The sequence below is a fragment of the Schistocerca gregaria genome, chromosome X, assembly GCF_023897955.1.
Source record: "Schistocerca gregaria isolate iqSchGreg1 chromosome X, iqSchGreg1.2, whole genome shotgun sequence".
NCBI classification, from domain to species: Eukaryota; Metazoa; Arthropoda; class Insecta; order Orthoptera; family Acrididae; genus Schistocerca; species Schistocerca gregaria.
In genome coordinates this window covers 697,096,852-697,385,209 of record NC_064931.1, presented here as the reverse complement: position 1 = coordinate 697,385,209, position 288,358 = coordinate 697,096,852, and the positions used below count along the sequence as shown (strand labels likewise).

The 288,358-nt window shown below is 42.1% G+C and overlaps 1 protein-coding gene and 1 non-coding gene across 4 annotated transcripts; both read left to right on the top strand.

Moving 5' to 3' along the window:
* The first annotated feature begins 79,352 nt into the window (after window positions 1-79,352).
* Window positions 79,353-216,603, top strand: LOC126298498 (CCR4-NOT transcription complex subunit 2). Of its 3 annotated transcripts, none has more exons than XM_049989835.1 (8): window positions 79,353-80,171; window positions 121,891-122,105; window positions 163,390-163,512; window positions 196,571-196,702; window positions 198,466-198,702; window positions 200,503-200,764; window positions 209,670-209,777; window positions 211,702-216,603. In XM_049989835.1, the coding sequence occupies exons 1-8, from the start codon at window positions 80,134-80,136 to the stop codon at window positions 211,925-211,927; spliced, it is 1,341 nt and encodes a 446-aa protein (XP_049845792.1). In that variant the 5' UTR covers window positions 79,353-80,133; the 3' UTR covers window positions 211,928-216,603. The 3 variants fall into 3 exon arrangements, with proteins under 3 accessions (XP_049845792.1, XP_049845793.1, XP_049845794.1); XM_049989836.1 differs by having other exon boundaries at window positions 79,467-79,644; XM_049989837.1 differs by having other exon boundaries at window positions 79,467-79,698.
* A 58,531-nt stretch (window positions 216,604-275,134) lies between these two features.
* Window positions 275,135-275,209, top strand: Trnat-ugu (transfer RNA threonine (anticodon UGU)). The gene has a single exon. It is a non-coding gene; the product is annotated as a tRNA-Thr (tRNA).
* Window positions 275,210-288,358: the final 13,149 nt, after the last annotated feature.

Sequence of the window (288,358 nt, the reverse complement as noted above, 5' to 3'; positions counted from 1 at the left end):
CTAACAGCGCGCGGGAAAAACGAACACCTAAACCTTTCTGTTCGAGCTCTTATTTCTCGTATTTAATTTTGATGATCATTCCTACCTATGTAGGTTGGGCTCAACAAAATATTTTCGCATTCGGAAGAGAAAGTGGGTGACTCAAATTTCGTAAAAAGATCTCGCCGCGACAAAAAACGTCTTCGCTGTAATGACTTCCATCCCAATTCGCGTATCATATCTGCCACACTCTCTCCCCTATTACGTGATAATACGAAACGAGCTGCCATTTTTGCACCCTTTCGATGTCCTCCGTCAATCCCACCTGGTAAGGATCCCACACCGCGCAGCAATATTCTAACAGAGGACGAACGAGTGTAGTGTAAGCTGTGTAATCGAATAGAAGGAAACTACAGCACAGCTAATGGAGATAAAACAAAAAATAAAAAAGGAGGAAGCCAATGCTCGTAAAAATAACGCCGATAAGCAGAAAATTAAGTGTCCCGAAACGAGGAACTGACTTCAAATACACAAAACTAGTTCCAAGAACACGACTTAAGTTTAATGGATGTAGCATTCCACCTTCTTCAAGCAGCAGAGCTCCATCTTTTTCAACTGTCCCAACATCTTCTTCACAGATCACAAACTATATAATCCGCATGAAGTATTTCGATGAAGACTGGATTCAGTGCAACAAATGTGAAGGCTGATTCCATAAACAATCCGCCAATGTTGAGGACCAGATCTTTTTTATCGCTAGGACTTGTGTAAGAATGAAAAATCCGAATTTTAATATCTAACTATTTTTTTTCCTTTTTACGTTTACTTTATGCTGTATTTCAAAGCCTAACAAAACTTTATTTTGTGTGTTTAAGAACTCCAGTAAGTAAACAGTTAGCATTAATGACATGTTCTGTTATTTAATATACCTCAAAAGACTAATTTTCCATAGTTTTTTGTCTGTCTGCTAACACCCTCCACTTGTAAGGAATCTTATTTCTCTTACCCTTTATTTCTTTACAGAAATACATATTATTAGTTCTTACCTGTCAAATCACCTTTATCTTGTTGTATACAGGGTGAAAAGTATTTAAACCGACAAACTCATTTTTTCCTATGAGGAGTATTTAAACCGGTAGAAGAAGATTTCTCTGGCGGCAAATTGATTAAACCAACAAACACTTTTCCATTTTTTTATGACCAAGAGACAACACATTAACACAACCCAGTTCAATTACAGAAGATTTTCAAAAATGTCTCTATTGACACGTAAACAAAGGTTACACTGTCGGATCATGTTCTGTCTGACACGGGCAAAAACATGAGGAATGTCCTGAATTTTTCCCCACACAAAAAAGTGGGGATCGAGCAGGTCATGGTACAGGACCACCTCTGCCAATCCACGTGTCTGGGAACCGTCGGTCCAGGAATCGACGTACACGACGACTGAAATGTGCCGGCGCCCCGTCATGTTGGAACCACATGCGTTGGCTTTTAGGAGGCGGGACGTTTTCCAGCAATTGTGGCAAAGCTCTAGCGAGAAAATTGTAATAGTGCCTGCCATTTAATGGCCTATGTAGCAGATACAGCCCAATTAAACAGTCCCCAACAACACCGACCCACACATTGAAGATGAACCGCACTTGATGAGCGCTAGTAACTGTGGCATGCGGGTTATGCTCACTCCAAACATGCAAATTGTGCATGTTGAAGATTACATCACGCCCGAACGTTGCTTCATCGGTAAACAACACAGAGGATGGAAATATGTGATGCATTTCACACTGTTCCAGGTACCACTGCGAAAACTGTGCTCTGGATGGATAATCAACTGGTTCCAGGTTGTGGACACGCTGAAATGGACGTAAAAATTGCTCTCGAAGGACTGTTCTTACACTCGTATGACTCGTCCCCATGTTACGTGCAATTGCACGCGTGCTGATTGAAGGATCCCGCTCCACATGCTGCAAGACAGCTACCTCAAATTCCAGCGTTCTTACCGTGCGATGGCGTCGCTGTCCAGGTAACCTGCTAAATGATTCAGTCTCACGCAAACATTGGTACCCAGCAGCAAAGGTCGTATCATGCGGGATACGGCGATTAGGATATTGTTGTTGATAAAACCGCTGTGCAGCTCGTCCGTTGTGATGCGCTACGTAGTACACACCAACCAAATCAGTTTAGTCACTCCAAGTGTATCGCTCCATTAGTAAACAGAGATAATGCACTACTACACTGGTGGACAGCAGTTTCCTACAACTGAAGATCGCAATACGACCTCTAACAACTGAAGAGCGTAATACGGCCTCCACCGGTTTAAATAATCCTCATAGGAAAAAAATGACATTAGGGAAAAATATTTGTTTTGATGTCCCCTTTAACCTCCCAAATTTTGTCGGTTTAAATACTTTTCACCCTGTATAAGATAACGGGATATCAATTTGTGCATGAAGTAATTAGATACAGCTACCTTCCTGCCTGACAGACTAATAAAAGCTAAGGTGTCTGATTCCGAACGACCTTCGAAATAAACAGTGCATACATGATCACACTATTCAGTTTGAATACAAACATTCTGGTTCAACACGCTCCAAAAGCATAAAGTTATGTGGTTCTGTTCGTGATTTTGGACAGAAGCTCTTCAGCAATGGAGGGGAAATATTATATTGTAAACCATGGGAATTTAACGTCAGTGGACAAAAGCGCTTCATTGTGCAACTACACTGTAGTACTGCCAAACGCAGCAGCTATGTGAAGAGCAGTACTGAAAATGACGACAGACAAACGTTGTTGTTTGAGCAGACAGGCCCATCTTCAGCCGTGAAATAATTATTCAAGGATTTGTGTCAGATGATAGTGTCTTGCAACATGCCAATGGAGAAGCTCAAGAATCCATGCCTCAGACAGCTTTTGGAGACGTACACAACAGATCCAGTTTCAGATGAATCTGACATTGTGAAATAACTGTTTATCCATGTGGTATGAGGAGGTGCTCAGCAAAATTCGAATTAGTGTTGCTCATCAAAAGAGCTGTGTGTCCATAGATGAAACCACCGTTGGCTGTTGGTGACATACTGAAAACATTGTTGATGTTCTAAAAGTTGATGGACCTGGAGAAATGTTCCTCCATTATTACGCTCTCGAGAGAATAAACAACTCGACAGTTGCCCTTTCGTTTGACAACTCTATGAAGCTACTGTGTCCAGATAATGTGAAAAGAGACAACTTTCTGCTGCTACTGACTCATGGTGCTTCATACACGGCTAAAAGAGGCAATGGGCTTCATATTCTCTAGCCCAGTATGGTGCACATCATTTGTTGCACAGAGTTGTGGAAGAGGTGCGATCAGATTATCCTGATGCAGACAAATTAACTTTATGTGGCAAGATGATCTATGATAGCTCTGCTGCAATGAACAGGCACCCTCACTGTCGATTCGCCTCAGCCTGTTCTTACATGATGGGGTTCTTAACTTAAAGCTGATTATAGCACCAACTACCAAAATAAAGACAATATTTTGTGAACCTTAGAGTGAAGAATCAATTGCTATCAAAAATTTGAAAGAATTCTGTACAGATACCTTGTGTGGAACCTGGCATACATCAACGCCAACTTTTAAGTGGTATCAAAAGCTATCACAAGGCTGGAAGCTGCTGGAACTCAACTGCGTGATGTCCTGGATATTGTGCAACATGTGCAGAGTGAATTTGGGCCGAGCTTGTGATCATGTGGCTGACAAGGTGAACTACAAATTTGCTAAGTATTCTCCAGCGGAATCCTGGGCATTCTACAATGTGCAAAGTTAATGACAGTCATTCTGTGAATTCCACATCATTTGAAGACAACAAACAAAAGTTAGCCTGCAATGACCCCGCTGCCTTCAAATACACTCCTGTAACGTTCTGGGATGTGCAGAAGAGCTTCTTCAGGTATAAAACTACCGTCAGCGACAACTGTAGATCTCTGAAAATGGAATATCTGAAAATGTACATTGTGATCGAGTGACACTCAGCAGAATCTGATGACTGACACGATGTGTCAAGTAATTTAGAATACTTCTTAATTGGGAATGCTTTCAACAAGTAATGTGCAGTGGTATAAACATGGATTTATTGTTTCGATATGGATTACTGGTTTCACACTACCTTGTGTTTCCCTCAGACACATGGAGACATATAAAAATTAATGCTACTTAATTTCAAACACTGCAAAAAGTAAGAACTATACTTACAATTTGTCAGTAGTAGGACAAACTATGTTCTGGCGTGTTTTGTTAGTGCGGGTTGCCTACATCAGGGACAAGTATGCACTCAGGGGCATACCTATTTTTCTCCTTTGATTGACAGGTCATTAACATATAGTTCTCCTTTGATTGATAGGACCTAACCTATAGTTCTGCTAAAAGGATTCTTCCTTTTGATTGACAGGTCCTTAACCTATTGCTCCCCCCCCAACCCTATCCTACTCCCCCCTCCCCCACAGGAAATCTCCAACCCACCTGCCCCCTCCCCCCTCACTGCTACAGATGTACTTTCAGGTATGACTTGTTGGAATAGCCCCCCTCACTCTTATCAGTTTGACTGACTACTTAATTAAGCTGATCAGTTAATTAACCCGTCCCCCTCTGGTAAAATTCTGTACCTCCCCTTCCCTCCACCCACCCCACTCCACTCCCCCTCCCCTCCATGACCAGGAAATTGGCTGCTCTGTGGTGGAGAGGAAGGATCTCATGACAGGAAATCCAAGGGCATATTGCTTATGTATAAAAATTCAGTTTTCAGGGGTTGTTTTCTCCTGTCCATCTTTCTATGCTCTTTGGGAAGATGCACGTCTTGTAAGAAGTAATTACATCAGTAGCTTTTCTTTTTTTATTCCAATTGAGCAAGGAATACCATCATTAAATACACACCACACGTTATTACACAGTTAAAAATGTTTCGATCACAAAGCACGCAGCACCCGATGTCCCCTCTCCACAGGAGCGCACAGAACGCCACCACGCATGCTCCCAGGAGCCGGGATGCATCGGCAACCCCCGCGAAGTGACAACCCGACCGTCAGCTGCCAAATCACGCGCAGGTGTTAGTTCAGGGCCTGCAAGGATGAGGCGGCTACATCCCTTTCATACATGACACCTGAGAAATACCTGTCGAAATCCGTGTCTCCCTAGACACTGTTGCTGGCATGATGACACATAGCCTTTGTCCGTACAGTCCAGCGAGATATTTGCATAGTGGATCGCCCTCAGTGAGATGTTTGCACATCGGCTCACCCTCGCAGGCGCAACTAAAAGGTTGTTAGTGTTACACTGACGTCACACATCTATGTAAATAACAGCCAAATCCCCCTATGGATGCGCTATAGAAATCTTCTGCAATGCTCCCCAGAATTACACAGGATGCATTATTCTTAGCGATCCTAACGGAACAGCCCATCCATTACATATCAATCCATTCCCAGAAATCGTAAAGTGTCGCAGAAATAGTAAACGGTCGCTTTTGTTCTTGGTGTAGGAGCTTTCGTGATGTCTGAGCTTGTGTGCACGGAAATTCTTGTCCTAACAAGACCTGTTTACGAAAATAGCCCAGAATAACACTGAATGCACTCTTCCTCATGCTCCTAACGAGAGATCACGTATTCCCTTCCCAGAAATCGTGACGTCCTCCTTTCAACACATATCTCAGAAACGGTAAATGTTCTCACCACTAAAAACCCTCACCATGTCTGTGCACACTCGCGAAAACATCGTTAGTCATAAAAGCATTCTTGTTGTTTGGAAAGAAAGCACTAAGCACAGAAGGGAAAATCAGAACAATACGCAAACAGAAATAGAAACACTGTCCTACAGAAGAGAAAAATTGTTGGAATTTTTGGTGTCCTACAGCTACTGGTCTGGAGGTCTACAAACGCCACAGTGTCGGATGAGTGATGGCATCCCCGCCAGAGATGGATGGTCTGCTTCCATTTATCTTTGAAAACTTGCTTTCTCAGAACTTTCTGTAGATACCTCCATCTTGTTCGAATCAGTTTGTAGAGGCTTCTAAGACCCAGCACGAAGGGCATTTTGTGAATGACTGGAGCATTTTGATTGGATCTTACTGAATTTACCCTCCAAATTACTGATGCTGCCGGTGTGGAAGTACTGTCCGCCTTTTTTTCTGCAGACGAGACTTTCAGCGGCAAAAAACTATTTTGTGCAGATCGCCAAATTGCACTGACAGTTAAACCCTGCAAAAGTGGTCTACAGATCGTCAGATACATCTCACGTACTCACCGTGTCTCTATGTAGCGCCGACAGAGGAAACTGCCGCTGTGAACGCGGCCCTAGACCGCTGCTGCGGAACTGCATGTCAGCCAGAGAGTGGCCAGCCCAGCACAAACACTCGTCGTATTGAATCTTCTCAAATTTCTGTAGGGTTTACATGCAACACACGCAGTCCCAAAAGAAACTGGGTATTAGTTCACTATTCGCACGACCAGAGGGAGCCATGAGCCAAATCGTCATAATCTGGAAGCTTTCTTGGACTCTCTGAACTGGTGTAAAAAGGATGTGTAAGCCCTATCTCGGAACAAAGGCGTCCAATGAGATACTGTTTCCGGACCCAACCTGCTTGCTTGCTGCTACACTTTCTACGGCCATGTCCAGACTCACAAGCATATTGGGAACCAGGTACATATTTATCAGTGTAACTACAATTAAATATTAGGATTCAGCCACAGTCTGACACCGAGCAATGTACTGGATATATCTTTTTACAGCTGTGGCTCTGGAATGAATCTCAGTATCTAAAGCGCACGTAATTTTCCACTTAAAAAATAGGAATCTTTCATTCCCCTTACAGCTATTGATGAGCTGAACCTCTACCTCCCTCACGATTGGACACGCGGTAGCGAACACCTGACACTCGTACATATACTGTGAAGACTGTTGTACAAAGAGTGGGTCGGTTCCCCTCGGCACAAATGTGTCACTGTTTCTGGCCCCGACCTATTTGCTTGCTTTATACAACCATCTCCAGACAGTGGGATTACAAGAACACATGTATATTCACACGGTTTGAAAGAATATTATACCATTTACACAATACAGCACATAGCACTGTGCTACCGATCACTTGCACAGTATAATTCCAAAGATATAGAGCGGAAATTATTTCTCTAGAAGCCCGAAACTCTAGAGAGGTGCAGGGTGCTGCAAACCAACTTCTAACTAGAAACTTATCCCGTCTGCGAAGACCTTTACGTGAAAACTCTAAAAAAAGTAGAGGAAACTGATATTTCCACTCGCGAATAACGATGTCGGCGATGTAACAGATTCCAAATCATCCCAATAATTTACAGAGTGAACTAACGTGTTTCTGATGTCTAGAGAACCAGCAAACGTATCTTCCACCCGTCTTTCACCTGGCAGATGCACACACCAAAATCGATGTTCCCTCAACTAAATAAAAGGCGCGAAATGTGTAGAAGCAGTCAACCAGATGATTTACCTGGAAGGGAATAATGGTCCTGCGGAAACACACGTCCTTTTTGAATGTCTTCCAATTTCCACGCAATCGCGAATACTATCCAACACATATTAAGTATCAGTTCACCATTCGGCCATAAAGAGGACGACACGCTTAAGTCAGCTACATTCCAGCATCCCAAGAGGCCTCTCCATTAGGACAGCTTCTACTGCACTCCCAGAGAGAATCATCCTAGGAAACCGGTAACATATATATTTTATCACTGAGCTTGAAATTAAATATTACGCTTGCTGTCTCATTTGGACGACATTCAACAATGAGCGAAGTATCGGAAATACGCCCTGCTGACGGCTGTGGCCCTGGAAATAGAAATATCTGTACCACTCTTATGACTTGACATACTCTTCCCTTCGCTATCACAGTATTCCATGTCAAATCCATACCCTCCTTACGACTGAACATAGTCATTTCCTTTGCACATGTCGGAACACACACACATATTTCATAAGCCTGATGCTCAAGGCGAACCTATCACGCATGCCCTACGACTGCCATTAACTGATTGTTAATGATACGAAATAATATTGACCAAAAATCAGCGATGAGGGGACATGTCTCATAAGTTTTTCTTGCGAGTGCTACCGCTGTGTCTTAGAAAGAGAGGCGTATTCCTCTTGCAAACTACCGTGTGTAAAAAACACGATCGCTGCAACTACTGCATGTTTCTGTCAAAAGCGGTCTTGATTCTACAGATGCACACAAGTATCCATGTTAGGAGCTATACTGGCTTTATAAATCGGGGTATGGCATTACCTTCGAATGAAGTCGTTTTTTTCCACACAAATACGGAGACACTGAATACAGATAGTGATCACGGGAGTGTACATTATGAGACCAACAGTGCGGTTACACGTCGCCGATGATGCAACCTCGTGATGAAATCACCAAATTTAGAAGGTGATTCGGATAAGGGACGTGGTATGAAACGAGTATTTGCAACTCCCTCATGCTGCCACTACATATTTCTCCAGTATTTGTAACGCATTCTGTCTCAATGCCATGTCATAGGTTCGGTGAAGTATCGACTGGGTTATCGGCGAAGGTCGATTGAGAAGGATTACAAACTGTAGATGGTGTGTTGATTGAGGACGTAAGAAACGTACACAGGCTTTGCAGATCTCTAGTGCTACACTTTCTGGTAGAAATGATGTCTACGATTTGGAATCAAGTCTTTGCAGTCAACCACACACCTGCATTGCATCCGATGGAGAACTCCTTTAATGATTACAGCCGCTAGTGAATCATATTTCTGGTACTCTCATCTCAGAACGAGTCACCTTTTTCGAATCTATCTACTACAGTAAAATTTTAGATAGTCCCCATGCCTCTTGCAGCTGCTACCATCCCTACAACTTTCAGCATGTGATCGTTCCAATTCAATTCGGAACTGAGCAGAAGTCGGAGAGAGCTATACCCACCACCTTCTGCAACCCGTGTAGAAACAGGCTAAGCTGAGTTAATACATCAGGAGCGTGTTTTGACCATTCGCTGGAAATGGCAACACGTTATCGTAGCATCACCAACAGTGTACGATGTGTAAGGTCAGCGCCAAACGAAGCCTGCTCCTGCAGCACAAGGTAGTATATCAGACAGTACGGTAAGTTGGAGAAGGACGAAGATTTTGCTACTGTACTGTGGTGTGTCCCTAAACTACACACAGATACTGCACCCCAACTTTGTATCATCGTTATTCTGTACCACCCAACAGAGAAAATTACGAACTAAAAACGCTCCCTTAACTTTATCCAATAGATAACTCTATAAGATTTTTACTGCATCTCTCTCCTGCCTTATATCGAAAACAAATACTGTCTGCATGCTGGCACTGAGCACATGTGGTGGTCCAGTTAAATATACAGGTATTGATCCACTGCACAGACCAGTGTAAAGTTGCATCACCTGTACTGTAGGAGGATGACTGTATCCCACAAACTATAATGTAAGTCGCAAGAGACACTCCCTATGACCCTGTGTTGTTGTTTGAAACATTTTTTTTTCTACTGTAACTCTCTTTGAACGCTGCCATGCATTTTGTTTTTCCTTCACGATTTGAGGTCTGTGTCAGGTTCTAAAATGGCATTAACATGTTCTGATCTATTGCTTTTCATAGAAAATCGTGTAAATCGTGCTGTTACTGCTGCTACCATAACACACCACACACACTAGATGATTTTAAATAAAAGACAGTTACAACACAAGGAAACTGGAAACGTTTGGCGGCATTGTGAGATGATGAGTGTTTGCTCTGGGAGGAATGATAGTGTTCAAATCCCTACCACTCAATTCCACCTCTGGTGTGGGGGTCGCCACCTCATCCTTGTGGGACAGGAACTGATGAGTGGTTCAGCAGCTGACGGTCGCATAATCACTTCACGGGTGCTGCCGGTGCATCCTGACTCCTGGGAGCATGTGCAGTGACTGCTACGGTCGCAGGTTCGAATCCTAACTCGGGCATGGGTGTGTGTGATGTCCTTAGGTTAGTTATGTTTAAGTAGTTCTAAGTTCTAGGGGACTAATGACCACAGCAGTTGAGTCCCATAGTACTCAGAGCCATTTTTTGAGCATGTGCAGTGGCGTTTTGTGCACTCCTGTGAAGAGAGGACAGCGGGCGTTGCATACTTCACGATGAAAAGATTTTTAACTGTGCAATTACCTGTGGTGTCTGTTTCATGATGGTATTTCTTGCACAATCGGAATAAAAAAAGAAAAGCTATAGGTGTAATTACTTTTTACAAGACGTGCATCTTCCAAAACAGCAGAGAATGATGAGCAAGAGAATTCCAACCCCTTAAAACTGAATTTTTATAAATAAACAATATTCCCTTGAATTTTCTGTCATGAGATCCTTCCTCTCCACCACAGAGCAGCCAATTTCCAGGTAGAAGAGGGGAGGGGGAGGGGGGTGGGGGAGAGAGGAGAGGGAGGGATGGGTGTTTACTAGAGGGGAAGGGTTAATTAATTGATCAATTTAATTAAGTTTTGAATCAAATTCATAAGAGGGAGAGGAGCTTGTCCCATAACTCACACCTGAAAGTATACCTGCAGCAGTGAGGGGGGAGGGGGTGGGTGGGTTGGAGGTTTCCTAAGGGGGGATGGGACAGGGTGTGGGGAGGCAATAGGTTAAGGACCTGTCAATCATAGGAGAACAATAAGTCAATGACCTGTCAGTCAAAGGAGAAGAACAGGTTTGCCCCTGAGTGCATACCTGCCTCTGATGTCGGCAACCCACACTAATATAACGCACCAGAATATAGTTTGCCCTACTACTTTTGTCCATCTGTGAATTTTTTATTACATGGTATAAAGAAAAATCAACAAAAATGTTCTTAAATAAACTTTTGCAAAATCATATTTTGTTTTTAGTCATGTTTATATAAGATGCAGGTCATAAATACTTCGCTGTTTTTTAGGTCATTAAAGTCCAGACTCTAGTGATCACGTAGATGCAGAAGTAGATTTCCAGCAGAGTCACTGGTTTTTGAGCCGCCAGGGTGAATAAAAATAGCTTCCTAGTTATGTCTTATAAACTGCACCAAAATTTTATTATGTAAGTATCCATCATACTCTAAAATATTACCAATTAGACATACATCACAATGTGGCATGTTTCTACAGTGAATATGGTAAACTGTTACACATAGCGTAGCCTATTAAGCATTAATCAGAAGTTATAGTTTTGTATTATTTATTGTTGTTTGTGTCTAGCATGTTAACTTTTATTAATATTACAGAAAAATCTGTTTAGTTTTTGCGAATAACTAGTTATCTAACATAGTCTGGAGTTCTTATTCTGAGACTCTAAATTCAATTCCATTATCAGAACTGCAGGTTTTGCAAATTTAATATTTATCAAAATTTGCACACTAATCATGAACCCATTCTCCACACATAGTACACTGAAATCAATTTGTTGGTTATACTGATTTGGACTAGGACTCAGGACAGTCAATACAGAACCAGATGTCTTCTTCACCAAATAACCTCACCCGTCACTCATTTTTCGTATGGTTCTTTGACTTTGTGCTCGTTTCTTCCCTTGCACTGAGAGATAACTGCCTTTTCGCTGTAGCATCATGAAATCTATACCATATTTATTAGTGGCGTTTCTCAGTGAATAAGTAACCATTACTTCTCTTGTCACTTCTCTACATATTACTTTTGGCGTTGTGTCTCTTTTTGTAATTTCTCATGTTGCCTTGATAAGGAAAATACGTAATAAACTGAACATGACAGGGGGAAGGTTGTTACACTGTAACAACTAGCCCCAATGAAATTTAACAAATTTCCTCATATCACCGCCATTTCTTATTCAGTAAAAGATAAGCATAAATTTTCAGTTTTAGAGAAATTTTAAACATTTTGACACTCACCTGAAGTTAAGATTTTCACATGACACAGCATTTGCACTGACGTGCTGAAGGGATATGTTGCTCTTAGAAAAAGCACTCGGGTAAAGTAGAGCAAGTGTCGCTTACTGTGTAAACTAGTGTGTGTATAGCTGCACTGTGCAGCTAGTAAAATATTTATGGCTAAAACTGAAACAGAATAAAAGTAATGAACATAGGAAAGGGCACAAGAGGGTGGGAGGAGGGGGGGGGGGGGGGGGAGGGAGACGTTAAAGTCACATGGCACGTAAAGAGTAAGCAGGCTCAGGTACCCAGCACTAATTATTTGCATATGCGTTTATAAAGCAACACGAGAAGAATTTATAAGTAAGTACGAGAATGTACCAAGTAACAGTATATGAACCATGTAAATATAATGTAAAAAAATGTATAAATACAAAGAGCCATATCAATTAGTATGTAGATAACATGAAAGAAGAGACACTTATAACAAGGACTGTAACAGATTAATATACAAGCAAACAGGCTGGAGGAGGGGAAGTAAATGTAACCTATTAAGTAACAACAAGGGAAAATAGCCGAGATGATAAAGCACACAATGTAAACTAATTAAAATCGGATGGTAGAACCCTTCTGAGTTGGGTTGGGTTGTTTGGGGGAGGAGACCAAGCAGCGAGGTCATCGGTCCCATCGGATTAGGAAAGGACGGGGAAAGAAGTCGGCCGTGCCCAGTCAAATGAACCATCCCGGCATTTGCCTGGAGCGATTTAGCGAAATCACAGAAAACCTGAATCACGATGGCCGGACACGGGATTGAACCGTCGTCCTCCCGAATGCGAGTCCAACGCGCTAGCCACTGCGCCACCTCGCTCGGTAGCACCATTCTGAGGAAATCAAAGCAAATACATCGCACAATTTTGGTAAACATTTTTGGAAACAGTGATCAATAGAGTAGTATATTTTAACTATGGTTCAGTCTTGATCACAACACCAACGCCAGACCCATGGCTTCCTTGGAGGATGGTAGGCAGAACTCTTCTCAGCTGCTACATAGTCAACTGATCAGTTGATTTTGAACATGGTTATATAAATATAACCGAAACCGGTCACCTATGTTATTGAGACGTAAGTGTTGTGATCAAGACTGAATCTTAGTTAAAATAAAATACATCGCAAATTGTTAGAATGGAGAATAAAACAAAAGTGCGTAAAACCAAACTGAGCAGTACATACAAAACATGAACGAATAAGGTACTTTAAAAAAATATACAAACAGATTAAAATACTTTGAAAAAAATAGGAAAGGAGGAAAGGGCAGGAGGGGGAAAGGCAGAAGGAACTTATGTTGTGGTGGCTTACATAATGGATTTACTGCAGAAGAAGAAGCAGTACGCTCAAAAATATTGGGATGCGTGGGAAGCAGAACCTGAATTCAATGGGTGGCTGAAACCAATCGTTGGAGACTTACCCCAGGCAAGATGTGAAGTATGTGCAACAGAGTTTTATGCTAAATTGTGTGATATTAGAAAGCATTCGAAAATTATTAAGCATAAACAAAAAATTGATGTAAAAAAAACACAAACCACCTTACCTGTGAAAATTGTTCCGAAAACTACAGTTAGAATAGCAAGCAGAGCGGAAGGCGCCCTTTCTTTATTTATTGCTGAACATTGTTCTATTTTAGCTGTAGATCATTTAGGAATACTGTAAAAGAAGGTGTTTACCGGTGATGAGGGCGCTAAAATCATGCAATTATATCGTACAAAGTGCACTAACATTACAACTGAAGTTTTCGCTCCATATTTTACACAATCATTGGTTGAAGATATAGGTAACCAAAAATACAATGTACTAATAGATGAATCCACAGTTGTATCAATATCTAAAATGCTAGGTATCGTTATACGGTACTATAGTGTAAACAACCAAACCATTAGATCAGCATTTCTCAAACTCGCTGTAGTAGAAACTGCAGATGCAGGAAATCAGGCTGCTGTTCTTGTGAATTCTTTGGAAGATCTCAAATTTCCAATCGCTAATATGGTAGGAATTGGCACAGATAATGCTTGTGCAATGTTTGGAATAAACAATGGGCTTTTGGAACAACTCAAGACATCATATGGTTTGAAGCATTTGATATTGATCCGTTACATTTGTCACTCTCTTCAGCTTGCAGTTTCGAACGCCTCAGGGAATACCATACCTAGAAACATATAGTTTCTTGTACGGGAAACCTACGATTAGTTCTCCATTTCACCCAAAAGACAAGAGGAATATAAAAAGGTTTATGAGACAATAAATTGTGGAAAACAGGTCTGTGCAACACATTGGCTTTCAATTGAACCAGCAGTACGAAGAATTCTGGAGCAGTGGGAAGAACTAAAGCTACATTTTTCACTTGTCAAGACAATTGTTACACTGCCGATCTTCTGTACAAGATGTATTGTGACAACTCAAATCATATTCACATGTTTTACTTTAAACATTCTTTAAAAGACGTACAAGTAGCAATAAAAGCTTTTGAAGGAGAAGACAATGACCCCACTAAATTACTAGATACACTTGTATTTCTCATGCAGTCACTCGGACAAAACATAGTTTTTCCAATTGTTGATTTGTTGACAACACCAGTTCCAAGCCAATGTATGTACGCAAATCCGAACCTTGGCTTTATGTTTGAACTGAAATTGTCTGAGTCAAGTTTGTCTGAAGAAAATAAAGTTTGTTTGAAGAAGAGATGCATTCAGTTTAGACTGAAACTCATAAAAGAAATTCAACAAAGACTGCCAAGTAACGTTACGATCCTGAAAGAAATGTCATTGCTGAATGTTGAAGAAACACTAAAAGTGAATAAAAACAATGCTGTAGCGGATGTAGCCAAAGAATTGGGTTTTAGTGGCGATTTCATAGACGGTATGTTGCAAGAATGGCATAATATCAACTTCATTAGGTGGAATAACACTACTAACACTGTTCGATTTTGGAGTGAGGTTTTGCAGTATAAAAATGCCGCAGAGGAGAATCCCTTTTCTCTGATTTCAGAGCTAGCATTGACTGTTCTATGCCTACCGCATTCAAATGCAGAAGTGGAAAGAATATTCAGTTCTATGAACATTATAAAAACTAAACAACGTAACAGATTATCGTTAAAGACAATTAATGCTTTGATCATATTGAGAGACCAGCTGAAGAAACAAAATAAAGATTGTGCATCTTTTGACATACCGTCACACGTATTGGAGCTTATTGGAACGAACAAACGTTACTCTTTTGCGACAAAACCAGTCGAACTGCAACATCATCTTTCGAGTGACGTTCAACCCTCTACATCAACTACAGTTCTGGCAGAGCATGAAACAGAAGAGTTATTCGATCTTCTGAGTGACGAGGATGAATAGCTCACATACCGGTATGAATATATTTTGTAACTTAATTTGAGTTCTTCCTTTCTTTTGTTACAGATATAGTTGTATATTTCTAGTATATTTGACTACTGTGATTGAAACAGCAATTATGTGTTGTGTCAATTATGATAACATGTTTAATTAAATGTTAGCGTATTTTATATGTGTGTTGTTGCAAGCGATGTGTCATTTAATTAAGACAATATAGCAATTACGTATGAGAATCCCCCCCCACTGGCTTATTGCATCATTCACAGCACGAAATTTTCAATACACCCCTAGTAAAATCAGTTTTAGCGACTTTCTAGCGATTTTTGATATTGAATCTAGCGACTCGGGTTTTTTAGAGTTGACAACTTTAGCCTCAACTCTTTCTAGAATTCAGGCGACAAGCAACACAATTGTCACAACAGTGCAGACATAATTCCTCAAGTCGTCAGGAAATGGAATGAAAGTCAAATTAACGTCGCGTTCTGAATAATATGTAACATCTTCACAACAATTCTCTATTATTCTACTCTCGAACAGCGCACGAAGAAACGAACACTTATATCTTTCCCTTACTTTATTACGATGATCATTTCTTCCTACGTTGGTCGGCGCCAATAATTTTTTTCGTATTCGGAGAAGAAAATTGGTGACTGAAATGTCGTAAGAGATCCCGCAGCAACGAGAAACGCTTAATTTTTAATGATGTCCACCGCAAATTCTGTATCATGTCCGTGGCATTCTCTCCCGCATTTCTCGATAATACAAAACAAGCTATCCTTCTTTGAACTTTCTCGGCTCCGTTAATCCTGTCTGGTAAGGATCCCACACCACACAGCAGTACTCTAAAACAGGACGGACAAGTGTAGTGTAGGCAGTGTCTTTAGTAAAGCTGTGGCATCGTCTAAGGGTTCTTCCAATAAGACGCAGTCTTTGGTTCACCCTCCCCACAACATTTTGTGTGTGTTCTTTTCAATTTAAGTTGTTGGAATTGCAATTCTTAGGTATTTAGTTGAATTAATGGCCTTTGAATTTGATTGATTTATCGTATAACCTTTTAGTACTCGTGTAGATGACCTCACACTTTTCATTATTAACTGCCAATTTTCACACGATACAGCTATCTTATCTAAATAGTTTTGCAATTGGTTTTACTCTGCTGATGTCTTTGTGGACCGTAAATGACAGCATCGTCTGCAAACAACCCAATAATACTATAGCAATGAGGGAATGTTCACATTCTTGATGCTTCACAAGCTGTGATTGGTTTCATTTTCAACGGCTTTTTCAGCCCACATTTTCTGTCGTTGTGTGTGGTTTCCTGCACAGTAGCCTTTCTCGATTGGAACTTTACGTTATTCGTCGCTTACGAAGTCTCTCTGTGGATGTGCAGGTTTTGCAATCAGTGCTGCGTTGTCTGTTCATTCCTCTATTTTAGGGGTAGTGCCAATGACAGCAACCTTAAGAAAATATTTTCTAATTCTATAATTATAAAAAAAAGATGTGTTGCCTACTCATTACGTTGACAGTGTAAACACAAAGATGCTCAAAAAATGTGAATCATACCTAACGATGAGTGTTTTAGTTTTCAGTAGGCTTAAGACGGAAAAACACATATAATTGTGACAGTTACTGATGTATGATCTTTAGTTTGTTGTTGGTACATCTCTTACAGAAATGCGAATTAGACTCAATGACATATACTTTTGGTATTCAAATCCTCGGCATCCGCATTTTTGAGACAGAATATGTAGTCAGTTCACAGCAGCCTCAAAGAATACATTGGCTGCTATTCTTGCTGCTAGTAGTATAACTGAATCTTGGCAACAATGCAGGGTATGTTTGGCAACTCTGTGAGCAACGAGTTGCTTCCTGGAATGCACAGTATGAACCTACTAAGTTCACTTGATCTATTCGTATAATTTTCATTGAATAACCTGAGTGCTTTGCACATAACGTGTGAAACAAGATTATCTTTGTATGTGCTTGAATACAGGAAAGTCGTTTCACGCGATAATTGCAACTAACCTCGTCTATTACGTTCCGAAAAAATGGTTCAGATGGATCTGAGCACTATGCGACTTAACTTTTGAGGTCATCAGCCCCCTAGAACTTAGAACTACTTAAACTTAACTAACCTAAGGAGATCACACACACCCATACCCGATGCAGGATTCGAACCTGCGACCATTGCGGTCGCGCGGTTCCAGACTGTAGCGTCTAGAACCGCTCGGCTACTCCGGTCGGCGATGCAGCTTCGTTTCTCTTACACTGCAACTGAAATGTGTCTTAGTTGTCTGCATCAAATACCAGCTGCAATAGGCGTGCCACGGGGAGGGGCTCTTAGAGCACACCATAAGTTTTGAGCTACTGGGTGCAAAGTATTATGTTGAGATTGCTCTCTGCTAGAGTATATGTCTTTTGTTAGGGATCAGTCATTAACTTCTTCTTAAGAAGTTGACATACAGATAGCATACATAACTCATCACCAGTAACAACGTTGCATAGGGATTCTCAGTGAGAGAAATGATGACGTTGAAGCAAAACTGCAGCAATAGTCATCACTTTGACTTTTGTTGCTTTGAATTAGAGCATGCAGTACTTCTATTCCCGACTTCTGAACCTTGCCTATTGAATGCAAACGTCGCACAATGTTGAAATGATCGCATTTTATCACATAAGTCTGTCGTCCAGATTTCCTGACTGTAGAAAATTATTCTTGCCAGAACAATCTTTCTTGAAACAAGAAAATCATTTTCTAGCGTGTTTTCCCATCGCACTCACCCCACACACAATAAAAAGGTTTAGAGCTGCCTCTGTTGACGCCATCCCTCTATTAGAGCCATAGCGAATAATATGTCTCAGATGTTAGATCTTTTTCCAGTCTCGATCCAGTTTTCCGACTCTTGACCAACGTTCAAAATTTACAAAATCCAGTACATAACTCCACGATGAATACTAGAATTTCAAGTAAGAAAATGACAGTTGATAATACACTCATAGCATTCACTTGGTCAGACGGCGCCTGACCTTGGGTGTTGGCTGATGTATGGCCGTTAACCGATGGCCGGTGGCCGGTGAGGGGAGTTGGTGACTCGTGCACACTATAGGTATTGTATTTTATGTTAACCGGGGACCTAGAAACGACGGGTGGAATAAGGGCATGGGTGGAATAAGGGCATGCAGCCCGCATTCGCCGAGGCAGATGGAAAACCGCCTAAAAACCATCCACAGACTGGCCGTCTCACCGGACCTCGACACTAGTCCTTCGAGCGGATTCGTGCCGCGGACCAGGCGCTCCTTGCTACTCCAGAAAGCTGTGAATTAGAGCGCTCGGCTAACCGGACGGGCTACACTATAGTAAGTGAACAGGGTATTCCAGATGTAGGATACATCGGCCTGTCCGCCGCTAACTTGGCAAGATACAAGGTTCCCTGTCCCCACACTAGTTCATAATGTCGTGGCTTTCTCACAGAGTTCACTATTGCAGTTGACCTGTGACTGGCAATTTATGTTCTGTGTTTTAGTGCTGAGATAATAGAGTAATAGAGTTCACCGAGACCACCAAATGGAAGCCTTTACTGATTTACAAATGGGATATATATATAGTGGGCTACACAAGCAAGAACTGACTTACTGGCGCCGGCCGTGGTGGCCGAGCGGTTCTAGGCCCTTCAGTCCGGAACCGCGCGACTGCTAAGGTTACAGGTTCGAATCTTGCCTCGGGCATGAATGAGTGTGATGTCTTTAGGTTAGTTAGATTTAAGTAGTTCTAAGTTCTAGAGGACTGATGACCTCAGATGTTAAGTCACATAGTGCTCAGAGCCATTTGAACAATTTTTTTTTTTACTTACTGGCGTTGTTTAAACTTCAGAAAGAATAAATGCAAAGGACAGCTATCCACAAAAAAATAACAGTTTTAGGGGAAGGTAGCCATATTTGTATTCCAGATTAAGCAGAAAATGAAGTATGAAACAGTTTGTCAGCGCAAAGAAGCGGGCAAAAGAAACAGACGCTACAGTTTCATCAGTTTAGGCTGAAGAAGTAGGGCAGCTCTTCAATCGAGGCTACGACTTCGTAACATCGTTACGATCATATAGAAGTCAGAAACAATCGTTGCATATCACCAGGCAAAAATATATGGGAACTACACAAGATCCCACCGATTCTCGAAGAATATTCTTTCGAGTAAATAATTTACTGATGAATTATGGTGGTAATTTTTTTACTCGTAAATGATAACAGGGGACCGAATGACAGAATGCTGGTGACTGCCAGCCAAAAGGGAAAAGCGTGTTTATCAAACTGCGAATCATTAATTGTGGATGGAATGTTCAAGAGTTAGAACAAGCAGTTCGGACAGTTGTTTCTACTACACGCCGACATTAATAATTCTTGGGAGTAAACAAACATCATTCCAGTTGTTTACGCTTTACCGCCAAATAAAAATCGAGAAACATATGAACGTTTTTTAAAGCTATTAAAACTAACGTGCCTGGGTGGAACCCAGCGTCTCTAATGATGGACTTCGAAACTGCCATCGTCCAAGCAGTTAACAATGTGTTTCCTGGTTGCAATCATCATTTTAATCAATCTTTGTGGAAATAAGTTCAGCGTTGCAGCCTCGTTCCATCTTATTGGAAATCGAGGAAATACGCTGTCACATAAGAATGTGTTCTGCTCTAACACACCTTCCCCCGAAAATTGTGGACGAAGGCTGGCTGTGTATTCAGGTGAGTACGCCTGAAAACCAGAAGATTCAGTACTTCCATGACTATTTTGTGGACCAGTGGCTCCATATACCCGGTGTCGCCTAAGATCTGAGGATGACACGGCGACCGGTCGGTACTGTTGTGCCTTAAGGCCTGGTGCTTTTTTATGTTTTTAGTGACTTGACAACGAACATATGCAAAGAGAGATGTAGAATTGCAGTGGAAGACGCCACCGCACTAATAACGTCTGAGAAGTATGGAACCGAAAAATAAATACATTAATACTTAAAATAATTTCTGACTTGCAGCACCCCCCCCCCCCCCCCCCCCGGATGTTCCATTACCATTAGATTAGCGAAAGCACGAATTGTCCAATAAAGGTGTTCACATTCTACCCTGGAATATGATTGAGTGGAAGGTCTGAATGTAACAATAATTTCGTGGAGCGGTTTTTAAGAGCGCGGAAACGGGAAGCGACTGAAAGCCTTCGCGAGATGAAGAAGGTGTGTCTGGGAAGGATCTTATCTTTTCAAGATTACCTCCCAAGTCGGCAGTCAGTGATCTTTAGTGATCAGTCACATTATTTTTCAAATACTGGTAGCCTATACGAATTCAGGGCGGGTTTCCGTGTGCAGGAGAAAGAATTCCGACTGAGGCCGGTTTTCTTGGCCAGTGGTGCAGTTTAGAGAGGGAGTTCAAATGGTTCAAATGGCTCTGAGCACTATGGGACTTAACATGTGTGGTCATCAGTCCCCTAGAACTTAGAACTACTTAAACCTAACTAACCTAAGGACATCACACACATCCATGCCCGAGGCAGGATTCGAACCTGCAACCGTAGCAGTCGCGCGGAGAGAGGGAGTATATGCATCGTAAGCAGAGGCTTCACATAAGATAGCAGAGCTAGTGGCTAGCTGAACGTGATATTGGATAAAATTGGCACATTAGGCGAGGATTCAGTTAAGCTGAAAAATTTCGTTTGTTTCTCTGGAAACCTAAATTGTGGTATTTTTGTGCCTCTCTACACAAATTGACTTTGAACTATATTGCTGATTTCTCGTTGAGGAGATTATAAGCGGAAGTGGGTAGGAGTCAGCTGGAGTCGGTATATCGGTTGTTAACGGTGTACATTTTCCGGGTCAGTGATCTGATCTCTAAATCTTTATGAAAGTAGTTGGATTGCTGCCGGACGTCTATTAGTCGTATCGGAATAATGACGATTTTTAACCCTGGCTCTCGGGTCAAAGCGAGGATGGGGAACGTTACAGAGACCCATTTAATAATGTAGCATTGCAGAGGTTTAATACGAGTCTGGCAGTGCAGGTTGCTCATTAAATGCACGGCACAGCAAGTGCGCGGTGAGGGAGTGCATTCTGGCCAGCGGCACCACGGAACATCCGAGGACGGGCGAAAGCACGAAACGGGTCGTCGTAAAATGTTTTTCTTACGAATGTTACCGAATAATTTTTGCCCTTTACCCTTATAACCAACAGGTTGGGGTGAATATATGGATCATAGGTGGTTCAGATTCAAGTGAATTGCAGGAAACGTACTGGATAAGTGGGAGTAGTCTGAAGGCAAGGGCACGTCATACGATGATGGACAGTTACTAAGAAATCAAGTACAGGTGCATAAAATATTCTACATACGATGTACAGACTCAAATTTTACTCCCCCTCCTTGATCTAGTCTTTTTATATTGGTTTTATTTTGCAATGAGACGTTCTGGGGTTCGGCAGCAGTTGTGCAGTCTGCTTGCCACTCTCACGAACTACGCAAAAAAAGGAAAAACACTTCTAGCGATTCAGAAAAAATTCATGAGGCCTCTCATCGTTGAATATTCATTCATACAGAATATAATAACAAATCTTTCCACTGAAAAGTCCTCAACTTGATCTCAGTGGAGGTACCTGCATTGCAAGAGATCGCCGGCACAGTGAAAGCACAGATTAAAATAAACAAATGTGACTTAACATGTTCACCTGTTCAAAGTTATGAAGTTGAACGACGTGAATTAAGTGGATCACTTTTAATTAATCTAGTTTATTTCGTTGATGTAGGATACACAATGTAATCTGCGATCAACGATACTCATAAAAAATAGAATTTTTTGTAAGAATCGGATAATAAGAAAAAATGACATTAGCGTTTGGCGTCATTGGCCGGGAGGCCCCTTACGGGGCAGGTCCGGCAGCCACAATGGGCGACCTGTGCGCCGGAAGGGATGAAATGATGATGAAGACACCACAATACCCAGTCCCTGAGCGGAGAAAATACCCTACCGAGCCGGGAATAGAACCCGGGCCCCTGGGAGCAGCAGTCCGTCACGCTGACCACTCAACTATTGGGGAGTATAATAAGAAAAGCTAGCTTCAAACTAAAAATTCACAAAAGGCTCAATCATAAACTTGGCATTGCAAACTGTTAAACTAATTACTAACAAAGAGTCTTCGCAAAGAAGATCGATTTATTAAACTAGACAATTTATTGTGATTATTTGAATAACACACATATTACTATGGATAATACCGCAATTATTTACGAGAAATTGAATTGAAAAACAAGCGAGGACTGCTAGCGGAAGTTCAGGTAGTATTCCAATATGCCTGAACAGCTCACAAATGCAATTAAATAAAACTACTGAATACTAAATCCAGTTGTGAATTAATACAAATACAACACAAGGTGCGATTTAAAGAACACACAAGTTGCGAGTTGGTCAAAGGGAAAAGGATTGGGTAGCTGTGAAATTACGACACTTAAATCTGCAGACCAGCGTCTCGAACTTCACAGATTAACACGCCTGTCTCCGTCCTCTCTACAAATCACGTCATCGAGGGAACAGTCTGCCTCCATTACCAGCCTGACAACCCAGGGTTTCTCCTTCCAGCACAAATCACAGGAGAGAAACTGCTAAAATTCTTGAATAGAGCCCACTGTGTATTCCTCAGTCGTCTGATGGTTTGGTACGCCGACTGCTGTCTCGCCACTCATTGGGTAAACCAAAAATAGAAGTAGGCGACTGCTGAAGCTCGCAGAACACACCGTCAGGTGGCTTGCGGAGTATGGATGTAGATGTAGATGTAGATGTAGAAGTTCTCACGCTGCAAAATGGCAGAGCGCATTCTTCAGAGCTGCGGGGAGAGCAAATTCCTCGCGCTTGTGAACACTTCCGGGACTCGGTGGAACTTCCTGACTTCAAAGGGTGCGCTCTGTCCTAGCTAAAACCAAAAACAGTCACAGGAATCCGGCGATTTCTTAGAATTTCGCTTCCCTCGAGAAGCTTAGGTAAAGAGGCCTGTGTTCCGAAGCAACCAACCCTCCCAGGCACGATGCTTGGCTCTCCTCAGCAGTCTCACGCAAGAGAAAATACTATAACTTGGCTCCAACAGTCACTACATGTGCCCATTCTCACAGCACAGTTAAGGAAACATAAGCATTTTCAGTCATAATAAAGAGCGTGTAGTGACATGAAACAAGCCAGTCATGTTGCAAGATTATTTCCTAGGCGTATTATGTGTTCCCATCTCTCGGTATAGGAAGGTATGTGGGACAGTCCAGGTGGTATGGTATGGAGAGGCGTAAAATTGCATGGACCTTTGAACATGGTACACTCATTAGTCGACGTTATCGCAACACTGTATTCATTCTCCATGTGCAACTCTTCAGCGATGCATATGGCACTGACTTCGTTTTTATGGGTGGCAAAGTTCGACTGCATCGAACAGCCCAGGTGGAGGAGCTCTCGGAAAGGGAGGATATTCGGCAAATGGACTGGTATGCCCATTCTCCCGACTTAAATGGAGTGGAGAGGCAACAGCAGCAGCAGCAGCAATAGCAAGGGTTCGGCTGTATTGCCTGTGTAGCCAGAGGAAAAATGCCAACTTCTTTCGCTGGAGTTCCGTAGGAAAGTGAAAGCGCCAATGGGTTCTGGGCGAAGCAAGATGCAGTCCACTTTTCAGGAGGGAGCCTCATATTGTCTCTTGTTTTCGCTAAGATCGGTATCTGCTCGATGGTGAAAACGTTTCTCTGATGGTGGCAGGACACAAGGTGGCAGAGAATGCTATGGCGTTTTTCCAGGTCAAATAGACACTCCACTCCGCACAGTTCACCGTGTGTGCAAAATGACAGTGTGTTGACTGGGCGGCAGTTTATGAATAAGAACTCGTTACAGCGGACCCCTGTCTGTGTATTAGGATTGGAGGAACAGTTTTTTCTATCTTATTGAGTGAGCTGTACAGAGCGTGAAATGATGTGCAACTAGGGCACGAGTATTTTCGGAGCTTTCGATTAGCACTTTTAGTTTGTTGGCGAAAACTCCATGCAGAGCTTTCTGCGAGCTGGGATATAGCGAGTGGTGAATAGGGCATTCGGACATGATCTTTGTAAGAATGCGGATGGAATTGGGAATTGGTAATCAACAGAAGAGTCACAAGTCCAGATGAGACGGAGATTTGGTATTTGGACTCGGAGTCTGACCGAAGCTGGATCTGAGCTGGAGGAGGTGATGGAGATCCACCGTCCGACTCGACCCTGAGGTGCATCTCGAGTTTCCTATGTGTGTATGGTGCGCATTTCACAGCACTGGTGACAAGAATCATTAGACCAGATTCTCTTACTTTTCGTGTGACCACGGAAGTAGGAGTCAGTGTCCAATCTGAGCGCATTGTAGTAGTTTTGTTTCCATGTTCAATTCAGTCACTGTCAGTTATATTAACCACGGTTAGAAAGCGTTCAACTTTGTCAACTGCCAGTCAGAGCATTCTAATTTATGGTTATTACGAGAGGGTAATCCCAAAAGTAAGGTCTCCTATTTTTTATAAGTACATAGACCTGTTTATTTCTAAAGTGGTTTACATCAGTTTACAGCTTGAACATTTAGCTATTTTTCGACATAATCACTATTTCTTTCGATGCATTTCTGTAGACGCTGTGGCAGTTTTTGTATGCCCATGTAATCGCTCGGCGCCTTGCTGTTCAGAAACTTATGAACCCCTTCTTTCACCTCGTCGTCGGAGTTAATTGCTGGGACCACAATTAAAGCTGACAAGTACTGTGAGACTCTGAAAAAACTCAAACAGGCAATTCAGAACCGGAGAAGAGGAATGTTGAGCAAGGGCGTACACATTCTCCATGACAACGCTAGCCTACATATCGCTGGGCAAACCGTTGTTCTCCTGCAACAGTTTCAGTGGAACACAATCACCCACCTACCCCATAGTCCTAACTTGGTGCCCAGTGACTATCACCTGTTCCCTAGGTTAAAAGAACATTTGGCCGGAAAGCGATTCAGCTCCGACGACGAGGTGAAAGAAGAAGTTCATAACTTTCTGAACAGCATGGCGGAGAGCTGGTATGACATGGGCATACAAAAACTGCCACAGCGTGTACAAAAACGCATCGACAGAAATGGTGATAATGTCGAAAAATAGGTAAATGTTCAATCTGTAAACTGATGTAAACCACTGTAGAAATAAACAGGTCTATGTACTTATAAAAAATTAGGAGACCTTACTTTTGGGATTACCCTCGGACATAGGGTATATGCAGTATCCTGGTCACCACTGTAGTGTCCTCATCGGCACTGTAGAGTCTTGTACCTCAAGAAGTAAGAGAAAGGATGTTGTTATGGGTGGGCAGTATCCTCTGTCTAAAACACACATTCATACATGCATTAATACGGTTCATTATTTATTTACACTGGATACTTAAATTGAATAGAGTCCTTGATCGCGGTACAAGCTCATCAGTAATAGTCCTCTTGCAGAAAGTATTAGTAATCTTGCTATTACACTAATCTAGTCGCCATGTACAGTTGTAGCCTGAGACGTGAACAGAGCCCACACTGCAACTAACTGACAGACGCCAAACTGGAGTGTGAGTTAATGAGAGAGTGAGGCCCTCTGGTCAGCGGCGGCTGCCTAAATACTTGCTGTCGAGACAGCGTTGGTGGCGTGTTGGTTGTCGGGTGTCTCTATCATCTCTCGTGATAGGCTTGCTTGGTCCAGCGCATACTAACGGTTTTCGCGCTACATCTGGGCCGACCGGTGTGCTGGCGACAACTTAACGCCAGCACATTCGCCCCCCCCCCCCCCCCGAAAAAAACATGGCCCCGTTGTCGTGTAGGGAAGATGTGAACGACATTGGGGAGGGAGGCAGGACGCTGGATGTAGAGATGAGCCAGGTGCCATGACTGGAGGACAGTGTACTGCCAACTGTATCCCACCATCTGGCTTGTGAGATAATAGGAACATTCTCTGGAAAACTGCTGCCAGGCCTGAGGGCGTGTTCTGGGGTGATGACAGAGACAGCAGGTCCAGGTCCATTAGGTCGGCGAGCGGGGACGGCCGGGGTGAAGGCACATCGTACATCCACTCCTACTGATGATGATGATGTTTGGTTTGTGGGGCGCTCAACTGCACGGTTATCAGCGCCCGTACAAATTCCCAACCTTTTCTCAGCCCAATCTCGCCATTTTCCATGAATGATGATGAAATGCTGAGGACAACACAAACATCCAGTCATCTCGAGGCAGGTGAAAATCCCTGACCCCGCCGGGAATTCCACTCCTCCTGGGGTGGCCTGGTGGCACCTGCAGGCAGCTACAAAGGCAGCGTGGTGCCGCGAGGCCGTGAATCTAGGGGAAGAAAAGCAGCAGAATCGTGGGGCAAATGGTTCTGGTAGCGCAGCTGCAACCCATCGGGACCGGCAATCGAGTACATAAAAGAGCCAACGCATTGCTGGATCACGCCTCTTTCCCAGCCCCCACGGTTGCCATAAACACTGAAAAGAACAAAATCGCGTGGCGCAAAGCGATACTTGGGCATCATTGGCGGTGCCGGATGCTGCGGTAGGTGTAGCAAGTGGAGCAGCGTCCGGTGGCGCAGAAGTTCAGTGTTGATGGTCCATCTCGTGGGTGGGAGCGATAGGAGGTGAGAAAGAGTTGCAGCGCCTGTTCGCGTATGTGGGTGGTTCAAATGGCTCTGAGCACTATGCGAATTAACTTCTGAGGTCATCAGTCGCCTAGAGCTCAGAACTAATTAAACCTAACTAACCGAAGGACATCACACACATCTATGCCAGAGGCAGGATTCGAACCTGCGACCATAGCGGTCGCTCGGCTCCAGACTGTAGCGCCTAGAACCGCACGGCCACAACGGCCGGGATGTGGGTGGTGCGAAGTGGACTGGGTGTTGTAACGGGATATCCTCCTCTGGCATTACTTTTCCTCAACAGTAGTTGTAGATTCCAAGTATTTTTGTTTTTTTTTAATTTTAGACACGTTAATATTATCTCAGTTGCTTTTCTAAAAACTTTCATATAATTTTATACACAGTATGCTATATTTCAAGCTAAAATTTGTAAAAAGGAATTACTTTATGAAATATTTTAGTTTCGATGTTGTAATCGGTAAGTACTAGTTCTGAATGTATGGTTAAAACTATTTTTTTAGAAATATTTGAAATTACGAATTATTTGCGCACCTAAATTGTCTATTATTAATTACGCAATCCTGTAATGTTTATTTCCTGATTCATTTATGAAATAATAATTGAAATTAGTAATGTAACGAAAACTACTAGGAATTCGATTGTTAAGAAAAATTGTAAACCCTTCGTAATATTGTTATTTCCGCAGAGTATGAGAGTTGTAAGCTTGCTTCGGACGTATTTTTGTACAACAGGTACCAAAAATGTAATTTCGGCTTTGTTAATGTGAAAAATCAAAATACTGTATCATCTACTAAAATTTAAGAAAATCAGTGGAAAATATATTTACGTAAAAATTTTTGCAACAGCAATCTTCAAATTTATTTAGTTCAATCCAACCGTGAGGACCTGACGTTAGATTTTCTGTTTCAAGAATCAGATCCCTAGACAAGAAGCACTGGAGCCATCTCTACATGACAAGCTAAGTAAACTTGAAAGTTTACTGTAATCTTCGCTCCTCTGAAATATTCATAAAAGACTTTGCTTATTAATTACTTGGACTTGGCATTCGTTAAAGTGGACTATAGATGGAAAAAGGAAGGAGGGGGAGATTACAGGGTGAAACGGAGCACTGGTTAGATGACGAATGCCATTTTGTTCATAAAACTGTTCAAAATCGCAAACCATCTATCCATACTTTCTGTGTAAACTATGGAAGACATCGCTTAAATGGCGCTACGTGATGTAGTAGAAGCCATAGGCACCTTAAATGGGAACTTGCTAGAAGAGTCTACCACTCTGAGCCAACGAGTGTTGCAAAATGGTCCTGTAAAGTCAATGTGCACTCGTTACCATGGCAATGGAGTCTTAGGCCAAGCTGCGACTGTCGGTGGTGGTGCTGATCTGTTGTCCACGCATGCGCGACACTGTGATTTCGTCTGTCTAACATGCACTGTCAACAACAGAGCCGTCGAGCTAAGTGTTTAGTACGAACAATTCCCCAGTGTCCTTGCTGGAGCAATTGCAAAAACATGGTTCCAATGGCTCTGAGCACTATGGGACTTAACATCTGAGGTCATTAGTCCCCTAGAACTAAGAACTACTAAAACCTAAATAACCTAAGGACATCACACACATCCATGCCAGATGCAGGATTCGACCCTGCGACCGTAGCAGTCACGCGGTTCCGGACTGAAGCGCCTAGAACCAGGAGCAATTGAAATACATCCTTTTGCGACTCTTTGAGAACAAGTACACGTGATTGTGCACTATCATTTTGAACTGAATCACACCCTGTTGAACTGGTAGGTTACACCGACGTGCAAAATATCCGCACACTACTGAGTTCTGGATACTATTCAATGAACGAGGCCAAGACGTGGAAATGTAATGCTGTTAAATTAAGAGATCTGGGTCTGCTTCCGTGGCCTGTGCTATTTTTCTGTAGTGCAAGCAGTGCCTGTATGAAACAGCTTTGACGCAGGAAACAAGAACTTCAGAGGCTTGTGATGTAACACTAAATAGAACTTACGACCGTAGAAATAGTGATGGAATTTTGTCACACCATACACAATAGCGAGAGCCTTTTTTCTATTTGAGAATAATTGCACTGAGTATGAGTTAACAAATTTGATGCAAAAGCAATGTGTTTCTCTTGTGCACCAATTCTGTGCGAAAGCGCAGCGCCCATTCCGTAGGAAGAAGTGTCGACTTGCAAAACGATCGGCTTTGCGGGATCAAAATGCTCTAAACATCTGTAACTAAGCAAAGCATTTTTGTGTTTCTGAAATGCGTCTTGACAGTCTTTAGTCCACACAAAGGGTACATCTTTTCGACCCAAGCGATGCAATGTAGCCGCGATCTGTTCAGCATTCGGTATGAACCGAATGTCGTATGTCATCTTGCCTGGTACGGACTGCAGTTCAGACACATTGTGAGGAACATGTAGGTCACAGCACTATGGGACTTAAAAAAAGGTTCAAATGGCTCTGAGCACTATGGGACTTAGCATCTGAGGAAATCAGTCCCCTAGAACTTAGAACTACTTAAACCTCACTAACCTATGGACATCACACACATCCATGCCCGAGGCAAGATTCAAATTTGCGACCGTAGCGGTCGCGCGGTTCCAGACTGAAGCGCCTAGAACCTCTCGGCCACACTGGCCGGCGGCTGTAGTTCAGTTTGAAAAAAGTCACAGTAGTTGAGTCCTGCTTCTGACAACACTGGAAAAAGAGTACGCAGATTGGCGATGTGTTCCTCTGGTGTACTACCTGGACGACGATATCGTGAAGGTAGTTTGAACAAAATGGCGCTTTTGCAGTAACATTGAAAAATGGCGGGTGCGGAAGCGCTGCTGCAGGGCAAACGCAAATACTTGAACAGCCCTAAGTGTGTACAACAAACACTTTGTGATTCTTCACCTAATGGAATCTGCAAGTAGGCATCACTCAAATCTATCTTATAAAAGTAACGTCCTGCAGCAAACCTGTCCATGAGTTCCTCAGGGCGAGGTAACGGATAAGTGTCAACTACTGTCTGTGGGTTGACTGTAGTCTTTAAGTCAATACAGATGCGAATGCGACCAGAAGGCTTAGGCAACAAAACGGAGGACTTGCCCATTGACTAGCTTGAATGGGAGCAATTACACCATTATCTTGTAAGTTTTTCAATTCACTGGATACTTTGTCTCCTAAAGCGATTGGAATGGGGCGGGCCCGGAAAAACGTAGGCTGTGCACTGTCTTTCAGTGTAACGTGTGCTACAAAGTTATTAGCTTTTCCCATTCCTTCTGAAAATAGTTCAGGAAATTCTTTAATCGAGCTAGCTACACTGCCTTTTGGAGTAAAAGCAGTCACTGAAAGTACATTGTCTTGGATGTTAAGTCCAAACAAATCAAAGGCGTCTAAACCGAATATTTTCTCACTGCCTCTCGATTTCAACACACTAAAATTCACTGTCCTAGTGTGAGATTTGTAAATGGCAGGCAAACTACACTGTCCAAACACTGTAATTTCCTGTCCGTTGTAAGCAGTGAGGTGCTTGCTAGATTGAAAAAAAAAAAAAAAAAAAAAACGCGGCGAGCCTAACTGTTCGTACGAGGCACGATTAAGCAAAGTTACCGAGGCACCTGTGTCTAACTGAAAGCTCACACGACAGCCAGCAATTCGCAGTGAGACAAATAGTTCGTTAGAACATCGTTGCACAGCACTAGGGCGAGAAGGAGGCACAACCTTAATATTACTTTTGTCAGAACCTGTTGTAGGTTTTGAAAGCACAGCGTTCACTGCTTGTGCACGAGCCTGTTTCTTTTTTTTCTGCGAGCGGACAAAATTGGCGTTTTTGTGCCGTTGAAAACAAACTGCTTGGACATGGCCTTTTTTCCATACTTGTAACACGTTGCGTTACGTGATGGGCAATCCTGTCTTTTTATGGCGAGCGAAACATCTAGGGCAAGACTTCACTAAATTCACAGGCTTGTTTCCCTGTCAACGCGGCTGTCCCTCGGCTGTGTACGCGCTCGTTGTTGCTGCCGCTTGGGGTGGTCGCGACCAAGGGGCGACTCGACCCGACGAATCGGAGCCTGGTCACACTTACCGGCCGCTATATCGTATTGCTGTTAGATTTGCAATATTTGAGGAAGTGACGGCTCAGAGTACTGTAAGATCTGTTCCCGTATTCTACTATCTGGGACACTGATGGCCGAGTGCACCAATCTCGATTAAAAGCTAACCGCGGTTAAGTCGATATATAATTCTGTTCAACGCAAAATTCTGGTGCACCAACGTCGATCTAAGTTAAACGAGGGAATCGACCGCGGTTATAGTTAACCAGGGCTCTTTCCCGGTTTTCTCGACATAACCGCGGTTTTAGAAGCATACGCTATTAAGATGGCGGCACTTTTTGATGTTATGGGTGGCATTGAGGAAGAATTGTTATACCTTGACCATTTAAATCGTGGCCGAAACCGTGTTGGAGTCATTGTGGAAACGGAAAACCCTTTTGAAGATTATGGTTACAGGAAATTTGAAGAGAGATTTCGTCTGTTAAAAGAAACAGAGTGGTGGTTATTAAACCAAATTAATGATAGGTTAGAATTTCCTACTGATCGGAATAACCCTATTTCGTCGATGAACTGACTTTTGATTATTTTAAGGGCATATGCAACAGGTGCATTCAACATTCTTATTGGGGACAACAGTAATATACATCGTACAACAGCACAACGAATCATCTGTTCAAATGGCTCTGAGCACTACGGGACTTAACATCTGAGGTCATCAGTCCCCTAGAACTTAGAACTACTTAAACGTAACTAACCTAAGGACATCACACACATCCATGTCCGAGGCAGAATTCGAACCTGCGACCGTAGCGGTCGCGCGGTTCCAGACTGAAGAGCCTAGAACCGCTCGGCCACAACGGCCGGCGAATCATCAGTGATATATCAGACATCATATCATCAATGTCTCCTTGCTTTATAAAATTTCTTACAAGAGAAGATGTGCGCTCTGCGATGTATGGTTTTAGTCAATTGGGCCGATTTCCTGGTGTTATTGGTATATTGGATTGTACCTATATAAGAATTTAGTCTTCTAAAGAACATAATGCGGAAATTTTTCGCAATAGGAAATCATATTTTCCCTTTAACTGTCAAACCGTAAGTGATGACAATTTATTAATAAGAGATATTGTCGCTCGATGCCCGGGCTCTGTGCACGACAGCAGTAATAGGTACCGAGGTACTTATATACACTTGTGCGTGTCGACGGAAAACACAGCAAAGAAAGAATGTGATAAGGAATGAACTCACCAGTGATTAACTGTGCAATTTAATATTTACTAACATCTTTGCGTCGCCAGGGCACGTTCCATTGCAATGTACAGAGTTCACCGCGGTCAAATGCAAGGTTGGCTGACGAGGGTTTGCTGACCAGCGATTAACGTTGGTGCACTGCAGAAACATTTTAGACACGATTTACTTTTAACCATGATCATGGGACCTTGGTTATCATGCTTTTTGGCTGGGGTTGGTGCACTGGGCCATGAATGTTATTGCATCCCATATCATGACATCAGCGTAAAAGTTGCGACAACTACACTTAAATTTACACTTCCTACCCATGACCGTTAATTCTGTGTACCAATGGCTGTGTAACGGGCTTTTTCTGCTAGCGAAAGAACTGTTATCTAGCTGCAGCTACTCGAACTTGCTGTCATAGTATTTAGTTAACGCAGTGATTACTCGGTCATAGCTGAGTTTGTCGGGAGACGCAGTTGAGAATAGTTTTTTTTTTTTTTTTTTTTTTTTTTTTTTTTTTTTTTTTTACTAAGCTGAACGCTGGGGACTTTGCAATCGAAAGAAAGTGTTGTAACTTCACAGTACCTTGAACACGATGAACTTGACAATGTGATTGGAACTGAGTCAGGTATTCAATCCATTCCTTTTCTGTGTCCTTAAATTGCCGGAACGTTGGTATACTGGTCGGCAGCACGCGTTGGGCTGGTTGGTTGGTCGGTGGTGGTTGTGCGACCGATGCAACTTGTGCAACCAGTTGTTGTACTGTCCTCAGCAAAGCAGCAATTGGTTGGTTCGGAAACTGAAAAACATGTGCTAGATCCATAACATTGGCCGTCAATGGCTGAGGCGTGGAGGCAATTGATGGAAGGGGCGGGGAATTCATGGGTTACACACTACGTTATATCAAAAAGCAAGCAAAGTCTGTGAAAAGAGAAATTTGATTTGTTCTGCTACTCCCCTCCTGGAATACATGCAAGAACACAACAACAAACTAGCAAACACTTGGACACGATCATCCCTGCAAGCTAAAACACAAGAGAAGCAAAAAACGTCTTTGGCAAAGTTGATTAACTTCGATTGCCTCTGAATTCTCGTCGCCATTGTAGTATCCTGGTCGCCAGTGTAGTGCCCTCGTCGCTACTGTAGAGCCTTGTACCTCAAGAAGCAATGGAGACGATGTTGTTATGAGTGGCTGGTATCCTCTTTCTACAACACAAATGCACATGTGCATTAATACTGTTTTTTATTCGCTTGGACTGGATACTTAAGTTGAACAGAGTCCCTGATCCTGGTACAAGTTTATCACTAATATTCCTCTTGCAGACAATATCGGTAATCTTGCTACTACACTAATCTGGTCAATATGTACTGTTGTAGTCTGAGACGTGAACAGAGCCCACACTGCAACTAACTAACTGAGGCGAAACTTGAGTGTGAGTAGGTGAGGCCCTCCGGTCAGTGGCAGCGGCCTAAATACTTGCTGTCGAGAGAGTGTTGGCGGCGTATTGCTTGTCGGTGTGTCTCTAGCCTCTCTCGCGAGAGGTGTGCACGATCCGGCACCTACTATCTATCTTCTCATTACCTATTTGCCGACCAGTGTGCCGACAACAGCTTATGCGAGCACTGTATGTAATCGAGATGCCATGTTGATTCACATTCCATCTAACAAGTGTTTTTGTGAATAAATCTGTTGTGATATATATTTTTTTCTTTCATACAAGTTCACAAGCCCCATGGTCTCCTTTAATAATTTTATTTACTAATGTGGGAGATAATTGGAGAATATTGTAATGAAAAATACAGCGTGTCATCTTCATTGTCACTTCGCAGGACCGCCTTTTATAGTCATCTGCGCTGACATCCTTTTGTGCATAGTTTTCATAGTAGTATCCCGTGAATTGGTAATTCTGTTTCTTGGAATTGTTGAGAGGCTGAGGCTGATTAGAGGGAACCCCATGCTTGCCCACCAGACAAGTCAAAACGTGTTCCATCTTGACACTGCCTGCTTCAATGGATCAGGCTGACGGAAAAATTACATCAAATGGTTGTAGCATCAGTAGTTGCTGCTAAAAAAAACTCATTCGGTGTATTTTTTGATCACACCTCGTAGCTATACTTCTCCAGACACCTGACTGTCTTCCTAGCAAAGATATAAATACCAGTAGTTGTCAATGTGTCGAGCAGATGTAATGCATTGCCCGTTTAGAGCTCGTAAGCTGGTCACAAGAAGATTAAGTCGCTTTTCGTTCCTTTATGGAAGTTGTCTAAGCCATATACTACTTTTTTCAATCCTTGACTTCAATGTCCTACGTTTCCAGCTTTTTCACAAGACATTAACTGTGGTTTTATGGAGCTATTACCCTAATAGACTAACTGCAAAACACTGTTAAACACCATGAAAGAAATCAATTAGTGATGAATATTTTGTAAGACACTATGTATCGTGGCAGGGTGAGATAAATGAAAGCAGTCTATTAATAATGAACATGCACCGCATAGAATAATTATTCACTGCCACCACCGTCTGCAGAGAAATACTAATTACAAAAAAAACCTCACTGCAAAACACTACTTCATCAGATCTCATTAACCAAATCTTCCCTGAGTCACAATTTAAGAAATCCACCAAAATGAACCTGTAAACTAGTTTATAGGCTACCTGTCACATAAGACGTCCATCAGAAACTCCAAACCTTTGCAAATATCTGAACAGTCACATGTGTGCATACTTATACCTTCATACCACTTTCACATCAAGCATACCGACAGTAAGACATGCACTCTCACATATATACAACAACATAAGAATAGGAAGCAATACAAGAAATGATTATACAATGTAGGCTTTCACAGCTGGTACTGACTTCACTTGAAAGGCCATGGTCAACTTATAAAACTTTCTCTTAACGTTTCATCTCCGACTGTGGTAGACTTCTTCAGAGGTAAAGTGCTGAACTGTAACCAGAACACGAGGGAGAGCAGAATGTGAAGATAGTTTAGAGAGCATCACATTCCATCACATGATGTCGGCTATGAGATTATCTCTGGTTATACCTGCTGTAAAAATATTCGGTATGTGTGAGATAATTTCGTTCACTGGAATCATGGTAAATAACAACGCAACAACAAAATTCATATCAGTTCATTGGCAAATTAACAGACATGCACGTGGGCCCACGTGATATCCGCGTTTATTTTGACGTCGTGTTGCTATTTACCATGATTCGAGTGAACGAAGTAATCTCATACATAGTGGGTATTTTTCCAGCAGATTTACAGGAGTTATTCAGACACTTCCTCATCACAACCTACTTTCAATACAATAATGAATTTTATGAACAGATTGACAGGGTGACTATGGGCAGTCCTCTTAGACCGGCCATGGTCTATTCATTTATAGAGATCTTTAAACTACGGGCATTGCAGAATACCAATAAAGGACCAGGAAAGTGGTACCACCATGTCAATGATACTATTGTAGTTTGAACACATGGTGCAGGGGGGTTGGGTGCCTTTCCGGTACATCTCAACAACATCAATCCGAAAACTCATTTTAATATGGAGACAGAGAATAATGGCCAACTCAGGTTTGTAGAAAAGGCACACATACTGACAGTTACCTTCATAAAGATTCTAAGCACTACACCAGACAATAAAGAGGTGTGATTAAAACCTTGGTAGATAGCGCAGACAAAATCTGTGAACCGACTTATATAAAAGATGAGGCTGAACCTCTATGGTCGACATTCAAGAAGAATCTTTATTCTAACAAGGGCACAGATCGAGCATTTCGCCCTAGGGAGAGGATAAGTGTCAATAAGGAACAATGGTCGCCCATGGGGATAGTTTACCTACCATTCATTACTAAAACTACAGATCGTATTGGAGAAGTGCCGAGCAAGTATACTATGGAAACTATCTTCAGACCCACCAGGAAGATAAAAGTATGTTTGAGATCGTCAAAAGATACACGATATCCTTCGGCTACACTGGATGTCCACTACTGGCCTTTAAAACTGCTACACCAAGAAGAAATGCAGATGATAAACGGGTATTCGTTGGACAAATATATTATACTCGAACTGACATGTGATTACATTTTCACGTTATTTGGGTGCATAGATCCTTAGAAATCAGTACCCAGAACAACCACCTCTGGCCGTAATAACGGCCTTGATACGCCTAGGCATTCAGTCAAACAGAGCTTGGATGGCGTGTACAGGTACAGCTGCCCATGCAGCTTCAACACGATACCACAATTCATCAAGAGTGGTGACTGGCGTATTGTGACGAGCCAGTTGCTCGGTCACCATTGACAAGAAGTTTTCAGTTGGCGAGAGATCTGGAGAATGTGCCGGCCAGGGCAGCAGTCGAACATTTTCTGCATCCAGAAAGGCCCGTACAAGACCAGCAACATGCGGTCGTGTATTATCCTGCTGAAATTTAGGGTTTCGCAGGGATCGAATGAAGGGTAGAGCCACGGGCCGTAATACATCTGAACTGTAACGTCCACTGTTCAAAGTGCCGTCATTGCGAGCAAGAGGTGACCGAGACGTGTAACCAATGGCACCCCATACCATCACACTGGGTGATACGCCAGTATGGCGATGACGAATACGCGCTTTCAATGTGCATTCACAGCGATGTCGCCAAACACGGATGCGACCATCATTATGCTGAAAACAGAACCTGGATTCATCCGAAAAAAATAACGTTTCGCCATTCGTGCACCCAGGTTCGTCGTTGAGTACACCATCGCAGGCGCTCCTGTCTGTGACGCAGTGTCAAGGGTAACCGCAGCCATGGTCTCCGAGCTGATAGCCCATGCTGCTGCAAACGTCGTCGAACTGTTCGTGCAGATGGTTGTTGTCTTGCAAACGTCCCCATCTGTTGACTCAGGGATCGAGACGTGGCTGCACGGTCCGTTACAGCCATGCGGATAAGATGCCTGTCATCTTTACTGCTAGTGATACGAGGCCGTTGGGATGCAGCACGGCGTTCCTTATTACCCTTCTGAAGCCATCGATTCCATATTCTGCCAACAGTCATTGTTTCTCGACCAACGCGAGCAGCAATGTCGCGATACGATAAACCGCAATCGCGATAGGCTACAATCCGACCTTTATCAAAATCGGAAACGTGATGGTACGCATTTCTCCTTCTTACACTAGGCATCACAACAACGTTTCTCCAGGCAACGCCGGTCAACAGCTGTTTGTGTATGAGAAATCGGTTGGATACTTTCCTCATGTCAGCACGTTGTAGGTGTCGCCACCTTGTGTGAATGCTCTGAAAAGCTCATCATTTGCCGAACACAGCATCTTCTTCCTGTCGGTTAAATTTCGCGTCTGTAGCACGTCATCTTCGTGGTGTAGCAATTTTAATGGCCAGAGGAATTGCCGCCTGGGCCATATGGATAAATCAGCTGCAGTGGAATATGTTTACCTAGGGGGTGACCATAAAATAAAATTGAGGGAGATGAGCGTCATATCGAAAACATCGCATTATGATGCGCAAATGTATAGAGAGGCTATTGACATTTGTAAACAACATAATAATTTTAACAGAAAAGAGGTACGTATTAAATTAGATAAAATTAGGATGTCAACGTTGCGCAGTAAGGATGGCTATTGATTACTTTCAACTGAGAACGTTATATATTCAGCACTCCCTCGATATCTGATTGCAGGTCGTCGCTTTACCACAGAAGATGTCTCCCGCAATCAGAGATGAAACGTTAGAAGAAAGTTTTATACACCGACCTCGGCCTGTCAGCCCGAAGTTTCAAGTGAAGTACAAGAAATAAAACACGAAATACATATTGTTTCAGGTAGGTGAGCTCGTGTCAAACACGTGCGTGACATATACAGAAACGTATGAAACCTGAGGATTTTATGCGGTCATGATTAATCTCGCAAGACTTTCACATCCAGTATAAAAATAGGCAAAGCCCCCATGAGAATGGGAAACAGCACAGAAGAATAAAATTAAATAAACACTGTTTAAGTTTTATATATACATAAATGATCTTGTGGACAGGGTAAAAAGCAGTCTGCAGCTGTTTGCTGATGATGCTGTGGTGTATGGGAAGGTGTCGTCGTTCAATGACTGTAGAGGGATACAAGATGACTTAGACAAAATTTCTAATTGGTGTGATGAATGACAGCCAAGCTCTAAATGCAGAAAAAGTAAGTTAATGCAATTGAGTACGAACAACAAACTCATAATGTTCGAGTGCGGCATCAGTAGTGTGTTGCTTGACACAGTCCCGAAAAAAAAAAAAAAAAAGGCGTAACGCTTCAAAGCAATATGAAATGGAATGAGCATGTTAGGATTGTAGCAGGGAAGGCAAATAATCGACTTCGGTTTATTGGGAGAATTTTAGGAAAGTGTTGTTCATTTCTAAAGGAGACAGCATATTTGACACTAGTGTGACCCATTGTTGAGTACTGTGCGAGTGTATGGGATTTGCAGCATGTCAGATTAAAGGAAGATATTGAAGCAGTTCAGAGGTGGGCTGCTAGATTTGTTACTGCGGAGATGCTTCGGAGTCAGTGAAGAGAAGACGAAGTACCTTTCGAGGAGCACTCTTGAGAAAATTTGGAGAATCGGCATTTGAGGCTCGCTCACTGTAGAACTACATTACTGCCGCCAACGTACATTTCTTGTGAGGACCATGAAGATAAGATTAGATTACTTAGGGCTCATACGGAGGTATTTATAGGCAATCTTTTGCCCTCGCTGTATTGGTGAGAGGAACAGGAAAGGAAATGACTAGTAATGGTACAAAATACCCTCTGCCATGCACCATACGGGAGCTTGCGGAGTACGTATATAGATATAGATGTAGATGTAGACCCTAGACTTGCTACGCCGATTATATAAGTCATATATGGCCCCCAACACGTTTCATTTACATAACAAAATATTTGAAAAATTAGCGTCTTTCAGCACTTGAGCAATTAGAAACCAAGCCGTCTCACATGCTTGGACCACACTAATTAAAAAACATGCAACAAATGCAGAGTCTTCCAGGTTAAATTCAAGAGTACAATAACGCTCTCACCTAAAGCACAAAATCCTAAGATACTCTCTAGTGCACCTAGCAACAAATTCATTTCACTCTTATCTCTGTCAGACCACATCAACATCCCATGCACACGACTTATTCGAACAAAATACTACACAAAAATCAATCCCTATATCTACTCCTCTTATGATTACATATGTTTAAGCTCAAACAAATAAAGTAACTTTCTGTACAATTGCTTAACTAACTGACAGAGAAGACTCGCCACAAATTTATGTGCACGAACAGTACAATATGGTTCCAGAAAAATGTCAATCAATGGAAACCTAAAATCACCAATAACTGTGCGGTGCACAAATCACATTGCACACATCCGTTTGAATGAAATGACACAAAATAAGATAAACTGAGCAGAACGTTCAGGGACTAAGAAAAATATTTACACCACCATGTCTTTGTTATTCGACGCCCTCACTCCCCAATACTGTCAAATACAAAAACAAAATCATCAAGAATTGGACACTGTGCATGTCACACTTTTTCATACTGAAGACTACTCCTTATTCAGCATACCAGACGTGGAATTTATTCTTTGCTGTCTTTCACTTAGGTTCCACTCTTCGGAAATGGAACAAATGTTAAGTAAATCATTAAGGCCTCTATCTTGAAAATCCGCGTCATGCAACTTATAATCTAGCAAGTGCTCTCAAACTCCTATGTTCTCCGCACTTTCACTATAGACAAAATTACATACTGCCGCACATCCAACTCGTAACAGAACTGAACATATTTTGGGTAACGTAACGGATCTGACCTCCTTCGAAACTTTATTTCTTGTTGATACATGATTAGAAAAATTACGCTCAATACTTTCAACAGACAGAGTCACACTTGTAAATTTAACTCTCTTCTGAGAAATATTACTCGTCACTTCGTGATCCCTGACCAGTACTGACTCTGAATGTCAGATGCCCAGAACTTGCTCCAATCTTCGGACAGGGAACTCATGATCGGCCACACATTTTAGCAACTGACTTGAATTTCCAGTAACGACAATTACATTTACTTCACTTAAGCATTCATTTTCATACCTTTCGTGGCGCTTTTTCACAAGTGATTTATTTCAATCATAGATTTTCCTTTATTGCTTTCCTGTTGCTCTTCTCCAGCTAACACTCACCACCTGTGATTGGTTGGTTGATTTGGGAGAGGGGACCAAACAGCGAGGTCCAATCAGATTAGGGAAGGCTGGGGGAGGAAGTCGGCCCTCCCCTTTCGAAGGAACCATCCCGGCATTTGCCTGAAGCGCTTTAGGAAAATCACGGAAAACCTGAATCAAGAGTCATACGCAGGTTTGAACTGTCGTCTTCTCGAATGTGAGTCCAGTGTGCTAACCACTGCGCCACCTCACTCGGTCCACTTGTGATCTAACTGTACTATATCAGGTACAGACACCATCTTCTCCGGAAGAGTTACAATTTACTCACAAGCACTGGCTGGTGCTGTGTTATTCGAGCACAGCTTAAGACTAATATTTTGCTGGCACAAAATAGTAACAGGCTGAGCTTCGGCATCAACCTCCCATACCGCATTCCACTCACGAATTTGATTTACAACTTGCTGAACAACTGGGACCGAATCTGCCACCTCAGTTTGTTTAGTTTCAAAGACACTATTTGATGTCTTCTTTCGCCTCATGTGATCTGAGGGCTGCCATTTCTAGTTGTATCAGATAGAGTTGTAACATAACGCATATGCTAGAGAAATCAGCCAGAGAGTGTATCATGAGGGTGCGGTCTGGTTGCAGGGGCTTTCCGTGCTTGTCACGTGCGTCGGCAAAGGACCGGCCAGCAGCAGACGCTAATAGCGTTTTTCCCCATTAGTAGGTAACAAGCAGCAGACCTCCAGCCAGGTGCACACCGTGATTCCGGTACAATGGCGGCTTTTGCTACAATATGAAAGATGACCATATGAAACTATTTCATAATTCTATAATAATTCGATGTTTCTCAGTATGACAAATACAAACATATCAGCGTGCTTATAGCATTGAGGCGCATTTGTTAAAACTTTCATGTTATAAATATTTTAAAAACTGTACAAGTTAGTTGAACATCGTTAACAAATATACTTACAATAGTAACTACAAATTAATAACTGCTGAGCGCTTCACACGATCTTTCTAAACGTGTTCTGGTGATATCACAGGACTCTAGCTACCATCCCTGAAAGTCACATAGTAATACATATTTTATGTACTGAATTACTGCTTTTTATATCTTTTTTGTTATGTAAATGTATCAGATCATAGTATCCTCCACGGACATACAGCAATTATGGCAGTTCTCAGGTCTAGCCATATGTGACTACATTACTTTTATCACAGTTGTCAACTGTTTCTGAATTGTAGCTAAACGTTACGTTGGCCAGTGTTAGTATTGAGGCAACGTTCGTACGACGCCACTCTGCATTGTTACCAGATGTATCCAAGATGGCGGTGATAACGTCATCCAAGATGGTTGTGTGTAGACTTGGCAACAGCTCATGACATCATTCAAGATGGTGGATTTTGGAGGGAAGTTTGAATGAGGGCAAGAACGTCAAATGGGCTACCTCCACTAAACTAACCCCGTCCCCAGAAAAATGGCGGGAAGTCCGAATTTCAACAGGATAATGCATCACACCATGGTTATCTCTCCTAAACAAAGAAAATCGCAGGAAGATAGGTCAATTGGGCTACCTCCACTAACCTAACCCCATCTGCAGAAAAATGGTGGGAAGTTCAAATTTCAATGGCGCGAAAGAAAGTACATTTGTACTAACCTCAATCGCCTAAGTGCCACCTCCACCTAAGGATTCGTGGAAAAAGACTTTGAGATAAGTCTTTGTTTAAACAATTTCAAGCAGTACGGGCATTCGGTGTGTTCACCATGGGGTCAAGAGCCCAACTGACTTAGTATACATCACCACCCCCAAGGGCGCTCTCATCTGTGATGTAATCCAAGATGGCAGCATCCAGTGTGTTCACCACGACATCCAGACTCCAACTGACTTAGTACATATCGCCAAAGCCAGAGAGCGCTACCATGACGTCAAGTGATGATGCAAGTACCGTTATCCAAGATGGCTGCATACATTTTATTCGCCGTGTGGTCTAGGACACAGCCACTGCACGATCTCATTGCGTAATCCAAGATCGTCGCTCGTAGTACGTGAAACACACGTCACCATGAAGTCAAGCACTGAGAGAGAGAGATGCCACAATGCTTTCTCTCTCACACGTTTATAAAAGGATATGCGGCGCGTGTATAGCCTGCGAGCACGAGACTGCTACGTCATTGCCTGTAGCCGCACATTCCTACTGGCGCCACAGATAGTCTTCTGAAAATATGCTAACGAATCTAACCGAAAACATGTGGCACCCACATTGTGCATCTAACGTGTGAATTACCTAAGTACTTAATTCCAAATCGATTTTAATGATATTTCCTAACTGAATGTACCATTTGGATATTCAATGATCAAATGAGAAGTTCGATGTTTTCCGACTAGGAGTGCAGTGATCTTTCGTTCATGACGTAGCACCCCCACCCCTAGAATGCTACACTTATATTGGCTACTGCATTAGTGACGTGATTCGACATCATAGAACCTATATAAACGAAACCACAACCCAACTCGCCCTCACTCTGATTCTGTACTTGGTTCAGTGTGTTCAACCTTACTGTACTTTCAGTTGCATCATGAAGTGATCAGGCTCCATCAGCAGCAGCGACAGCAGCAGCAGCAAGCACTGCCGAGTAGATCAAGATCAATTACCTGGTAAGTACATTTTCACTGTTCAAATATCTGTTTTAGCCACAGTCCATAGACTGCTGCGTCCTTTAACTGATTACATGCGCGTTATATCTGTTTGGGACCGCACTCTTTACAGAATGCTGCACCCTTCAGCAGATTCTATGTCTATGTGTGTTTAATGTCTCTGTGTTCAGTGTCTCTATGTTATATCTGTTTTTGAACCGCACTCTATTCAGAATGCTGCGCCCTTTAACAGATTCTATGTCTCAGTGTTCAATGTCTCTATGTTATATCTGTTTTGGGCCACATTCTATACAGAATGCTGCATCCTTTAACGAATTTTATGTCTATTATATCTGTTTTTTGGACCGCACTCTATACAAAATGCTACGCCCTTTAACAGATTGTGTGTGTGTGTGTGTGTGTGTGTGTGTGTGTGTGTGTGTGTGTGTGTGTGTGTGTGTGTGTTCAATGTCTATGTGCTATATCTGTTTTTGGGCGCATTCTACCCAGATTTCTGCGTCCTTTATGGATTTTATGTGTGTGCTATATATGTTTTTTTGGACCATAGACTGCTGCACCCTTTAACTGATTGTGCGTGTGTATGTATGTGTGGGTGCTACAGAGATTTTTTTCCATACTGGATATTATACTCAGTCTTTTCCATCTTTCTAGAATTCATCCTGCAGATGTTAGTCGAGCTAGACCAACAGCTAGAGGTCGAGAGGGCTGAAGCACAGTGCGAATTTAAGTACATTTGTAAAAAAACGCAGTTTACATAAAATAATTTCTTGTAATGTATATTCGTTTTTTTTTTACAAGTGCCTAGACTGAACGTTCTTAGACATATTCTTTTCTTTACTTTGTAGATGATTCCAGGCATAGGGAGGGGGATGCCGAGGATGGCGTGCAAGGTGGGGGTGAAATTCCTGACAGAGTCCATGAGATGGTGGCCGCTGCAGATCAACAAGAATCTGAAAGGCACAATATTGTGGCCCTTTTATAAGAGGACGTGAACATTCCCGAGTGGGTGGGAGACCTCAGTGAATGTGCCAATGAGTTGCTCAAGCCATGGAGCCAGAGTGGAGAAGGTGAATATTTTTGAACTTTATCATTGCAGCATATAATTTTCATTATTTAGTCTTATTGCTCTTTTAAATCTAGAGCATTAAACTTATTTTTTTTTTAATTTATATTACAAGTATATCATACGACGTGCGCCGTATACCTAGAGCGGTGGTTGCGGGGGCGAGAATCGGTAGCACACCACCACAGAGGCATGCTGCGCCATGTGTAATGCCAATCATAGTTGCACGAGAGGCAGCAGTAGCAGCCGCAGCGCCTCCCCCTCCACCACCGCAAGCGCTCTGGCGCCCATGAAAAACTCAGTCGTTGGAAGAAGAACAACAACAGGTGCATCGTTCTCCCGCCTCACCAGTCAGTAATGGGGCCATCGCCGCAGATCGGTTGCTCCAGGCGACAATCACCCCTTTGCCGCCTCCTCAGACAGCTCACCCCCACCGCCAACGAACGGTGCGTGTACCCGTCTGTATACCCTGCACTACAGATAATGCGCCATCACCAGCCCCTTCTTCGACGGGCTGTACACCTAGCTGTAGTAGTAATAGTAATAGTGATTATCCTGTGGCTAGTGGTACAGCTCTCCCCCGTCCTATTGATAGTGAATTGCATCAGAATAATAGCATAATGATCCCCTGTAGAATACTCAGCAGTTGCAAACCGAGCGAGGTGGCGCAGTGCTTAGCACACTGGACTCACATTCGGGAGGACGACGGTTCAATCCCGTCTCCAACCATCCTGATTTAGGTTTTCCGTGATTTCCCTAAATCGTTTCAGGCAAATGCCGGGGTGGTTCCCTTGAAAGGGCACGGCCGATTTCCTTCCCAATCCTCCCCTAACCAGAGCTTGCGCTCCGTCTCTAATGACCTCGATGTCGACGGGACGTTAAACACTAACCACCACCACCAGTTGCAAGGGCTTTTGAGGGACACATCTCTTTCATAAGGATTGAGAATCCGGGAGGAAGGTACCGCGACCCTGTCGGGTTTTTAGAGGCGCGCTTCCCTGTCTTGGAGACCGAGCTCCTCAAAGTCCTAGACGTTCCGGGATTTAACGCCATTAAGTGCAGTGCAGTACTATGCTGCAAGTTGAATCATCCCCAAGCCCCCCTCCCCCCAAAACATCCAGATGATGTAGAGAATACGATTCTGCACCATAAATGGGATGATAATGGCGTTATTTCTCGGAACACATCCATTGCTGAGTTGTAATGTGAATCCACCTTGAACGCTATTATGGCCCAATTTTCCGAGATGGAAGTATGTGGGTCCACTAAAGTTCTCATCTATATACCACACCTTGACATCCATACACATGTCTATGATCCAGTAAATGGAGGGTGCAGTTATATTAAACTCCCTGAGGATATTAAGAACAAGCAAGCATGCGTTAATATTGAAAATAGAAAAGATCAGGTTGTTTTATGTGGTCAATCCCGGCTTGTGAGAGAAAGTAAAATTACGAAGACCATCCGCAGCGTCTTAGAAGTTACAAATTCAGTGCTATTAAGACATATTATAATTTTGATGGTGTAGAGTTCCCCATAAAGATCCAGGACATACCTAAATTTGAGGTGCAGATTACCGGAATATCAGTTCGCGTTTATGCCCTGGAGAAGAAGAATAACAACAAGACAGATGAGCAAGACACGCACACCGTAGTCAGCCCCTTCCATTTCTCAAAATTTGCAGGTGAGCGAGAGCTGCATTAAAACATGGTGCTCTTCTCTGAAGGTGATAATTATCACTATGTCTGGATCAAAGATATCTCCTAACTTCTTTCCACCGAACTATCAAAAAATCACTATAAAAAGCATATTTGTTTAAGGTGTCTGAATTACTTTTCATCTGAAGAGTTATTAGCGATACATCTATTAGATTGTGCTTCCAAGGACCTGTTACATTTCACTATGCCCACATAGGACAATAACTTCATTAAATCTCAAAATGCTCACCGCCAGCAGCGATGTCCTTTTGTAGTGTACGCTGACTTTGAATGTCTGCTGGCTCCAATTACTCGTTGTAAAGGGAGCCCCTTAGCCTCACATACAAACTTCACACAAAAACACGTACCTTATATGGCAACATTCCAAGTTGTATGTGGATATGATTCCAACCTTAACCGCTACCAGTCTTATGTAGGGGACAATCCTGCGGTTTGGCTCCTCACAGAGCTTGAAAAACTTTCATGGGATGTTGATAAGGTCTAAAGCACCAACATTCCCATGACCAAATCAAAGGAAGATAATGAAATTATGAAAAGGCGGTTAATTGTCATATTTGTAGGCTAGCCTTAGATAGAAAAGCGGCTAGCCTTAGATAGAAAAGCGGAAACTCCTCGTAGGGACGTCTGTCATCTTACGGGTAAGTTGTGCAGTGCAGCTCACCACACATGCAATTTGAAGTATAACTTACCATGGCACATACCCGTCTCTTTTCATAAGTTGAGTGGGTATGATGCTCATTTTCTTGTTGAGCACTTGGCTAATTTCGGTATGAAGAATAATCAGGTTAGTGTCCTCCCTGAAAGTGCTGAGAGGTACATTTATTTTTCAAAATGAATGACGCTAAAAATTACACTCCGCTTCCTTGACTCTTTACACTTTATGCAGACTTCACTCCAGAAACTCGTTGAAACTTTACCTCAGAATGATATGTGTATCATTTGATCTGCATTTCCTGATGAGGAAAAGTTCCAACTTGCGAGTAGGAAAGTTTTCCCATACGAATATGTTGATAGTATAGCAAACTCAATTAAAACAGGCTTCCTGACATATCTGCATTTACCAGTGCTCTCACAGGCGATGCCGTAACTACAGTAGATTATGAGCATGCCATGAATGTCTGGTGGGAATTCAACATCACCAATTTGGTAGAATATGCAAGACTATACATGGACATGGACATGCATTTGCTTGCAGATGTTTTCGAATTTGAGCGAGGGATCCGTGGGGGACTTTGTCAATGCATTCGCAGGCATGCCAAAGCAAATAACCTGCGGATGGGTGTTGGGTTTAATGCATCCCTTGATTCGAGTTTCTTTATGTACTTAGATGTGAATAACTTATACAGGTACACAATGCTGCAGCCGCTGCTAGTTGGTGGGTTTTGATGGGTGCCCGAAAACGAATAGAAGGGATTAGGTGGACAAATCATGGATCTTGCGGCAGATTATGATGTAGGGTATGTGCTTGAGGCAGACATCACATATTCTAATAATTTTCATGGAGAGACAAGCGACTTGCCGTTATGTCCAGAGCAACAAAGTCTGTGAGAAAGCACCATCCCTAAACTGTTGGCTACTACTGTTGGAGATAAGCGGAGGTATATTATTCATTATTGTAACCTCCAGCAGTGTCTCAGATTAGGGATGAAGGTTGTTAGTATCATACGGGCAATCTCCTTCAAGCAATCCCCTGGTTGAAGGAGTATATTGAACTAAATACTGAAAAGAGGGCAGTCCAGAGTAAACATTTTGAAAAAGTTTTTTTTATAAATAATGAAGAATTCCATTTTCTGGAAAACTTTCCAGAATGTAAGAAATGAATGCGATATTTTTATTAGAACTGAGTGGGAAGGGCGTTATGGCGTGAGAAAGTGTATCACCAGGCCAAATTTTTAAGTGTGCCACCATTTTCAATGAAAACTTTGTTGCTTTGGAGATGTCGAAGACTGCAGTAGAGTTTATGAAGCCTATTTATTTGGGATGTGCATACTGTATATCTCCAAATACTACATGTACCGCTTCCACTACATGTTTCCGATACCTCATTTCGTAGAGCCAAAGTTGCTTTATATGGATACAGAGAGCTTTACCTACTGCATCAAGAACTGCGATCCATATGAAGTAATTAGGTGCAACAGTAAAGAATTCGACACGTCTTCTTATGAGGCAGATAATCCTTACGGTTTTGTTCCCAATTAGAAGAAGGTTATCGGTCTCACGAAAGACAAGGCAAATGGTTTGCCGACTGTAGAGTTTGTGGGATTGAGTTGCAAAATGTACGCATATAGACAGGGGCACCCAGAGGCTGTAGCGATTGTGTAGATAGTATGGCCCTGATCCATTGGTTGGATGAGTGAGGTCACATTAGGAGGCAGGAAGAGAGATTTTATGTCCCCTTTCACCAAATCTCCCTCAGATGGATGTGATGGTGCGTTATCCAACAGCAGTAGAGAACGAACAGGCAGATTTTTTTGCTTCACGTCTTTTTCGACCGATGGCACAAACTCGTCGATAACCAGGATTTAAAAAGGTTACAGTCCATTCAACCTTATTTTTGATTGCGGTAATACACTGGCAAGGAAGATAAGTCTATACTTTTGAATGCCCTTGGCTTCTAAGATTTGCCACTGACGAACAAGGGACATTGTGGGTACCATCTGCGTTGCTACAAGGAATGACTGTTATTCTGTCTTTTATAAGTTTCGTTCCTACCACGGATTCATTTGAAGCTGCGAGCATTTTTGTTGGCAAAATTTTAAAGTTCAGCCCTGTTTCGTCGATGTTATACACTTGGCAGGGTAACACTTCATTTTCTTCTACAATTTCTTGAAACTCAACAGAAAACTTCTTAGCAGCTGTGGCATCATCACCGGAGATAGAAACAATCGGACACCATGACGAGTTTTCCAACGATCAATCCAGCCTTCACTAGCAGAAAACTTACTCTCGGCTTCCATTTTTTTGTGCAAAACTATCGCTTTTTCTTTGAGAATTGGACCGGATATTGGAGTTCCTTCCCCTGTTTCTTGACAAAACCACATCCACAATGCGTTATCAAGCAGTTCAAGTTTAGGCTTTTTTAATGTTTTGCAATTCTTCAGAGTGTTTTCACCATCAATCGTAACTTTATAGGATTCAATGTCTTTCCGATTCTTCCTCCAATTTGTCGTAACACCTACATTCAGTTCCTTTGCAATTTTTTGGAGCGATTCTCCTTCGTCCAGTCTTTGTAGCACTGCTAATGTTTCATTTAGTGAAAGAGTGACGTGTTTACGTTTGAATCCAGACATGTTGAGAAACAAACAACTGTACACACAATGAATCTACAGTAATAAGCACTGTAAAGAACACGAAATAAAGCAAACAATGACGTTTTTTAATCCCAACAAAGGATAAAACTGCACAATAACGTATAGTATAACAATATGCACAGTGATAGACACCGCAACAATGGCTCGACAGGCGTCCAGCCAGGGTCGGACTAACCGGAGTGACAGACCATCCAAGGATGGATTAGAGGGGTTGTACTGTAGTGATAGTATTTAGTCAGTAAGATAGTGTAATTAGTTTGTAGTAGAACCTCTGCATTAGTTGTAAACTTATATAATGTAAATCTGAATCATGAATCAGTAAACTCATATAATGTAAATCTGAATTACTTATCTGTAAACAGCAGAATGTTGATATTTCTCAAAAAAGTTCTAAATTTGAATCACATAACTGTAAACTGATTTATAATGTAAATCTTGATCATGTACCTGTGAACTTATATTTCGCAAACAGTGTTAAATATGAGTTTAATAATAAATTCACTATTTTTGGAAGAAATGCAGAACGTTACTACACTCCTGGAAATTGAAATAAGAACACCGTGAATTCATTGCCCCAGGAAGGGGAAACTTTATTGACACATTCCTGGGATCAGATACATCACATGATCACACTGACAGAACCACAGGCACAAAGACACAGGCAACAGAGCATGCACAATGTCGGCACTAGTACAGTGTATATCCACATTTCGCAGCAATGCAGGCCGCTATTCTCCCATGGAGACGATCGTAGAGATGCTGGATGTAGGCCTGTGGTACGGCTTGCCATGCCATTTCCACCTGGCGCCTCAGTTGGACCAGCGTTCGTGCTGGACGTGCAGACCGCGTGAGACGACGCTTCATCCAGTCCCAAACATGCTCAATGGGGGACAGATCCGGAGATCTTGCTGGCCAGGGTAGTTGAGTTACACCTTCTAGAGCACGTTGGGTGGCACGGGATACTTGCGGACGTGCATTGTCCTGTTGGAACAGCAAGTTCCCTTGCCGGTCTAGGAATGGTAGAACGATGGGTTCGATGAAGGTTTGGATGTACCGTGCACTATTCAGTGTCCCCTCGACGATCACCAGAGGTGTACGGCCAGTGTAGGAGATCGCTCCCCACACCATGATGCCGGGTGTTGGCCCTGTGTGCCTCAGTCGTATGCAGTCCTGATTGTGGCGCTCACCTGCACGGCGCCAAACACGCATACGACCATCATTGGCACCAAGGCAGAAGCGACTCTCATCGCTGAAGACGACACGTCTCCATTCGTCCCTCCATTCAAGCCTGTCGCGACACCACTGGAGGCGGGCTGCACGATGTTGGGGCGTGAGCGGAAGACGGCCTAACGGTGTGCGGGACCGTAGCCCAGCTTCATGGAGACGGTTGCGAATGGTCCTCGCCGATACCCCAGGAGCAACAGTGTCCCCAATTTGCTGGGAAGTGGCGGTGCGGTCCCCTACGGCACTGCGTAGTATCCTACGGTCTTGGCGTGCATCTGTGCGTCGGTGCGGTCCGGTCCCAGGTCGACGGGCACGTGCACCTTCCGCCGACCACTGGCGACAACATCGATGTGCTGTGGAGACTTCACGCCCCACGTGTTGAGCAATTTGGCGGTACGTCCACCCGGCCTCCCGCATGCCCACTATACGCCCTCGCTCAAAGTCCGTCAACTGCACATACGGTTCACGTCCACGCTGTCGCGGCATGCTACCAGTGTTAAAGACTGCGATGGAGCTCCGTATGCCTCGGCAAACTGGCTGACACTGACGGCGGCGGTGCACAAATGCTGCGCAGCTAGCGCCATTCGACGGCCAACACCGTGGTTCCTGGTGTGTCCTCTGTGCCGTGCGTGTGATCATTGCTTGCACAGCCCTCTCGCAGTGTCCGGAGCAAGTATGGTGGGTCTGCCACACCGGTGTCAATGTGTTCTTTTTTCCATTTCCAGGAGTGTATTTCAAACCTCAATCATCATTCTTTTGATTAAAATCATAAATGTTCAAAATGTTCAAATGTGAATGAAATCTTATGGGACTTAATCGCTAAGGTCATCAGTCCCTAAGCTTACACACTACTTAACCTAAATTATCCTAAGGACAAACACACAAACCCATGCCCAAGGGAGGACTCGAACCTCCGCCGGGACCAGCCGCACAGTCCATGACTGCAGCGCCTTAGACCGCTCGCCTAATACCGTGCTGCAAAATCATAAATGTATTTCTGTACAATGGGCAGTTACATCAGCATTGCACTCCACAGATCTACAAGCTCTGTTGCTTTAAACACTATTTCAGTGAGAGTTGTGAATTTATCATAAATGTTTTTCTGTACAATGGGCGGCTACATCCGCTTTACACTGCAGAGGTCTACAAGACTTGGCGTATTTAACATACGCACAATTTAAGAGAATTAGCTGCAGGCGAAAGGTGAGAAATGTGAAAGCGCACCTATTAATAGCACAGGTAGCGCTACTCCCTAGGTGAAAGTGCGCAAAGGCTGTGGTAAGTGGGTCAGACAGTTCCAGTGGAATGCATTTATAGATGGAGTCAGGTACAGTATTTCCGATAAACTTACTTTCTAAGGACGTGGGCGTCAAAAAGAAAGAAAAAAATACACAAGGATTGTTAGGGAAGAAAAAATTATTTATTTCTCATCCAACTTAAAAGTAATTTTACATTCTCATAAGCAGATACAAAAGCATTTTTTTATACATGTTCTTGAGTAGATGGATAGATGGACAGACATAGAATTCCAGGTCTTAAATAGAAGCAAATTTGAATATTCAACGCATCCATGAGATCTTGTCCTTTCCCTTCACATAGAAGATGGTGTCCATGTGATCGAATGACTGAAGCGCAGTCAGCATATCAGTATCGTCCTAGTGAATTCCACGGCAGAAATGTTTTAACCACTTTGCGCTCTTCCTCGTCTTAGCACACCTCACTTGCTTGGAAGGTTCTGGTGATGCAATGTTTGGGGAGAATGTCTGTGTTATTCCAGAATCCTCTGTGTACGCTAAAAACGAGAAATATTTAAATACAAACTGTCTACGCTCACCGTCGTAGAAACCTTGAGCCTGTGCAATGATGTGATGCATCATCGTGAAATGCTCTAGGTACGGAGCAGTACCTACTCATTTATACAGCTCGCCGCACAACGCCTGTGAGTGGACAGTAGTTGATTACACAGTCATGTAGAACTAAAGCCTACGCGGTAGTGTGTTCTGGGAAATTTGTCGATGATTCAAATTCAATTCGCACATCTATGGGTCCAGACTTAATTATCTCATTCTGTTTCGAGCAACGTATTACGATGATCGGTGAAAACTCTTTGAACTTACGCGGACCGAGTAGACATCCCCCTCCCTCTCTTTCAGCAATTTCATAGTAAGAAGGGCGAAACCCTGCATACATATCTTACGCTAGACTGTATTCATTTTTGATTCCACTGCAGATGTAGATTGTCATATGGGTAGAATTCTGAATTGAGGTAGAATTTGGCATTAGTTAACTTGCAGTTATCGAACACGCTGGAATCAATTGCTATATTATCTCTTCTATCAGTCTGAAACGCAAGTATGATGAATCTAGGTGTCTCTAGATGGCTGGCGGTTTTAATAGCCCATGTTTGTCTGCTTGCCGTCGGTAATACTGGGTACTCGAAAATCTCCGACGAGTGAAACGTCAGTGACAGAAATGTACCTGAATTCAGAGCTTTTAAAATCTCCGACGAGTGAAACGTCAGTGACAGAAATGTACCTGAATTCAGGCCTTTTAAAAGCTTCAAACGCTCCTTGACTGATATACTGATGTGAGTCATGTTCCATATTGTTTTGTTGATTGTGATCACATTCTCTTCTTGAGCTACTTGAATGTATGGGTTATTATCCGTTGCACTTTGTACCAGAACGAGTTCTTGTTTGGCGTTCATAATAATCTGTCTCTTGTCCTCAAAGTATCCCATAAGCATTGTTAGAGGTATGCATGCAGTAAATCGCTTGTACTCTTCAACTGCTCTATCCTCTGGATCGTCTATGAACCATCCTGGATTTTCTAAACTATGCAGATCTGGTGGTGATGTCAAGACGAATATTTTAAGGGTTGATGTTATGCCGACATTGCGTGTACGGTCGATCTCAGACCCACTGAGTTAATAGCTTATCTCTTGGAGTAGGAATGCTAAAGCGTTACGTGTCAGCTTGGATCCCACTGTATTGCTACCATCAGTTTTCTCGAATGATCCTCTAGATATATGAAACTCTTGCATGGAAGCATGACTGCGTCTTGGTTTTGGATGACAATCCTGATTTCATCGTTCTTGTTAAACGTGGTTGAGCGTAAGGTTTACGAGCGAAGTATTCCTGACATATAATTCTCTCATCATACTCTACTGGACTTGTTATATTGAGTGATGACATCATTGCATGGCTTCAGGCCAACTGATTTAAGAAACTCGTAGTTCACTGGTATTATCACTTCGCTGTTAGGTAGTGAAGTAGCACGCTGTGGATTGCGTGCATTTGCTTTATACCGTACGCCCATCCTGTCTTAGATGTAATCAATGATTTCCTCACCACGAAAGTCAACAAGCTGATTATTCTGCTCAACAATACACAGCTCCAAATAGTCCAATGTCTGCGCTGTCACAGGAAGGTATACTGCATTGGCAGGGGTCTCAACAATCGTATACTCCATTGCAACCGAGGGGAAGAATCCATAAATAGCGTGAATCAGACTATCGTTGAGATAGGAGTTCTTTGCAATGTTACACTCAACATGGATTGTGCTGACTGGGAGTATGTCCACTGTCTGGTCTAACTTGTAAAATTTAGTTGCATCCTTCTCCAAAATCTGTTATTTTGTGAATTCCAGCAGGTGACCTATTGAACCTTTCTGGTTAAAGTCAATCGTTGCATTTACGGTCCTTATTTCAGAGTTAAGTGTATTGATGTTTGTACATAGTTCAATACCTTTTCCATGCTGTTTTAAGAGTTCGTTTAAATCGTCGATATCGTATTCATCTGGTTCTATTTCCACAATATCTTTTTCGCCATTAATATCGAGATGAAGTTTATTGCTAGTCTCGATGATATTCGGGATGCTGTTGTATGTCTCCAGTCCAATCAATGCAATACTCCATTGACCAATGCTGATATCAACTGGCAGAAAGTAATTTGCATGCAATACAGATGATTGTCCTTTTAACGTCAAAGTGTACGATGCTGCGTCTGAACCTCAACTGATAAATGAATGTTTAAATCTCCTCCCTATATAGCGTGCTTCTTCTTTAAGAACGTCAAGAGAAACATGATGCATAGATGCCCACAGAGGTGTATATTAACGTCCTGATAATGTCGATAATTGTAGAGCACATGTCTTCTGTGAGTGAAGTATTGTTGTAATTCTTCTGGTGGCTCCAGGTCACCAAATGAGTCGAAATAGTAGACAGTATCCGCATCTTTCATACCATATGACACCGATTGGGTGCCAGGGGTCTCCAGCAACATCTAAATTCACAATACCACATTCACCAGTTTTCCACATAATCTTCAGTAATGTATCCCGCGTATAAACACACCACGGAATCTTGGTATCTTGAACTTATCTCTAACAAACTTAAGAAGATCTGTATTTTTGAGTTGTCGATCTGGTAGGAACGCTAATGGTTTTTTTTAAATTTATGAATAGACCAAGCCCTTTCCTGTATGGTTTCAAGTATAGTCCTTTTCTAATGGCTGTGGTTTCCATCATGCGGTTATGTCTTCTCGTCTTTTCTAACTGTGCTTGGGATGTTTGCGCGTCCTTGACCGTTCGAGCAATAGCTACAGCACCACCGCCGAGGGGAACCTACCGCTCAGAGCGAGGAGAGGGCCGGGATGAAAAAAGGATTAAACCATCAGATGTCTTGGATATTGCTAGAACTCTAGGTGCTTTAACCGATCTTCTTCTTCTTCTTCCCACATCTTTCTGCTTCAGTGCGTTTTTAGTTGCATACATCGCTTTGAGGATACAGTTCTTCAAACAGCCCTTCTTGTTCTTCTTCTTCATGTTTAGTGCTCAACGTTCAGCATTCAACTCGCTTGAAATTCATCACTCGCAAACCCAACTTGATTTTTCCACTCAAGGTTTCAAATGGCTCTGAGCACTATGGGACTTAACTTCTGAGCTCATCAGTCCCCTAGAACTTAGAACCACTTAAACCCAACCAAGCCAAGGACATCACACACATCCATGCCCGAGGCTGGATTCGAACCTGCGACCGTAGACTCATGGTTTCATCAACTACAAATGCTGCAATGCGTTGACCTATACCAATATCCTTCCTTATCCATATGCATTAGCCTTATCGGCTAAAATCCTATCTGCAATGTGACGACTTGACAGATCTTTATTTGTAGCGCATGCAATGTCCTGTTCCATACACGCTTCATCGAGCAGATCAATTCCCTATCACCTCACGCCAAGCATTGCTGAAGCTTTGTCCCAGATCCACAGTAGTTATATCCAGGATGTGTAATTTCACTGGTAGTTTGTCTAGAATACCACCACCTCCTCTAATGCATATCTTAGCACACATGTTACGCTACTATGGTGTTGTGGACAATGCACACCCATTATATAGCAAATCGTCGGCATCAATCCAGCTGTTTTGTGTAGCAGGAAAACCAAGCCATTTGACTAGTGCTTTATTTCCTCGACGTCTTATGACTCTCTCCACAAGAAAAACACCAGGTTCTGGCTTTTCTGCATCTCCTCAGTGTAGAAGCAGCCTGCAATTTCTTCACCTGTACTACCCTTCAATATATAAGTTCTAGGATTCGTTCGTTGCACCTTTGAAACTGTAAATATCTCAGTTGACCACTTCGGTAGGTATGATTTCTCAAATGCTGTCTTGTGTTTTGAGATATGTACCAAATCACCTACATTAAATTTCTGTCTGCGTGGATCCAGCTTTTTAATGCGATAGTACACCGTATCCATGAATCCATTATCACAAACATTGATTGGTCTCATTTTTATTGTGCTATGTTTGGTTCTATTATATTGAGCAGTTATATCTGGGAGGATATCTGTCCATTTGTATGAGCACCCAAAGTTAAAATGCATCCACATTCGACCTTTTATTGTTCTGTTCAGGTGCTCCACGTTACTCTCCTTCAGGTGAGTGAATGTCGAGTAGTGATGTGTTCCATACTGCTGCATCACTGTCTTGAAATACCTATTGTAGAACTCCCCACCACGATCGGTTTGGAGATTGTCTGGGCATCGATTCGTTCCTATTTGTAGCAAACGCTCAAAAACATCGGCGACATTTCGACCGGTTTTTTTTACCGGTAATGCCCAGGCAAATTTGGAGTATGTATCAATAACCATTAAAATGTATTTTAATCCGTTATTCTCATGTGAATATTCCCACCTATCTACAAGATCAGCTTGCCACGAGTCATCCAACCCTTTAATCATAACATGCCTGCAATGATGTGTTTTGCTTGCTGGCTTGTGCAGTTCTCAAACTACTGTCTCCATACTATCCAATGATACCTCTCTCTCTAAGCTCCGAGATTATCGAAACAACCTCATTCGAATGAGCTGTATTACCTGCAGCAGGTGATGCCATGAGCAGCCGTAATCGATCTATTAATTCGTTGCAGTCGTCATAATATATACACTGACGGATTTGATTGTTTACTGCTTTATTCTCAATGTCCATTCTATCACCGCTGCTGCCGTTCTTGTTTACGCCTTCAAGTATTGGTTTTATAGTGGTTTTATATTTCTTTTTGCTCAGGCTTTTCGTGATCTTGTGTACACCAGACATGTGCAGTGTTTCACGGTACGTTTCCCAATCATTAACTGAATAATTTCTAGGTTGTTAGGTAGATCTTAGGAAAATAAGATTCATTAAGCCGGGTGTTCTCTCAAACCGTCTGTCACCAATCTGTATTGTGTCTTCAGTTACAGTTATAGGATGCGTACCCAACATGTACGGTCTTCCCCTGCTAAAGCCGAATGTTATATCTATCTCACCTGGGGTGTGATGAATAATGAATTCATCAATGGCCACACCCTCATTATAGTGTGTTTTAGTTTTTGCTGAGAGCTGTCGGACAGATTCCGTAACCAGCTTAAAGGTCTCTCTTAGTGTTTGCAGTCGATCCATATGCCCTAACCTCAGCAACCATAATCTCTCACGAACTACTTTACGCACATGAATTACTTTCTGCTTCGCCGACATCTCGGTGTATACTAATCAGACATCTCCGCAGCGTGAGGCTTTATATATCCAGTCATTTCCTTCCCCCTCTTATTATGATCCTGGTCGCTCTTCTCAACAACAAGGAAGTCTACACCTATTTTCCCCTCAAGTGTGTTGGCCTTTTCAGTTAAGTCGGTTACTTTTTTACTGACTTGATTAACTAGCCCATTTAAAGCATTCTTCAATCTCTGAAGAGTCTGGTAATATGTCTCTAGTTCCCGGCACATACCTGCAACTTTATGCGCAATAGCCTGAATTTTCGCATCCATGTACAGGCGAATGTTCTGTCTGTGTACACCCATCCTCTCGGGTTGAGAGGTAGCCATACGCGCGAATTTCTCCATGGTGTAGCGTAGCCTGATGTATTAAACTCTCTTACCATGCTATATATGCAAAAACTCTTGGAATTTTCGCCTGTACCTACCATCAGTCAGTTTTCTTGTTTTATCAATAACGAGAAATCCATACTGTGAATGATTCCACATACACTCCTGTAAATGGAAAAAAGAACACATTGACACCGGTGTGTCAGACCCACCATACTTGCTCCGGACACTGCGAGAGGGCTGTACAAGCAATGATCACACGCACGGCACAGCGGACACACCAGGAACCACGGTGTTGGCCGTCGAATGGCGCTAGCTGCGCAGCATTTGTGCACCGCCACCGTCAGTGTCAACCAGTTTGCCGTGGCATACGGAGCTCCATCGCAGTCTTTAACACTGGTAGCATGCCGGGACAGCGTGGACGTGAACCGTATGTGCAGTTGACGGACTTTGAGCGAGGGCGTATAGTGGGCATGCGGGAGGCCGGGTGGACGTACCGCCAAATTGCTCAACACGTGGGGCGTGAGGTCTCCACAGTACATCGATGTTGTCGCCAGTGGTCGGCGGAAGGTGCACGTGCCCGTCGACCTGGGACCGGACCGCACCGACGCACGGATGCACGCCAAGACCGTAGGATACTACGCAGTGCCGTAGGGGACTGCACCGCCACTTCCCAGCAAATTGGGGACACTGTTGCTCCTGGGGTATCGGCGAGGACCATTCGCAACCGTCTCCATGAAGCTGGGCTACGGTCCCGCACACCGTTAGGCCGTCTTCCGCTCACGCCCCAACATCGTGCAGCCCGCCTCCAGTGGTGTCGCGACAGGCGTGAACGGAGGGACGAATGGAGACGTGTCGTCTTCAGCGATGAGAGTCGCTTCTGCCTTGGTGCCAATGATGGTCATATGCGTGTTTGGCGCCGTGCAGGTGAGCGCCACAATCAGGACTGCATACGACCGAGGCACACAGGGCCAACACCCGGCATCATGGTGTGGGGAGCGATCTCCTACACTGGCCGTACACCTCTGGTGATCGTCGAGGGGACACTGAATACTGCACGGTACATTCAAACCGTCATCGAACCCATCGTTCTACCATTCCTAGACCGGCAAGGGAACTTGCTGTTCCAACAGGACAATGCACGTCCGCATGTATCCCGTGCCACCCAACGTGCTCTAGAAGGTGTAACTCAACTACCCTGGCCAGCAAGATCTCCGGATCTGTCCCCCATTGAGCATGTTATGGACTGGATGAAGCGTCGTCTCACGCGGTCTGCACGTCCAGCACGAACGCTGGTCCAACTGAGGCGCCAGGTGGAAATGGCATGGCAAGCCGTTCCACAGGCCTACATCCAGCATCTCTACGATCGTCTCCATGGGAGAATAGCGGCCTGCATTGCTGCAAAATGTGGATATACACTGTACTAGTGCCGACATTGTGCATGCTCTGTTGCCTGTGTCTATGTGCCTGTGGTTCTGTCAGTGTGATCATGTGATGTATCTGACCCCAGGAATGTGTCAATAAAGTTTCCCCTTCCTGGGACAATGAATTCACGGTGTTCTTATTTCAATTTCCAGGAGTGTATATTTACAAAATCATTGAACAACATGTCCATTCCGACAAGTGCATGGTAAATGTGTTTTAAATTGTTGGGGATTATGGAATATGACGACTGAAACAGAAATATTTTCGAATTTGGTCTTGGTTTTCCACGGCATTATCGTCAAGTATGAAGACTCTGTTTGGCTTAGCTTTTTTGGTTGGAGGGATATAACCACTTTCACTGAATGTCGTGTATGTAACACCATCTACACCACGCAATATCCCTTGCAACAGCTGATACTTAGGTTGAAACTGTGTTTTTCAGAATACACAAACATGTTCAAATCGGACCCCATCTACATGTTTTAGCAGAGCCGCGAGGAGATTAGTCTTCTCACAATTGGGTGGGCCTACAATAACTGCTAGTATATTATCAGGAAGGAGCATTCCTTCCTTCTTGTTCTTCTTCGGGTCTTCTTTTGCATCTTCACAGGACCAATCACCAACAACAAAGTTCTTGTGATGAGGTGCTTCACCCAGCCCGCCATGATACTAAATGCGCCAGATACAGACAAGTGGTTGACCTGTATATAGAAAAATACACTTGAAAGGATAATAATAGTACGTGTAGCTACTATAGTTCCATCACTTAACCGACTAAGCTATGTTGACTACACATTGAAAACAGCTATATATTTTACCGATGAAGGGTAACATGACCATCTCAGTAGCTCATATAATATTGAAAAAAATAATTGTATTACTTTGATTATAATGAGAGAGAGGTATGAAATAAAACACAAAAACGGTTTGAGATTATACATACATTATTTATTTCAAAATCATACATGGGGTGTAGTATTTCAGGAATATCATTACAACCTGTATGTATATTCTCCTTCTTTGCACATGTACAGTACTTACCAAATAAAGCTTTTGGCAAACAATAAATTCAGTGCATATCTCACTCAAACCAATAGATGAATCAGAGTACTTAAGTTTTTTACGCACACACATCTGTTTCTCTTTAGGTTTAGCGTTCATATGTCAACAAAAGTGTTGCTTAAGATCGTCAATATGTATACTACTCACATGTAGGCAGTTTGCAACACCATTGTATGCAGAGTCTATGCTAGGCAACCAACGATTCAGTCTGTCCAGTGCAAGACTTATGGCAGAGTGCAGATGGTATAACTTCATAACTGAGGGATATCTTAGATAAACACAGTTGTCACTCGATTTCATGCATAATCCAAAGTCATCATACACTTTTGTAATATAAATTGTCACACCAGTAAGGCGAATGTCTGGGGGAGACTGAGTTGGATAATATTCCGTAGCGCTCTGCATGGCATATTTCATCCCAGTCGAACTCGGAAATTGGCACTTTAACCAATTGGATACATTTTCAATCTCCATTCTAGCATGCAACCCCCAGACATAATGCACTTCTATAGCAATGTTCACACGTTTCGATCCACTGGGAGTAAAATTGTATGTGGAGGTGAAAAGCGTAGGGGCACTCGACGCCTTCTCATTCACAGTATCTGCACTCTGTGGGTGCGCTATCACAGAGAAGTTCTGCTGGGATGGGTCATATGTTGGCGAACAGTACTGACCTTCATCTTGTTGTTTAACACAGGCAGCGACAGCATTCGATGTATCGGGGGCAGATCACGTGTCCTCATCACATAAGTCGATGAGTGGGATGGACAGCAGCAACTCCTCGTCACCAGCTGGAGTGGCCAAGCGGCTCTAGGCGCTGCCGTCTGGAACTGGGCGACCGCTACGGTCGCAGATTTCAATCCTGCCTCGGGCATGGATGTGTGTGATGTCCTTAGGTTAGTTAGTTTTAAGCAGTTCTAAGTTCTAGGGGACTGATGACCTCAGAAGTTAAGTCCCATAGTGCTCAGAGCCACTTCAAAAAAAGACCTCCTTGTCCTGCTCCAACAAGTGGGCTATGTGTGCTAACATATCCAATGTGGCCGCCACTGGTTCAGACGCGCTGGAGGCTGTTGCTGTAGGTCGCGACGAGATGGCAGATGAAATTGCTACAGGATTAGATTAGACCAAGACATGAAAATTTTGAATAATAATAGTAATAAGCCTAACAAGAGAGAATGATGTGTTATGGGATACTTACTTTTCCGTTTAATCCTGTTCTGAATGACTGTGCTGTAGTTTGACTGCTGTTGATGCTTCATGGTTCTTCTTCTTCTTCCACTGACTGATTGAACGAGACTGAGGCCATGGAGCTGCTGAGCCTCACCTATATATCCTACATTGACGTCGACAGATACTTCCATCCTACTGGCTGAAGTCGAACACGTGACTGTATTAAGGGTTTCTATTGGTTCCTGCCATTTCCCCCACCCCAGAACGTCATCATCTGATGTAACGACAGTGCCTTCTAGTGCCGGTGCTGGGTACTAGGTCGAAGCCATATGGTGAATACACTGTTTGCCGCCCGCTTGGATAACAGTACTTGCATCATCATCTGACCTCACAATGGCGCCCTGTGGTAGTAGCGATATGTACTAAGTCAGTTGGGGTCCAGACCTCGTGGTGAACACACTAATTACCACCATCTTGGATTACATCACAAATGAGAGCGCCCTCTGGTGATGGCGGTGTGTATCAAGTTAGCTGGGCTCTGGACCTCGTGGCGGACACACATGCAAGAAATTGTTTAAATAAAGACTTATGTCCAAGTCCTTTTCCCACAAATCCTTAGGAGGAGGTGGCGGTTGGACGACTCAGGTTAGTACAAGTGTCCTTTCTTTAGCGCCATTTTCTTAGGTTAGCAGCGACACCCCTAGTGATATTTGTTTACTGTCAAAATTCAAACTTGGCGTCAGTTTATAGGAGGAGGTGACGGTAGGATGACTTAGGTTAGTGGAGGTAGCCCAAGTGGCCTATCTTCCCGCCATTTTCTTTGCTTAGTAGAGATAACCGTGGTGTAATGCATTATCCTGTTAGGATTTGAACTTCCTGCCATTTTTCTGGGGAGGGGGTTAGGTTAGTGGAGGTAACCCAATTGACATTCTTCCCTCCAAAATTCAAACTTCGCGCCAAAATCCGCCATCTTGGATGATGTCATGTGCTGTTGTCAAGTCTATGCACCACCATCTTGGATACATCAGGCAACACTGCAGAGTGGCGTTGTATGAACGTTGCCCCAACACTCGTGTTAACACCCTTCTAACTTAGAAAAAGAGCCTTACGATTTGTCATAAAACATCATCTGAAATTGTGCAAAACGCAATCTCCGAAAATAATTCCGAGCAGTTAGCCCACGAGCCAGCTTGAATGGTAAACGGATGTGAAAAAGAAAACACTTCACATCTTAGCAACAAACAATCCTGAGCCAATAATGAGCATCAAAACAGATACAGGGATTAGTAAAAACAGTGCTGCTGTAGCGAGACTGAATATTGTGACTCCAAAATCCTCCAAAAATAGACGTAAACTTTACTCGTTCAAAAAAGCAGATAAAAATTCACTTGATGTTTTGCTGAGAGACAATCCCCACTCTTTCCAAATTAGCAATGTACCAATAAGTGCAGACCAGATGTGGCTTGAATTCAAAGAAATAGTATGGACAGCTGTTGAGAGATTTTTACAAAATAAATTAACAAACGAAAGAGCTTATCTCCCCTACTACACAAAACTGATGAGAACATTGTTGCAGAAACAACGAATAAAGCATGCCAAATTTAAATGAAAGTAAAATTTCTGAGATTGGCAATCTTTTACAGAAGTACGAAATTTAGTGCGGACTTCGCTGCGAGACGATTATAATTGTTTCCACAAGGAAACTTTCTCTCGAAACCGGGCAAAATCCAAAGAAATTCTGGTCTTATGTAAAGTATGTTAGTGGCAAGACACAACCAATGCCGTACCTGCGCGATAGAATGGAAAAACTATCAATGAAAGTTACCAAACGCAACCTTCCCCCAACATGAGTAACTTAGAAGTGGATATCCTAGGAGTAGTGAAGCTACTTAAATCACTTAATAGAGGCAAGTCTTCCAGTCCAGGCTGCATACCAGCTAGGTTCCTTTCAAAGTATGCTGATGCAATAGCTCCATACTTAACAATCACATACAACCACTCGCTCAACAAAAGATCTGTACCCAAAGGCCAGCCACGGTGGTCTTGTGATTCTAGGCGCGCAGTCTGGAACCGTGCGACTTCTACGGTCGCAGGTTCGAATCCTGCCTCGGGCATGGATGTGTGTGATGTCCTTAGGTTAGTTAGGTTTAAGTAGTTCTAAGTTCTAGAAGACTAATGACCACAGCAGTTGAGTCCCATAGTGCTCAGAGCCATTTGAACCATTTTTTTTTTGTACCCAAAGACTGGAAAGTTGCACAGGTCACAACAATATTCAAGAAAGGTAGTAGGATTGATCCACCAAATTACATGCCAACATTGTTAACGTCGATATGCAGCATAATTTTGGAACATACATTACGTTCGAACATTATGAATTACCTTGAACACAATGGTCTATTGACACACAGTCAATATGGATTTAGAAAACATCATTCTTGTGAAACACGTGTAGCTCTTTACTGATGCAAAGTGTTGAGTGCTATTGATACATAATTTCTAAATGATCCTGTTTTTCTAGATTTCCAGAAGGCTCTTGACACTGTACCTCACAAGTGGCTGCTAGTCAAGTTATGTGCTTACGGAATATCGACGAAGCTATGTGACTGGATTCGTGATTTCCTGTCAGAGAGGTCACAGTTCATAGTATCTGACGAAAACTCATCGAGCAAAACAGAAGTGATTTCTGGCATTCCACAAGGTACTGTTATAGGCCCTCTGCTGTTCGTTATGTATATAAACGATTTAGGAGACTATCTGAGCAGCTGTCTTAAATTGTTTCCAGGTGAAGTTGTCGTTTATCGTCAGAAGTTCAAAACAAATTGCAAAACGATTTAGAAAAGATATCTGCATCCCCCCCCCCCCCATGAATCATGGACCTTGCCGTTGGTGGGGAGGCTTGCGTGTCTCAGCGATACAGATAGCCATACCGTAGGTGCGACCACAATGGAGGGGTATCTGTTGAGAGGCCAGACACACGTGTGGTTCCTGAAGAGGGTCAGCAGCCTTTTCAGTAGTTGCAGGGGCAACAGTCTGGATGATTGACTGATCTGGCCTTGTAACATAACCAAAACGGCCTTGCTGTGCTGGTACTGCGAACGGCTGAAAGCAAGGGGAAACTACGGCTGTAATTATTCCCGAGGGCATGCAGCTTTACTGTATGGTTAAATGATGATGGCGTCCTCTTGGGTAAAATATTCCAGTGGTAAAATAGTCCCCCATTCGGATCTCCGGGCGGGGACTACTCACGAGGACGTCGTTAACAGGAGAAAGAAAACTGGCATTCTACGAATCGGAGCTTGGAATGTCAGATCCCTTAATCGGGCAGGTAGGTTAGAAACTTTAAAAAGGGAAATGGATAGGTTGAAGTTAGATATAGTGGGAATTAGTGAAGTTCGGTGGCAGAAGGAACAAGACTTTCAGTCAGGCGAATCCAGGGTTATAAATACAAAATCAAATAGGGGTAATGCAGGAGTAGGTTTAATAATGAATAAAAAATAGGAGTGCGGGTAAGCTACTACAAACAGCATATTGAACGCATTATTGTGGCCAAGATAGACACGAAGCTCATGCCTACCACAGTAGTACAAGTTTATATGCCAACTAGCTCCGCAGATGACGAAGAAATTGAAGAAATGTATGATGAAATAAAAGAAATTATTCAGATAGTCATGGGTGACTGGAACTAGGTAGTAGGAAAAGGGAGATAAGGAAACGTAGTAGGTGAATATAGATTGGGGGGAGGAAATGAAAGTGGAAGCCACCTGGTAGAATTTTGCACAGAGCACAACTTAATCATAGCTAACACTTAGTTCAAGAATCATAAAAGAAGGTTGTATACATGGAAGAAGCCTGGAGATACTGACAAGTTTCAGATGGATTATATAATGGTAAGACAGAGATTTAGGAACCAGGTTTTAAATTGTAAGACTTTTCCAGGGACAGATGTGGACTCTGACCACGATCTATTGTTTATGAACTGTAGATTAAAATGAAGAAACTGCAAAAAGGTGGGAATTTAAGGGATAAACTGAAAGAACCAGAGATTGTACAAAGTTTCAAGGAGAGCATAAGAAACAATTGAAAGGAATGTGGGAAAGAAATACAGTAGAAGAAGTATGGGTAGCTTTGAGGGATGAAGTAGTGAAGGCAGCAGAGGATCAAGTAGGTAAAAAGACGAGGGCTGCTAGAAATCCTTGGGTAACAGAAGAAATATTGAACTTAATTGATGAAAGGAGAAAATATAAAAATGCAGTAAATGAAGCAGGCAAAAAGGAATACAAACGTCTCAAAAATGAGATCGACAGGAAGTGCAAAATAACTAAACAGGGACAGCTACAGGACAAATGTAAGGATGTAGAGGCGTGTCTCACCAGGGGTAACATAGATACTGTCCACAGGAAAATTAAAGAGACCTTCGGAGAAAAAAGTACCACTTGTATGAATATTAAGAGCTTAGATGGAAACCCAGTTCTAAGCAAAGAAGGGAAAGCAGAAAGGTGGAAGGAGTATATACAGGGTCTATACAAGGGCGATGTACTTGAGGACAATATTATGGAAATGGAAGAGGATGTAGATGCAGATGAAATGGGAGATGTGATACTGTGTGAAGAGTTTGACAGAGCACTGAAAGACCTGAGTCGAAACAAGGCAACGGGGGTAGACAACATTCCATTAGAACTACTGACAGCCTTGGGAGAGCCATCAGTTTAAAAAGCCACAGGAGCAAAATACTAACGCGAATTCTTTATAGACGAATGGAAAAACTAGTAGAAGCCGACCTCGGGGAAGATCAGTTTGGGTTCCGTAGAAATATTGGAACACGTGAGGCAATAGTGACCCTACGACTTATCTTAGAAGCTGAATTACAGAAAAGCAAACCTACGTTTCTAGCATTTGTAGACTTAAGAGAAAGATAATGACAATGTTGACTGGAATACTCTCTTTCAAATTCTGAAGGTGGCACGGGTAAAATACAGGGAGCGAATGACTATTTAAAATTTGTACAGAAACCAGATGGCAGTTATAAGAGTCGAGGGACACGAAAGGGAAGCAGTGGTTGGAAAGGGAGTGAGACAGGGTTGTAGCCTCTCCCCAATGTTATTCAATATGTATATTGAGCAAGCAGTAAAGGAAACAAAATAAAAATTCGGAGTAGGTATTAAAATCCATGGAGAAGAAATAAAAACTTTGAGGTTCGCCTATGACATTGTAATTCCGTCAGGGACAGCAAAGGACCTGTAAGAGCAGTTGAACAGAATGGACAGTGTCTTGAAAGGAGGATATAAGATGAACATCGACAAAAGCAAAACGAGGATAATGGAATGTACTGGAATTAAGTCGGGTGATGCTGAGGGAATTAGATTAGGAAATGAGACACTTAGAGTAGTAAAGGAGGTTTGCTATTTGGGGAACAAAATAACTGATGATGGTCGAAGTAGAGAGGATATAAAATGTAGACTCGCAATGGGAAGGAAAGCGTTTCTGAAGAAGAGAAATTTGTTAACACCGAGTATAGATTTAAGTGTCAGGAAGTCGTTTCTTAAAGTATTTGTATGGAGTGTAGCCATGTATGGAAGTGAAACATGGACGATAAATAGTTTGGACAAGAAGAGAATAGAAGCTTTTGAAATGTGGTGCTACAGAATAATGCTGAAGATTAGATGGGTAGATCACATAACTAATGAAGAAGTATTGAATGGGATTGGGGAGAAGAGAAGTTTGTGGCACAATTTGACTAGAAGAAGGGATCGGTTGGTAGGACATGTTTTGAGGCATCAAGGGATCACAAATTTAGTATTGCAGGGCAGTGCGGAGGGTAAAAATCGTAGAAGGAGACCAAGAGATGAATACACTAAGCAGATTCAGAAGGATGTAGGTTGCAGTAGTTACTGGGTGATGAAGAAGCTTGCACAGGATAGAGTAGCATGGAGAGCTGCATCAAACCAGTCTCAGGACTGAAGACCACAACAAAAACAACAACAACATCTGCATGGTACGAAAATTGGCGACTGACCCTAAATAATGCAAAGTGTGTGGTCATCCACATGAGTACTAAAAGGAATCTATTAAACTTCATATACACGATAAATTAATCTAATTCTACGAAATGACTAGGAATTATAGTTATGAACAACTGAAATTGGAAAGAAAGCGTAATGTTGTGGAGAAGGCAAACCGAAGACTGCATTTTATCGGCAGAACACTGAGAAGATGCAATAGATCAACTAAAGAGACCGTTTACACTACGCTTGTCCGTCCTCTTTTTGGAGTACTGCTGCATGGTGTGGGATCCTTACCAGATATTGTTAATGAAGCACATCGAGAAAATGTAAAGAAGAGCAGCACGTTTTGTAGTGCAGAGACAGTCACGGACATAATACAGGATTTGGGATGGACATCATTAAATCAAAAACGTTTCTCACTGCGACAAGATCTGTTCACGAAATTTCAATCACCATCTCTCTCCTTCGAGTGGGAAAATATTTTGATGCTGCCGACCTACATATCGAGAAACAATCACCATAATAAAACTAGGGAAATCAGAGCCTCAGTTGAGAAGGCCAAACTTACACTGATCAGGCAGGATATTATGACCACCTACCTAGCCAATATATCCACCTTTGAGATGGATAACAGAGGCGTCACATCACTGCATAGAACCAATGAAGCCTTGGTAGGTCGCTGGCGGTATTTGGCACCACATCTCCACACACAAGTCACTTAATTCCCGTACATTTCAGAGTGGGGGAGATGAGCGCTGACTCCACTTTCAATCACATCCCAGGTGTATTCGATCGGGTTCAGATATGGCGAGTTGAAGGGAAAGCATATCAATTGGGACTCACCACTGTGTTCCTCCAACCACTCTATCACACTCCTGGCCTTGTGACATGGTACATTACCTTGCTGAAAAATGCCATTGCAATCGGGAAACATGATTGTCATGAAGGGGTGTACAACCAGTGTACAATCCTCCCTTACACGACCTCCACTGGACCCATGGATGCCCACATGAACGTTCCTCAGAGCGTAATGGAACCACCACCAGCTTATCTCCTCAGTAAAGGTGTCATGAAGCCTTTGCCCTCGAAGACGACGGATTCAGGCCCTCCCATTGGCATGCTCAAGAAGATATCGGGATTCACCAGACTATACAATGCCCTGCCACTCTGCCAACGTCCAGCGCCAATAGTCACATGCCCATTTCAGTCATAGTTGCCAACGTCATGGTGTTAACATTGACACATGCAAGGGTCGTTGGCTGCGGAGGCCCATCGTTATTCATGTTTGGCGTACTGTGTGTTCAGACACAGTTGTACTCTGTGCAGCATTAAAGTCTGATGTTAGTTCTGCCATATTTCGATGTCTGTCCTGTTTTACCAGTCTGCCCATCCTATGACGTCCGACATCTGCAATGCAGGTGGCCGACCAATCCCACGACGTCAAGATGTGGTTTCACCACATTTTGAAGACATTCACCATGGCATTCTGCGAACAGGTCATGCATTTTCTGAAATGAGATCACGAGCCTTCCCCATTCTACAAACATGCAGCATGCTCACTAATACTGCATACACCATACTTGCATCTGACTAGCAGTCATTCCTCGCCAGGTGACGATGCTATCGCCCGGATGGGTAGGTCACTGGTCATTAAGTTCTGGCTGATACTTGTATATTTCACGTGTTTTGTCTCTACAGAAGTGTCCGCCTGCTTAGCTGAATGGCAATGTGTTTGCCTACCAAGCATTGGACATCAGCTGGAAGACGAACTGCAATCTTTGAGCAGCACAGTAGCATGCATTTCAGAGTACTGGTGTAGAGATGAAGAGCTGCAGCATACAGTGTTATCATCATATGAATGTGCAAAATGCTACTGTCAGTCTACCTTAAGGGGACATGCTCGTGAAAATGACCAAACATCTGAAGAAATGTTCTTGGTCTACAGAAAAGAGCATTTCATGCCGATTTCAAAAATGTATAGTTTATGGACATTATCATTTTCCGTTTGTTCTAAAATTGAGGTTGAACGTAATGTTGCACAGGGGCTACGCCCATCTGTCAGTTTGAAGTGCGTCGCAATACGTGATGCATTATTTTGTTCTTCCGTTTTTTTCCGTCGTTAGTTACGGATTGTTAATACAGGTATATTCTAGAAGGCACTGACTCCCAGAACCAAAGTACAGGCATGTCTAGAAGGCTATGGTTCGAATGTAAACAAAGATCTGAGAATATACGATTTCGGAATTTCATGTGTGTGTGGTTTTGTAGTTATTGTGTGTTGTTTTGTTTCTGTGTGTGTGTTTCCTGTGCTACAAATGCCAAGGGTAAAGAAATTTAGCCCCATACGAAAGTTTCGCGGCAACCAGTTCCAAACACAATCGAATAATACACATCAGTTGTTTCAAAAGTCACCCACGGAGACTGTGTCTACAGGCAGTGCTTATAGACGTAAACTTTCACTTTCTGAATGTAATAAGAACAAGCCTAGTATTATTGTGAGCAGTAACAACGACGGAAATGTCATGACGAACCTTAACATGCTGTCAAGACTTTAGGAGAGACGTTAAATGTAAGTCGTGCAATTCTGAAGTTAGTATTGACGTTTCTGAGGACATTTCAGCAAGGAAGGGTCTTTCAAGTCTGTTAGTGATTGCTTGTAACTCGTGTAAGACACACAGTGATACTATGACATTGCCAGTAACTGATAATCGACATTACAGTGTAAATATTGAGCTTGATTCTGCAATTCGATGCACTGGAAGGGGAAGGAGAGCTTCTCAGACTTTTTGTGCAGAGATAGATTTGCCTCCACTTCCACTGAGGTTTGACAGATACAATAAATTAATACATAATGCTTTATGTGGTGTAAGTGAACATTCAATGAAAGGAGCAACAGAAAAAGCAGTAGCCTTGTCTGAGAATACAGACCTTGTAGCAGCATTTGCTGGATCTTGGCAGAAAAGAGGTCGTACTTTTCTGAATGTAACTACCACATTTATTGAAACTGGTAAGATACTAGATTATGAATGTCTAACAAAGCACTGCCAGCGGTGTTTAAGTAAATTTATTGCTACCCATGTCTGTGTAAAGAACTTTGATGGCCCAATTGGAAACATGAAAACGCAAGGAGTTTTAAACATTTTTAGATCAGAGGTTAGTGGTGGTGTGAGGTATGTAGGCTACATTGGGGATGGAGACTGCAAAGGACATACCACTGTTGTTAATGACAGACCATATGGGGACATTGACAGAGAAGCTAGAATATGTTGGGCATGTACAAAAAGAATGGGATCTTGGCTGAGAAAATTATGTAAGGACTTCAGTGGAAAAAAACTGTCAGACAGAAAACACAGAGGTGGTCCAAGCCGTCTTACAAAAAGTGAAATTGATTCTTTGACTCAATATTATGGACTAGCAATAAGGAGAAATGTAGGATATTTGGAGAACATGAGATGAGCTGTTAGGGCAACATGGTTTCACAGAGTGTCAACAGATGAAACCCCACAGCATTGTTTGTGTCCAAAAGGCGAAGATTCGTGGTGCAAGTACCGTTTGAACAATGCTACAGGCATACAATATACCCACAAGCTTTCCTTACTGCTTGCTGTAATGGAGGCAATTTGGCCTACATATATAGGGAAGTGGTAAATAAAAATTTACTTATGATATGTATGCATGGTCTCTGTCAGAATGCAAATGAAAGCTTCAGCAGCTGTATACGGGAGAAAATGCCCAAAACTGTATTTTTTGCAATGATAGTACTGAATCTGGCACTGCAGCAGTTTGTTGATCATTTGAATGGTATACACCAGAACATAAGATTTACAGTGGAGGTGGAGAAGGATGGGAAGTTACCCTTCTTAGATGTGCTGGTGGAGCCAAAATCAGATGGACGTCTCATACATTCTGTGTACAGAAAACTGACACGTACAGATTTATATCTAAACGCACATAGTTTTCACCACCCAGCTCAGAAGAGAGCTATGCTGAATACCTTGTTACACAGAGCAAGGACTATTTCGGACTAGGGTCATCTCAACTCTGAGATTAACCATCTGACGACTGTATTCAGAAAAAACGGATATTCTGATCTTGATATCAGATCTACTGTGGCGAAGAAACCTAAGAAGGATGCTGTTCGAACAGATAAAGAGGACCAACACATCACACGGCTACCATTCTGCAGTGCAACGACCAGCAAGATCGGTAGAGTCCTGAGCGGGCAGGGAATCAGACCAGTCTTTCAGCCACCCAGGAAGATTAAGGAAATCTTGTGACCCATGAAAGATAATCTCGACCTGAGAATACTGGGAATTTACAGCATTCCTTGCGAGTGTGGCAAAAATTATGTAGGCCAGTCTATAAGAACTGTTGCCGATCGCTGTGTGGAACATCAGCGTCACCTGAAATACAAGTATTTGGAAAAATCGGCGGTGACTGAGCAGAGTTTGTTAAATAAACATAAGATTCTGTTCGATAAAACAAGAATATTCGCTCACACTTCAAACTATTAGGACTCTGTCACCAGGGAAGCAGTTTAAAATAGACTATGTGAAAATAATTTCCGGATATGCACTTAGCAAAGCAAAACAATTGATAAAGAAAGAGTGCAGAGGAGACTTCTTAGATTCCTTGCAGTTCTGCACCTGTCGCAATGGATGGTGTTGCAAGCAATGCTGGATAAAGTGCACAAACAAAATCTATGGACATAGAGGCCACCACCTCTGCATGATACGTTTTCACTGTGATGTCATCCAGACAATGAGAAGCCATCCACTGCTTATAAAAGCAGAAGCCTCACCAGTCCACAACAGTCAGTTTTAGCCCAGACAAAGATGACAGAGGTAGTCATCAAAAGCTCGGGATTTTATCCAAATTTGATGCGACAAGTAAACCGAGAACTTTTTATGCAGCAATCAGCATAGCTAAACATTTTGAATTGTCAGTCACTGAAGCAACAAAGCTAGATTCTCATAAGAAGCTAAACATTTTTTGTGTTTACCACTCCCCTAGTGACGATGCGGATACCTTCTTCGAAATATTAAGTGAAATCTTGGAAAGGGTCTCCGCTGTTAAAACAAGGATAATAATATGTGGAGACATGAATGTTGATACAGATGTTGAGGGTGAAATTACACTCCTGGAAATGGAAAAAATAACACATTGACACCGGTGTGTCAGACCCACCATACTTGCTCCGGACTCTGCGAGAGGGCTGTACAAGCAATGATCACACTCACGGCACAGCGGACACACCAGGAACCACGGTGTTGGCCGTCGAATGGCGCTAGCTGCGCAGCATTTGTGCACCGCCGCCGTCAGTGTCAGCCAGTTTGCCGTGGCATACGGAGCTCCATCGCAGTCTTTAACACTGGTAGCATGCCGGGACAGCGTGGACGTGAACCGTATGTGCAGTTGACGGACTTTGAGCGAGGGCATATAGTGGGCATGCGGGAGGCCGGGTGGACGTACCGCCAAATTGCTCAACACGTGGGGCGTGAGGTCTCCACAGTACATCGATGTTGTCGCCAGTGGTCGGCGGAAGGTGCACGTGCCCGTCGACCTGGGACCGGACCGCACCGACGCACGGATGCACGCCAAGACCGTAGGATCCTACGCAGTGCCGTAGGGGACCGCACCGCCACTTCCAAGCAAATTAAGGACACTGTTGCTCCTGGGGTATAGGCGGGGACCATTTGCAACCGTCTCCATGAAGCTGGGCTACGGTCCCGCACACCGTTAGGCCGTCTTCCGCTCACGCCCCAACATCGTGCAGCCCGCCTCCAGTGGTGTCGCGACAGGCGTGAATGGAGGGACGAATGGAGACGTGTCGTCTTCAGCGATGAGAGTCGCTTCTGCCTTGGTGCCAATGATGGTCGTATGCGTGTTTGGCGCCGTGCAGGTGAGCGCCACAATCAGGACTGCATATGACTGAGCCACACAGGGCCAACACCCGGCATCATGGTGTGGGGAGCGATCTCCTACACCTCTGGTGATCGTCGAGGGGACACTGAATAGTGCACGGTACATCCAAACCGTCATCGAACCCATCGTTCTACCATTCCTAGACCGGCAAGGGAACTTGCTGTTCCAACAGGACAATGCACGTCCGCATGTATAACGTGCCACGCAACGTGCTCTAGAAGGTGTAAGTCAACTACCCTGGCCAGCAAGATCTCTGGATCTGTCCCCCATTGAGCATGTTTGGGACTGGATGAAGCGTCGTCTCACGCGGTCTGCACGTCCAGCACGAACGCTGGTCCAACTGAGGCGCCAGGTGGAAATGGCATGGCAAGCCGTTCCGCAGGACTACATCCAGCATCTCTACGATCGTCTCCATGGGAGAATATTAGCCTACATTGCTGCGAAAGGTGGATATACACTGTACTAGTGCCGACATTGTGCATGCTCTGTTGCCTGTGTCTTTGTGCCTGTGGTTCTGTCAGTGTGACCATGTGATGTATCTGACCCCAGGAATGTGTCAATAAAGTTTCCCCTTCCTGGGACAATGAATTCACGGTGTTATTATTTCAATTTCCAGGAGTGTATAACACCAACAAAGATTTATACAGCAAGCACAATCATGATGTTTTCTACAACAGATTTAGAAGTTAAGAAGACAGTACAACAATTAAAATTCAATGAACTGTGGATAAAACTCGACCAACAGGAATTACATGCATTGATCATAAATGATAGTGCATTGAGAATGTATAGTTTCTAGCTGCAATCTAGATCTGCCAATAAAATTTCAAAAGGACGACTGATAGCGTGAATCTATTTTTCACAAATCTATATAACAGTCGATGCATGCAACAGCCTTAGGAATGGAAGGTAACCTGAGAGAAAATATTCTTTCAGCAGACACAGATGAGATTCCTGTCTCTGTTCTAAAAGCATGCATAGATCGCATATAAGCCCCATTAACAAACATAATAAATGAATGCTTTAGTTCAGGTGTTTTCCCAGAGTACGTAAAGTATGCATGAGTAGTGTCCTTAGTTAAGCAAGGTAATGTGGAAAGCATTGAAAACTACAGGCCAGTTTCACTGCTGTCTTTATTCTCAAAAATAATTTAAGCTACCATAAAAGAGAGACTGGTAAGTTATGTGAACAAATACAATCTCTTTAATGAAGTACAGTTTGGTTTCAGAAGTAGGAAAAGTACATCATCAGCCATTGCAGAGTTCACAAAAGTGCTACTTGAAGCTCTTTCTATGGATGATTGCAATACAGGCATTTTCTTAGACTTCTCCAAGGCTTTTGATACTGTTGACCATAAAATACTACAGCGCAAGCCAGGAGCACTAGGTACAGTGAATGTTTGTTTTCGAAAACAGAATCCAAAAGGTGAACAGCACTCAATGTCTGTTGATGATAAATATTCAGTAAAACCAACATCAGACAAGAAATATATAAACACAAGTGTTCCTCAATTTACTGTATTTGATTCAGTCCTGTCCTTAATACTTATCAATGACTTTCGATGTTGTGTAAGACATGGAGAAAAGTGTACTTTGCTAATCACAGCAACATCATAGTCGCTAATAAAACATCAGAACTCCTATAAGGGAAAGTAGATGAAACCCTGAAGGATTTTTACAGATGGGCAAAATGTATTACCTAACATTGACTATAAATTAAATAAACAGTATGCAATTCAACATAAAGAGAGGAAGCAACTCTGTCACTTTAGGGATCGATAATAAATCTGTAAGCACAGAGTCGTTAGTGATGATCATTGTTTGTCAGTTAACATGGAGTAAACATAGAAAGGTACTAGCAAAAAGAATGTTATCATCATGCTACGCTTTTAGGGTGTTAACATCAGTTTGCAACAGCCAATGCCTTGTGGTGGCATACTATTCCTACAGACACTCATAGCTGTGGGATTCTTTTCTAGGGATCGAAGGCACAAATGTGGACCTGGTGTTTAAACAAAGAATATTTATTTACAGAATATCTCGTGCTAGAAGAATTGCAGAGAATTTTTTGGAATATTATCAGCAGTTTTTGGTGTCTTCGAACAACTATGCACTTAAGACCTTGAAAAAGAAACATTAGTCACTTCTGCAGCTGTGTCTTTGAACAATTTTCTTAGACTAAATAAAGTGCCACAGTTTTCTCACCATGTGCCAGTTTTGATGTGGAAGATCCAGAAACAAGAGGGTTCAGATGGCAGCTGCAGGATGTCTCCACAAAATAAATGTCTTCAGGCTGGCTGTTGTGGCTGAGCTGTTTTAGGCGCTTCAGTCTGGAACCGCGCGACCTCTATGGTCGCAGGTTCGAATCCTGCCTTGGGCATGGATGTGTGTGATGTCCTTAGGTTAGTTAGGTTTAAGTAGCTCTAAGTTCTAGGGGACTGATGACCTAAGACGTTAAGTCCCATAGTGCTCAGAGCCATTTGAACCAAATGTCTTCAGGGAAAGGGAGGCAATACTGGAAGAGCTGCAAGGAATATAAGGGATGAACTTGCAATCCATTTTGTATTGGATGCTGGTAAAGCGAAATGACAAGAGAAATATGCATAAATAAATATCGAGTGAAAAGACAAATGCAGTTAAAAACTTCTGAACAAAACCCTTGTAGCTTCAATAATTAACAGTATAAACCTTTCATTTGCAAACTACTTTGTATCAGATGTTGACAAAGAGCTATGACAAGAGAAATACATATATTTCTAACGAAAATACAAATGAAGTTACAAAATTTCCGGCAAAAAAATCTTACAGCTTCAGTTACACTAGTGAATGACATTTTGCTTATGATTGTAAATATTTTTCTTCCTGGCTTGTTCACACCTTTCAAAATCTTCATATTCTCGTAAACTATCCATTTGGGAACCTTGATCTCAGTTGTCCCAGACCCCACTTTTAGTTTTGACCATTTTACAATCTTCACGATTCTACTGTCTTTTCATATTTGTCCATTTCCTTTCACAGTCCTCAAGTGGTACTGCAACTTTATCCAAAATTTCTTTGAGCAAATCTTTCCTTTTATATCTGTCTTTATATGCAGAATCAGAAGGTTCCCGCAAAGATTTCATTTCAATTCTAACAAAAACTTAATTGTTAGATCTGTTGACCACTTCTAAGTTGCCACTGTCGAAATAAACACAGCAGACGAAGAAAGAAACACAGCAGATGATACAGCAAATGTGCATGTGCAAGTCACATGACCCTGGCATGTTTTTGCTCTCTGACCATAAACTATAAACTCGAGACAAAACTTCCCTCAACTAGTCGTTCAAACTCGCTACTCCAGGCAACTGTTGAAAACTAAGCCAAACTTCGAGCTGAAACCAGTTGTCAACCAAGTTTGTTGGAGTTGGTTTTCAGTGTGAAGGTACCTTTAGTGTGAGTGGTAGTGAACAGTGGAATTATGTTTTACATAGAAAGTGACTAGAAACAGTCCAAGAGTCGTCAGGGGGTGTATTCAGTGTGGGCAGTGAAGAAAGAGTTTTGTTTAGATTGCAAGTTACATGAAACAATTTGTGTGTTAATGACGAAATTTTATTGATTAGAATTACAACAATGGGCAGTGCAACTGTTAGGACACTGACTTCTATTTGGGAGGATGGAGGTGCTCTGTCCAGCTGTTCCGATTTGGGTTTTCCTGGATCGCTAAGGCAAACATCTGGATGGTTCCCTAATCAAGGCCTCAGCCAACTACCCATCCTATCCCCATAGGCTAACTGTCCTATTATCTTAAAACATGTTATGTATGCTGTGTGTTATATTTTGTCCCATTGATTGGCACTGTATTTCCTTGATATATCCTATGTCACTGTCAGATGATCCCTGGATGAATACATAAATAAATAAGTTGCTTCAGAGTGGTATGTAGTATACAGCACTAGATAATATTACATGAAGACACATTTTTGTCTCCGTTATGTGCACAAACAATGAAAATCTTATGTTCTAATTTACATCTCATCACCTCTAGCATTAATGTCAATTCACACTGACCATAACGGGACTGACATATTAAGGTGTATTCACACTATCGTCCATGTAACGGCATGTAAAGTCAATTTAAGTCGTGATCACAACTTACAAAACTGACCTCAACTATTGTTTCACAGGAATTACAACCTTTGCAAGATGATTTTCAACTGTTTTTATGAATGGAGTTTACACATGTACATGGATGCTGGAGTCCACATTCGTATCAAAATGATATTTATTGGATGCAAATGGTTTGCAATTTACACACTAGCTTTTATATTAGAGAAGGCAGACAGAAGTTCAAAACAATTCAAGAAAATGAGAGTGGATCAAAAAATGTCATTGCAGTGTATAAATGGGAATCCGCATTTTATAATTATTTCAGAAAGTCGAACTACTGGTTTTATCATTTGTTACATGAAAGTGCACCCATAATTACTAAAAGGAACACAGTACCATGAGTTGTAATCACTTCCCATGAATAACTGGTTTGTTTAAATTTACTTGCTAGCCCAGTACAAATTTTGATGCAATAATCATATGTCCCTTAATACCTATCCCTTCTAGATTTATAGGTTTTGTTTGGATCTTGTATCTGGCTTTTAATAGTTCAAGTGCATTATCTTTACTGGGGTTACTAGTGATATCACATAATAATGACCACTGACACTTGCAAAACTTTCACATAGAGTTTAGAGTGCTACTTAACAATAAATACGCCTGCCACAAACACATATTTAAACAAACAACTCTAGTACATTACTTGATGTATATTTCACAAAAAAGCATTTTGCCACTGTTGCAATGTCTGAAGGTTTCAGTCAATTTCTTTAAGAAAACATTACAAATTCCTGACAACATACAAATAAATTCCACTTACTGATCAATAAGAGTCAACCCACAGTATTTTTTCACTTAGAGTTGCATCCAAATTGCAGTCCATTTCATTGTAAATTACTGAATACTTTACCAGTATGTATAAAAATCCACTGTACAAATGTAGTAAATGGAAAGTAATACAGTACTCTAATGTCACAGAATTCAGACTGCTGCCTCCCTGCTTAAATTAATCTTTCGTCATATTTTATTAGATTATAAATTTTAACAAAAGAAATAACGAAATGAAACAATTTATAACAAATACCAAAAACAACGAACAACATCCATATCCATATTTCGTTTCGTCGTGTATCATGAGGAAATTAGCTTGTGGGTCATGTGATCAATGGACGGATGATGTCAGCCCATAAAAACTTTCTTCCCGAGAAACCATGACGGTGCCGTGACGTGACGAGATGGGGACGGCCAGTGCAGATGTCGCCATTTGAAATGCATTGCACAATGTTTTGACGGGGCGGGACGTAACGTAACGTGATGGCCTGTGTGAATTGGCCTCTACAGATATAAAACAGTAACATCACTCTGTTTACACAACCTCAAAGATGTAGGTAGTTTCATGTTTCATAGGTTAATTGCATGATAAATCGTAACAATGTGGAGAGACCGTTATATATATATATATATATATATACACATCATAGATTATTTGGAAAATACCCCTAAATGCTGATCATTGACAAGGTCTGTTTTCTATTCCTTTATTAAATAAGTATAAATAAATAAAGAAGACAGAATTTTATTCAAGTATTTATTGTGATATATACATGTAACAGTAAAACCACTTTGTTCACACTACATTATAAATGTAATGCTCTTCACAAAGCACACTTCAACTTCTGTTACTATTTACTATGACTGTTAATTTATTTCACTTACTTTCGAAATTATAACACTCAAGATAAAGTTTTCGTTATCATGCACGCTGAAGTTTTCAGAATTTGAACACTTTTACACGTTATTACAAGTTATATTTCCAGAACAACAGATCTTACAGCACATTTGCGTCATCGGTAAATCATGTTTTTGATATATTCTCACATATGTAACTCTGTATAGTTACTTACCGTACTAGGTGTCACTATTACAAAAGTTATTTCTAAAATTCCGTGCGTTCATGTTGCGGAACCATTCTACTCTTAACCTTTTCAAACGTTAAGTTACGCCGCTGACTTGTAGCTGCATCGTAGACTGTGGCTACATTAAATACCTTGCAGTGTGTGCAACGTATTTTGATCGTTGATCTTTGAAGTTGTTAACGTCCGCACTCAATTGTCTCTATGAAGCGCAACTGTTTGTGCTAGAGAAGCCAAAGCATTTTAAGTTAAAAGTGTTTGTGATAGTGAAATTGTGATATCTACGAACTGAATTGTGCAGTGACACATTCCCGTAACGTGCCCAGTGTTCGACAGAACATAAAATGTGCGTTGCTGTAGTTGGAACATAAAGTTGTTTTTATATTTTAACTGCTAACATGTACGTTTTTAGTGCAACTAGTACATACACTGAGTTATGCTGCCTATGTAGTGTTCCTATGAAGACGTGTGTATAAATAAGTGAGCGAAACATAATTGTTGAATGTTTCCTAGATATGTATCAGGACTCTATAAAGTATACGTATGTGACAAACGGTAGGGTGTTTAATGAATTGTACAATTGTGAATAGCACAAAAAATTCGCGGGTGAGAAGTTTATGCGTTAGACGACATCCCATAAACACGAATGATTCAAAGGTTCATGGAATCAAAGGCATGGTGGGACGGGGTGGGTGGTAGAGAATTAGAAAATTGTTAAAACCCTGTGCTAGAAACAGTGGAAAGTGTATATAGAAATCGCTTGAATATGTTAATTATGTTACGGCTTGCTGTTAAGATACGAGTTTTATAAAATTTTAAGACGTCTACTGGTGTTATGGAAGAAACTAATATGACACCCAGGAACAAATTGCGGTAAGACAACTTGCAGATAAAATTGCTTAACACTCTTGATATGAGCAAATGAATAACTTCGCTATAAGAAGAACTTTGAGTACTATTTCGTGTATACACTGCGGATTGGAAGATAACATTAAAAGTTATCATAAGGAAAAAATCTGAAATTAGTATGAACTAACCTAAAAGTTGGTACATCTACCAAGAAAACATTGGAGAAACTTAGATATCCATAGCACTGCACCTACTGCCCTTCTTATCCCATTATGTAGGTAACCTCTTAGTGGTGGCAACTTGGATAGTATGGACTAGTATTTAATGAGTCATTTTGTTTCTCATGTTTTCGTTAGGGTTTCTAATCTATTCGTGTGATACGTAGGAATGGCCTTCCAATAGACACGGAAGTCTCTTTTGTTCGTTCCATTTTCTCGCAGCTGTTTCTCCCCTTTAATCGAATATAAGTGGATAATAAGTCAGCTGTGTCCAAGGCATTGTGATATAATTTTCCACGAAAAGTATGTCCCACCACACTATATCTGCCATCTGTTTCCCCTTGTCCATTACGAATAATATATAGTCACAACATAGTACACCATATTGTTAGGTAATTTAACTGCAAATGTATCTTAAGACAAAGTTTTATGACACATTCGATAGACTATTACATCTAGTCAGGGTGTACCGAAACGTTTCAACGTCTGTGTAAATTTCGAATTTTCTTATTGTTCCTGATAAATATTTCAGTAGTGCCTATCATTTCAAATTACTGATAACAATACTTACTAATAGGTCAGGTAAGGGGATAAAATTCGTGGGATTTTGGTGAATGGAACGATGGTTCTCCTAAATTGCCCAAGGAAAATGTGGGATGATTCTTTTGAAAGAACACCTAGCCAATTTCCTTCCACAGTGTTAGACCGTGCTCGTTTGGACCTCATTATTAGTGGGGCATTAAACATTAAAAATAAGCATCCGACGTATCTACCTAGCGAAACGCTTTACTTTCTCACTGCTCATGATTTCAAGCAAAATTGGTATGATAGATGCCTCGGCAGAACTTGCAAACATTAAAACATTTTTAATAACGTAAGTTTCAGTATCCAAAATACCAATATTATATGAATAATTAATTTAATTCTGCGATCAATATCAAAGAACGGTGTGCAATCAACCGGCCACTGTTCCAGCCTGTACAGCTGTCAAATTAGGATGGGATTTGTGGCGGGGGGGGGGGGGGGCGGCGGCGGCGTTGGCGTTGGTTTACGTGTCAGGGAAAAGTATTGACTTTACTTTTTATATATTTAGACGATATCTCTTACATAAATGGTATCGAAATTTTCATATCTTAGATCATTGTTAGAGGATACTACAGTGCCTGCTATTTATATTCATTACAAACAGATCTGACCTTAATCCCACACAAAACCTCATATACAGGAACCATAAACAAACGTCCTTAGCTCCCCCCCCCCCCCTCCTCCCCATTACGTGACACTCACTGTATTAATTTCTTGTGGGAAGCACAAAGGACATAAGTAATAGTAAACTAAAAGGGAAACAATACATTGATAATACTATAAAAAAAATTAAAGGTCGTTAGGTTTTCATCTGCACACATAAATGTTACCAAAATTTTCATTGTTAACGAACACTGTTCTACAGTAATATAGCACAAATCTAAGAACCTATTCTTTTAAAGTGAATTGGTGAGAATACTTTCTACTTTCAGTTATGAAATACATATAATCACTCTTAGGGGACTGATAATCATTTGTGCGCTTACACAAAAACAGCATGTATTGCTGGCATATATGGCAAGAAATAAAAAGTAATTAAATTGACTGCAACTACAAAAACAGCTTTTCCTGCTTTTACATAAATTTTCCCTAGACAACCAGTGTATTTATAAAGTGACATTGGTCAAACTCCATGAATGCTGTGGACATGGGACGAGTATGTGGAAATAAGTCAGAGCTGTATATTTTAATGTGGTATAATGAAATGACTTGATGCCATATTACATTGTTGTTTTGCAGTTTATAAAATAACTCAAAACATTGATATAGTGTTTCTATGGAGATATTATTCAATGGATTAGGAGTAGTTGTCCAACAGTGTTCTTTAATCCTCTCTTAAACTCCACCAATCACCTAAAAGGCATTTGATATAGTCTGGCATATTGTTGAATATACTTGTACCCAACCCATATATCTGACTCCTTTCTGGATCTGTTGAAGTGATTGTAGAGGTTGTCTTTTATTTTTTTGTATTCTTGTTTTCACTATTTTGATGAAAAGAGAAAATATTAGTAATGACAAAGCACATTAATATATGGGCTCTGTATATTTTTGGAATAGATCCCCACAGGGTGTCCTATAAGTAATATCAGATATGGGTCATTGCGTGGCTATGTGGGTGGCTCTTCACAACAAATACTCTTACATTATAGTAGTCTGCATCATCAGTAAGGAGGGCAAGAAGTTGGAGCTGGTAAAGATAAATACAGTTAACGTAAACAAATTTGAAATCTTTGTGTGTGGTGTGATGAATGGGAACACTTTTTTGTCTTCAGATAACTAGAGATTTTATTAAAACTCTGGTCTATTGGTTCATCAATTGCAGTGAAATACTGTTTTATTATAAATCAAATATTCACTGTTAGGACAATATAATATAGATTTCTCACAAACATGCATATCACATTTAAATTCCAGTTTGAAAACGTGTGTGTGTGTGTGGGGGGGGATAAGAAGTTGGTATTAAATGGGAGAAACAAGATAATTTACCATTGAAATGAACATAAAAAAAAATCATACAATTCAAGATAAGACATTTAAAATGGGGGGGGGGGGGGGGGAGGGAACCAGGTGTGCAGATGTGCATGTATTACTTAAACGCAAGCTGGTACCTTATTGATCAAATTGTGAGTTTGTACATTCTTCACAATTACTGATACATCTTCCCGCTACTTGTATTCATTTACTGGCCAAATCCGACACAAAATCCCCTGGCTTGGTCTTACTGTTTACTGGATGTGTAATGCTACTGTCGCTTCTGCTTGCTGATGCAACCAGACTTTACTGGCTTCTCTTATTCAAAAGTTACATATACTTCCAACACTGCTTCCATAGTAGGCGCTGTCACATAATTAACGTAACGAATTGCTAGTTGCAACATGCAGAAAACGTGTTTTGTTCTGCTGCACATTTTAGCGATTTTGATAAACTCACGCCGCGGTGATGTTCTTCAGCACGCCAGTGTAGAAGTGTGCACAGAACCAGCTAGGTGAAAATCCGTGCAATATGCACATATATTTATATATAAAAACCTACATAGGAATTTTCCTTGGATGAGACCTCGTGTACGGCATCTGCCTATTGAAAGGCGCATATTTTACTGTTCGCGTCGTTTCTGCATAACCTTTCGGTGATTGTATCAATACCTTGTATTGTGATATACTGTCAATTTTCGAACATTAGCGAGTGTCGTGATGAACTAGCACTGTTATCAGTTACAGGCTTAAACTGTTGCTCTTTCATAACGTTTGAGAACAGAAGGCGAATCCTCGCGTTCTAATTTCATTGTACTGTTATGTCAGAATGTTATTTTGATAATTTTCGGACGCTTACAAAGCTATATTTTCGTAAGTTACCGGAACCAGTGATTTGGATACGTAATTTATTTCGTAGCAAATCAGCGTTTGTGGTTCACAGTTCTGCCAACTAATACATCACCCTTGAACTTCATTGTTTATAGACGCAAATAAACGTACGTTTTTGAGAATTGTCCAAAGCCACCATTGTCCTTTGCATAATCTGAGGTATTTGTAGAGCAAAACGGTGTTCCTGATTTAATTACTGTAGCAGATTCTATAACGTATTATGTTACATCTTGTTCTCCCTTAAAGAGGAATAGACCTATATATTATCTACATTTATCGTAAATTAACACTGTTTCTGAGTGTGCTAACAACTATAGTTAACCTCAAAACGTTTTAGGAAACTAGTAGTTTTTACCACAGGTTTTTGTGTTGTGTTAATGGAAATCTCATTTTGTCTATTTGCTTCAGTTCTTATGGGAATTAGCAACTTTTTAGCTCAACAGATTGAAGGATAATCAGTGGGCTTAATTTAAACTTATTTGTTCACCACCCAAAATCCAGCCCCACTGTGAATTGTGTTCTCAAACACAGGATGAGTTGGTTGACTTCTTTAGGCCTAAGCAGCTGGAAATCACCTTGACTACTGTCAAACGATTGGCACCTGCTGCGAATCAGTGTGTAGGAGGAGCTCCCAAGAGTTGTGTACCTGTGATACCTGTACCAGAGGTACCTAAAGTATTATCCTGCAGAAAGTCTGTGATCTGTCATTACTCATCCACTTGGTGTGTCAGTGGTAGATATAGGCATGCTGTATGAAGTGGACAGGGACCAGGGAGGACTCGGGGTGCTGTACCGACCACCTAACCAACAAGTTTGACGTGTTGTCTTTCACTGCAACTGAGCTGGTGAGACTCACCTTGCCTGTTTTGGGGAAACCTGTTTTGTCTGGTGTCAGGAGGCGGCAAACTCAAAAGGTAGGGATCTATTAATCGTAGGTACTTTAAACATATGGCGAATGATGATACGCTGTAGGGAAATGGCAGCAAGGAACAGGAAAAAGACACCAGAACACCAGATACATTCAGTGTGTATGCCTGTTGGCCTCATTCAACATATTGAAGAGGCTTATTACAGCACCCAATGAAGCCTGACATCTGAGCTCCGAGGTCATTCTAGTGACTGGCAGAGAAGGCTAAGAAGACCAGTCTTGTGCGTGGAGTTTCAATGACGCTCTTAATTTGCAGTGTTCTCTCCAGAACGGACTGTGGCCCTTCGGTTCTGAGTCATGTAGAAGGACTGAACCAGAGACTTCGAACGTTTTGTGACAAGTTAGGTTACGTCTTCCTGGACTTATGCCGTAGAGTTGAGAACTGTAGGTTCCCCCTAAATGTTTGAGGTTTGCACTACACATCTGAGCATGCTACTCAGGTAGCTAATTGTGTGTGGTGTGCATGCAAAGGTTTGTCAGATTGGGCAACTCTCCATCCAATCCACATGATGATAGTTGTAGGAAACCCAGATGTATCAGTGCAAGATTGGAAGAATGTCTCCCACAGATGAGAGTATGAAAAACCTACTGCTAAAATACCGAAGCATTCGCAACAAAGTGCCAGAATTTGAAGTGCTCATGGAAGAGCAGTGAAGCTGATTGAAACCTGAAATTGACAGCAGTGAGACTTTTGGAGGTTTACATGTGTATCAAAAGGATAGACAAATGGAAATTGGAGATGGTGTATTTGTCGGAGCAGAAAAGATCTCAAGTCCACCGAGGTAGAAACTGAAGCCGCATGTGAGATTGTTTCGGAAAGACTCGATATTAGGGGTGGGCACAAACTAATTGGATCCTTCTATTGGCCACCACTCATCTCCTGATGTAACCAGAAACTTTTGAGAAAATCACTTTTACGTATGTTCCACAATCATACTGTAATCATCAGTGAAGACTTTAATCGTCCGGCAATTCATTAGAGAAAATTACAGTTTAGTTAGTAGTGGGCGTGGAATAACATCCGTGAATCTTCTACCTAGAGCAGATAGTTAGGTACCTCACTCATGAGGGAAATATATTCTCTGATGGCACCAAATAGACCTGTCCACTTTGAGGATATCCACATATAAACTGGTATCACTGACCATGAAATGTTTGCTGTAACAATGATTACCAAAGTAATTACTAAATTAAGTTCAGTGTATATGTTCAGTAAACTAGATAAAAATGTTAGTAGTGTAATATCTCTGTGAGAAACTTGAAAATTTCAGCACCAGACAGGAGCATGTAGAGGAACTCTGGTTCAAGTTTAAAAGAATAGTTGACCATGCACTGGATAGGTATGTACCCAGTAGAATAGTTCATAATGGGAAGGAACCTCTATGGTATACAGTAACTTTAAAGAAACAGATATTACAGATACAGATGGTAGGTGTAAAACAAAATGTAGGGCTATGGATAGAGATGCTGAATGAGACGCATTTGGCCATCAAGAGAGCAATGCGAGATGCCTTCAATGACTACCGTAGCAGAATATTGTCAAGTGATCTCTCACACAACCCAAAGAAATTGGGGTCATATGTAAAGGCTGTTAGTGGCACTGAAGTAAGTGTCCAGTCTGTTGTGAATGAGACAGGAACTGCAACTGAAGGTAGCAAAGCTATAGATGAAATACTTGACTCTGTTTCCAAATTTTACAAAGAAAAACCCAACAGAATTGTCCCAATTTAATCTTGACAGACAGCTGAAATTAAAATTTAACAAAGCTTCATGGCCTGATGGAATCCCTGTCAGATTCCAAACTGTATTTGTGGTTGAATTAGCCCCTCTCCTAACTGTAACCTATTGTAGATCCCTCAAACAAAAACACCATCTCCAGTGGCTCAGGCCACATCCGTCTACTAGTAGAAGTGATCCACAAAACTGCCATCTAATATCCTTTCATCGATTTGTTTTAGAATCTTAGGACATATTCTGAGTTCAAACATAATGAAGTATCTAGAACAGAAAGACCTCATCAATGCTAACCAGTATGGATTTTGAAAACACCGATCATGTGAAACCCAACTCACACTTTTCTCACAAGAGACACTGAAAGCTTTGGATCAAGCTAGTCAGGTAGATGCTTTATTTATTGATTTCCAGAAAGCATATGACTCAGTACCACACCTAAGCTTATTGACAAAAGTACAATCATATGGAGTATAAGTGAAATTTGCAACTGGATTGAGGACTTTTTGGTAGGGAGCATGCAACATGTTGTAATGGATGGAGAGAAATCATCAGTAACTTCGGGTGTGCCACATAGAAGTGTGTTGGGGCCCTTATTGTTCCTGTTGTATATTAATGACCTTGCAGACAATGTTAATAGTAGAATCAGGCTTTTTGCAGGTAATGCAGTTATGTATTATTTGTGAAAGAATCTGCATAAATATTCTGTCAGATATTGATAATATTTCAAAGTGGTACAGAGATTGGCAACTTGCTTTAAATGTTCAGAAATGTAAAGTTTTGCGCTTCACAAAATGAAAAATGTAGTGTCATATGACTATAATAGCAATGAGTCACTGTTAGAATCACAGCTCATACAAATACCTGGTTGTAACACTTTGTAAGGATATGAAATGGATTGATCACATAGGTTCAGTCATAGGTGAAGCAAGTGGTAGACTTTGGTTTGTTGGAAGAATACTGGGGACGTGCAATCAGTCTATAAAGGAGACTGCTTACAAATCACCGTGCGACCGGTTCTAGAATATTCCTCAGGTGTGTGGGGCCCGTACCAGATAGTCCTAACAGGAGATACTGAATGTCTACACAGAAGAACAGGACGAATGGTCACAGGTTTGTTTACTCTGTGAGTGAGCATCACGTAGATACTGAAGGAACTGAACTGGAAGAATCTTGAAGATAGACTTAAAGTATATCGAGAAAGTATATTAACAAAGTTTCATGAACCAGCTTTAAGTGGTTACTCTAGGAATGTACTACACCACTATATGTATCACTCACATAGGGGACATGAAGATAAGATTACTGCATGCGCAGATGCATTCAGGCAATCATTCTTCCTGACTCAGTACCTGAATGGAACAGAAGATCAAGTGCCCCTTTGCCATGGGTAGTACCAAAAAGAAAATTCCAGTTAGCAGAAATATTAGTCAGATTGAAAATATGAAAGATTAGGCATTATAAAGTGATTCTTGAAATGTTGAACTGTGCAGCGCAGTCATCAGAAGATATTTTGATGTACTGAACATTTTTCCTCCCACTCTTGAAGGGTTTTAGGGAATCTCTAAACACTATATTTGCTCTGTGACAAGTCATCACTTATAATGGCCTCATTGTGGATAATACCACATTTTAACCAAGCAGCAGTAGCGAAAATAGTAGTCTGTTACTGATGTCAATGAGCACTTTGAATTTGATCTTGGCTCACAGTGATGCAGTTTTCCACAAAATAAACCTGAAAAACTGCATCAAGATTTACAAATGTTCTGTTCACATTTTTGAAGTGCCAAGACTTTTCTTTCACATAACACTGTAGTTTGAATGCTGGCAATTGCATCTGTATCTTTGTCACAGTCAGATACAAATCAAGTTTCCATTTCAATTCTGGGCTGTCTATCAACATCTTTCCATTGAGGGAATTTTATTTCACTATGAATTGAATTGTTTCATCATCACTGAAGATATTGTATACGGAGTTACAGTTGCATCTTTCACACCTGTCTGACATGCACTCTGTTTTCCGGATCAAATACATGGAGTGCTATTAATTCTTGAATCCTGTGTGGGAATACTCCTGTTTTTATTTTCCACCAAAAACTGCATATATTAGCGCTGTATCTCCATACGCATGTATTATGGAGCGTAGAGGAAACAAGAAATATAAGTGGTGTGTGAAGCTCAAAAAACTTGTATTTTTTTTAATGGCAAGGTCAGGGTATTATTCATAAACTCTTCATGGGTTTCATCAGTGGTCATCATCGTCGGTTTCTGCACTACTAATTTCTTTCCAGCTTTGTCCTTTTGTATGGTAACTTTGACCTTTTTGCCTGATTCTGTCGTGCTAATGTCATCACAAAGATAAAACTATATCACATTAGATTTTGTTTCTTCATTGACTCTTACATCCCTTTTTGAATCTACAAGCTAGAGTCAGCTTTTTCACAAGTTCTTGTACCTTGTTGACAAACAATTTTGCTACCACTGTTTTACATTACCTTGAGTCATTTGGCAAACCTCTCTTCACCTTAGCATCTGCTTTCCATAGTAACCTGCTACTGCTATAGGAAGTCTTTTGTGAAAATGCTTTCTGGTAAATGATTTTAGCTTATATCTGTGTCACTTGTCTCCTATCTTATCGTGCTCTTTTTCGAGTTTTTACTTCTTACTCTGTTTGAAGTGCCTGTTTTTCTTTCATTCTTCATAATTTAAGCATTACGTGTTATTTTGATTGATATTTGGCATACTTCACAGGATCGTGTAATCTCTCAGTTAATGACATTCTTATACTGAGAAATAGTTTAGACACCTCCGAATAAAGAAATTACTGTTTAATTTACATAGTGTTAATTTCCCTTTACTGTGCAGTTCTACAATGATGAAACTGAAATACCTATAAAAATAAAATAATGAAGTTTTTTCCAAATAAGTTGCTTAATAGTGATAATGGATCTTCTGTGGTAGAAAATTTATTATTACAGCTACTTTGAACTATTCTAATCTTTTGGTATAGAGGGTTCTTTCTCATGGACTGACCCTATATTTCTTATAACACTCTTCTCAAAATACTATCTCTCTGAGGCATTTTCCTATAAAATGATTTCATGACTCATTAGTTATGGAAATATGAGGAATAAAAAAGTTCTTGCATGCCCTAGCCTAACTAGGTGCTTCATTAATTACAGGTAGTGCATTTTCCGATTAAGGTTATGATCTTTCTGTAGCACCCAAATTTTAACACTTTCACCTTTTATTTCATTGTTTGAATGACTATTTTATAGTTTGTGGAATAGTGTGAAAGAAGTACAGAATTGTACGTACTGAGTCTTGTCAAAATTTGAAGATAAACTATTAGACTTGGCTCATCTGTTGATGTTCTCTAACTAATAATTAGATGCCCTTTCAGTAAGAGGATGGGTAGTACTTTTATCCCACTACTTGTATGATCTGCAAATGGTCAAAATTTGCATCATCTGGCAATACAAATGATACATCATTTGTGTGTATCAAAAACATAGGACCCGACATAGAACCCTGCAGTACACCATATCGGATGGCTTCAAATTGTGTGTGCATATTGTTACATGATTGACATGGAACTTGTAAATTCAGTGTCCTGCAGATAATATAAAAAACCATGCCCTTGCTACAAATTAAATTTCATAATATTTTAACTTTTGTACAAGGGTTTTGTTGTTGCACAGTTAAAGGTCTTTGCAAAGTCACAAAATACTGCAATTGCTAGTAATTTGACTCATTGTAGTATATCATCCGTCAAGACAAATGTAGCTTGCTCTGTTGACAGTTTTTTTTTACTAACAATCTTTTTTCTGTATGAAGTGTTTATATATTCTGCTGTACAAAATCTTCTGAAACTTTTTGAAACTACAGGCAATAATGAGAGAGTTGGTTATTTTTACTATTGTTTTATCTCATTTTTGTTGAATGGCTTAACATCATGTTTATTTGTCTGTGATAGTACCATTATGAAAAGATTTACTATATAAGTAACTTAATGGATTACATAGTTCAACTGAAACAATTAGATTAATTTAGTGCTGATTTCATAACAACAGATTGAACAACTATTTTTAAGTGTTGGAAATTTTGAAACCTACTTTTGGAGATCTAAGATGTGGTTCAGTTCTGTCAAATTATTTGTGTGTTTCTAAGAAACTGTAGCCTATATATTGAAGAAATGTCCAAACCTAAATTATCTGTTTCTGACACCAAAAAGTTAAGAGGAAGTGTGTGTGATTTTGGGACAATCTTGAATCAGTTCATCATCTGTCTTAAAAGAGATCATTTTCTTGATTTTTGTTCTCTTTATCATTTTTTTACTGTACAAATAGTTCTTATCTTGTTGCTGGAGGAACTATTTGTTCATATAATTATTTGGGGGCTCTGACTGTTTACAATTTTGTTATAAAATTTGTAATGAGATTTATTCCTGTCATATGTGTCCCTCCATGCTGAGTAGTCTCCTCTTAGTTTTGCCTGATAGTTTGATTACTTTTGTGATCCAGGGCAAACATAGGTTGATTTGTTATACAATAATTTTCATAGTAGCATATGACTATATGACAGAAAACATTAAATTTTTAGTTGACACCAAGTGTGTTGTCTGCACTTTCACCTGTATATATCTGGCAGATACTTCTTGAATTTCTTACTTTTCTATTTATTACTTTGACATTTTCTAATTCTATTTATTTATGCTCTATCCCTCATATTAAAATCAGTAGTCGAAAGTTGCGATCTGTTAGACCCTTACACACAGGAGTTAAACTTCAATTTCAGTCTCCGTTTGTTTGTACAAATATTATCAATTCCAGTTTTCATATCTCGTTTTAAATTGTGTGGTTGCAGTTAGATCACAATAAATTGCAAGGGATTAAAGTACATCATGAGAATAAGAGATTATATGAAATGGTAAGGGTCTCGAATACACCTTAAGAATACAGGAGTGGACAAAAACACTGAAAACCTAACACATTACCATGCCTAATACAGTGTAGAAAAAAACCATTGGCATTCAAAACAGGTTCCAGTTATCTCAGACTTGATAAGTGCTAGTTCTGTACAGCTTTTTCGGGGAAATCTTGTGCCTTCATTCGTACAAAATAGTGACGAGTTCAGGTAACAACAATGGAGATGGCTGGTGATCATGCATCCTTCTTTGTAAAGTAGACGACAAAAGCTGAATAATATTGAGAGACTTGGTGACTGGCAGCCAGGGGAGACGTGACAATTCATACTTGTGATAACCAAACCAATCTCGGATGATGAGAGCTGTCTGAACAGGGTGTCTTTCATCTTGGGACACAGCATCACCAGAGGGGAGCAAACATTGTACTGTGGGGTGGACCTGTTCAGCCAAAATGGTCAAATAGTCCTTGGCAGTAATGCGACCTTGCAGAGTATACATGGAGCCCGTGAAATTCCACACTGTGGCTGCACAAATCGTCATAGAATACCACCATGTTTCGCTCTTGGGACATAAACATAGCCAGAAGTTGCAAACAGTGTGAAAATGCCCACCCAAACAAATGGCTTTCTCTCATTGAGCCACAGTCCAGGTTTTATAGCTTCAATGCCGTGTTTTCCTGTTATGGGCATTAGCATAACAGATGAGTGGTTTTGGAATTCCAGCTTGCTCTGCAATTCCCTGTTTATGGAATTCCCTGTGTGGTGTTAACGAATGTGACATTTGGTACCACAGTGACTGCTGTTGTCCTCTTATTTTTCACAACAATCCTTTTCAGTGACCATTTGTCATGATCACTCAACACACAATTTCTTCTGTGTTGTGACTTAGCAAATAATGTTCTCCCACTTTTCAAATATGGGTATATATCTTCAGTAAGGTGCTACTTGGAACACCAAACAACCAAACACTTCAACTACCTTGGTGATGGAAACACCAACTATATGAACACCACCAATTTTCCCATGTTCGAATTCACAGCTCCAACATACTGCACTCAGTACTACATAGAACACTGTTCTGACCACAACTGATATATTATGTTGATTACTTTGCTCCATTGCATTTTTGGTTAGATATGACAGCACAACCCACAGACTTGGCTAGCATATAAGTTTTTGTTCAAGCATATGTTTCTCATGGCGTTTCCTTATTTATGCCCAACCCCCTCGAGTAGGCTGTATGCCTTAATTATTACTCTCCTTTTATTATTACCTCAGTCTATTTGTCAGTTAAGATGTTTAATAATGTATGAAAAGTTTTCATAAATAACTCAAAATCCCCAGAGGGAGTACTGTGAATTATGACTTTCCATGAAACTCTCTTTCTAAACACAAGCATTTCAAAAATGTAGACCACAGCAAAATGTAAGGATATCAGTGTTCCGTGTTTGTGTCTGTTTTAGTATAAGTGGCAACTCGTTTCTCCAATGCTGATCTGCAGTAGCTGGATACTAAATTAATCTATACATACTCAGGATTCCTATATTATTGGTCACGTGATGTTCAAAAACACAAATTACATGGGCATGATTAGTATGTTACTGACCATCTGAACAAATCAGAATTTCAAATCTTTTTTTCTTTCTTTTTCATCCAGTAGTTTGGTGCAGTTTATGTGCTTTAACCTTCTTCTTCTCTTTGCTTGTTTCTGGCTCAGAATTTTCCAGTATATTTACTTCTTTTAAGACTGATCAGCTGAAATATGAATTTGCCCTAAAAATATGTTGCTCTCACACCAGTCACCACAGGAATACTGCAGTGAATAGCATTGCCTAATATTAAAGTTACCACTATTAGCCCAGCCAGTTTCCCTTTCGTATTGAGGTTTAAGTTGTGACTCATGAAATCAACAGTAACCAAACCCTCTTTTTACCTGACAAAAAGGCTATCAATCTAGTGCCATGTTCACATGACTTGAAGAGCTTTTTGATTGCTGCCAGTCAGAACACCTCCAATAAATTCAAACTGAATATTTACATGGTTTTTTGCAGAAGCTATCTGTACCAGAGCACTCTGTGCAATGTAGCCCTGATCTGTGTCACTACTGTTTAGTGTGTTCTTCATTATCACAAAATTATTCTCCTTTACAAAATCACAAAATTATTCTCCTTTACAAAATACTTGCAGAAAGAACATGTATCTTACACCATTTAACTAAGCCACACATTTGAAGTTTGCTGCCTTCTACACATTTCTCAATTCTTCCAGCAACAACTGACCACACCTCTTCTATGGCTGCTACCAAAGAGTAGGTCTTCCCTCAGCATTGCTACTTTCTCTGAAACTTTTAGTTTGTTACTGAAATCCTGCTTCATCTTGATGACACTTACTTCTACTGATATGGGCGAAGCTATTTTTTTTACCATTGACAAATCTATCTGTCTGTTCTCTTTTTCTGTCCCGTTTCTCTCTACTGCTTTGCACCATCCTTCTCTCCTATAACCTTCACACATCCTTCATATCACTGTCCAGTTGGGTCATAATTTTTCTTTTCTGTTCCTCTTATGATGTTATGTTGTCTTGTGCACAGACTCAATAATATATGTAAATTTGTCCATCTTTGCTCAGCAAATATTTGAGTTCTGAAGAGACAAATGTAAATCAGAGAAATAGTGTATCCAGTTACTCAGCTAGACAGGATAAATAGAGCAAAATGTATAATAGGTGCTGTGGCAAACTCTCTCTGTGGTTATAAATTCAAATGTCTTGGGTTCAATTCTCAATTGGTCCAAGGATTTCTTTCTGACATTTATCACATCTTTCACCTCTGAAAATGATTTTTATGTGTAAAAGAATTTCAAATTGGAGCACAATTCAGTGTCCACATTAAGCTGTATGTCTTACTATGACTGAGTGGATAAGAATACGAAAAAGTTGTTCGCCAGTGAAAGCCTTTCTTTCCTTAGGGGAAAGATGCAGTTATATTTTGATACAGTCAGTTTGCACTTTGACCATAATTTCTCCAGTGGGTAGAAGTGTGATAAAGGATGGTAAGAGGGAAGGTGACCCCATGTAGCTTTCATTAAAGTCATCATTAAACCCAAGTTTACCAGCCAGTCGTTTCTGTAGGTATGGGAATAGGCAGAATCCAATTAGTCAAATTTGGTGAATAGGGTGGCTTCTACAACAATCCACATGTCAGATGTATTTGTATAGTGAAGGTATGAGCTTTCTGTTTCTGCAGACAGTCCTAAATGTGATACTACAAAGAATGTTTCTCATCAGTGAAGAATTCAAAACATTAGGCTTCACTGATTATATGATCACTTTGTAATAGTAAAATTTTGCATTTGAGAATTTCATCATGCCATTAATGAGCTTTCTTGGTGTAAAGTGACAATAATTCTTTGTAAGTCACAAGCTACTGCATCCATTATGCTACATGCAAATTCAAAATTATTCTCCTTGAAGTGACATTATATCACCTGTCTGCCATATCTTACATGCCAGGTAGAATAGCCTTGTCACAATTTGTTCCCACAAGGATCTCAATAATTCTCAGCGAATATTATCAACTCTAAATGCTTTGTTTCAATGTAGATCTCCGTGTTGTCAAACACTTTTCGCTGATATATCACCCATCTCATCTTCGTTTATATATTTCCTCTTCCTTTTCCATAATATTTTCCTTTTGTAGATACTTTTTGTATTCTTTCCACCTTTCAACCCTCCCTCCCTTTGCTTAGTACTGGCTTGCCATGTGGGTTCTTCATAGTCATACATATGCTTCTCTTTCCTCCAAAGTTTCTTTAATTGTCCCATATGCAGATCTATCCTCTCCATAGTGATGCATGGTTAAATGGTTTTCTGTTTCTCCTCTGTCCGTTACTGCTTTGCCATATTCCACTTTCCAGTCTCAGTTTTTAGGCATCTGGTTTTCCTTTCACCTGCTTCATTTGCAGCATTTTTATATTTTCCTTTTAAATCAGTTATATTCAGCAGACCTACCTCACATAGTATCCAAAGATTTTTACTGATTGTTGCCTTTTTGCCTATTGGACCCTCTGGCTATTCACTATTTAAAATCTGAGCTACACATCCACCTTCTATTATTAGCCTTCCCCTGGTTAATGTCAATTGTTGCCTCATACTCCCTTCGAATCTTTCAACAACTAGTCCTCCTCTCAATTTATCCAGATCTCATCTCCTCAATTTGTTTTAATCTGCAGTTCATAACCAATAAATTATGATCACCATCATATAATCTAACTGAAACCTATTGGTGTCTCCAAGGATGTCCATCTATGCTGCATTGTTTCATGATTCTGAAACAAAATGTTAGCAATGATTACATTATAAACAACGCAAAATTCTACTAGGCAGCTTCCACCTCCCATTCTTCTTTTTCCTTGAATTTTCTCCAACTATTTGTCTCTTCCTTTTTCTACTGTTGAGTGCACCCTCCAGCACAGTTACATTTTCATCTCGTTTTATCTCATCACCCTTTCTTTCAGTCTCTTCATCTGCAGAGCTAGTAGGTCTGAAAACTAGTGCTGCTGTGGTGATTGTTGGCTTTGTGTCTGTTTTGGGTGTAATAATTGATTCCCCATGCTATTCATAGTTGTTTACCTACATTCCTATTTGTTTGTTAATTATTAGACCTACTCCTGCATTAATCCTATTGAACTTTGTAATGATGACCCTATACCTGTCCTGCCAGAAGTCCTGTTTGTGTTGCCACAACATTTCATTAATTACCGCTGTATCTGATTTCAATCTATCCACTTCTCTTTTTGAATATGCAAAACTACCTACCCAATTAACTGATGTAACTTCCATGCTCCAATCTGTAGAACACAAGATTTGACTTTCGTGATTTTCTGTGTGGTGGTGGTGGTGGTGGTGGTGGTGGTGGTGGTGGTGGTGGTGGTGGTGGTGGTGGTGGTGGTGGTGGTGGTGGTCAGAGTCCAAGTAAGGCAAGTACTGACATGTATCGATATTATTGAACCATTAGTACAACAACTCATGGATGTAAAATACTGACATGAATTACTGGTACTTCCTGTTAATGAAAAGACTGGTAGTAGCCAACTTTGGGATAGATCTGTGCGAGTTCCAAGGGAATCCAAGAAAATAAAAGGCAAAACTAATCCTTTGACTTATTGTAGACAGTAAACTGATGATAGGCAACTGTATGTTTATAACAACTCATGTGGAAACCAGATTACAGTTCAAAAATGCCGAAATATGTGGAAGGGAAGCAGTTATTGGAAAGGTAGTGGCACAGGGCTGCAGCCAAGCCCCATGTTGTTAAATCTGTACAAAGAGTAAACTGTAAAGAAAACCAAAGAGAGAATTGAAAAAAAATAATTAAAATTCAGCAATAAAAAATTAAAACTTTGAGGTTTGCTGATGACATTGTTGTTGTGTCAGCAACATCAAATGGCTTTGATAATGAGTTGAACAGAATGGATAGTGTCTTGAAAAGACACTAAGTAAAACAATGGAAATGAAATAAAATGCAGCCTGGTGGCGCTGCTGAAAGAATTGTACTAAGAAATGTCGCCAGCGGTAGTAGTTATGTTTGGCCAGCAGAATAAGTGACAATGGCAGATGTTGACTCGCAGTAGCAAGATAAACATTTATGAATGAGAGAGATTTAATAATGAAGTTAAATTTATCTGTTAGGTCTTCCCTGGAAACATGGAAGATACACAGTTCATGCAAGAAGAGAATATAAGCTTTTGAAATGCGGTGTATCTATGTTCTGAACTCAGTATGCAGTGAACCTGTGCCCCTTCAAACCCCTGTTGAAGCTGTGGCTGTCGGGATAAGAATGACACGGGAAATAACTGTCTGCAATGTATATCTTCCTCCAGATGGTGCAATATCCCCGAACACGTTGGCTGTACTGATTGATCAGCTCCCTAAACCTTTCCTACTTTTGGAAGAGATTAACGCTCGTAATCCCTTGTGGGGAGGCACCGTGCTTACAGGCTCAGGCAGAGATGTCGAACATTACTGTCACAACTCAACCTCTACCTCTTAAATGCAAGTGTCCCCACACATTTCAGTGTGGCACATGGCACATAATTGGTCATTGATCTCTCAGTTTGCAGTCCTGGCCTTCTCCCATCTATCCACTGGAGAGCACTTGATGACCTGTGTGGTAGTGATTACATCCCCATCTTCTTGTCACTGCCCCGGCGTCAGCCCCACGGACACCTGCCCAGATGGGCTTTAAACAAGGCAGGCTTGAACGCTTTCACCTCTGGTGTCACCATTGAATCTTCCCCACATGGTAGTATCGATATAGTGGTTGAGCAGGTAACTACAATGATTGTTTCTGCGGCGGAAAACATGATCGCTCGTTATTTAGGTTGCCCTGCGAAAGACAGTCCCTTGGTGGTCACCGGAAGTTGCTGAGGCAGTTAAGGAGTGTGGGCAAGCTATACAGCAGCATAAACAGCACCTTTCCCTGGAGCACCTCATAACCTATTTGCTCTGTGCCCACGTTTGTCAACTTATCAAAAGATGGAAACAGGAGTGTTGGGAGAGATAATGTCTCAACCATTAAATGCCATATGTCACCAAGTCTGGGCAAGATCAAACTTATTTTTGGGTACCAGACCCCCAACAAGTGTTCCTGGTGTTAACATAAATGGCGTGTTATCTACCAATGCAAATTCGATTGCCGAGCACTTTGCTGAGCACGATGTTTGCGCCTCTGCATCGGAGAATTACCCCCCAGCATTTCGCACACTCAAATGGCGGCTGGAAGGGAAAGTCCTCTCGTACACTACACACCACAGTGAACTCTGTAACGCCCCATTTACAGAGTGGGAGCCCCTCGGTGCCCTTGCACATTGCCCCAACACAGCTCCTGGGCTAGATCGGATCCACAGTCAAATGATTAAACATGTCTCATCTGGCTACAAGCGAAATCTCCTCGTGACCTTCAACTGGATCTGGTGCCATAGCATCTTTTCTTCGCACTGGTGGGTGAGCACCATCATAAAAGTTCTCAAACCTGGCAAAAACCCACTTGATGTGGATAGCTATTGGCCCATCAGCCTCACCAACATTCATTGTAAGCTGATGGAATGTATGGTGTGTTGGCTGTTGGGTTGGGTCCTGGAGTCACGTGGCCTAGGCTCTGTGCCAGTGCAGTTTCCACCTGGGTCACTCTACCACTGATAATGTTGTGTCCCTCATGTCTGCCATCCGAACAGCCTTTGATGCCAACACCTGGTTCCCGTCTTATTTTTTACTTACGTAACGCGTACAGTAAGACCTGGCGACCGCTTCATACTTTCCGTGTCCGAGTTGGTGCCTCCCATAGTTCGCCCCATATCCAGGAGAATGGGGTCCGGCAGGGCTGTGTATTGAGTCTCTCTCTATTTTTAATGGCCATTAATGGTCTAGCAGGAGCTGTAGGGCTGTCTGTCTCACCCGCGTTGTATGCAGATGTCGTCTGCTCTTCATACTGCTCCACCAGTACTGGTGTTGCTGAGCTGTGCAAACAGGGAGCCATCCACAAGATGCTGTCATGGACACTAGCCCACGGCTTCCAGTTTTTGGTCGCAAAGTCATGTGTTAAGCACTTCTGTCAGCTTCGTACTGTTCATCCGAAACCAGAACTTTAACTTACTGACCATCCCCTCACTGTAGTGGACACATACCGATTTTTAGGACTGGTTTTTGATACCCGATTGACTGGGCTTTCTCACCTTTGTCAGTTTAAGCGGAAGTGCTGGCAGCACCTCAGTGCCCTTCGCTGCCTGAGCAATACCAACTGGGATGCAGATTGCTCTACACTGCCACAGCTCTACAGAGCGCTTGTTCAATCCCATCTTGACTATGGGAGTCTGGTTTATGGTTCGGTGGCACCCTCAGCATTGTGTTTACTCGACCTGTGCACCACTGTGGCATTTTACTAGCGACGGGTGCTTTTACAAGAAGTCCGGTGACCAGTGTCCTGGCGGTTGCTGGAGTCCCTCCATTGCAGGTCAGGCATGCGCAACTGCTTGCCAGTTACATTGCACTTGTTCGTAGTTATTCTGTGCATCCGAATTACTATCTCCTTTTCCCACCCACAGCGGTTCATCTCCCGCATTGGTGGCCAAGGTGAGGGCTTAAAACTGCAGTTCGCATCCACTCTCTTCTGTCAGAAGTGGATTCCTTGCCTTTACCACCTAAAATTGAGGTCCATTCGCGTGCACCTCCATGGTGTACATCTAGGCTGGGGCTTCACCTGGACCTTTCACATGGCCCAAAGGACTTTATCACTTCCCCTCTATCCTTGACATGAACATAGGCCATGAAGTGGTTTACACAGACAGCTCGATGGCTGATGGTCACGTCAGCTATGCTTATGTCCTCCATGGACATATTGAACAGCATTCCTTGCCCGATGGCTGCAGTGTTTTCACTGCAGTGCTGGTGGCTATATCTCATGCTCCTGAGCACATTAGTTCATGCCCTTAGGAGTCATTTCTTCTGTGTACTGACTGCTTGAACAGCCTACAAGCTATCGACCAATGCTACCATCATCATCCTTTGGTAGTGACCATCCAAGAGTCCATCTATGCTCTGGAATGATCCAGTCATTCAGTGGTGTTTGTCTGGACCCCACGTCCTGTTGGAATCCCAGGCAATGAACTTGCTGGCAGGCTGGCCAAACAGGCTATGCAGAAACCGCTCTTTGGTTACCGAACTCGTTGCCACTAATTTTATCTGAAAACTCCTCATTGGCTGATTTAGTTTTACATTTTATTCAGGAGGGTGGGTTTTATCATTTGATCTAAGTTTTTGCCCATGTTCTTTGTCCCTCTGTGTCCTCCATCCTAGTGCTTTTAGGGTGGAGGTTTTAATGTGTTGCAGAGTGGCTGGAGTCTCCTTTTTATTCTCATGGTCAGCCAGCCATGGTAATCGGTTCCCAACTTTGTTTAGCGGTAAACGTCAATTTTACTCCACCTTTGGATGCACTCATCAGCAGCCAGTCGTATATTAATATGCTGTATGACACTGTCGGAGTGAAGTTGATTGTGGTTCCATAACAGTTGTACAAATTAGACATTGGTGATGCAAATTTAAGGAGCGATCCCATCCGAAACACTGTCAGTATTATAAGTTCAGGGACTATTCCCACCTGTGAATGTAAAATGAATCTGGTAGCTTGCTTTTAGGCATTTTTGTCATATGTAGTTGTCTCCTTGAAATATACGAGGGTTGGAACTTATGGTGGCAACTATTTATTCACAACAGATACAAAAAAGTTAAATGTTGGCACTTGTTCCTGTCCTTCAAAGTAGTCGCCAGCAATGTGGGCGCCTGTTCTGTTATGGTGCGATTGGTGCTGTCTACTGCCTGTCGAATCTCTGGAACAGTTCTGAAGCAAATGCTACGAAGTGGTTCCTTCATCTTCGGAATCAAATCAGTCACAAGGACTTAAGTCTGGGGAGTATGGTGGATGGTACAGTACCTCCCAATCTCATCGACTGAACAGAGCAGTCACAGCTTATGCTATATGCACCTGCAAATTGCCATGCAAAATGATGGGTGGGTTGTGCAGAAAGTGTGACCGCTTCATTTGCAAAGCTAGTCACAGGTGATGCTCCAAAAGCGAACAGTAATAATGTCCACTGGCGGTCTGCCGTGGAGGAACGTAATGCGTTAGGATAACACAATCATAGTCATGCACGATAATCACCATAACTTTAGACCGCTCCATTCACACCATCCCAGAACAGGTTCCGCTAATGGTATACTACACCTTCCACATCGCTGGCAATGGGTTTTCCACATCGCTGGCAACGGGTTATATACAACGCTGGTGAGAACTTCGAAGGACAGTACCAGGTGCAAACATGTAACTCTTTTGTATCGGTTGTGAATAAGTAGTTGCCACTATTTACGTTCCAGCCCTCGTGTAAACATGTTAGCTGTGAGATTAATTGGTCTACTTTTACTTAGGAAAAGGATGATAATTTCTGTGAAGCACTTTTTTTCTTATTAATAATTGAAATATACCTAGGAGAAAATTCTCTTACCACTACCTCAGTGCCCATATTTTATTGTACTTAGCATGTGATGCACTGAGGGTGCTACTCAAAAATGATAAGTTCTGCAACTGATGATACATATGTTTTCAGAAACATTGCCTTTACAAATGGTACAGTGCTACTTCGCCAAGTATTACTCCATTAGTCTTTTAGTCTTCTTAGTTTCACTGATAAAGAATATGGAGCTCAAGAGAAAATTCAGTTTGTATAATTCACAAAGAAATACCATGTACAGTACAGTACTATATAATACTTCATTCAACCTGGGATCATTTTACAGCTCTATAAGATTTGAACATCTTGTCTAGGCAGGTATCAGCATACATATATTTTAGGAAATGAGTAACACGAATGATAACTTTATTGCAGTTTGTTTAATGACTAGTATCGGTCCAGGACCATGTTGATGGTAGTCAAATATGCAAGTAACATTACATAATATACAACTACTATGTGAAATGCAGGCGTTAATCTCTACAGAATTGTTTTGTAGTGATTAGCGCCTTCATTTCATGTAGTTACTTTGTTCAGAATTGTTCTGCTTGACTTAAGTTACATACAATGGGTTTTGAAAAATGTATATGTAATGTTGGTTCTATAATTGCATGTTTGTTCGCCATGAACGTGGTCCTCGACTAAAACCGGTCAGTAAATAAACCACATTAAAGTCAATATTTGTGTTATGCATTTTGTGCAGGGTATGAGAGTTGCCTGCTTAATACTAGAGAAAACATGTCATATAGACAGACGTACAAATGAGTTTACTTAGGATGAGCATTTGTTTATAAAGGTGTTGTTGAAGAAACTATCCAGCATTTGTACGAATTAATTTAGAAAAACTTAAATCAGGATGGCCAGACAGAGCAAGGACGTGCACCTCCCGAATCTGGGTTTAATGTCTTACAAATGCACTACTTCATTTATAGGTGAGGCACAATTTTCTATTTGAACAAATCAGCTCAATAACATGAAAAGAGTTAGTCACTGTTCATTTAGTTAATTTGAGAATTTATGTTTCATTTGAGATTCTTGTGGGAATTGTACAATTCACTATTGTCAGGAGCCTGTATGGAGACTGTAGCATGAACAGTTGGTAATCTGTATTTAGTTACTGAAGGTTTGGGTCATTTTCCTTGGGCGTCAGTTTCTTGCCATCTAGTCATATAATTCAAATTGGTAAAGATACCTCTTCCATTCACTAATCTCAACAGCCTCATGTAGTAGTATTAGTTGTAGGTAAGTGTCACAGCAGTGTTCTTTGTCAAGTCACTGGTAGAAAGGAAAAACAGAAATGTAGGGCAGTTTAAAATTAATTAATTAATTAATTAATACATACATAAAAACAAGTTTTGCGTAACCTTGGTTCCAAGATTTCCAGAACTTGTACAGAAAATTGGAATAGAGATCAACATAAAACATCATTTCTGCCCTTTTTCTTGCTGTTGACAACCACACATTGCGTGTTGTACCACCATACAGTGCGACCTTCAGAGATGGTTGTCCAAATTGCTGTACACATCGGTACGTCTGATAACCAGTAGCACGTCCTCTTGCATTGATGCATGCCTGTATTTGTTGTGGCACACTATACACAAATTCATCAAGTCACTGTTGGTCCAGATTGTCCCACTCCTTAACAGCAATTCGGTGTAGATCCCTCAGAGTGGTTGGTGGGTCACATTGCCCATAAACATCCCTCTTCAGTCTATCCCGGGCATGTTCAATTGGGTTCATGTATGGAGAACATGCTGGCCACTCTAGTCAAGCAATGTTGTTCTGAAGGAAGTCATTCACAAGATGTGCATGATAGGGGTGCAAATTGTCGTCCATGAAGGAATGCCTCACCAATATGCTGCCGATATGGTTGTACTATCGGTCGGAGGATGGCATTCACGTATCATACAGCCGCTACGGCAGCACCTTCCATGACCACCAGCAGTGTACATTGGCCTCACATAATGCCACCCCAAAACAGCAAGGAACCTCCACCTTACTGCTCTCCCTGGACAGTGTGTCTAAGGTATTCAGCCTGACCGGGTTGCCTCCAAACATACCTCCGGCAATTGTCTGGTTGAAGGCAAATGCCGATACTCATCGGCGAAGAGAACGTGAAGCCAATCCTGAGCAGTCCATTTGGTATGTTGTTGGGGCCCATATGTACCACACTGCACAGTGTCGTGGTTGCAAAGATGGACCTCGCCGTGGATGTCGGGAGTGAAGTTGCGCATCATGTAGCCTATTGCTCAAAGTTTGAGTTGTAACAAGACGTCCTGTGGCTGCATGAAAAGTGTGATTCAATATCGTGGCATTGTGGTCAGGGTTCCTCCAAGCCATAATCCGTAGGTAGTGATCATCCATTGCAGTAGTAGCCATTGGGCAGCCTGAGTGAGGCATGTTATCAACAGTTCCTGTCTCTCTGTATCTCCTCCATGTCTGAAAATCACTACTTTGGTTAACTCAGAGACGACTGGACTCTTTCCTTGATGAGAGCCTTCCTGGCACAAAGCAACGACGCTAACTTGATCGAACTGCGGTATTGACCATCTACGCATGGTTGAACTACAGACAACATGAGCTGTTTACCTCCTTCCTTGTGGAATGACTGGAACTGATTGGCTGTCGGACCCCCTCCATCTAATAGGCGCTTCTCGTGCATGGTGGTTTACATCTTTGGGCAGGTTTAGTGACATCTCTGAACAGTCAAAGATACTGTGTGTGATACCAAATCCACAGTCATTGTCTGTCTTCAGGGCCTGGGAACTGGGATGATGAAAAACTTTTTTTGATGTGCGTAAAATCTCGAAGAGGTTTTTTGTCCTTATACTTGAGTACATAATTACTGTGAGATTTGTATCTTAGTTTCATTAGGCATACATTTAATGTACTTAGTTAACATTCGTTAGAAAATACTGGTTTGAATTTACACTGGTATGGAGTCAAAGTGGTGATGTGCTGATCTCAAGATTAATATGAGGAGTGTGTCTCTGCAACCAGTAACAATAACATATTGAGATGGGCACTTTAAATTAGCAGTGTCAGATAATAGCTTCTATTTTACTTGTCAATTCACAAGAAGGAGAGTTAAATTTTTTGTTTGTCTTCTTGACTCTCCTTACTTCGTATGGTTTACTTCCATGAAGGGAACTAAGGAATATTGGGATTGCTATAAAGTTTTATCATATTTTTATGAAGATTGTTTACACTTATCGTTCTCAGATAATGTTTAACATGAAGTGATGTGAATAGCGTCATCACATAGTGCTTGATATTTTCTTTTAATGGTCGGACTTGTAAAATATCTGATCAGAGTATGTACCCTCATACTCGCTTAATGGAGTGCTGTCTCCATATTTAAATTATTAGTCTGGTAATCTTGCTGTTTTGGAGGCCAAAAAGAAGCGAGTCAGCTACATTCATGCTCTAAATTTGAATGTCCACTTGTATCTCCATTGCCAGTATTCCTTGATGGCACCCTATCCCACATTATAAAACTTTCTAAATATCAGATGCAGAACAGTTTACTGAAACTTTATAATCCATGTTGTCACTAAGGTAATTTACCTGCTCTTTTGGCAAAAATGGACTTAGTGTACCCTGGCCTTTCCATTGCATGTTGATGGCCTTTCCATTGCATGTTGATATTGGTAACTGCTGGCATGCTGAATGATTGGCAGTGGAATGGTGAATCATGAGAGTTATCGGTAGCCACTCAAAATGCACATTTCTAATTTTCTATGGTTCACAAATAAAGTTATCTGGTGTTTTGTTTTATTAGGTTAGAGTTTAAACACATCATAATTTTTGGTGAAATCTGCAAGAAGAGATAAAAGAAAGTTATTGCAATGACAAATGTATATCTTAGTTTACACTACACAGCAATCTAAGACAGCAATCTTGTCTTCACATTGAGATTTGTTAGCTAGCTTCTCCAACACTCAACCAAATTGTCACCTTCTATCCTAAGCTACACTTCATGCTTCACTACTGGTGGATCTGCAGTGCATCTAGTTTACTAAGATTCATTCGTTGGCTTCACCAACTTACAACCAAATTGTCAGATTCTAGCCCAGCCTAGACTTCAGGCTTCACTACAGGACAGCCAGAGTGCACATTTAGTTTTCGTCCCCATCTCCATATCAAAAACAAATCAATTCCCATACTCTGCCAAAAGAAAACATTATATTCTGTGGTTGTCATTGGCTGCTGTGTACTATCCCGCAGTTGGACATGACCAACGGGAACAGCTCATCAACAGCAGTATGCAATGGAAAAGGCTGGTACACCAAAAGTGCACTTCGGCTGCTCTTGTTAATGTGATTTAGTATTGGCCACTGGCATGCTGTAATATGAATTTTCCATTACAGTTTTAGAGCAGTGTAAATTATCAGAACTTTTCCATAATACGTTGTGTTTAAATATTTCAGTGGAAAAGGTTTTCACAGGGTTGTAAAACGTTTATTTTCGCAATTATTTAAGCGGTGTTTTAATACTCCTTGTTGATTTTTATTGCTGCAAATAAACCTTGCAGTATTTTACTTTTTATTGCACAAAACACATACTTCTTTGAGGTGTTTTAAATAGTACAAGTAAATGAGCTGTTAGAGAACTAAATTTTACATTCTGAAAAATTATAGTATATCTGTAGGAAGCAAATTTTCACATAAAACTAAATTCCGGAGTTTAAATGCACACGTAAAAATTGCACTCAACAGGTACGAAAAGAAAGTATGCAAAACTGACATTCAGTACTGGAATCAACGTTTTTTTTTCCCCACCACTCACAGCTTTTGATTTTAACCAACACTTCAAGTATTTGATTGAAGAAACAAAGGTCCACATCACCATTGTCCTGAAGTACTTCCTCAGAATGACACTCTTGTTTACTAATTGAATTGTGACTGTTGGCTGTTGCTAAATTGTCTTTTTTTTTATCTGTTTGTTGATCTATATTGCTGACACCATCCTCCATCCACTGACAAACAATTTCATGAAATTGAGGATTCTTAAAAATTGACACGTTCATAGGAACAGATTTTGTACAGCTCTGAAGAAAACAGGTAGGAAGGTAATAATCTGTGATCTAGGAAACCCAACAAACAGAGAAATTGATAATGCAACAGACAATAAAACATTGTAGGGTTGGCAATTTAAGCAGGATTGGAGGGGGGGGGGTTTAATGAAGCAATCTTCCAGAAATGACGGGGGGGGGGGGGGGGGCGAGAGGGAGGGGGTGTTCAAAAGTTCTTGCCCAAACTGGGAGATCACACCTCATGAATTAAGGGCTAAAAAGCATTTTATCTACCAATCAAGGAATATAGGGACAGTTGTAATGGAGCAGATGCATAATTGGCACAAAGCAAAAGCATAAGATCAAACAGGTAAGCAGACGTAGATCAGATTTTGAGATGTCAAAAGGGCAGTGTTTTGTGAAGCCTTAAATAATTGCTGTATCAAAATCTTATCACAGGACTTACCCCAAACCACCATCAAGTTTTGGTTATGTAGAAAATGTAAGTGGACCAAAAATTGACACATGACCAAAACAGAAAATAGCAAAACAAAAATGGAAATGTAAAATTCTGTTTTCAAATATTCCATTGCAACAGAAAAGTGCCACTGTTTGACTGTTGTACTACTGCATAGATGTGTATTAATAATAAATACCAGTGGCGGTGTGAAGCAACTATAATTGGCAAAATACGGCATACAGGGTGGTGATTCTTCTGGAAAATGTGGAATTATTAGGGACCTGGAAAAAATGGGGAATTTCAGGAATTTCATAAAGTCTCGGGGGAATTGCATGTTTTTAACCTAGCATCAAAATTGAATTTTATTAAGTTTTTATAAATCACAAATTGTACTTAATAGCCTATGTCAAAGAGTGTTAATTACATGATGAAAAGGAAAGTTGCCGCTTACCATATAGCGGAGATGCTGAGTCGCAGATAGGCACAACAAAAAGACTGTCACAAATACAGCTTTTGGCCAGTAAGGCCTTCGTCAAAACACACACACACACACACACACACACACACACACACACACACACACACACACACACACGACTGTAGTCTTGGGCAAGACTCAGTGTGACCTCAGTTACCCAAGACTACAGTCACACGTGTGTGAGTGTGAGTGAGAGAGCGTCTATTTTTGATGAAGGCCTTATTGGCTAAAAGCCTTATTTGTGACAGTCTTTCTGTTGTGCCTATGTGCGACATCTTCACTATATGGTGTGTGGCAACTTTCCTTTTCGTAATAATCCATAAGAATTATCAATGTTAAAAAACTGCGGTTAAACTACAGGTTGTTGTTGTTGTTGTTGTGGTCTTCAGTCCTGAGACTGGTTTGATGCAGCTCTCCATGCTACTCTATCCTGTGCAAGCTTCTTCATCTCCCAGTACGTACTGCAGCCTACGTCCCTCTGAATCTGCTAAGTGTATTAATCTCTTGGTCTCCCTCTACGATATTTACCCTCCACGCTGCCCTCCAATACTAAATTGGTGATCCCTTGATGCCTCAGAACATGTCCTACCAACCGATCCCTTCTAGTCAAGTTGTGCCACAAACTCCTCTTCTCCCCAATTCTATTCAGTACCTCCTCATTAGTTATGTGATCTACCCATCTAATCTTCAGCATTCTTCTGTAGCACCACATTTCGAAAGCTTCTATTCTCTTCTTGTCCAAACTATGTATCGTCCATGTTTCACTTCCATACATGGCTACACTCCATACAAATATTTTCAGAAACGACTTCCTGACACTTAAATCTATACTCAATGTTAACAAATTTCTCTTCTTCAGGAATGCTTTCCTTGCCATTGCCAGTCTACATTTTATATCATCTCTACTTGGACCATCATCAGTTATTTTGCTCCCCAAATAGCAAAACTCCTTTACAGCTTTAAGTGTCTCATTTCCTAATCTAATTCTCTGAGCATCACCCGACTTAATTCTACAGCTTATGGCTGGTATATAGCTCAACTGAGAGGAAAGAGTAGTCATTATTGTGGTATGCTCCCCACCCCTCTCCAACCCCCTACCTCTCTCACCATTAGTCAGGAGCTACTTCATACCATGTTCCCCCACACACCTGGAATTATTAGGGATTTCCCCCCCCCCCCTCCAAGTTTGAGTAGCCACCCTGGCAGAGCACCTATCAGGTGCTATACTGAATTGGAAAGTGAATTTGTGCTATTTTAATTATAATTTACTGCAGAGCTCTTGAACAGAAGAGCATTTGCAATAATTCTAAGAGCTCCCACTTCTCCCCAAAACAGATGAAAGAACTTCTTCACAAAATTACCATGTTATGCAGTTCACTTCTTTTTCTGACAGGATTCTAAAACATATTCATAGTTCAACAATGATCTAAGTGCAACAAACTGAAATTGTCCATTAAAACAGTGTATATGACAAAAACCCTGTAAAAACCTGATTTATACTCTTATCACAATCTCTTAAAAGCCAGGGATAGAGGTAATCAGGTGGATTCAGCACTCTAGACTTTTGGAAAACTGTTGATTCAATATCACACTCATGCCTGCTAAAGAACATGACTTGACACAAAATGTCTAGCTTGGTTTTTGTAACTTGCAAACTTACATATAGTGAAAAAAATACTACTTAATACCGCAATAGAGGCAGTGGTGACATACGTACAAACAGATATAGAATTCACCCGTTGCAGTGTTTCTTCCCAATCCTGAGAGAGAAATGACCTTCTGTGAAATAGTTAATCTCCTAGCTCTAGCTCCACACTTTCCTTAATGGGCGATTTTAATGCTCATAATTTTTTTTTATGGGGCCACTCTAAGACCTCTGTCAGTGCTAAACATTAAATCGGGTGTTTTTAAATTTTTACATTTACATACTGAATAATGGCTAACCCACCCATTTTAGTTCAGGACACAGATCCTTTTCAATCATATAGCATACAGTCTGTAGTGGTAGTTTCTACTCTACTCAGACACAACCCCGAAGATCTTGCACTCAGTCGAGCTAGTGATACCATTTTCCTCAGGGAGGAGATCCCCACAACGATAAATTGTCATGAAATCCAGCATGTTAGTGCCACATGATGAAAGATGCTCATATCACCTTTAAATGTCTCTGAGCCAGAGCCCACTGCCTCATAAAAATACAAAAAAGGAATGCTGTGAAAGTTTCGTATCCATTATCAGAACTTGCCCCCCCCCCCCCCCCCTCTCTCTCTCTCTCTCTCTCTCTCTCTCTCTCTCTCTCTCTCTCTCTCTCTCTCTCTCTCTCTCTCTCTCTCTCTCTGTGTGTGTGTGTGTGTGTGTGTGTGTGTGTGTGTGTGTGTGTGTGTGTGTGTGTGTGTGTCTGTATAACACCCCCTTTTTTTTTCTAAATTAGAACTGCTTGGCACACTTACAATGTGCAATAATAAGGCTGAAAGACCAGATAGAATAAATAATCAAATGTTCTCCATCTAACTATAAAGTGCAAGCACATGCACTTGCTATTTCAAAGCAAATCTGGCTTGAGGGAAAGTTCCCTTCTCAGTGGATGGCAAGTATGATTATCCCAGTTTTGAAACCAGGGTATCCCCACAGGAACTAGATAGCCACAAACAGATCTCTTCTCCGTGGCCTTTAGAAACCGTTTTAGCATACTGTAAGCTGACAACTGTGCTGCACCCTAGAGATGAATGGCCTCTTGTTGAACTCACAATGTGGATTTTGGGAGGGCCGGTCTCCTAGTGATCATCTACTCTGCCCGAAGTCTTGGGTTTAATCATCGTCAGCTTCTCATCACGGTCTTCTTTGACCTGTATAAAGCCTATGGTGTGATGTGGCACCGCCATATCATATCCGCCCTACACGAGTGAGGCTATTTTGGCTCCTCCCAATTTTCATCCAAAATTTTCTTACTCAGCGAGTCTTCAGAGTTTGAGAAAAAATTATCCTACAGTGTTTCCCACATATAGAAAAATGGAGTGCACTGTCCTGAGTGTGACCATCTTCTCTGTCTGACTATTGAACAATATTGAACATTTAACAAATAGCATACTTTTTAATTTGTGGGCCTTATTTTTCATGACTTTCGATGCACTTTGGTGGTTTGTAATTTCTGCAGAAGGCAAAGATATATTACAAAAACTGAACGAACTATAAACATTTTTACCTTAAAGGACCATAGTTGGTCATTCTAACCTAAAAGGTGTTTTTTACATTTCATATCTGTAAAGGTCTAACAATGGATTTTTTTTCATCCACTTAGTGTATTTCATTGTTTTGATCTCGTTCCCTGTCTTTACACATTTTGCTTTATTTCAAGGAAGGGTGGATATACTTTAGTTGCTGGTCTCCTGTCAGTGCGCTGCTGTGCTCTGCAGAAGTTTAGCATTCCTTACCATCATTATGACGCACCAGTGTTTCTGTTTGGATGAAGAATTACTGAATTATTTGAACAGTTTACCAGAAGATGATTCTGAAGAAGAAGATATTTTTGGATGTGATGATTTGGCTGATAAAGATTACACAGAATATTCAGCCCCACAAAACAGAAAAAGGCGAATCGTCAGTCGGAAGATGAATATTCAGAACCTGTACAACACGTATGACTAACCCAGTGCTTACCAGTTCAGTTCCAGTGGCACCACAAATTCCGACGCTCAGCAGAGGGCTGAGGAAGGGGTGAGAATGGAGGGGGGGGGGGAGAGAGAGAGAGAGAGAGAGAGAGAGAGAGAGACGGGAGGTAGTGCAGAGACTGCAGCTGACGGAACAGTGTGGACTCGAATTGCACCAGGTCATGCACAATTCCAGTAAATTTGAAGTTGATATTCTGGACAAGATGTCCCGTCTGTGCACAGTAAAGTTTGGCTGCCGTGATGGCCTGTGCATGTGTTTTTCAGCATTGTAGACCTTGCTGGAATCAATGCCTGGATCTTTTGCAGAGAGACAACAGGAGGAAAAGCTATCCGGCAAATGTTTCTTTTCAAATTAGCAGAAAAACTCTCCTCTCTGTATGTACAGTCGAGGAAACAACCTGTCTATACATTCACTGCAACCACTGAAATATGGAAGACATGCCATGTAGGAGGATACATAAGTTCGAACAAAACTAAAAATTGTGTGGAATGCAAGAAATTCGTATGTGGTGCATCATGTGCTGGAAGTGTTCAGCACGTTTGTGTGAAGTGTTCTGACAAAGGTGATGGCTTTAATTTAAAAAAATGTCATAGAGAAACAATTACTTCGTCGTAGCTACAGCTATTAATTGATTGTGTATTTACAACGTATTCTGTAATCGATCTTCCTTATTTAATTAAATATACTTTCTATAGAAATTTTTAATTATAATGCATTTGCACAACAAGCATAAAGTGCTACTGACCTAGAGAGACACCGTTCTGAGAACTTAAGAAGTAAAACTGAAAATAAAGAAGAAAACTGGTCAAAATGACCAGTAGTGGTCCTACTAGGCAGTTCACTAATGCTGACCCACATAGTGATCAGTGTACTCCCAGAGGCAGAGGGATCTATAGTCTCACTTTCCTTATACATTGACATCTGCAATAGTTCTTTAAAAATGAGGGTCACTGAGTGACAACTACAGGTTTGTATAAGGAAAGCAGAATATTGGCCTCATACACATGGTTTCCAGTTTTTTCACTACCATGGTTTGCATTATGCATTTTTACCAATGCAGAATTGTTCATCTGTACCCAAAGTCTACCTATGTAACAAGCTGCTAAATATTGGTCAAGACATACTGCTTTTTGGAGTCATATTTTCTGTTAACTTGGTTATGTAATATGACAGTGTAAGTGGTAATGCCAGCTACAACTTAGTCATATGCTCTCTCACTAGCACTTTCTGGGGTATGGGCTGTCCTGCCATTTTGCAACTCTACAAAGCTCTCATTTTATCATGTTGATGTTATAGAAGCCTGCTCTTTGGATCCCCAGCGCCATCAACAGTATACTTCTAGAACTGATCCACCAATGTGGGGTCACACTTGTGACTAGTGCTTTCCAAACGAGCCTTGTGGGCAGTCTCCTGGTTGGGGTAGGAATTCCCCACTTATGGATTAGGTGCCATTACTTCTTACAAAGCTGTTTACATCATCTGTTCGGTGATACTGATATAGGACTCCCACAAAAGTGGCTGTGCTTTTGTCCCAGTAGTGACCTCATTGTAGTTCATTAGTTCCAACTTCTGCTTACTTCCATTCACTGCACTCTCTCTCTCTCTCTCTCTCTCTCTCTCACTCTCACACACACACACACACACACAAAACACACACACAAAACACCTCCACCGTGTACGGCGTATGCACAAATTCGCCTGGACCTTGCTCTTGGCCCACTGAGTGTGACAGACCACTGTTTCTCTGCCAATTGTTTTTGGTCCTGGTGAGTACCCTGATTCAGAAATCATTTATACAGAAGCTAAAGATTGGAATGGCTAGGTCTTCCCTCACACCAGGACTAATGAGAAACACTCCCTGCCCGGCACACACATTTATATCAGAAATGGTGGCAATTTTGCATGCCCTTCACCACATCTGCATCCAGTCAAGAGTCTCATCAAATTTGCAGTTATTCCGGTGGTCCATTGGTGGCACAAATACAAAATCTCAACCATAGGAAGTCAGTGGTACTCCCCTGACTCACAATCGCACAATAATCCTGGGGAATTAACTCGTGGAATGGCTCATCAGGATGCCAGGAAAGATGCTCTGGGAATAAAGATACTGGCATCCAATATGCTACCAAAATTGTATCAACAAATCTTAGTGGCCTGGAACAGTAAGTGGAGTGTCACAACCACAACCAATAAGTTACAGACTATAAAAAGTCTGACTGTGTAGAGGTCTTTTTGTAGACTATCTCACTGTAAATCTGCAATCCACTGCTTCCTCCATATTGGTCACAACATTCTGACCGATGGATACAGCCTGCAGAAAGCTGTCCACCTCATAGTTGTGGCACTCTTCTGACATTCACTCATACCCTGTTGGAGTACCTCAGCTTAACTGCTACACAGTGAACTTCATAACTGGCTGAGACCCAGCCTAAAGTTCTGGCTGATAATGTTCAGGCAGCATCATAAGTTTTTAAATTGTTTGTGGTAGAGTAGATTCTATGCTTTTATCAGCATCGTTAATTGTTGTCTTGCTGTTGGTTGGACAAGGGAGGGGGTCAGCTACCGCCACACAGTTAGCTCTGGGGGAGCTGGTTTGACCCTGACCCCCTAAGTTAGTTTTATTTTTCTTAAGTTTTCTTTGTGAGAAGATAACGAAATTGGCAGCTATTGATCTCGTATAGTGGGCAGCAGAGCCCAGTTGGGAGGGGGGACTGAAATCTTGAAGGCCTACTTATTGTTGAGCTTTCTGTGTACTGGTCTTGTGGAGATTGTGGAAATTATACTCATAACAGCATCCCCAGCATCTTCACTGTATTTGGAAGAAACTTTAATATGTAGTATGAAAAGTAAATTCTACTTTATATTTTACTGTGACTCATATTGAGTGGTTATTGATATAAAATGATAAAGAAAGAAGATAATAAATTTAAGAAATCAGAAGCTGGGCAACTGATAAAATAAAATTAAAAAAGGGCCATTGAGTATGAGAGAAATGGAAAATACACACCTCACCAAGGACATAACGATGTTGTTGCAGTGAAATCAGAGGGATGTGAATTATTATTTGTTTCACCAAACAATAAATTTAAAAAACTGCAACATCACTTCCATATAGTCCACTGTTTGTTAATTGTGATTCTTCAGTTTCTCCTGGTGTATTTCTTGCTTGAACAGTCCACGGGTGTACTGCTGGTCCATAGTGTCCAACGGGCACAATATGTGCACTGACAAAATGAGCTCCTGAGGATGGGCAGCCATCTCAGATCCCCTCCCCCTGCAAGATGTTCTCTCTGCAGTGCGCGCCCGCAGCCAAATGTCAGCAGTCGCTGAGATGCTGGTGTCAGCATCTGTGGTAGCGTTGGTGTAATTGCCTCATCCACCCTGGTCGCCCATTCGTTTTCTTTGCTGTGTGTCTTTTTAATTAGACTAAATGCTGGTTCCCATGCCTTGCTGAGGTTATAGCCACAATCTCGGTTGATGAGTCCGTTCCTGGTACAAATTTCGATAGCCTCTCTAACGATGTCTTTGCTAAGACCCAAGTATGTTGGTAGTCCATTTTATGATTTTCAGACAACCAGTGCTCTGTGACCGCTGACTTGTTGGGATATCAAAGTCGAGTGCGCCTCTGATGTTCTTGGCAACGATCTTCGATGCTGCGCATTGTCTGTCCAATATAAGTCTTCCCACACTGACACGGAATCTGGTTTATGCCAGCCTTCTGCAAACCGAGATTGTGTTTGACACTTCCCAATAATCCTCGTATTTTATTGGGTGGGCAAAAGACAGTTCCTACTCTGTGTTTCCTTGATATTTGTCCTATTTTCCTCACTAGTGCACTAGTATACAGTATATAGGCAGTGGCTCTCTCTTCCTTCGTGACTTCTTCCATCTCCACATGCCATTTCGAGTACCCGTTTTTCCAGAATACAGTTTTGAGGTGTTCCCACTCATGGGCAGACACACCGCATCAGAGGTGGTGCGTGCCCCGTGCACAAGTGTTTTTAGGACACCATTCCTCTGCGAAGGGTGGTGGCAGATATCAGCATGCAAATACAGGTCGATCTATCCGCATGCAAATACACGTCGATGTGCATTTTTTCCCTATATAACTCATGGCTCAGAGTGCAATCCGCTCTTCTTTCGACCATGGCATCCAGGAATGGTAATCTTCCTTCTGCTTTGGTCTCCATAGTGAATTTGATGTTCAGATGTATGGAGTTCAGGTGTGTAAGGAAGTCTAGGAGCTTGTTCCTTCCATGGAGTCAGATCATGAACGTGTCATCCACATAACGGAGAAAACAAGTAGGTTTCCATTTGGATGACACCAAAGCTTCCTCCTCAAAGCACTCCATATATAAATTCGTGGCCACAGGCAAAAGTGGGCTTACCATTGCGACCTTTCCGTTTATTCATAGTATTCTCCATTACATAGAAAATACGTGGAGGTCAGAACGTGCCTTAGAAGGTTGGTCATCTTCTCGTCAAATTTCTGTGCAATAAGCTCAACTGACTCTGAGAGGCACCCTGGTGAATAATGAAATGTCAAAACTCACCAGGATATCTGAGTCTTTCAGCTTGAAGTTATCGAAGTTTTACGAAATCCACAGAATTACGAATGTGATGAGGGCATTTACCCACATAAGGGCTTAGTAATTTAGCCAGCAAATATGTAGGTGCCCTAATGTTGCTGACAATTGGGCAACAGCACCCCTTCTTTGTGGACTTCAGGGAGTCCATAAAATCTGCCAGCCAGTGTGGCCAAGCGGTTCTAGGCGCTACAGTCAGGAACCGCGCGACCGCTACACTCGCAGATTCGAATTCTGCCTTGGGTATGGATGTGTGTGATGTGCTTAGGTTAGTTGGGTTTAAGTAGTTCTAAGTTCTAGGGGACTGATGACCTCAGAAGTTAAGTCCCATAGTTCTCTGAGCCATTTGAACCATAAAGTCTTGGCGGTACAGGTCCTTGAACTGTCAATTTCTTGGCGACACCCTCTGGTAAATCCACGCCCTTGAGAAGAGCCCTAGTCTTGTTCTCCCCTTTCTTTGTGGGGTCAGTGTTGATCTTCCTGTAAGATTCGTCATTTAGCAGGCTATGCTTCTTCTCAGTGAAGTCCTTATGGGAAACAACCATAGCATTGCCTTTGTCAGCCGGTAAGACAACAATCTCAGGGTTCTCTTTCAGGTCTCGAATGGCTGCCCTGTCCCTGTTGGTAACATTAGACTTGATTGGTTTAGTTCTCATCAGAGCATGGCAGGTTTCCCAGCGTATATCAACTGCTTCAGGTGGTAATCGTGCAGCAACCTATTCAACTGCACTGACAATGTCTGCTACCGGCGCGAACCTAGGCATGGGAGCAAAATTAAGTCCCTTCTCCAGAACAGAAACTGCATCTTCAGTCAGCTCAATGTCCATGAGATTGATGACCATCTTGCGGGGGGGCCTCCAGCGATGGTTTGCCAGGGGGAGAGAATTTAGATATCTGACGTCCCAAGGCCTTATGTGAAGAATTGGTGGTCAACCAGGTAACACAATCAGTCCAGTCCCAGGTCCTGGAATTAAAATGATTGGCTAGTTGTAGATGGAGTTTAAGTAGTTTCTGGGTATTGTACTCAAGGCTGCGTCTGGTAAAGTGCACCATCTGACATACCAAGGTGAGGCCACACTTCTGCTGCAGAATCGGTGTGATACGTGACCTTAGCAAAGTTTGGCACAACCTGATCGGTATGACATCTCTTCAGAAAAGCAAGAGCACTCAGCAAACGCCTCCTTCAGTGGCGCAGCTTGTCAAATTTCTTCATGATGCGATACATCTCCTCCTTGTAGAGGTATATGATGTGATTATTCAGTTTCTCATGGCATATTTCTTGCTCGGGCAGTCCACGGGTGTACTGCCGGTCCACAGTGTTAAACGAGCACAACATAGTCTAATTAAAAAGATGCTCAGCAAAGAAAACAAATGGGTGACCAGGACGGACGAGGCAATTACACCGATGCCACCAGACACCGACGCCAGCGTGACAACGACCCCTGACGTGCGGCTGCGGGGCGTACCGTGGAGAGGACGCTTCACAGGGGGAGGGGATTTAAGACGGCCGCTCGCCCTCAGTAGTTCAGCTCATCAGTGCACCTTACGATGGCAACATGTCCAGTCGTCAAAATATTGTGCCTGTTGGACACTGTGGACCTGCAGTAGACCTGCGGATTGTTCGAGCAAGAAATACACCGGGATATACTGAAGACTCTCATAATATACCTCTACAGGGAGTAGATGTATCGCAGCATGAAAAAATTTGACCACCTACGCCACCGAAGGAGCCATTTGCTGAGTGCTCTTACTTTTCTGAAGAGATGTCGTGGCCATCAGGTTGTGGCAAACTTTGCTAAGGTCAGGCGGAAATTCATAGAGTAAAAGAGAAGTAATATCCCATTCCCCAAGGAAGTGTTATAAGCCCTCTGTTATTCCTGGTCTATAATAACGATATAGGAGACAATCTTAGTAGCCGTCTTAGGTTGTTTGCAGATGATGCTGTCATTTGCCATCTTGTAAAGTCATCAGATGACCAAAACTAATTGCAAAATGATTTAGATAAAATATCTGTGTGGTTAGAAATGTGACAATTGACTCTGAATAAAGAAAAGTGTGAAGTTATTCACATGAGTACTAAATGAAATCAGCTGAATTTCGATTGCACGATAAGTCACACAAATCTGAAGGCTGTTAATTCAACAAAATGCTTAGGGATTAAAATTACAAATAACCTAAATTGGAACAATCATGTAGATAATGTTGTGGGTAGAGAAAGGAAGACTGATTCTTTGGCAGTCTCAGAAGGTGCAATAGGTCTACTAAAGAGAGAGCTATTCTGGAGTACTATCGTGCAGTGTGTGATCTGCATCTTGTGGTACTGATGGATGACATCAAAAAAGTACAAAGAAAGGCAGCTCGTTTTGTATTATCACAAAATAGGGGGGAAGAGTGCCACAGACATGATATGTGAATTGGAGTGGCGATCATTAAAATAAAGGCATTTTTGTTAGGACAGGATCTTCTCATGATATTTCAATCACCAGTTTCCTCCTCAGATTGCGAAAACATTCTGTTGGCACCCATCTACATAGGGAGAAATTATCATGACGATAAAGTAAGAGAAATTGGGGTTCGCACAGAAAAATTTGAGTGCTTGTTTTCCTTGCGCGCTGTTAGGGCGTGGAACGGTAGAGACAGCTTGAAGGTGGTTCATTGAACCCCCTACCAGGCACTTTATTGTGAATAACAGAGATGTAGATGTAGATAGATGTAAGTCACATCACTCATGAAAATTTGTGTTGAGTGATCTTGGCAGATTGTCTTTTAAGAGGACTGTGATGAAAAATAAGATGGCAGCTGCAAAAGTCACTACAGAACTGAATGTCAACTTTCAAACACTGTCAGCATAAAAACATGAAAGAAGCTCCATAAATAAGGAAATGAAGGGCAACCTGGAATTCCAATACTGATAACCTCACCATTGAGTGCCCATAACTCCTGGAATTCCAAAATTGTGATGTAAATGCCCATAACAGGAAAACAAAGCTATAAAACCTGGACTATGGTGTAGTGTAAGAAATTAATTTGGTTGGATGAGCCTTTTTCACAGTTTGCAGCTTCAGGCTGAGGTTAGATCTGGCATACGCCGTCCCATGCTTAAGATTCAAACTGCATGCTACGAAGAATAAAATATGGTGGGAGTTCTGTGATGATGTGTGCAGTCAGATTGTGTTACTCCACAAGCTCTGTGGTTACTCTGCAGGCCAGCTTATTGCCAAGGATTATGTGACCATTCTGGCTAATCAGATCCCTCCTACGGTACAATATTTGTTTCCCAATGTTGATGCTGTGTTCCAGCATGACAGGGACACTTCACACAACTTGCATCATGCAGGGCTGGTTTGATGAGCATAAGGATGAATTGACACCCCTCTCCTGGCCGCCACTGTCAACAGATCTCACTATTATTGGACTGTAGTGATCTACTTTTGAAAGAAGGGTATATGATTGCTATCCCCCTCCACCACTGCTACCTGAACTTGCCACTATTTTACAGGGCGAATTCTATAAGATTCCCTCAGAAATCATACAGGACTTGTATTTAACCATTCTGAGACAGCTGAAGCTGTTTTGAATACCAGTGGTTTTCCCACACTGAATTAGATGTGGTAATGTATTGTTTTTGGTATTTCCAATTTTTTCTGCCCCACCCCCTTCCCCACCCCATGTACACTCTACTGCATGTTGCCATGGCTGTCTTTTGTTGAGTTCACGTAATCGCTATAGGTTAAGTAAATAGTTGAAATTGTAAATGGATTATAAATCTGAAAAAAGTCCATTATGGTAATTAGTCTAAAGCATGTTGTAATGAGGGGGTGGTGTGGTCGCTTTAATCACACATTTTGTAGGAATGTGTGTACTTCTCCTTGTCATATTCTGGATTTAATTGGACTCCATGAATGAAGATCACCACCTGTCCTGATTACATGGTTGTCAATGAATAGTGGCTGAAAGTATGTACAACAGACTGGAAAGCCACAATTGTTTGAAGAAGAAAACAGCATCTACATATTACAGAAGTTCACAATCACGACTGATGCCCTACTGAAATGTGGTTCTATTTTAGGAATAAAACTGTTGAAACTGAATTTTTGTTCATTATATTGCAAATAATGTTAGCCATGCTGTCACAGTTGTTGGGTATCTGTGCACACTTCACATCATGCTGGATTTTGTAACTAGAAGAAAGTTTGAGCTTTGACTGTGGGCTAACAGAGGGCAGCACAACTTCCAGATGGAACTGGAAGGCTGTGTTGCTTTAGGTGTGTCTAAAAGATCTCAACAAAAACTGTAATTGTGTAGTGAATCAGAAGGCATCAAAATTCAGAGTTGTGCTGCTAGATTAGTTACTGGCAGATTCGAGCCACACCAGTCACACAAACTGAAGACAACTGGAAGAGGAGTGTTTTGACCACATGCCCCTCCATGTCAACATCCAGTGATACCTAAGGGCCGAGGATGACACGGCAGTTGGTCAGTGCCGTTGGGCCTTCAAGATCTGTTTGGACAGTCTGTTTGTTTTAGATTCAATGTACATGTGAGAATTACGGAAATGCTCTATGAACTCGAATGGGAATCCTTTGAAGGAAGAAGACATTCATTTTGCAAAGTACTATTGAGAAAGTTTAGAAAACCGACATTTGCAACACACTGAAGAATGATCCTACAGGCACCAACATACGTTTTGCATAAGGACCACAGAGATGAGAAATAAGGGGTCATATGGAAGCATATGAACAGTAACATTTCCTTCACTCCATTTGTGAGTGGAATGGGAAAGGGAATGTCTTGCACTGGTACAAGGTACCTTTTACCAGCACCATATTGCGCCTTGTTGAGTATGTATCTTAATTGTAGATGTAGGTGCATCCACCATTTGTCATTGATTGGCCAACATTATTTCACTTGTGCGAGACATTAAAATATATGCTTTTATTGCCTCATTACGAGCTTTGTGTAGAAAATTACTCTCTCTCTTTCTTGCTGCAAATGACAATCCTGCTGTTTAGTGCAGCTTTCAGAAAGCCAGTCATCGTAGCTACCAGTTGTTTAACTGTAAAACCTTGTTCCTTTTAAACCTTGGGCACCTCATACGTGTAACTGTGACCATGTCAACAAGATTGCAATTCTATGGTAAGATTATTCCCACTGTAGTTCAATACAAACTACCTAGCCAGCTTTGTCAAGTGTCAACCCATTTCCTGACTTGTGAAATTAATCATTGAATCCTATTTTGAGTGCACTTGGGTGCATTGGACAATACCTTTCCACTGACAGTGTTAGTTAAATTAGCTGTGTGTTCAGTTGCAGGAAAGTTTAACGTACCCCTGCAGACTGTAGAGATAAAATACCACTTTACATCCTTTCCATTTGAAAGTAGTTTTATTTGGTACTAAACTCTTTATTTCCTGGGTGTTGAATTCAGGTTATTTTATACGATAAGACCTACCACTTCTGATAGAATGTACGAACTGATTATTTAATGAAGCTCTGAGATATGAGATTCCTTTTGGTCTCAAATAATTTACATATAGCAACAGTTATATATTAGAGAGATTAAGTTATTTTCCTTTTGCAGTAATTAAATTACACGTGACTGAATACTGCAATTAAATTGCATATGACTGAATACTGCACAAGTTCCATGTACTACCCTGAGTATAAGTGTGAGCTGGTAAATCAGAGAGTAAAGAAACAGTTCTGAGAAAAGATTATGAAAATGAGGTGCTAGTAAAAATAATAGATTACATGCATTTCAGTGTATTGATTGTATGTAGTTTATTGGTATTTTGAATGAGATCTTTAGTTTGCTGATTTTCAAGATTTTGCTAGTGAAACTCAATGTTATGCATATAACAGTACACAATACTCGGAGGAAACCCACATCCATAATCTGATCAATTTGACAATCCTTATTTTTACTACAAACACAAGTATCATACGAAAAGTTTGAATAGCAGGTCATTAGTTCATTTCGTATACCATAGATTATACTGTATTTGTAATAAGTGTTGTTAAATGGCTCACAAAGTAACATACTTTTAGTGTATATTTGCCTAAATGTGTACTTAAATTAAGTGTAATTGTGATTTTAAATCTGTTAACATGTGCACACACAAACACAAAATATATATTTTCTGTTCAAATTCCTCTATGTATTCGGAGGAATTATCAATCAGAAAGAATTACAATGATCTCAAGTGATGAGGGTGGTGTCTTTCAGGGGTTCGAATTCGATGGGAATGGGTAGCTTCAGCATACAAGGACGTACCTATGGCTCACAAGGATCAATAAACAACTTCCATTCTGTGTTCAATGGTGGCGGCGACACCGGTTCGCCTCCTGTGCTTGATTTATCGGAGTTTCCCTCTCTGACCAACAGAGGGCAACCTGAGCCCGTACCTCAGCCAAGTCCGATGCAGAGCAAACAAACATATGGTAAGTTGGTAACAATACTTTCAGTGAATTTGAAAAATGTTGATATTGATTTTGTATTTACAGTCCAACACAGATTTTGTAAGTGTTAATTTTCTGTTTGTAATAAATGTTACCTGGTGACATCTTGTTGTAGTACTACTACTACCACCACCACCAGCACCACCACCAAAATGTAAATCTCTCTCTCTCTCTCTCTCTCTCTCTCTCTCTCTCTCTCTCTCTGTCTGTGTGTGTGTGTGTGTGTGTGTGTGTGTGTGTGTGTGTGTGTGTGTGTGTGTGTGTGTGTGTCAAGTAGTGCATCAGTACCAGATTCCACGACCAGGGGCGTGAGTGTAGTTAAAACGTCTACTTGTGCGGAGTGTTCTTGCTGTGTGTTTTGGCTGCAAGTGATTGGCATAAATTCCACAGATTATTGATGATGATGATGATGATGATGATGATGATGATGATTTACTACCAGCAAGTTGCTGCACCACCTCATTTCCTCACAGAAGTTAGAGGTTTCCTCGGTAATCACTTCCCACGTCCATGGATTGGCCTTGAAGGACCAATCATGTGGCCACCTCGCTCCCCAGACTTGACATCACAGGATTTCTCTTGGGTTTCATTAAAGACTGTGTGTGTCCCTCCCCTACCAAACAATTTAGCCAACTTGAAGAATCGAATCCACACTGCTGTTGCAAAAGTTCTGCCCGATCTGCTGCAATGAATGTAGGAAGAAATTGATTACCAGGGGGATGTCTGCCACATCACAAATGATGCATGCTCACATTAAACTGAAGTGACACTTGACACTTCTATGTGAAACTTGAAGTTGTTTGCTACAAGATGACACATTTACTGATTCTGTTAAGTTATCTCGATAAATTTCCATATCATGCCACTATTGTTAAGTCCTTCTCAACTCACTATGTATGGCATCTCTATCAATGACATGAGTTCATAGAACACACAATAATGTATCTATAACTTTTTAAAAAATCAAAGAAATTAAAAACATTGGATTATGAAATTGCAGAATGTAAGTAACAAAGAAAATGATGACAATAATAAACAAAAACCTTATGATTTTACTTTCTCTTACAAATATTAATAATGGGCAAGGAAAGGGGATGATGGCAGTGATCACCCATTAGTAGCAACCATACTGTCATTTCCCCCCTTTTTTTCCTGAAAGCCCAAAACAGGAAGGCTGGATCTCACAATCTTAATTTGATTCAGCTGAACAGTTTTCCTATTTTCTCAATTAATTATAGGAATTAGAAAAAACTGTTGATCTAGAGGAGATTTCAGTATGATTGACTGTAACAAGTTAAAGCTGTACACTGAATGATGATTTGTTTGAACTCTGATCACAACTATTTGTGGGTAGTGTGCTATTAATGCAAAAGGCAGGGATCCAGGTTTGAATCCATTTCACATACATGGTGCACAGTCACACTCTTATAGATGTAATCACAATGAAACAGATTGGCAAAGTAAGAAATATAGTTCAGACTTAGGCACTAGGCATCTCGTCAGTTGATGATCCTGGCCTACTCCAAGCAACCTTCAAAGCTCAAATCGCATTACATAAGTGGTAAGAACATCAAACACACAGATTGTGATACCCCATGGCATCAAATAACCAGAGCACTCACAATTGATGGCAAAATCTGGGAACTTGCTACTAAAATCACTGCTGCCCATGGTAGACATGCTTCTATTAGCATAATCTGTGTTAGAAAACCTTCTGTCCCATGGCTGATTACTGCATGGCATCAAATAATGGATAGTGATATTGCTCATAGACATTTCAAGGTGAACATGAACTTCAGGAAGAATATAGAAAGCTATGAAGTCAGTTACACATATGCCATTGCAATGCCATAACCAGCATGCTTATTACCTTGTATGTATCCAAGATTCTCTGCAAGAATCTTTGTAGCTTGGGTGCTGGAAAGACAACAATCAGAAACTGTTTTTCAGTTCTCAACTCATTAACTGAATGATTTCTTCTCTGCACTCACCAACCCCCATGCGATGAAGAATTACACAAACTATGTAACAAATCATGGCACTTTTCACTTAGAACATGTAACAATAACTAAAACGCGAAAAGCTGTAACGACAATTTCATTTGAAGTGTTAGCGTAACTGTGATCAAGAAGGACACTGATAACCTAGTACCAGTCTTAACTGACATACTTAATTTTTCTCTGCCGACCAGAGTGGCCGTGCGGTTCTAGGCGCTACAGTCTGGAACCGAGCGACCGCTACGGTCGCAGGTTCGAATCCTGCCTCGGGCATGGATGTGTGTAATGTCCTTGGGTTAGTTAGGTTTAATTAGTTCTAAGCTCTAGGCAACTGATGACCTCAGAAGTTAAGTTGCATAGTGCTCAGAGCCATTTTTAATTTTTCTCTTGTGAATGAAATGTATCCCTCTCCATGAAATAAAGCAGTCTGAGCTATCCATAAGAGGAAATATACACACTCACTCTGATTACTGACCAATTACACTATTATCTCCTGTTTTTGAAGCCCTGGACTACGTTGTCCATGACCAAGTTATTGAACACTAGAGTGAATTCAGCCATTTTGACAAGTATGTCTGGCTTTTGTAAACACCATAGCACAAACACTGCACTAATTAAGGTAACTGATGGTCTGGAATATGCCATGTAAAACTGAGAGACCACAGTATTGGTGCTAACAAAGCTTTTGACACTGCTAACTTTAAACTAAATGCAAAACAGTCCATAATTATCTCAAGTTCAGAATTTTGCAAACAATTGCTTTCTATGCTGCTCGACGGTGTTCTGATAGTGTACAGAAAACAGCAAAGCATGTGGGTGTAACTATGGATTAGGCTCTCAATTGAGCAGAGAATAACATTGCCATGTGCAAGAATACTTTTTCAGTACTTTTTTCCACAGGATATGAAGCATAAACTCATGCAAGCACTTTCATTGCAGTGATGTAATTCAACATAGCATGAGTAATGAAAACACTAGACAATTAGGACCAACAATGAATACTTGTGTACGTTAAAAGTGCAACATTCATCAGTATGATAATGTCTGCTTCATAGGTGCATTCAGGGTGGTTGCTGCCAGACATGTTACATCATTACCACACACTGTCTGCTTCATGGGTCCTCAGTGCATAAACAACCCAGTACCTCACATCAGAGTTTTTAAATACCTTACATGTGCCATCATAATCAAAACACAAGGCCCCACTTTTCTAGTATCCTTGCTGAGTCCATTCATGAAATAAAAAATGTTTGTAAACTCCTTTACTGTCGTCCTCTGTGGCTCAAGTCGTCCTCCATTCTACACACAGTTAAATGTTCTGTTGCTTTTAAGAAGTTGAAGCACTTCCTTCCATCATCTTCATTATGTTTCCCTCATAAACTAATGTATATGGCAAACTGTGTGTTACTGTGTTTCTTTTTCCCTCCTTCCTTCGCCTCTTTCCCTGACCCCTATTGCTGCTAGTATCCTTAATTAAAAGCCTACTGTATTGTAAGTTCTAATTGTTGTACCTATCATGTATTGATACAAACTCTGTCTGTGTGTGTGCCCTCTCTTTTTTCTTAACTTCATATCTTTGGGAAATAATTCACTGGTGATTGTTCCTTTCTGGGAACCATTCATTTTTACTTGTTAAAGATTCCTTTTTTATCTAATTGTGGATCTTATATATATTTTACACATCTCATTTCTACAATGAATAGAGCCCAACTATAGGGAGGGGGTATTGTAGAAATTCTCAGAAAGCATCATGTCAGTCTGGTGATGTGACAGGCTAGTGATTGTGAGTCAGGTACAGAGCAGGCTGCATGGGAGTACAGGATTCCGTAACCTGTTCACAACCCAGTACAGACCACCTCAGTTGTCATTCACTTTCAGGGGGAGCTTCTAGTTACAGTAAGTTTCTAGTTATATCCTAGCACTGGCATTACTAGGATGAAGTAACAAGAAGTAAATTTTCATCTGTGAAACATTAGTGTTGACATTTACTGTAATTATTTGTGTACTTCTCTGTGCCACAGGAGCTTCCCCATTAACATGCGAGCAGTGGTGAGTTCTGCATCTACATTGATATTCCGCAAGCTGCTGTACGGTGTGTGGCAGAGGGTTCCCTGTATCACTACTTGTCATTTCCATTCCTGTTCCACTTGCCAATAGAGTGAGCAAAAAACGACTGCCTATATTTCTCCATATGAGCCCTAATTTCTCATATTTTATCTTCATTGTCCTTATGCACAATGTATGTTGGCAGCAGTAGAATCATTCAGCAATCAGCTTCAAATTCCAGTGACCAAATTTTCTCAATAGTATTTCTTAAAAAGAGTGTCACCCTCCATCCAAGGATTCCCATTTGAGTTCTCGAAGCATCTCCATAACACTTAAGTGTTGTTCAATTCTACCGGTAACAAACCTAGCAGCCCACCTCTGAATGGCTTCAACGTCTTTCTTCAATCCAACATGGTATGACTTCCAAACACTCGAGCAGTACTCAAGAATAGGTGCATTAGCTTCATATATGTGGACTCCTTTACAGGTGAACCACTCTTAGGTAAAATTCTCCAAATAAATAGAAGTCGACCATTTGCCGTTCCTACCACAGTTCTCACATGCTCGCGCCACCTCATATCACTGTGGAATGTTACACCCAGATATTTAAATGACTTGACACTGTCAAGCAGGACACTAGTAACACTGTATCCAAACATTATGGGTTTCATCTTCATACTCGTTCAAATTTATGGCTAGCTGCCATTCATTATACACAAACTGGAAATTTTGTCCGTCATCTTGTATCTTCCTACAGTCAATCAACTTAGACACCTTACCGTACATCACGGCATCATCAGCAAACAACCACAGATTGCTGCCCACTCTGTCTGTGAAATCATTTGTATATATAGAGAACAGCAGCAGTCCTATCGGACTTCCCTGGGGCACTCCTGACCTCTGAACACTCACCACTGAGGACAACATACTGGGTTCTATTACTTAAGAAGTATTCAAGCCACTCACATATCTGTGTCCTTATTCCATATGCTCGTACCTTCGTTAACAGCCTGCAGTGGGGCACCATGTCAAATGCTTTCCAGAAATCTAGAAATATGGAATCAGCCTGTTGCTTACTCCCCATGTAGTTTGTTATAAATAACAGTGAAAGACAGCTCTGATTACCCTGCATGTCAAGATCAGGAGATAATGAACCGCTAATGCTTAAATGCGTTTTTGTACCAATTCGTTTAACATTACCTAAGGTAGAAGCGAATTGTCTCGCAACCCAAAAGTGTTGACAGAGTTACTTTTTTTAAATATATTTACAAATTCATTGTCATACTAGCTTACTACCTATGCCCATGTTTAAAATTGGAAATATGTTTTATTTTGTAGGAAACTGAGTCCACATTTTGCATTCTTGTAATATTTCCTGCCTTTAAGTTCACCACTTGCTCCATCATGATGGAATTTTTAAAACCAAACTAGACGTTTCCCTCTTTGGGTCCAGGGGTAAGAATAGGCCCGAGGTATTCCTGCCTGTCATAAGAGGTGACTAAAAGTAGTGTCACACCTTTCGGCCTTTGTGATGGTCCCCTGTAGGATTTGACCTCCATTCTTCAAAATTTTTTCCCGAAGAGCGAGCCAAATGGGGAAGAGCGCCTTACATGGTGCATCGTGTCCTTCATGCATTGAGATCTTTAGCCCACTTACTCATCGTTGCATTTCAGTCCCTCTCATTCTCCATCTCTTGGGCGAGGACACCTTCCTGGGTGCGTTTTACACCTTGCACTAAGCAGTGTCTCTTTCTGTGTCGACAATGACCATGGACGTCTTTGCACCTGATACCCAGCATGGTAGCCAGTCCGTTGTGGTGGGGCCACAATGTACCCTGTTGGTTGTAGCCCCCCTGACCACACAAGGATCACTCCGCTGATGCCCTCGCTGTATGCCAAGGGGTAGATGCCCATCCTCCTGGGGCATCAGGACTCCCGGCAATGGCCATCGTGCCAGGTGGCCTTTGCTGCATCTGCATGGTGCCTGTGGGGAGGGCCTCTGGTCAGAGTGGGTGGCATCAGGGTGGACGACATACGATGAGGTATAGTCCATCATCTCTTGCTGGTGGTGAAACCCCAGCAGTCTCTAAGCGTTCACGAGCTCAATTCAATACACAGAAGTAAGACACCAAATCGTTCCCCCTTCCTGAGCGCACCATGGGAAGAATGTCAGACTAAGAGTGGCAGCGGATGTTATTCGCCTCAGTACCTTGTATGTTAGAGAGCTGATGGGGATCTTTAATGACGATGAAGTCTCAGTTTTTCTGTTGAGCATTTAGAGGACAAGTTGGGGAGGTGGAGGGCTTGTCCAAAATGAGATCTGGGTCAGTCTTGATCAAAACAGCATCCTCTGCCCAGTCACAGACGTTACTCGCTTGTGACAAGCTGGGGGATGTTTCTGTAACCATCACGCTCCATAAGAGCTTAAATATGGTCCAGGGTATCATGTTTCACAGGGACCTTCTTTTGCAGTCTGACGATGAGCTGCGCGCCAATTTAGAGCGGCGAGGTGTACATTTCGTTCAGCATGTCCACCAGGATCCGAGGGATAATCAGGTTGCCACTGGTGGGTTCATCTTGGCCTTCGAGGATGATACATTGCCCGAGAAGATCAAGGTGATAGTCTACCATTGTGATGTAAAGCCCTATATCCCTCCCCTGATGCAGTGCTTGAAGTGCTGGAAATTCGGTCATATGTCTTCCCGCTATACTTCCAGCATCGCATGTCTAGATTGCGGATGCCCGTCACATCCCAATACTCGATGTGCTCCACCTCCTATCTGTGTCAACTGCAGAGAGCACCATTCACCTTCCTCGCCAGACTGCAGGATTCTCCAGAAAGAAAGGAAAATTGTGGAACACAAGAACCTGGACTGACTGACTGACTGACTGACTGACTGACTGACTGACTGACTGACTGACTTACTTACACTGAGCCAAGAGAAAATTTGAACGCCTGCATTCTGTAACGTACGACATCGTGTTACGCTGCCGCGACAACAGTTTTGACACCATAAGCTCAGCCAACCCCAGTCACCTAGCCAGAAGACTACACCTGCCCCCTTGATGGTGGGGACAGTTCCCTCCCTGTTGCTCCTGCACCACCTACTTCAACAATAACACCCCTCCCTTCCCTCAACCATTGTGGACGTCAGCCCCCACTTCTCAGCCGGAGAATTGTAGGTCTTCTTTGGCTTTTCTCGCTAAGAAGGGGTCCCTTGGGTCACTCCCTTCCCAGGTTTCTGCTAGTGGGACACCAGTGGCTGATGAGCTCAAAAGCAGTTGGTCATAGAGCTTCACGCTCATCCTCAGGCCTGGAGATTGAACCAGTGAAGTCCTCCCAGCCAGGAAAACCCAAGGAGCAGGGAGAGAAATCCAAAAAGAAGACCCAAGCAATTTGCGGTGGCACCCACATCAGCACTACCTACAAGCTCTGCGTCTGAGGATGGGGTGGAGATTCTGGCGTCCGCTGAGGACCTCGATCTCGCCAGACCTTCAGACACAATGGATATAGCCTGTTCAGGTAAAAAGTCGGTGGCAGCAGGTGACCCTGAGGTGTAAACTGAAATTGTGGTGGTTTTTTCCACCACCTGACTAAGCTACGGCAACTGTTAAGCTTTACACCAGCTATCTGCATTGCCCTCCAGGAAACCTGGTTCCTGGCAATGCGGATCCCTTCCCTTTGCGGCTGTAAAGGATATTACAGGAACCGTAGTGACCGTAATAGTGTCAGGTGGAGTTTCTGTTTATGTCCTAAACTCAGTCTAGTGACACTGTGCCCCTTAAAACCCCTCTTGAGGCTGTTACTGTCAAAATAAGGATGACACAGGAAATAACTGTCTGCAATGTATATCTTCCTCCAGATGGTGCAGTACCCCAGAATGTACACTACTGGCCATTAAAATTGCTACACCACGAAGACGACGTGCTACAGATGTGAAATTTAACTGACAGGAAGAAGATGCTGCGATATGCAAATAAGCTTTTCAGAGCATTCACACAAGGTTGGCACTGGTGGCGACACCTACAACGTGCCGACATGAGGAAAGTTTCCAACCGATTTCTCTTACACTAATAGCAGTTGACTGACGTTGCCTGGTGAAAAATTGTTGTGATGCCTCGTGTAAGGAGGAGAAATGCGTACCATCATGTTTCCGACTTTGATAAAGGTCGGATTGTAGCCTATCGCAATTGCGGTTTATCCTATTGCGACATTGCTACTCGCGTTGGTTGAGAGCCAATGACTGTTGGCAGAATATGGAATTGGTGGGTTCAGGAGGGTAATACGGAATGCCGTGATCCCAATGGCCTCGTATCCCTAGCAGTCGAAATGACAGGCATCTTATCCGCATGGCTGTAACGGGTTGTGCAGCCATGTCTTGATCCCTGAGTCAACAGATGGGGGCGTTTGCAAGACAACAACCATCTGCACAAACAGTTCGACGTTTGCAGCATCATGGACTATCAGCTCAGAGACCATGGCTGCGGTTACCCTTGATGCTGCATCACAGAAAGGAGCACCTGCGATGGTGTACTCAGTGACGAAGTGCACGAATGGCAAAACGTCATTTTTTCTGATGAATCCAGGTTCTGTTTACAGCTTCATGATGGTTGCATCCGTGTTCGAAGACATTGTAGTGAACGCACATTGGAAGCGTGTATTCGTCATCGCCATACTGGCGTATCACCCGGCGTGATGGTATGGGTGCCTTGGTTACACGTCTCTGTCACCTCTTGTTCCCAATGACAGCACTTTGAACAGTGGACTTTACATTTCAGATGTGTTAAGACCCGTGGCTCTACCCTTCCTTCAATCCCTGCGAAACCCTAAATTTCAGCAGGATAATGCACGACCGCATGTTGCAGGTCTTGTACAGCCCTTTCTGGGTACAGAAAAGTTAGACTGCTGCCCTGGGCAGCACATTCTCCAGATCTCACAAAAATTGATAACGTCTTGTCAATGGTGGCCAAGTAACTGGCTCATCACATACGCCAGTCACTAGTATTGATGAACTGTGGCATCGTGTTGAAGCTGCATGGGCAGCTATGCTTGTACACGCCATCCAAGCTCTGTTTGACTCAATGCCCAGGAGTACCAAGGCCTTTATTACGGCCAGAGGTGCTTGTTCTGGGTACTGATTTCTGAGGATCTATGCACCCAAATTGCATGAAAATGTAATCACATGTCATAGTATAATATATTTGTCCAATGAATACCTGTTTTTCATCTGCATTTCTTCTTGGTGTAGCAATTTTAATGGCCAATAGTGTATTAGCTGCACTGATTGATCAACTCCCTAAACCTTTCCTACTTCTGGGAGATTTTAATGCCCATAAACTCTTGTGGGGTGATACCATGCTTACTTTCTGAGGCAGAAATGTCAAAACTTTACTGTCGCAATTCAATCTCTGCCTCTTAAATACTGGGGCTGCCACACATTTCAGTGTGGCTCTTGGTAGTTACTCGACCGTTGATTTATCCATTTCCAACCAAGGATTACTTCCATCTATCCACTGGTGAGCACATACTGACCTGTGTGATAGTGACCACTTCCCCATCTTCCTGTCACTGCCCTGGTGTCAGGCCCATGGACGCCTGCCGAGATGGACTTTAAACAAGGATGACTGGGAAACTTTCACCTCTGCTGTCACCGTTTAATATCCCTGTCATGGTATCATTGATGTGATGGGTAAGCAGATGATTACAACAATTGTTTCTGCAGCAGAACTGCAAATCCTCACTCGTCAGAGTGCTCCCAGTGTAAGGCGGTCCCTTGGTGGTCGGTGGGAGTCGCTGAAGCAATGAAGGAGTGTCAGTGAGCCCTACAGCAGCATAAGCAGCACCCTTCCTTGGAGCACCTCATAGCATTTAAACGGCTCCATGCCAGCATTTGCCAACTTATCAAACGACAGAAGCAGGAGTGTTTGTAGAGACACATCTTGACCATTGGGTGCCCTAAGTCACCTTCCCAAGTCTGGGCAGAGATCAAACATATTTTCAGGTACCAGACCCTAACAGGTGTTCCCGGTGTTACCACAAATGGTGTGTTATCTACAGACGCAAATGCCGAGCACTATGCCGAGCACTATGCTTTTTGCACTCTCAAAATGGTGGCTGGAAGGGAAGTCCTCTCATTCACTACACACAACAGTGAATCCTACAATGCCCCATTTACAGAGTGGGAGCTCCTCAGTGCCCTTGCACATTGCTCAGACACAGCTCCTAGGCCTGATCGGATCCACAGCCAGATTATTAAACGTCTCTCTCGTGACTGCAAGAGACATATCCTCATCATATTCAACCGTATCTGGTCCGATGGCATTTTTCCATCGCAATGGCAGGAGAGCACCATCATTCTCGTGCACAAACTCGGTAAAAAACCACTTGATGTGGATATTGGCCCATCAGCCTCATCAACGTTCTTTGTAAGCTGCTGGAATGTAACGTGTGTCAGCAGTTGGGTTGGGTCCAGAAGTCATGTGGCCTCTTGGCTCCATGTCACAGCAGCTTTTGCCAGGGTCCCTCTACCAATGATAATCTTGTCACTCGAATCTGCCTCCCAAACAGCCTTTTCCAGATGCCAACACCTGGTTGCCATCTTTTTCTACTTATGTAAAGCATATGACATGAACTGGCGACGTATCCTTGCCACATTGTATTAGTGTGGTCTCCGGGGCCTGCTCCCAATTTTTATCCAAAGTTTCATGTCGCTGTATACTTTCCGTGTCCAAGTTGGTGCCTCCCATAGTTCCATCCATATCCAGGAGAATGGAGTCCCGCAGGGCTTTTTATTGAGTGTGTCTCTATTTTTAATGGTCTAGCAGCAGTTGTAGGGCCGTCCATCTCACCTTATCTGTATGTAGATGATTTCTGCATTTCGTACTGCTGCTCCAATACTGGTGGTGTTAATTTCCGCATACAGGGAGCCATCCACAAGGCACAGTCATGGGCTCTAGCCCATGGCTTGCAGTTTTCTGCCATGAAGACATGTGTCATGCGTTTCTGTTGGCATCGTACCATTCATCTGGAACCAGCACGTTACCTTAATGATGATCCACTCACTGTAGTGGAGACATATCGATTCTTAGGTCTGGTTTTGGATGCTCATTTGGCTTGGCTTCCTCATCTTCGTCAGCTTAAACACAAGTGTTTGTGGCACCTCAATGCCCTCCACTGCTGGGGTGCACATTTCTCCACACAGCTGCCGCTCTACAAAGCCCTTGTTCAATCCCGCTTTGACTATGGAAGTGTGATTTATGGTTCGGCAGCGCACTCAGCATTGCGTTTGCTTGACCCATTGCAGCATTGCGGAGTTAGACTAGCGACAAGAGCTTTGAGGACAAGTCCGATGACAAGTGTACTGGTGGAGGCTGGAGTCCCTCCATTGAAGGTCAGACATGTACAACTGCTCGTCAGTTACATTTCACACATTCATAGCTCTCCTGAACATCCTAATTACTGTCTTCTTTTCCCAGCCATGGCAGTTCACCTTCACCATGGGCAGCCCAGGTCAGGGCTAACGACTGAGGTTCATGTGGGATTGCTTCTGTCTCAATTGGAGTTCTTCCCTTCACCCCCTCTCCTCTAGGTCCATTCATGTACACCTCCATGGTGTAGCTGTAGGCTAAAGCTTCGCCTGGACCTTCTGCGTGGCCCTAAGGACTCTGTTAACCCTGTGGCTTTCCACTGCCACTTCCTCTTGATTCTTCAAGTGTTCTGGGGCTTTCAAGTGGTTCAGTCAGATGGCTCGATGACTGATGGTAATGTTGGCTCCGCCTTTGTTCATAGAGGCCATATTGAACAGCATTCCTTGCCCGATGGCTGCAGTGTATTCACTGCAGAGCTGGTGGCTATACCTCGTGCACTTCAGTATATCTGTTCATGTCCCGAGGAATCATTTCTTCTGTGTACTGGCTCCTTGAACAGCCTACAAGCTATCGATCAGTGCTGACCTCACCATCCTTTGGTGGTGTCCATCTAGGAGTCCATCTATGCCTTGGAATTGTCCCGTCATTCAGTGGTGTTTGTGTGGACCCCAGGACACGTTGGCATCCCAGGCAACGAACTTGCCGATAGGCTATTCGGAAACTACTTCTGGAGATGGGCGTCTCTGAACCTGACCTGCGTTCTGACATTCACTGCAGGGTTTTTCAGCTTTAACAGTACGCACAACAAACTGTGTTCCATTAAGGAGACTACGAATGTGTGGAAGCGTTCCATGCGAGCCTCTCGCAGGGAATCAGTTGTCCTCTGCCTGCTCCACATTGGCCATGCTTGGGTAACCCGTACCTATTGCGCCATGAAGACCTGCCTCAGTGTCGGTGCAATGTCCGGTTGACAGTGGCCCATATTCTGGTGTACTGTCCCACTTTGACTGCCCAGTGACGAAATCTTGGGTTCCCAGAATCGTTGCCGCTCATTTTATCTAACAATGCCTCATTGACTAATTTAGTTATGCATTTTATTCATGAGGGTAGGTTTTATCATTTGATCTAAGTTTTAACGCATGTCCTTTGTCACTCTGTGTCCTCCACCCTAGTGCTTTTAGGGTGGAGGTTTTAATGTGTTGCCGAGTGGCTGGCTTTTCCTTTTTATCCTTGTTGTTGGCCAGCCTCTGTAATCTGCTTTCTTGTTTTACTCTTCTGTTTCCAGCATCTCTGTTGTTTCCTTCCCCTCTTTTGTTCCTTTTTGTGTTTGTTGCCTTTCCTTCATTCTTGTGGTGTTTTCTTTCTTTCTGTTTTGTGATATATGTCTCGTCTGTTCTATTCTCAAACTTGTGGCATTGTTTTATTAGGAAGAAGGGACCAATGACCTCGTAGTTTGGTCCCTTCCCCCTCTTTTAAAACAACCAACCAATCATCAAACCAAGGAGAAATTTTGTCTGAGTCATTGTTATCCTCCTACTGTCACTTGATGATGCCTTCCTGTACACCACAGCATCAGCTAGCAGGCACAGATTGCTGCTCACCCTGTCAGCCAGATCATTTATGTACCTAGAGACAAGTGATCCTGTCACTTTCCTTCTAGCGCTCATGGTGATATTGTTGTCTCCAATGAACACTCGCCATTGAGGATGCTGCTGCTAGGGTCCTGAAATATTCTGTGATTACTGTCAGTGTAGTGTACTCAAGCAGAGAATATATTTTTGAAGTTACACTGTCAGAAGCATTAGTTTGCTTTGTCAGACAATGAATCAGAATCTTGTTCATTGCCATAAATTACAGTGCATATGTGATTAACTTAACAACACTATGATATGCTCATTACCACAATGTCAGGTGATGATGCACCCATAAGACTGGTACTAAAACATGTATATGTCAGAGTACTGATGTAAAAAAAAAGCTGAAACTTTAAGTTTGTGGGAGGTGTGACCTGAAATCCAGTTTTGTGGATACACAGCATCACTGTAACAATTCTAATGACAACTGATTGCTGTTCTACCATTTTGAAAACTCTGTAACAACTTGTTATGCTGCTCGTATATAATAAGCAGCATTCCACCAAAGTACCAAATATGGAACCTCACAATAGATGCAGCATCATGGCTTTCTACCATGTCACACTAGCATTTGTATTCTATACGTAACTTCCTGTCATGCATTCATAAATTTTCAGTCAGTCATCATATATTTAGTCATCAGAATACTGCAAAAGTGTTTTCAAGTGGCTCAGTTAATAAGGGTATTACTCACAAAAGGCAAAGACCTGGATTGTAGTCTCCAGCAAGCAGACACTGTGAATTAATTACACTGTAGAATTAAACTTTCTAAGTTGTGGGGTTGAAAGCATTGTTTGATTATAATGGATTATTCTTCAAACATTTAAGCAACATTTGGTTCTGTCTCTCATTTCTGTATTTCAGGTCTAGATGAAGTTAAAAATGACACCAATTTGAGGGATGTAAATGTCATCTAGGGATAGTTTAGTTTCTAAAACTCTCAATGACGAGCTTTTAATACAATAGGGCAGTCAGTGGTAAGATGATGATAATAATAATAATAATAATAATAATAATAATAATAACTAAATTTTCTTAGTCTCAGAAGTTCAAAATTAATAAGACTTTAAATATGACTACCTGATTACATTGATGACCTGAAAGTTCAATAACAAAATAGCTACACTTTTCAGGCACCAGTACTGTTAAAAATTAAAGAATTTGCACGAGTACCACGTGAAAGTTGAAATTATCCACCAACAGAGACAAAAAAGAAAAGAGATGTGTAAAAAATAAATAGCTGCAGCTACGTTTTTAGGAGTTACAGAAAAAGATGTCTTCTAGTCATCTGTGTAATGCAAAAAACTTATTTTCATCCCCGAATTAAAAATCAATTGTACAAATTCTAAAATGTCATTGGTGAAAGTGAAAACAAAATGTCTTGTGCTGCATGTCAATTCTATAGGTGTTTGCTGAAAGACATTGTACTAACATTGGTTTGACTTCAGGAGCTGAATACACACTTGCTGATAGTAAATTTTCCAACTGCGCATGGAATTTATCACAAAACTGACAGTGAATGCTACTCGTTGGGATAAAGTGCTTCAAATATTATTACTGAAATGAGAAGAGTTCACCACTCACATTATAAATGACACACCTGTCAGGTTTAAAAGTTTTGAAGTATTTGCTGTGTACCGTACCTTGTCTAGTTAAAACTGTGTAGTGGTTTTGGACATGAACCTGGACCCACACCATTTTAAAGACCCTCTGACCTGCAAAAGGGTAATGTCCTATTTCAGCAAAAAGTTACATACAGCTATTGCTGGAAAAAAGTGACCATGTGCACACAGGACACACAATGAGAATAGGCATTCAGGATATATTAAACTGCCTGTATTGTTAGGCATGTTTTACACCAGGTGAATTTAGTCATATTATGTAAATTATTTGTCTGTGTTCTTCAGAAAAGAAATATCAAGCTGTGTAACTTGGTTTTGTTAGAAAATATTCTGATAAAAGTAATGTTGAAAATATAAGTTTGTTTTACTTCAGATCTGAAATGGGTAGTATGGGAGAAGAGAAAAGAAATTGTGTGTGTTCTTCACTTACATAGACAGGCTTGAATAGTGTCAGTAAAACTGAGCCACAGCTTGAAAATTGCATTTTTATGTGGCAAGTCAGTTCCATACCAACAATCATGTTTGTCTCAAGTGTTCAGAGACCCAAAACTTCTGCAACAGTTTAGTATTTCCTTCACAAGGGAGAGAGTTTCGTAAGATATGTAGGAACCGTGGCACTGAATACTACAATTAATGATTAGAATTTAAAGGCAGTCGACTTCTTCTTGTATGTTGAGAAGATCTGAAAAATCCAGAGACGACACAGATGTGCTGTGATTCTCTGGACACCATCAAACCATAGGTGTAGAGAAGTTAAATGTTTTGTGCCACCCTGACCTGCACCAGCTGCTACTGCCCTGAAGCAGTGCTGCTGAGTCACTATTGGAGTACTAGTTATTCATCATGTTTTAATGTTCTTGTTAATATATAACAATAAAATGAATATTGCCCTTGAGTAATTTGGGATTGCTCCAGCGAATGGGAATGTAAAATTCAGGCTTCAAAATACTTTGTTTGTAACAGAAAACAGACACTTTGGGTTAACAGTGGGCTTTGCATGGAAGACGTGATAGGCAAGATTTGTTTGGTCTGAGTCCAGCTGTATATTTTACAAATGAAATTTCAAATTTCCAAAACAAAAACACACACACACACACACACACAGGTGGTTTGTGTAGTGTTGTTGCAGATGTAGAACAGCAGAGAAAACATGGATGCTAAATGTGAGACTCAATATATTCCATACTAAATTTGTGTCATTATTGTAAAGTAGCATTCCTAAAATGTTTTCCAAGAAGTCTATTTTCTGAAAAAAAGTGTCACGCATAACTAAAGGGATTAAAATCTTGTGTAAGAGGAAGATCAGGATTATAAAGGCCAGATCAAGCTGAGGTTCGCATTCAACAAAATATAAATTAAGGAGAGTCATTAAAATGTCACGAAATATGCATGTCCTGACAAGTTAATAATGCAGATGGTAAGATGAAAACTGTATGGGATATTGTGAAACGGGAGACAGAACAATCGGACAGTGTACAAGACACAATAGCTGTCAAAGTAAATGACAATGATTTGACTGATAAATTTACTATTTGATATATTAAAAATGTCATTCCACAAAACATTAAGCAACTGGAAGTAGGACTATCCTTCATGGAAACTAATAGAATTATAAAAATCCTAAAAATGTATAGCTCATATAGTGTTTGTTTAATTTAGGATAACATTTCAGAATTCTGCCTGACATCAATGTGCTTAGTGATGCATTAAGTACATCATTGGCATTGGGAATTTTTCCCTGTATCAAAACATGCACTTAAATCTCTTTATACGATGGGTGACAAGGAAGACATAAATAATCATCATTCAATTTCCTTACTGACATATTTTTCCAAAATATTCGAAAAAGTAATATACTCAAGGGTAGTCTTACATTTAAACAGTTCGGATTCTAGAAGGTTTGCTTGGCTGATAATGCTACGTACACATGCACTCACCAAATATTACAAACACTAAATAATAAAATATTGCCAGTTGGGGATTTTTTGTGATCTGTTCTAGGCATTTGATTGTGTAGATCACTCTCTTAGAAATTGGAAATTTGTGGTAAGGTCTTATGGGACCAAACTGCTGAGGTCATCAGCTCTTAAGCCTACACACTACTTAATCTGACTTATACTAACTTACACACACACACACACACACACACACACACACACACACACCCACCCACCCACCCACCCTCGAACCTCCGAATTTTGGGTCTAGTCCTATTCCTTAGCCAGGGTGTCCCAGAAGGAATGGTCAGTATTCAGGGATATGACAGGAGCCAGAAGAAGTAGTAACTACTACTACTGCTACTACTACTACTACTACTACTACTGCCACTACTACACTCTATTCATCATAAGAATAAACCTGATGTAAACAAGTACACTAAATGAAATTTTAAGGTATTCTAATGTATTCACAACCATCAACATGTTTCTTAATCACACTTTAGCTATGTAGTTTTTATTTCAAAAATAATGTACAGTCACAGGCTGTATTGTTGTTGTCTGATATGCAATGTGAAAGTGGCTGAGGCTGCTTCCTGCTCTGTAGTGAAACACAGTTATAAAGTGCCAAGAGATAGGTTGTTCTTAACATTTTTCATAAATTTACAGAAAAAATCGGCTTTGAAGTTTTCAGGGGGGGCTGTATTTTATACAGTTGAGATACAAATATGCATTGGATGTACAGTGGAATCAGTAGAATAGTAGATTGGTAATCTGGTGCAGTTAGTCTCACCTTATTTAATTTGAAGTACCTACATCTCGTAACTGTAAAATTCTTAGTCATTTTCTTATGAATAATACATGTTGTCTTGTTTCTAGTTACATATTGCATGCAAAATTCTGCTTTCATTTCAAATATAAGCTCTTAATTATCAATATTTTATGAAATATTGTTAATAAAGGTTGCTTAAATTTTAAAAACTCATAACAATTTAATTTTTTACAACAAAAAGGGAAAACCAGACACTCTTCATTTGGACTACGTCCCTTGTTTTATACTACAGATGTAGTCTCTCACAAACCACTGATAAGTGTCGTACTAACATGAAAACAATCATTTTCACAGCATAGAGCACACAATATGAATGCTGCATTTTTACATTTGCCACTGTAGCTTTACACTATGAACCCAACAGAACTTATCTGGAGCCAAGTTAAGGGATTTGTCATGAGAAATAGCAAGACTACTAAGCTGCTAGATGTACTGGAATTTATGCATGCAGCTTTTTTTTACTTGTCACTCCTGAAAGCTGTCTGGATATAGAATGGCACATCGTAAAAGAAGCAGGGAAAATACGGCACCTAGATGGCTTCATGGGTTCTGCTGTTGATAAACTTGTTATGAACATAGCAGATGACAGTTCCAGACAGAAATGTTTCTCGGATTCAGATAAGGGAGCAGCTAGGAGATAACCAGACCACTGACTGTAACTAATATCTCGATGGTTTCAGAATTCAACAATATGACAATATGACGAAATCTCTGCAGTACGCTTTAGCATCACACACAGCTCACCCAGGAAAATTACCCTGTGTTTAAGTTAGGAATTATCATCACTCTTGTTTGTAATTGGAATACTATGTTAGATGAGAATAGAAACATTTTATGCTCTCTGTCTGATCACCTTAGAAGTGTGCCGTAGGGCTGGAATTACGCTGAATATTATTTCATTCTCTTTAAAAATTAAATGACATTTGAAGCTATGTTATTATATTTTGGAAAAAACACTAATTTCTGCATATCATAATTAATGTAGCACATGAACAGGAGTCAGTAAACAGGATAGAATGCGCCATTTAAACTTGAACTGTAACAACCCTAATATTGAGCTTCTCAGACAGTTAAGCTACTTCTGTTCTACATATAACTGCTAGTCTTGGAAACAAATGAATTAAGCTCGGAGCATATTTTGCTTATTTCCATTAAGTAATATCTTAAGGAATAATTTTCTGGGATAGCTCATCATTTAGAAACTATTATTGATTGCACAAAAGGGAGTAGTAAGAATGTGTGTTTACTCACAATCATTATGTAGGTATCTCCCCAAGGAGTTAACTGCACCATCATAGTGCATATATTCACTCGTGAAATTCATGGTAAATAATCTATCACAATCTTAGAACAAAAATTATGTTCATCCATATAACACAAAGAGGGGAAAATAACCTTTATTACTCATTATTAAAGCTGTCAGTGGCACAGATAGGAGTTAAATATGCTGAAAGAAATCTTTTAATCACTTGCCCAGTACCATATAACACTTGACAGGTAGCAAACCAAGTTTCAAATCTAACCTAAAATCTTTCCTCTTTGCCTTCTACTTCGTGGAGGAATTTCTATTTAAAATCAAGTAGATTGTAAAAAAAAGTTTTAAGTATTGTTGCATGAGGAGGACTAAATATATGTTCACATTAACACTAATTGTGTGTGCGTTTCTGTGAACTGTCTCATTTCTTGTTTAAATGATTTATGGAACATGTGATTAACTAAATAACAAGTAACGAATTACAAATGAATTTAAAAAAATAAAAAATAAAACTATGTATACATTGTGAAGAGGGTGTGGGCAGGAAAGGACTGAGCAGCCTTAACATTCAAGCTATTTGGAATGGAGCATAGTGGTTCATTAGTGTTAGTTTAAAATGATGTGGATCATTTCATTATTCAAGGATGTGGAAAAATTCATATACTCGAGCAGGCTTTAGTTTTAAATAATTTCCTCTTTGGAGATAAAAGTAACTATATTGTGCCGTAGCCTATGACTTCTTATAACAGTCTTAAAATTTCTGAATAAATAGCAGACAACAAATGTAACACAAAATGTGTTATCGATTGCTGGTTCTGGTACTTTAAACAGCATCCTAAAATACCCCAATCAAAAACGAGATTTGTGACAAAGAAGAGTATTTTATCATACATTTCTGCAGTATGGTTACATGTTATGGACGAAGACTTCAGATTTCCGTAAGTGGAGGAGGTGGAGTGAAATGTTTTTGAGAGGGTGACAAACACAGCAAGAATAACAGAAAACTCTCAGAACTAAATACATTTGCCTTTTTTCATACTGAAGTAATGTATGTAGTCATCTTGGCTGGTAAGATAAAGCTGGCCTTCCCAGTAGGCCATTTAGGTTCAATATATACATTTAGACTATCTAGCAGTATTTTTAGAATTCGAACCAAAGAAATTTGTAATAATTAGGTGACCTATGAATACACATGCCGCAAAAACGCCCATGCCCATGCCCTTAATCTGACTAGAACTGGTGACCTACTTTTTACTATCATGGCACTCAACACCACTCAGCCACTGACACCAAGCAGTAGAGGCTGCTAATCTACTTATTACCATGAGGGAATGTCCCAGTAACAACATTTAATTTGAGAATAAAATGGTGTAATACCTTTTTACTCTGGAAAGTATTCCATTATTTGTTCAGTGGTAGAATGGCAGAATAAGGATTCAAGGCTCTCGGAGTTTGATTCCTGGTCAGTTGTAGGATTTTGCGTGACTTGTATCACTTCTGTCACCTATAGTAATATTCATTATTGTGCAATATACTGAGTTGCACCATAGATTTACGATGGATGCTGCAATTTATCCAAAACATATTGACAATAATATGCTTGTGGTGCACACTATTCGCTATGGAATTGGGTCTCTGCTACTAGTTCTCTCCTTTTGTGTTCCACATGCAGATAAAGTGTGAGATACTGTTTATATGCTTCCATATAAACCGTAATTTGTCGTATCTTATCTTTATGGTTCGTACGCGAAATGTATGTTGGTGGCCATAGGATTGTTCTGCAGTAGCTTCAAATGCAGGTTCTCTAAATTTTCTGAATAGTGTTCCTCAAAAAGAACTTTTCCTTCCCTCCAGGGATCACCATGTGAGTTCTTGAAGCACCTCTGTAACACTTGTGTGTTGTTAGGACCTACTGGTAACAAATCTAGTAGCCCACCTCTGAATTGCTTCAATGCCTTCCTTTAATCTGGCCCAATGCGGATGCCAAATACTCAACATACGTAGCGCTGGCTTATATGCGGTCACCTTTACCTTTTGGTAAACCGAAGTTGACCATTAGCCTTACCTATCACAGTCCTCACATGCTCGTTCCATTTCATATCACTTTGCAACATTGTTTAGATATTAATAGGTATGACTGTGTCAAGCTGGACACTACTAATGCCGTGTCCAAACATTACAGGTTTGTTTTTTCTACTGTTTCGCATTAACTTAAATTATTCAGTGTTTAGAGCCAGCTGCCATTCATTACTCCAACTACAAAGTTTGTCTTAGTCATCTGGTATCATTCCACAGTCAGTCATCTTCAACACTTTCCCGTACACCACAGCATCATCAACAAAAAACCGCAGATTGCTGCCCATCCTGTCCGGAGTATCATTTATGTATACAGAAAATTGTAGCAGATCAACAGCACTTCCCTTGAAGTCGAAGACGATGTATTTCGTTATATTAAGTCTTCGAGCCACCCACACATCTAGCAACTTATTCCATATGCTCGTACCTTTGTCTGCAGTGAGGCAGCATATCAAATGCTTTTTGGAAATCTATAAATATGGAATCACCCTGTTGCCCTTCATCCATATTTAACAGCATTTCATATGAAAAAAGGGCAATCTGAGTTATCTGAAACTGTGCTGATTCGTGGAGCCAAGTATGTAATTTCTGACTACAGATCTCCGGGGAAGAGGGGTACTTGTGATTGAATTCAGCTCACAAGTAACAGCTCACCAAAAAGAGCCTCTCAGTTCCCTGATAAACCACATCACGTCAAGCAAGGTTTTTTTTTTTATTCACAATATCCACTGTTAGCCACAGCACATAAAATTGGAAACTGAAACTGTTAAATGGTAACTGAATGAAAGGGAAAGTATTTTACAAAGAATGAGATACATCAAAGGCTATTGACAACACCTATTGAAATAGGCACGCAATATCATATCCATGAAAGATAGACTCATTCCACACAGAGTCTTATTGACGTTACACACTGACTTAGTGTATGATCTTGTGCTTATATTTCAGTGGACAGTGAGGCAGGGCTTCATTGAAAGTGTTGACAGACAGCCTGCATCCACTGTCACATTTGTGAGAAAAACTTGAAATAACAGCATCTTACCTATCTGTTGCCAACTTCAAAAACGTTGTGGCCATGAAAAGCAGCTTAAGGGCTTCCATTATTGTGGTCTGTGCAGTTTTCATTCATGGTCGGCTGTGGAGTGCCGAATTTTAAAATATCGATGTGACTTTAGGTTCCAGCGCCTTGAGTAACTGAATTTGATATTAGGAGATGATTCTTCTTATACTGGCATCGGAGCCTGTCTTGTTACCCGCAAATGGCGACTACTGAAGAAAATGTGTGTGTCACATTTGGAGGCAAGTTTCACGATTCACTCCCGATGCACAGCCTACCGCATCATGCATCCTAAAGCTGTCAACTTTTGAACGTTAACCCTGAGCGAGCCAAGTTCAGTACTCTGCTGAACACTCAGAAACGATGCGACTTGTGCGTACGGTACGTGTGCCCCAATGCGCTACACAAGATCACAACGCGCTTCACTGGCAGTTGTCGGCTGTTTCTGGCTCGTAAATCACACCGTTTACAAAATGGGCACGCATAAAATACCTACGTTGACCCAATTGAAACGCACATTTCCTCCGTTGTCATATTCCATATTACCATGTGCATAAACATACCTGAACATCCGTGGTCATGCCTGCTTACCTGGGTAGTAACGTGCTTGTCTCCCATGCACTGGGCCTGGGTTCGATTTCCGGCTGGGTTGGAGATTTCCTCCGCTTAGGGGCTGGGTGTCGTGTTGTTCTGGTCATCGGCAGCATGTCACCCAATGTGGCGCCGACTGAAATAAGACTTGCAGATTGCAGCCGAACCCGAGTGGGACCTCCTGGCCAACAATGTCATACGATAATTTCATTTCAAGGCAAAAAGGAAAGTACCACGTCCAGTCAATAAGGACATCGGCTTACAAAAGTCCGATTACAAATAGCGCCAATACAAATTTACAATAGTTCTCCAAATAACGTAAAAATTATTTCACCATTCCCACTTTTCAGTAAAAGCCTAACATCATACTTACTTGATCACTGCTCCTGTTCAGCAACAGAATCTTGACGACATGTGAATTACGAAACTTAAAAGAAAGGAGGGTAAAATATCTTAGTGCAAGCTGTCCTATACGTTAAGCCAATAGAACACTTCTCAAAGAGCTCACTTATATTTACGTAACTTCAGAGTTATGGTATATATTCTTGTATAAACTAATAAAGTATCAGAACCCATTAAAAAAGCGAAAGTTAGAAAAAGATGAACGCAAACCACCAACCCATCACCCTCTTCGTTATGAATCTGTGGCGCTACTAATTACGCTGACCCGAGCACAAACACGTGTAGCGATACATAACGTCTTAGGCTACGTTCACAGTGGCACAAATATCGGCTTATGCCGCCGACGACAGACATCGGCCGATCTTTTCAAATCAGTACGCAACTATGAGCGAGGTCATACTGTAGCCGATCTCATCACCCAAACACACACACACTCCAGACAACAATCGGTGATATTCGAATCAGTTTTTCTTCAGTCAAATCGCCCCATGTTCTCACATATGGGTTGTGAGAATCTGATAAATTTAATCTAAGAAAGAGTGAGTTTGTGGCATCCTGAGGATAAAAATAACGTAATCGGGGTATGGTTCAGAATCTATGGACTGACATCACACGTTTATTGGCAACAACAAATAGAGAAAATCCTTATCGAATATTTTAGGTGTATATTATAACCTCAAAAAGTCGTTAGAGTGAGAAGAATGGCGTATCTTCTGCTTGAAGTTACTGTAGTAGGTCTTTATTGGTTGTTGTAGGTGGACATTAGCTGCCTATAAATTATCATCACTGCCTACTGGCGTTTTTATTCCAGTAGAGTGATGATTCTGTTACATGAAGTGACTTGCAAATGTGATGGTGTGCGCGCGCCCACTTTTCAGTGCTATGCGTGTTCATAGTATCTTATTCTAACTTATATCTTTCATACGTATGCTAAATGAGTCATTGAAGGTTAATTAACGTATGTCTGCACAACTTCAAATAACTTGATCAAAACATATAGTTTGCAATCTTGCTTTTTCAAGGTCACCACTAATTATCTTGAGTATGTAAAGCCGAAGACACACAGTACGTGAAAAACTTTCGAACAACGAAAGCTAATTTCGAGTACTTGTAGAGATGTGATCCGATCATTGTTAAAAACCAGATACTCACACTTAAGATGCAGTTGTGGCTCGAGTAAAACTAGATGTGACACGCCAGTATTTGACATCTGGCCCATACGTCTTTCCAGTATTCAGGCCTATAACTCGTTGTAGCACGTTCTGAACAGTACATTTTCAAAGTTTTTCTGTGATATGCTGAATGCTATATACGATGCCCTAAAGGCTAATTAAAAAGGTAATGTCTTCACTCTTGCACCACTAATACTCCTAAATGTGAGATTTATTCTTCAGCGAATTTTGAACCTGTGCTTTGTGCAAGTGCACTAAAAAGACACTGATATACATGATTTCCTTCGTTAACAGCAACACTCACCCTGAAATAATACTGCCACTGATAAGTGTTTAAAGACCATTGAAGTTTCCAGTACTAGGTTCCGATTATCTGAATATTCCGCCAGTATTGCATTAATTTTCATCACTTTGACCGTAAAGTAAGCTGGAATGAAACAACAGATCTTTTACTAATAAAATAATTGTGGCTTACTCAGAGATAAAATTTATCTGCGTGTCATATAATAAAAACAGTATCTATTTTACCACGTAACTTACCCATCATTTGCTCATAACGGCATTGGAAAAACACAATGTTCACAGCATACCACTTGATATACCACTTGATATACCACTTGATATACCACTTGATATACCACTTGATATACCACTTGATATACCGTACTCGGAATAAGGTATCTGGGAGAGATCCTTAAGGCGTGTCGTTGGAAAGTACACAGTTTCATAATATACACGTATAAATACGAAGAACATCAAGAATGTCATTTTAAATTCTAAGATAGTGGGTCTTTCTGACACTAATATTAGGTAGGGGAAAGAAAGTGGTGTCAAAAATATAGCGTTCCCAACTTTAGTGGCATGGCGTTTTTCCCCTTCGTCTCATATTCGTAAAACTTGTGTGGTAATTCCAATAACTGACGACAGAGTGTACAATACTCGCCACGTTTTTTTAGACAGATATAGCTTATTTTCTTGCATTTTGCGTCTTTATAATAGCAAACGCCACACTGCAGTACTCATCTCCAAGCACAGAGGAGTCGTGGTATCCATCCCACCCTTGGAGTAAAAATCTGACCTACTTTATACATAGAATAGTCTAACCACCTTGACCCTGCCACAAACTGACTAAGCAGGTCGGACGCTCCGTGACAAAGCGGTCGGCCGATGTTACCAGTGACGGGAGCCCGACGACCGTTGTATATGCCACTGTGAACGCAGCCCTTCCGTCTCCTGAAAGCTGTAATCGTAGGAATGTTACTGACTGAAATTTAATTATAGCAAATTGTATCAAGGACGATGCTTTTTTTTTATGGATCCTCAATGTAGCACTGCCTCTCATAATAAGCAAGTTACTATAATTCCTTTACCAAGAATATGACGTTTATCGTCATTTTATTATAACGAATCATACAATTAAAGCCGGGTTTTCGAGAGATCACGTCAATTTGCTAGTCCTCTGAAACGGGATACCTAATACAGGCTTCAACTCAATGCCAATATGGCGCCTCACTGCTCTCTTGAAGGGAGTTGGCGTGCTTGTGACGTAGGTGGCGTTCTGCCATCTCATTGGACAACGTTGAAACACACGTTCAGAATACCGGACGTGCTGGATATTACCCATCACTTTGTGGAAGATTCCTCAACTTGCTGCTCCACGATGGGACGTCGGAAACTCGACTCGCTCATAATTCGGGTTCTTAGTCCGCGTGCGGACGGCAGAAGTGTTCGCCCAACAGTGATTCTGAAATGTAAGATGAATGAATGTTTTCCTCTGAGGGTAGTTCATTCTCAATGCCTACCATACCGTTAAAACTGAAAACCGAGTGCTCAACATTTGGAGCTTTTTCATAATATTTGTAATAGATTTTAAGTCTGAGAGTAAAAATTGACATTCATTGTCATAGCTAGTGATAAAGTTATTTCATCAGTTTTTTACACACACACACACACACACACACACACACACACACACACACACACACACACACACACACGAGCTTTCTTTTTCTTCTTCTTAGGGGGTTTAAAGTCACTTGCAAGCTAGAGTATAGGTTTTATTCATGTTGTTTGTTGTTGTCTTCAGTCCTGAGACTGGTTTGATGCAGCTCTCCATGCTACTCTATCCTGTGCAAGCTGCTTCATCTCCCAGTACCTACTGCAACCTACATCCTTCTGAATCTGCTTAGTGTACTCATCTCTCGGTCTCCCTCTACGATTTTTACCCTCCACGCTGCCCTCCAATGCTAAATTTGTGATCCCTTGATGCCTCAAAACATGTCCTACCAACCGATCCCTTCTTCTAGTCAAGTTGTGCCACAAACTTCTCTTGTCCCCAATCCTATTCAATACCTCCTCATTAGTTACGTGATCTATCCACCTTATCTTCAGTATTCTTCTGTAGCACCACATTTCGAAAGCTTCTATTCTCTTCTTGTCCAAACTAGTTATCGTCCATGTTTCACTTCCATACATGGCTACACTCCAAACAAATACTTTCAGAAACGACTTCCTGATACATAAATCTATATTCGATGTTAACAAATTTCTCTTCTTCAGAAACGCTTTCCTTGCCATTGCCAGTCTACATTTTATATCCTCTCTACTTCGACCATCATCAGTTATTTTACTTCCTAAATAGCAAAACTCCTTTACTACTTTAAGTGTCTCATTTCCTAATCTAATTCCCTCAGCATCACCCGATTTAATTTGACTACATTCCATTATCCTCGTTTTGCTTTTGTTAATGTTCATCTTATATCCTCCTTTCAAGACACTGTCCATTCCGTTCAACTGCTCTTCCTAGTCCTTTGCCGTCTCTGACAGAATTACAATGTCATCGGCGAACCTCAAAGTTTTTACTTCGTCTCCATGAATTTTAATACCTACTCCAAATTTTTCTTTTGTTTCCTTTACTGCTTGCTCAATATACAGATTGAATAACATCGGGGAGAGGCTACAACCCTGTCTCACTCCTTTCCCAACCACTGCTTCCCTTTCATGCCCCTCGACTCTTATGACTGCCATCTGGTTTCTGTACAAATTATAAATAGCCTTTCGCTCCCTGTATTTTACCCCTGCCACCTTTAGAATTTCAAAAAGAGTATTCCAGTCAACATTGTCAAAAGCTTTCTCTAAGTCTACAAATGCTAGAAACGTAGGTTTGCCTTTTCTTAATCTTTCTTCTAAGATAAGTCGTAGGGTCAGTATTGCCTCACGTGTTCCAACATTTCGACGGAATCCAAACTGATCCTCCCCGAGGTCTGCATCTACCAGTTTTTCCATTCGTCTGTAAAGAATTCGCGTTAGTATTTTGCAGCCGTGGCTTATTAAACTGATAGTTCGGTAATTTTCACATCTGTCAGCACCTGCTTTCTTTGGGATTTGAATTATTATATTCTTCTTGAAGTCTGAGGGTATTTCGCCTGTCTCATACATCTTGGTCACCAGCTGGTAGAGTTTTCTCAGGACTGGTTGTCCCAAGGCCGTCAGTAGTTCTAATGGAATGTTGTCTAGTCCGGGGGCCTTGGTTCGACTCAGGTCTTTCAGTGCTCTGTCAAACTCTTCACGCAGTATCGTATCTCCCATTTCGTCTTCATCTACATCCTCTTCCATTTCCATAATATTGTCCTCAAGTACATTGCCCTTGTATAAACCTTCTATATACTCCTTCCACCTTTCTGCCTTCCGTTCTTTGCTTAGAACTTGGCTGCCATCTGAGCTCTTGATATTCATACACTTGGTTCTCTTCTCTCCAAAGGTCTCTTTAATTTTCCTGTAGGCAGTATCTATCTTACCCCTAGTGTGATAAGCTTCTACATCCTTACATTTGTCCTCTAGCCATCCCTGTTTAGCCATTTTGCACTTCCTGTCGATCTCATTTTTGAGACGTTTGTATTCCTTTTTGCCTGCTTCATTTACTGCATTTTTATATTTTCTCCTTTCATCAATTAAATTCAATATTTCTTCTGTTACCCAAGGATTTCTAGCAGCCCTCGTCTTTGTACCTACTTGATCCTCTGTTGCCTTCACTACTTCATCCCTCAGAGCTACCCATTCTTCTTCTACTGTATTTCTTTCCCTTATTCCTGTCAATTGTTCCCTTATGCTCTCCCTGAAACTCTGTACAACCTCTGGTTCTTTCAGTTTATCCAGGTCCCATCTCCTTAATTTCCCACATTTTTGCAGTTTCTTCAGTTTTAATCTACAGGTCATAACCAATAGATTGTGGTCAGAGTCCACATCTGCCCCTGGAAATGTCTTACAACTTAAAACCTGGTTCCTAAATCTCTGTCTTACCATTATACACTCCTGGAAATGGAAAAAAGAACACATTGACACCGGTGTGTCAGACCCACCATACTTGCTCCGGACACTGCGAGAGGGCTGTACAAGCAATGATCACACGCACGGCACAGCGGACACACCAGGAACCGCGGTGTTGGACGTCGAATGGCGCTAGCTGCACAGCATTTGTGCACCGCCGCCGTCAGTGTGAGTCAGTTTGCCGTGGCATACGGAGCTCCATCGCAGTCTTTAACACTGGTAGCATGCCGCGACAGCGTGGACGTGAACCGTATGTGCAGCTGACGGACTTTGAGCGAGGGCGTATAGTGGGCATGCGGGAGGCCGGGTGGACGTACCGCCGAATTGCTCAACACGTGGGGCGTGAGGTCTCCACAGTACATCGATGTTGTCGCCAGTGGTCGGCGGAAGGTGCACGTGCCCGTCGTCCTGGGACCGGACCGCAGCGACGCACGGATGCACGCCAAGGCCGTAGGATCCTACGCACTGCTGTAGGGGACCGCACCGCCACTTCCCAGCAAATTAGGGACACTGTTGCTCCTGGGGTATCGGCGAGGACCATTCGCAACCATCTCCATGAAGCTGGGCTACGCTCCCGCACACCGTTAGGCCGTCTTCCGCTCACGCCCCAACATCGTGCAGCCCGCCTCCAGTGGTGTCGCGACAGGCGTGAATGGAGGGACGAATGGAGACGTGTCGTCTTCAGCGATGAGAGTCGCTTCTGCCTTGGTGCCAATGATGGTCGTATGCGTGTTTGGCGCCGTGCAGGTGAGCGCCACAATCAGGACTGCATACGACCGAGGCACACAGGGCCAACACCCGGCATCATGGTGTGGGGAGCGATCTCCTACACTGGCCGTACACCTCTGGTGATCGTCGAGGGGACACTGAATAGTGCACGGTACATCCAAACCGTCATCGAACCCATCGTTCTACCATTCCTAGACCGGCAAGGGAACTTGCTGTTCCAACAGGACAATGCACTTCCGCATGTATCCCGTGCCACCCAACGTGCGCTAGAAGGTGTAAGTCAACTACCCTGGCCAGCAAGATCTCTGGATCTGTCCCCCATTGAGCATGCTTGGGACTGGATGAAGCGTCGTCTCACGCGATCTGCACGTCCAGCACGAATGCTGGTCCAACTGAGGCGCCAGGTGGAAATGGCATGGCAAGCTGTTCCACAGGACTACATCCAGCATCTCTACGATCGTCTCCATGTGAGAATAGCAGCCTGCATTGCTGCGAAAGGTGGATATACACTGTACTAGTGCCGATATTGTGCATGCTCTGTTGCCTGTGTCTATGTGCCTGTGAATCTGTCAGTGTGATCATGTGATGTATCTGACCCCAGGAATGTGTCAATAAAGTTTCCCCTTCCTGGGACAATGAATTCACGGTGTTCTTATTTCAATATCCAGGAGTGTATAATCTATCTGATACCTTTTAGTATCTCCAGGGTTCTTCCACGTATACATTTTCTTTCATGATTCTTCAACCAAGTGTTAGCTATGATTAAGTTGTGCTCTGTGCAAAATTCTACTAGGCGGCTTCCTCTTTCATTTCTTAGCCCCAATCCATATTCACCTACTATGTTTCCTTCTCTTCCTTTTCCTACACTCGAATTCCAGTCACCCATTACTATTAAATTTTCGTCTCCCTTCACTATCTGAATAATTTCTTTTATTTCATCGTACATTTCTTCAATTTCTTCATCATCTGCAGAGCTAGTTGGCATATAAACTTGTACTACTGTAGTAGGTGTGGGCTTCGTATCTATCTTGGCCACAATAATGCGTTCGCTATGCTGTTTGTAGTAGCTTACTCGCATTCCTATTTTCCTATTCATGATTAAACCTACTCCTGCATTACCCCTATTTGATTTTGTGTTTATAACCCTGTAATCACCTGACCAGAAGTCTTGTTCCTCCTGCCACCGAACTTCACTAATTCCCACTATATCTAACTTTAACCTATCCATTTCCCTTTTTAAATTTTCTAACCTACCTGCCCGATTAAGGGATCTGACATTCCACGCTCCGATCCGTAGAACGCCAGTTTTTTTTCTCCTGATAACGACATCCTCCTGAGTAGTCCCCGCCCGGAGATCCGAATGGGGGACTATTTTACCTCCGGAATATTTTACCCAAGAGGATGCCATCATCATTTAATCATACAGTAAAGCTGCATGTCCTCGGGAAAAATTACGGCTGTAGTTTCCCCTTGCTTTCAGCCGTTCGCAGTACCAGCACAGCAAGGCCGTTTTGGTTAATGTTGCAAGGCCAGATCAGTCAATCATCCAGACTGTTGCCCCTGCAACTACTGAAAAGGCTGCTGCCCCTCTTCAGGAACCATGTCTTGAAAACTGATCAACCCATTTATATTAAATTTGACTCGCCCATTCAGTATGAAGGTTTGGTGTTAGTGCTTCAATAAACCATAAATACTATGATTGTAACAGCATTTTAAATGCATTAAAAATAATGGTAATGCTCTAGAAGACAGCACTGTTGGGGAAAATACAGTTTAAGAGTGAAAATACTTTCAATTATAGTGACATAATTACTGTGACCCCAGGGCTTGCTGAATGGGGAGCCCACAAAGAAGCCATATGATAGTTAGGAATGCCTAAATCTAAAATTTTACTTTTGGTTCATATTTCTTTTCAGTAACAGTGCCTGGGGGCTGCCGATTTTTTCCTTGATATGCCACACCAACAAATTATGCCTTAAAACACACAGTTAAAAATTATAAGGAGCAGTGAAATGAAAACCGAACACCCACCATAATGAGACCATGGAATGGTTCTGTTCAGAAGTAATCACCACATAAGTTAAGACATTTATTCCACTGGGAGAAGAGAGATTGACACCTGTTCCACAGAACATGGCCGGCTGCTGAAGGGGACACACACACACACACACACACACACACACACACACACACACACACACACACACACACACACACCTACTCTTGTACTTCCTCGTCAAACTGAAACTGATGTCCACATGTCTTTCTTCAGGTTGCCAAAGATATGATATCACATGGTGAAAGATCTGGCCAGTACAGAGGATGTTGCAGTGTTTCCTAACCAAGTCGTGCATCGTCATCCAACAGGATGATTATGTCGGACGACATTCTGCGTGTTCTAACTTTGTGACACATCGAAGTTTCTGCAAAAGTCTTCGTAGCACTGCAGATTGATTGTGATTTCATGTTAGAGGAATGCAATGAGCAGAGGACAGGTCAGCCTAACACCAGAACTTGTGTGAACAGCTTTGTATTTCTGTGCCAGGTGAGGTGTGGGAGGTTTCTACTATTGACTTTGCCATTTGCGCTCGGGCTGTTGGAATGTTGTCAGTCAGAATCATCTGTTGCACAATAATGCTGGCCCCAACACTGCCAATCAAACGAAGGCTACACTTCAGCGATTTGGTTAGGAAACATTTCAGCATCCTCTGTACAGTCTTGTGATTTTCACATCTTCAGAAACCTGAAGAGACATGCATTGGACAACGAAGTGCAAGAATTGGTACAGTTGTGGATCCGTCAGTGGCCAACCACATGCTACAAAACAGAAATTGATTGTCTCGTCTCCTGTTGGATAAATGACTCAATGCTTATAGTGATAACTTTTGAATGGAGCCATTCTGTGGTCTCATTGTGATCAGTGTTCAGTTTTCATTTGACTGCCCCTCATGTGTTCATCCAGAAAACGGTAAAAATTGATAAGGTGGTGAAGGAAGCTGTAAACTGTTGAATATGGCAAAATCGTATAAATCCAGTATGGCAGACCCTCTCCCCCCTTTTTTTTTTCTTTCCCCATAATCCAGTAACAGTGCAGATTGTTCAGTGGAATGTTAAGAGGAGGAAATCTCCCACAGGGCTGACAACACTCACACCTTGCACTACAATCTGACCACTTACTGTGATTGAAATGATGCGAAGAAGTACCAAGCTTTTGTGAACGTATTTTACAGTGATGTTCATGGTCATGTATGATACTTATTTCTAGCTATGCATATGAAATTGTCACAGCCCAAGGTCAAGCAGTTCACTGCTTTATGGCTAGTGCAGTGGCTCTTAGTGTCAGCACATGTAGATTGGCAGACATCTCGAAATCTTTCAAATTCTATTGACAAATTCTGAGAAATACTGAGGGGAGGGCATTGCTTCAAGAAAGCTGTATGGTATGGTCACATAATTCAAATTCCATGGCTCTTAGCGTACAGAGTAAGAAACTGCAAGGTTACTTGATGCAGATATTTATGTATGATGTGAATAAAGTGCTTGGATGGCCACTACATACTGGGTTGGCGCATAAGTTTGATAGGTTTTCCATCAGTTCAATAAACGCAACAGATACATCTAAGGGACTTTAGTCATCAATAATGTATCCTCCTTCACTATTTACAACAGTTTACCAACACTGGGGTAATCTTTTTATTCTGCATCTGTAAGAGATCTTGTGGCTGCGACTTGAACTCGTCGAGTCATGTTCAGAGCACATTTTCATCTGGAGAGGTTGTTAGTGTGGAAAAAGTGAAAAATCTGAGGATTCAAGATCAGGTGTATAAGATGGGTGTGGAATGACTTCCCAATCCAACTCCTGTATAGGTTTCTTCATCAGTATCTGAATACAGGTGGGTGTTGTCATGGAGTAGCATTACTTCACTCAGTCTTCCTGGTCGTCGTTCTTGGATTGTGTAGGCAAGAGGAATCAGTCGTTGACAGTAATTGTCAGCAGTGATGGTTACATCTTGGGGAAGCAATTTGTAGTACACCACACCATCGCTGTTCTGGCAGATGCATAACAGTACTTTTGTGGGTGTGCGCAGGGCTTTGTATGAGTTGCTGTTGCTTTGTTTAGTGTCAACCATTCCTTTCTTTTCTGTATGTTAGCATAAAGATACCATTTCTCATTACCAGTAACAATACACAACAGGAATGGTCAATGTTGTTCCTGAGCCATTTGTTGACGAGCAAGCAGATGTGCACATATGGCTGCTCCCAATACTTGTTATTTGGCTTAGAGAATGGGGTACCAATGTACCCAATTTTTTAACCATCAACAATGCAAGCATATGTCATGTAATGGAAGAATGATCACAGCTCATCAAATTTACCAGTTCTTTAGTACACTTATCTAGATTGTTGTGGATTAATGCATTTAAACAATGTTCATCAAACCCCAAAGATCTTCCTGAATGTGGAGAATCCCTAATGTCAAAATGATTCTCCTTATAATGAGAGAACCATTTTCCTGCCGTGCTCTGTCCAATGGCATTGACCCCATACATTGTGCAAATGCTTCTGACTGCCTCCGTGCTGTTACCCCCCCCCCCCCCCCCCCCCATTAAACTCAAACAGAAGAATGTTGGAAATGTTCTGATTTCTCCACTTGACACTCCAGTCAAATGGCAATATGTAACCACAAACAGTAAAAAAATGACAATTGATACACACATAGCAACCTGAATACCAACATGCAAAACAAAAATGCTGTGAACTTGCACATCAATGTAATAAGTATATATAACGTAATTGGATAAATAAAAAAAATCTCACCAAGTGGCAGCAGGAGAATGTACACATTAAAAAAATGTCTTGTGTGCAAGCTTGCGGAACCAGTGCCGCCGCCTCCTCCTTTCAGAAGGGTTGAATGGGAGGGAAGAGGGATGAAGGAAAAGGACTGGAAAGTTTCAGGTAAAGGAGTATAGTTTGGAAAATTCACTCAGGACCCTAGGTAATGATACTTATCGAATGGGAATACTGGTAGTTGGGGACTGCACTGCAGAGATTTGAAAACCCCGAGAGCATAAAGGTGGAAGACAGGGTAATAGGCAAGACAGATATCAGTGCAAAAACATTATGCATGAGTTAATAAGAGTAGAAAGCTAAGTGCATTGTATGTAATAGAGGTGGAAGGGGGCGGTAAAAAGTAGATAGGTCAGTCAGAAATTGAAAGATGTAGAAAACTAAAATGGGGTGAAGAAAGGAGTAAATCTAAGATGGATAAAATTAATGTAAATTAAGGCCAGGTGGGTGGCGAGAACCAAGGACATGTTGTAGCGTTAAGTCCCACCCGAGGAATTCTGAGAGACTGAAAGAATCCAGATGAACCGTGTGGTGAAACAAGCACCAAGGTCATGACTGTCATGTTGTAGAGGACACTCTGCAACAGGATACTGTGTATTGCCAGTATACACCCTGTGCCTACGCCCTTTCATCCTGATAACTTTGTGGTAGTCATGCTGTTGTAAAAGGCCTAACATTGTTTATATAACAGCTGGTACACAACATGCTGTTTCACAGGTGGCTCTCTCTTTGATAATACATATTTTGCCAGTTATAGGGCTGGTGTAGGTGGTGGTAGGAGGGCATATAGTGCCAGTCTTGCAGTGGGAACTGTCACAGTGGTTGAAGCCATAGGGTAGGGAGTTGGGTGCAGGAGGAGCAAAGGGTGTGGCAAGGATATTGCAGGGATTGGGAGGGCAATAAAAAGCTATTCTAGGTATCATCATCAAAATCTGACAGAATGGACCTCATTTCAGGGCATGATTTTAAGAAGTAGCTGATTGATAACATTAAAAACCAGGATAATCTGAGTGACAAGTGGTGTTCTCCGAATCTGCTGCTGCCCTCCCCCCCCCCCCCCCCCCCCCCCCAACCCAGCCCCCCTCCCTCCCTCCCTCTCCAGGGATGACAGAATTTGGAAATAAATTACTGCATTGATGGCAGTATCAGGCTTTTAGCTTATCTGTTGTTAATGGTGAATTAGATGGAAGCTAACATATTTGTCTTGGGGCTCCCATGACCTGAATGTGCTCAAGATTCACTTTAGTGAGGTGTTCACCTGTGTGGCGAGAGAGGAAGCTCTTTTAGTTACATACTCCACAGATCATTTGAACCATGTGGAATGAGTTGCAGAAGTGTATATGTGATTAGTGTTAACATTAATCATTTTTTTTAGTCCTACTCGTGCAACAACAATTAGAAACAAATGATTTTTTACAGTCTATTAATTTTTAAACAGAAATTCCTCCATGGAATAGGAGGAGTTGCCCAGGAGAAAATATTTTGGGTTAGATTTGAATCTTCCATTGCTGCATGTCTAGCATTTTTTGGTTCTGGGCAATTGATCAAAACTTTCTTTCTGCATATTTAACTCCTTTCTGAGCCCTCTTAATGTTGTATGGATGGACATCATTATTCTAAAATTCTGATGAATCATTTACAATGAACACACATTATTCATACTGCTCACTTTTGTGCAATCAATAATTAATTTCTGAGTGATGAGCTATGCCAGAAAATTATTCTGTAATATATTACTGAGTGAAAATATGCTTAGAGGTTAATATGTTTGTTTCAGAGACTAGCAATTATATGAAGAACAAAAATAGCTTAACTTAATTGTTTGAGAAGATGGATATCATGCTTGTGCCAGTTTGTTTTCATTGATAAGTAGACCCAATCATATGGACCCTTCTACCCAGTTTACTGACACCTGTTCATGTGTTACATCAGTTGTTAGTATGATTGTTTGTTGCGCAGAACTGAATGTAGTGGTTTTTTCAAAAAATTTAGGGAGAGCAGATTTTCAGAGAACCACTTAATAATTCTTTGGAAAACATGATTAACAGTCTCTTCTGTGGATTTACCAATGGTGCAAAACAGTTATTGGAAACTATGTTGATGAGTGCTTATAACTCACCTAGCAATTCTTGAAAGACACATTGTATACAGTAAAGTCCCATTAATCCGAACTAATTGGGGCCAGATCTTGTTCGAATTACCGATTTGTTCAGATTAGCCGGAATTACAGTGACAAGTTTCTAGAATGAAGCATGGTAACAAATGGGAACAACTGTGGAAACAATGAGTCACTCTGACTCCCTGCCCTTGTTGTTGTGCACTGTTGAGACCTTTATAGTGTCTGAGGTCAGTGCATTGCCAGTTGGCTCGCAAAGTGCTTAGTTATGTTATTGATTGCTGGCATGCGTAACAGTTGTGTTCATTCAGGTGTAGTGGTGTACGTATTTTTGTCATGAGTAAACTGAAACATACGTCAACTCTCAAAGAAAAACTGAATGCTTTGAAGCGGATAGACAATGGTGAGAATGTTTCTAAACTGGCAACGGAAGTAGATGTTGGTAAAGCAACCATTTGTGATTGGAAGTAGAACCAAGTGAAGCTTGAACAGTCCTATGCAACGTCTTAGGGGAAAACACTTGAAACACGGCAGAATTTTAAACAGTTCCAGTATGATAAAGTGGATGAACCTCTTTTCCTTTGGTTTATGCAGGAAAGAGAAAGGGGAGCTCCTTTTAGTGGAGCATTGGTGTAGGAGAAGGCTGTTTACCTGAACAAGTTAATGAATGGTGATGAGTCTTTTAGTGCGAGTACGGGTTGATTGGACAGACTCAAAAAACGTCATAGAATCTGTCAGCTAAGCTTTCTTCTGACCATGATGCAGCGAAGGAATACTTCGGTGAGTTTGAAAAAATGAGGGGGAAAGTATTCTCCCCAACATATTTATAACACTGACGAGACTGGCCTTCATTTTAGGGCACTGCGAACAGAAAGCTTGGCATCAAAAGCAAAAGACCATGCTCCTGGTTTTAAAATGTGCAACGATCGTGAGACTTTATTAGCGTGCAGCAACGCTGTTGGTAATCAGAAGCTGCCTTTAATGCTGATCGGCAGACCCGTTAGGCCCAGAGCTCTTAAAAACTGCAACATGGAGTCCCTGCCCATATATTATGACAACCAGAAAAATGCATGGATGGATGGTAAGCTGTTCAAAGAATGGCTTCTGGGCCAGTTTGTTCTCTCTGTTCGACGGTTTTCTAAGGAAAATTGTGTGTCCCCCCATGCGATCCTTTCGATTGATAACACGCCATCTCACCCAAGCACTGAGGAATTATGTGATGAAGAAATTTTGGCGAATTTTTTGCTGCCAAATGTTACACCACTTCTACAGCCGATGGACCAGGGCATACTGCAAACATTAGAACTGATTTACGGAAAACAATTTTTAAGACTGCTGATCAAAGATGATAACTTTCCTTTAGTGGACAAAATAAAAAAGACCAATGTGAAGGATGTTATTTATTGCGACACTGAGGCATGACACAATATTTCAGAAAATACTCTGAGAAAATCGTGGAGAAAACGGTGGACATCTCTTGAATATCAGGACAACCTCGTTGAAAATGAAGAGGAAAATCTACTACAAATGATACCGACAATCCCTGGATGTGAAGAAGCTAGTAAAGGAAATGTAGATGAGTAGATGGCAGCAAATGGGGCATGTGAGGAGAACTGTAGTGATGCTGATTTAGTTGCTGCTGTGACTCGAGACCAGGAAGAAGGGACTGCTGTGACGGAAGTGACAATGAGCCTGAAAGTGACAAAGGAGAGCTGGTGCTATGCAGTGACACAGCAGAAGCCTTTGACCTCACGCTACATCATTTGGAGCAACAGCCCACTGCTACACCTGCTGACTTGATGTTTGAGACTATGGTGCAATTATGCATCATATAACAGACTGTCTTCATTACACCAAAAAACGACGACTGAGCTTTTGTCATCTAAAAAGTAGGGATAAAATTTCCACTGTATTTTAGTAGGTTTGTCAGCTTTCCTTTCATTGTTATACATTGTTTAAACCTAATGTTTTCTTGCTGCCAATTTTTCTAATACATGTTTACTGTACTGTGTAAATTAAAATAGTGTATGTACAGCAGTTCACCACACAGTTTCCCGTAGACTAACATTTTTCATGTTCAGATTAACCGAACATTCGGATTAGCGGGACGGGACGGGACTCTGCTGTACTATCTTCACAGACTCTTATATTGGGCCCTTGTGGATCACCAAGTTTAGATGAATAGGTTGCTCGATCTAAGTGATGTAAAACAGTAGGAATTTGCAGCTAAGTTCATAATCTCCTGTTATGTGAATCATATCAGTGGCAAATTCAAAAGAGCGTACATAAATGTCTGATATTAATGCTACTATGACACACTTGGTTTGATACTCCTATAAATTTTTTCCTATTCTGTTTGTATGGTAATCAATTAGCTTGCTGTTGTTCATCCTCATTTTATATGTTAACCTTATTCAAAATTATCACTTTCCGAATGGCTCTCACTATATCTATTCAATCAAAGGTAGAATGTAACATCCAGAGCATTGCACCACCTGCAAAATTTTCTTCTGCTTGGTCAGTGATGAGACATAGTGTTAAGATATTCTGGCATTGCGAACTTCCTAAAGACTTGAAGCTAAGTATTGTACTGTTATTTTTTGTTTTCCCTGGGAATCATATGCTGGCATACTGTCTGCAATGCTAGTGGAGTTGGGAAACTTTTCCATGCGGCCAAATGACGACTTCTGTGGGATCATACCAAATGCTTCTGTTGTTAAGAAGGAATGAGCCCAGTTACATCAATCACAAATTTTATCTTTCCATTTCAGGTTAAATCTCTCTTATATGTTGCAACACAAATCTTTGAAATGGTTAGTGGAGCCATTTAAAAGCACAGAAAAGTGTCTCACTCATGGATGACTCAAATGTTCCACCAGATTTTGCACTTTTGTGTGCTACACATTTTATTTTGCCATATTGTATTGTGTAACATGATTCAGTTAGCTGGCATCTAGTCTACCTTGTGCACATTAGGTACTTTATATATCTTGTTGTATTATGAAAGAACCAACAAGGAATTCAGTCTTATTCTTTGTGTGATTATTTGTTAAGGAATGACCTTTTTAGTACTCCCAGTCATAATTTTCACTTCTCTCATCTGTAACAGTTTTTTTGTAGGACCAGCAGAAAACCGGTACCAGTAAGGGAGTTGCAGCAGGTGTCAAATAAAACATTCTATTTTCTGTCCAAAATATGTTGCGAGGAGTAAAAGCGCCTTTTTGTGCTGGGCTTCAAAAAGAAGTTAATTCCAATTTTTATCATAAAATAGGTGTTAAGGGCCAAGAGCATTGTTGCTTTGAGCTTGGTAGTGTGTTCTTTTGATTGGGTTGTAAAATTGTCCATGTTGACCTTATCCATAGCAAAAGGTTTCTTCACTATGAAACTGCAGCTACATAAACAGTCAAAAAATGTTCTGGTTACTATGTAGTTGCAGAAACAAAAGTCTGTGGCAAAACTTAAGAACAAAACTTTAACATTCATATGACATGTCACTATCAAGTAACATAGCTTGATGAAACTTGGCTCACACATAGAAAGAACAGCTACAGTATAGTACAGAAGGTAACTGAAAGAAATAGACATTACTCTTTTATTCGAAGACAGTAACTACACTGAAGTCACCACGATTTTAAGTGATTGCAGTGCATGCTCTGAAACGTGCTGCCCTTCTTCCCATAAGGTGAGTAAGAGTGCTTGTGGTAGGATGTTCCATTACTCCACCATTGTTGGTGTCTGCAGGTTGGTCTTTGGTGCACATACGGATGTGCTGCAGTTTGTCTCCACAGTACATTTATGGGATTTAAGTTAGGAGAATGGACAGGCTAGTCCATTCATCAAATACCCTCTTGTTCCAAGAGCTGCTCCATCTGCGCTGTTTGAGTCACACATTATAATCCATAAAAATGCACCCCTGAAAAGACACACACGGGGAAGGAGTACAGTTTCACAATACCATTGACTGGTGAGTGTACCACGCTCAGAGATGGGATTTCTTTGCCCACATCGTTACACCTGGACGATGTTTAACATTGTTCCTCTGTGCATTAAGTGTTGCCACCTCTCACCATATGAGGGTGCATAATAGCACATTGTCAGACATGGTCATTTTTGTAGTGCAGGTGCTATGGTGTGGGCAGGCATAATGCTGCATTTGCATACTGACTTCTAGATCTTTAAAAGTGGTAAATTCACTGGCCATTAGTATTGTGGCACTGTACTTCTTCCCTGTGGGCATCTTTTTAAGCATGCATTTGGCCCTGACTTCATTTTTATGGGTGACAATGTGCAAGCACGTTGAACAGTGCAGGTGAAGGAGCTCTTGGAATGAGAGGATATTCAGTGAGTGGACTTGGCCTGTTCATTGCAACTTAAGTGCCACTGAGCATGTGTGAGATGCGTTGGGCAGACGTATTGCAGCATGTCCACATGCACAGACAGCCATGGAACAGTTGTCAATTGCTCTGGAGGAGGGATGGAATGCCTGACCACAAGAATCCCCTACCATCCTCGTGCCCAACATGGGAACACATCGCAGAGCATGCATTGGTATCCATGGTATGACATATCCTATTAAGAACCATGTTCTGCTGTTGGTAAAGTCTAGGGGACCATCATGAATTGCATTGAGTACACTGTAATTATTGTCTTAAAATAAGTGTCATTCTGTTTACCACATTGCATATTTCTTTCACTTACCTACTGTAAATACTGTATTAGTTCAGCCTAGGTGTGGTTAAAGTTTCATCGAGCTGTGTTACATGGCAATGTTATGCGAAAGTTACTTTCGTCCTTAAGTTTTGTCCAGGAGCATAATGCAATTTTAGCTTTAGAATAAGATTCCTTTTCCCCAGCAAGAAATAGCAACTGAGACTCCTCGTGGATACTAGCTGATGACTGGACTTGGAGGAAATAAATACTGAAAATTCTGTCTTGTTGTGTCACTTGACCGGGTATTTTGGGTGGCTTTTTTTGCAACTCCTAAGTAACATTGTTTCTTACTAAGCTTTTTCCTGTTGTATGCCGCTTGAAAGAACCTTATTTCGGAAAGTGTTTTGTGCTTATGTCAGCTGTCACTTGGTAAGCAGACGATTTTTTCTTTGACTGTTTATTAAACATGTTAGTTTTAGATATTTATTTATTTATAGTTGCAAGATAGTGTTAGTTACCATATTACAATGTTACAGTGCAAACTATGAGTAGGTGTTAGTATTTGTAACTAATTCTGTTTCTGATTTATTTTTATTTTCTGTTTACTAGGGAGGCCACTTAGGGCGGCATTAAATCCCACCAAGAGCTCACATACTGATAACAGTCCAGCGTTGATGCGCCATAGTCCAGAGGTTAACACAGGTGGAGCAACGAGATTACACAAGCCAAAAGGTTTGTCAGATGGCATTATTATAACTGTGTCTGGAGTCTCTATATTCTTGTTTGTGGCATTAGTTTTTTTTACAGTTGTCATTTCTGAAACATTTGTAATTATATTAGTGATTTGTGAGACAGTTGATCCTGGAGGCACAAAATATAAGTAAACTTTTGTTTCTACCTTGAAACTAGGTTCATGTTATTGTACAAGGCATGTTTTTCAAGTAAGGTCTGTTTTGCTGTAGACACTAGTAGTTTGCTCGCATACTGCAACGAGCACATGCACCGTGTACCAGCACGCCCCAGGAACAACTGTACACAATTTCAGCTCTGTAGCTAACCTGTATGGTTCTGTTCTCTGCTTTCAAAACTTTTAAGACTATCAACGCCCACCGCGTGTAAGGTTCAGCAAGGAACCTGTCTGCTGCAGAAATTCATCAACAGATTTGCGAAGTGTACGGTGATACTGTTATGAGTGAAAGCAAAGTGTGTAAGTGGGTACAAGAATTCAAAGGTGGCCGTGACAATGTCCATGATGAGGACTGCTCTGGTTGCCCTTCTTTGATTACAGACGATTTGGTGGCTTCAGTTGAAGCAAGGATTCATGAAAACAGGCGCTTTGCAATAAAAGGTCTCTCAAATTTCCTGACCTGTCGAAATCAGTGCTTTACAACATTGTTTCTGAACACCTAAAGTTTAGGAAACTATGCTCCCATTGGGTCCCAAAACTCCTAACAGAGGACCACAAATATCAAAGACTTGAGTGTGCGATCAAGTTCTTGACTTGTTACCATGAAGAAGGTGACAGCTTCTTGAGTCAGATCATAACTGGAGATGAAACATGGGTTTTGCATATCACGCCCGAATCGAAGCAACAGAGCATGGAATGGAGACACACACACGCTCGCCTGTAAAGGTGAAGACCAAACAGACTCTGTCCCAGCGCAGAATCATGACATCAGTGTTTTGGGATAGGCATGGTGTTTTGTTGGTAGACTTCTTGCAACGAGGAACCACTATCAATGCGGAAGCATACTGCCGAACTCTGAGAAAGCTACGTAGATTGATTTACAACAAAAGATGCAGCATACTGACAAAGGTAATTTTCCTTTTCCATGACAATGCAAGATCTCTCACTGCAGGTCAGACCCGCAATTTATTGGACAGTTTTGGCTGGGAAGTTTTTGACCACCCACCTTACAGTTCTGATCTTGCGTCGAGTGATTACCATCTGTTCCTCTACCTCAAACAGCACAACAGTGGCAACTGTTACAATGATGACGACGACGTGAAAATGGCAAGTTTTTATGAAGAGGGTATTTTAAAATTGGTTGAGAGGTATGATACGTGTTTGTTTCTTGACATTGTTGCCAAGTTTGTTCAGAGTGAAGTATGTACTTTCTGAAAATACTTAAAAAACACGCCTTGTAGCTATGTCTAGTTGTGAATGGTTCTTCATCTGCTCCAGTTTTGGACAAAGTTGTTTAATGTTAATTGTTTTACACTGAAATGGTTTTTGGGAAGGCAGGAGAGATACTGATAGATAGCAACTTGAAGTTGAATTGCGAGATATGCTCAGATGCCCCAATGGATAATGTGTGATCCAAGAAAGGTAATGATGATGTGGTTTCATATGTTGTCTGGGGAAGGGGGGTTTCTTTGCAAGTCACTTAGGAAGGGCAACAAGATTCTTAACTCTTTTCAGTTAGGTCATGAGCACCTCTTATCAGTACAAAATACTTAGTGTGCAATGATACCAACCAGTTGGGCACAGATTATGGAGTATCCAAAGAAATAGACAATGTTGCAGTCAGTGGTATGCTCTCTCCCAAGATGGTCATTCTTGCCTTTGACCTCTTGTGACCATTCATCCAGGACAACGGCTTGTTAGCAGAATACAGCCTTGTGTATCAGTTGAGAAGTCTACTGTAATTTTCTTCTTTTTATTCTTTTTATCGAGCTGACAAAATTATAGTAACTGCACTGTAGGACTGCTACCATCTTCATAACTATGAACAAAATAAAACAGCTATATAATCTCAAATAAAGCTGATAGTAAACATATTATACATCGTAAGTTAAATACTATAAAAATGACTCTTAACATGCCATATTACTACCTTAGCAGCATATGAACAAATTATTGCATGTTCCACTACATACAGTGTCAAATTTGAACGCACTGAACTTTCATCATGTTAATCTATACAATAGCAAAAAGAACCTGAGCATTGGTGAAAGGATAATATCATCATCTACTGACAGATGAGCCGATGAAGGCTTGATTTGGAATGTATGTAAGAAGTTTGGGTTAAAATTTGACAAGGAATTTACCAAGGAAGACATGTCCTTACATATTTTTAAAAAATTGTTACAAAATACATGCAATATTCAAAATTGCTCTGCCCAGTGCCATTTGCCAAATAAGGATGAGAGGACATGATATAACAACAAAACAGCAGGATGATAAGAACTATTTTCCCGTATGTAACCTAAAAGAAATTTTTTGTTCATTGAAGTATTTTTGCCAGCAAAAATATTTTAATGATAAATAAGACACGATACTATTCAGTTGTGTATTAGAAAAGGTAACAAGGGAATGGAGGAAAATAACAGAAGAAGGAATTTAAAAAATCACAATTGAAAGAAATGGAAATAATCTGAGTTTTGATTGTTTGACTTGTGAAACAATCTTGCTATCTTGATTGAATCTATACAGTGTGCGACCATACAGATAAATCTCGTACAAGAGACAGCTTCAAATGCAGGCCTTAATACTTTTTTTCTTTTTTTTTTAAAAAAAATGTGTATATGATACATGCAATGGAGGCACCAAAATACATGGAAACTGATTATGGAACAGTAAAAAGACTACAAAATTTAAATATTTAGATGAAATAATACAACGAAATGCTTTTGACAAAGAAGCAAACTTATCAAGGACTAGGAAAACTGAAGTGGTTCAACTAACAAAAGATCTACATAACACCAACACTATTTTCATAAATGCAGAATTCTTACACAACAGTCATTGAACCAGAATGCCTTTATGCTTTAGAATGCCATTTGTTAAATTCAGCTAAATAGTTAGGTGAAACAGAAAAGAAGGAAAGAAAAGTAATCAGGAAAGTCTTGGGGCGAAAATATGAGAATGCGAAATGGAAATCGAGAAGTTATACAAAAATTTCTGAAAAAGTAGAACCAGTATCAGGCATGATGAGGAAGATGGGAGTTTTATTCTATGGACATCTAAAATGTCTAGACGAGAAGAGGACAACAAAAATAATTTTTAGCTTCTTTACAGAAACTCAGAAACACCAATGACATAGATCAAAGAAGTTAAAGCAGACATGAGAGAAATGGAAATAATGTAGGAAGAAATGAAAGAGAGAGAGAGAGAGAGAGAGAGGGGGGGAGGTTGAGAACAAAAGTTTCAAGGGCTTCCAGGAGAAAAAACGAGAAATGACAGGTGCAGTATGGACAGGAGGAGGAGGAAAACATAGGGAAAGTGTGAAAACTGTTGGAAAGAAAGGAGAAAAGAAAGAAGACACATGTTATTTCATGTGGTCCATAGGCCCAGTTGTATACTCTGGATAAATCCAGGGGTAGCTAATTGAGAACTAGGCTCACCACAGGTTAATTTGGAGTGTGTGTAGTGATGACGCCACTTCATTTCCCAGTTATTTATCCCTGGAATAGCGTTCCCATCCAGATAAGTTGGTGGTGACAAGTCAGGAGCATAGTGGGTATTTTTGCATATGTTATTTTGTATTTATTCAATCTTTGCCTGCAGAAATAGTGTATTAAACATGAGTAATAAGCATTCCAGGTCACAAAACTATTTGCTTAATATACTTATAGGCTTATCAATGCTGTAAACGAATTCAAGCATAGTAGAAAACAGGAAAACTGATGCAGCCTCGTACAATGAAAAAATTAGTGCAAAAGAAGTACCTAACCCTGTAAGGCACTTGTATATACAACACATGATCTGCCTCCAAACTAGTTAAAGTATCAGGTATTTGTTGTTTGACCAGTAAGCGATCTTTCTAAATTTCCAAATGAAGCATGCGATAAAAATGTGCAAGTTTTGGTCACCAACTACTTCAGATAGATCAACAAAGCAGCTACGACGGACGTAAGATTTTTGTTTAAGGAAGAAACCTGTAAATGTTACATGCAGAAAAGGTAGTAGAGGCTACAGATTGGTGGAGGCCCATATGTCTGAGAGGATCGTGGTGAAAGCTGATGAAGTCTCCACTTTTGAAGTGGCTTGTCTAACTTGTAGACTTGGTGTCTGAAAATATTAGTTGAAATATTTGCAGATAAGAAACTCATTGGGAAAAGGACGAGAAAATCTGATAAATTACTGAGACTGAACAACAAAGTATGATAGGAAACTACTTTCGAATCCTATGAGGCACTAACACGTGGACTATGTTGTGCAATCCTGCATGTACATTGGGCAGCTAAGTGGCACAAGAAACAAAGTCCTCTCCCAGGGGCAGAGTAAAACAGGGCCAGCATCTGATGCAGACTGAATTCATAGTCGTCAGCAGCACAGGTGGCACTGCTTGTAAAGGCTCACGCAATGCACCTCCCACACGATCATGATCTGTCCTCCTGATCTCTGTTCCTTCCAGAGGCTGCTTCTGCGCCAGTCACATAGGCTCCTACTTCGTAGCCTCCGTACTGAAGACAGGTTACATCTAAACATCTATGCGATTACTCTGCAATTCGCATTTAAGTGCTTGGCAGAGGGTTCATCGAACCACAATCATGCTATCTCTCTACCATTCCACTCCCGAACAGCACGTGGAAAAAACGAACACCTAAACCTTTCTTTTCGAGCTCTGATTTCTCTTATTTTATGTTGTTGATCATTTCTACCTATGTAGGTTGGTCTCAACAAAATATTTTCGCATTCGGAAGAGAAAGTTGGTGGCTGAAATTTCGTAAATAGATCTCACCGCGACGAAAAATGTCTTTGCTTTAATGACTTCCATCCCAACTCGCATATCATATCTGCCACACTCTCTCCCCTATTACATGATGATAAAAAACAAGCTGCCCTTCTATACGCACACATTGTGCCGCACATCAATTGAACAACACCCCCCCCCCCCCCTTACATTTCTATTCAGTGCCTCCTCATTAGTTATATGATCTACCCATCTAATTTTCAGCATTCTTCAGTAGCACCACATTTCGAAAACTTCTCTTTTTGTCTAAACTATTTATCATCCATGTTTCACTTTCATACATGGCTACACTCAATACAAATACTTTCAGAAACGACTTCCTGATACTTAAATCAATATTCAATGTTAACAAATTTCTATTCTTCAGAAATGCTTTCCTTGCTATTGCCAGTCTAAATTTTATACGCTCTCTACTTCAGCCATCATCAGCTATTTTGCTCCCCAAATAGCAAAATTCATCTACTGCTGTAAGTATCCTGTTTTCTAATCTAATTCCCTCAGCATCACCTGATTTAATTCGACTACATTCCATTATCCTCATTTTGCTTTTGTTGATGTTCATCTCATATCCTCCTTTCAAGATACTGCCCATTCTGTTCAACTGCTCTTCCAGGTCCTTTGTTGTCTGACAGAATTAAAATGTCATGGGCAAACCGCAAAGATTTTATTTCTTATCTGTGAATTTTAATTCCTACTCCAAATTTTTCTTTTGTTTCCTTTACTGCTTGCTCAATATACAGATTAAATAACATCGGGTATAGGCCACAACCATGTCTCACTCCGTTCCCAACCACTGCTTCCCTTTCATGCCACTCGACTCGTGTAACTGCCATTTGGTTTCTGTACAAAATGTAAATAGTCTTTTGGTCCCTGTATTTGACCCCTGCGACCTTCAGAATGTGACAGAGCATTCCAATCAACATTGTCAAAAGCCTTCTCTAAGTCTACAAATGCTAGAAACGTAGGTTTACCTTTCCTTAATCTATCGTTTAAGATAAGTCATATGGTCAATATTTCCTCACGTGTTCCAACATTTCTACGGAATCCAAACTGATCCTCCCCAAGGTCGGCTTCTACCAGTTTTTCCATTTGTCTGTAAACAATTCATGTTAGTATTTTGCAGCCATGACCTATTAAACCGATAGTTCAGTAATTTTCACACCTGTCAGCACATGGAATTATTATACTCTTCTTGAAGTCTGAGGGTATTTCGCCTGTCTTGTAGATCTTGATCACCAGATGGTAGAGTTTTTTTAGGAGTGGCTCTCCCAAGGCCATCAGTAGTTCTGATGGAATGTTGTCTGCTTCTGGGGCCTTGCTTTGACTCAGGTCTTTCAGTGCTCTGTCAAACTCGTCACGCAGTATCATATCTCCCATTTCATCTTCATTTACGTCCCTTTACATTTCCATAATATTGTCCTGCAGTACATCGCCCTTGTATAGACCCTCTCTTTACTCCTTCCACCTTTGTGCTTTCCCTTCTTTGCTTAGAACTGATTTTCCATCTGAGCTCTTGATATTCATACAAGTGGTTCTCTTTTCTCCAAAGGCCTCTTTAATTTTTCTGTAGGCAGTTTCTATCTTACCTGTAGTGATATATGCCTCTACATCCTTAAATTTGTCCTCCAGCCATCCATGCTTGGCCATTTTGCACTTCCTGTCAATCTCATTTTTGAGGGATTTGTATTCCTTTTTGCCTACTTCATTTGCTACATTTTATATTTTCTCCTTTATTCACTTAAATTCTGTATCTCTTCTGTTACCCAAGGATTTCTACTAGCCCTCGTCTTTTTACCTAATCGATCCTTTGCTGCCTTCACTATTTCATGTCTCAAAGCTACCCTTTCTTCTTCTACTGTATTTGTTTCCCCCGTTATTGTCAATCGTTCCCTAATTCTCTGTCTGAAACACTCTACAGCCTCTGGTTTTTCGTTTATCCAGGCCCCACTCCTTAAATTCCTACCTTTATGCAGTTTCTTCAGTTTCGGTCTACAGTTGATAACCAATAGATTGTGGTCAGAGTTCACACATATGGTCCTGGAAATGTCTTAAAATTTAAAACCTGGTTCCTAAATCTCTGCCTTACCATTATATAATCTATCTGAAACCTTCCACGGTCTCCAGGCCTTTTCCATGCATACAACCTCCTTTCATGATTCTTAAACCAAGTGTTAGCTATGATTAAGTTATGCTCTGTGCAAAATTCTGCAGGGGGCTTCCTCTTTCATTCCTTACCCCCATTCCATATTCACGTACAACTTTTCCTTCTCTTCCTTTTCCTATTAACAAATTCCAGTCCCTCATCACTACTAAATTTTCGCCTCCCTTCACTATCTGAATAATTTCTTTTATCTCATCATTCATTTCTTCAATCTCTTCGTCATATGTGGAGACAGTTATCATATAAGCTTGTACTGCTGTGGTAGGCGTTGACTTTGTGTCTGTCTTGGCTACAATAATGCGTTCACTATGCTGTTTGTAGTAGCTTACCCGCGCTCCAATTTTTTTTATTCATTACTAAACCCACTCCTGCATTACCCGTAATTTATATATAACTTTAACGTATGTTTCCCTTTTTAAATTTTCTAACCTACCTGCCCGATTAAGTGATCTGACATTCCATGCGCCAGTTTTGTTTCTCCTGATAACATTGTCCTCCTGAGTAGCCCCTTCCTGAAGATCCGAATGGGTTACTACTTTGCCTATGGAATATTTTCCCCAAGAGGATGCAATCATCATTTAACCGCACAGTAGAGCTGCATGCCCTCAAGAAAAAATACAGCTGTAGTTTCCCCATGCTTTCAGCTGTTTGGAGTACCAACACAGCAAGGCCATTTTTATTAATGTTAAAAGGCCAGATCAGTCAATCATCCAGACTGTTGCCCCTGCAACTACTGAAAAGGCTGCTGCTGTCAGGAACCACAAGTTTGGCCTTTCAACAGATACCCCTCCGTTGTGGTTGCACCTACGGCACAGCTATCTGTATTGCTGAGGTGTGCAAGCCTCCCCACCAGGGGCAAGGTCCATGGTTCATGGGGGGTAATACCATTATGCAGAATAATTTTCTCACTTTGAGTTACATATGTTCTGTCGTCGTACTTCTGTCCTGTACACAGCAGTAATAGCACTGTATCTTGAGTTACACTCTTTGTTTACAGTGCCTACTTGTGCACAAACATCATCTTGACCAAAAACACATTTACATCTACAGCTAAATCCACATGATTACTCTGCTATTCACAACAAAGTGCCTGGCAGAGGGTTCAGTGAACTACCTTCAGGCTCTTTGTCTATTGTTCCACTCTAGAACGGCGCACACGGTAAATGAGCTCTTAAATTTTTCTGTGCGAGCCCTGATTTATTTTATTGTGATGATCCTTTCTCCCAGAATACAAACAGAATGTTTTTGCAATCGGAGGAGAAAACTGGTGATGGAAATTTCATGAGAAGATCCTGTCACAACGAAAAAGCCTTTGTTTTAATGATTGGTACTCCAATTCATGTATTATATCCGTGACACTCTCCCCCCTATTTTGCGGTAATACAAACGAGCTGCCCTTCTTTGTACTTTTTCGATGTCATCCGTCAGTCCCACTTGATGCGGATCCCGCAGCACACAGCAATACTCCATAATAGGGTGGACAAGTGTGGTGTAAGCACTCTCTTTAGTAGACCTGTTGCACCTTCTAAGTGTTCTGCCAATGAATCGCAGTCTTTAGTTTGCTCTACCCACAACATTACCTATGTGATCGTTCCAATTTAGGTTATTAGTAATTGTAATCCCTAAGTATTTAGTTGGATTTACAGCCTTCAGATTTGTGTGACTTATCGCAGAATCGAAATTTAGCTGATTTCTTTAACTACACATGTGAATAATTTCACACTTTTCTTTGTTCAGGCTCAAATGCCACATTTTGCACAGTACAGATATCTTATCTAAATCATTTTGCAATTCCTTCTGGTCATCTGATAACTAAACAAGATGGTAAATGACAGCATCATCTGCAAACAATCTAAGACGGCTATTCAGATTGTCTCATATGTCGTTAATATAGATCAGGAACAATAGAGGGCCTATAACACTTCCTTGGGGAACGTCAGATATTACTTCCGTTTTACTCGATGACATTCCATCTATTACTACGAACTGTGACCTTTCTGACAGGAAATCATGAATCCAGTTGCACAACTGAGGCAATATTGCATAGGCACGCAGTTTGGTTATTAGACACTTGTGAGGAACTGTGTCGAAAGCCTCCTGGAAATTTGACATCCCCTATCGATAGCACTCATTCCTTCATGGGTATAAAGAGCTAGTTGTGTTTTGCAAGAACGATGTTTTGTGAATCGTTTTCTTCGAAGTACTTCGTAATGTTTGAATACAGTATATGTTCCAAAACCCTACTGCAAATCGACATTAGTGATATGGGCCCGTAATTCAACAGAGTAATCCTACTTCCATTTTTGGGTATTGGTGCGACTTGAGCAATTTTCCACTCTTTAGGTACAGATCTTTCTGTGAGCGAGTGGTTGTATATAATTGCTAAATATGGAGGTATTGTATCAGCACACTCTGAGAGGAACCTGACTGGTATCCAACCTGAACCGGATGCCTTGCCTATATTTAGTGATTTAAACTGCTTTGTTACACCGAGGATATCAACTTCTATGTTTCTCATCTTGGCAGTTGTTTTTGATTGGAATTCAGGAATATTTACTTAGTCTTCTTTGGTGAAGGAGTTTTGGAAAACCTTATTTAGTAACTCTGCTTTAGTAGCACTGTCATCAGTGACTTCAGTTATCACGCAGTGAAGGTATTGATTGCGCCTTGCCACTGGTGTGCTTTATGTATGACCAGAATCTCTTTGGGTTTTCTGCCAGATTTTGAGACAGTTTCATTACGAAAATTATTAAAAGCATCTCGCATTGAAGTACGCACTATGTTTTGAACTTCTGTAAAACTTTACCAGTCTTGAGGATTTTGCATTTTTTAAATTTGGCATGCTTTTTTTCGCTACTTCTGCAACAGCGATCTGACACGTTCTGTGTACCGTGGGGGATCAGTACCATCACTTATTAATTCATGTTGTATATATCTCTAAATTGCTGTCGATACTATCTCTCTGGAATCATGCAACAACTTTTCAATGCTTACATGATCAGATCGGAAGAAGTGAGGACTGTGTCTTAAAAAGGTGTTAAGAGCTTTTTTATCAGGTTTTTAATTGTATGTACTTGCGTTTCTTTCTGATGGTTATAGGTGGTATGGTATTCAGCCTAGCAGCAACAGCCTTGCTGTTGCTAATCCCTGTATTTGTCACAATACTCACTATTTATCCAGGATTATTTGTTGCTAACGGGTCAACTATGCTTTTGCAAACCATTTATGCTTCAAGTGGGCTCATGAAATAATTGTTGATAATAATTTTCTGAGAAAGCATTCAGTACAATTTTGGATGCTGCCGGATTTAAACTATGTTTTCCAGCATATTAAGGGTAGGTAGAAGTCACCACTGACTAATTTTATGAGTAAGGTATCTATCTGAAATTACTCAAGTTTCCTTTGAACTGTTCAGCAACTATATCTTCTGAGTTCAGGGTTGGTAAAACGATCCAGTTAATAGTTTAGTCAGATTCTCAGGTGTAACCTCTACCCATACTATTTTGTAGGATCTATCTACTTCAATTTTACTACAAGGCAAACAACTTCTGACAGCAATAAATACTCCACCACCAACTGTATTTAATCTATCCTTTCTGAACACTGTTCGATTGTTTGAAAAATTTCAGCTGAATTTATTTCTGACTTCAGCCAGCTTTCTGTACATGTAACTGATTGAGCTTCAGTGCTTTCTATTAGCGCTTGGAGCTCTGATTCTTTCTCAACACAGCTACAGTAATTTAGAATTACAATACAGATCATTTCTACAACTACCTTACTGCGTTTTACCAGCCCCCTTTTAGACAGACACTCTGTCTGTGCTTCCCTGACACCCACGGAGCTAAAAAAACTACCCAGTCCCTGCCACACTGCCCCAGCTACCCGTGTAGCTGCCTCCTGTGTGTAGTGGACTCCTGACCTATTAAGCAGAACCGAGAAACCCATCACCTGATGGCGCAAGTCATGGAATCTGTAGCCTACACTGTCACAGAACCGCTTGAGCCTCTGATTCAGACCCTCCACTCGATTCTGCATCAAAGGACCACAGTCTGTTCTATCAGCGATGCTGTAGATGTGGTGAGCTCTGCCTTAATCTCGGAAGCAAGACTGGCAGTCTTTACCATTTCTGCTAGCCGCCTGAAACCAGAGAGAATCTCTTCCACTCCAAAGCGACACGTGTCACTGGTACCAACATGAGTCACTACCTGCAGTTGGCTGCACCCTGTACTCTCCTTAGCAGCCATGTTCTTAAGGGACTCCATTATGTGCCTAACGTTTGAGCTCCCAAGTACCAGCAGACCCACCTGCTGTGAATGTCCAGACCCTGCGGGCCGAGAAGCTTCCTCTGGAACAGGGTGGACAATTGCATCCGGCTTAGAGACATCGGCAACCACAGATAACACCTGAAACCTGTTCATCAAACAAACCAGGGAGGCCCTACGATTGACCCCTCAAAGTTTTTCATTGCATGCTAGACTTTGGAATGATCTTCCACTTGACCACAGGTGAGGGGTCAACCTCAGTTCAGGCTGTACCTGGGGCAGCTACAGCAGTGGGCCAATTGGGGGACACGTGGGATGTGCTCAACGTCCCTTGCATCCCCGTGTCCGACCCCCCTCACAGTGATGGCCTTTGGCAGCAGCCTCAAGCTGTGTGACAGAAGCCAATGCAGCCTGGAGCTGTGAGCGAAGGGTCGTCAACTCAGCTCACATCTGTACACAGCAATCACAGTTTCTATCCATTACTGCAGTCACTCCTGTTTGAAACTTGTAAAAATACGTAACAAACGAACGGTGTACTCGGCTTATCAGCAGTAGGAATTTGAAGTGCTCTCTCACTGACGGTCTGACATTGAGGTACACTAACGAAAACAAAAGCCTATACGATACGAGTGTTGATATAAAGATCGATAACAACAGCGGTACTGTATGTTGCACTGTTATTAAAATAAAAGGTTGTGCCTAGTAAGCACTCGAACACGCAGGAAATTACAAAAATAAAATAGTAACTACACAGATATCTGTAAATAAGTCGTTCCTGTTGGAAGCTCGTAAAAATATATAACAAACGAACTGTGTACTCGCTTTATTAGCAGCAGGAACACGAGGTACTCTGTCTCTGACAGTCTATCCGACACATTAACATTTTATCGTAGACAAGTCATAGTATACACATTTGCACAAATCATCTCTAGTCACAAACACATTAAGAATTCTAGTTAATTTAACTCATTTGTTTGCACAAAACAACTCCTGTCATAAGCACATTAAGATCTTTTCTTTTCGAGGTTGAACGTGTCTCTGGTACCGCGCACAGCGGAATTTGAATCCGCGGCAGACGTGATGGACGTCTAAGATTTCTAGAGGTCTCTGCACCACCGTGCCTTAAGCTGTGGCGGCGCGCACCTCCTGGCCTGCTTTTAGTGTGAGGGTGCCACAGTGGAACACATGGTTCCAGCGGCCAATAGCAGCAGCCCCCGATAGAGTACTTAAGCGCATGCCTCTTGCTCAGCCATCCAGTCTAATCTGGCACACGTCTGTGGACACGATCACCTCGTGTTAGACAGCTTACTTACTTTCTTGTTCTGTGTACGATTGGAAGTGTTTTTTAGTTTTCCTTGTGACTCTGTTGTTCGTTCTGTCCTTCGTTGGTCGTGTCCGTCATCTCCCGTTGTGTTGTTGTTCGCGAGTCTCTCCGCGGGCCCTGTCGCGCTTTCCGTCATTTCAACCCCGTGACTGTCCCGGTTACAACAGTCTCTTCCCAGAATGGGATTTTCACTCTGCAGCGGAGTGTGCGCTGATATGAAACTTCCTGGCAGATTGAAACTGTGTGTGGGACTGAGACTTGAACTCAGGACCTTTGCCTTTCGCAGGCTCGAGCACTTGCCCGTGAAAGGCAAAGGTCCCGAGTTCGAGTCTCAGTCCGGCACACAGTTTTAATCTGCCAAGAAGTTTCAATGTCTTTGATTAAACACTCCATACAATTAAAACAGAAGTGTACTCTTTCATTCTCTTACCACCTCAACTCTTCAGCTTATGTCATCTGTTCTTCACTCTAGCATAAAATGCTGTTGTGTTCTCTCTCTCTCTCTCTCTCTCTCTCTCTCTCTCTCTCTCTCTCTCTCTCTCTCTCTCTCTCTCTCTCTCTCTCTACGTCTTCCAGATATCTTGTCAATACAAAGCTACTTCATTCATACGTCACGTTATGAATATTTCTTGTTTCATATCCAATAGGGAGTCTCTGAAATACAATTTCTCATTTTCTCCCAAATCTCTTTAGGCAGGCTGGAATCTGACCAGTTATCTACCAAGATAGTGGTTCACTATATTATTTCTCTCACATATTTTCTTGCAACAGTTGTCACCCGCAGTTGTCAACATGAACTGAAAACAATCTGTACAATGTTTACATTGTCAAAAAATATACAGAATCACAATTATAATCACTAGACTTGGCCCTGCTTAAGTTCAATTGGGTATACTACTTCATGAAAACTAATCAAGAACAATTCTTTACTGATGTAAAATTTCATTCTGTAACTCATCCAATTTATGACTTGCTGCATTGAAATTGTTTGTAACAACATGCTCAATAGATAAATTCAAAGCAAGTTCCATTACAGTCTGTTTTTCTTAGTTAACAACACTACACATTATACCCATATTAAAGTTGTGAACTATGTAACTGTTTGTTATGTTTATTCTAATAATATACTCTGACTGTATCAGTATTTGAACACCATATCCCCTATATTTAACCAAGAAATTTCAATTTACCTGTACTATGAATAACTACACCACAGCACAGCACTGTAAGACCTTTATCATTTGGTGCTACGAAGAACCATTCATTACCACTTGTGTGTCCACACACTTTTTTAATACTGTACACTTTTGAATAAAGTCTTGTGATATCCTTGTAGCAGACTGTAATATTCTTACTTCACACCTCGTGATCATATGTAGGCAACAGAACAGATGTCTGTTTACACACACTGACTTTGATGTACCTTCTTACATAATAATTGATCATTACTCGGCTTTACATATATTGTCTTTACCATAATTAACAGTAGTTCTGTTTCTGGGTCTGTATATGACAATAACAATTTTCTTGCATTAACTTCAGCAGGAATTGGCCAAATGTTAAACACACTGATATCTGCAAGGGAATATTTAATACATAACTTAAGAGATTTCCAACAATGAATATATAAAGATTGATTGCTTTAAGCAGTCAATAACCATTATACCCAATAAGTGCCATTTGTAATCTCTTACCTTTAATATCATCTTTTATGTACTTGCACAGGATTAAGTGTGGTTCCAAACTACCTGTCTGGGCATTTACGATGGCTGTAATTGGGAAATCATATTCTTGTTAAAGCTAATTAAAGATAGACAACAGCTCTTTATAACCTTTTATAAGTGCTATTCTTGAACTCTGTGATGTACTGACTCAGCCTTTTCATCACTTGTGTAAAGACCAATTCATTTGATTGAAACTTGTTGATGTGGCTTTTGCTGTTGTAACTTGCTTCCTGGTTAACATTAAGAGCTGTTCTTCTTCTCTCCCTAACACCTCAAGTTTTGCTTTAAAATAAGATGTATCGCCTAATTACAGTGTTCCAAATAATGTCTTACTGATTTCCTCAACAAAATTCAGTACCCCACATTTTGTTAGTCTTTGTTGATGGTAAGCTAATTGTCCAGATAGACTTTGAGATTTCTCTATTTTACAAGTGTCATTGTCATGCCTATTTCGCACTTTCACATTCTAGAACACCCATGTTAAGTAGAGTGAGTCTTTTCTTGCAGAATTGTACAGCTCTGGTAGCTAGTACTTATTGACTCTCCCCATGCTGTTGTTGTTATATGATCTTGGGATGACTGGAATTTAATAAGCTGTGGATCCAGATGCTGTGCCACTGTTTGGGCTGAAGTAGTCCCAAAGGCCAGTATGATAATTCCAACTTCCAGGTGTGTTGCTGCCATCTCGTAATTAAAAGAACTCTTTTTGGATGATTGGTGTGTACTGTCAAATAATTATTTTCTCTTAAATGAATGTATGACCACACTTGGTCTTTAAATTTGTTTTACAATATATGGGTCCCCCCCATTGGCTTTCCAATTTCTGTGCTCTTCTTTGGCATACACTTTCATCAAATAACAAAACTTTATCTCCTTTTTGGGACTGTTTTGGATGTTGGGCTGTATCCTGATATTCTTTATTCTTCAGTTTAGTCTGTGTGTTAAAAGCTCATGCACACTGGTGCACAGTTTTCAATTCTCTTTAACTTCAGCACATAATCATCATAATTGTAAATTACTTCTGCTGGGCTCTTTTGTAAAACTCCTGGTATGTTACACACTCCCCAAAGAACAGCTAATGAAGTGTGTACACAGTTGCACTATGTGGTGTTGCATTGAATATGAAAACTGCTTATGGTATCCAGGTATCCCAGTCAGTCTGGGCTTGATTTGTGTAACGTTTGAGCATTTTGGTTAAAGTTCTGTGTTTTCTTTCTAACATCCAATTACTCTGTTGGTGGTGGTAGCCTGTGGTTTCAATTTTTTCTATACACAGTAGTTCATGTACTCTTCTCATTGTTTCACTGGTAAAGTTACTACCCACCTCACTCAGTCGTATGGATGGTATGCCAAACTGTAAAATAATCTTTTCCATTAGGACTCTTGCTACAGTTTCTGCATCTTGTTTCTCAAAGGGTTCTGCAACTAGAAATTTCATCAGTGTATGCTGAAAGGTAATGATATGCTTAACCCTTATCTGCTTGAAAAAGTGGACCTATGATATGTGAGTAATTTTGTTCTTCTGACAGCTTTCGCATTGACGAATTTACTGTTCTATAACTACTATCATGCATCCCCATACACAATATTTCCTTGTTAGATAGTAGATTCTGCCTGTTCCTTGATAACCACCAATTGGTGAATCATGGAACTGCTTCAAGGTCGCTTTCTTTTCTTCTGGAGCCAAAGAAGCAGCTGGTTCCCACTGTGCTGTACTTCCTCTTACGGCCTGTATGACACCCTCGACTAGGCTGGGTTACTGGCACTGTTTATCTTTTCTTCTCTAGAAGGCTCATTAATGCCGCCACTTATGATCCCAGGGATGGCCTTTGTACTTCTGCTCCCCACAGCTGTCCGAAGTCTTTAGTTTCATTACTAGCTGTCCTCAAGTTTCTAATTCTAGAGAAGGCATCTGCGACTTGATTTCGCTTACCACTGTTACGTAGAATCATATTCTTCTATTTTAATCTAAATCTCAACAGTCTTGACAACAGATCTGAAATGTTTCTTTACCCACGTCAGTGGTGTGTGATACATGCATACTGTAAATTTGCGACCAAGCAAATAGGTTAGAAATGCATAACTGCTCAACATACGGCTAACATGTCTGTCTCTATACTGCTGTACGACTATTCTGTTTTTATTTATTTTATGCGTCTAGGTCTGTAGGACCAAATTGAGGAGTAAATTTCCAAGGTCATGGAATGTATCAGTACATGAAATTATAACATAAAAATAATAACAGATAAAATAAAATATTTATGAACCCAAAAAAGGAAAAGGCATAAGTTTATGTAAATGCAATCAACAACATAATGCAGGAATAGTCCTGATTTTTCAAGGAACTCCTTGATAGAATAGAACGAGTGACCCAAGAGGAAGCTTCTGCTTCGGTTTGAAAGTGCATGGATTGCTACGAAGATTTTTGAATTCTTGTGCAAGCTTACTGAAAATGGATGCAGCAGTACACAGCACACCTTTCTGTGCAAGAGTCAAGGCACTGCAATCCAAATATAGATTGCATTTCTGCTTAATATTAACTGAGTGAAAGCTGCTAATTCTTGGAAATAAGTTGATGTTAACAAGAAATGGCAGTAAAGAATATGTGTATTGAGAGGTTAGTGTCAGAATACCCAGATCAGTGAACAGGGGTCAACAAGAGAATTGCGAACTTACACCACTTATTGCCCGAACTGCTTGTTTCTGAGCCAAAAGTATCCTTCAAGAATGGGAAGAGTTACCCCAAAATATAATACTATACATCATAAGTAAATGAAAACAAGGGAAGTAGACTATTTTTCGTGTCTAACTATCACTTACTTCAGATACCATTCAAATAGTAAAAATGGTAGCATTAAGTCTTTGAAGAAGATCCTGAATGTGGGCTTTCCACAACAGTTTACTATCTATCTGAACACCAAGAAATCTGAACTCTACAGTTTTGCTATACGAGCCCAGTCCATGAAATTAACCCATTAAGTACCAGTGTCCTATTTTGAGAACAGAGCAGATATTCATTTATAAATACACAATTAATTATTAATTTGAAACTATTACTGTTCTGTGTCATTTGTTGATGCTTTTTATAAAAAAATGTATGCTTATAGGAATTTAAAAGCAATAAATCCTACCATTAATTGATTATTGAATACTAAGGCACACTTTTCGTTATTACAAGTATTTACTTTATCGACAATTTTGTAATATTTGAAATATGTGGCAAAGATCTTTTTTTGATTATTTATAGTCAACAATGTGACTTTTAAACTACTTGCGTTGTTAGCTCAATTGGAGTTATATTCATTGTTTTCCATTGTTATAAAATTTGGTGTGCTCGAAATAGGACACTGGGGCTTGGTGTTATCATTTCAGTTATTTGTATTGCTGCACATTCGAATATGAAACTCTGCTACTGCTGATGTATTGTCAGAGGAATTTGAAGGAACAACTTTCTTCCTTGACTCCGAAGGAGGTGTTTGAAGAACTGATGAACAAAAACATATGAGTTCATAGTGAAAGAAACTGTGAGATATGCAATAAATATGAAGAATATGCAGGATTTTATCCTCACAGTTGAAGAAATGAAGGTCTTCAGCAGAATTCTTGTTTTTGCTGGCTACCATAAGCTCCCAGCTGAGAAGCTATACTGGTCTGAGGATGAAGATGTTGGCATACCAATTATAAAGACAGCTATGTCAAGGAATAAATAACAGAAGTTGAAAACATTGCTTCATTTTCAAGTTAATGACTTAGCCAATGAAAACACACAATTGCGGATTCAAAATTAGACCTCTCTTGAAAATGATAAATGAATCTTTTCAAAAATTTGGAATATTTGAGGAAAATTTATCAACTGACGAAATGATATTCAAATACTATGGACAAAGTGGGCTGAAACAGTTTGTCCGAGGCAAGCCTATTACATTTGGCTATAAGTTGTGGTCTCTTTGTGGAGCAAGTGCATACTGTCTCAAATGTGATTTATACTGTTGAAACGACCCAGAAGATACTGCAAAGGGTGACCTACTATTGGGATCAAGAGTAGTCCTAAACATTCTGGACTGCATTGAAAAACCCGAGAATCATTGTGTCTACTTTGACAATTCTTTCACTAGTAGAGATCTTCTGATTCATCTGAGAAATTTGGGTTTTCGAGCAACTGGGACTGTCAGAGAGAATAGAGTTGGTGACTGTCCACTACTGAGCAACAACGAACTGAAAAAGGCAGTTCGAGGAAACTATGACTACCAGTTCGGTAGGAATGGTGAAGTCTTATTTTTTCGATGGCACGACAACAGATGCGTTACAATTGGTACAAATTTTGACAAAGTTGAACCTTTGGGAGCAGCTATGCGGTACAGCAGACAGGCAAGTAAGAAGACACAAGTGCAACAACCTGCTGTTTTGAAGTCGTATAATGCGTAGATGGGAGGTGTTGACCACCATGACGGGTTAGTTGGAAAATATGAGACAGTACTTAGAGGGGGAAAAAATGGCACTGGATCCTATTTACACGTATACTGGAAAAGGCCCTCGTAAATGCCTTGCTCTTCTACAGACTAGTACACAGGAAAAATGCACTGGATTTACTGGATTTCAGACATGCTGTTACAGTTACATACCTGAAATTTGACACTGGAAGACCGAATATTGGACGTCCAATGCAATACTTATCAAGTCAGTTGAGAGTGATACCAGACATATGGTTTGATGGAATTTGTCATGTGATTGAAAAAAGCAGCACGCAAAGATGATGTGTAAGAGCTAAATGCAACGGGAAACCAAAAACATATTGTGTTAAATGCCGTGTAACACTGTGTGTGAAGTGTTTTGTACCATTTCACAGGAAATATATAGTTAAGACTAGAATACAGTTTAGTATGCTATACGATACTGTTTGATCCCAGCGTCCTATTTTGAGGACAGCCATTATATCAGCATGTATAAATATTCATTGGTTATTTTTGTACTTATTGTGGTTCATACACTATGTACATTATAATTAATGAATAAAAAATTCAATTTAAAAAAAATTAATTTGGGACTTAATGGGTTAATATGTTGAGTTTTGTTGAATTGTGTCTCAGAAAATGAAAAAACTTGGTCTTACTGTGACTTAGCATTCGTTTGTTTTCTACAAGCCACAAACTTATTTCACGAACTGCACTATTTGAAACAGTGCCAATGTCACACACAACATCCTTTACTGCCAAGCTAGTGTCATGAGCAGAAATATTTTAGAAACACCTGTAATATTAGAGCGCAAATCATGATATAAAATAAGGAAAAGGAGAGGCTCCGCCACTGATACCTAGGGCATCCGCATTTGGCTGTGACCAACTCAGATTCTTCATCATAGCCATTCTCAACACTGTGGATAATGACCTTTTGCTGTCTGTTGTTGCAGTAAGATATGAACCAATTGCTAGCTACTCCCCATATTCCATAATGGTCCAGCTTCTGGAGCAATATTTTGTGATCAGCACAGACACCTTAGTTAAATCGAAAAAGATGCCTAGTGTTTGAACCTTTTGTTTAATCCATCCAGTACCTCACAGAGAAAAGAGAATATAGCATTTTCAGTTGTTAAACCACTTCTAAAACCAAACTGTACATTTGATAGCAAATTATGTGAAATAAAATGATCAATTATCCTTACGTAAAATGCCTTTTGAACAACTTAAGCAAACACTGATGACATAGAAATAGGTCTAAAATTGTCTACATTATCCATTTCTCTCTTTTTATAAATTGGCTTTACTACTAAATACTTTAATTGGCCAGGAAACTGACCATTCTTAAAGAAAAAATTAGAAATGTGGCAAAGTACAGGGCTAACATGTGCAGCATACAACTTTAATGTTCTGCTAGGTACTCAATCATATCCATGAGGGTCCTTGGTCTTGTTTAATTATGGACTCAATCTCCCCCTTATCAGTATCACAGAGGAGTATTTCAGACGTTAGTCTCAGAAAGGCATTTTTCAAGAGTGTTACATGATTCGCTGTAGAAACAAAGTTTTTATTTAATTCACCAGCAATTCTCGGATACATATGCAACAGGTGAGTCACTGCTCATTTTTCCTTGACTCAAAACTATGCCAATCGAGCTTTGGCTACAGTCAGTTTTAAGAACAGACTCGTGGGTAAAATTGGGTAACCACAAAATTAGAGTACTTAAAAGTTTTTCCTTCGACTGTTGAAATGCCTTTTCCTGTTCTGTTCCCCAATTGTACGCCACTCCTTTCTGCAGGAAGTCATAAGGGTTTCACAGTTTCACTGTAATTGCTTCTAAAGCAAAGATAGTACTCACTTAGATCCAGAAATACTTTTGATTTAGTAGTAGTCTTCAGCTGTGGATATTGTTGCACTGCCTCAACCTTCTTCAGATCAGGCTTTAACCCCTCTCCTGTAAAGACATGCCCCAAAAATGTAACCTCTTTGTGCAAGAATTCACGTGTATGCACTTGCAGCTTCAGATTATAGCATCTAAGTGTCTCAGACCACAAAGTGGCCATTAAACTCATCTAGTGAGGACCTAAATATTACATTATCAAGGTATTTTATCTTTTCTTCTTGCAATCCCATTAAAACAGAATTCATTTTAAATATACCAGAGGCTGCCTTCAAACCCATTGGCATTCTTTTATAGCCATAATGCCCATATGACATACTAAACACAGTTTTCTCTTGGTCTTTCTCATCCAGTATCATTTGATAATACCGTAAGATAAGTCAAGTGTTGAGAAATACTTGGTTTTACCTAGCCCATCCAAAATTTCATTTATTCTTGGAAATGGATATACATTGTTGATAGATATCTCATTATTGCACCTATAGTCTGCTACTGTCATAGCGACAGGATGGGCATCTGGCCATCCCATCAAAAAATTAACATGTCACATCTGATTAACCAGCAGACCCCACAAGTCGGGATAAATGCTTGTAAAGAGTGTGTCTGCCATTGCCGGCCATTTTTGTTTCCCACTACTGTCCATTTTCTTAATAGAAAATTCCATGCAGTATTACTCAGAACTACATCATCATCTTGTAAAATATTCAGTTTCCTCTCACAGAATCTCTTTTTGTGCCCGTGGTATTTGATATGGTCTTGAACATGTTAACTGACCTCCTACTTCAGGTATTAACTTGATTTCATATCTTTCACGACATCAGTATGTGCCAACTGATTGTGTGACAAGTGAAATACATCATTATATTACCTACAAATTTCCATAATGGCATCTTTCTCTGCAGTTCAGATGTTTGGCACTGAGATCTTCTTTTATTTTACTGGCCCTGGATTCTCTCTGTCTTTGCTCTTCTCATTTGCTGTAATTTAACCACCACCGTAAGTGGCACTCCCTCAGACACCAGTACCGAACACCTCATTGCTACACTTTCTTCTGTCGCATTTAGCATGCTCATTATACATGTGCCCTCTCTTACCATTACCAGTGCGTCTGGTACGTAGACTCTTCATCTTATTTCTTGCTTTGGAATGATTGCTTCTGGCTTATTCCTTATGTCTCTTTGCACTCCAAAATTTCACTGCTCTCAGGGACCCATGATTAGTAAACCGAATTATCACTGTTTCAGATCTTCTACTACCCTTGAACAGGCTCCAACAGTGTTCGACTTAACTTCATTATATTGTCTTATGTAGTGTCCTGTCTGATTACACTTAAAATGTATTACATCACTTGACTCTGCATGTTGTGCACTGTGGCCAAATAACTTACACTGAAAACACTTCACTGGATTTAACATGTCCCTTTCTCTGCAGTGTGCTTTAAAATTCATGGTTTATTTCTTCCAGTCTTTCCTTATTTTCCCTCTTCCAGTTCTACTAGCCTTATCTTTTCTTTTTTCCTCTTTGAGTTTTCTTTCCAGTTGTGTCTCAAGCAGTCTTGAGTGTCTGTGTGGGCGACTATCTTTCACCACATGCCATGGCTTACCACAAATAAACATGTTAGGCTTTTAGGTCTGCCTGTGCACTGCATTGCTACTACTTTTGTTGCCATGGGCTTTTCTTTCACTAATGCAATACTACTGCCCCCCAAAGAGGCAATATTAATGGTGTCAGTGTGTGTTACTGTCTCTCCTTGAGTCCTTACTATTGTTTTAATGTTGTCATCTTAAAGGCCCTGTATGAATACTGTTCTGTCCGATTTCCGAACCAGAGCAATACTTCCAGCTAACTCAACGTCTGTCTTTACATTCTTAATGGCTTCCCTAAAATGATGCAGCAAGGCAACAGTGCATGAACACCAATGTGTAATGCCTTCACTATGTTCTTGTCTTCTTGTAAAGTGTAGTCCTCTAACACTCATTTACAAGCACAATTTTCCATTAACGTCATACAAGTACAACAGACCAGGTGGTCCTGAAATCACTGACTAACAATTTCTTCCTGCCAGCTACAGCTGTTCGTGCCTTAAAAAAATTTAAGCAAAACATCGTGCTGATCTGGAGCCACTGTCTTGAATGCGCTATCACAATTATCCAAAAGCTAATTCAGCTGTGCTTTGCCATCAAAAGGTTGTGGCAAAAACTCAAATACATCACTTCAACTAATGTCCTACCTGATTGGTGATGACTGCCCAACATTACTGCCAGTTGCCTCTACCTGCTCATTTCACGACACACTTTGCTAAAAAAATTTCTCACCTGATTTTTACCCTCTCTGAAGTCTGCGCTGCTTTCTGCGCTGCCTGAGTCTCCTCGCATCACTTTCCAGTCGTGCGGCTCTCGCTGCCAGCCCAGTTCTGGCACCCACATGCCTCCTGTTGCGTTATCTGCTTTCTTGCAGCTGGCGGACCCCTGTGGCCTATCAGTTGACTGACGTTGCCACCTCCCTCTGGAACAGCGTAACCTGCACCTTAGTGCTGACTTGCCACCAGCAAAGTCAAACCCAAATTGTTGCTCATGTCGGCACCAATGACTCCTGCCGTCTGGGTTCAGAGGTCATCCTCAGTTCGTACAGGCGGTTGGCGGAGTTGAAGGCGGAAAGCCTCACTCACGGGGTGGAATCAGAGCTAACTATTTGTAGTATCGTTCCCAGAATCGATCGCGGTCCTCTGGTTTGGAGCCGAGTGGAAGGCTTAAACCAGAGGCTCAGACGATTCTGCGGAGAGCTGGGGTGCAAATTTCTCGACCTCCGCTATCGGGTGGAGAAATGTAGGGTCCCCCTGAATAGGTCAGGCGTGCACTACACGCCGGAAGCGGCTACGAGGGTAGCGGAGTACGCGTGGAGTGCACATGGGTTTTTTTTAGGTTAGAGAATTCCCTCCCTAGGCCCGACAAGACGCCTCCTGAGACGCGGCAAGGCAGGAGTAGGCAAAATGCAACAAGGAATAACAATATTAATGTGCTAATAGTAAACTGCAGGAGCGTCTATAGAAAGGTCCCAGAACTGCTCTCATTAATAAATGGTCACAACGCCCATATAGTACTAGGAACAGAAAGTTGGCTGAAACCAGACGTAAACAGTAATGAAATCCTAAACTCTGATTGGAATGTATACCGCAGAGATAGGCTGGACAGTGAAGGGGGAGGCGTGTTTATAGCGATAAGAAGTGCAATAGTATCGAAGGAAATTGACGGAGATTCGAATTGTGAAATGATTTGGGTGAAGGTCACGGTTAAAGCAGGCGCAGACATGGTAATTGCATGTCTCTATAGGCCCCCGGGCTCAGCAGCTGTTGTGGCTCAGCACCTGAAGGATAATTTGGAAAATATTTCGAGTAGATTTCCCCACCATGTTATAGTTCTGGGTGGAGATTTTAATTTGCCGGATATAGACTGGGAGACTCAAACGTTCATAACTGGTGGCAGGGACAAAGAATCCAGTGAAATATTTTTAAGTGCTTTATCTGAAAACTACCTTGAGCAGTTAAACAGAAAACCGACTCGTGGCGATAACATATTAGACCTTCTGGTGACAAACAGACCCGAACTATTTGAATCAGTTAATGCAGAACAGGGAATCAGCGATCATAAAAGCAGTTACTGCATCGATGATTTCAGCTGTAAATAGAAATATTAAAAAAGGTAGGAAGATTTTTTCTGTTTAGCAAAAGTGAGAAAAAGCAGATTACAGAGTACCTGACGGCTCAACACAAAAGTTTTGTCTCAAGTGCAGATAGTGTTGAGAATCAGTGGACAAAGTTCAAAACCATGGTACAATACGCGTTAGATGAGTATGTGCCAAGCAAGATCGTAAGAGATGGGAAAGAGCCACCGTGGTACAACAACCGAGTTAGAAAACTGCTGCGGAAGCAAAGGGAACTTCACAGCAAACATAAACATAGCCAAAGCCTTGCAGACAAACAAAAATTACGCGAAGCGAAATGTAGTGTGAGGAGGGCTATGCGAGAGGCTTTCAATGAATTCGAAAGTAAAGTTCTATGTACTGACTTGGCAGAAAATCCTAAGAAATTTTGGTCTTATATCAAGCGGTAGGTGGATCAAAACAGAATGTCCAGACACTCTGTGACCAAAATGGTACTGAAACAGAGGATGACAGACTAAAGGCCGAAATACTAAATGTCTTCTTCCAAAGCTGTTTCACAGAGGAAGACTGCACTGTGCTTCCTTCTCTAGGTTGTCGCACAGTTGACAAAATGGTAGATATCGAAGTAGACGACAGAGGGATAGAGAAACAATTAAAATCGCTCAAAAGAGGAAAGGCCGCTGGTCCTGATGGGATACCAGTTCGATTTTACACAGAGTACGCGAAGGAACTTGCCCCCCTTCTTGCAGCAGTGTACCGTAGGTCTCTAGAAGAGCGAAGCATTCCAAAGGATTGGAAAAGGGCACAGGTCATCCCCGTTTTCAAGACGGGATGTCGAACAGATGTGCAGAACTATATCTCTAACGTCGATCAGTTGTAGAATTTTGGAACACGTATTATGTTAGAGTATAATGTCTTTTCTGGAGACTAGAAATCTACTCTGTAGGAATCCGCATGGGTTTCGAAAAAGACGGTCGTGTGAAACCCAGCTCGCGCTATTCGTCCACGAGACTCAGAGGGCCTTAGACACGGGTTCACAGGTAGATGCCGTGTTTCTTGACTTCCGCAAGGCATTCGATACAGTTCCCCACAGTCGTTTAATGAACTAAGTAAGAGCATACGGACTATCAGATCAATTGTGTGATTGGATTGAAGAGTTCCTAGATAACAGAACGCAGCATGTCATTCTCAATGGAGAGAAGTCTTCCGAAGTAAGAGTGATTTCAGGTGTGCCGCAGGGAAGTGTCATAGGACCGTTGCTATTCACAATATACATAAATGACCTTCTCGACAACATCGGAAGTTCACTGAGGCTTTTTGCAGATGATGCTGTGGTGTATCGAGAGGTTGCAACAATGGAAAATTGTACTGAAATGCAGGAAGATCTGCAGCGAATTGACGCATGGTGCACGGAATGGCAATTGAATCTCAATGTAGACAAGTGTAATGTGATGTGAATACATAGAAAGATAGGTCCCTTATCATTTAGCTACAAAATAGCAGGTCAGCAACTGGAAGCAGTTAATTCCATAAATTATCTGGGAGTACGCATTAGGAGTGATTTAAAATGGAATGATCATATAAAGTTGATCGTCGGTAAAGCAGATGCCAGACTGAGATTCATTGGAAGAATCCTAAGGAAATGCAATCCGACAAAAAAGGAAGTAGGTTACAGTACGCTTGTTCGCCCAATGCTTGAATACTGCTCAGCAGTGTGGGATCCGCACCAGGTAGGGTTGATAGAAGAGATAGAGAAGATCCAACGGAGAGCAGCGCGCTTCGTTACAGGATCATTTAGTAATTGCGAAAGCGTTACGGAGATGATAGATAAACTCCAGTGGAAGACTCTGCAGGAGAGACGCTCAGTAGCTCGGTATGGGCTTTTGTTAAAGTTTCGAGAACATACCTTCACCGAAGAGTCAAGCAGTATATTGCTCCCTCCTTCGTATATCTCACGAAGAGACCATGAGGATAAAATCAGAGAGATTAGAGCCCACACAGAAGCATACCGACAATCCTTCTTTCCACGTACAATACGAAACTGGAATAGAAGGGAGAACCGATAGAGGCACTCAGGGTACTCTCCGCCACACACCGTCAGGTGGCTTGTGGAGTATGGATGTAGATGTAGATGTAGATGTAGAGGACCTTCCTGGCATGTCAGATCATCTAACGTCCTGCCTCTCTGGATCAGCATGGTGTCATCCCTCATTGTCGACCTCTCTCTCGCTTGGTCAAACTCACTTCATAACGAACCTTCCTGGCCCATCAAAATTGTATTCTTTCTTCTCACTTTGCCTCAAGGCACCTACCACCTCTCATCAGAAGTTAACAATGTCCTACGCATACAACATACCAGGTGGGTCTCAAATCTGTGGCCTGGATAATCCCAGTACTGTGTAAAGACACAGTAAGGTTGTGATTTCGTGGTAGCCAAAAAATGATAGAAGGTGTGCCTAATTTGTGCCAACTGCAGAGAATAGGGGTGCCTATTTTTAGCCATCCCCACATCTAACACCAAAACTTTCACTCCTGTGAGCCAATCAGGATGGAAGTTGATGCTATATGAAGTTGTGAAGTGGTTAGTCCATCTCAGAGTCCAAGCATATGAGAATATAAGTTGAAATCATTGCAGATAAGGAAATTCAGTGGGAAAACGAACTGAGACTCATCAACGAAGTAAGGTAGAAAACTATTCTCAATCCTATGAGGTACTAACACCCTGACTTTGTTGTGCAGTCCTGCATGTGCTGTGGACAGCTGAGTGTCACGAGAAACTGTACCAGGGGCCGAGTAATACAGGTACAGTGTCTAAGGCAGACTGAGTCTGGAGTCTACAGCAGTGCTGGTGGTGCTGCTTGTAAAGGCTTACATGATGTGCATCCCACATGATAACTCACCATCCTCCTGACGTCTGTTCCTTCCAGAAGTTGCTTCTACAGCTGGTCACGTAGGCTCCTGCTTCCTAGCCTCTCTACTAACGTATGGTTACCCTCCTCTACACACACATTGTGTACCAGTCTAGCTATTCCCACTTGTTGTCACGAATGAGTTATGAGAGACACTAATAGCAACTGCAAAATGCAGTCTGCTTTGTGAAATAGTTCGTGTTTTTTTTTTCTCTCTCTCTCTCTCTCTCTCTCTCTCTCTCTTTTTTTTTTTTTTTTTTTTTTTTTTTTTTTTTTTTTTTTTTTTTTTTTTTTTCCCCCCTCCAACTAACAGTGACTCCACACACATCATGGAGATTTGACTGAAAATTCTGAGAGGTGTTACTGGCTAGCTTGCAGTTTCATTTACGCCTTAGAATGATTAATTCATTGCATCAGCGATGGGTGTTCTACAGAAAGTACCCTGCTAAGTTATTGAGAACTGTTTGTACATCAAATTTTTCAGTTCTTGAGCCTACACAAAAACTTTTTCTAGGATGTGAAGATTAAAAATTACATTGGGGGCATATATGAACAATAAGATTCCAACATTTATAATGAACAACCACAGTCTTTTATATTGCTAGGTAGAAATGTTGTTATTGTACCTCACACTGAATGTTTGAGGAACAGTAACAATTTCATACACAGTTTTGGCTTGTGTAATTATCTTTCAAAGTTATATGTAATCTGGGAGGGAAGGGGAAGTAACTGGAAACATGATACCTTCACTGTGTTCTTCCTTCTTTTGTACAGCCATCTCAATTTAAAACTGTGAATGTTTTTTTTGAAATAAAAATACCTATTCTCAGATGTAAAAAAATTTGCAGAGTTGCAGATGGTGCTGTTTCAGAAGTAGCATCGGTTAAAAATGAGTATAAAGCTCAAAATTAGGAAATAAATTAGGAAAATAAAAACAGATGATTTCAGAATAAAAGTTTATTAATCCGTGTATGTTTGCTTAGTTTGTTTTTATTTAATTACAACATATAACTAAAACAATTAACAAATCTGTCTCTTGCACATGTTGCCCATTGTCATATACATCTCTTTAATACCCTTGTTGGCTGTCCTCATGTCAATACCAATGGAGTCTGCAGTGGACAGAAGGAAATCGCTAGAGACAAAGTATCTGAGTGTCAGTAGTAGATGGTTCACTGGTGGAATAGTCATTTCCAAAAAAAGGTTGCATGGGAGAATTTGTGTGACAATTCAAGAGAAATTTAAAAACATAACTTCCCAGCCAATACTTCCACTATTAAGATTATGTAGATTCTTACATGGCAAATTACACAAATCTAAAGGCTATAAATCCAACTAAAAACTTAGGGATTACAATTACGAATAACTTAAACTGGAATGACCACACAGATAATATTGTGGTGAAAACAAACCAAAGACTGCAATTAATAGGCAGAACACTTAAAAAGTGCAACAGGTCTATTAGACTGCTTACACCACACTTGTATACCGTCTTCTGGGGTATCACTGTGCAGTGTGGGATCTGTATTAGATGGGACTGACAGAGGGCATTTAAAAAGCTCAAAGAAGGGCAGCTCATTTATTATTCTCGCAAAATAGGGGGGAGAGTGCCGTGCACATGATACGCAAATAGTGGTGGGAATCATTAAAATAAAGGTGTTTCTCATTGTGGCAGGATCTTCTCACAAAATTTCAATCACCAACTTTCTCCTCAGATTGCAAAAATATCCTTTTGACGCACACCTACATAGGAAGAAATTTTCGTCATGGTAAAATAAGGAAATTTAGAGTGCGCACAGAAAGATTGAAGTGCATGATTTTCCTGTCAACCATTCAAGAGTGGAATGGTAGAGAAACAGCTTGGAGGTGTTTGGATGAACCCTCTGCCAGGCACTAAACTGTTAATTTCAAAGTAATCATGTAGATGTAGACAGAAAGCAAGACGTCCGTAATGTCACAGTTTGCAGAGCCTGCTCCTTAAAGTGTTCCATGAAGAAATTTGTGACTGCTGGAGACAGTGGTGATCCCATGGCTGTGCTGTCAGTCATCTCCATAATATTCATCCCAGTATAAAAAGTATGTTGTCTTTAGGACGTGACGGAACAACTTAATGATTCCAGATGTAAAATGTTGGGCCAAAAGATCCAGCGTATCTTGTATTGGCACCCTCGTAGAAAAGCTTCCTAAGATACGTTGGTGACACTTTCCTGATATGGCTTCATGGTGAAGATATACTACAGCAGTTTGTCAATCATACAAATGGTGTCCATCCCAAAATTAAATTTACTGTCGAGATGGAGAAGCATGGCAAGCGACCATTCTTGGATGTTTTGGCTGAGCAGAAGGCAGGAGGCCAGTTTGGTCATTCAGTGTACCAGAAACCAACACAAACTGATTGGTACTTGAATGCCAGTAGTTTCCACCACCCAGTACACAAGAAAGCAGTCCTGAATACATTGGTTCACAGAGCCAAGTTTATCTCTGACGACGACCATCTACAGTCTGAATTGCAGAACTTAAGTCGTGTTTCTGAGGAAAATTGATACAGCAAAAGAGACATTGCAAACTCTTTCAAGGGCCGCCGTCGAAAGACACCTGGTGAATCAGTAGAAGAAGCCAAATGGACTGTATTCCTGCCATACTGTGGAGCAACTAGCAGTAAGTTAGGACGTCTGCAGAAACATGGGCTAAGACCAGTGTTCTGGCCCGCCCCCAAGATACGAGATATGTTGCGCCCTGTTAAAGATGACATTTCTCTTAGTGTATGGTGTACCCTGTGAATGTGGCAGCATGTACACTCCTGGAAATTGAAATAAGAACACTGTGAATTCATTGTCCCAGGAAGGGGAAACTTTATTGACACATTCCTGGGGTCAGATACATCACATGATCACACTGACAGAACCACAGGCACATAGACACAGGCAACAGAGCATGCACAATGTCGGCACTAGTACAGTGTATATCCACCTTTCGCAGCAATGCAGGCTGCTATTCTCCCATGGAGACGATCATAGAGATGCTGGATGTAGTCCTATGCAACGGCTTGCCATGGCATTTCCACCTGGCGCCTCAGTTGGACCAACGTTCGTGCTGGACATGCAGACCGCGTGAGATGACGCTTCATCCAGTCCCAAACATGCTCAATGGGGGACAGATACGGAGATCTTGCTGGCCAGGGTAGTCGACTTACACCTTCTAGAGCACGTTGGGTGGCACGGGATACATGCGGACGTGCATTGTCCTGTTGGAACAGCAAGTTCCCTTGCCGGTCTAGGAATGGTAGAACGATGGGTTTGATGACGGTTTGGATGTACCGTGCACTATTCAGTGTCCCCTCGACGATCACCAGAGGTGTACTGCCAGTGTAGTAGATCGCTCCCCACACCATGATGCCGGGTGTTGGCCCTGTGTGCCTCGGTCGTATGCAGTCCTGATTGTGGCGCTCAACTGCGCGGCGCCAAACACGCATACGACCATCATTGGCACCAAGGCAGAAGCGACTCTCATCGCTGAACACAACACATCTCCATTCGTCCCTCCATTCACGCCTGTCGCGACACCACTGGAGGCGGGCTGCACGATGTTGGGGCGTGAGCGGAAGACGGCCTAACGGTGTGCGGGACCGTAGCCCAGCTTCATGGAGACGGTTGCGAATGGTCCTCGCCGATACCCCAGGAGCAACAGTGTCCCTAATTTGCTGGGAAGTGGCGGTGCGGTCCCCTACGGCACTGCGTAGGATCCTACGGTCTTGGCGTGCATCTGTGGGTCGCTGCGGTCCGGTCCCAGGTCGACGGGCACGTGCACCTTCCGCCGACCACTGGCGACAACATCGATGTACTGTGGAGACCTCACGCCCCACGTGTTGAGCAATTCGGCGGTACGTCCACTCGGCCTCCCGCATGCCCACTATACGCCCTCGCTCAAAGTCCGTCAACTGCACATACGGTTCACGTCCACGCTGTCGCGATGCCACGGCAAGCTGGCTAACACTGACGGTGGCGGTGCACAAATGCTGCACAGCTAGCGCCATTCGACGGCCAACACCGTGGTTCCTGGTGTGTCCGCTGTGCCATGCGTGTGATCATTGCTTGTACAGCCCTCTCGCAGTGTCCGGAGCAAGTATGGTGGGTCTGACACACCGGTGTCAATGTGTTCTTTTTTCCATTTCCAGGAGTGTATATTGGACAAACAATTCGCATGTTTGCAGAGCGTTGTACTGAGCACAAGCACCATATAAAACGAAGGGAACTTGACAAGTCAACCATAGCGGAGCATTGCCTAGAAAACGGACGTAAAATACAGTTCGAAAATACAAAAGTGTTGGCTCATGCGTCTTACATATTGGGACTCCATTATAAAGGAAGCGGCTGAGATTCGTTTAAACACAATCATTTCAACAGAGACCAGGGATAGCACAGCTTGGGGACGGGCGTTGGACATTGAAAGAAAGCAGACATAGATGCATGACGCAGGTGCGACAGTTTCAAACATGGTGTAAGACTCAGAGGACAGATAAGACACATTCTCAGACATCAAGGGATCACCAGTTTCGTATCGGAGGGAAATGTGGGGGATAAAAATTGTAGAGGGAGACAGAGAAATAAATATAAGCAGAATTCAGAAGATTCAGCACAGGAAAGAGTAGCATGGAGAGCTGCAGCAAAGCAGTCTTTGGACTGAATGCGACGACAACGATTTCACTTTTCTTGTTGCTATGTTTTTCATCTCATTTGAAACTGCTAAAGATTGAATTGACTGTCTAGCAGCTCCTGAGCAGTAAATGGTCCCGATACATCACCTTTCAAACTTTTTGTGCTTTTATGCTCATGCTTGTTTTCTTTGTTTATTGCTTTACCTTTGTACCATTCCATCTGTATTCTCCAGTGATTGAGAGGGTGTAACTCGGGTGCGGAAACTACCTCCTGCTGCAAGACTAGCCATAGGGACCCCTACTTGTCTGTCTTCCAGACTTCTCTGTATTTGATTGCTTTCCTGCAGATGTTTTACTTTCATGTTACTAGTTATGTGGTGGTGTGCTTCACTTCAGGTACAATATCAATATGATCCAAACATTTTCCCTACGATACAGCTTTCTTACCTTTGCCTTTGACATCTCAGTTGTCTCACTAGCTTTCTCTAGAATTTACATCTGTGTCTATATTCTGTAAGCTACTGTCAAGTGCATGATATGGAGTACTTCATACAAATATTAGTGATTTTGTTTCTGGTATTCGGTTTGCACAAGGGGCTTGGAAAAAATGAGTTCATAGACCTTGGTATGCGCCCTAATAACCTTGTGTTCCCTGTGCACCGGCGTTATGTGTATAGTGCTGTTTCCCAGAAATGAGTCTTTCATTTGCCTACCATATTGATTTTCCATGTTCATCCCATTTCATATTGCTTTATATTCGAACTAAATGACAGGCTCCTGATGTTTACCACTGATTTTGTAATAGGATGTTGTTGGGTTCTTTTTCTTTGCTGTGGACATTACCTTGCATATATCCACATTTTCAGATAGCTGTCATTTATTGCGTCAGCTGGAAGTTCACCTCTTTTTTTTTTATCTTCCTTTAGTTTTATGCATTTTTCAACTTTTTTCTAAAATCTCTTTCATGAACAAAAACCAAAGATAAAATGTACACAGTCAAAGATAACATACATGCAGCAATGTTTCCAACTATTCTGTTTCAGGGGCACGACCAGTCAGATCGACAATAAATCCATCCAAAAATTGTCACTCTGAGCACATTCCAGGCCTCACCTCTCAGAGCCAGGACATCGACATGGGAAGAGCATCTGCAAGTAGACTGTTGAAAAACCAAGGTATTGTGAAATGAATGCCATTTTCCATAATTTGTTGGTAATAAGCGGAATTGTTTCCAAGTTTTATTTCTACTGATAATTCTTTTCATGTTGTGTTAGCTAAATTTCTGGCTATTAAATGTAAATTATCATTTCCAGTGTGCAATCAGAGTGCAGATATTAAAAACCTTGACGTTACCAGCCTAGCTACAGCTATAGTCATTACTTTGTGCGTGTTATTAATTTTGAAAGTTCGAGACTAAATTTCAATGGAGGGCAATTAGCAAATGGGAGGCACTTTACACTTGGGCAGAGGTGATCAGATGGTGACTGCATTCTTCAGTTCACAAACTGTGGAAACAGTTTCTTACTACAGATTTGACATGCATTAAGTTCACCAGGGGATGGCCAAGGGTTACTACATAAACTGGTGACTGGTATTAGGTGTCGCGCACTTAGAGGGATGGGATTGGTACATCACTCCAACTACATCTGCCCTCCAACTACATCTGCCCTTGCTATATCCAATTAGCAACTTATACTGTCAAGTATTATGTGCAGATTGCATCATAAACATGATATCTTTGCAGAGCGATCATCCTTGTACTTACTGCTAATGTCTCTCCATAAGGGGTAACGCTTACTGACAGGTTGCCAACATGTATACTGGAATGCATTCCAATGGAGGACCATTCTCTTTAGAGACATGTCCCGGTTTAGCTTGCAAAGTGACGGCAGATATGGTTTGATTTGGTGAGAAGCCAGAAGCCATTACCCATCATGCAATTCATGAAAGTGATGCTGTTGGCTCAGGTAGTGTCTGTAATGGAATGTAAACATATTTATTTGAATACAATGACCTCTTAAAGTGTGACAGTACAATTTCACTATTCTGTTGTGATGAGATTATTTATTTGTATTAATGATCTTATGGTTCTACAAGGTAACCCCTGAATGATCTCACAGACTTCATTCATGGAGAATTATCTTCTACAGAAAAACGTTCAGTGAATAAAGTGGTAAACTTGATCTCCAGCTCCAGTCTTGTAGAACATATTTTTGGGTGCTCTTGGTAGGCATTTTGGTGCTTGCAGTCCTCCTCCTCAGAACCTTATCACATTGAGAAAAACTTTGCAAGTAGAATGGCATTCACACCTAGTGTAGCTGACGCACACTTATTTAAATCATCACAAATTACTACCACATTTGGTCACACAGTGGTTAGCACACTGGACTCGCATTCAGGTGGATGACTGTTCAAACCTGCATCCGGCCATCCTGACTTAGGTTTTTCGCAATTTCCCTAAATCACTTCAGGCAAATGCTGGGATGGTTCCTGTGAAAGGGCATGGCTAATGTCCCTCCGTGATCTGATGGGGCTGATGACCTCTTTTTTTCGGTCCCCTCCCCTCAAATATACCAATCAACCAATAAATCACTTGCTTATGAAGACAGTAGCACTCCATATTAATGATATTTGTGTTCGCTGCACAGGTGCATACATTTTTTGCTTTCCTAATGCTATCTAAGTTCAAAAATAACTTCTTTATTTGCAACTGTGTTTTCATATTTCAGTTAGGCTGTGCCAAGTGAGTGGTTCAGTTACATGAATTAAATTTATTTTTATTTATTTATTTTTTAGTTCTTTTATTTATGGAAACCAATATCAAGTGGGACTAGAAAATGGTTTTGTCACAACGCTTGGTTCAATAGTATATATTTTCATTGTTGCTTATCATCTAGTGTACTGAATGTGTCTGATATTATTTTTTTTTTCCTTGTAGTAACTGTGGTGAAGGCACCACCATCAGAAACAAATGAATTTACAATGAGCTCGGAGGACTTCCCTGCACTGCCTGGTACTCAGAGGACAGAAGGACCATCTCCCGGTGGAAGTTTATCAGTGGAAAAGAATCTCTCTGTATCGAATTCAGATATTGGACAAGAAACAACTGTTGGAAATAGGGCACCTGGTGCTGAGAAGTCGCAGACCAAAAGAGGAATACAAACATCCCCTGATGGTAAGCCGAATTTGCTATCAGTTGTATTTTCTTGAGCAAATTAATACTGAAGTGCTGGCTTTGATCTGATTTATGCACTCTAGTCTGATGGTTCTACTGTTAGAGTCTTGTTTTTGATAACACAAAGGTCCAGGATCCCCAAGTGCAGGTCCAGTACGCAGTCAAAATCTATAAACAAGGCTAAAGTACTACTCTTCTTGTGTAGGGTACACAGTATTCAGATGCCTTTCCTGAGATGAATTGTATTCCCAAAATTCACCATATTGTTGAGGAAAGTCTATTTAAGATAGGGGCATGTAAAGGCAAAGTGGCAAGAGTACAAGGCATTAAATAACATTTTGCTTCTAAGTAATACATCTCTGAAAAACAAGGTAGTGAAATTCCAATTTCTGTAGCTTAGACTTGAGACAATATTTGTTATATCTACACACTGCTTAATTTGTGGAATAAATGTGGCAGTCTTGCTGCAGCCCATGGCTGATACAGGCTGTGGCAAAAGAACACATGTTCATTTAACACAATGTAAATCAGTCATAGGCTGGAGCAGGACAGTAATTCTTTTACGAATGAAGCTGTGTGTGTGTTACAGATATGATCTTAAATCGAAGCTGCAGAAGTTAGACTTTCACCGTTTTATGTCAGGTATGGAAATTGTGTAACATAAATAGGTAAGAAGTTCCCCTGATTATAGAAAATCACAAAGATTTGGTGGAACACGACCTCTTAAGATTGATCTGTAGTTATTGTACAACATTTAAACAAAAAATTTTGCAAATTGGTGAATGAACCTCATCAGTTTTAGTTGTGGTGATGCAGGAAGGGGTACATGAAATGAGAATGTTGAATGTAAATACTTGATCTTCTACTTCGTTGTAAGTAGTGTAAAATCAGAATGTTTTTCATAGCAAAGTATAATAATGTATGGAAAGTTCTGGTTGAAAATTATTCATAATTTAGGAATAAAGGAGATGACTCATCAAAAGCCACAAGCACTGTGTCGTCGATAGACACCCAAGTATGATGATTCCATCAGGATTTGAGTTTGGTCTTTGACACGTCATATATTGTATATCTGAGGTAGATGGGAGATAGTGTCATAGTGTGAAATCAAATCTGTGTTGGCCTCCAGTTTGAACTCAAAACCCTGCTGCCCATGTTGTGGACTGAAAATACAGCAAAGATGGCCTATTGAATTTCATATTCTGAAGTAGATGCTGCGACCAGATCTCTCTGCAGCAGTATTATTAATGATCACTACATCTGTGTGTACATTTGTTTGCCACCATAAAGGTGACATGTTGAGCTGCAGACAGGCACAGTGTAAAGATCGTTGCACATTTTCAGCTTTCTCACACACACACACACACACACACACACACACACACACACACACACGTGTGCAACTGGCAGCTCGGACTGGAATGTGGTCAGAGTTGCTGAAGATGGCTGTCGTGTGTGTGTGTGTGTGTGTGTGTGTGTGTGTGTGTGTGTGTGTGTGTGTGTGTGTGTGTGTGTGTGTGTGTGTGTGTGTTTTGATAAGTTTTTATCAGTAAAGAAGAAAAAGGTTATTGAATACAATTTTTATGATTATTACAGTCACATATAAGTACTTGTTACTTATTTGTAATTCATTGTTTTGTGTAGTAATTGATGATGAATTAAGAGGACATTTCAAGTTTGTTCAGGACATTTTAAATTATCAATGATGTAATTAATTGTTCAGAAATGAAGTTTATAATCTACTGTTGTCATGTTTTACTAAATGGTATACTTATATTTTCGCATTGTAATTTATTTTAGGTAAAGTGACGAGGATCCCGGGAAGTATGGTCAAGGACCAATTTGGTATGGTTGGTCTTCTAACATTTATTAGGGCCGCAGAAACAGATCCTAATTTGGTTTCCTTAGCCCTGGGTCAAGATTTGACTGCACTTGGTTTGAATTTGAACTCACCTGACAATCTGTACCCTAACTTTGGAGGGCCGTGGGCAGAAACACCGTGCCGACCTCAGGATATTGATTTCCATGTGCCTCCTGAATATCTTATTAACCCTAATATAAGGTGAGGCACTAAAATTTTACTTTTATCTTACAGATTTCATATCTTTAAAACACTTTGAAAATTCTCATTCAGTACATATGATTGTTTTCAGTTGAAAGAAAAATAAATTCTTTTTCTAGTTTGCACTGCTGCATTTTGTGGTATTTCCATTTCGGTTACTTTGGGTACTGCTGTGTGAGATCTTTTGTTTGTAAATTTCTTCTTCTGTCTTAGAAGATGTGGGGAGATTAAAAGCAACCCGTATTAATAGACCTTAACCAACCTTAATGAAAGCAGTTCAGTTAATTGCAAAGACACTATGATATTCAGTTGCATTTTTTTGACATTTAACTGATACCTCTCTAATGAAGGATGGGAGAAATGAATGCTTGTCTTAATGGTGAAATGGATTGTTGATTTAGGGTCAAATCAAGACACACATTCCAGTCAGTTTTGTTGATCTGTTACTGTACATAATATGTTAATTGCTTGTATTTCATGTAGACATATTTCACTCCTTCACTGCAATTAAATTAGTCTCCACCCCTCACATTTTCCTTGGCAGATCTGGACTGACTGGCTGCTTGCTTTCTTCGAAGAAACTCCCACCTCACGTGAGGAGATTGGGGGGGGGGGGGGGGGGGGGAGGGACAAAAACTTGAAATATATGCAGTGACATTACCTTGTACAGGTTATATATAGTTGTGTACTTGCTCCTTTTTTAGCTTAAGCAAGAGTCATTCAGGGTTACTGGATATAGTTTTTCCGTGTAGTATTATGTTTATTAATTTAATTGTTGTTCTGAAGCTGCAGTGGATTGTTACCCATTTCATCAGAGTTTAAGCACTATATGAGTCTGTTCCTCCTATCCCTTATTGTTCAGATAGTAAAAACAAGTGTACATTTAAACCACACAGAAATTTCTAATTATCTAATTACTTTATTTCATAGATTGATTACTGCAATGTTAAATTAAAAAGGTTACAGAATTAAAATGTAGTGATTCCTCTTCCTCCCCAAGATTGGCAATTATAGTTAAAGCAGATGTAGCTTTTAACACTTCTATTTTGCAAGACCTTCTAGTTCTTCACACTTAAATTCCTGTCATAATATACACTCCCTCCTTCCCCCCCCCCCCCTCCTCCCTGCCTCCAAAGACTGGCAGGGGGAGTGGGAGGTGGTGGGGGTGAGAGGTGAAAACTCAGAGAATTATACTTTGATGTTGATTGACGGTACTCATTGACTTTCTTGCAGTAGAAAAATGAATAAACTGTGAAAATTTGAATTTTAAGCCCTTTACAAAGGTCAAGTTTATCACAAAAGAGTTACAGTATACTCTTCTACGCATCTTTGTTTTCATAACATTGGTATCATCAGTGAAAATAACCAGGCAAACACTGTTTTAGGTGATACAAAGCTCATTCATATATACCAGGAAGAACAGAGACTTCATTATTAAACATGGTGGCCACTACTTAAGCAGGATCCTAGCATGCACACAGAGAGATAGAATAGTTAGTTATGGGAGCTCCAGTGCTAGGCACGTTACGGAGCCTCGTAGGGAAACAGTGTTCAGGGCCAGAAAGAAAGCCAATGTGCACTCTGGGACAGCCGAGGGGCTTCATCCAAAATGTGGAGGAGGCATTCCTTACAGTTGTTAACCATGCAGTCTGCAGTTTTCTGTAAGTTGTGGCTCGCATCGGCGCCACTGGGTTCGTAGGCCGTCCTCGGTTCAAATTGATGACTGGCAGAAGTAGTGAAGGCTGCTGGCCTCATTACATATTGAAGCAACAGCCTGAAGACAGCAACTGCAGCCAAAGGTGCCTTCAGCTGTTGATGAACAGAGGCCAGCTCCTCCTGCATCTGCACACAGCATGCGCACACATTCTGTCAATCCCAGCACTACTAAGAAAACATAGAAAAATCTAAATGAGTAACTAGCTGCTGTGCAGGTGTGTAGCAGGCGACAGTCGGAAAAGGTGACTTATAGTTTAATGTGGACTCCGAAATGTTTTGTTTTCAAATTTGCCTTGCTTCCTTTGATTATGATCCCAAATCCGCAATCTCAGATGAAAAAACTGAGGAATGGCACAGTATAATACAAGAAATCAGCGATTGAAAGTGAGTGTATGAAATAACTTGTTGATATGTGAAGAAAGACTTCAGTACATTTTACGCGGAGAACTCTCAGAAAGTTCTGTGCAAAATGGATGCTCCATTTGTTGAATGCCGACCAAAAGAAAACACAAAATCTCTAAGCAATGTGTTAACTATTATAAAACAAATCCAATTTATTCTGTTGTCAAATTGTTAGTGCTGGTAAGATGTGGAGCCACCACTTAACACCAGCAATGAGGGAGAAAAAAAAAAAAATGTGCCTTACACAAAATAATGAAATCGCCCAAAAACTAGACTCAAAAATTTGACTGTAAAATAAAACAACTTTTTCTCATCCCTCGGTACAACATGTGTTGTCAGTAGTCAAAACTTGTAGAAATAGATCACTAGTTGAGCTTTGAGGAGATGCAAATCAGTTCTCTAATCTGCATTGAGAGCAGCTCAGATTCATTGAAGATTGCTGATTTGGGATTATCTTCAAGAGAAGCAAGGCACATTTGAATCCTGCTGCCTGTTTTTTAGCTGTTAGTTATAGACGGCTAGGCTCCTGATAAATCTTCTCTGAGTTGGACTAATATACATAGGTGAAATGAAATGTATATCAAACTGCTATGTGGGTGGTGACCTGTGTTTTCAGGGATACAAGGGTAAAATATACACAACTCTTCAGAATTACTTGGATGGGGAAAAGAGAGTATGAGAGGAGGAGATGTGGCACCCTCTGACTGCCATTTATTTCCACACGCAAAATTCTGGAAAAAGTTGTGTGTCCAGTGGATATTGCGCCATCCATAGATGGGTGCATACAGACCTTTAAGAATCGGACATCAGGGATGAAAACATTGGACCCAGAACATTTACCCAAAAAAGTCCTATGTTGTTCTCTGTTTAAATACCTGATCTAGAAAAATATAAATACTGTAATACTTGCTGCTGTTTCTTACTTGGTGAAATGGAAATTGTGTAGGGTCTTGTTCTGTGCATTGATTACCAGTTGTTGCAGTATTTGACTATACCTTCATTAGCAGACAAAGTAGTGTGAAAATAGAGGTGAAATAGGTAATGTAAGAGCAACAGCAAGTAAATACAAACTATGCTCTGATGAGAAGTGTAGATATAGAATGATTCAGCTCAACAAAGTAAAAGGGAGTAAGTGAAATGCCCTTAATTTGTTCTTCAGTATTTGAAAAGAAAAATGAAAAAAAAACTGTTTCACTAATGTTGTTAGCCAACAAAGGAGAAAGACACCACCAAGAATTTGAATTTAAGTGAAATTACTGTTTGAAGTGGAACGGGAAAAAACTGTTAAGACACTGTGCGAGAATGCAAGCTTTATTGGCAGAGTTTACATACCTTATTAGCAGCCAATACTGTTAGGAGCTTCCCTCGATGCAAATTAGCAAACTGATTTGCTTCTTCTCAAAGCTTAGCTTGTGGTCTCTTCTTACCAGTTTCAGCTTTTACATGACACGTTATACCTAGAGCCAAGAAAAAATTTATTCACTTAAGGACAATTTTTGGGCCTGCTGTTTGCCAGTTCAAATTTTATTGATATATAATCATCATCAGCTAATTGCAAACAAATCAGTGTGTGACAAGCCATAGATGTCACAAGAAACCAACCAAAGCAAAGGTATACCTTCTTGCACTCAGTGTTAAAAGTTACTAAAACATATTATTAAAAATTAACTCTAGACATAGAAATAGAATAAATATTCCCTCTAAGTGAGCAAGGGTATAATGAAAACATGAAAAATATCTCAGAACCAATAATGTAAAGATTTAAACAGTATACTAATGTAAATTGACATACTAGTGCAGGTGCTATTGTGGAACCTTTTCTATTGCATGTATACTGTGACTAAAATTATCAGCGAAAGCTTACCATAAATTGAGAAAAAAAGGAAAAAAAAACTGCACATCCAGTAATGAAAGTGTACCATCACAGGCTCCAACTAGTGTATATGTAAAATTGCAGATTGTTAGCAGTGTGTCCAAGAGTGGTACCAATGTCGTCAGAAATGTAATTATCGTCAGCTGGTTATTGTTACGTTATACAGCAGTTCAGCCATGATTGACAGCAGTGCAGCTATGATTGAATCAGTGAAGTTCTATGAACATCTTAAGAGTGGAACAGGGAAACCGCAGTTGTTAATTGTGTCTTCGTGGACATACAAAAGTATGAATCACTTAACAGCTAGGTTAAATCACTGAAATCTGGATGATAGAGGGACTGCAATGACTACAAGTTTTTGAAGAGATATGAAGTGCTAGCGTTGAGAGGAATAATGAAATTAATACAACCCGTTACTGAAGAAGGCAAGCGTAACTACTTTGTTCATAATGAAGAACTATACGAGGTTCATGTAATGACTGGCCATGGTGGATGCAACTGATTGCTAATATACTTAGTCAAAGAACCATAATATAATGTACAGAGATGTCCGGATTTATCTTAGCTTATGTGAGCCATGTTTACAAAAACAGTCAGAAGAAAGGAATATTAGTGAAATCAGTGCTGTTCAAAGAGTTAAATTCCAAATATCAAGCTGATCTCGTAAACTTCCAATCGCAATCGGATGGGGACTATAAATTTGTAATGGTTTAGCAATACTTTATCACTAAATTCATTGTTCTCAGGCCACTGTAGTACGAAACAGCTTAACGTTGTTAAGTGCTCCCACATTGTTGCAGTCAGACAATAGTCAAGAGTTCATTAACAAAATAATGAGTGCTTAACTGAACTATTACCTAATGTTAAGATTGTGCACAGTAAACCTGGACACAGCTACAGCCATAGCCATAGCCCAGGCAACATAGACTGAGCAAATAAAGACAGAAAATATGCTACCTACATTCATGCAGCAGCACAACACCATTGAGTTGGGGCTGTGCACTAAGGTTTGTGCAGTTAATGAAGAACAGTGCTGCACATTTTGGAATTAAGCAATGTTTGTATGTGCTCCTAATCATGGTTTGTCTTCATAAAGTCTACCTCCTGAAGCATTGGTGAACATTCACTCTGAGGACAACTTTGAAAATATAATTAATCAAGTGAGTGTTGGCAGCAAGAAAGGGATTGGAACTTTTTAGGATAATTATCGTAGCAAATTGTCGGTGCAAGAGGATGACATACCAACAGGAACAGAGGTTGAGAACAGAGAGCAAGTGTTTATTGCAGACTGTAATGAATGCTACCTGACTGGTTTAGGCGAGTCCGCTCGTACTGTTAAAAAACAAAGAACTAAGGTGTAAAAGTGCTTAGAAGAGCAATCGTAAAGAATGCAACCGTGCTCAAATTGTCATTTTCCACAGTGGAAAATGACTGTATGGTGAGCTTTCCAGTTCCTGACTTTGATTGAGCAAGAGGAGATGTAAGGTTGATCTTGAGTGTTTCTCTAGAGACAACTGTTGATGGCTTGTACTGAATCAGGATGAGAGATGAGGTGCTGAGCCAGCCTTACCCAAGGTAATAAATTGATTGTTTCTAAATATTTCAAGAAGGGACAATACAATACTTAACTGTGACGACGACTGCAACATTATTTTGTTTTCAGGTCCCAGTTCAGTACTTGCACTCTCAGAATAATCTCGGAGGAGGTTGTTCCAGCAGTGAAAATTATTGCCCTGTGGACAGTTGCAATGTCTGTCAACAGGGAGTGGCCAGGGATTCTTTAAATGCAACTGCCAGTACAAATGTCAGACTTGGCTATGGTTTTGCAAAGAGAAAAAGTGCTATACAACTCTTTAAGTGCCATGGCGCATGACCATGGTGCAATAAATGAATTTTATGTGTGATATGACTAAGTTTTCAAATTGCAGTTCATAAAATGCAGCTTTCGAAATGTGACTGTTTTGTTATTGCAACCATCTTTCACATTCATAATCTCCTGGCAGTACAGGTATACCTAACGAATGTGGATTCTATGGCAAAACTGGAATTGATAGTCCACTTTCACTAAAGTGGTCATTGAAGGTTCACCATCACCTGTGATGGTATACCTTTCCTGAAACACCCACGTCTATTATATCACATATTGAAGCATATATTTATCCTATTACTCCATCTAGAGCATATTTTTTTAATGTGCTTCAATAACTTTCAACACACAATTCATGAAGCTATGTATGTTTTGGCTTGTTATTCATAACAGACATATACAGTTTGTTACTCTTTGTTTACAATTAGCTGACGAAAAGTTATAACTGTGCCTACACATCTGACAGCACCTCTTGAGCATGGATACCTGTTGTTCTTTTGATGTTGAGTGGTTTTGATGAAGCTGTATTATATTATTGGCGTATTGATGAGACATGCCATGATATGTAAATAATATAATGTTCACAAGTATTAGGCTATAATACCTCAAGTATAATTGGTTGCACTATATGCATTTCTGATTGTTTCATGCTTGTATGCTGTATACAGATAGTCTGATGATTTTTAACCACAACTGGTAGTGACAACAAAGGACACAGCTGCTTGTCATACATTTTACAAAATGTTTCACAGCTGTTGGCAATAGCATTCCAAAAAAGTAACTTTTTATCTACTCCTTTTGCTTTACAGTGTTAGGTTGAAAAATAAAGTATACACAAGTTACATTATGTTTATTGAAATCACACATTACATTTAGTTATATTATTGAAGAAAAAGAACATTAACACCAATGCTTTTAAATTAAATCATGTAAAGAAGAAATTATTCAGCATTTTTTCAAAAGAAAGTGTTGTCATAACTTCAATGTTCTTTTTGGAGACATAATGCTACTGAACCCTCAAGGCATCACTATAGTGTGAAAACAACTGGCTGGAGTCTATATTTAAACATGGAATACAAACTGCCTTGACAATTTCCACATTTCCTATTGGCATGAAAAGTTTTTGTGCCAAATTAGGAAAGGATTTGCATCCCTTCAGAATATGTTAACTTGTAAGACCTGCTATTCGGGCTATAGGCATAAGGAGAACATTGAGAGAAGCATTCAGTAAGTCTGAAATTAAATTTTGGCAACTGATCTAACTAAAAACTCTAAGAGGTTTTGATCTTACATAAAATCAGTATCCAGTTCAAAATCCTGCGAGAAGAGCAAAATGCTAATTTCGGTCTTCCGAAATTACTTCACTGTGGAAGAGTGTAAAGCAGTCCCTGCTTTTGATCACTGTAAGGACAGTAGAATAACATATATTGAGACAGTCAATGGCGGAATAGAAAAGCATCTACGATCTCTTAGTAGTGGAAAGGCATCAGGACCAGGTGAGATACCTGCAAGATTCAACAAGGTTATGCAAAAGAACTTACTCCCCTTCTAGGAGCAGTTCATTGTAGATCGCAGGAGCAATGAAGAGTATCTCCTTTTTCCGGGAAGGATCATAGGAGAGATACAAATACAGGTAATTAAGGTCTATACTGTGGACACCAGTATAGATTTGCAGAATGACCTACAGAGGAACAATCAATGGTGTAGAGTCTAGAGTTGACCCTGAAAGTAAGTAAATGTAACACATTGCACATACATAGGGAAAAAAATCCATTACTGTTCAACTATACTATTGATGATAAATTTCTGGAAACAGTAACTACTGTAAAATATCTAGTGGTAGCTGTCAAGAGTGACTTTAAGTGGAATGATCACATAAAAAAAGTAGTAGGGAAAGCAGATGCCAGACTAAGATTTGTGGGACGAATTTTAAGGACATGCAACTAATCCACAAAGGTTGGAGGTTTACAAGACACTTGTTTCACACATTCTAGAGTATTGTTCATCAGTCTGAGATCCTTACCAGCTAGGACTGATAGAAAAGATAGGAAGATCTTATGAAGAATGGCATGTTTCATCATGGGTTTGTTCTGTTGGCATGAGAGCTTTATAGAGATGCTCAGCAAACTCCAGTTACAGACGTTGCAAGAGGAGTTACACATCGCAGAGAAGTTTACTATTAAAATATCAAGAAAGAATCTTCCAGGAAGAGTCAGACAACAATTACTTTCTCCCACAAACATCTCGTGAAGTGACCACAATGAGAAAATTCGGGAAATTAGAACTAATATGCAGGCTTACCAACAGTCGTTCTTTCCTTCCACCATTCCCAAGTGGAACAGAGAAGGGGGTATCAGTCAGTTGTACCAGAAGCACCCTCCCCCACACATCACTAGGTGGCTTGCAGAGTATGTTGTAGATGTAGATTTAAGGTAGGTTGGTGGCAGCTGCTGAGGTGACTTGGATTCAACTGAGAAATTGCACACACACACACACACACACACACACACACACACACACACACACACACACACACACACACCTACACCTACACCCCTTTCCCCTTATAACACATTCATCCATGTCACTTTTTGCCAATAAACACTGTAGTCAAATTTTGCCATGGTTTGTGTCACTTGGGCCTTAAACTGACTGGCGGTAGCAGGAGTGGTGAACATCAGTATCAAAAATGTTTGAAGCAAAACTGTGTTACGTTTCTGGAACCAAGAAAGTTGCACCTAAGCAGCCAATTGTCAAATTTGTGTAAGCTGAGCCTTCGCTCGAAGCTGAATAAAATTGATCATAATTCTGTATGATGGTCTTCTGTAGTTTGAAATAAGGTGGGGGATAAAGTTAGTAGGTAGTATATAGTGTGGTGTAAGATAGTGAAAAAGCCACCTATTTATCTGTTAAACTGGCAGTTGATGGCAAAAAAATATTGCAGTGAACTATAGCAATTATGGTGTAAGTTTTTACCATCTTACACCGTCTGCCAATCATTTGCAATCTTAATTGACATTTCATATAATCTTTCATTTTCTTTTCAGAGACAAACTGGGTCCAGTGAAATTGAACCGGTACAAAGATGACTTGTTGTTTTATATGTTTTATACAAACATTGGTGATGTGGCACAGTTGGCTGCAGCAACAGAGTTGTAAGTATTGTTGTTGTCATAAGAGTTATCTATTGTAAAGTAGTTGATTAGGAGACCAGAACATTTTTTTAACAAAATTCTTCTTTTGATTTTGTATTATTTTAAATTAATAAGAACCACCACACTGTTATGTTACTGTGTGTGTGTGTGTGTGTGTGTGTGTGTGTGTGTGTGTGTATTTAAACACTTCATAATGTTTTGTGCCATACCGCATCTGCTGTAACAAGTGAAGTGTTTTAACCTGAACATTGCATACCCTTTAAATGAGTCCATCTCTTAATCCACCAGCCAATATCCTTTTAAATACAATCAATTCTTAAGCAGGTATTGAGAGCGGTGAAGTTTAAAGAGCTTTGTAATTGCAATAATTTCAGTCATATTGCAATTTTTGAGATTAGCATTATCCTGAAATATGGTAATTGATAAAAAAATATTTTACTGATTACTGTCTACATACAGTTTTCCAATTTTCAGCACTATATATGAACTTTAGATTGATAATGGTAGTTATAGCTGGATCTCCACAAAGACTAATAACTTTTACGTGAAACAGTATTTGATTGAAAATATCCAAATTGACACCTGGGACAAAAATTTTCAGGCATATTCACTGTAGTTCTGCAGATTGTCGGTAACCATGTGTTGGCAGGCTAGTCTCTAGTAAAAGAGTTCAATGAAATGTTCTGTTAGCACCATACCAGTTCTGCAGTGTTAGGAAAAACCAGTGTCCACTGTTAACAGAAAATCTGTCTATACTGTCTTGAGTTAAGTAGACTCCATCATTATCTTGCAGATTTTTTGACAATGTGACAGTGTACTAGGTAGGACACAGCTATTGTCAGTGCCTTGTCCTTTATGCACCATCAAATAATGAATAGTCATTCAGTACTCTGCAGACAGGAGCAATTACCCATTGTCACCACAAACAATAACACTGGATACCCTATCAGTCGTGGAAATGTTATGGCTTTGAGGAAATATTGCCTGTGAGCATTTAATGAGTTCCTCCCTCTACTTACTGTTTTCCTTCAATTTACGATGACCAGACAGTGGATATACTGTTTGAGCTCAATCATATTCCACTAGTGCAATTAGACAGTGGATATTGATGAGTCGGTTGTGGTGGCCAATTTGTACAATAGTTATTTCTTTCTTGTCATTTATAATAATACAAGGTTATAGTCTCTCTTTGTTGATACACCTAGCTTTTTGGTGCAGAGATTCACATTGGACTCTCACATGGGAGAAGTGAAGTTCAAAATTCTGCCCAGATATCCTACTGTGGTTTCTCTAATTGATTAAGGTGAGTGCCGCGATGGTTCCTTTTCAAAAGGACATCACTATTTTCCTTCCTGATCCTCGTCCAGTCCCATCTTCTGCATGGTTTCTAATTACCTTGCTGTTGACAGGATGTTAAACCCTTCCCTTCATTCCTTTATGTGTGCGACCTCCAGTTGAACACAGAATGCTTCTCTTTATGGCAGTACTTCTGGCTGAGCCTTGTGTGTGTAAATTTCTGAATAAAATTTCATTTGTCCCATATTCAAAGTTGGCTGTAACACACTTTCTGTTACAAAGTGTGTTGTGACTCAAGAAGCACTCTATCAGTCTGAATTTTGACCTTCACTCTTCTAAGGCCATTTAATGTGTGACATCATGTAGCCATGAGGATAGTTTTACATAGCTGCTATGTGAATTTTATTTTAAAGATCCTGCTCTTTCAAGGTGATGCAATTTTCACAAACAATATGATATAATAAAGTTCCCATTTGTGATTTTCCATAAGTGATTACTGTCAGTTTTTGACTTGATTGTATAATATATTTCCAACAGATAACAGTAACACACTACAAATATATTTAATTTTTGTCTCGGTGTGGTGAAATTAATTGTAGAACTAACGTTACTATTTTGATTATTGTAGGTACAACAGGGAGTGGCGGTATCACACAGAAGAGAAGGTTTGGATTACACAAGCACCAGGAATGGGAGCTGTTGAAAAGACTTCGACATACGAACGTGGTACATATTTCTTTTTTGATGCACAAAATTGGCGAAAAGTGGCTAAGGAATTTCACCTTGACTACAATAAGCTGGAGGGCAGACCTCAAATGCCATCAACGATTAATCAGTCCCAAACTGTCATGTAATTTCATTTTATAAATATATATTTTTGAATAAAATATGCAAAAATAGTAATATATGTGGACACTGTAAGTATGCAAGAGAAAATGAAGTAAGAGGCACAGCAAAAGCGGATTTCTATTTTCTGAGTGCGTTTTTATCTTTTAATGTCACATTCTACATGATTCGTCGGGTGTGGCTCTCAGCGTAACATTGCCAGAAGTGTACTGTGTAATACATAATTGTATGTACAAGAGTAGTGATCTGCAGACTGGTATCATGTTCAACAAAAGGAAGAAAGGACTTATTTTCCTTCAGTTATGTTGTCAATATTTTGATTAGTTCAGTTTTGTATGTTTTGTTTTATTTCATTTCTTAATTGTGTTGTTTGTATGAGAACCTGTTTACAACATTCATGTATATGTACATATTGTATGTCGAGCTGTCTCTAAAATTTGAGACAGCCAGAATCGTGAACTTATTATATGCGTTTAAATGGTTATTGTTATGAAGAATCCTGAATATTTTATTTTTCCCTTGTAACAAAGATTTTTTTTACATATCTTTACTGTAACTTCTACTTATGTGACTGACCTGCTTTAATCAAGCTAATATCTGAAACACAAGCAGAGACAGTAGTCATGTGCTTTTAGATTTGGATTGTGCACATGATACTCTTCAAGTTCTACTGTAACATCTGACTCTCTTCCTCATTGTTGCTAAATACATTCTTTGTCTGTGCCTGATGAACTATAAATTTTATTTGTCAATCCAAAATGTATGTGGAGGGCCTTCATTTTGACATAATAGTAAAATTTCACTTCTAATTTATTGTTTCTCATCACAGTGGAAATAATATTTAGTTTGTGTCCCTTCCAAAGCCTACTTTTGAAGCAGATTTTCAAAAACCACTCAGGTACAAAACATCTTTAATTATTCAGTTTTGATGACTTTGCCTGGAAGAATATGTGCTGTTCTATTATGACAATATTATGAAAAGGAAAGATTGCTACTCCCTGTATCAAGGAGACGTTGAATCGCAGACATACACAACAGACTACCATACTTGTTAAACTTTTGGCCAAAAGGCCTTTTTCTAAAGTAAAAACACCATGCAAGCACAACTTGCATATGCAAATGATGATTGTGGCAACTGAAGCCTCAGTGGCCAGACACAGTGGTCGCCTGCATGCGGGCGCCTTACTTTAAAGGAAGGCCTTTTGGCCAAAATCAAAATCTTTTCATTGTGTATGTCTGCATCTCAACAGCTCCTCTATATGCTGAGTAGCAATCTTTCCTTTGCATAATATTCTCATTATTCCATCCTGGATTTTTCATTGTTTGCTGTTCTAGAATTGTTCACTACTGTTAGTGATGGTATTTTTCACTTCTTACCTGTGGTAATTTAATTTTTTTTTTTTCCGTGGATTGTAATGCATTCAGTTGTTTGTAAAGCTCAGTACAAAAATGAGGTAACAGTTGCTTAAAATATCAGTCAAGTCACTTTCATATCTTTACATGCAGAATTTATTCCTGTAAATTGAGTGCTCGCTCTTTGCACCACAACCACCACCACCACCACCAACAACAACAACAACAACAACAACAACAACAACGCAGTGCTCTGTTGCCTTACTAAGGACTCAGTGGTGCACATGTCATCTTACACTTCCCAATGAGAGGGAAGACAGTGTCACCATGTTTGTGAATTATACGGCTGTGTAACAGTATTCTGCCATGCTACTATATTTATGAAATATTTATTTGAGATGGAAAAAACCCTGTCAAATTTTACATATTTGTGCAAAGAAAAGTGCCTAAAATGGGCCACTGCTCTGCATACTCAGCCTGCTCCACACACTCAGTCTTTTCTACATGGCACAATAATAGCAAGGAGATCTTAAACTGTCTTGATATATCAGTAATGGGGTTATCCTACACAAAACCATTTTAGCTTGCAGGTTAACAATGTGGATATATTCAACACGGAAAATACCTACACTGTGAAAAGTTTTTCGTGTACAATGCCACCATCCATACCATGGAAATATGGTGGTAAACATTTGGTGACAAAACTAAAGTGCCTGTTTTTTAATGTAAGATACAATATATATGTTCATAAACTACAGGTAATGAAGTAAATGCTCACTCTTGACAACCACCTCAAACCGTGAAGTTTCAACTAGTAAAAAAATCTACAAAAAAAATATACCAGTATTTAACTATTGGAAGTTATAGTGAGGCTATTGTTATTGAAATACTGCAGCTTGTTGTAGCTGCTCTCTCTCTCTCTCTCTCTCTCTCTCTCTCTCTCTCTCTCTCTCTCTCTCTCTCTCTCCCCCCCCCCTCCCCCCTCTTTTCTACCCCCATCCCTCTCTCACATTATCTGTAACAGTATCTCTCTCTTGACTGCAACTGTTGTCTTTTTGATTTTTATGTCTGGTTATGGTAATTATGTTAAATTATCTTGAACATCCGTAATTATGTGATGAGTGTTTAATACAGATAAAAGAATTTTTGTTATATGGGATGTTTTGTGTGATGTGGATTTATTGTGTTGTTACTTATGTGTATTATGTCTGTCACAGGTAGTTTACCTGTAACTGTGGAGTTACTGATCTCTTCCCATTGGCTATCATTATTTTCATTGGCTTACTTTTTTTCCCTATGACCTATCTTGCACATCTAGTACTAAACAGCTATGTGGGTTTATTCTCAGACCATTTTTAATGTTTAATAAATACATTTGCATATGGCGGTTGAACTATTGTGAGATTATACAATTTGCACACTTTTTATTTTTGTCTTAAATACTCCAATGTAGCAGGCGCAAAGGATTATTATTGGACAGTGTGTGGTGTTTAACAGTGTTCTGTGCAAAAAAAAATTGAATGAAGAAGCAGTTTCCAATCCATCAGTCACCATCTACACCGCCTGGTGGAGGCACTTGCAAATTTGTCTAAAAGGAACTTTGGTGGATGCATGTGTGTTAAGAATAGCAAATGGTCATGAGGGAGGTGAAGCTACTCCTCACTTCATGTGGCAAACCTTATTTATTGTGAAACTTACTCAGAAAAGTATTTTGCATCCCTCTAGAAATAGCAAAAAAGTGTGCAAATAGTACTGGTGACACTCCTTATTAAATTTGAATGTTGAAGACTGTTTCATTTAATGTGAAGATTAATTAGGATGCACATGTGATGTCTAAAATATGCATTAGGTAAAAAGGTTATGCTATTGATATAATGGTACCAATGGATTATTGAAGTGACCTAACTTTTGTCATGTACGTTAAAAATTTTGTTACTATTCATCAGATGACTGTATTAGGCATTGATCCCTCTTTGATCATGTTATTTGTAGTGCATTCTTTTGCCAACTCAGTGTTCTTGTGTTATCAGTTTAGTGAATGCTTCCTGTGTTGTTATGTGCTTATGTTAGCTGTTGTCAGTTGATCATTGACAATAAGTTACACATCACAATATAAAACATTACTTGTAATAAATCTGTTGAATCCTATAATCATAACGGGTAGACTAAGTAATTATGATTGTTTCTAGTCGTGGTATGTAGTTACAATATCCATTACAGTACTGCAAATCAAAAAGACAACAGAGAAGTGGTTATCTACGAAGGAGCATAGGAATCAGTGTTAAGTTTATTTGGAAAATAATGAGATACACAGGATTCTTGCCACCAGCAACATAACTTCATTGGATTCATTATATAGAGTTTGAAGTTTTCAGTTACAGCTTGAATTGTGTGTCTGAAATAATGCTTATAATGCCACACACTATTACCACTCAAAAATGTTTAGGTTTATGTTTAGGTTTACGTTGGCCATCAACAGTGTTCACTAATTTGTGTCAATAGTGTTGATAGTTCACTGCAAAATTGTTGCGTAATTTTATGTCAACCAGTCCTTAAATTTTGTAAGAATCTGGGCAATGATTTTCTGTACTTCAGACACACATTATGAAGAAATTAGTCACTCTCAAAGTCAGAGTCATGTGTTATCTTTATTTGGTTTATACACACTGGTGTTAACATAAGTGATACATAACTTGTATAAAAGAAATTACATGACCCAGTTTCATTCTCAATAAATAATTACGATTTTTAAAGAAAACTAATTGACCACAAAAAGAACTGTGCAAGTTGTGACAAGTTTGTACAAGCCCTATTAGATTTCTACAGGGATGTTGACACTTTGATAGTAAGTTTTCAATATTAAAATAGTCACTCAAACAAGTATGTAACTCAAAGTGTCAATTTTCAGTGACAATTGTAAAATGTTTTACTGCAACACTCTTACTTGTGAAAAGCATCAACATGAAAGGTGAAGACATATTCTTCTCATCATCTCCATTCTATCATTCAAGCTAGAATGGGTGATGTATTGAGTAATAGTGGCAGACAGTGATTTTGTAGAGTGTAGTTATGAAGAAAGTGACAGAGGTGCACCAAAATGCATGGGGACTATAATGGGGAAAAATACAGTATTTGAACTAGAACATCATGACAGTTTCTCTGCAAACATAGATCAAAAAGGTAGATAAGGACAAAATGAATGTAAAAATAATTGTGTAAGTTTAATAACATACACTTCATTGTTAGAAATCTGCTGTGCACAGTATTTGGTGAACAGTAAATTACCAAAATTTATATGTTTTTAGTAAATACAAATATTTTTTAAAATGGACGTTTTGTTTCTTGTATCATACCATTCACAAAGTTCTTAAGTGCTGGAGGCAACCTCTTTTGAAGTTATTAAATGTCCACGATGTGAATGTGTAAAACACGAATTTCCTATTTTTGCCTCATGGTCAGTATAGGTTGCAGATAGACCAATGTTTTACAGTATCCTCAAAACGCACTGATTGCAAGATGATGTTAAAATTGGGAATAATATCCTATAAATGAAAGAGTGCTATTATCAGTAGAGGGAATATTCGTGATACATCAGAAAACTTGATTTGAATCGTGGAGAGAGGGGTTTGAATGTATTTTAGTTAGCAGGGCAATGGAACACCTGATAGAAAGGCTAGCTCTTGTTTACCAAAAGAGTACTGACAAGCTACTACTCTATGCTAGTGGGGCATTGATGTAAGCACGAGATATGACATTTACCTAGTCAAGTGCCTCCACAGTAGTGATAAAAACACTCCACATCTTCTCACCTGTGACCATCGGCAGATAAATAGCTGTGAACAGGTAAGATATGATATGAACAACTGTTGTCGCATTTTTTTGCTGACAGTTTGGTAATGACATAATGTTCGCCACCTCCAAGCCCATGTTCTTTGTCCAGCATATCGAGGACATCTTAAAATGCGTTCGGGGTCCGTTCTTATAAAGACCACCTCCGCCACACAGTCGGCGGCGCTCCAGGTGTGCGACCGACTAGGGGACATCCCAGTGTCCATTGTCCCGCATCTGGCACTGAATAGGACGCAGGGGGTTATTTTTCATCGGGACCTCCTGCTGCAATCTGATGAGAAGCTCAGGGCCAACCTGGAGTGCCAAGGCATGCATTTCGTCCGGCGAGTCCAGCACAGCCCCAAAGACCGTAGCATCGACACCGGGGCCTTTATCCTCCCTTTAGAGGTGGACGTTCTCCCGGAGAAGGTAAAGATGTTGTGCTACCGGTGCGATGTGTGACCTTACGTCCCGCCTCCTATGCGCTGCTTTCGGTGTTTGCGCTTCGGGCACATGTCGTCATGGTGTGAGGCTGAGCCCCTTTGTGGCGATTGTGGACGTCCTCTTCGTGAGGAACATACATGCACCCCACCACCTCGGTGCGTCAGTTGTCCTGGCCTTCACTCGCCTAGATCTTTCAACTGTCCCGCGTATCAGAAGGAGAAGAAGATTCAGGAAATAAAAACTTTGGACCGTCTCTCTTATTCTGAGGCCAGGAAGAAGTATAACTGCCTCCATCCCGTGACGTTGACGACTTCATTTGCCTCAGTTGTGTCCACTCCTTCCACAGTATCCTCACCCCTATCTTGTCCCCCCCTCCACCTCCTCACCCCATTCGAGGTCTATGCCTCCGCCTCCCAAATCCCTCCCTTCCAAATCCTCCCTCGCGGGCCCCTGCCCCAGGGGCCACCCTTCCTCCTCCTCCTCCTCCTCCTCCTCCTCCTCCTCCTTCTCCTCCCCCTCCTCCTCCCCCCCCTCCGCCGCCTGAGAAGCGATCCTCTTTTCAGGCGTCCATTGGGGAAACGTTCCGGACCCCGGCTTCCGAGGTCCGGCTTTCCAAAACGGACCCCACGCGTGAGGACCCTCTTCGGGTCCAGCCCACCATCCCCGTGCCTCATCGGACTTCCAAGAAGGCCTCCTAGAAGTAGTCTTTATCCCCCTCTCCACCGCGGCGCGTTTCGTCTGACGCTCCATCTGTGAGTCGCTGCTCCCGGCTGTCCTCAGTTTCGCCGGGACTCTCTGCTGCCAGGCGCTCAGCTGGCCTGTCGTCGGCGAATGATGCTGCCCCTCCTACGCAACCCAGGAATGCGGCCGCAGCTGGCGACGACTTGATGGAACAGGATCCGCCTCCCGCCGGTTGTAGCATTGTTCCCTCGAAACCTGGCCCTCCGCGGCCCTCGAGGTGACCAGCTCTTCACCCGTTTCATTCCCCCTGTTTTCTGACTAGCGATGGCTTTGTTACGTTGGAACATAAGAGGTATTTGATCTAATCGGGAGGAATTACAACTGCTCCTCCGCCTGCACTGTCCCCTCATCCTTGGTCTCCAGGAAACCAAGTTGCGCCCAACTGACTGTATTGCTTTTACCCACTATACCTCGGAACGGTCTGACCTCACCCCTGTGGACGGTATTCCAGCTTATGATGGGGTCATGTTGCTCGTTCGGGACGATGTCTATTAACATCCCATCCCATGGACCACCCCACTCCAAGCAATAGCTCTCCGTATTACTCTTTCTGTCTTTACTTTTTCTGTTTGTACTGTCTACACTCCGTCGTCGTCCGCAGTTAGTCGGGCTGACATGATGCACCTGATTGTTCAGCTTCCTCTGCCGTTTTTACTGTTTGTCGACTTCAATGCCCATCATTCCTTTGGGGCTCTCCTGCATCCTGTCAGAAAGGCTCCCTCTTCGCGGATGTCTTCAGCCATCTCAATCTTGTCTGCCTCAATACTGGCGCCCTGACTTTCCTCTCAGACTCTACTCATACCTACTTCCACTTGGACCTCTCGATCTGTTCTACCACTCTTGCCCGTCGGTTCGAGTGGTATGTCCTTTCTGACACCTATTCGAGCGACCATTTCCCCTGTGTCGTTCGTCTCCTGCACCACACCCCATCCCCACGTCCTTCGAGCTGAAACATACCAAAAGCTGACTGGGGACTTTACTCTTCCCTGGCGACCTTTCCAGACCACGATTTTCTCAGTTGTGACAGTCAGGTCCAATACCTCACGGCTGTTATCATGAATGCTGCCGAACGTTCCATTCCTCGTACTACCTCTTCTGCACGTCGCGTTTCCGTCCCCTGGCGGAATGAGGCTTGTAGATACGCTATCTGTGCTCGACGACATGCTTTACGCACCTTTCGCCACCATCCTACGTTGGCAAATTGTATTGGATACAAATGACTCCGAGCGCAATGCTGTAGAGCCATAAAGACAGCAAAAAATCTTGTTGGGCCTCTTTCACCAGGTCCTTTAATAGTTTTACTCCCTCTTCTGTCATCTGGGGTGGCTTCCGCCGGCTGTCGGTCATTAAGGCCCACTCCTCGGTACCTGGCCAAACTTCAGGTAATGAGGTACTTGTTGATCCTGTGGATGTCTCCAACGCCTTCGGTCGCTTTATCGCGGAGGTTTCAAGCTCCGCCCATTACCACCCTGCCTTCCTTCCCAGGAAAGAGGCAGAAAAGGCTCGGCGACCTTCCTTCCACTCGCTGAATCTGGAAAATTATAATGCCCCCTTTACTATGCAGGAACTCAAATGTGCACTTGCACTGTCCCGGTCCTCTGCTCAGGGGCCAGATGCCATTCACGTTCAGATGCTGACACACCTTTCTTCAGCAGGCAAAAGCTTTCTACTTCGTACCTACAATGGCATCTGGACCGAAGGTCAAGTCCCCATGCGTTGGCATGACGCCGTCGTTGTTCCTATACCCAAACCCGGGAAGGATAGACACCTTCCTTCTAGTTACCGCCTCATTTCTCTTACAAGCTGTGTCTGTAAGGTGATGGAGTGCATGGTTAATGCTCGGTTAGTTTGGATTCTTGAATCTCGACGGCTACTTACCAATGTTCAATGCGGCTTTCGTCGGCATTCATCATGACCAACTTTTTGCGAAAGCGCCAAACGGTAGCCGTGTTCTTTGATTTGGAGTAGGCTTATGATACCTGTTGGAGAGGAGGTATCCTCCGCACTATGCACAGGTGGGGTCTCCGTGGTCACCTGCCGCTTTTTATTGATTCCTTTTTAACAGATCGAAAGTTTAGGTTACGTGTGGGTTCAATACTGTTCGACGTCTTCCTCCAGGAGAACGGAGTGCCTCATGGCTCCGTCTTGAGTGCAGCCCTTTTTGCCATAGCGATCAATCCAATTATGGATTTGCATTCCACCTAATGTCTCAGGATCTCTTTTTGTCGATGACTTCGCGATCTATTGCAGTGCCCAGAGAACGTGCCTCCTGGAGCTCTGCCTTCAGCGTTGTCTTGACATCCTGTACTCATGGAGTGTGGCTAATGGCTCCCGGTTCTCTGAAGAGTAGACAGTTCGCGTCAACTTTTGGTGATATAAAGCATTCCTTCCACCATCCTTACATCTCGGTCCCGTTGTTCTCCCATTCGTGGAAACAACTAAGTTTCTAGGGCTCACACTGGACAGGAAACTTTGTGGGTTTCCTCACGTCTCGTATTTGGCAGCCCGTTGTACACGTTCCCTTAATGTCCTCAGAGTTCTTCGTGGTTCATCTTGGGGAGCGGATCGCACTGTCCTGCTTCGCTTGTATCGGTCCATAGTCCGATCAAAGCTGGATTATGGGAGCCTCGTCTGCTCGGCCATCCCTGTTACGCCGTCTCAACTCCATCCACCATCGGGTTACGTCTTGCGACCGGAGAATCCTACACTAGTCCCGTCGAGAGTCTTTATGCTGAAGCTGCCGAATTACCATCGACATACCGGCGCGACATTCTGCTTTGTCGGTATGCCTGCCGGCTGTTGTCAATGCCCAACCACCCCTCTTATCAGTCCTTCTTCGCCGATTCTCTCGACCGTCAGTATGGGTTGTACGTGTCTGCCCTGCTGCCCCCTGGAGTCCGCTTTCGTCGCCTGCTTCGACAATTGGATTTTGCCCTCCCTACCACCTTCAGAAAGGGTGAGAGCCCGACACCACCTTGGCTCCAGGCTCTGGTTCATATTCATCTCGACATCAGCTCGCTCCCGAAGGAGGGTACTCCGGCTGCAGTGTATTGCTCACAGTTTGTCGAACTTCGTGTGCAACTTTCCAGTCACACCTTTATTTACACTGATGGCTCCAAAACTGACGATGCTGTCGGCTGTGCCTTTGTCGTTGTGGCCGTCAACTTTAAATACCGGCTCCTCGACCAGTGTTCCAGCTTTACGGCTGAGCTTTTTGCTCTCCATCAGGCCATTCAGTATGCCCACTGCCACCGCCGTTCATCGTATGTACTCTGCTCTGATTCACTCAGTGCTCTTCAGACCCTTGGAGCTCCATATCCGGTCCATCCCTTGGTGCAACGGATCCAGCAGTCCCTCCATTCTTTTGTTGATGATGGCTCTCCTATCAGCTTTCTGTGGGTTCCTGGCCATGTAGGAGTGCCTGGGAATGAGGTTGCTGATGCTGCAGTCCTCCTGCCTCGGGCAGCCCCCCATTGTGTCCCGTCATGTGACATTAGTGGGGTTGTTTGTAAGAGCCTTGTGTCATTATGGTGAGATACTTGGTCATCGCTTCAAGGAAACAAGCTCTGGGCCGTAAAACCGTTCCCCAACTGCTTGGACAACCTCCTCCCGACCATCTCGGCGAGAAGAGGTCATTCTGACCAGGTTGCGGATTGGACATTGCCGGTTTAGCCACTGCTACCTGCTCTCTGGTGACCCACCCCCACGGTGCCCTTGTGGTCATGCATTGACAGTGCGCCATGTTTTATTGTCATGTCCCCGTTTTAGTCAATCTCGTGTTGTCCTGTTTCTGCCATCTACTTTACAGGATATTTTAGTTGATGACACTGCAGCAACTGCTCATGTTCTTCGTTTTATTACTTTAACTGGCTTGTCCAAAGACATCTAACACTTTCACTTATTTTGTCTGCGTCTTTGTAAGAACTTTCTGGTGTCGTGTCGTCCCCCCCCCCCCTCCCCCCCCCCTTGAGTTTTACTAGATTCTATGTGCTACTATAATTGTGACTGGGCGCTAATGACCTCAGTAGTTGAGCGCCCTTAAACCCCAAACAAAAAATAAGTAACACTATACCAATTTTCAGGTGGGAAGGTAATTTCAACGATATTTTGAAATATTGAGGACTTATTTCAGAGATCTAGGAATTACTTTACCATACAGATCGTTGCTAAGGTAGGTTATTTTACAGAATGTTGGCCACCAGCAACTATTGTCAATAAAAGAACCCACCTACATTTGAAAAATGGTGAACTTAAGTTTTTTCGAGAAGGGTTTAAGAGTTCAGTGACATCTACTGTGTAGTACCTTTCATCTCTCCCACACCATATCACAGACTAGTTCCATGTCTGCTGTAAACAAAAAATTGACTGCATGACGACATAGGTCTGATAACACTAATTGGTTTCCTTTCTGTGGTAAACAATGCATTGATCCACTCTGAACCATAATCATCACAAACTAAATTTTATAAATTTTGGACTAGTTGCCTTTCTGCAGTAAGCAGTTTATTTTTTCCTTACTTTTACTCATAATTTACGTGATTTATAGCCAACAATTACCATGTGCTTTATTTAAATACGAAATGATTGAAACCAAGCAAGTTGGTGCAGTGGTACACTGTACCCTCATTGCACATTGCTGAAATCTGTACATCATGCAATTTACAAAAAGCACAAGATAGTTGAAATGTTTTCTGCAAAATCATATTATATGTATGTAATGAATTGAAAGTTAATTAAAATCTATCTATTGATCCAAACTGAAAAATTGTAAATTGTTGGTAAGCATCAGTTTTTGGTTTTCTGGGATAACAAGCGACATTAATGTGATACATATGGTGATACGTCCTACAACTCATTACTACTTCAACCAAATTGCTTTGTCCTCTCACGTAACATTTCAACCTCTTTGATCACCATATGGCATGAGAAATTACTTGCTTTTAGAAAGTGAAGGAAGTCGGCTGCATTTTCTTTTTCTGTCACAAATCAAACAAAATTCACATGGCTTGTTCAATATTTAAATAAAATAAAATTGACATATCTTATGACCAAGAACTTGTGGTGAAAAAGGACTGCACTGAAACTTAAAACTATACATTAGTGTGAAAGATTATTATAATACAGTTTTGGATTCGGGTTGTGTTTAAATGTTACTGAGAACAATTGACACCAACTGAGACTTGTGAGATTTATTCATCAAAAATAAAATAGGGGGTCAATTCAGAAAAATTATGAAAAATGCCACTCTTATGATACAATGACTGGAATTAAAACTACAACACTTAAATTTCTTTCAAACAAAAATTAAAAAAAAATTAAATTCCAGTCACTTTTATAAGACTAATGTACTATTTTATGGTAAAATATAGTTTTATGGTCCAATGAAGATCTCTTGGTATGAAAAAAGATGATTATAAACAAATGAAGAAAGTAACATGAATGGATTCACACTTCAAATTTTTGATAAAGCTCATGAAGGTGATGCACTGTTTTGGTTTTGTAATCTTTACAGATCTTTGTTCACATCTTACCTTCTCTAGCATCAGTCACACCATCCAACATTTCACAAATGCTCCTGTTTAATGTCCTTTTGAGGAATCATCTCCCACCCTTTAAGAGGCCTCCCGTAGGTCCTGTAAGGTCTCTGAATAGTGTTGATGGGGGCTTTTTCACAGCTTGTCCATTACATGCTCAATTGCATTCAGATTATCGCTTCGAGCAGGCCAAACTGTGCGTAATATGAACCTCAATTTTGTCCAATAACTCTTGTACAGTTTTAGCAACAGATGTGCATGCATTAGTGTAAACCCATCACCAATAAATGGAGTGAAAGGCACAACACACTCCGAAATGATTTTTTCTATGTACCAATGTTACGTAAGGTTCCTGTTGTCCATGAAAGATCATATCTGCGCTTGCAGTCATACTGATTGCTGCTCACCCTGAAAAGAGACACTAGGTGATAAAATAAAAGGGGAATATCTTTCCTTAGGCTTTCACCAGATCATCTCTCTACCATCAAATGATTGCAGTCCAGATCGTGACTCTTCAGTGAGCAACACTTGTTCCCATTTTTGTACACTCCAGCTACGATAACCCCCTTCTGAAAAGTAGTAGAGCTGTGCAATGCTCTGTGGTGAGTGCTGATTTTGTAGCAGTTCTTCAGGACTGAAGATTATCTTCTTTGGTTGGTTCCTCACTAACACTGTCCCACTCAAACTTGGTCAGATTCGTGCTTCAGTGGAAGTGATCTGAAAGTTCACGTGAAAGTGAAGTTGGTCATCTCTTGCTGATGTTGCTCTTCTTGGGCATAATCCTGTTTCCTTGCATTGCCTCCAGTTTCCCTGTAAATTCTTACTGTTCTGGAAATTGGGTAACGTATAGTCCTCAACATTTCTGCTACAAAATGCATGCTGTGACCATCTTCCATCAAAACAACAGCTTTTGCAAGATCTTTTGGGTTTAATGGCATGCTTATTCCAGATATTTGAGTATCATAATTGTAGAAATGTCATACAAATGTGTGTGATTGAAATGGGAACAACACAGGGTATAACAATAAGTTCCACAAGAGTGGAAAATATTATTGCCCCATGTCAAGTTATATGTTTTTCAGGTGGCACAAATGATTAAGGCAAGTGCAATAAATGATACACTCCATTGTTAACTCACAAGGCAATCCCAATAATGTAACAGTAGCATACCTGTTCTTAAAATATAGGGTAATGTGCTAAACTCCAATCAAATGGAGAATTAAACAAGTGCTATATAGCTAATAGTAACAAATAAGTTCTGCATACTTGCAAATATATTGGTCTCAAAAGAATACTCTTTTTGTGATCTACCTACTCACACATGATGGGTCATTTAAGAGACTACATGAACAATATTAGAAATTTAGTTTTCAGTGTTAGTTGATTGCTGCTATCTCAAGACTTTGAAAGACCAAATTCTTGTTTTCTATGGCTTTATATTATTGGTGTATTCTTCTGCAGTTTTGTATACTTTCGGGAAGCACACAATTTTGTTTTACTTAAGTGCTTGTGACAAAAGCTTCAGTGTTGGTTTAGCCATTGTGTCTACCACTTTAAAGCATTTAGTATATCAAATGTTGGTAAATTCCATAGCCACAGGTGTCCTTGATCAATACTTTCTGCCCCACATGTACTCCTGGGAGATTTTATATTAAGTTTTGGTGTATACTATTTCTTTGTTGTATAGGTAGAGAAGTGGTAATGCTTAAAATGAAAGAAGAAATTTCTGGTCCACCTCAGTCCGAGACGAGATGTCTTCTATTGATGAGAAAATTAAAATATTACATTGTTTTCACAGCAATCTGACATTTGGTTAGATGTTTGAGATGAGGAATTATGAAAGTCAACATGATGAACCCCAAAAAGCAAATGACAGGGGTTGTGTAAATTTTCCAAGAGTATCTAACATAAAAGAAGGAATCTATTAGTTACAGTGCTATTATCCTTTCCTTCATAGTGGTGACCAGCCTGTGAGCCGCTCTTGCTCTGGTGTTATTTTTGACCCCTCCTCCCCCCCCCCCCCCCCCTCTCTCTCTCTCTCTCTCTCTCTCTCTCTCTCTCTCTCTCTCTCTCTCTCTCTCTCTCTCTCTCTCTCTCTCTCTCTCTCTCTGGCCATAGGGGTTTTACATATTTATTTTTTTATTACTATTAATTTTTCTGGCAAGTGCTTTTCTCATTTATGGTTTATAAATGTATTACAACAGGTATTACAGTATATTCCTTTTTTTAAAGGTTTTAGTAATGCTATTTTAGTATACTGTAAGTTTTAATAAAAACAAGACATAATAAAAAGACATATATAGATAATAGAAAGGTAGTATGAGAAAGGATATGTACATAAGAAGGTTGAAGACAAGTGAGGTATAATTCATAAGTAATTTGGTAGTATTGACATGGTATGTTTCAAGGGTGATTTTCTTGGTCATTATACATATATTTCAGTAGTCTGTTGTAGATATCAGATTCTGAGCGTAGTTGCTTTACAATGTGTTTTGAATATAATAGTATACATTTAGAAGTGGTGGCGCATCTCATCCTTAGGTATTTTCAATTGAAGTTTTTAATAGTCAATTGATCCTGAGAGGGGGTGTCCGGTATTGTCATCAAGGTGAGAGGTGAGATGGTGTTGTGTTTTCGATTAGGGGTTGCAGGGTTAGATGAGATCAGGGAATGTTTTGGGCTATTGTGCACGAGGGTGGTATGTATTTGTATTTAGGTTTTCTGTTTTCTCTTCCATTTATGGTGAGAATATCCTCCATGTCTGGCCTCGTGTGGAGTATGTTTTTGCCATATCTCGCCCTGAGATTGGCCATTCTGGTTTGCAGTGGTTCTATACCTGTGGTTGTGTACACTTCTTGCTGTGGATTGTGGCAGGTAGTTTGGTGATGCTGCGTATAAGTCTTCTTTCTGTTTTGAGGAGTTTTTCCGTGATGTGGGCCTGTATTCTGCCAAGTGAGGCGACTGCCTTCTCCAGTATTGGTCTTAATGAATGTTTTATACATATGTAGAGCTGTTTCATTGCTGCAGTCATGGAAGCATCCTATCTGAGTTGTGGTTTGTTTAGTAAGTGATTCAGGTGTGTTTTTCCAGTTAAGGTGTCAGTCTAGATGTACTCCTAGGTATCTGGCTGAGTTGTTGAGTGTGAGGGGTGTGTTCCATAGTGATAGTTGAATGTCCCTGTTGTCTTGCTGTCATTTTTTTGGTCAAATGTCTGCGTTGGAAGAGAACTGTTTGTTTTTTGTTGTGGTTGGGGCAAATTCGGCATTTGATCATACATTGCTCTAGTTGTGTGAAGCAGTTGTTCGTCTTTCGTTGTACGGTAGTTGTTTTCAGTTCTGTGACCAGTAGGCTGTGTTGTATGCATACACACCTACAGTTTGTGTCCTAACTGTTGGAATGTCAGCACTATATAGTGTATACAGAAAGGGGGATAGTATTCCTCCTTGGGGTACCCCTGCTTGTGGTATAAAAGTTCCAGAGTCCTATTTCAAATAGTTTATATAGCAGGCTGTTGTGCCACAGTTCATCAAAGGCATGCTCAATGTCCTGAAGGACAGTGAATGTGCAGTGTCCTTTGTTGAAACCTTTCGCTGTACTGTCAGTCAGTTTCAGTTAGGGGTCATTGGTCGAGTGTTTCTGTTGAAAACATGCCTGTATTGGGGGGATTAATTCTCTGTCATATGTGAATTCCCATATCCTGTCCATCAGTATGTGTCTGTATGTCTTTCCGATTATGTCAAGTAGTGACATTGGTGTTTATGAACAAGGGTCACTCCTGTGTTTGTCGGGTTTGGGAATCATGATTGTCTTACTGGTTTTCCAATTTGTCAGTATTATTTCATGATTCATGCAGAAGTTGTAGATGAGGGATAGTATAGGGATAAGGAGATGTTATGGGGCTTTCTGGAGGTGGAGTCGTTGTATACAGCTTTCACCAGGGGCAGATTTTCAGCCTGTGTAGATTGCATCTTCTATTTTAGTCTCTGTTATGTCTTAGGTGAGGGCTAGCTGTTCTTCTGTTTCAGTTATGGGGGTTGCTAGTATTTGTGGCAGTTGGGATTCTACGTGTTGCCTAAATTGTTTGTCAAATTTGTCATCAGTTGGGAATGAGTAAACTTCTTGTAACACCCATTTAAATGCTTCTGCCTGTTGTTTGTGGTCAGTCGTTGGTTATTCGTTTACCAGCAGGGTGGGCTGAGTCGACTTTCGTTGTCCTGTTAAAGTTTTGAATCTGTTCCAGAATTTTCTGCCCTCCCTGTAATTTAGCGGAGCACATGTATCATCCCATTGTTGTTTGTCTGTGCACTGAAGTTATTCTCTTGACCCTGGCATTTAGTCTCTTCACTGTCATTTTAGGTCTGGAATGTCTCCTCGTCTCATTTGTCTTTGTAGTTGCTTTTTCTGTCACATAACGTTTAATGCTTCTGGGTGATGGAGGGTTTCCAGCAGTTTTCTATTGTTTTTGTGGGTATTACTTCAGTTATGGCTATTTGGAGGGCCGATTCGAGTCTGTTGGCAACATGTTGTATGTCGTTTGGCTGTGCGATACTGATGGGGGTGGTTAGTTCTTCTGTTAGTATGTACTGATATTTGTTCCAGTCCGCATTTCTGTATAGCTTTATGGTTCTGCTGGTCGGGTGGTTGCTCGTGATGGAGTCGCCTATTTGTGGTTCTGTTAAGGTGTCGTCGATGTCTGGGCTGTAGTGGATGTGATCTGGGTTTGATGTGCCTTGGAAGCCTATGAATGTGGGCTTGTTAATTAGTAGTCTGAGTATGGGTTTGGTAGTTTAGAGGTCGAATAGTAGCCAGCCGTTTCTATTGCCTAGTCTGTCTCCTACCATATGGTGTCTGTTGTTTAGATCTGCCAGTAGGATTGTGCAGTTTTGTGTCATGACATGTTTGATGAATTGTATTGATAATGCTGTATGTGGTCGGTTGTACATACATGCTGTTATGAGGGTCCTCCTGTTCCTATCTGTGATTTTAATTATTATGGCCTTAGGTTATTGTTTGCATGTGGGAAAGCAATGTAAGCTGCTATGGCATTGTTTACGTAAATTGCAGCGCCTCCCGTGCCCCTGTCTTGCTTGTCTTTGCAGAAGGTGGTGTATGTCATGGAGCCATGACTCTGCAATAGCGGCAGTGTGAATGTGTGTGTGAGGACAGATGGTTTAGTTTTAATCCCCTGCACATTTGCAAAGAGGAGATTTAGGTGGTTGCTTCCGTTCATGTTATCCATAGCGCTGTGTGTGTGTGTGTGTGTGTGTGTGTGTGTGTGTGTGTGTGTGTGCGCGCGCGTGCGTGCGTGCGTGCGTGCGTGCTTGCTTTAGTGCTTACTGTTGTTCTTGTCTTTTGGCACTGCTTTCATGCTGTGAGTGGTGTCGTGAGGAGTGGTGGAGGGGAGTAGAGTGGGGCAGTGTGGGCTTGTGGAGTGTGTTTGTATTTAAATGTTTTGTATATAGGTAGCTTATCGGGTCCCATGCCTCTGTGATGGTGACATGCAGTGTTTCTTACTTGTGTTGCTATATCGTTCCCCTCTCAAGGACATTTGAAACCCTCAGTCGATAGTTTTTTTTGCGTCCTCACGTCAGTCTTGGAACATATCAATTAATATGGTGGTCATCAGATGTATTATATCGTTTTTCAAGACGATATGGTTAGCTGACATGGATTTGCCATTGTCATCTTTCTTAGTAGGTGGGTGGTTCGGTCCGTCCATTGTCTTGATCGGGGCACAGACTTTGGTGCTAGTTGGTTCCTTGGTCATACGAGGCCATTTGTATGATAAGGCAGAGTGCACTCTTGAGCAGTTTGCGTGCTTTTCTTCCCTGAGGCTGCATTGTGAGAGATTATGTTGCCCTCCACATCTAGCGCATTTAGCTCGTTCTGCGAATTTTGTGGTAGGATGCTTGATAGATAAACATTGGCCAGACTGTGCTGGTTGGGGAAGGGAGTCATGTGGTGGTTCTGCCATTCTTCATTTGAAGTCTATGTCAATGCCCTCTTTCAGTAGTTGGTCGAATGTTTGTTGGTCGTGTGTTATGATCTGGAACTTTTTGGTTGGCAGTTTGTTTTTGCTGGAGATGATTCACCATGCTTTTTCCATACACAGTCCTTGTTCTGGCATTAGTTTTTTGACTTCCTCCTTGGGTGTGGTGACCGGTATCTTTTTGAGACTTACTGAGAGGGATGGTGTAACTTTGCGGTTGTGGTTGGTCCTTGGTCCCGAAGGTTTTTGCCATTGGACCTTGGCTGTGGGGTAGCCTTAATTTCGGAAGTCTCACTGTATTTCACCGTCTGTCCCTTTTACCCTGAGCTCAAGAAACGCCTTCTGGAATTTTGTGACTGTAAGTCTTTTGACATTATTCTTGATTGTGCTTTTGCAGAATCAGCATTCTGTGGAGGTGAGCTTGTGTTGCATGATGTCGCTTGGCAAGCCCATTATTACGTATGTGTGACATCATCATCATCATCATCATCGTTTAACACTGATTATGCCTTTCAGCGTTCAGTCTGGAGCATAGCCCCCTTATCAAATTCCTCCATGATCCCCTATTCAGTGCTAATATTGGTGCCTCTTCTGATGTTAAGCCTCTTACTTCAAAATCATTCTTAACCGAATCCAGGTACCTTCTCCTTGATCTGCCCCGACTCCTCCTACCCTCTACTGCTGAACCCAAGAGTCTCTTGGGTAACCTTGCTTCTCCCATGCGTGTAACATGACCCCACCATCTAAGCCTGTTCGCCCTGACTGCTACATCTATGGAGTTCATTCCCAGTTTTTCTTTGATTTCCTGATCGTGGACACCCTCCTGCCATTGTTCCCATCTACTAGTACCTGCAATCATCCTAGCTACTTTCATATCCGTAACCTCAACCTTATTGATAAGGTAACCTGAATCTACCCAGCTTTCGCTCCCATACAACAAAGTTGGTCGAAAGATTGAGCGGTGCACAGATAAATTAGTCTTGGTGTTGACTTCCTTCTTGCAGAAGAAAGTGGATCGTAGCTGAGCGCTCACTGCATTAGCTTTGCTACACCTCACTTCCATTTCTTTCACTATGTTGCCATCCTGTGAGAATATGCATCCTAAGTACTTGAAACCGTCCACCTGTTCTAACTTTGTTCCTCCTATTTGGCACTCAATCCGTTTATATTTCTTTCCTACTGACATTACTTTTGTTTTGGAGATGCTAATTTTCATACCATAGTCCTTACATTTCTGATCTAGCTCTGAAATATTACTTTGCAAACTTTCAATCGAATCTGCCATCACAACTAAGTCATCAGCATATGCAAGACTGCTTATTTTGTGTTCACATATCTTAATCTCACCCAGCCAGTCTATTGTTTTCAACATATGATCCATAAATAATATGAACAACAGTGGAGACAGGTTGCTGCCTTGTCTTACCCCTGAAACTACTCTGAGCCATGAACTCAATTTACCGTCAAGTCTAACTGCTGCCTGACTATCCACGTAAAGACCTTTAATTGCTTGCAAAAGTTTGCCTCCTATTCCATAATCTCGTAGAACAGACAATAACTTCCTCCTAGGAGCCCGGTCATATGCCTTTTCTAGATCTATAAAGCATAGATACAATTCCCTGTTCCACTCATAACACTTCTCCATTATTTGTCGTAAGCTAAAGATCTGGTCCTGACACCCTCTAAAAGGCCTAAACCCACACTGATTTTCATCCAATTTGTCCTCAACTAATACTCGCACTTTCCTTTCAACAATACCTGAGAAGATTTTACCCACAACGCTGATTAAAGAGATACCTCTGTAGTTGTTACAATCTTTTCTGTTTCCATGTTTAAAGATTGGTGTGATTACTGCTTTTGTCCAGTCTGATGGAACCTGTCCCGAATCCCAGGCCATTCCAATTATCCTGTGTAGCCATTTAAGACCTGACATTCCACTGTATTTGATGAGTTCCGACTTAATTTCATCCAACCCAGCTGCTTTATTGCAGTGCAATCGACTGACCATTTTCTCCACTTCCTCAAATGTGATCCTATTTCCATCATCATTCCTATCCTATTCTACCTCGAAATCTGAAACATTGCTGATCGTATTTTCACCTACATTCAGAAACTCTTCAAAATATTCCCTCCATCAGCCCAAGGCATCCACAGGATTCACCAGCAGTTTTCCTGAGCTGTCCAAAATACTTGTCATTTCCTTCTTACCTCCCTTTCGAAGACTGCTAATCACACTCCAGAATGGTTTTCCAGCAAAAAAATTGTTCAAATGGCTCTGAGCACCATGGGACTCAGCATCTTAGGTCATAAGTCCCCTAGAACTTAGAACTACTTAAACCTAACTAACCTAAGGACATCATACACACCCATGCCCGAGGCAGGATTCGAACCTGCGGCCGTAGCAGTCCCGCAGTTCCGGACTGCAGCGCCAGAACCGCACGGCCACCGCGGCCGGCGTTTTCCAGCAGCTTGGCCCATAGTCTCCAACCTGTTTCCAAAATCTTCCCAAGATTTCTTCTTGGATGCTGCAATTATCTGTTTGGCTTTGTTTCTTTCTTCAACATAACTTTCTCTGTCTACCTGAGTTCTAGTTTGTAGCCATTTTTGATACGCCTTCTTTTTTCATTTTACAGGCTGCCTTGACTGTGTCATTCCACCAAGCTGTTTGCTTCATCCTACTTTTACACACTACTATTCCAAGACATTCTTTAGCCACTTCTAGTAGTGTGTCCCTGTACCTTGTCCATTCCTTTTCCGATGACTGTAATTGACTACATTCAACTAACTGGTACCTATCTGAGATCGCTGTTATGTACTTGTGCCTGATTTCCTTATCCTGAAGTTTCTCCACTCTTATCCTCCTACATATGGACCTGATCTCCTGCACTTTTGGCCTCACAATCCCAATTTCACTGCAGATTAAATAATGATCAGTGTCATCAAAGAATCCCCTGTATGCATGTGTGTCCCTCACAGCCTTCCTGAATTCCTGATCTGTTATTTTATAGTCAATGACAGATCTGGTTCCCCTGCCTTCCCAAGTATACCGGTGAATGTTCTTATGTTTAAAAAAGGAGTTTGTGATTACTAAGCCCATACTGGCACAGACAAGGTCATATATGGAAAGTGAGCTGGTGATGGAGACATTCCGGCCTCTACTGTCTGGTGTTGGCGATGACGGGGTGTCTGTGCTCTGGACCCTTTCTTCTTGCCTGGTCGCGGGTGGAGGGTTGTGATTCATGAAGCTGTCCATGTTGCTGCAATGTCCTTATTTGTGTGTGTGGTCGTACCAGAGGTGTCCATGCACGTCCGTGCGCGTGCTTAGTTGGCACCTTGCCCGGCAGATGCCTCGCCCGGAGGTTTCCACAGGTTGTGCAGCCTATTTTTACACGTGCGTGGTAAAAGGGGCTAGGTCACTGGCCCTGGCACAGAGAAGTCCCTAATCTCGGAGGTGACGGAACTATTCTGCCATATAACACTGGTGTACTGTGTGCCATGACAATTTTGCCACCACAGATTGGTAGCCGAGATTGAAAATTTTGCTTTTCTTTTCTCTGTGTTGCAAGCGGCACAGAGGTACAGGACAGCTTTGTTTCTTTGTGCAACACCGTCTGTGGTATTGACCGGAGTTAGGAATTTGTGTAGTCGCTGTCCACGGGCCCTCTTCAGTCTTGTTTCCCACTGACTTTTTTGTATGGCTGCTTTGACATGTTCAGAAGCTCACGTAGTCGCCAGTCCCACTACAACATGCATCTGCTTCACCTGGCTGCTCTGCTTGGAATGATGAGATCCTGTTGTCGTGTTTGCATGACTGGGTTTGAGCCCATAATTACTGAAGGTCTGGTGGACTTATCCTAATGCCTTCTGTGTAAGGTTGGGGGTGCGAAGTGAGGGGTTTACCTACATGTGTATGTGTGATTGTGAGTGTGTAATCGCATAGTGTTTAATATGATAGATGGTATGTTATACTCTGAAATGGCAAGTGACTGCATTTGTTGGGTGTTTGTAGTTTACGTGAAGGGGATCGGTATGTAGTGATGAAATGAGGTGGAATGGTACGTTTTCTGTTTTATCGTAAAATGATTACGTTTTGTTCTGAATGATGGTGGTGATTCTTGTCATGTTAGTGTCATTGTTTATATGTATGTTGGGGACAAACCAAGGTGCATCAGTGATAATCCTTAAAGCTTTGTTTTGCAGGACTTGCAATTTGTGAAGGTGAGTGTCTGCGGCCATGCCCCATTGATAAAGTATAGCCGGAAGTACCACCATCTTCCAGATTAATAATTTTGCTTTAGTGGTCAGACAATTGCCCTGGAACAAAGGATACAACTGATAAATTCTAGCTGAACCCCAATTACATACGTCTGTAACGTGGTGTTTCCACAGTAACTTGTGGTCAAATTTCAATCCTAATTAGGTTACTGTGTCACACCAGGGGAGGTACCACCCGCCTCTAAGAGAGTTGGTGATTGGGAGGTCTTCTTCTGGCAGTGAATATAATTGCATTGCATTTGTCGGAGTTAATTTTTATCTTCCAAATGTTGCACCATTGAGGAATTTCCTCACTGTCCCATTGGAGTCGCATGTCGATGTAATTGGGATTAGGGTGGCTGGCATAGACAGCAGTGTCATCAGCAAAGAGAGCAAGATGAGTGTTGTCACGCTTTGGTGTGTCATAAGTGTAGATCCTAGAGAGTATGGCCCCCAATACTGAGCCCTGTGGGAACTCTGTCTTCATTTGTTTAATGCTACAGTTACTTTTATATCCTGTTTGCTAAGAATGAAGCTATCATCTTAAAGATGTGTAGGGGACATTTATATTGGTGGGGGTTGAATAGTATGCTTTCCTACCAGACATGGTCAAAAGCCTTTTCAATGTCCAAGAATACCGCACCTGTGCTGTGTCCCTTTGTCCTGGCCTTGCAGGCCTGCTCAACCACCTAGGTGGCATGTATTGTTGTGCCATGCCCAGCACGAAAGCCAAACTGATCTGGGATAATAATCTGCTTGTTGTTGAGGAAGATGTGCACTGAGGTAAGGATTAAGTGTTGCAAGATTTTGCCTAGGAAGCTTAGGAGTGATACATATCTGTGGTTTTTGGGGAATAAGGGATTTTTTTACTGCGTTTGGGAATGGTGATTCCATAGCGTGGGGAAGTGGTTTTCCTCGAGACAGGAATTATAGATGAATGTGAGGTAATGTGGGAGGGAGGTTCTTGAGTTGCAGTGGCTTGACTCCATCAGGGCCAGGGGATTTGGATGTGACAAGCCCTTTGATGGTTAGCTGACTGTTTGGCAGTAACAGGCTGGAACAAGGTCTGGGTGGCTTGTCTCAGTAACCTTGATATGGTCCTTTCCACAATTTCTTCTTGGTCGTCGTCGATGTTGTTATCTCTGAATTGAAGTTCTATGGAGTCTGCCATGACCTCAGCCTTGTCCATGGCATCATACAACAGGCCGTATCCCCGTGCGGTGGCTTTATGGACCTGTCAGGTTCCGTCTGTGCCTTAATGATTCTCCAGAACTGTTGTGGGTTGTCCTAGGTTGCTTGGAGTGTTTGTTCCCAGCAGATATTTCTGTGCTCAGCTAGGTGAACCCTGAGTCCATGAGCAAGGCTACTGGCAATCCTCCTGTCAGTGGGATCCCTGTAAGCCTACCAACGTTTACGAAGGCGCCTTTTCGCATGTAAGAGCTCTTGAATGTCATCAGGAAGATCTTGCTTCCTGTTCATGTGGTGTGTTCTCGTAGTGGAGTTTTCGTAGCACACATTTAAGATGTTAGTGAAGTGGCCAATCTTGGCCTATGTCCTAGCCTATTCTTAACGAATACCCCAGGATGGTCTAGTCTATAGCAACACTAATTATTGATATGAAAGTTGTGATGAAGTTTGAGGTGTGTCTAACTTCCACCCCACTGCCATATAAAAAAAAATCTATTGCATGCTTTTCATGATGGATGGCTTTGGCATTCCAGACTAATGTGATTAAGATGTCCGTGTGGTTACGGGCCATTGAAGAAAGACATGATGGCAGAAGCAATGATCATGATCTTGGAGAGGTTGTCTGGAGCAGACATGAGTTACTCCATTGTTGATTTGAATGTGGAAATGATTTTAGGCAAGTTGAAGTTACTCAGAAGGCGAGCAATGTTGTGAGTCTGGTAGAGCATTGCCATTCCTCCTTGTGAGCTGGGGGTATCACTCAGTGGTAGATTCCAGGCTGTCTGAGGTCTCTCAGAGACCTGCTGTATAGTTTCCACAGTGGTGGTGGGTGGGGGTAGCGGCAGGTTGCTCTGCTGTTGCTCCTCGATTTTGTCTTAGTCTGCGATAATTTTGAGTGTGCAGAGTGGGTGCTGGGTTTGATGCAGCTGCCACTCTCACATTGTTCCTGGATCTCATGGCGTTTGCCTGGGTGTTTCCCCTTGCAGTTTGCACACATAGGATCTTGTTTCACTGTTTTTAGACAGAGGTTGCTGAAGTGGTTTCCACCGCACTTTACTCAATGGTGCTCGAAGTTACAGTTGCGAGGGCTATGATTAAACCTCTGGCACATACAACAATGAGTTGGGCTGTCGTGTCTTTTGTAGGCTTCAAATGGCTGTGAGCACAATGGGACTTAACTTCTGAGGTCATCAGTCCCCTAGAACTGCACAATGGGACTTAACTTCTGAGGTCATCAGTCCCCTAGAACTTAGAACTACGTAAACCTAACTAACCTAAGGACATCACACACATCCGTGCCCGATGCAGGATTCGAACCTGCGACCGTAGCGATCACGCGGTTCCAGACTGAAGGGCCTAGAACCGCTCTGCTACCACGGCCGGCTTTGTAGGCTTCGATGTGGACCTTATGATAGACTAAGTTGGTTACTTCGTAGACATCATTGAAGTTCTCGCTTCAGACGATGCTGGCTATGAACGTGGGGCTTTTGTAGCCGCCTGGTTCGTGGTTCTTTATCCTAGCTACTAGCTGGACATAGTATCCTAGCCTAACGAGATCCTGTTTGATGTCAGCTTCCTCCACGAATGGTGAAAACTTTTTGATGACGACTTTTACGATCTTTTTGAGATCGATGTAGTAGGTATGGTACTGAATTCCCCGACCTCAAAGGGATCTTATGACATAGTCAAAGTACCTGGAATTTGACTGTGTCGCCCCTGTAAATGGCTAGTATTTTGCCTTTTATGCCTGATTTCAGCTCTTTCAGGAGTTGTAGGTAACTCTCCGTCTGGTAACTAACTATGGGGGCTATTAATCTGGGTTAGGTGTCACCCCTGAGGGGGAAGAATCAATAGCATCTTGTGGCAGGGCCGCAAATTTATTTGAGGTGGAAACAGGACAATCCATGCAGATATCTTTTGTGTCCAGAAGAGACATTTCCAGAGCTGTGTCCATCTTTGTTGCCTTCTGTTTAGGTTGGCTGGGGGCCGACTCACTCGGTTCACCCTCCTTGCATCTTGTTTCGCGTGTTGATTTGTGTTCACTCATGGTGGTTAGACTGTGAGAGCCCAGGGGCTGCCACAGCGGCCTGGGGATGGAGTGTACGCAGAATCTATTACCTTAGACTTCTGGCATTGGAAAAGTTCACCAGACACCACGCAGTGAGTGTCAGATGCACCTCGGTTAACACTGCAACGTTTCAAGTGCACTGCTGACCCTGATCGACACGAACATGGATTACCGTGTGGCACCACAGACCCTGGCTCAGAATACTCCCAAAACTCGAGGATGCAGAGAGGGGCCTTTGCAGCGTGATGTTGGGGTGTTGGCGTAAGAGCGACACTTTCACGGTCAAGTGCTGTTGCTGTAGCGCCACACCATGCAGCACAAACAAAAACAGCTTGGAACAAAGGATAGCACCAAGTATACGACTCCCGCTCTGTAGGAAAGTGCAGCTCGGAAAAAAGGAAAGCACCGAGTATACGACTCCCGCCCTGTGGGAAAGTGCAGCTCGAAATGGCCGGCAAGCTCCTGAGGGCGGGCGGCCGCCTTATATCCACTCCACCCACGGGCCGTCCCCTCCGTGGTCCGCGCCGGCAGACACGGGTCTGCAGACGCGGAGACGCAGGCGTCAGCGTCTGTGGTAGCGTCGGTGTAGTTGCTACGTCCGCCCAGCTCGCCAGATCGTTTTCGTTGCTGAGTGTCTCAGTGCTGGTTCCCAGGCCTTGCTAAGATTATAACCGCAATCTCGGTTCACGAGTTCGTCCCTGGTGCAAGTTTCGATGGCGTCTCTGACAACGCTGTCCCAGTATTTGGAAGTCTGGGCCAATATCTCGGTACCCTCGTAATCCATCTCGTGTTTTTTCGGACAAACAATGCTATGTAATTGCTGACTTGTTGGGATACTTCAGTCGCGTGTGCGTCTGATGTTCTCGGCAATAATTTTTGATGGTGCGCACTGTCTGTCTGCTATAAATCTTACCACACTGACAGGGAATCTGGTATACACCGGGTTTCTGCAAGCCCAGATCATATTTCACACTTCCCAATAACGTTCGTGTTTTATTGGGTGGGCAAAAGACAGTTTTAACTCGGTTTTTCTTTAATATGGTTCCGATTTTCCCCGATGTAGCGCCAGTGTACAGAATGCAGTGGTTACTTCTTCCTCCGTGACTTCTTTCGTCTCCTAAGCTTGTGCTGTAGTGGTGGGGTGGAGGGCACGTCTAATCTGGCATTCCGAGTACCCGTTCTTTTGGAATGTGGTTCTGAGGCGTTCCAGCTCCTGGGGCAAACTCTCTGCGTCTGAGATGCTGCGCGCCCTCTGTACCAGTGTTTTTTAAGAACCCCATTTCTCTGAGAAGGGTGGTGACAGCTGTCTGCATGCAAATACAGATCAGTGTGCGTTTCCTTTCTGTACACACCTCGACCCAATGTGCCATCAGCTCTTCTGTTGCCCATGACGTCCAGGAAAGGTAATCTTTCTTCTGCTTTGGTCTCTATTGTGAATTGGATGTTGGGATGTATGGAGTTCAGAAGTGTAAGGAAGTCCAGGAGCTCGTCCCTACCATGGGGCCAGATGACAAACGTCTCATCCACATAACGGAAAAAACAAGTAGGTTTCCATGTGTATGACGCCAAGGCTTCCTCCTCGAAGTATTCTACATACAAATTCCCGAACACAGGTGAGAGTGGGCTGCCCATTGCGACTCCTTCCGTTTCTTCATAGTATTCTCCATTAAACAGAAAATACGTGGAGGTCAGGACATCCTTGAGAAGGTCGGTGGTCTTCTCATCAAATTTCTGCCCAATAAGCTCAACTGACTCTCACAGAGGCACCCTGTGGAGTAATGAAACAACGGCAAAGCTCACCAGGATATCTGAGTCTTGCAGCCGTAAATTGTCGAGAAATTTTACAAAATCCACAGAATTGCGGATGTGATTATGGCATTTACCTACATAAGGGCTTAGTATTTCCGCCAGGTATTTTGCCAGTAAGTCTTGTAGGTGCCCTAATATTGCTGACAATCGGGTGTAACGGTCCACAAAGAGGGGGTGCCGATGGATTACGAATGTACCAAGATCTTGGCCCAGACTTCTAAATACTGGGGTAGCATTGTCAGAGAGGCCATCAAAACTCGCACCAGGGACGAACTCATCAACCAGGACTGCGGTTATAATCTTAGGAAGGCCTGGGAACCAGCATTGAGTATAATTAAGAAGACACTTAGCAGCGAAAGCGATATGGTGAGCTGGGCGGACGTAGCAAGTACACCGACGCTGCCACAGACGCCGACCCCTGCGTCTCCGCGACTGCAGACGCGAGCCTGCGGGCGCGGACCGCGGAGGAAATGGCCCGTGGGGAGAGAGGATATAAGGCGGCCGTTTGCCCGCCCTCAGGTCGAGCCAAGGCTAACGCCCTCGCCGACAACTTTCGCCCGATCGCGGATGTCTTCGATGCCGACCACGTCCGTCTCGTGGAAGACCGCCTCCCGGTTTTCCTCGCCGCCAGGGCCGCTGACGATGTGATCGCACCCATCACCGCCGATGAGGTTGGACTCCAGCTCCGCTGCCTCAACCCCAGGAAGGCGGGCGGCTCCGATGGTGTCACGAACCGCCTCCTGCGGTTATTGCCGCCGGCGCTCCATCTATCACTGGCGGACACTTTCAACTGCGTTCTCCGCTCCGGGATCTTCCCTTCCGCGTGGAAACACGCGGAAGTGGTGACTATCCCCAAGGCCGGCAAGGATGCGCGTCGGGTGGACCGCTACCGGCCGATCAGCCTGCTCCCGTCTCTCTCCAAGATCTTTGAGAGACTGTACGTGGAGCGGCTGTGGCGCCACGTCACTGCCGAAGGGCTCCTTCCAGCGCAGCAGTTCGGAATCCGGCGGGGACACTCGACCGCGCAACAGCTATTACGCCAGGTGGAACAGGCGATGCGGGCGCTGGAGTCGCGGGAGTACCTTGGGGCGGTACTCCTCGACGTCTCCAAGGCGTTCAACTGCGTGTGGCACGAGGGCCTCGTGTACAAACTCCTTGTGCATGGGGTCCCGACGTCACACGCCCTTCTGCTGCGGTCCTACCTCGCAGGCCGCACCTTCCACGTCCGGGCCGGCGGCAGCACCTCCACTGACCGGCCAATTCGTGCGGGGGTACCGCAGGGGTCGGTTCTCGGCCCCCTGCTGTACACCTTGTACACCGCTGACGCTCCGCGGGTGGCGCGCGTGGAGTTGGCTCTTTATGCCGACGACACTGCGCTGTTCACCCGCAACATGAACGTGGTCGCGATGTGCCGCCTGCTCCAACTAGCGTGCGACGTCCTCGGGGCGTGGTCCACCAAGTGGCGACTCAAATTTAACGCCGCCAAGAGCCAGGCGCTCGTCTTCATTCGGAGACGGCTGCCTGCTGACCTGCCGCCTGTCTCGATCTCGGGAGGCCCCATCCCGTGGTCACCGACCGGCACCTACCTCGGTGTGACGCTAAACAGGCATCTCACCTGGCTGCCGCACATCCGAGACAGGGGGCGGGCGATTGGGCGTCTCCGGGCGCTCTTCCCGCTGCTGAACCCCTCATCCACCTTCCCCCCTCGGCACGGCCTGACCGTGTACTTGGCCCTCATCCGGCCGGTACTCGAGTACGCCGCCGTTGTGTGGGGGAATGCCGCTCCGTCGCACGTTGCGATGCTCCAGCGTGGTCAGAATCGGGCGCTGCGACTCGCTCTCCTCAAGCCGCCTCGTTACTCCACGAGGCTCCTTCATGAGGAAGCTGGCGTCCCGTTGCTGCGGGAGCGCTTCAGGCAGTCCGCCAGGGTGTTCTATGCCTCTGCAGAACACTCTGGCAGTCGTCTTATACGCGGACTGGGACACCAAGTCCACCGCAGGCCGACCACGCGTTGGACTGATCTGCTGCGGGAGTAGTTTTTCCCACGGCCCCTATGACGCATTTGACGCAGCGTCCGCCCCCACGCGGCCGCTCACATAGGTCAATCCTAACCGTGAGGCCAAACAATAGTTCTTGAGGTCCACACAGGAACAGCAGCTTCGCTGCTTAGCCTGTCTCACTCCTGGTAGATGTAACCAGAGATTTGCAGTGCAGTGCAGTGGCCTCAGGTCGAGTCGAGTCGTGGCAGCCGTAGCACGCGGGTCACTGTAGCACTCGGCGCTCTGCTACTGCGGGAGAGTTAGCGAGAAGAACGTACTGCGCGCGGGGTGGCAAATTGTCGTGCTGCTGTTCTAACAGCAAGGAAAGCAGATTGTCAAGCCCCAGCGCGCGGTATGGTAAAAATGAGCAGCGTGGGAAGAGATGTCGCAAGAGGTGGCAACTCGGCGACAGAAGAAGAAGTTTCCCCCGCTCCCGCCCTGTACAGCAAGTACAGGGAAGTCGAGTGGGTGGAAATCTATGACGAGATGGGTCAGAGCTGCGACAAGGAGGTTGTCGTTGAGTCCGTCGACTCCGACGCCACCATCAAGCTCCAGGCCACGAACTGGGACGACTACAAGGCCCTGAAGGCCCTTGTGGCCGCTCACACAGTGGATGCCCCGAAACGAAGTGCGATGGGTCAGAAGATTCGTCCAAAAGAAGTCACCACGGCGCTACAGAGGGAACTGCCTTGGATTCTTTCGGAGTGAGCAGTGAAAGAAGAGCTGCGTCGCCATGGGTTTGTTGGGGCAACCATCTGCTTGCACACCAAAACCAATAAGAAGAAACCGCCGCTGTTTATTGTCACCACACCAGCGGCAGGGTCATCCTCGGAATCCGAAAGCTCTTAGGCTTTCACGTGGAGCCGGAGACTCTCCCCCCCCCCCCCCCCCCACCTGGACACGAAACCACAGTGCTTCAAGTGCCAGGAGGAAGGGCACGTGGCAGAGCACTGCCTCAACGCCGCCAGGTGCGTCAAGTGCGGGCGTCAGCATGACACCCGCACCTGTTCCAGCACCAAAGACGTCCAACCGACGTGCGCCTGCTGCGGCGGTGAGCACGTCGCTAACTGGCGCGGATGCCAGGCCTTCAACGGCCGAAATCAAGCCACAGCTCAGGAAACGGCGATCCAGGGAAAGAGGAGACGTCGCAGAAGAAGAAGAAGACGGCAACGTCCTGCAGCCGCTGCGAACAACGGAAGGGCAGATGCATCAGCGAGAGGAGGAGGCAACGCCGCGGGAACAACGGCGGCACCCGGAGGAGAGGCGACGACGGCCACCGCTCACGTGCGACCGCCAGTGGCAAAGGCGGTGGAGGGGGTGGCGGCGCGACGCAGCGTGTGGGAAGACGGCGGCGACAGCTGGTCCCGATTCCGACTCGGCCCTCCAGGAGGCGGAAACAAGATTCCGCATGGTTCTCCTTGCGGAGATGGAGGCCACCTGCCTCACTCTCCGCGAAGCCCTCCGCCGCAATACAAACAAGGAGACGCAGGCGGTGCAAACGGAGGAGCAGCACAAGAACGACGGGCCGGCAACAGAAGCAACACACCCCAATCGTGACCAAGCCACACAAACGGCCTGGCCGAAAAGGATGACCACACAAGCCTCGTCGGAATTCAAAGGAGCACCGGCAGCAAAAAAGGACACAAGCGTCCAGACCAAGGAGTTCGTAAATCACTACGCCTACCTTGTAGACAGCGAAATCCTGGACATCGCCAACCCGAACTTGGCCGACCGCGACGAATACCAAGTGGGCTTCCTGCAAAGCGGGGGGCTCATAAGAAGAAACGAGGAAGTCCGACAGGAGAAATACAGAAGAGAGCAAGAGGCGGAGCGGGACAGAAGACGCGAAGCCGCCCTTGCCCGCCTTTGCACCCCAGCGAGACAAATAAAGTGTGCCAAAACAGAAAAACTTTACCCCATAGCTGAAAAGAGCTAAACGCACGCTCTACAACAGCTCGCCCTTCTCTATCTGAGAAGGGAATGAAAAGTGCAAAAAAAAAAAAAAAAACCCTCAGGAGTCCAGTCTCCGCTGAGCCGCCGTAGCGAGAGGACGCTCTAGCTCAACGCAGCTGCTACTGTTCCACTCGCCTATTGTTCTCGCGCGCCTTTGTCTGCGCGCCTTTCTTAAGGTGCGGTGGTCAACGGCGTCTGCATGCAGAAACAAAAGCGTGTCTCTCCTACTGAACACTCACACGCGAGTTTGTTAGCGGCAAAATTGTCGTGTTAACTGCTACCGGCTGTGGCACAAATCGATTCAGGAATCATTTTGCGTCACGCCTAGGGTACGTTAGGGCACGCCGTGATCCAGGACCCCCTTCACGTGGGACCAGTCCGCAATCACTAGAGTTAGAAATCGCCATCTATTCTCTATCTATTACAGGTGCCTCGTGGACGCGAAAAATAGCGACCTAACCGCCACGGAGGATTCTGTCCCGACAGAGCGCGCTCTGTCGGCGGCAACATCCGCCCCACAACCCACTTCTAGCGAGACTACGTCCTTGGTCGACGATTCTTAAGCCCCCCCCTCCCCAGGGTACAGTTTGCGATAATGAATCGCATGGCAAAAGCAACCACAGTTCCAGAACGAGAGGCCGCAGAAAAAGCGTACGAAATGTTCGTATGCTACGAGCTAGCCGCCGTCAAGGCGCAACAGCTGCAAACCGAGTCGTCCATGGTGCCGAGTGAACTGCCACACTCTGCCACAGAAGAGGAGGTTGTCCCGCCGGGAGCCCTGCAAGGTGTAGCAACTCAAGATGTTGCTGCTCAGGCGGAGGCGACCTCGAATGGTGTTGCGTCACTGGACCTGGCTACCCAAGAAGCCAGTTCGCCGCTGATCGCCCCAACGGACGATCCCAATCATGAAGCCGCTAGTGGGCCAGTTCTCGCCGCGCAGGGACTGACTGACTGCGACTACCCAAACCCGACACGTCCCTCAACAACTCCAGTTTCTCTGGAAATACCGGAAGCCAACCTGGAGACGCTTCTATCGGCAGAAATGACAATGGAAGTGCAACAGGCATCACATAAACGGCCGGCCACCCCCGATTCCGACCAACAAACTGTAGCAACTGCACCTGATAGGCGCCAAACCAAGAAGAAAGCTGCAACAACAGACGCCCCCACAGCGCCCCCAGTACCGGAGGAAGACGGTTTCACCGCATCGAATCGGCGGCACACCGCCAAGCCCAAAAGGCTTCAAACTGTGCTTCCCCTACCCCCAACCACATCAAATCAATTCGCAGTGGCAACCGAAGAGGACATGGAAGCAGAACCAGCCCCCCCTCCCCTCCCCAGCACGTAAACAGACACGTCCCCCAACAGTAGTCATGAAGTGGGACGACGACTTCATGAACTTCCGCCGCACAATTAAAGAAGTAGTAGAAATAAAGTCGTCCAAAGTCACCGGGAATTACCTCTGTAAGGTCTTCCCATCATCTGTAGACGAGCACAAAAAACTCGTGGAATTTTTAAGGGATCATGAACTCCACTGTTACACCCACAACACCAAGTCCCTGAAGCTACTAAAGGTGGTTATACGTCACCTGCCAATCAAGATGGACCCCACCCACCTTAAACACGAACTCCCGGAGTCGGGTTATGCCGCACGCACGGTAGAACTTATGACATCACCCCGAACGCAAAAAAGATGCCGTTGTTCCTCGTCGTCCTAGTGGACGACGAAGACAACAGAAAAATCTTCCAACTCGAAAAAATTGCGGACATCGACGTTTCAGTCGGACTGCTCAAGGCCAAGGGCAAGACACCTCAGAGCTACTCTTGCCAAGGCCTAGACCACGTTGCACACAACTGCACCGTGCCCGCGTGGTGCGTGAAGTGTGCAGGTGCACATCAAAGCCGTGAATGCGCAAAAAGCGCGACGAACAAGCCAAATGCTGCAACTGCAGTGAGCCGCACGTTGCCAGCTACAGGGGCTGTAGCGCATTCAAGTCCCGCATGCGTGGCAAGGCTGCCAAGAAAGTGCAGCCTGGAGTTAGTTTCGCATCCGTTGCCAGGGGAAGGACTGCTGAACAGCAGGCCCTGCCTTGTGGTGAACGTTGCCTACCCACCCGCAACCTGTAACTGCCTACCAACCCACAGCCGGAACCCAGTGCCACTGGGCTACCCCCACCGCCTCACCCGACCCGCGCCGAAAACGGACAGGCTGCCCGCACTGTGCAGAGCCTCGTCGCAAAACAGTGCCAGCCTAGTACTGCCCCAGCGCCCCCTGCCCCCGCGGCCACGGGCGCTATCACCTACAATCTGCAGACGCTACTGCAGACACTAAACTCTAGTCTCCGCAGCTGCGACGGCCCTCCAGGCCATCACCCAGCCCCCAGTCATGGATAACGACCATATACATGCCCTGACTGTTTGCGTCTTCAACGCAAACAGTATTGTACCCCAGCAGGGCGAATTTAGGGAATTTCTACACAGTGAGGCAGTGGACATCTGCCTCGTCTGTGAAACCTTCCTAAAACCCAGTGTGCACGTCAGGGTCGCAAACTACAGCTGCTACCGCACCGACCGGCTGACCCACAGCGGCGGTACTGCGGCATATGTCAGGTCGTCCCTGCGGCACTACCGTGTGGACCTGCCACAACTCGATCAACTTGAAGCCACCAGCGTGACTGTTAACACGTCCGTCGGCAAGATCACTTTCGTGGCGGCCTACCGGGCGCCACGGGGTGTTCTGTAGGATGCCGATTACGACTCCCTACCCGGCACGGAGGGGTGGCTGTTCACCGTGGGGGACTTTAACGCAAAGTCCGCCCGCTGGAATTCCCGCATCACCAATGTCAGCGGGTGTCGACTCGAGTGCGACCAGGTGTGGCAGCCTCTGCAGCTCGCAGGAGCGCCTGATTTAGGGAGGCGCCGCCCTCGGACACGGAGCCGTCATCCTAGGGCCATACGACCCGACCCACCTCCAAGTGCGCGGACAACCCCGACAAGTCAACGTGGAGCACGTCCGAGCCGAGGTACGGGCGTACCTCGCAGATGCCCCTGATCCGGAGGAGGCCGGGGTGGAAGCCGCCATCACCTCCCTAAATCAGGCGCTCCTGCGAGCTGTAGAGGCTGCCACACCTGGTCGCACTCGCCAGCCACAAGACAGGTCACGTCGCCTCCCGCAACAAAAATGGGAGCTCATAGTGGCGAAGAACCATCTATTCCGCCAGTAGCAAATAACGAGACAGCCAGCAACGAAACGCCACATAAACCGCATGCGTCGTGCCATCACTGCGGCCGTCCGCGAACACCGCAACAAAGCACGGGCCGACCTTGTCGGGACCCTCGACCCGGACTACGGCAGTGCGTCGCGCGTCGTCAGAGGTTTCCTGTGTCGCAGGCAGCGCATTCCTCCCCTGCAACTCGGACAGGATCACGTCTGTGAGCCGGATGCCAAGGCAAGTGTCCTAGCGGCAAACTTCCGGCCCGTAGTAGACGACATTGACGAGGGCCACGTCCACCTCGTGGAAGAACGTCTCCCACCCTACCTCGACGCACGAGACGAGGGGACAGCATAGATCCCATCACCGCCGAAGAAGTCACACTGCAACTCCGATCACTTAACACCCGGAGGGCAGGTGGCACCAACGGCATCCCAAACTTACTTCTTAGGAACCTCTCTCAGGAGTATCATCCATACCTAGTCACAGCCTTCAACCAAATCCTCGCTTCGGGTATCTACCCCTCGGCGTGGAAACGTGCCGAGGTCGCCATCCGGCTACAGGTCCGTCAGCCTCCTTCCGTGTCTCTCGAAGGTTTACGTCAGGCGACTTCTGCAGCACGTGGACCGGGAACAAATACTGCCAGACGAGCAGTTCGGTTTTCGTGGAGGTCACTCCACGATCCACCAGCTGCTCTGTCTCGTGGCGCCCTAAATTCAACGCTGGCAAGAGCCAGGCAGTGGAGTTCACGAAGCGCAGAGTGCCGCCAAATCTAGAAGCTTTACACATCGTGGGAGGCCCCATCCTGTGGTCAAAAACAGCAACCTACCTCGGAGTGAGACTAGACCAGTGGCTCACCTGGGCCTCACACATTCAGTGGATCCAAAACAAGGCGATAGGGCGGCTACGTGCACTCTATCCCTTATTAAATCCGAAGTCCACATTGCCCTCGCGCCACGGCATCACGATGTATCTGACACTGGTATGCCCATTGTTAGAGTAAGTGGCCGTGGTGTGGGACAATACCGCCGACTCCTCCATACGATCCCTACAATGTGTCCAAAACGAGGAGCTCAAGCTTGCACTGCGCCTACCCACGTTTTACCCCACCACCTTTCTCCATGAATATACTGGTATCCTGACGCTGCGAGACCAATTTCGAGTTCTAGCACGTCAGTTCAATCAAAAAGAGGGCCAATCCCGCAATCGGCTCATACAGGGCTTGGGCCAGCAGCCACACCACCGACCAACTACCCGGTGGCTGGACCTGTTGCGGGAATAACCCATTCCCCGACAACACCAGGACACACACGATAACAACCGAGTGAACCCCACCAACGCATAGGATGTATTTTTTAAAAACATGTATTCCAGGTTCTGCAGGCACAGCACACAAGTGCTTACCCTGCCCTCACACGTGCGTCAGGAAGGCACGACAGTAACGGAGCCAGAGTCGGAGTCTCCCTCAGGAGCTGTCCCGCGACGCACGCACGCACTCCGCTGCTCGACTCGCTGCTGCACACTTCGTTACCGTCGCACGCGCACGCCAAAGCCACTAGCCCAACGCCATGCCGAGACGTAGGAATGGAGGAAAAGGCAAGATTGCTGCTGCTGTTGAGCTCCTGCTAAACGCAGTCGGGAGCAACGGTTGCGGCAACAAGAAGAAGAAGCGGAAGCCTGTGGCACAATTACAGTGCTATAAGTGTCAAAAGCTGGGACACATAGCCAGGGAATGCGATGGCGTGGTTGCGTGTGTTAAGTGCGGGAAACCGCACGACACACGAAACCGCACCAAACCGAGAGGTACTGCAGCAGTGTGCGTAAATTGCGGTGGCTCGCACGCCGCAAACGCGCGCAGCTGCAGCTATCTGAAGATGTGGAAGCAGCGGAAGATGGCCGTAACACACGAAGAGGTGGCACGACAAGAAGAAAAAGGTGGACACCCCGCCCTCCTACCTTAATAGGGTAAGCGGGCTGCTCCACAAAGACGACGTGGACGCCTTCCGCCAAGCACTGCGGGAAGCCAACGAAGATGCAATCACCGCGGCCCTGAGAGCGGAACTAGAAGAGACGCGTCGGGAGGTGACTCAACTAAGGGTCGCCTTGTACCTCGCGTCTCGCACGACTCTGGACGTGGCACCGACCCCCACCAGTACGAGGGTACACGCGGCAACACAAGCGACCGCCTCCCTGGCCGACGCGGCAACGCAGGTTGCTAGGGAGGTGGTCGTGCAGTCGAGGAAAACCGCCGACAACAAGGAGACGGCCCCTCCGAAGCAGTCGTCACTCCTGTCTCTGCAGAAACGCAGACGACACAGGAAATGCCGATGGAAACCGAGAGAGAAGAAGAAGAAGAGGCGTTCGAGTGCCTCCCCCTCTCCAACAAGAATTGTGTGAGGGAGGTGCTCACCAAGATCGCAGATTTCCTGCGCGGCGGTAGCTACCCCCATCATGGCAATCCCTACCCTTTCACAGTAAACAAGATCCCTCCCCTATCTCATAAACCTTATCCACGCCACTTGGGGTGCCAACCCTTAAATCAGAAGATCCACAGGAGGAAACTCGTCAGGCGTGCAGATCTGGAGCTGATAAACAAGCACCCGATCTTCACCGACGAGGACTAGCGATACATGACTGACTCAGCAGTCCTGTACATCCAGCAACAGACTCCGCCAGTGGACTTCTCCCGCCTGAAGAAGATAGAATTCGGGCAGCCAGGAAGCAGCAAGAAAAAGAACAAGAAGCCGCCGGAATCACCCGGCAGATAAATTCCTTCATCCACAGAAACCAGAGGCCAATCCAAAACGAGAAGAAAAACATTCCCAACAGAGAGGATTTCACGAGGAACAGCTCAACCAGCTTAAACTCCTACACCTCGGGCCAAGGCAGGCCCGTCAATATAGTGAGTGAGTGAGTGCCCTCAGGAGCTCAGTTCGTTAGCACACCTGACGATGGCAACATGACTGATCGCCGAAATATTGTGCCCGTTTGACACTATGAACCGGCAGTACACCAATGGACTCTTTGCTCTTGTTCTGTACAATTAGAAAATGAATTTCTTTAAGAAATTATTGGTTAGATTACAGAGTTGTACAAACAATTTTGGATGTGTAGAAAAAAGAAAAGCTCAAAGAAAAATGGGGCATTTGTCTCTGGAAAGACAACTGAAGAAGTTACTTAGTTAATTTCATGTTCCATTTCGCGTGATAAATCGTCATGATGTGTAACGACTTATTTTACATTCATATTGCAAATTAATTTGTACATTTATTTGTACTCTAAACATCACCATATACTTTTTTCCCCGAAATGAAAACAAGATACACAGATTGAGCCAGCAATTCCAATACACCACCTTTTGCTCTTTACAAACACAGAGTTTCTTTTACGGAAAAGGAGAAACTTTTTCAATTTATTTTCAAATTTTACCTTGCTGTCTGTTAGACATTTTATATCACTGGGCAAGTGGTCAAAAATTTTTGTTGCACCGTTGTGCGCATCTTTCTGTTCTAAAGACAACCTTAATGTTGAGTAACAAGTGTCATTTTTCTTCTACACTCCTGGAAATTGAAATAAGAACACCGTGAATTCATTGTCCCAGGAAGGGGAAACTTTATTGACACATTCCTGGGGTCAGATACATCACATGATCACACTGACAGAACCACAGGCACATAGACACAGGCAACAGAGCATGCACAATGTCGGCACTAGTACAGTGTATATCCACCTTTCGCAGCAATGCAGGCTGCTATTCTCCCATGGAGACGATCGTAGAGATGCTGGATGTAGTCCTGTGGAACGGCTTGCCATGCCATTTCCACCTGGCGCCTCAGTTGGACCATCGTTCGTGCTGGACGTGCAGACCGCGTGAGACGACGCTTCATCCAGTCCCAAACATGCTCAATGGGGGACAGATCCGGAGATCTTGCTGGCCAGGGTAGTTGACTTACACCTTCTAGAGCACGTTGGGTGGCACGGGATACATGCGGACGTGCATTGTCCTGTTGGAACAGCAAGTTCCCTTGCCGGTCTAGGAATGGTAGAACGATGGGTTCGATGACGGTTTGGATGTACCGTGCACTATTCAGAGTCCCCTCGACGATCACCAGAGGTGTACGGCCAGTGTAGGAGATCGCTCCCCACACCATGATGCCGGGTGTTGGCCCTGTGTGCCTCGGTCGTATGCAGTCCTGATTGTGGCGCTCACCTGCACGGCGCCAAACACGCATACGACCATCATTGGCACCAAGGCAGAAGCGACTCTCATCGCTGAAGACGACACGTCTCCATTCGTCCCTCCATTCACGCCTGTCGCGACACCACTGGAGGCGGGCTGCACGATGTTGGGGCGTGAGCGGAAGACGGCCTAACGGTGTGCGGGATCGTAGCCCAGCTTCATGGAGACGGTTGCGAATGGTCCTTGCCGATACCCCAGGAGCAACAGTGTCCCTAATTTGCTGGGAAGTGGCGGTGCGGTCCCCTACGGCACTGCGTAGGATCCTACGGTCTTGGCGTGCATCCGTGCGTCGCTGCGGTCCGGTCCCAGGTCGACGGGCACGTGCACCTTCCGCCGACCACTGGCGACAACATCGATGTACTGTGGAGACCTCACGCCCCACGTGTTGAGCAATTCGGCGGTACGTCCACCCGGCCTCCCGCATGCCCACTATACGCCCTCGCTCAAAGTCCGTCAACTGCACATACGGTTCACGTCCACGCTGTCGCGGCATGCTACCAGTGTTACAGACTGCGATGGAGCTCCGTATGCCACGGCAAACTGGCTGACACTGACGGCAGCGGTGCACAAATGCTGCGCAGCTAGCGCCATTCGACGGCCAACACCGCGGTTCCTGGTGTGTCCGCTGTGCCGTGCGTGTGATCATTGCTTGTACAGCCCTCTCGCAGTGTCCGGAGCAAGTATGGTGGGTCTGACACACCGGTGTCAATGTGTTCTTTTTTCCATTTCCAGGAGTGTAGTATTCTAATTATGTACCTCATTGTTCCTTTTGAACTGTAGTGGATTATTTATAACGAACTTCATGAGGGAATAAATATAATGTGAAGCGGTAGTCAGAGTCCCCAACTCCTTAAACAGATGTCTACAAAATGATGGTGGGTGAGCACCTCATATTATTCTTATAGCACGTTTTTTTAGGCACTTAAGACCTTCTTTCTTAAAGATGAGTTAACACAGAACATTATTCCATATGACATTATTGAATGAAAATAACCAAAATATGTCGACTTAGTGATTTCTCTCTCCCTCAAATTTGCTAAGTGCAAATGTGGCTGAACTAAGTTTTTTTAGAAGTTCCAAAATGTGTTTTTACAATTTAAATTCTCAACAATATGGACACCTAAGAATTGAAGTTTCCGCCCTATGCATTATTTCATCACCATGTATTACACTTATCGGTGTCGGATGTGAGATGGAGCTCCTCTTGCCATTGAATGAGACCTGGGCATCCCCCAACTTCCCTGACCGAAATACCATATCGATACACACATTTCTCTGTAAATTCTTTCTTGCTTCTGGCATCAGTATGGCTTTTAATGCCTCAGTTTTCTTTTCAGAACACATAATTCACACGTCACTAATTCCAGATGAGCTAACCCTGAATCAAGGGACTGATGACTTGCTGTTTAGTACCTTAAATCCAGGCAATCAACCAACCACACTTCATGTGAAATAATGTACTTTATCGTTTTGTGGTAGGTTTGTATTGATAACACCAAGTACCAGCATTTTGCATTTCAATGAAGTTGTGGCCGGTGTACATGCATCATTGTTTTTTGTTATGGAGTTAAGGCATGCATGGAAACTTTATGCGCACTTTTCTCTTCTTCGAAACATTCTGGAATGTGTCGTGAACATTAGATTTAGAGACATTGCTCCACTGCAACGTGTGACTTCACAACGTTGTCACACTATAGCTGTTTGTTCAATACTTAACATTGCCTCATCACATCTAAATAGTTAAATGCACCAAGGGCCACAGTGAATGGCTGGATTCTTTTTTTAATAATTTGGCTGGTTTAAGTCTAGGGGCCAACCAATCACTCATCACATTTGCCCTAAAATTCTCAACTAAAAAAATAAGAAAGAAAGAAAGGAACTTTCAAACAAATGCAGGCAGGAATTTGCATAAAGAGAGCTCACTACACTCACGGATTAAAGTTAGTAAAGAAATTGATTTATTACCTGTTTTCTTCACAGCGACAAGTTTATGAATTTCCAGTACTGAATGTTGTTAAGCCAATGCGAAAACTTAAGAAAACTTAAGGAGTATCTCGTGCACTCAAAAAGTTCTGAGCCCCACTCACTTAAAATTCAAGTTAAAGCCCTTCAGTTGACTGGCAAAATTACAAGTCACAAAAACTACTCGCTAAGATCGGCGGTGAAATTTCAAAGTTTGGAATCCTTCCCTGACGCAAAATCTTCAAAGTTCACCAGTCCAAGATACTTATAAGCGTTTGATAGCGACAGATGCGTAAATTTTGTAAGTCCGCATTTAGACACTTTGGAGATTTTCGACACTTCCGCAAAGCAACTATCTTCCCACTCATACAAAATGCACCACAACTACTGCCTCCGAATACTGCCAGAATCAGACTATTTGCCTCCAAGCGCCGCCAAAATCAGACTGACTGTGCGAAGTTGTTTTTTTTTTCCATTCCCGTCCATGAAGGGGATGGGTGGGCTGTTTGACGTCTTGCATTACCCTTTACAGCCTTTTGTTGCATAGGTACATTTCTTCTTCTTCCTCTTCTTCTTCTTCTTCTTCTTCCTCCTCCAAATGGGCCAGCTAAGGACCACGATATTCAACTTTTCAGCCTGGAGAGGGACTCGATGTTTGCCCAGTAATCCCACATTCTCTGGCTGTGTCTCTCCTTTGTCCAAAGGATGCCGATGTTTTACGGGGTGATCTGTCCTGAAATCTATTTTCTTTTAGTATCCTTCCGAGAAGTACCCGGTTTCTAATGTCACTTTCAGTTATGATCGGTTCTTGGATGTCTTTCATTGACTTCTATAAGCCATGGTGTCACAGTCTTTCTGCTCTTCCAGTACTTGAGAAGTCGGTTGGTTAGTCTTGTTTGGTCCATCCTTGTGATATATCAATAGAAAGCGTGAAGTCTCTTCTTGGCTACATCTGTGATTTTCTCAGTATGATTGTATAGCTCCCGGTTTGATTCTCTTCTGTACTCACTGCCTGTTTTGACCAGTCCCAGAATTTTTCGCAGCATCTTCCTCTCCTGAATCTCTAGTTTATCTGTCAAGCCTTTCCTGTTCAGATTCAAGCATTCTGAGGCATATAGGGCTTCAGTGCAGATAACTGTTTGGTAGTGTTTTATTTTGGAGTTGCGAGATAGGTATTTCTTATTATAGATGTTCTTGGTTAATCAGTATGCTAATTCTAACTTATTAATCCAAGTTGTTAGTGCTGTTCCTTCTTATAGATTATGTTCCAACCATTCTCCTACAGGGTGTTTCAAAAATGACCGGTATATTTGAAACGGCAATAAAAACTAAACGAGCAGCGATAGAAATACACCGTTTGTTGCAATATGCTTGGGACAACAGTACATTTTCAGGCGGACAAACTTTCGAAATTACAGTAGTTACAATTTTCAACAACAGATGGCGCTGCAAGTGATGTGAAAGATATAGAAGACAACGCAGTCTGTGGGTGCGCCATTCTGTACGTCGTCTTTCTGCTGTAAGCGTGTGCTCTTCACAACGTGCAAGTGTGCTGTGGACAACGTGGTTTATTCCTTAGAACAGAGGATTTTTCTGGTGTTGGAATTCCACCGCCCAGAACACAGTGTTGTTGCAACAAGACGAAGTTTTCAACGGAGGTTTAATGTAACCAAAGGACCGAAAAGCGATACAATAAAGGAGCTGTTTGAAAAATTTCAACGGACTGGGAAAGTGACGGATAAACGTGCTGGAAAGGTAGGGCGACCGCGTACGGCAACCACAGAGGGCAACGCGCAGCCAGTGCAGTAGGTGATCCAACAGCGGCCTCGGGTTTCCGTTCGCCATGTTGCAGCTACGGTCCAAATGACGCCAACGTCCACGTATCATCTCATGCGCCAGAGTTTAAACATCTATCCATACAAAATTCAAACGCGCCAACCCCTCAGCGCCGCTACCATTGCTGCACGAGAGACATTCGCTAACGATATAGTACACAGGATTGATGACGGCGATATGCACGTGGGCAGCATTTGGTTTACTGACGAAGCTTATTTTTACCTGGACGGCTTCGTCAATAAACAGAACTGGCGCATATAGGGAACCGAAAAGCCCCATGTTGCAGTCCCATCGTCCCTGCATCCTCAAAAAGTACTGGCCTCGGCCGCCATTTCTTCCAAAGGAATCATTGGCCCATTTTTCAGATCCGAAACGATTACTGCATCACGCTATCTGGAAATTCTTCGTGAATTTGTGGCTGTACAAACTGCCTTAGACGATACTGCGAACACCTCGTGGTTTATGCAAGATGGTGCCCGGCCACATCACACGGCCGACGTCTTTAATTTCCTGAATTAATATTTCGATGATCGTGTGATTGCTTTGGGCTATCCGAAACATACAGGAGGCTGCGTAGATTGGCCTCCCTATTTGCCAGACATGAACCCCTGTGACTTCTTTCTGTGCGGACACTTGAAAGACCAGGTGTACCGCCAGAATCTAGAAACAATTGAACAGCTGAAGCAGTACATCTCATCTGCATGTGAAACCATTCTGACAGACACGTTGTCAAAGGTTTCGGGTAATTTCATTCAGAGACTACGCCATATTATTGCTACGCATGGTGGATATGTGGAAAATATCGTACTATAGAGTTTCCCAGACCGCAGCGCCATCTGTTGTTGACAATTGTAACTACTGTAATTTCGAAAGTTTGTCTGCCTGAAAATGTGCTGTTGTCCCAAGCATATTACAACAAACGGTGTATTTCTATCGCTGCTCGTTTAGTTTGTATTGCCGTTTCAAATATACCGTTCATTTTTGAAACACCCTGTAGATACTTGAATCTGTCAACTCCTAGGTTTGACCTTGTTCCAACTGTAGTTCCCTGGGAGTATGACTGATGTTGGTGAAGTATTTTGTCTTTTTTAGTGACAGTTGAAGTCCTACTTTGGCAGCCTGGAGTTTGAGCATATTGAGCTGCTTTTCTGCTACTTAGACTGAGCTTACTGCAAGTGCCAGATCATCTGCCAAAGCTAAACAGTCTACTACTAGTCCCTCCATTTGTGTTCCAGGTAAATACTACTCGATGTATTTTGTACTTCCATTGCTTTTCGCTACTCTCTGATCACCTTGTCCAGTGCGCAGGTGAAGAGAAGGGGCGAAAGTCTGTCTCCCTGTCTAGCTCCTGTCTTTATCTCAAAACTTTCTGAAAGTGTTCCCCTGAACTATACTCATGATCTACCGTTACTCAGGGTCTTTCGGATAAGGCTGGGGGTTTTCTGGTCCACGCTCATTTCCTGCAAAATTCTAAAAGAGTATGTCTGTTGATTGAATTGTATGCTTTCTTGAAGTCAACGAAAATAACTAGGTATTGTCTTTTTGCTAGTTTAATTTGACTTAACACTGACTTCAAGTTAAGTATCTGTTCAGTACAAGAACGTCCTTTTCTAAAACCACCCTGATAATCTCCAAGATTGGGGTCCAATTGGGGTTCAGCTGTGTTCAATAACTCCTTAAATAATATCTTATAGGTGACTGGTGTCAATGAGATCCTATAATTGTTGATATCAGTCAAATCACCCTACCTGTGGAGTGGATCAGAGCAGATGTCCAGTCATCTGGTAACTTCTAAGAGTCCCAAATGTTCTGTAGCATCTCAGTCAACTGGCTGATTGCTTTGTCTCCAGCCTGCTTCCACAGCTCTGCAACTGTAGCGTCTTCTCCTGGTGCTTTGTCATTCTTCTGTGACTTCTGTTGGAGGGTGAGAGTTTGGTTGTCTGGGATTGTCTTGAGAGATAAAGGAGGTTTTAGGGGACACTCAGTTGAGGAAATTCTCAAAATATTTGGCCAATATGCGGCGGTTGTCTTTGACATTATAGGCTGTATTTCCATCTGGTCCTCTGAAGTGTAATATGGGCAGGGCGTAGCTTCTAAGGTTTGGCTTGAAAGTTCGGTAAAAGTTTCTGGCGTTATTCTTCTTGAAATCTTCATCTAATTGAGTCAATTAGTCCTGAGTGTACTGACGTTTAAACTGCCTGATGGTTTTGCAGGTTGGCGGCTATGAACTTCTCCTTATTTGTTTCGGACTTCTGTCAGCTCCCTCTTAGCCAAGCTGCTTGTCTCTTTGCGATCGCTTGGTCACAGGTACTTGTTCACCCCTCATATTACTTCTGTTTCCTTAGTGGGGCGACTTCTGTTGCAGCTTTCACTAATTTGTCACTTAGTTTTTTACCAGTTGTTGCATTCATGATCTAGTGCTTGCATTCTCACTATAAGCAAATTGCAGGAATTCAGTTTTTCCAAGTCAAACTTGGTAAGTTTGGGAGTTTGAGACTATCTTGTATTCCTAGGCAGAAATCGGAAATTTATTTTTGAGAGGTAGTGGTCTGAGTCTAAGTTCGCCTCTCTCAACACTCTCACATTCTGGACTGCTCTACAGGATTTTCTTGAATTGGCTACATCAGCTAACTGAAACTCTCCTAGGAGTTTATTGGGTGAAGTCAATGTCTCCTGTTTTCTTTGTAGATGTTTAAAGGCCATTGATTTCATTAGTACGTTAAATGCTCCACAGAGTCCCACAAGTCGTTCTCCATTTGCGTTAGTGTGCATGTGAGCTGAGTATTCCCCCACTATATATTTATACTTCCGCTCTTTCCCTAACTGGGCATTAAAATCACCCAATAATATGACTATATATATGAGTGCTGTATATATGATATATGCTGTATATATGACTGCATATGTGAATGCTCTGGGATCTTGCCGATAGTGTCCTCGAGTTCTTCCCAAAATTAGTCTGTGCGTCCAGGGTTTTTCTTGTTGTCCTGGTTAATAGGTGCATGTGCATTCACATTGGTGTAGACCTTATTGGAGCATCGAAATGTTAATAGAGACACTCGACTATTAGGTGAATAGAAGTCGATAATTGAAGCAAGTATGATTTAGGTACATCTCGTTTATTTGTTTGTTCAAATTTCTAGCAAAAGTGCATTTGATCAATTTTTACAAAATATAAAATTTTAAGTCATATTGAAATACAGTATAGATGCTATTAATTATAAAATGTGTTACATCATGATTATTCCATATATCATATTGGGAAACAGTACATACAATAAAAATAACAGTAAAATAAATTAAAAATACAGCAGGATACAGTGAAAGTGCGTTAAGGTAAGTAGGATATGACAAGATTAAATGTAATACATTGTCATACATTGTAATTTTTGACACATATTTGTATGTGCTAGAGTGCACTGTAGGAGCAGGGTTATTGGTTATAGTTAGTAGGTTTCTAGAATGAGACACTGAAATGTTGTTTGTTATATTTGGTTATTACAGTGACTTTATATAGTTAGGGCTATAGTATACACTTTGCGGCAACTATTGTGTGCACTTTTCTTTGGTTTTTGTGGTGTTGCTTCATTTTGTGTGTGTGCATGCTAGTGGTGGTGTTTTATGCTACTATATAACTTTTTTAAAGCTGTGTCACTTTTCTTTATATTATCCACTATTGGTGGGAGGTGAGGATAATTTGTAGGTTGTTGTTGTTGTGGTCTTCAGACCTGAGACTGGTTTGATGCAGCTCTCCATGCTACTCTATCCTGTGCAAGCTTCTTCATCTCCCAGTACCTACTGCAACCTACATCCTTCTGAATCTGCTTAGTGTTTTCATCTCTTGGTCTCCCTCTACGATTTTTAACCTCCACGCTGCCCTCCAACACTAAATTGGTGATCCCTTGCTGCCTCAGAACATGTCCTACCAACCGATCCCTTCTTCTGGTCAAGTTGTGCCACAAATTTCTCTTCTCCCCAATCCTATTCAATACTTCCTCATTAGTTATGTGATCTACCCATCTAATCTTCAGCATTCTTCTGTAGCACCACATTTCGAAAGCTTCTATTCTCTTCTTGTCCAAACTATTTATCGTCCATGTTTCACTTCCATACATGGTTACACTCCATACAAATACTTTCAGAAACGACTTCCTGACACTTAAATCTATACTCGATGTTAACAAATTTCTCTTCTTCAGCAACGCTTTTCTTGTCATTGCCAATCTACATTTTATATCCTCTCTACTTCTACCATCATCAGTTATTTTGCTCCCCCAGATAGCAAAACTGCATTACTACTTTAAGTGTCTCATTTCCTAATCTAATTCCCTCAGCATCACCCGACTTAATTCTACTACATGCCATTATCCTCGTTTTGCTTTTGTTGATTTTCATCCTATATTCTCCTCTCAAGACACTGTCCATTCCATTCAAATGCTCTTCCAATCCTTTGCTGTCTCTGACAGAATTACAATGTCATCAGCGAACCTCAAGATTTTTATTTCTTCTCCATGGATTTTAATACCTACTCCGAATTTTTCTTTTGTTTCCTTTACTGATTGCTCAATATACAGATTGAATAACATCGGTGAGAGGCTACAACCCTGTCTTACTCCCTTCCCAACCACTGCTTCCCTTTCATGTTCCTTGACTCTTATAACTGCCATCTGGTTTCTGTACAAATTGTAAATAGCCTTTCGCTCCCTGTATTTTACCCCTGCCTCCATAGGATTTTAAAGAGAGTATTCCAATCAACATTGTCAAAAGCTTTCTCTAAGTCTACAAGTGCTAGAAACGTAGGTTTGCCCTTCCTTAATCTAGCTTCTAAGGTAAGTCGTAGGGACAGTATTGCCTCACGTGTTCCAACATTTCTACGGAATCCAAACTGATCTTCCCCGAGGTCGGCTTCTACTAGTTTTTCCATTCGTCTATAAAGAAATCGTGTTAGTATTTTGCAGCTGTGGCTTATTAAACTGATTGTTCGGTAATTTTCACATCTGTCAACACCTGCTTTCTTTGGGATTGGAATTATTATATTCTTCTTAAAGTCTGAGGGTATTTCGCCTGTTTCATACATCTTGCTCACCAGATGGTAGAGTTTTGTCAGCACTGGCTTTCCCAAGGCCGTCAGTAGTTCCAATGGAATGTTGTCTACTCCCGGGGCCTTGTTTCGACTCACGTCTTTCAGTGCTCTGTCAAACTCTTCACGCAGTATCGTATCTCCCATTTCATCTTCATCTACATCCTCTTCCATTTCCATAATATTGTCCTCAAGAACATCGCCCTTGTATAAACCCTCTATATACTTCTTCCACCTTTCTACTTTCCCTTCTTTGCTTAGAACTGGGTTTCCATCTGAGCTCTTGATGTTCATACAAGTGGTTCTCTTTTCTCCAAAGGTCTCTTTAATTTTCCTGTAGGCAGTATCTATCTTACCCCTAGTGAGATAACCCTCTACATCCTTACATTTGTCCTCTAGCCATCCCTGCTTAGCCATTTTGCACTTCCTGTCGATCTCATTTTTGAGACGTTTGTATTCCTTTTTGCCTGCTTCATTTATTGCATTTTTATATTTTCTCCTTTCATCTATTAAATTAAATATCTCTTCTGTTAACCAAGGATTTCTACTAGCCCTCGTCTTTTTACCTACTTGATCCTCTGCTGCCTTCACTACTTCATCCCTCAAAGCTACCCATTCTTCTTCTACTGTATTTCTTTCCCCCATTCCTGTCAATTGTTCCCTTAAGCTCTCCCTGAAACTCTGTACAACCTCTGGTTCTTTCAGTTTATCCAAGTCCCATCTCCTTAAATTCCCACCCTTTTGCAGTTTCTTCAGTTTTAATCTACAGGTCATAACCAACAGATTGTGGTCAGAGTCCACATCTGCCCCTGGAAATGTCTTACAATTTAAAACCTGGTTCCTAAATCTCTGTCTTACGATTATATAATCTATCTGATACCTTTTAGTATCTCCAGGCTTCTTCCATGTATACAACCTTCTTTCATGATTCTTAAACCAAGTGTTAGCTATGATTAAGTTGTGCTCTGTGCAAAATTCTACTAAGCGGCTTCCTCTTTCATTTCTTAGCCCCAATCCATATCCACCTACTACGTTTCCTTCTCTCCCTTTTCCTACACTCGAATTCCAGTCACCCATGACTTTAAATTTTCATCTCCCTTCACTCTCTGAATAATTTCTTTTATTTCGTCATACATTTCTGCAATTTCTTCGTCATCTGCAGAGCTAGTTGGCATATAAACTTGTACTACTGTAGTAGTTGTGGGCTTCGTATCTATCTTGGCCACATTAATGCGTTCACTATGCTGTTTGTAGTAGCGTACCCGCATTCCTATTTTCCTATTTATTATTAAACCTACTCCTGCATTACCCCTATTTGATTTTGTGTTTATAACCCTGTAGTCACCTGACCAAAAGTCTTGTTCCTCCTGCTACCGAACTTCACTAATTCCCACCACATCTAACTTTAACCTATCCATTTCCCTTTTTAAATTTTCTAACCTACCTGCCCGATTAAGGGATCTGACATTCCACGCTCCGATCCGTAGAACACCACTTTTCTTTCTCCTGATAACGACATCCTCTTCAGTAGTCCCCGCCGGGAGATCCGAATGGGGGACTATTTTACCTCCAGAATATTTTACCCAAGAGGACGCCATCATCATTTAATCATACAGTAAAGCTGCATGCCCTCGGGAAAAATTACGGCCGTAGTGTCCCCTTGTTTTCAGCCGTTCGCAGTACCAGCACAGCAAGGCCGTTTTGGTTATTGTTACAAGGCCAGATCAGTCAATCATCCAGACTGTTGCCCCTGCAACTACTGAAAAGGCTGCTGCCCCTCTTCAGGAACCACACACGTTTGTCTGGCTTCTCAACAGATACCCCTCCGTTTTGGTTGTACCTACTGTACGGCTATCTGTATCGCTGAGGCATGCAAGCCTCCCCACCAACGGCAAGGTCCATGGTTCATGGGGGGGGGGGGGGGGGGGGGGGGGGAATTGGAAGTATACAACTGAATTAAGAGAACAGTTGTCAAATGCATGTTTATTTAAGGTACTCTCCAGTTTACATCAGGTCCTCTTGTCACCTTAGAGGGATGACTTTCATGGCAGTAATGAACAGTTACATACTGTAATTTTTAGTCTATGTTATGTTTTATGTCTAACTTAATTCTATTGTTTGTGTGTGTTTGTGTGTGTGTGTGTGTGTGTGTGTGTGTGTGTGTGTGTGTGTGTGTGTGTGTGTGTCTTTGGGCCAGGTGTGGGGGAAGTGGGATGTCTTGGGTTAGGGATTCCATTCTTGGGGCAAGGTCTGGGGATTCTTGGCTGGTGTTGGGTGCTGGTGTTGCGTGCTACTGTACGTGCTGTTTGGATGTGTTTGAATTTTGGTTGCCTGTTCGCTTGTGGTCTTGTTGTCAGGATGTCTTCCATGTCTGGGCATTTCGTTAATATGTCTCTGCGATAGTTTGCTCTGAGTTTAGTCAGTCTGATCTGTAGCAGCTCCACGCCAGTGATGTCATATATGTCGTCACTGGGTGTGAGCCTTGGCGGTCTAGAAATGCTTCGTAAGAGTCGTCTCCCGGTGAAGTAAAGTCATTCTGCTATCGGTTTATGCAGGCCCCCTAAGGGGGCTGCAGCATATTCTATAACAGGTCTGATGTACGTTTTGTAGGTGTGGATTTCAGTTTGGTTGTCAAATCCATGGAATCATTCTTCTATTCGCCTGATTAGGCTTTGTCTTTTTCTTGTCTTGTTTAGTAGGTATGTGAGGTGTGTTTTCCAGTTGAGATGTTTGTCTAGGTACACACCTAGGTACCTGGCAGTGTCATTAAGTCTCAGTGGTGTGTTCCAGAATGTCAGTTGTATGTCATCATTGTTTTGTTGTCGGTTTTTTGTCAGGTGTCTGTGTCTGAATATAACTATTTGCATTTTCGGTGGGTTTGGACGGATTCTCCATTTTGCCATCCAGGTTTCTACTTACTGTAGGTAGGTCTGCGTCTTTCGTTGTACGGTTGTTATCTTCAGTTCTATACACCAGTAGGCGGTGTCTTCCTCATAAAGTCCTACTGTTTCTGTAGGGGTTGTTGTCATTGGCACGTCAAGCGTTTAAAGCGCATACAGTAAGAGGGATAAGATGCCTCCTTGTGGTACTCCTACTTGGCGTGTAAATTCTTGAGAGGAAGCATCGCTGACATATACCTTGCATTTCCTGTTTGTGATATATGCCTGTATTAATCATGCAACCTTGGTCGGAAGGCCCAATTGGTTCAGTTTGTAGAGCAGTCCTGTTTGCCAGAGCTTGTCGAAGGCACGCTCTATGTCTAGAAGACTGTGAGCGTCCAGTGGCCTCTGTTGAAACCTTGCATTATTCCATTGGTCAATTTGATTAGCAGATCGTTGGTGGAATGATATTCTCTGGAGCCTGATTGTTTCAAGGGGAGTATTTTTTTCTACGAACACTTTTATGCGGTCCGTTATGGCTGCTGGGTATTTATATCCCTGCGTTGTAACATGAGTCAATACATGCACTTTCTTTCTTCTGAAACATATAAAAACTATAAATATATTGCTATACATATGTATTATACATCAGTTTGCATGAAAATTTTCTCAGCTTTTCATTGCTGCCTTCGGTTTTCTTTTGGATTCACTTGTTTTCTCGTAAATTCTAATTGTTTCATGGAGAAAAGTTATTTGTTGTTATGTTGTTCTTAATAGATATTGTCGCAGAAGAACCTGAGCAGCACAGTCGCAGTGGTGTAGTGGTTATGATACTAGACAATTGCATGAATGATTGCGAGTTCAAAATTCACCTGCACTGTAAAATTTTTATTTCTATATTCAGTTCGTGTACATTCTAGAAGTATCTACAAATGTCAAGAATCATTGTACTGGAATGTTCTGTAACTGTTCTATATACCGTATGTGTTCTGGCCGGAGGCAGCTCGCCTCGCACTGTATGCAATTGCTGAATAAACCTGTGTTAAGTGAAGTTAGTGTTCCTCATTCATCTAATTACACCTTCTTCTACGTGACATTATTCTGGTGGAGCCGCTGGGTATTGGAACTTGTGATAGCGCACTTTATCGACGACACAGCGGCTCCCGTCAGGCCACGAGAGATCCGCCGTTAACGTGGGAAGAAACCCGAGTTCGAGCCATATTCAACAGATCTCAATCTATCGGAGAAAGAAGAAAAAGAGGACGTTACGATGTCATCAACTGTGTGCCATCACGTAAGACGTACATCTGGGTTATCTGGTCACCATGGCCAACATCGAAACATGTGGCTGAAGGTATACGAATGTATAGCCAAATTTAACTAATTGGATGACACCGTGTGTTCGGCTAACGTAATTTCCTATTTGGAGGACACTGCCAAGCAATGGTATGGGAACAATGAGGAGAAGTTCACAATCTGGGAAGTATTCCAGGTGGAACTGCGCAAATATTTCAGCGACACACAACAACAGAAGTGCAGGGCTGAAGATAAAAGTGCAGGGCACAGCGTCCACGAGAAATTACAGCATCCTACATTCAAGACATCCTGGAGCTGTGTAAAATAGTGGATCTTAGAATCAAGGAGTAAGATAAGGTTGCTCATCTCATGATGGGTGTTGCTGAGGACATGTATCAAGCTCTACTCCTGAAGGAGGTTTCGACAGCAGACGACTTCATAAAATGGTGCCAGTATATTGAGACAATGCATCAAAAAAGAATTACACGCAAGAAGTTTGAACAGCTTCCAAATGCCGTATCGATGTCTGTGATGGAGGAAGGAACTGATTTCAAAGTGTTCTTTGTCAGATAGTGAGAGAGGAAGTTCAGAAGGCACTTGGATTGCACGGTGAGCAAAAAACCGAGACGCTTCATGAGGTCATAATGGAGGAAGTGGAACAGACATTGAACTCAATGTCTCGTCCTTCATTTCCCTTTAAAACGGTGAAAAAGTCGAGACCCAGACGAAGTTACATTTCTAGAATGCTGCATGAGAAACCTGTTTGAGCACCAAGGAAGACTGACATCTGGAGGACCCAGGATAACCAATCACTGTGAGACCTGAGTTTCTCCTGGCGTATACAACTTTCAAATAACTTCCGGGAATTCAGCCAGGTAACACTTTCAGCGACCGCTGATATTTCGGCGGGAGAACACCCCGCCATTTTCAAGCAAACTGCAACGGACATGCGGCGTACATGCAAATTTAATACCTCGGTTCTCAGACAGAAGCAGGAAAGATAACACACACACACTGAACACTAGTGCCACCAAAGTCAGAGCTATCGATAGTGAGACTATGAATTCGCAGGTGAGGCAGCATTGACTCTGTCCAACTGTTTTTTGACAAGGGAGAGAGCCGGATTCCAAACAGAGTTTAAACAGAAACCTCCATCCCTGTTATCGAGGTTGCTCGCTAATTTTATCTCAACTGCCTCCCTAATAACACTGTCCCAATAGCTGGACGTGCATGCCAATATCTCGGTGTTATTATATAACATGGGGTGACCAGTATCCAAGCAATGTTCGGCAATAGCAGATCTATTTGGCTGCTGTAATCGTGAGTGCCCTTTATGCTCAGTACATCGGTCCTCCACGGTTCCGATAGTTTGACCAATATCGCAGCTACAAGGAATACGATATACACCCGCCTTACGCAGTCCAAGATCATCCTTAACCGAACTCAAAAGTGCTCTAATTTTAGATGGAGGTCGGAAAACACATTTCACATCGTATTTCCGTAAAATACGACCGAACTTGTTGGATGTGTTTCCTACGTAAGGTAAAAAGGCAGTAGACTTAGGTGTTGACTCAGAATTATCATCAAACACCCGATGTACAGTTGGTCGATAGCGCAACGCACGTTCAATCTGTCTATCACTATTACATTTCTCCTACACTGGCCGTACACCTCTGGTGAACGTCGAGGGGACACTGAATAGTGCACAGTACATCCAAACCGTCATCGAACCCATCGTTCTACCATTCCTAGACCGGCAAGGGAACTTGCTGTTCCAACAGGACAATGCACGTCCGCATGTATCCCGTGCCACCCAACGTGCTCTAGAAGGTGTAAGTCAACTACCCTGGCCAGCAAGATCTCCGGATCTGTCCCCCATTGAGCATGTTTGGGACTGGATGAAGCGTCGTCTCACGCGGTCTGCACGTCCAGCACGAACGCTGGTCCAACTGAGGCGCCAGGTGGAAATGGCATGGCAAGCCGTTCCACCAGGACTACATCCAGCATCTCTACGATCGTCTCCATGGGAGAATAGCGGCCTGCATTGCTACGAAATGTGGATATACACTGTACTAGTGCCGACATTGTGCATGCTCTGTTGGCTGTGTCTATGTGCCTGTGGTTCTGTCAGTGTGATGATGTGATGTATCTGACCCCAGGAATGTGTCAATAAAGTTTCCCCTTCCTGGGACAATGAATTCACGGTGTTCTTATTTCAATTTCCAGGAGTGTATTTGAAAACCAATCAGTATGTTTCCACTGTGGACGACTGGGACATTGTCGAGAAAGGCGGCGGATATCTGATGACGCCCGCGCCAGGAGACAGCCGACGCCAACTCTGGGACGACGAAGATGAACAAGAAGATGTGGGTGCAGGACGACGTAGGTCACCATCGCCGCAAGCTAGCCGCCTCAAAGGACGTTCCCCAATACGCCAATCAAGGTCTCCATCGCCTTTTAGAAGCTACAGTCGATCACTTAGCCGCCGCAACCTGAAAACCTGAAGGGTGCGATCTTCCTTTTGGGTGATGCCGCTGAAAAGAAAAATCCTCCACCGTCGATCACTACAAAAATGATAGGAAACTACGTCGATATCCTCATGGATGACCGACCAGCCCAAGCTCTTGTGGACCCTGGAGCATTATATTCAGCCATTTTGGTGAAGTACTGTCGCCAGTTGTAGAAAACCGTATTCGTCGACAGTAAAACATCTCTGCTGAAGATGGCTAATGAGAAATATGTAAAACCTACAGGAAGATTTGCCATTCATGTGAGAATAATTGGCAGTATACAGCCCTTAGAAGTCATTGTCTTACAAGAGTGTAGTCATGACGTCATTCTCGGATGGGACTTTTTGAAAGCTTCTCAGGCAATTATAGATTGTGGTCGCTCGAAGATATGGCTAGACAAGATGAGATACTCTGGACAGGAAGATGTGCATCCGAGTGTGTGGAAACTATGTGTGCAGGATGAAATCAGTTCTGCAGTCAACGCTAGAAAGGTAACTGTCACATGTAATGCCATGCATCAACCCATGGGTCTTGTAGTGGAATGTAAGAGAAGCATACCACTGAAGAATAACTTGGTCATCCCAGCCTCTGTCGTCTCGTTTAAGAACGGGTTCGATGAACTGAGAATAGTTAACTGTTGCCAAGAACCACATATCCTTCCAAGACGCATGTGCATAGCAAACGCTGAGCCTTTAACTGCCGAACAGCTGAGCATCATAGAAACCTCCAATGCCAAATCTGTGAGCGAAATGAGCGCTACCACTACGAGACAAGATCTTCTAGATCGACTATCACCAGATCTCACTAAGGAACAACAGAAGAAGCTACTTGCCATTCTCCAAGAGTTCTCTGAACGCTTCAATCCACAGGTGAGGAGCAAATTAGACAAATCGACGGTGAAGATCCGGATTAGCACTGGAGACCATCAACTAATAAGCCAGAGAGCATACCATGTGTCAGCAACATAATGTCGAATAATTTGCGAAGAGACAGAGAAAATGATGAACAACGACATCATTCAGCCTTCGCAGAGCCCATGGTCGTCACCAGTGGTTCTCGTCAGGAAGAAGGATGGCAGTTGGTGCTCTTGTGTTTATGTTGATTACAGGAAGCTTAATAGGAGAAGTAAAAAGGACGTTTACCCTCTTCCACTAATTCACGGTACACTAGATTATCTGAATGGGGCTAAGTTTTTCTCAACCATGGACATGTACTCAAGATACTGGCAAATCGAAGTAGATGAGGCTGATCGTGAGAAAACTGCATTCATCACCCCTGAGGGCCTGTATGAGTTGAAGGTAATGCCGTTGGGTTTGTGTAATGCACCAGCAACTTTTGAACAGATGGTGGATAATCTTCTAAGTCACCTGAAGTGACGATGTGTCCTTGTTATTTAAATGACATTATAGTGTTCTCACAGACATTTGATGAACACATAAAAAGGGTGAGGGCCGTTCTTAAGTGTCTCCAACAAGGCGAGCTGAAACTTAATCCAAGATAGTGTCTCTTTGGAGCAAAAGAAATCAAAATACTTGGACACCCTGCATCAAATGAAGGTGTGCGGCCAGCCCCAGAAAAGGTGAGATCTATAACAAAATTCCCGATTCCTAAAAGTATTAGAGATGTGAGAAGCTTCCTCGGGTGATGTTCTTTTTACCGTCGTTTTATCAAAGACTTTCGTATCAAAGCCATGCCACTCCAAGAGTTGTTAAAAGGCGATGCTAAATTTATCTGGGGTGGTGCTCAACAAGATTCTTTCAATGTCCTGCGAAAATCTCTGACGATAGACCCTGTACTTGGTCTGTATTATGAGAGAGCACCTACAGAACTACACAGAGATGCCAGTGGGTATGGGATCAGTGGTGTTCTTGTACAAATTTCGAATGGAAAAGAGAAGGTTATGCTTCTAGGACACTTACAAAAGCCGAGAGAAACTACTCAGCTACAGAAAGAGAATGTCTTGCTGTGATCTGGGCCATGTGCAAATTTCGACCGTACCTCTACTGAACGCCATTCACAGTTGTTACGGACCATCATTCAGTTTGTTGGTTGACAGGTCTTAAGGATCCAACAAGGCGACTCGCCAGGTGGGCACTACGTCTTCAAGAGTATGACATTACCATAGTGTACAAAAGTGGAAGAAAACACCAAGATGCCGACTGTCTCTCAGGAGACCCTGTGCAAGACCGTCAGGACTTTGATGAAGATAGTGACTGCTTCGTTGCACTCCAGGATCTCTCTGCTGAGCAGAAGAATTACGCCAAGATATCTCAAATTATGCTTACCTTAAATCGGTCAGAGGATGTGAAAGGACAATTTAAGGTAGTTAATGGATTACTTTGCAAGAAAAACTTTGATCCATTTGGAAAGAGGTGGCTACCAGTGATTCCGAAACACATGCGCTTAGATGTTCTACAGAAATTCCGTGACACACCTGAGGCCGGACATTCAGGATTTATTAAGACATACAATAGGATCCGCAAGAGACTTTTCTGGCCAGGTATATTTAGGAGTGTCCGTCACTACGTGTCCCACTGTAGAGAGTGTCAGAGGAGAAAGGCAGTTCCTCAAAAACCATCTGGCCGACTCATACCAATTCCACCAGCCGAAACGCCTTTCCAGCGTGTTTGGATTGACCTCGGACGATTTCCAAGATCTGCTAGTGGCAATAGATGGATTATCGTTTGCACTGATTATCTGACATGCTATGCCATTACAAAAGCCGTGAAAACAGCCGAAGCATTCAAGGTAACCAAATTAATATTAAAACATGGCTCCCCAAGGTCATTAATTATGGATCGATGGGAAAGTTTTTCAATCGAATCTTGTGACATAGATAAACCGTCGGTGCAACATTACTTATCACATGACGACTGCCTACCATCTGCAAACTAACGGGCTTACTGAACGCCTTAACAAGATCTTGGCCGACATGCTATCAATGTTAGCCAATGTTGAGCAGAGCAACTGGGATGAGGTGCTACCTTTCGTGACGTTTGCCTACAACATCGCCAAACAAGACACCACAGGATTTACGCCATTCTTCCTGGTGCATGAGCGTGAGGCTACTACGAAGATGGCCACTGTGTTTCCGTTACATCCTGCTGACGTGGACGACGACAACATCGGTCAGGTGTTAACCAGAGCTGAGGAAGCTTGGCAGTTAGCTCGACTCCGCACACTACAGCCTCAAGAAAACGATCGCCTAAGGTATGACGCGAGCCACTGCCCTGTTGTCTACCACATGGGTGAAGGCGCAGGAGGCCGAATTTTACGACGAAGGAATTTCCAAGCTCGTTCATCGCTACGATAAGTGCCGTAATTTAAATGGCAACTATGTAGAAAAGTAGTATTTAAGTGTGGCTTTCATCTGTATATAATAAAAAAATTCCAATACTTTATTTATTTTTAATTCCAAAACGTAATGCACTTTGTGGATAGCCCTCGTATAACACCACATCTTCGTTCCACAAAACTCATTTCCAAACTGTGAATTTGTCGTAACAATGCAGATGGACTTTTTTTTAATTCATTGCTTACAACAATGTGCAAATGAATGTCAGTTTATGAGGTACATTGTTCCCAAGATTAATTTTCGTAACAAAACTTGTACATATACAGAGAAAATCACATATTGTATACCTGGGTTATTTTCTGACTCCAATTGTTGTACTACAAACAGTGATATAATCATAAATATTTTACCTAGCTATAATAAAGAGTTCGAGAATAGCATATCTGGGAGATCAGTAGTCTACATCCACATTACAACTGTTTATTTGTAGTTAAACGAGCCTTGGCATCTAAAAAGACCCCAGAAATCATGCAAGGGTTAAAAATGGTTTATTTTCTGCTTTCCTGACAGTAACAAATTAATGAACTGCCAATACTGAATGTTATTACGTCAATGCGAGATCATAAGAACAAGAAGAGTTTCGCACACTCCAAAATTTCGTAACAGCTCTGAGCCTTACTCGCTTAAAATTCAAGTTAAAGTTCCCCAGTTGCGAACTGACAAAATTAAAAGTCCCAAAAACCACTCATTACATTCACTAGTTTTCTCACAAATTCTATCATGAAAGACATTATTTGTTGTTATATTGTCGCTAGTAGAAATAAATAATTAGTAAGCACGCTCATACTTCCCTAACTATGTTTATTTACAATAATGCCGCTACTTTCAACATATTATTTAATCTTATGGCTAAAATTCACAATGTTTCCTGTGCGTAATACACATCCTGGCCTTTATTTCAAAGCTGGTAATGTTACGAACAGTTCTGTTTTGATTCATTAATAGATCTCTACCACACCTATTCATAGACACTTTGTTTATAAAAATCAGTATAGGTGTAGTCAAGTCATTAATTTGTAAAGTTCATACTAGTCACAAAATACTTGACATAAAATAACTTAGAAATTATACACCGTGCCGAGAGCACGCTTAAACCCTCGCTCTCATCATAATTTTCTCCTTTTGTCTGTGGCACTGGCTCTCCAGTATTCTGATGGGTTCACTTTTTTATATTCAGTATTTTAGCTGGTCCATCAGGCCTGCACCGCGGCCTTTCCCTGCAATCTTTGCCCCCAATGGCCAGCGAGCACGGAAATCCAGACCACGTGTTTTCAAAGCATGCTGAACGTCTGCTTGTCATCAAGATTTCGCATATTTCCAGAACGAGGCCAGCAGAGGCCGAAAGAGTGCTGACAGTACTATAGTTCAATTCTTTTATCTTGGCGGTTCGCGCATGCCCGCCCAGACGCGGGAGATTGCTGCGTTGCCAGTTGCACGCGCCAAGAGAAGCAGCGCCATAGTATAGTTTAGGGGGGAGCGCGCAGTTTATGAAGTAAAGCCACCACGGCCGCATTAACCCTTTTGCTGCTATAGAGACGTGCTCCCCGCATTCCGCGCCGTGCGCGATTTTGTCGTCACTGAACTGCTCGCCTGTGCAGACACATGGTGTTTCGACTGCTTTGACACACTTTATCATTCAATTTCACAAAAACTATTTGGTCCAATAATTTGATTTTTACACATCTTCTTGACGGATACCTCCCCCCCATAAATGACTTAATTTTGTTTCGATGTTCAACGCAGTTATTGTGCAGCATTAGATGTAGTAAACCATTGCACGAAATTTTGAAGACTTTGCAGAGGTAAAAGTCCATAGCGTACCTTTCCATAGAAATTTCAAAAAATTAGATTCAAACGAATAAAATTCATGAAGTACTTTGATATTGTTTTTAAGTAAAGAAAATATTAAGCATCGAACAAGATTTGAACTCAGAACCTTTAGCTTAGCGGCCAAACATTTTATTTATTTATTTTTAAATCGCATTTTGTTCGTTTTCGTTCCTTGTATCTGCTGTGGGCGGACGTCGAAAGACACCCATTTCAGTTCGTTGTTGATCCATTAACTCAGTTTTTTGTTACAGAGGGCATCTATCCCTCTGATCGAACCTGCTGAGCTACTGTGCTGGTAACCCTTACACTAACGCAGCTCGTCATTTAGTAGTTTTATCGAAGGACTTTAAAATGGCACGCAAAATACCGACAAACACTGTTGGTATGATTATGGATTACTCACGTTTCGTCGAAGTACAATAGGAAAGAAACAATTACCGCTGTTCTTTATGGAGAAAAAGCGGTTAGTGAGAATGATACAAACACCTTTCCTTGCTATCGCCTGAATTAGGAGGCTTATTGCTTGTTTGGTTTAATTAATTAATAGAATATGAAGCAATTGGCATAAAGAATGCTCTTTCCAAACTTTCAATAAAAGAAAGCCTGCTATCAAGACATTGCTTTTCTTCAATTACCTTATTTATGACTGAACGTTTCTAAAAATGAAGACACTCGTCCGTGCTGTGCACTGCAGTTGAGCTTTGGCAACGTCGTTCTCTGTTCATTGGCTGACTGTGTTTTGTGACATCAAATGCTCAGAACGAACCTAAACTCGGCCGTCGTCGTAAATGATGCGCACTTTAGCGGTGGAACTTCAAAGCTGTTGCCTTTGTGGGCTAGAGAGCCTATATACAGGGAATGCATGCGTCTATCGTGGGCAGCTGAGCGTTGCCCCCATCCCTCTTCTATTGTCATTCGACCCACAACGAACCGTGCACGCACAGCCGCAGCCGCTAGATCGTCTAATTCTTCAACCCATCCACTCGACTCGGAACCGGGGGACCACAATTACGTGAACAATACTGCGAAGTGTGAAATTCATTGAAATTATGTAGCTAAGCTGCTATTCTCAACCTCATTAACCAGCCGCTTGGATGATCCAAATATGACCGCCGGCCGGTGTGGCCGTGCAGTTCTAGGCGCTTCAGTCTGGAACCGCGTGACCGCTACGGTCGCAGGTTCCAATCCTGCCTCAGGCATGGATGTGTGTGATGTCCCTAGGTTAGTTAGGTTTAAGTAGTTCTAAGTTCTAGGGGGCTGATGACCACAGATGTTAAGTCCCATAGTGCTCAGAGCCATTTGAAGCATTTGAACCAAGTATGACCCCAGAGCCCAGACATCAGGTAGCGTTTATTGGAATGCACGTCGCAGTTTGCAGATATTGGCACTCTGTTTCCTGAATAGTTGTCAGAGCAGTTGTTTACAACTGAAGACCCCACAGAAAAACGAGGTAAGTCACATTTTGTACAGACAAATAAAAACTAGCCACAGCTCTGGACAAATCAAATACAGCAATAATAAGCCTAAAAGATAAGGGTGTAGGCCACGATTTTACTGAAATACTGTATATATTTTTAAAGGTTGTATATTAGAGGCAAATTCAGTTCAGATGATGCCATAATATACTTACAGGGTGTTTCAAAAATGACCGGTATATTTGAAACGGCAATACAAACTAAACGAGCAGCGATAGAAATACACCGTTTGTTGCAATATGCTTGGGACAACAGTACATTTTCAGGCATACAAACTTTCGAAATTACAGTAGTTACAAATGTCAACAACAGATGGCGCTGCGGTCTGGGAAACTCTATAGTACGATATTTTCCACATATTCACCATGCGTAGCAATAATATGGCGTAGTCTCTGAATGAAATTACCCGAAACCTTTGACAACGTGTCTGTCAGAATGGCTTCACATGCAGATGAGATGTACTGCTTCAGCTGTTCAATTGTTTCTGGATTCTGGCGGTACACCTTGTCTTTCAAGTGTCCCCACAGAAAGAAGTCACAGGGGTTCATGTCTGACGAATAGGGAGGCCAATCCACGCCGCCTCCTGTATGTTTCGGATAGCCCAAAGCAATCACACGATCATCGAAATATTCATTCAGGAAATTAAAGACGTCGGCCGTGCGATGTGGCATCTTGCATAAACCACGAGGTGTTCGCAGTATCGTCTAAGGCAGTTTGTACCGCCACAAATTCACGAAGAATGTCCAGATAGCGTGATGCAGTAATCGTTTCGGATCTGAAAAATGGGCGAATGATTCCTTTGGAAGAAATGGCGGCCCAGACCAGTACTTTTTGAGGATGTAGGGACGATGGGACTGCAACATGGGGCTTTTCAGTTCCCCATATGCACCAGTTCTGTTTATTGACGATGCCATCCAGGTAAAAATAAGCTTCGTCAGTAAACCAAATGGTGGCCACATGCATATCCCCGTCATCAATTCTGTGCACTATATCGTTAGCGAATGTCTCTCGTGCAGCAATGGGAGCAGCGCTGAGGGGTTGCCGCGTTTGAATTTTGTATGGATAGATGTTTAAACTCTGGCGCATGAGATGATACTTGGATACTTTGGCGTCATTTGGACCGCAGCTGCAACACGGCGAATGGAAACCCGAGGCCGCTGTTGGATCACCTGCTGCACTAGCTGCGCGTTGCCCTCTGCGGTTGCCGTACGCGGTCACCCTACCTTTCCAGCACGTTGACCTGTCACGTTCCCAGTCCGTTGAAATTTTTCAAACAGATCCTTTATTGTATCGCTTTTCGGTCCTTTGGTTACATTAAACCTCCATTGAAAACTTCGTCTTGTTGCAACAACACTGTGTTCTAGACGGTGGAATTCCAATACCAGAAAAATCCTCTGTTCTAAGGAATAAACCATGTTGTCCACAGCACACTTGCACGCTGTGAACAGCACACGCTTACAGCAGAAAGACGACGTACAGAATGGCACACCCAAAGACTGCGTTGTCTTCTATATCTTTCACATCACTTGCAGCGCCATCTGTTGTTGAAAATTGTAACTACTGTAATTTCGAAAGTTTGTCCACCTGAAAATGTACTGTTGTCCCAAGCATATTGCAACAAACGGTGTATTTCTATCGCTGCTCGTTTAGTTTTTATTGCTGTTTCAAATATACCGGTCATTTTTTAAACACCCTGTAGCTTAGCAAATGACATGTGAGGGTTACATATAAATTTCATTGTGTTTATAGATAGTTCATCTATAAATGAAACGATCATTAAATGGACGCCCTAGCTGCAAACATTCGTCATGTACTTCATTGGGGACATGTTGAAAATGTGTGCCCTGACTGGGACGTGAACCCGGGATCTCCTGCTTACACGGGAGCGCCCTCGGTGGCTCAGATGGATAGAGCGTCTGCCATGTAAGCAGGAGATCCCGGGCTCGAGTCCCGGTCAGTGCACACATTTTAAACATGTCCCCAATGAAGTACAGCAACGCCTGTTTGCAGGTAAGGTGTCCATTTAATTATCATTTCATTTCTAGCAAAGCTGCATGGTCATCTATGGTAACTGTTCTTTAGTGAACAGATACTACCGTCATATATAGGTAAAATATGGCTTCCTGGCCATTGACCTTGTGCGAACGCACACGCTATGCCCGAACTCGTGTGGGACTTAGTAGATTAATCGCCACGAGTAATTACGAGTAATGAGTAATGAGTATGATGGGCAAACATCTATTAGGCGCACTCTGAATGTAGTGTTGTGGACATGTTGGGAATGTGGGGCTCACGGGGAGCGTGCAAGGGATAAGTCCCTGCAGGCGCACTATCCTCTGCGCCCTCGGTGGCTCAGATGGATAGAGCGTCTGCCATGTAAGCAGAAGATCCCGGGTTCGAGTCCCGGTCGGGGCATGCATTTATGTCCCCAATGAAGTACATCAACGCCTGTTGGGTGTCCATTTAATTATCATTTCATTTCTAGCAAAGGTGCATGGTCATCTACGGTAACTGTTCTTTAGTAAACAGATACTACTGTCATATATAGTTCATCCATAGGTTTTAATGAGTAAGTTCGCGAGTATCAAAATATGTGACATAAATAGCCATATATTTTGATTTCGTTAACTTAGGAACTTGATTTTTTTAAACTGCCAAGAGGCCGGGTCTTAGAACGCTCTAAGGAGAGGGGAAAAAAGAAAATAAAAGCAAATAAACGACACACCATCAAGGAATTAATCAAATGGGACGGAAATGTGTAGATGTGAGATACATGTACAGAGAAACAAACTATTACAGTTTTAGAAAAAAATGGATGATTTAGTCGAAGACAGAGCTTGACAATTTCAGCAAGTCATTGGTGCACTTCTGGCCCTTGTGCAAGAAATTACTGGGCTTGACAATAATTGATAGATTTTTTGGGTGTTCTAGTGAGGCATTTTATGCCAAATTCTGTCTGACTGGAGCGTCAGTTCGTCATAATCCCAAGCTGGTTGAAGAGCCCTGCCCATAATGCTCTAAATGTTCTCAGTTGGGGAGAGATTGGTTGCTGGCCAAGATAGGGTTTGGCAAGCACGAAGGCAAGGGGAAAGGGGGGGGGGGGGGCTTTCTCTTGGTGAAATGATGGCTTGCCACGAAGAGCAACAAAACGACACGTAGAATATCGTCGACATACCGCCGTGTTCTAAGAGGAGTCCTGGTATAAGATGAAATGGCACCCCAGTCCTTCACTCCTGGTTGTCAGGCTATCTTCTGAGGGGCAGTCAGGTTGGGGTCACCCAGTATCTGGGCGTCTTCAGCCAGGAATCTCCTTCACTGGGGTGGAATTGCCTTCAGCGATGAGCCCCTCGTTGAACTGATCCCCAATGATCAGCAAAGACGTGTCTGGAGATGCCTCTGACAGCTGTAGTGTACCTGCCCTACGGCCTGACAACCACGGGTGATGGTGTGGGCTGTCATTTCATTTGATAGCAGGACCGCTTTGATTATTATCTGTAGCACTCTTATAACACAGCAGTACGTCAATAATATTTGTGCTCGATTTTGTTGTCCTTCGTGAAAAGCCATGCGAGGCTTACATTTCAGCAAGATAATACGTGCACACGCACAGCGAGAGTTTCTGCTGATTATCTTCGTGCATGTTCCATTAAGTTTCGGGTGTGCGGCCGCAAGAAATCTCCTTCTTCTTCTTCTTCTAATATTTCGGCTGTATAACGTTCAGCCATCTTCAAAGTGAGCCGTAAGACTGGCGCTCCAGTGCTCGCTTCGTCCCTTTATACTGTTGTACCGCGCGACAGCGCATGTGGTCACAGATGAAAATGCGCCAGAGACTTTGGTCTGCGGCAGAGACGTGCATACTGCGCAAATTGTATCTATGACTCCGCAGTTGATCTTTATTGGCATATCGATATATCATTGTGAGCCGCACTGTGACAACGTCTTTGCGAGTTTATTACAGCAAGTGCCGGATTCCAAGATTTATCAAGATTGAAGCCACTATCTCTATCAATGAAATTCGTCGTCAAGCGAATTTCAATTGCCTCCTTTACTATTGAGTCCCAAAAGGATGATGTAGTTGCCAAAATTTCGACGTTGTCATACAACATACTGTGACCATTATCAATACAGTGCTCTGCCACTGCCGACTTATTAGGTTGTAACAGCCGTGTGTACCTCCAGTGTTCTGTAAGTCTCTGGCGCATTTGCACCTGTGGCCGCATGCGCAGTCGCGCGGTACAACAGTATAAAGGGACGAAGCGAGCACTGGAGCGGCAGTCTTACGGCTCACTCTGAAGATGCCTGAACGTTATACAGCCGAAATATTAGAAGAAGAAGATTTCTTGCGGCTGCACACCCTAAACTTAATGGAACAGTCTTTCGGCCGCCAAAACCTGAAGATTCACATCTTCGTCCTTGTCAATCCCTGCTTTGGCTTGCAAGGTCGCCGGATCTCTCCCCGGCTGAGAACGTTTGGCGCGTTAAAAGCAGGGCCCTCCACCCATCTCTGAATTTTGACGCTCCAACGCGCTAATTGGACAGAATTTGGCACGATATCCTCCAGGTAGACATCTGACAACTCTATCAATCAGTGACAAGCCGAATAAATGCTTTCTCAAGGACCAGAGGTGGACTAACAGTTATCGACTTGCTCAATTTGTGAAGTCCTTTCTCTCGAATAAATCATTCAGTTTTTCTAAAATTGTAATCATTTATTCGTCTGTTCATTTAAATTTACCGACTTCTGTCTCATTTGAAGTGTATTTCACATAAATTTCAACTTAATATCTCTGCTTATTCCTAAGAAAAAGGGGATCAAGACAGATAGGTAGGCAACAGGTGGACAAACAGTGATCCTACAAGGGTTCGTTTTTTACTGACTCAGGTACGTAACCCTAAAATAGGTGAAGTACATATGTAATTTAAACAACAACGAAATCTGATGAGTACATATCTCCCAATGTATGTAAATTCCGTATGTACGTATTTCGGGAACACTAAGAGAAAAAATCCCGCTGGGGTTTCTGTCGCAACTGCGGAGAAATATGCTCAGTTATTAAAGCAAAACGATAACTATTTTCTTGTGCAAAGGTCTGTTTAACTCACTATTATTGCTGTGCACTTCATGCATCATAAAAACGTGTTAACCTTAGACTGCACAATAGAAAGGATGAAGAGTTGAAGCAGAGGTACAACACCATCTCTCAGACAACACTATACAAGTTGTATGGGTCTTTATTTTACTAAATTTTCTGGTAAAGGTCGTGTTATCAATGGTTAACATAGACACTTGGACTTTGACTAAACTGTCATTCTCAGAAACAGCCTAAAAAACCGATGCGGATAGCAAAAAGTTTCTGTTAGGTTACATAAAACTGTAATTGCGAGTTATAGCAAAGTAACGTTACGGCTGCCAGTCCAATTCGAACACACTTCTTAATGAGTAAATTAATAATTAAAATGAAACCAAAAGTTCAGTGACTAATTAACTTTCTACATTAAAAATTTCATGAGCAATCTATGGAGCCAAATATTACATATAATATGTACTGGTTACGAAAATATTCTGTATGGTTCTGAGTAATGCAACATCTAAACTACCCAAAGGAAATAATCTGCAGTCCCACTTTTTTTTAGATAGCTGCCTCATAAACACAAGCACACATAAATGAACATACACTTGACACGATCTGCAAACAGTCAAATGCTAAACATTAAGAATAATCATATGCCTTCAATGTTTGTTGTATAAATGAAATGAAATGATTGTCTGGCATTGTTGGTTGGGAGGTCCCATTCGGGTTCGGCCGCCAAGTGCAAGTCTTATTTCAGTCGGCCCCACATTGGGCGACTTGAAGCCGATCATGAGGATGACACAGCACCCAGTCCACGAGCGGAGAAAATCTCCAACCCGGCCGGAGATCGAACCCGGAGCCCCACCCAGCTAACCAGGCGGACTTGATGAATAATACTAACAGAACAAAGTAACTTTTAGATTATTGATATCATGAAAATATGATTTTATTATTACAAAATTACGCAACAAACAAATCTGGAACCCTTTTTGCAAGATAATAAAATTTTCTGACAGTCTTTGTTAAGAAAATAAGACAGTTCCCTGTTTATAGTTATAACGCTAGGGTAAATTCTAGGATTTGGGCCAGGAACCTACCACATTTAACACGACTTGTGTCACTGACAGTCTGTATGTACACTACACTGTCTGACAAAAAAAAGTGAAGCAAACAGAAGATATGGTCGAATGTCAATATAAGTTCGTTCACGTAAGCACCATGGATGGGTAGGTAAATGATAAAAATTGCAAGTCTCTGTGACAGGTTGAACGGATAACAGTGTCCATTGATGTTGTTTATGTTATTACCAGGCCTGGTAGGTTATGTACAGGGCGTGAAGAGCGTCGTATTCTATTTATTTATTATTTGTTCTTCACAATTACACTCTATTATCTGAAAAGCTAAAATAGGCCATACAAAGCACATTTTTGGATGAGAATAGATTTGTATGTTAACTATTTATTTCTGATACTTCTACTACTAAAAAACTACAATAAAACCCTTAACCAGCTCCCCAACTAGTAATACTACTATTAGCACAACAGAATCTGTTCTTTTTTTTCATTTATTTTAGTACGTTTAATCTGCAGATGGTTGTTTCCACTGCTGGATCCGCCCTCATACTACCTCATCAATAGCCATTGTCTGCTGGAGTCTTCGGGCGTTGGGCAGCACCTCAACAGCGTTTACACTGTAATACATGCAATTCCACCAGTCACTGTTACGTTTTAAAGTCCACACTTCTATGTCCACTTGCATCAACACAATGTAAATTCTTGAGAAATTATTTCATTCGGTGCTCGCTGCCCTCAGTTTTCTTCTCTGCATCTGCAGAGTATGCTGTTTAGCCGGGATGGCAGCGTGAATAGAATGACTCATTAGGTCTTCCTTGGCCTTCCTGGATACTGCGGCTGCAATATTGTCCAAGATGCGGCAGGTCGACTCGTTCTGTAGTGCTGCTTCGGGGTTTAAGGCGGGGACGTTGATGAAATTGAACAAAAATGTCCATTTTTTAGTACAACTCATGGACAATAAGTTCCCAAAATTTCAATTTTCAAATCGCATTCGAAGTGCCTGAAAATTAATAAAAAGTGTGACGCGGCCTCCCAGCCACGCCCACGTTTTGAAGCAGCACTTCACTACCAGCTCAGTGAACAACGATTCTGTGTATTACTTTCAACCAAACGTGTGCGGGATACATCTAGAAGGCCGTGATACATACTCCTTCGTTTTATAGATCATCTTTGGCCGATCCTGCACTTCTCAAAAAGTGTGTTCATGGCAAAACCCAAAATCCAAATGAGTCTCTAAATTCACTCATATGGAAACGATACCCTAAAAACACATTTGCATCTGCTACAGTTGTCAGAATTGCAACTTAAGATGCGGTTATTGTATTTAATGATGGGAACGTCAGGAGGATGAAGGTATTAGAAAGAATGGGCTTCAAGATAAGAAATTTTACTCAAGACATCCTGAGAAAAATAGATTTACAGCGCGTCTCTGCAGCTGAAAAGTCAGTTGAAGACCTGGTAAAGGAAAGAAGACAGACAACAAGAAAACAGAAGAGAAGCCTCGAAGGGAAAGACGTCCTAAAGTACAAATGTGGTGCCTTCTGAAGAAGTGACATAAGGAAAAAAGTTAGCTTTAACTTTAAATTGCGTTTCCTGAAAAGTTTGTTTTTAAAGGTTTATGTACCTTTTCCTCTGATTCTATGAATCCTGGAGTTATGAAGTTTTGTACACATATTTCTGTAAACCCAATAAACGTTGTGTCAAGAGCAAATTTTGAAATTCTGATTGCAAGCTGAGATATGGGTCAAAGTGCTTGGAAGTTTGCATGAATTTAGATTTCTACTTGTTGAATTATAATTAAAAAATTATGAAAATTCTCCTACTTGACCTATTCTAAAAACCTCATGAGAGGAGCTTACAACATATAAAGAGATGAAACAGAAAATTTTTTGTAGAAATCTCTTGAATACATTCTGACAGAAAGGATCATACATTATTTTCTAAAGATAAAACTTCAAATTTCATTAAAAAAGTCGAATATATATAATCAAAGGATTTTATATGTAAATTTGTTACTTCATGTAAAGTGTGGTACAAAATTTCATTGCCATATCTCCAAAACTGTGGATTTGGTCCATTTTTGAAATAATGTGTGTTTTTCATCAACGTCCCCCCTTAATATCCTTAATGCCTGTGAGCCATTACCTGCCGCACGTTCATGAAGTGCACAATCGCACAATGTGTGTTGTGTGCTCACACTCCTGCAGGCGCTGCTATCATTCATCTGTCTTTTGAATTTGCATAGATACATAGCATACGGGCCTAGACCAGTCAGGTCTCAATCCACTCGACGGGTTGAGGAGTCTCATTTTTAGTCTCTCCCTCATGGTAGGGAGAAATTAGTATGTTCTGCTTTAGCTGAAGTGTCCCATTCATTTTGACACAGTTATAATACATCTACATCTACATACATACTCCGCAAACCACCATATGGGGCGTGGTGGAGGGTACCTCGTACCACCACTCGCATCTTCTCTCCCTGTTCCATTCCCAAACAGAACGAGGGAAAAATGACTGCCTATATGCCTCTGCACGAGCCCTAATCTTTCTTATCTTATCTTTGTGGGCCTTCCATGAAATATAAGTTGGCGGCAGTAAAATTCTACTGCAGTCAGCCTCAAATGCTGGTTCTCTAAATTTCCTCAGTAGCGATTCATGAAAACATCGCCTCTTTTCCTCCAGAGACACCCACTCGAGTTCCTGAAGCATTTTCGTAACACTCGTGTGATGATCAAACCTACCAGCAACAAATCTAGCAGCCCGCCTCCGATTGCTTCTATGTTCTCCCTCAATCCGACCTGATAGGGATCCCAAACGCTCGACCAGTGCTCAAGAATAGGTCGTATTAGTGTTTTATAAGCGGTCTCCTTTACAGATGAACCACATCTCCCCAAAAATTTACTAATGAACCGAAGATGACTATCCGCCTTCCCGACAACTGACATTACATGCTTGTCCCACTTCATATCGCTCTGCAATGTTACGCCCAAATATTTAATCGACGCGACTGTGTCAAGCGCTACACTGCTAACGGACTATTCAAACATTACGGAATTCTTTTTCCTATTCATCTGCATTAATTTACATTTACCTATATTTAGAGTTAGCTGCCAATCTTTACACCAATCACAAATCCTGTCCAAATCATCTTGTATCCTCCTACAGTCACTCAACGACGGCACCTTCCCGTACACCACAGCATGATCAGCAAACAGCCGCACATTGCTATCCACCCTATCCAAAAGATCATTTATGTAGATAGAAAACAACAGCGGACCTACCACACTTCCCTGGGACACTCCAGATGATACCCTCACCTTCTATGAACACTCACCATCGAGGAAAACGTACCGGGTTCTATTACTTAAGAAGTCTTCGAGCCACTCATATATTTGGGAACCACTCCCATATGCTCGTACCTTAGTTAGGAGTCTGCAGTGGGGCACCGAGTCAAACGCTTTCCGAAAGTCAAGGAATATGGCATCCGTCTGATACCCTTCATCCATGGTTCGCAAGATATCATGTGACAAAAGGGCGAGTTGTGTTTCGCACGAGCGATGCTTTCTAAAGCCGTGCTGAAGCATGGACAGCAACTTCTCCGTCTCACGGAAATTCATTATATTCGAACTGAGAATACGTTCGAGAATCCTGCAACAAACCGATGTTAAGGATATTGGTCTGTAATGTTGAGGATCCGTCCTTCTACCCTTCTTAGGTACAGGCGTCACATGCGCTTTTTTCCAGTCGCTCGGGACTTTACGTTGGGCAAGAGATTCGCGATAAATGCAAGCTAAGTAAGGAGTCAATGCAGTAGAGTACTCTCTGTAAAACCGAATTGGAATCACATCAGGGCCTGGTGATTTATTTATTTTCAATCCATTCAGCTGCTTCACAACCCCAGGGTAATATGCGATATTTTATCAAATTTTTCGTACTGGCCTCAGTTCCAAGCATCCTTCACACTTCCATCTGATTGCCTTTCTTTAACCATTAAAGGGCTATCCTTTTCCTAATTTCCAAGTCCAGTGGGCATATTCCTAGAACTACTAACAAAGCATCATTCCTCGTAGTGCAGTAGTGCCCATTAATCTTGGTAGCATTTCTCGTTGAACTCTTCTCGCTAATGCGACCGAACTCACGAGCTGTAATCTATGAGCCCAAACGGTTGTATCATGTCCTACTATTGGTGCTAATATAGACTGGTGATATGCTCTGATCCTTTTCAAGAGAAGCCGAAATTGTCTGTCTGCAATGGTTCTGATTTTACTCATCACGTTTCTACTTGTTCTGCCTGCTTCCTCTATATGACGCGCCAAGTTATGACGTTCGTCCAGAAATACCCCTAGATATCTTATTACTGCGCTTCTTCTAACCGCTACATGTTTTAATTTTATTTTACGTTTCTTGATATGCGCCCTTGCAGCAGGAGGTACTTTGTTTCATCAGATATTAGTGACAGTTTAACGCTTCGATACCAGCCCTCAAGTTCGTGGTGGGCCATATTACATTTGTCTTCTATAATTCTTCTGGAGTCACCACTTACAACGAACAGCACGTCATCTGCAAATGCTACCAGTCCGCTTGTATTACCACCGTCATGTAACTTCTATAGGGTGGGCTTCAGCGCTACATCCCAAAACTCTGGACCACACACTGACCCCCTGCAGACAGCCTTTTGTTATTGTATTCATTATTTTCTTTCCTTGGCATAATAAAGAAGCGTGTCTTCCGTGATAATAATCTCTGGGGCAGCTGTACAACGCTTCTGGACACTCCAAATCGCAAAGGCGACCAAAGAAAGACGGCCACCATAAGTTATCGAAAGCGCCAGCAATATCAGACATTATCACTAGAGCGTGCATGGAATAAGTACCTGTAGCTAGCGAAATATCATTAATTGCGCCTTCAGCTGATTTGCCTCTTCTAAACGCGTACTGGTGAGGATTCATCCCATTTAGCAGTCTATGTTCTTGTAATCTCTTGCATAATAGTTTTTTAAAAATCTTGACGAGAATATTCGAAAGAAGAATTGGTCCGTAGGATTTAGGTTGCATCGGACCCTTGTCTTGCCCTTTACTAATTATCACCATGTAACGTTACAGGTCGGGATTGATCTATGAGGTCTTGAATATCTTATTTGTATCTGTCAGTTTGTATGGAGAAATTGAGATTTCTCGCATTTCTTTATATAGTTTTGCGAGATTAAGTCCCGACGCTATGCAAAGCTGTCATTTAGTTACGAGCGATTTGCGATCTGTTGTTTTATTTTCCGATAATAAATCATATTTTTTCTGATTACTGTTAAAATATAATGACGATAAATGTTTGAGGTTATTTTAAATAATATTATAATAACTATGTAGATGACGTGACGTCATTCTTTTACTCTTAGGGAAAGAGTGTTAATTGTGTGTTGATTGACTGATTGATTTTAACATAGAAGTTAAAACAGCTTAGGTCTGACCCGCCACTGCCCGCGCCGAAACTAGGTTTATTGTGCGGTATCGCTCCCTGTATATCAAGTAAAGCCAACCAGTGCCCTTAGATAGTGCAAGGAGTCCCTCTACCAGTTTTTTGTTAGACACAATTTCTTCAGGTCTAGTTGTCCCGAAGAGTCTGTATCTCATACTCTCCAATGCCATTCATTCGAAGATTAGGTGTAATGCAGTTTCTTCATCCTCATCACAGATCGTACATTTAGGTTCCTCTTCCGTTATACCCATTGCGTGTAGGGGTTTTTTGAAATTCCCATGGCCGGTCATCAGTCGAATCATGATCTCTTTCCTGTTCAATCCCAGGATTACAGAGCTTCTTTTAAAACATGGCTTGGGCATCATTACCTTACCATATTTTTGTTCATGGACCTTGGTGCAATACCCTACGTGTTGTTCCCTAAGCCAGTTCCGTAGTTCTAATTTTATCATACCCTCGGTAATTGCCAGAACAGATTATGGTCTAATGAATGGAGTTGTTGCCCCCATCCGAGCCAATCTATCGGCTTGTTCATTGCCACAGATCCCTGAGTGGCCAGGGACCCACACTAGGTTTACCCTATTGCTTCCCCCTTCATCCACCAGAGCCTTATGGCGAATCTGCAACAATCTTAGATCTTGTTGCAGGAGCTGCTAATGATTTCAGTATTCTCCTCCACGCATGCCTTGATTGCAGTAATTTCAGTTTGGAAAACAGAGGCCAGTTTCCCTAGAGAGATAATGCTCCCCAGTCTTGGCTGAACCCCGTACATCCCTGCCCCAACGCCTTGGTCTGTTTTCGACCCATCGGTGAACCAAAAGATGTCCCCCGTACGGTGTTGAACTGTTTTTTTGCCACTGCTCCCTACTTCCAATTATTATGTTGTAAGGCTTGTCGAAGCAGTTGGGAGTTATTATGTAGTATGTAGTCGGCAGGCACTTCCCCAGCCATTCTTATATTTACCTCACTCACTATGTTTGTGTGTGATTCTGGATATCCGAATGAGACCCAGTTTTTGCCAGTTTTAAGTCTGTGTGCCGCAACTGCTGCCTCCATCTTGATCCAAAGGTGAAGTGGAGGCACATCCAGCATGGCTTTCATTCCAACGGTTGGTGTGCTGCTAACTCCGCCCGTTATGGCTAAGCAGGCCAATCTCTGCACCTTAGCAAGCTCCTTAGGAGCAACCCGCTGCTCTACCTTCTTCCCCCACTACAGCCCCATAGGAAATCGTAGGTCTAATCACTGTGGTGTATATCCAGTGCATAACCCTGGGGCTTAGGCCCCAGTTTTTACCACAAGCACTCCTTCTACTCACTACAGTTTTTTGCCTTGGAGTAGATGCCCTTAATGTGAGGGGTCCAAGTTAGCTTCTCATCCAAGGTTACCCCTTGATATTTCACTATCCCCTTCACAGGTAGAGTTTCATCGAAGAGCTTTAGATTCCAACTTGCGTGCTGAATGTGTCTCTTCGAAAATGGCACCACAACAGTCTTCTTAGGATTAACTCTCAGATCCTGTTTAATGCACCATTTTTGCACAATGTCCAATCCTCCTTGTGCCATATTCCTGACTGTCAGTGAATTTGCCAAGTATTACTATGACAAGGTCATTTGCGTATCCTTGGCAGAAACATTGTCTAGCACTTAGTTCCTCAATGAGTTCGTTCACTACTAGATTCCACAATTGAGGAGTCAAAACTCCTCCTTGTGGCCAGCCTCTAGTGGTCTTAATTACCATCTTTCATTCATCATGGTAGCCTCTACCTTCCTTCCACTAAGGATGGCCCGAATCCACCTACATATAGTGGTCCCTAGGTCATGCACCTCTGCTGCCCTTACCATGTAATCAAAGGTTGTGTTACTGAAGACCCTCTCGATATCCAGGAAGATGCAGAGGGCTATTTCTTGGAAGTGAAGTGCTTTTTCCACCTTCCCAACGAGTTGGTGGAGAGCTGTCCTACATGATTTACCTGGTTGGTATGCGTGTTGGATCGGGTGTAGAGGGACCCTACTTAGCCTCCTCTCCGCAACATATACATTAACCAGTTTTTCCAATGTTTTGAGAATGAAGGAGAACAGACTAATTGGTCTCATATCCTTGGCCTTGGCATGATCAATTCTCCTTGGCTTTGGAATGAAGACAACCTTCACTGCCCTCCAAGCATTGGGAATGATTACTACTGCTACGCTAACCCTGAATAGCTTGCGTCCATGAGCTCTCCTCCTGCCTGTTGCAGGAGAGCTGGAAAAGTTCCATTTGGGACAGGTGACTTCAACAGTTGGAATGTTCCCACCGTCCACTGGATTTTGTTGAAGTTCACACACTCCTTGCCCGATTCCCAGTCTTCTCTTCGAGTGCCTGAGACCCGTTGTCTCTCTGGGGTCACATACTGGTCTGTGTTGTGCAGCAGAGCATATTGAGGAAAGTGAGTTTTGAGGAGCAATTCCAGCATCTCATGTGCTATCTTTGTATATTTCCCATCCTCATTCCTCAACGTACCTCCTGGATTGGTTGGTAATCTAGTGAGAATCTTGTGAAGTCTGGTTTGTGCAGCTGTGCCCTCCACTTCCTCACAGAATGCCTTCCACGACGCCTCCTTTGCTTGTCTTATTGCAAGATTGTAACTGACAAGGGCTTCACGATATTTAGCCCATTGTCCATTACGTCTCACAGTATTAACAATCTCCGTACCTGTTTTCTTTGCGTTTCCAATTTGTTATTCCACCAAGGAACACTCCTATTTGTGCACTTCCTAGTGAATTCCTCAAACTCTACTGGCTTCCTTACCGAGGTTTTAATTTCCGATAAGCCTAAGTCCAGGTCCCTCCTATATGTCTCCCAGTCTGTTTTCCTGAGATTCCTATAGGTCATGGCCAGTCTGATTCCTATTTCAACCTTGAATTTGATGTACATGTGGTCCGATGAGGATGGCTCCAACACCACATGCCATTGTTTGACATAGCTGCCCATCGTCATGGAACCAAAGGTTATGTCAATTACTTCTTCCCTTCTGCTATTCCTGAATGTATGTTCATTGCCCCTATTCAGGACCTCTAATTTGTTAGCTAAAAGAAATTCAAGAAGATACTCACCTCTACTGTTGGTGTCCTTGCTGCCCCACACTAGGTTGTGGGCGTTGGCATCGCATCCCACCAGCAGTTGGTCACCTTGCCGATGGCAAGTCTCTACCAGTCTCCTTACTTCCTAGGGAGGAGGAGAGCTGTGTTCGCCGTATAACATTACAGGTCGGGATTGACCTATGAGGTCTTGAATATCTTGTTTGTATCTGTCAGTTTGTATGGAGAAATTTAGATTTCTCACATTTCTTTGTACAGTTTTGCGACGCTATGCAAAGCTTTCATTTAGTTACGAGCGATTTGCGATCTGTTATGTTTTATTTTCCGATAATAAATCATATTTTTTCTGATTACCGTTAAAATATAATGACGATAAATGTTTGAGGTCATTTGGAATAATATTTTAATAGCTATGTAGATGACGTGACGTCATTCTTTTACTCTAAGAAAAAGAGTGTTAATTGTGCGTTTATGAACGGTTAGTGTCGGGATCAGTGATTACGATTCGAGAAATAATTGATTTGACGAAGTTCAGTTGCACACAATCGCGTGGGGCGAGTTATGACCTTGGAATTGATTGTAGATGTATGCTCGTCAATTTCGTGACAGGCTAGTAAGTGTGTCGCGGTATCAAGACTGCTTTCGCACCGCCAATGGTTTGCTTTAAATTCTCGAAAATACAATTTACGCGAATTCTTAATTATCGCGAAAGGGTAGAATATTTGATGGTTATCCCACTGTTGATGGGCAATTGTGGAGGACGTAAGTTGGATAGAAAGATCAAGTTCAAAATCCAATATAAATCATGTTGATCGAAGTAGCCTAGCAACGCAAAAGCTCATACGAGCAGAAACAGTGTACAATTTTTCA

Bases quoted from the DNA above. Each gene is read 5' to 3' on its own strand.
- LOC126298498 (XM_049989835.1), top strand. From the start codon at position 80,134: ATGGAAGAAACTAATATGACACCCAGGAACAAATTGCG. The intron at 80,172-121,890 runs GTAAGACAACTT...GGTGTCTTTCAG, and splicing joins ACACCCAGGAACAAATTGCG to GGGTTCGAATTCGATGGGAA. The intron at 163,513-196,570 runs GTTTGTCAGATG...ATTCTGTTTCAG, and splicing joins GAGATTACACAAGCCAAAAG to GGGCACGACCAGTCAGATCG.